Source organism: Battus philenor, unplaced genomic scaffold, assembly GCF_028537555.1.
Source record: "Battus philenor isolate CCGP_79_NKW_IND1 unplaced genomic scaffold, ilBatPhil1.0.hap1 SCAF_13, whole genome shotgun sequence".
Taxonomy (NCBI): domain Eukaryota; kingdom Metazoa; phylum Arthropoda; class Insecta; order Lepidoptera; family Papilionidae; genus Battus; species Battus philenor.
In genome coordinates this window covers 7,640,391-7,928,748 of record NW_027181675.1, presented here as the reverse complement: position 1 = coordinate 7,928,748, position 288,358 = coordinate 7,640,391, and the positions used below count along the sequence as shown (strand labels likewise).

The 288,358-nt window shown below is 32.9% G+C and overlaps 9 protein-coding genes across 12 annotated transcripts; 5 read left to right on the top strand and 4 right to left on the bottom strand.

The window, feature by feature from the left end:
• The first annotated feature begins 98,502 nt into the window (after nt 1-98,502).
• On the top strand, nt 98,503-146,391 carry LOC137933142 (rho guanine nucleotide exchange factor 10). Of its 3 annotated transcripts, XM_068776947.1 has the most exons (14): nt 98,503-98,944; nt 101,289-101,392; nt 111,426-111,528; nt 124,093-124,303; nt 129,834-130,010; nt 134,746-134,905; nt 135,650-135,879; nt 136,914-137,036; nt 139,069-139,218; nt 140,037-140,235; nt 140,325-140,545; nt 141,187-141,441; nt 142,101-142,301; nt 143,364-146,391. In XM_068776947.1, exons 2-14 carry the CDS (start codon nt 101,338-101,340, stop codon nt 144,984-144,986), a joined length of 3,708 nt encoding a protein of 1,235 aa, XP_068633048.1. In that variant the 5' UTR covers nt 98,503-98,944; nt 101,289-101,337; the 3' UTR covers nt 144,987-146,391. The 3 variants fall into 3 exon arrangements, with proteins under 3 accessions (XP_068633048.1, XP_068633047.1, XP_068633049.1); XM_068776946.1 differs by lacking the exons at nt 98,503-98,944; nt 101,289-101,392 and adding an exon at nt 103,743-103,875; XM_068776948.1 differs by lacking the exons at nt 98,503-98,944; nt 101,289-101,392 and adding an exon at nt 109,211-109,263.
• A 377-nt stretch (nt 146,392-146,768) lies between these two features.
• Nucleotides 146,769-151,436, bottom strand: LOC137933264 (coiled-coil-helix-coiled-coil-helix domain-containing protein 10, mitochondrial-like). Its single transcript, XM_068777139.1, has 4 exons — nt 151,350-151,436; nt 148,281-148,422; nt 147,220-147,436; nt 146,769-146,835 (listed from the first exon to the last, which is right to left on the bottom strand). Exons 1-4 carry the CDS (start codon nt 151,367-151,369, stop codon nt 146,825-146,827), a joined length of 390 nt encoding a protein of 129 aa, XP_068633240.1. The 5' UTR covers nt 151,370-151,436; the 3' UTR covers nt 146,769-146,824.
• Nucleotides 149,139-151,106, bottom strand: Chchd2 (Coiled-coil-helix-coiled-coil-helix domain containing 2). The gene is made up of 3 exons (XM_068777138.1): nt 150,930-151,106; nt 150,718-150,856; nt 149,139-149,633 (listed from the first exon to the last, which is right to left on the bottom strand). The coding sequence occupies exons 1-3, from the start codon at nt 150,977-150,979 to the stop codon at nt 149,400-149,402; spliced, it is 423 nt and encodes a 140-aa protein (XP_068633239.1). The 5' UTR covers nt 150,980-151,106; the 3' UTR covers nt 149,139-149,399.
• Nucleotides 151,437-152,100: 664 nt separating the features above from the next.
• On the top strand, nt 152,101-219,164 carry LOC137933358 (transducin beta-like protein 2). The gene is made up of 6 exons (XM_068777287.1): nt 152,101-152,364; nt 156,022-156,222; nt 194,045-194,268; nt 211,138-211,510; nt 217,462-217,647; nt 218,062-219,164. The coding sequence occupies exons 1-6, from the start codon at nt 152,220-152,222 to the stop codon at nt 218,280-218,282; spliced, it is 1,350 nt and encodes a 449-aa protein (XP_068633388.1). The 5' UTR covers nt 152,101-152,219; the 3' UTR covers nt 218,283-219,164.
• On the top strand, nt 183,382-184,845 carry prage. Its single transcript, XM_068777288.1, has one exon. It carries the CDS (start codon nt 183,467-183,469, stop codon nt 184,673-184,675), a length of 1,209 nt encoding a protein of 402 aa, XP_068633389.1. The 5' UTR covers nt 183,382-183,466; the 3' UTR covers nt 184,676-184,845.
• A 4,852-nt stretch (nt 219,165-224,016) lies between the features above and the next one.
• Nucleotides 224,017-234,585, bottom strand: LOC137933146 (tripartite motif-containing protein 2-like). The gene is made up of 12 exons (XM_068776954.1): nt 234,126-234,585; nt 232,091-232,200; nt 231,029-231,666; nt 229,966-230,206; nt 229,025-229,187; nt 228,224-228,400; nt 228,032-228,135; nt 227,874-227,959; nt 227,506-227,664; nt 226,322-226,454; nt 225,444-225,690; nt 224,017-224,899 (listed from the first exon to the last, which is right to left on the bottom strand). The coding sequence occupies exons 1-11, from the start codon at nt 234,143-234,145 to the stop codon at nt 225,446-225,448; spliced, it is 2,076 nt and encodes a 691-aa protein (XP_068633055.1). The 5' UTR covers nt 234,146-234,585; the 3' UTR covers nt 224,017-224,899; nt 225,444-225,445.
• A 641-nt stretch (nt 234,586-235,226) lies between these two features.
• LOC137933147 (cytochrome P450 CYP12A2-like) lies at nt 235,227-237,450 on the top strand. The gene is made up of 6 exons (XM_068776955.1): nt 235,227-235,359; nt 235,464-235,600; nt 235,662-235,774; nt 236,463-236,579; nt 236,807-237,082; nt 237,191-237,450. The coding sequence occupies exons 1-6, from the start codon at nt 235,275-235,277 to the stop codon at nt 237,375-237,377; spliced, it is 915 nt and encodes a 304-aa protein (XP_068633056.1). The 5' UTR covers nt 235,227-235,274; the 3' UTR covers nt 237,378-237,450.
• LOC137933145 (probable cytochrome P450 49a1) lies at nt 237,435-239,327 on the top strand. The gene is made up of 2 exons (XM_068776953.1): nt 237,435-237,786; nt 238,615-239,327. Exons 1-2 carry the CDS (start codon nt 237,496-237,498, stop codon nt 238,936-238,938), a joined length of 615 nt encoding a protein of 204 aa, XP_068633054.1. The 5' UTR covers nt 237,435-237,495; the 3' UTR covers nt 238,939-239,327.
• On the bottom strand, nt 238,318-241,877 carry Mettl2 (methyltransferase-like protein). 2 transcript variants are annotated; one of them, XM_068776951.1, is made up of 4 exons: nt 241,691-241,877; nt 241,306-241,458; nt 239,826-240,239; nt 238,318-239,335 (listed from the first exon to the last, which is right to left on the bottom strand). In XM_068776951.1, exons 1-4 carry the CDS (start codon nt 241,768-241,770, stop codon nt 239,023-239,025), a joined length of 960 nt encoding a protein of 319 aa, XP_068633052.1. In that variant the 5' UTR covers nt 241,771-241,877; the 3' UTR covers nt 238,318-239,022. The 2 variants fall into 2 exon arrangements, with proteins under 2 accessions (XP_068633052.1, XP_068633051.1); XM_068776950.1 differs by having other exon boundaries at nt 241,537-241,721.
• Between the last annotated feature and the right edge of the window lie 46,481 nt (nt 241,878-288,358).

Sequence of the window (288,358 nt, the reverse complement as noted above, 5' to 3'; positions counted from 1 at the left end):
TGCTTGAAATGTAATACGTTATAATGGATCCATATTTCAGTTCTCAAGTAATATTTTAATGCAATGTAGAGCAGTGATAGAATATGAGTTCACATATTTCTTGTCGGTAATATTATCTCTCTCAGTTACACCACACATAGTAGATTTATAGAAGTAACTTGTTTTTGTCTAGATTAATGTTTCATGTATTATTATGTGTTTAATTTACTAACGTTTTTCACATTATTTATGTTTTTTATTCAGATTAGTTTGGCTTATATTCTTTTACAGGGAGTCCCCGTCATTTTGAAGAAGTGATACGGTCAGCTTATTACAATATATAAGCAGCATTTTGGGAAAGAAAATTTAATTTAATTACATCTATTTATTAATGTCCTTATTTCTTATTCGATCGCGTAGTGAAATCGAGAGTACAGATCTCTCGATGACTGTACACTTGCCAATGAGACACGAGGTGAACGAGCACGTTTCTGGGCCATCACATATGTTGTAATCTGTCATCACTGTCATCTTAATTTTAAGCCGATAGTATATCCACATGCATGCTATTTGTAACGTTATCCTGTTATTCTTACGCTGACAACCTGTGCGTAATAAATACGCGGTAGAAATGAATTGTACGCTTGCCTAGCTTTATTTATGATGAGAGGAACGTTGTTTAATTGCCGACGAAGTAGATATTTTACGTAATATATTTATTTATATATTTTTAGACAAAATTAACATATATTGCTATGTTCATTTTGTCTAAAAAATGCTTACAATTAATAAAAGGGGTGACAAGGGTTTTTGATTGGCCGAAAAATTTTTCAAAATTTGGAAATTTTCGCGAACCGCAATAAAACACACATCTAAAGTTAGTATGTAACAATTATACAGTGATAAAAAATATATAAATAATATTTATTCATAACTTACAAAATATGTTGGTTCTAATTAAACAAATTTATTTTACTACGCATGATCATTTTTCAAAATTTGAATTTGAATTTAAATTACTCTCAATTGATGATAGTACTTCTCAGTTATGTTTTTAATTGCTGGTTAGTCAATACTGATTAGAATTTTTAAATTATTATAACGGAAAAGGAAGTCGGGTACATTTATCGAGAGACACAAATAATTTTTCAAAGAGCCCCATGTGGCTCGTGAGCCGCAGGTTGGCCCCTCTGATAAATAAAATAAGTACCATATCTAAAGTTTGGATGTTTCTTTTAGCCGCCAAGCATCTGGTCACGTGCTTTACTATATTAAAAAACAAGAATCAGTCTGGCCCTCGGGGCTGTTCTGGCTAGGTTTAGGCCTTAGCGTCAACAAGAAAATTTTCGTTTGTTATTGAAAAATAAAGATGCCCTATAAATGTATTTAAAGCCATTTGCATATCTTTATTTTTTAAAAAAATACGATATGTAGTCTTACAAACCGCATTAAGTACCACCAGAAAATATAAATTCTTGCATTTTTAAAGTCGTACATGCTAAAGTGTAACCACTTTCGCGCATCTTTTCGACCTAGATTTCCAGTGCATAGCATCTGTAATTTACCAGAAGCACTCAAATTTTGTGCCGGAAATCGATAGCACTCTATTTTGCTTCCGTAATTACTTCCGCACAAAAGTCGTTCCGGCACATTGATACTTATTTGATCAAATGAAATAATCTAATGTTAGTCGATATTCTTACTTCAATTTAGAGCAATGGTGTTTAAGTTTAATAATAAAAATGATTTTGTTTTGTATGTACGCTGAGTAAGAAGTTTTCGTTTGTTAATAACATTTATGAAGTCCATCTATAATATTTTTGATTATAATTAATACTAATAACAATAAATGATAAATCTAAATCAAGATTTTAATAACAAGGAGTACTTTTCGATCTTAACTGTGGTAAAATTAATTTTACTAGAATATATGTAACTACTCCCGCGGATTAAGGTACGTGAGGGTAGCAATTGTGTGGTGGCGACTTGGGTTCCCGTTTTTATGGTTAACACGTTTTGAGAATATGCCTAAAGTCGATCAATTCTTATTGTACGCATAAGGGTTTTTTCGTAGTTGTTGTACCAGCCATTCCATTGACTTCTTGTGGGAAATCTGGTGTTTTATTTTTCCGCCAAATATAATAATTAGGATTTAATGATGCAACAAAGTATTGAGTTGTAGAAAGAGTGGGTACGGTACTCGGGGCTAACGACTTATGTGGTGTGTTTAAGAAAGTCCTGGTGCAGTGCATAGTTACCTTACCTGCCGCGATTCGTTTTTCTACCTATCCAAATTGTAACTGATCTGACTAATGCTGCTTTTGACGCCCGTTCTAGTAATAAGCCGATGTCCCCTCTGCAAAGGCCACTTTCAGCAAGTCACATAGATTTCCTTTTTGTACCTCTCGTTCCTTTCCTTTAATCCGTTAGTTGAGTTATGTTTAATGCACATAACTTGACCCAAAGATTTTATTCTTAACTAATTAAATATTTCCTTTATTATAAACATTGTCTTTCCGTCAAAAACGTATAAGTTACATGTGATGAGCATATATCACCGCTGCATGGCTGTAACAATACACTAATGTTAAATATTATTTAGTTTAGTATTCATCATCATTATAACAGATGATAAACGACCACTGCAAAGCATGGGCCTCTTCTAAAGATGCCTCGGTGACCGGTATTGTGCTGTCTGCATTAAAGCGACTTTCCGCGACTTTAACTATGTCGCGTATTCTCGTAAGTATTAACATTGATTTATTAATAGATTATTATTACCTATATCATCGTTTCAGCCCATAGACATTTACTGCAAGGTATAGGACTTTAATAAATATATCTATGGCGAACATACCATAATCGTTACAGGGTAAGCGGGTTGGCGATCGCATTGGATATTATACTCGTAATACGCAGAATCCCGACAATCGAACCCGCGACTTATAATCGCAAGTCACAGTTCTCTACAGCTTGGTTATCATTGGTAAACTAACTAAATGTACTGATATAATTGTTTAAAATAAAGTAATGTACTAAAACTCGGAAAAAAGCATAAACAGTTTGTAAATATTTTTTCCTATCCACATGAAGGCGTTTGTCAACTTGAAAACTAAATCCTTGAAACGAAGAGATAAGAAAAGGATGACATATTTAGCGGTCTAATGTAGGGATGGTTTTATTTTTGAAGCTCAGAATAAAAACTAAAAATGTTTTTCGTGAAGACACGTCTCTATTTTAATTTTTTAATCGCCTTAAATATAATAATCTTATATATGTTTTGATATCAGTTGTTTGCAGCATTTCTGTACAATAGCAGTTGTATTAATTTACTACTGTAGATTTTTGTGATCTAAAGTTAACGAACAATAAAGATACAATTGTTGATAACTATATTCCTCAGAGAGATTAGACTAGTTAAAATGCAACTTAGATATGAATTATAGCCATGTGTGAGTTGACAGATGTCCTGAATATAGCGTATGATTAATTGATTCCAATGTGGATATAACAGATTCTATCAAAACTGTCATAAACACTCGTATAACAAAGTGTTCTATTGTTATGATACTTGTGCCTACCCTACCAATGACTGCTACTGACTGCTCATTGTTTCACTTCAGACTGTCGTACATCTTTAAATCTTTACGTCCTTTTAAAATACTTCTTTCAAACGAAATGGAAAATATTTATTGTGTTATTTTTGGTTTTTAAAAACTGTAACGTTATTTTTAATATCTTTATAAAAAAAAGTTTAATTTATGTTGAACAGCATTGTAATTTATATTTTAATAAACCATGGAATAAACTTGTCTGTTTTAATATTGTATGATGTAATAACAAAGTAAATCACAAGTTTACAAAGAAATGTCATAATTGTAATTGAGATTGTAACGCTACACGTGTGAGCAAACTGTGTGTATATACTCTATACAAACTTCTTTTAAAAGTGGCCATTATATCTAGTAAAATCGATTACTTTCACATTAAACGATAAAATTCAAGTGTAACTACAGCTAATATAGAACTTTTCACCTAAACCGTTTTCACGTGACAGAATAAGTCTTTATCTTTTCGCAGAGGTTTGCAAGTGTAAAGTAATAATTTTTTGTACGTGCATTCGTGAACATATGTTTTATTTATAACAAATTTTTAATGAAGGCATACTATGCACAATAGTCAATTAATTCTTTTATAAAAATCAATTACTCTAGATGTCTTGAAAGATTATCCGAAATATTTTTTTACAAGTAAATTTCGTATTGATTTCTAGTGTCTTTTAAATCCAACAATGTAACAAAACCCAATAATATATTTTTTATTAACGTACGTTACCAATTACGACAACGAGCAGTGGTAGCGCGGCGGTGGAGGACTGAGACTAGCGATGGTAGGTTGCGGGTTCAATTCTCTTGATACAATCTTAAGTCATTTACACATTGTACATTAATTATATAGGATTGCCATTGCAACAACTTTCTCTTTGTAATATAATACTACACTGGAGTCGCCAACCCACCTGTCTAGCGTGGCGATTATGGTATATCACCCCCATAGACATATTTACGCGAGGCTTATGTCTTGCAATGGTCGTCTATGGGCTGTAATGACAACTAAATAAATACTGCCGCCCCCTGGAGGTTGCTAAATAGATATTTTAGATTCGGTAGCGGATCCAATAGTAAATGGATGGTATTAATAAATATGTCTATTTTTATGGAAAAAACATTCTATTTAGGTGTTTAAAGTTTACCTTATTATGATAGTGTAAACAAATATAAAAAGAAGCAATAAGATCAAACTGATTAATTCGGTATAGGATATCGGTGAAGAGTTAATAATTAATGACGTCATTTAGGTAATTAAGTATTGTATAAAATGAGATTGACGATTTTTTGTTTCTTGTAAAGGAATCGATCGTGTATAAGAAGGTTGGTTTTGTTTAACACATGAAAAGTTTTCTTGGGATCTATGTAAAACGCATGAGTTTGTTCTTGTATTTTTCTATGATTATCACAAATTAAAAGTATAGAATGGATAAACTACACAAATTAATAAATGTCAAATTAAAATACAGCAATCAGTTCCCTTCGTTCTGAAATCGCGCTAACCTGATTGACAAATATAATATTTATAAGTACCTGGAATTCGGTTTGTTTGTTTTAATTTTAATTAAAGCTGTACATTTTACGGGTGTTGCTTTTATTTTTTGCATGAAGTGATGAATAGCGTTCATTTATATTTAGGTAATGTTCAGTGCTGTTGCCAATTACATGTTTTACTCTGGACTTTGTTATAAAAACCTTCGTAGCTTTACCTTTGTGTAATACCTTCTCCTTCACTACGAAACAGTAATGTGTGTATCATAGTAACTTTATCAATCATTATTTCAGCCGTACGACGTTTACTACTAAACCTCTCTTGTAAATGTCTTATTAGGCCGGTTGAAAGTGGCTTACTTGGATAAAGGCATAGAAGGACCCATAGTCACCACCACCTAGCACATTTTTTCTAAGCGCTATGTGATCAGTCCACTGCAACATTAATTTGCCAAACCACTGAGCTACGTCAATTACTTTCGTTTATCAATATCGTGTCGCAAATTTATTAAAATTTAACAAACACCAGGCTAGCATGAAGTATTTCCTTTTAACGATAATTCTCTCTTTAGTTCAAATCCCCAAAAAGGACCTTATAACGACTGATAAATAAACAAATATTCTTGAAATCCTTACATTTACTCTGCGATTTCCAAAGACCGCTTGGGAAATTTCATCCGACGTAATTTAATTAAGTAATCAATTAATTTAGTTAAGAGATCGGGTGGAATAGCGACTGCTTTTATAAAAAGATAATCAAATAAGTGCTAGCGGCATAACTGGTCTTTTTATATTCCATACATATATTTTTGTTCAATTTATATATATTTTCTCATTTAATAGGTTGGGTAAAAGTTTCTTATATGAAAATGTTTGTCAAATTTTGAGACCTATTTTTTCATCTATATTAACATTTACCTGCACTGTTTAGGTGCTTTATTTCTTGTAAGATGTGACATCACGCCGTAGCTGTAGAAATTTTCGAACTTCTGATCAAAATAATGCGACAAGTAGTTTAGTTTGGTGTTAACCGTAATATGTATAAATCTGAAGGTGCAAGGCAATGCCTACCCGACGGATACGTTATAACCATCCAAATATACTTTTTTGATTTTTGAGTGGTAAGAGATATATGTTGTCCACCGCTATCATTATAAAAGACCACTCTCCTTCTGTTGGTTAATTCCGGCTGTCTTTCCCAATTAAATATTGCAATAGAAATATGAATTAAAGATTCTGACTCCACGTTAAAAGTTCCACCATGTAGAAAGCTTTACCTTATTGCGAGTTAACTCGGATTTTGCCACTGTCCGTAAAACCTGACCGATCTTCCACCACAATCTTTTTCGTAAGTTCTTGTTGTACGTGATTCACTTTTCATCTCCGTCTCAATAAAGAACAACAAATGAGTAAACGTTACGTTGGTTTTCTTTCAGTGAAAAGTCAAATACCGAGCTTTTTTTACGCTGTACTTTTTTTAAATGGTTCAAAACTGTTTTTTTTTGCCAATTTTTCATGCTACATTACATCTGATATGCGGATCTTGATCCACTTTTTAAAAATTTGGTGTTTATTTTATCCGTAACTAGGCGACCAGACAGAGGTACATCATCGACACCAATATTGCGAAGTTGAAAACGCTGAAACCAACTTAGTGTCATTAAACTGACACTGCATCATGTCCATAAACGTCATAACTTTCTGTTGAGGCTTGCCGTACATGTTTTACTGTTTGATGTAAAACATGTATTTCAAAATGCATTGAGTTTCTTCACTAGATTCACTCATTTTTATAGAAAGAAAAACAAATATTAAATAGATAGAAACAAAATTTCACTAACTTATTTTATGTTTTAAATGTAACCTTTTTAATGTTATCATTACCAGCCAGCTACAAATAGTATAGGTAAAAAGATATTGTTACAAGTTTATACGTATGATTTGTGAAAAGTTGTTTTGTCTAACTTAATAAAAAGCATTCCCATCGCATAGATTTCCAAAAGGACCGATGGGAAGCACCCTATATAGAGTATCTTCCCACGACCTTCACAAAGATAAAACAACAGAAAAGTTAACATGAAGGCTCTTCGCAGTCCAATTTATTGTCCTTAGCTCTGTCCTTTGCCATGCGTACAAATAATCCGCGGGCTAACGGGCGAAAGCAATTGTGCATTATCTTTAATATTACACTTTGACTAGTAATTGAAATTTAACTAATAGTAATTAAAAATATTTTATATATAATTACACTATATTTACGCCGTTATTCAAGACACGCTAGGAGAACAACCCTTTACTAGCCACCCGAATTGCCAAAATATTCCTTGTCATTGGTTGCAATCTTGATGAATTTCCAAATTTTTGCCATATATTTTCCCGAAGTGCTTGGAAAATAAAATAGATGATACACGTATTTCCAAGCACTTATGGACAAATAAGATAAAGTAAGTTGTACACGTTGTAAGTAAAGAAGTCACACCTGAGATGCGGGGTTTTAAGTGGTAAGTTCTTTTCTCGTTAGTTTGCAAGTTGTATCGATCCGGAAATATCTTTCTTGATCACTAATGCAATACTCATGTCAACGGTTTTCCGTCGTTTACCATATTGTTCAGTATATAAAGCCCTACTAGATTGTAGGCGTTTATACAGTTTGGGAACGAATTGCTCTTAATACATTTATTAAAAACATTCGTAGATCTTCATAAATAATGACTGTTTACACACTTCGTTGTTTTTAGTGAAGTCGTGAACGCTCAAATTGATTCCAGTTCTTTCTATCTAATTGGGCTTCTCATTCTATTGTCATTCTTCTCTCGATGAGTAGATGTGATAAGCTACAAAAGATGTTAATAAGAAAATAATATGAAAACATTATTAAAGGACTTGTAATTAGTATTCCCTTTTCTAGAGATTTATTTGTAATGTTTATCCTAATGATACATAGCTAAAATTTAAGTTCGCATAAGGCCAACCATGTATTTTTGTTACTTCCATGATTTACTTTTTAACAAAAAAGATCTTTTTTATTTGTTAGTAAAATCGATCAATAAAAATATTATCAGATTGAACTTTGACGTACGTTACTATAATTTTTAGTAAAAATGCTTGCACTTTTATACGCCTGGATAAAAATTTTGAGATTTTTCGTTAAGCTCTGTATATCTGATCGTTTTAATTTCCGCCTCGAGCTTTTGCCTAAATTAAGGCGCTTGGTTGGCGGATGCATGAAAAACCGTTTTACATCACCGAAATTACGTACAAATGGGTCATATAATTGCGGATTTAAAAATAAATGTGTTCAATTTTCACTTAGCATTCATTGGTATAAAGTAAAAATATTTCTTAAATGTAGCCAGTGTTATTAGATATAAATGAAACATTAAAAAAATTTCAGCAGAACATACACAAGTACAGTATAAGCAAATATAACAGTTGTGTAATATATATTTATTTTAATCTCGGTAATTGATTTTCTAATACCCTCATATGTTCGAAATGCGCAAGCTTTCGTTTTATATTTAAAATATAAGTAATAACAATGATATCTTTTTTATATATCTTTATTTCCATAATATTATAAGTACTATAAATCTTATTGGTTAACGAAACAGTTGGCACAGCCCGTCGTAGCGTGATTTGCGTAGAAATTACATTTTGAATTGGTGTGTTGTTAGCCAATACTAATAGAAGATGGAACAGATTTAAACTCATGTACACCGTAGTTTAGTTTAGCAGAGTAAAATTGAAAAAAAATAATATTAAAAAACTTAAATGAATAAACGGCTACGAAATCATATAATCATATATAAATAAGACCAATTTATCAGTTTTTTGGTCATTGTATTTTTAGCTACCCACTAGTTATTTGTTATTTAATAAAGTTATTTAGATTTATATTATAAATATGGCTTCATATATAAGCTGAAGGGTTCTATTATAATCATTTTTAATATAAATTATTATTTTTAGAATATTTATGCTAGTATTACTCGTCAAAGTCAAAATAACTCAATTATATTACAATCATTTATAGTCGTTAGCTTAAAATTAATTAAATGTTAATTCATAATGCGCCCTTTTCTTGAAACTAACAATTTTTTGTGGTTTGTAAATATTTATGTATTAACAATTTTTTGAACACGAATTAAAAGTACCAACGAGCAAAACTAAAGTTATCACAGTTTAATATGGTAACTATAAAGTTTATTAGGGTACAGCAGTTTGAGATATATCGCCTTTTAATAGGATTTGCCGATATTGAAATTCCGTTCCGCAGACATTTTTATTACGGCTCATAAAATGAACCTCTTAGATCCGATGAGCTAAATTCAATTTCTTCTTCGCATTTCCCTACAATTGCTCTGTCTGTTAATCTTGATAATGCAATTCAATTGTATGCCGATCGCTTGTTCTGGCAATGCATCTATTTAGTTATAATAGGGGGAAATTTTAGAGAAATTGTTATAAAATTTCATATTTGCAAAAAAATGCAAACTATTTATAAAAAGTAGAGTAGTAAAGATTGAAAGCCGTATTGTGAGATTCAATTTAACTAAAACGTAAGCTTTCAACTTACATTTCTTCTATATAAATAAGAGCACTTCCAATCTTTGAATTGCGATGTAGCAATTACCGTTAGTTCTAAAGATTAGAAATTTAATAGAGGGTTTATGACTTACTTACTTGCACTGTGCTATTTATAGAATATTAAAAATTTAATTGCAGTAAAGTCGTGTATTTCACTACTGCATTACTTCTGTTATTGCTTCAAGTTTTTAAATTCTTCTGTACGACATTGTATGAAGCAATGCAAATATGTACAGTTGTTTGTTGATATTTTGTTTAAGTCTAAAATGCTACAACATTTCATATAGTGCTAATAATAATAATATTCTCTGATTTTTTTATTTCAAAGTATGTTTCCAAATTGATGCAGATTATGTTTAAAATATAAAGCCAATGATAGATAGCTATTCTAATTATCATTTCAGAAGAAGGTTGTGATGAACATAAGCCTCTCAGACAGATTTCCATTAGGACCGATTGGTAACTGCCTACATTGAGCGTCTTTTGACGATCTTAACAAGGTCGTCTGTTTACCTTGAGGGTTGATGTTCTGATATTGTTATAAAATAGAAATTTGTCTCTCTCTCTCTCTCTCCTGAGCATTAATAGTCCCATCTGATCATTGAGGTCTGCTTTATCTTCTTACTCCACCTCGCCCGATAGGACACGTCGTTCGCGGAAAACTTTGCTTGTTTTCGGTTTTCCTCTTCTTCTGGAACCAGAAATGTTTAGATCCATAGCGACATTTCCGGTGTATTCAATAGATCTCCTCTTTAAGTGTCCGTACCATCTAAGCCGGCTCTCTTGTAACTTATCGGCAATGTCACGTACCCCGGGGCTACCGCGAACGTACTCGTTGCGTATTTTATCGAGCCTCGTTACTCCGCACATTCACCAAAGCATCTTCAATTCGGCGACTTGGACTGAACGGATAGGGCTTTGTCTCATAGCCCATATTTCACTCCCATGAGTCGGAACAGGGCTTATCATGCTTATGGTAGAAATTAATAGCGTTACGAAATTAGACCAATTTGGTTAGTCTTAAAATTACACAAAAACCGGGTAATCTAATGTATTCTACAGATTCTATTTTGTCTCCATAATCCAAACATACCTTGTAAATTTTTCCTGTCACAGGGCGATTCCATTCACGACGAGTGACCATCTTATGAATCCACTTCGTCATTTACAATGCCCATTTCTAAACAGTGCAATGCTTTGCCTACATCAGCATCTCTACCCAATACCTATGCCGGTGTAGAGTATCCATTCCCAAATCAGGGTATTTTATTATGTATAATTTTTCGTATCGCAGTCATGCCTTAGTCTGTAAAGATATAAAAATAAATAGAATATTTGCATAATACTAAAAAATAACAATTGTTATTTGGGCACAAAATGTAGTGTCTTTTTATTACACCTAACACATTTTCGGAAGCGAAATACAAATTTGCCTATTTAGTCGTGGATTCTATCAAGTGTTTTTACTTTATTAATAATAAAATATATGTGAATGCAGAACTAGCACAACATTCACGGCATTTGGCTTATCGATGACACGATAAACCGTGAGAATAAAATTATTTGTAATACAAAATCGCTTTGTATACTAGGTAGTTAATATTTAATTTGTAACTAGTATTTTTGTCAATGAATATTTTACCTATTATATCGAGCTACTTGATTATTATAAAATTTATAAAAAATCTATATGTGTAATTTCTGTACATATACGTGGATAAAAAAGTTTATAAGATAATATGTGTTTGTGAAACTTTATACTAATTTATGACTGGATAAATAAAAAAAAAACATTACAGCAGAAGGTTGTGATGAAAATAAGTATTCTAGACAGATGTTCATTAGAACCCGTACGAAACAGCTTGCACTCAGCGTCTTCTGCCGGTCGCAAGAAGATAGTCCACCGACCTTGTGGGTGGTTGTCCTTCGTTCTGCTGTTCGGTCCATTATGTAACTATGAAAATTTTTAATCAAAATTTTTTTTAAGGTTTTGGGCCAACAAAGTAAGGTATTTTTATCGCTTAACATTCATCAGATATTAGAAGCATAGTTCGGATAATTATAGCTTAAAGGTTAATGTGAAGCCTTTTTTGTATTTTATATTATTTATGTTTATTTCTCTTTTATGGAGGTACAAGAATTGACCCTATGATGCAAGTAATATATATAAAAGCAATAATACAATTAACATTACATAAAACCGTACCTCAAGCCTCTTTATTATCTGTATTTTGTAATTACCATTAATCTCGTCAGAATTACACACGTGCCACAAACATGGACTTTTATTAAAGTTGCCGAAATGAGTGGAAATTAACGCATCAAAATGGTCTTTAGAGTAATTGCCTGTCACTGGGTCCGGGATGTGGGCTCACATCAGCTGCGGCGGCCTTCGTCCCGGAACACTCTTTATCGGTGGCTTTATTGTATACACATTTCAAAATTAATAATATTTGCCAATTAAGTAACTTAATAAATTTTGTTAAAAAAATATTAGATTGAAAAACATGTGATGATATCGACAGTTTCAATTTTGATGGGCATAAACAATGATTAAAGAAGAAACATTGGTTACTGACTCATTAAATTTAAAAAAAAATCCTGATTGTTTTAAGCTGCACTTTAATTAGAAAACGTTGGCTCTTCCTTGCATATAATAAAAACATTACTCAAAAACCGATTTCTTGTACGGCGAACTATTTATTCAACAATCGTAGCTCAGCGGTAGAGGACCGAGATTTGGGATCGTAGGATCGGGTTTCGATTTCCAGGGTACAGGCTTATGTAATACACACTTTGTGCATTGATTATAAAGGATTGCCAATGGTCACAAATAATTTTCCAAAGGATGGACAGCAAAGTCTTTTGCGTACCATAATTCCAAATTGCATTCGCCAACCCGCCTGCCGTCGGCGATTAAGGTATTTCCCCCCATAGATATCATTTGGGGAGACTTATGCCTTTCAGAGAGTGTCTATGGGGAGAAAGGACGCTGAAAACGAACTACTTATATAATTACAACTTTAACAGCCTTCCTTAAAATATTTATCAGTGATATCGTACAGGTTGCAATAAAGAGAAATAAAACAAAGCAGTAAGCGTTGGGTAGGATCGTTAATTTATAAAATGTAAATATAAATATTATATTATAAAAATTGCACAAGAATGTAATTAGGTAGACAAACACATTACTAAACGCAATAAATAAATTGTACCAGGATATAAAAGTAAACCTACTGTGACATTTTAAGAGCAAATTGTGAAGAAAAATAGACAAATGTATTGCTGGATTGTGACGGGAAAAAGGAGAGTAAAGATATAAAAATATAAGTGAAAAAATTGTTGAATTGTAAAAAACCCAGTTCCTCCCAGAATACAGATAAACGAGAGGTCGCTAATAACAGGGGCCGTATATAAAAATGTTTATTGTATTTAGTGCAATATTTTAAGAATGATCATTATTTCAGCCGCAATATGTTCTCTGCTGGACGTAAGCCTCTCTAATAGATTTCATTTATTATTTCATTTAACATTCGCTTTTATTTCATTTAACAGCGCCAGCTACAAAAAGGCGGTCAACTGCGGAGTGTTTCGAAGACCTAATATATGGCTTGTAACGACTCAGATTCCACAAACAACCTTCTTATTAATGACGGACAGCAAATCACCAGATGTGATGAATATAAATATCTGAGTTTCATGTTACATTCCTCAGGAGACTTGGAAGCAAACATTCAGAACCGAATCGCGGCAGCCTGGGAAGTAACTGGCGTAACTTGTGGCGTTACTAGCTTAGTTTACAAAAGCATCATCAGGCCAGTTTTAACATGCGGTAGCGAAACATGGCCAGTAACATAGCGCCAAGTCCATACCATCCTGGATGGATGTGCGGAGTGACGAGACTCGACAAAATTCGCAACGAATATGTTCGCGGTAATCTCGGTGTACTTAACATCGCCGATAAGCTTCAAGAAAGCAGACTACGTAGGCTTGGACACATAAAGAGGAGACCCCTCTCGAGATACATAGGCAAAGTCGCATCCAATCTCAACATACCAGGTTCCAGACTCAGAGGGCGACCGAAAACTAGATGAATGGGTATTGTTAAAAAAAGATATGCGGTTCTGCAGTGTTCCCAGAAATGAAGCGACGGATAGAGCGAAGTGGAAGACGAAAATGAATAAGTCAGACCCCGTCATCAGATGGGAATAATATAAGTCAAAGAGAGAGAGAGAGAGAGAGAGAGAGAGAGATTTCATATAACATTCATATATTTTTTCATTATATTTTATTACATTTCAATAATAACAGTTAAAAACAACGATTTAGCACTTAATTCTCCTATCTTGCAGTGTTATGCTGAGTTTTTAATTATGTTGTTTTCTTATCTTGAAAAACTTATTTGTGCATTAAATTGACAATAGATGTTCTATTAAATAAATATCACACTCCAATGAGATCTTGATGGTTTTTGAAAACTTTTCGAAAATATGTTTTGAAAGCTTTTGTTTCCTTACCCAATATTTACTCGAATATAGGACACAAGAGTAATATAGCGCTCCATACAATTTATTTTAATGTTGCTCTAGTGTCTTCGTAGCCGGTAAGATTTCTTATTAGAAATTGAATGATGCAGTCTAAGTAAATTCTTAGTCGAATTAATTAGTTCTTTCGCTGTTTGCCAGTGGTGAAAGAGAATTCAATTTCGTATGCTGAGAACGGTTTAAACGTTGAATCAGGATAAAGCGCTTAAAAGCGACTTTGTAGCTTTGAATAGCCACGGCAAATGAAAAAAGCTATGTAATTTCATTCATGATGCAAAACTTTTCGTATGATTGTACTATAATATGTAATAGCTTCATATTGAGTTTAATAAGACCAGAAAATTACTTTGATAATTGCGTGACCTTATTCGAGCAGCCTTTGAACGTTCAGATCGATTTGTGCTGTGAATAGCAGTGAATTCCAGTGTGGGACCTCAATGGGTTATGCCTTTAGCAATTAATGCAGATATATTCCAATCTCAGAGTTTATAGAGTATAAAAAGGATCTATAGTATGTAAAATAATAAATGAAAATATTTGAATTTTATTAAGTACTTGACACAAATGTTTTCCCGTGTATTCATTTTTTATAGCAAAATAACAGTGCAACGCATTATAAAGTTAACGTTTCCTCTGAGATTATCATTCGAATAAAAACATTTGTAGAATGATCATTCGTATAACAAAGCGCTTTACTAAGTACACTCACAAGCTTATTTACCTATAATCGTGTATGATGTGTATTGCATCTGTGTGATTGTTGATTGACGAGTAGATTTCGAACAAGACCAGTAGGAAGCAGTCTCCGTCTGTCTGTCTATCTAATTGACTTAACCTTAAAGTATCGGCCAACATCTGTTTCGCGCTTTGTATTGCTTTCTGACTTTACTTGAAGTGGCCAATCTGACAGATCTTTTTATTCCTTATTCAATATTCGACAACATAAGTTATATCTCTAACTACATAGTGAGAACATTTTATACTTAAATAGTTACCCTCTACGTTTCGCCACTTGGGTATTAAAACAGTTACAATATATTTCCGCCCCCGTTTCTTTATAAATATAATACTTTTATTTATTCTAAAACTTTTCGAATCATGAATTGCTCCATCAAGTAAAAATTATCGTTTATCCACCCTCTCTTTTGTTTTACGCCAATTCGGTCTATTGTTTTGTGTTGAGAGATATAACTTTTAAAAATATATACCTTTTAATTGAATGATATTTTATTCGCCAGATGATCTCTTTTGACGCTGGTCCGTTTAGCCTAGTTTCAAATTATGTACTCTTTGTCAAAATTCCTGGAAATTACACGCAGTACTTGGCATTCTCCGAAAGCCGATATAATCTATCTGATAACGTAAAATTGATTAGTTATGCTTAGTCTGGCCATAAACACTGCTATAATTAAAAATAAACAAAATCTTGCTTTTGAATTTAGAACCAATTATATTCATATGATTTTTCATTGTGTTTTTCTTATCTTTGAACCAAAATATTTTAAAATATTTTGTGTTATTAAAATGGGGAGGGCTGATAAAGAGAACCAATTCGCCGTGATTGCATTATATAAAGTAGGTATGGTGCTAAATTACAATTTTTAAACTCTTCATAAGCTTAGTATTAGTTAAATGTCTTTGTACCGGGTTATTGATAGATAATAAAACCTTCCCTCTTTGTAACAGAAAAAGCTCTAGCTGTCCACGTAGTGTTCGTGCGAAAATTCACAGTAGTAAGGTAAAAATTCGAAGAAATCCTGTCCGAAAGCAAAATATTTTATCTCGGGTGATGAAGACAGTACCTAGAACCATATCGCATTGATATCTAAGAAGATAACATAGCACTTGCAGCCTATGAGAGTGGCACTGGCCATTTCTTACCGATAATTTAAAGACTAAGGTAAAATGATAATAGTGGGATAATCAAAACAACTACTTATGCGGCACGCAATAAGAAGAAGTCACAGAAAGCAATATTTTAATCGAAAGCATTTCTTTACAGTATATACAGTTATGCTATATTCTCTAAAAAAATATGGAACAGCTTATTGTTGAAAATTAATTGTAAAGGTTAGAGGAATATTTGTTAGTTTTCTTGGGTAACAATTATGACCCGCTAACAACTTACTAACCCCTAAAGCTTTCCGATCTATTTCAAAATAAAAGAAGATTCTCCGAAACTCTGTTGTATTGGAAATTTCTTTTAATCACCAAAACTATTAGTGATGTACATATTGACAGCGTCAGTAATGCTGAAATTGCTTCCTCTACAATAAAAAACTACTATGGCTGCTTCTCCGATATAAATGCTTTTTTTTCCGTAATGACACAAAATTAAATTAGCAAAGATTTGAATATTTTACGATTATTCAAATGTGTTGTACAGAAAAGATTATATAAAAAACATGGAAACAAAGACATTAGAAAATGCATTAGGATAGAATTTAATATGCTAGTGCCTAGAAGATTGAATAACGTTAAACGTCAGTGCCATATTTCTGATGCATTGAACTTGTCTATTAAAAAAATAATGATAAACATTTTATAGGAAAAAAATGACATATAGCCCTACTTTAGTATTTAATCCTATTTGTATTATTTGTTCCTGTTTTAAATTTTTTTTACAGTTTTTTACTTAAATAATATCAATATCGGTATAAAATAATCAATTATTTTTTTAATTTAATGTAGAGCAAAAATTCTAAAAATAATTAAGTTTATCAATGTTAAGGGTGTTACGACTAAACAAAAAACATTAAAAACTGTATTTTGAAACAGATTTCAAGATTGTAAAGTGAATATGCCTCGCCTACGTAATGCTCTTAATGTAATACTCCTGAAATTATATTTTAAAACTACATAAGCATCCACAGTTCATGTCATACGATTCGCTTCGAGTTAATATTTGCATATTGCAGAACGTACGGGACAAAAAAACAAATAAGTATTTTGTTTAACCATTCGCTTTTTTTCCTTTGTATGGCATATGTCGCGAAACAGATTTGTGCTCACACACGGACAAGTATTTATAGATGTATTCTTATTCTTGTCATATATTGTTACAAAGAACAACAAGTTTTTATTGTATGTAACATTTATTACTGTTATATTGTTTTAGGTTAATATATTAATGTATAACCATTAAAAACATAGTAAGCTATTGTTTATTTATTGACTGCAATAAAGACATTTAGACGTTCAGGTCAGTAATCAATAGCAGCACACACACTTTTTATGGAAAAATTGCTTACTATCAATCATATGGATTGTTTTACAAACCTCTAGTTATCACATTGGTTATTGAACATGATGTGGTTAAGGCATTAAACTACCTTCTTAAGAATGGTATTTTGATACGCCTGTGCCCGTGTTTTGATACCTTATTTTACAAAAATATGGCTCACTCCTCATAGCCAATACCACCACCAAAGCAACACTTAAGTCGGATAATGCTCGAATTGTACTCTTTAGACCATTGGTGCACACGCACCGCCGTTCATATACTAGTGGCCCGCCGACAGCAAAAATAATACTCTCGTACATTCGAAAAATATTGATTTCTATTCCAGAATAAAACAAAAAAAATATGTTCAAAAGGTAATTTGATTCTCGCGCGCGCGCGCTGTTTGAATCTAGCGCTCAAAAATTCTAAGTCAAGTCGCTTGCCGCCTTTATGTAATGTTCAAAATAGTAGAGAAATCTAGAATTTTCTAGCGCGGTGTGAGCAAGCGAGATAACAATAGTCCCGAATTCCCGATTGCTCGCGTAGGTAGTACACGAAGCTTCCAGAGTCGTATGCGCGGTATAAAAGCCACGCTAACTGCAGCGACCGATAGTTCGGTTTTAATAAGTGTCAAAAAAAAAAAGAAATAAGCGCGAAAATACAAAGTGAAGAAATAAGTGATTGAGAATAAGTGCAGTTTAATAGTGTTTAGGGGAGGCAATAGTTCTAGTGTAGATTTTAACTCGTCTAGTCGGTGTCATATATTTTAATCCACATTCAACGTAGATTTCCTGTTGCAGTGTTAACCCGTTAAGTGCCGTGTATAATTGTGTTCTGAAATCGTAAGTAAAAAACTCTGTTGTTAATAAGCGTTTCCCTACCTATATAATCAATTTTAATAAAATTTAGCTTGAATGTTGGCCAAATATTAAAATTAAACAAATAAATTACTATTTTTTATTAGAATTGCTCTAACTATAATAATTATATGATCTGAATAATCAATATCTGTATAAAAATCTTAAAATTTCTGAGGACTAATAATTTGATAATTTAAAAAAGGATGGGTAATTTCAGCAGGCACTGTAATTGTTTTTAGGTGCTGTGTTAATCCTAGCCAGGATTAGAATGCAACATAGATAAGCCAGGACCTAGTAAAAAACATAAGATGAAAATCGTCAATTTCAACAATTTGGTCTGAGAAAAACTTTTTTGATTGCAAAGGAATATAATGACAAAAGGCACTATGAAACGCAGCATCCTTCTTTTACCAAGTTTACAGGCGAATTAAGAAAGCAAAAAATGTCTTTAAAACAGGAGCTTATTGGTCAGCAAGCTATGTTTAGAAAAACCCATTCGAGATTCAGAAACAGCTACAGAAGTTAGTTATGAAATTTCTCGAATGATAGCAAAGTGAAGTCGCCTCTCCAATGATGGCGTTTTTGTAAAAGAATGCATAGAAATTGCCGCTAAGAAAATGTGTCTAGAAGCAGCAAAAAAGTTTGAGAAAATTCAACTGAATCGTATGACTATCCAAAGGCGAATTATGTCTTTGTCAGGTAATATTGCGGAACAATTAATTGAAAAAACTAAGATCACTGAATTTTTTTTCATTAGCACTCGACGAATCCACTGATATTAGTTCCACAGCTCAACTTCTCATATTCATACGTGGTGTTACTCAAGATTTTGAAGTCTTAGAAGAGTTATTAGGAATGTGTTGTTCATTGATAAAAATATGTACGAGGAGTTGCGCATAAACGCTCTGAAATGTGTCAGCTTATTTGGTTCTACCTATGTGAACAAACTTTTTCAATACTAAATAATAATAAAACAAAAATAGAAATTGCCTTGCAAATGAAAGTTTGGAAGCAGTTTTACATGTTGCTGCAAGTAAATTTGAGCCAAATATAAAAAAAAATTGTAAGCACTATGCAGTGCCACGCTTCAAATTAATAATTTTTTTTTTTTTAGTTTTAATAAATTATTATCAATTCTTTATTGTCTTTAATTACCTATACTTCTGGCGGCCGGCTCGACATCAGTTCATGATTTGCCCGAGTGGCCCCTAGTCTTAATAAGTCTGTGGCAACCATGCTTTAGACTAATTGGGAAGCTTCTTCAGAGCTTTCGGAATATCTACGATCATTTTGTTTATTAAAATATTGCTAAATATTGTAAACATTTTCTCATTCAGCGTTTTTTCATTTTCTCATTCAGTTGTTTTAATTAATTCGCTCTATTCTTCTTAAATTATCAGTTAAAAATGATCAGTACGGCTCTTACAGGTTGCGAGTCTTAAGTCATTTTCGAAAATATGAATGCGATATGATTCTAGGTGCTACTTTAATGTCCCGAGGTAAAATCTTTTGCTTTTAGACAGAATTTCTTCTACCTTACTACTTAGAATTTTCGCACGAACACTACGTGGACAGCTAGGGCTTTTTCTGTTACAAACAGAGAAGGTTTTATTGTACCTATCAATAACCCGGTACACAAACATTTGACTAATACTAAGCTAATAAAGGGTATAAAAATAGTATTTAGCACCATACCTACTTAATATTATGGAGTCACGGCGAAATGATTCTCTCTGTCACCTCATTCCATTTGAATAACACAAAATATTTTGAAATATGTTGGCACAAAGATATGAAAAACAATTAAAAATCATATAAAATTATTGATTTCAAACTCAATAGCAATATTTTGTTTATTTTAAATTATAACAGTATTTATGGCCAGACTAAGCATAATTAAAGCGATTTTACGTGATCAGATAGATTATATTGGCTTTTGAAGATTGCCGAGCACTGCGAGTGATTACCAGGAATTATGACAAAGAGGACATAATTTGAAACTAAGCTAAACGGACCAGCGTCAAAAGGGATCCTCTGGCGAATAAAATACCATTCAACTAAAAGGTATATATTTTGAAAAATTTATATCTCTCAGCACAAAACAATAGTCCGAACTGCCGTAAAACAAAAGAGAGGGTCGATTAACGATAATTTTTATCTGACATATCAATTGATGATTTGATAAGTTTTAGAATAAATAGATGTATTATATTTATTTATAAAGAAACGGGGGCAGAAATATTTCAATTCTTTTAATAACTAAGTGACGGAACGTATAGAGGGTAATTATTTATATATAAAATTTTCTTATTATGCAGTTAAAGATATTACTTACAATGTTTTCGTATATTGTCTAATGGATTCAGGCGTTACTTTACGGAAGTCTATCCTTAGTAGGATTAGGACTAATATGTAGCTACTTCCGCTACGTAGCAGTAGTCGTGCTATAAAGTGCACCGCCCGCCAGCCCGCTGATAAATGCGCATGCGGCAAGAAATGCAAATTACACCACTACCACCGTTAAATCACTCGACACGTGTTTAACCCCTCCACGGGGTATCCTCAGGAGTAATGTTATACCGATTAGTGCCGAAAAGTGCAATCGGTGTTTGTACTACTGCTACATAGCGGAAGTAGCTATATATTAGTCCTTTTCTTACTTTCGTATATTGAATATAGGAATAAAGAGATCTGTAGATGGACGAAGCTTACAGATCTAATAGTTACAGATTGAACAATTAAAATAACGTCAGAAAGTCGTACAAAGTGCAAAACAGATAATGGCTAGGTCTTTAAGTTTCTTGGTTGGAGATCATGTAAGCCGGTAAGCGCAGCGTAGGACGTTCAATCACAAAGTAGATAGACAGATGCAGACTGCTTCCAACCGGTCTTCTTTGAAATCTATGAGTGTGGCAAATATTCATCATACCTACCTTATGTAATGCAATCACAGCAAATCGGTTCTCTTTACTACCCCACTCGATTTTAATAACAAGATATTTTACAATACGATTACGTAAAATACGAAAATACAGTGAACAAACATAAAAATGACAGATTCCATATTCAAAAGTAATACTTTGTTTATTTTTAATTATAACAGTATTTATGGCTAGATTAAGTACACATTGATACATACATAAAATGTCTCGAAAGATTATTTATATTTGTTTATATTCATAATGCTAGTATTAATAATTACATATCTTTGCTAATTGAAACAAACTTAAGCAAGCGTCCGTAGGTGAATTATTTTACTCAAAAGGAAACCGGTGTAATATTTTGCTTTGTCCTTCTAACAAATCTGACTGACCACGAGTCAAATGAACTGTGATACTGTAATAATTTGTGATCTAGGAATGGGAACGTGGGATGGAAGGCGGTGTGTGAAAGAAGATCTGAAAGGGAAGGGAAAGGAAAAAAGAGAATGTGCAGGACAGAAGGAAAGTAAATAAAAAAAGAAAAGAGAGTAATGAATAAAATTAAAATATTTACCTGCTAATTAAAGTCCCCAACATGGTAGGAGGAATGCGAGTGCCTCAAAATCGGGAGCCATAGAAAAAAAACAAATCTGATTTCGTTCCTTTTACTTTACATGACCCAAGCGTTCCGCTTTGGAATAAACTTCATCTCGGCGTTAGAGAGTCAGCAAATCGGTATATTTTCGAAAAGGATGTTAGAGATTTTCATAATAAAAATCGTCATATCCCCTTACTCTAATACCGAATTATGTATATTTATGTATTACATTTTCCTATCTAAGTACGTGACTATTAGTAATTATGTTATTAGTATAATATTTACCACGTGTACTAGATGTAGCAACTGCTTATGTAATTAATTATGTTATTGTTCATTTAGACACCTACTAATTACGTCTGCAAAGTGTCAGTTTCTCTGTAAATCAAAGCAGGGTTGACTGGTAGAGAATGCCTAAAGGCATTATGTCCGCCACTGTAAAAAGTGCAAATAAATTAATAATTTATTGTTATTAATTCTTGTAATGAGTAGAAAGCGGTTTTCAATGGTAAAATGATGTCCAGTAGTATACCTCAAAGTTACGGTTTTCCCTGTGAAGTTAGTTATCTTAAATCTATAGATTAAGGTAACAAATCTTTTTCCCTGGCGTATTTCTCAGAAAATATTCGACAGAAAATAGCAGCTATCACGGAGTCTACCAATCGATACTTCACTGTTCGAATAAACGAGTGCCGTAAAAGCGAAGTTTTTGATTCTGATAAGATTCTTAAGAAACAATCGAATCATATTAATGATGTTCTTCAATGGAATTTGGAACCATCGACTAGTAGCGTCATCTATTGTCGACGTCCAAAATTACTGCTTTTTGTCGTATATTATTGTACTACTCTATATTGCGTTAATGACATTGTCAGACGTAGTTTGAATTAATAAGATCTGAAATAATGACAAAAATGTGAATAATTTGACGGTTCATACTTTTTTTTCAGTAATAGTACTATGATAAAAAGATTATTTAATTTTTAAAACATACATGACTTACATTAACATTGACTTAACCCTTAATTAGGCGCATTGAGAAAATCACTCAATTAGGCGCATGGGGTCTTAAATGACCCCAAAAAAATATTGAGAAAAGAGTATCAAAAAGGAATAAAACTTAATGGATTTCTTTAGTAATTAATAAAGTACTTTAATATACTTAACTTTAAGAAACAAATACTTACTATGACATTAAAAATATTAAAAAAAACATAAACAGTAAACCTCTCTTTAAACTAATTTTTTTGACATAGCCAAGATCAACTTAAGAAATAAAGTTTATTCAGCCTCATCAGCGGAATCTTCTGTTCTGCATCCGACGCAGTAAATCCTTGAGTGTTGCTGACAAATAAATTTACGACACTTGAAACATTTTGGTGGCACTTTTTTGTCATCCTTTCTTGGACATGATGAACAGCGCCCGCGCTTAGCTGTCGATTGATAAACCGCCTGGTTCACATTATAAACTTCATGGAGCCGTCTTTTTGTTGTCGCTGGTACAGCACGTAGTTGTATGCGACGTTTTTGGTGATCTTCCACATGTGCCGCAGCTATTTTCTTCAAGAAAATCCGTCTTGTATATGTCAAAGTCTTCTCAGTATTCGCTTTGTGTATGACAAATGGGTTCATTCCAGATATGTTTATACTCCAGGTAAATGTAAAATAATATTTTGTGCTCGGGTCCTTACTGCGTTCGATGGTGGTACTTTACACCATTTCACTTTCGGGCCATTTCTCTGAGTATGTCGAGATAAAAAATAATTATCTTCCGTCGATACAGGGATGTCTTGGATATGTTAAGACTCCTCAATTTCGCTTTCTGAATTATGAGCTCTATCAATGACAGCATCGTTTAAAGTTTCGTCTTGCGAATCCGAACCAGCAACATCTTGCTCTTCATCAAGCACTTCATCCAGCCATTGCAATATTTGTTTGTCGTTAGGCATTTCAATTCAAAAAAAAAAGAAAAAGCATAGAAAAAAACTCAAAAATACATAAAGAAATCATACCGTATTAAAATACACACATACAAAGATAAACAGTAAACAATATACTAATATAAACACAAAAAAAATCACAAAAGTAAAAACTTACCTTTGCCAAAAAATGGAACGTAACTGGGCGCATGGGGTCAGCTCTCTAAAGGACAGCGATGTGTGGGCAAGAGTTAATGTTCTGGATGCGACTAATTTGCGTACCCCGAGGGGAATGAGGAAGCTAGAAAGAGCGTTAGTACGCTCTGAAGACTGTAAGCCATTATTTTTTGAATTTCAAGCGGCCCTGACCCCATGCGCCTAATTAAGGGTTAATACACGACACAATAATTGTGCTGTAATGTAATACGTTTATTGATGAAGTATATACAAAAATGAAGTAATTCATGGTACTTTTGTTTTTGGTGATAATATCAGATATTGTTGTACAAACATTTACTATTTCTCTGTAATGTGTTAATAATTTCTAGTCAAAGATGAAGATTAATTAGGAAATTTAAATAAACGAGAACACATTTACTATTTATTTATTTCTTTATTAATATTATAAAGTATGTGCTATTTTTAAATATTTTAAATACACAGGGTTACATCACAGCCAATACCACTCAAGCCGTGTAATTTTAAGGCAGAATTTCAAGGTTTGTCTAATCTGCATTGTTTCAAAATTTTCTTCGACCTCCTCCTTTGTTATCTTAAAATAATGTTTCGCTGACTGTAGATTATGGATATAGTTAATTTGAAAGTTGTAAAAAATAAAGTACAAATGGAAAAGATTCTTATGTTTTGTTGAACAATGTTTTGTGGTTATAAATTTATAGTTCGTTCAAAATACAAACTATTATATTATATCAGATAAGTTCTTCAACAAAACATAAGTAACGAATGCAATAATTTCTATTTATATTCATTCAAATAAATAAATTACTTAAATAAAATTAAAAAATGTCTTGTGACAACTCTACTGTAAAGCTCTTTTCAAAGCTCGGATGATCGTGTGCAACGATGCCCGTAAATTGTCAGCTGAAATTAATTTTTGCGTTGCATATTAATTTTCCCTGCACTTTCGTGATTATTTTTATACCTACTCAAATGCTCGTAGGGTTTATTTTGAGAATTTTAATTCGATTAATAAAGCAGTGCAATTTAACTTTATTACAGGAAAAACGCTGCATATCGGCCGCTCTATGTCCAGCAGTGATCATATGCCTGATAGGTTGATGACGACGATAACGACAATAGGTAAAATGAAGAAATCTTCAGGAAAGCATAATTAAAACATTTTTAGTAGAAATATTAGCCGCCCGATATAAAAGGCAATACAATATAAAATATAAATTAATATGAAGTTATTGTCAATAAAATATCAAAATAACACGAGTTTATTATTTCAATAATTTATATTTCCATTGAAGTGTGTACGCGAAGGGCCATGTTTTAATTTATTCTGTAGTTGGTATGGAAAAATAAAATTTTAAGTTTGTTTTTATTTTTCTTAGAAATTACCATTTTCTGTTTATTTAAACCACTTGTCTTAAGAAATGAAAAAAATAAAATTAAGGTCATTTAGGGATTCATTGCGTTAGTAGATTTTCTTTTCGTAAACTGTTAATTTTTATTACTCTCTTAATATGTAAATGTCAAGACAAATGAAATGTTAAGCTTCTGTTTTATGTACGATAGGATTATAATTGTGATGTGAATCTTGCGTGACATGAAATGGATCATTAATTTATTTCTTTTAATTAAACCGTAATTGCAATAAAAAACCATACATTTAGACCTAGGGATGCCGTGTAGTTTATTACATGATTTAAAGGACGTACTTGAAGTGACATTGTAAGTTTCTATAAAAAAAAAAACACAAATTAATTGATGTAATGTATATGAAAGAACTAGTAAAAGAAATTTGAATTTTGAAATGCAAAGTTTTTTTTTTTAAATTGACCTAATATAACTTTCAGTTACCAACGCATAAGAAAATAATATCTCTAACAAAGATGTAAATAATTAAAAAGATTTATCCATAAAGTATAATATATGTAATCAGTCTTGAAGATGAATGTCGAAGGAGTTAAAATCATAATGTATTATCCCAATAACCAAAGTATTTTTGTACGGGTAAAATTTAATTAATTACATCTTTAATGATCATGCAACGAGACGTATTTCACGTTACAAATGAAAATTTTATTATCCGTTCACTTCATAGTAATCTTACCATCGAGAAAACTAATTAATGGCTTCAATTAAAATTGTATTAAATTTGGTTTTCAGAGTATTGTCTTTTTTATTTATGTACAAATTTATTATGATAAAATTATTCCCATTTTAAAATTATTGCTACGCAAGTCTTTTTTATTACGAGAAGATATATTAAATGTGTAGCATTCATTGTTGAATAATTAAATTTTTAAATGGAAATGAAAACCATATCAGTATTTATCTGAATAAAACAATCGAGTATGATGCCTCCGGATTTTCTTCATTACAGATAGAATGTATATGAAGACACATCTAGAAGCTGGGTATCGTGTAATGGTAAATGACTTACCTTTAAGCAAACCGATTAAAAACTTTGTAGGACCATCATTACAAACATTATTTCTAATTTGAAAAACGCAATAAAAGTTTTATTAAGGCTAAGATTACCTCGCAACCTTTTAAATAGAGGCTTACTGTTTTTTTTATTCAAATAGTTGTTCTGTTTTTGTCATACTGTTTCAAATATTTAACGAAGACAAAGAAAGTCTTTGTATTTCAATTCTCTTCTGATGGTTTCAATCATTTGTAAAACAAAACTTCAGCAACGCTAATATTTATTCCGAAACTTTTTATATAGTCTGTTGTTCCACCAGACAAAGGAAAACAGTTACGGCTGTTCGCTCAAAGGTTTAATGAAAAAATATTTTAAAGATATTTTGCAACGAAAATTACATTTGCGTGATACGAAAAGACAAATAAATGTAAGTGAAATGTTCATACTTTTTAAATTTTTACCAAGACTTATAAAATAAAAAGTTAACCCAGTAACAAGAGCTCGGAACTTGTACAAAATATAAAATTATAAGAAATATGTAGTTCCTTCGTTACGAATTTCTTGAAGAAGGGAACGTAACAAGTACAATAGATTTTAAGGACAACTCTTTTACCTTTATATCTATTGAATGCCGGTCGTGAAGAATTTTGTGTATATTACTTGACAGTGTCAAAAGAATTTTTACAGGTGTTATGTACCAACATAACCCGTGTTAGTTCTATATAGTATACTATCACGGCTGTTGAAATATTAGAGAATGTTGGTTTATAACTATTAGAAAGTAATTGAAATTGTTATGATATTTAATGAAAATAATATTTAAAGAAAATGTCAAAACATTAAATTGATTATGGCTAAAAGCCGCGTGATATTTATTTCGAATTAATTTCGTTTTAATGTTGATTTCATAAGGGTGATAATATGTATTTTGCTAACTGACTTTCGAACGTTAATTTTAGATACGCAGGGACTTTTAAAGAATATCTCGCAATAGCGTACCGAACATTTCCTTCGAATATTTTTTAATGGTAAAGAATCTACCAGGTTGTTCTCACATATTTCTCTTTCTAGGTTTGCAAAAAGTGAGTATTTTACTCATGAATATATTTTTTATTAAAAATGCTTCGTTGCTACGTTGGTACCGGAACTTATAATTTTAACATGAATTTTTCTGTATCTAAATCTAACATGCGATCGTTACTGATGGTAGAGTTTATCATCCTTTAGGTGACCAAGGCGTCAATTTCTTCTATCAAACCTAGAGTTTGTAGTAGTTTTTTAAGATTGTCCAATATTGTTTGCTCGTTGACATTCCCATCTTCATTAGTTTTTTACAGTGACTAAGCTTTTGATTCAATCAGGAGTCTCAGCTCGGCACATTAAACTATTTCATCGGATCAAAAAGCTGCCGAAGTCTTAGGTTACTTTGATGTTTGCTTCATGGAATTACTTGGCGCAAGAGTTCACAAGAGTTGTTCTCGGCTGTCGACGCAAACCTGGCTCAAGACGTAGCTGTTAGTGAATTATTCATTGGCGTCTGAAATAAAATGTAGCCAGAAGTAGTTAAAGGTCTAATTGATCTCTTGTTTTTTAATGAATAGTATGTAACATCGCTCATTAAACTTTTAACGCACGAATTTACTTTAAGGTTTAAAAAAAATAGTTTATGAATAGCACTTTATACAATTACCTTTTTGTGTGATATGTTTGTTGATAACTCTGTGTTATTAAGTTTTAATGATGTAAGCGAGTGTAATACTATTCTTTGTTCGATATTTTTACCAACTGAAAATATGGAATATATTAACACTTGCTTCCAGGTCTTGGAAGAGAGATTCCAGAGATAAAGTTTATCCCCGTAGGCCTACGACTATGTAGCAACGTACCACACAATACAGCTGTTATTTTAATACTAACCTCTTTGGTTTAATTTTGAAAATCGTACTGGTTATAATCGTATTTTTTCCTAATTCAATAAATAATCGTCTTCAATATCGGGAAAAATCTCTGTTCCGTTCCATGTTTACAAAAATACATTTTTACGTTCGAAAATTTACTAGTTCTATATTCATATAGGCATTTCTGAATACATGTACCTTTTATACGTCTTGTAGAATCTTTGAAAGCTTTCAATTTGGTTCCGAACGGACCTGAAATAGGAAAAATTGCTGCAGACGTTCGAAGAAATGCCGTACCATATTTCTATTTCTTATTTGGAGCGAAATTTGATTTTTTTATGCGGTTTAATGGTAATATATCAACATTGTCACAATTATGACCACATTATATGCTAGCTTTGACCGAAAAATCTTACATTATTTTAGGCGATTTGTTATAAAATATGTAGCAATAAAATCTTCTAAAAGTATAGATATATTTTTTTAAAAACGCACAGCTATTTCAATGAGAGCACAGATAGTGAAATGGAAGTAACCGAGAATTAGAACTATTTTTATTTTTACAATGTGAACATGTTTTTTATTTTATTTTACTCCAGCCTAAAGCCACCACTTATAGAAAAATTGGTGTATTTTATAGAAAGAATAAAAATAATTATCAAAAGAAGCAAATGATACTTGTTTTAACAGATCCTGATAGATACCGGACCATTAGTGTTTTGTGCGACAGACATAACGCTCTACAAAACCGAAATTAGTCGATTGTCTCTATCCAAAGGTCGATGTGCAATATTTATCGCCGGGCATTGTAAAGATATTTGATCATAAGACATTAATACATATGCTTATAATTGTTGTAATAAAGTTTATTGCTCCTAAAATGGAAGAAATGCATGCTTAAACGTAAACAAAGAAGAAAATTCTAGAATTTAAAAGAAATAAATATTTTGTTGAATAAATATTTTTATTAATTACTTAGAAATGAAGTATTGTTGTATGTTTAGAAAAAAAAATTACACTTCATGTACAACTATTTTAAAATACCGTGTGTACATTTGTCATTCTGAAACGTTACGTTACGTTAAATAATTTTCACACGCCAAAAACTTCTGACAGTACAGTCTGCAAGGACAAATAGAAAATAATAATAAAGATATGTAAAAATCCGAATTTTCATATCTTTTTTTTTTACTGTGCTATTTCTGAAACTATTGATTCCTGGATGGGGTGTATTGTACGTTGCAACAAATAACAGTGGCAAAAAAAAAAACAGTGCAACAAATGTTCTATATATTCACAACTTTAGAAGGTCTTGTACCTAAAACCAATCACCGTAAATAATAAAAGATATTTCAGTGACATCTAGACATATGTCGTTCTGTTGTAGTTTTTATTATTAACTGAAAATAATAAGTAAATTAAAGCTTGTTGAAAAAACGATGTAACAGTCAAATAGAGAAGAAATATCAAATAATTTCATAGCCAAAGTATATCAATACTTGGCTGTGGTAATCGTATTTTAATATATATACTACCTATTTCAGCTAATCGTATTTTAATATACATATGTTGATATATTACCATTAAACCGCAAAAAAAAAATCAAATTTCGCTCCAAATAAGAAGTAGAAATATGGTACGGCATTTCTTCGAACGTCTGCAGTAATTTTCCCTATTTTAGGTCCGTTCAGAAACCTAATTGAAAGCTTTCAAAGATTCAACAAGACGCATAAAAGGTCACTATTCAGAAATGACTATATGAATTTGGAACTAGTAAATTTGCGAACGTAAAAATATTGTTTTGTAGACATGGAACGGAACAGATTTTTTCCCGAGATTGAAAATGAATATTTATTGAATTTGCGTTAATACGCGTATAACTTGTATGATTATGAAAATAAAACCCAAAAGCGAAAAACGTTAGTATTCAAATATCAACGGTATTGTGTGGTATGCTGTGACATAGTCTTAGACCCGTGGAGAAAAACATTATCTCTGTAATCTCTCTTCAGTTTTCTGGACTTTTACAGAACATTAAATTGTATAAATATTCGTACAAAGGCTATATTCGTTATGATATCTACTTCACATTGGCCAATTATTCATATATCTATAATTTCTTTAATATATTTTTTCTGTACAAAATTATCAGCATGAAAATCCAACATAGATGTATTGATCTATTATGAATATTCTTATAAAGCTTCATGTAATTGCGTACTTCCCTGAAGTTTAAGGGTGGAAAGGGTTAAGTTCTTGTCGTATGTGTGCTTCAAAAGCGAATAAGTTTGAATGAGCTGCTATATGTAGAACGGATGTGAGTGGTAGACAAACAAAACAAGTGAAAGAGATCGATAAAGTTATGAAATAAATTTCCTTACCTCTGTAATAGAAGTTACATAGTTAGAATTTTTACTAGTTTGTGTATATCATGGATACAAATATTCTTTTATAAAATGGCATGCATATATGCCTAAATATAGGTTTAGTTAGATACGTAAAATAGTATAGTATCAATGAAACAGATTATCAAACATTTTATGTTTTACTGTCACTTTAGAGGAAAGCAAGCAAAGAATTCATTTTTGTGCCGAATTTGTCTTAATTTTTAATAAAAGTGAATCATGTTCAAAAAAAGTGAGCAGATTGCAGCCAGATAACGCCACCCCTCTCATATTTCACTATAACGACTTTGTTAAGTCGTCTTGGTGCTTGCAATATAAACATCGTATTCCATATATTTCCATAAATGTGACAGGTTTTTGTAGTAAAGTGTTGGTATCTGTATACTCGACCGCATTTAAATAAGAGATACATAATATCACGAGAATATTTTTGTTTGGTCCTAAATTTGATGACCGTAACCACATGGTTATTTATGACCAAAATGTGTTTACAGTTTCTTTGTGAGAATTCAAAAATTTTCTGCGTTTTAAGACGGAGTACGTAACTACATGGAGATGTACTGTATATAACAGGTCGATAAATAGGATTATCGGTTATAGGTGCAAAAGTTTCAAAGAAGTGAATGTGTAGCTCATTTGTTAGTCTTACTATTAAAATTTTTACACCTATTTCCATGATTTAAATGGGCTATACATTCACCCCTTAAAGGCTTTTGTACAACCTACATCTATCCTTTTACAGTGTAACAAGTTTTAATATATTATCTATTTCTAGTTGGTAAAAATATCGACCAAATAATAGTATTAGACTTGCTTTCACCATTAAAACCTAATATCATCAAGTTATCGACAAAAATATAATTCTATAAAGTGCTATTTATAAACTATTTTTTAAACCTTAAAGTAAAAACGTGCGTTTAATGTTTAACGAGCGATGTGCTTCCTCTTAATAAGACTAGAGCAAACACATTTTTGAAATATAAATATCCTGCGCATCACTGCAACACACTGTTCATATAAATTTTATACCTTTAACTACTTCTGACATTGTTTTTCAGACGCCAATGAATAATTCGGTAATAGCTACCTGTTGCGCCAGGGTTCTCCTGGGCGTCGACGGCCAAGGCCAATTCTTGTAAACTCTTGCGCCAAGTAATTCCATGAAGCAACCATCGAAATAGCCTAGGACTTCGGCAACTTTCTGATCCGATGAAATAGTTTAATGTGTCGAGCTGACACTCCTAATTGAATCTCAAGCTTAGTCACTGTAAAAAACTAATGAAGATGGGAATGTCAACGAGCAAACAATATTAGACAATCTTAAAAAAAAAACTGCTACAAACAGTCGGTTTGATAGTAGAAATTGACGACTTGGTCACCTAGAGGATAATAAGATCTACCACCAGTATCGAACGCATGTTAGATTTACATACAGAAAATTTTATTTTTAAAACTATAAGTTTTGGTACTAACGAAGCAAAAGAAATATTGTTAATAAAAATATATATTTATATGTATAATACCCAGTTGTTACAAACGTGTGAGAAAAGACGAAAACATGTGATAAAACCCTAGTAGATCCTTTACTATCAAAGAATTCTCTTCAAATGAAGTATTTGGTATGTTATTGCAAGATATTCTGTAAACTTACAACTTTACATTTTAAAACGAAATTTATTCGAAATAAATATCACGCGGCTTTTAGCCTTAATCAATTTAATATCTAATTAAATTTCAATTAGTTTCTAATAGTTATAAAGCAACATTCTCTAATATTTCAACAGCCATCGTAGTATATATAGAACTAACACGGGTTATGTTGGAACATAACACCTGTAAAAATTCTTTTGACACTATCAAGTAAAATACACAAAATTCTTCACGACCGGCATTCAATAGATATAGTAAAAGAAAGTTGTCATTAAAATCTTATGGTACTTGTTACGTTCCCTTCTTCAAGAAATTCGTAACGAATGAACTACATATTGCTTATAATTTTATATTTTGTACAAGTTCCGAGCTCTTGTTACTGGGCTAACTTTTTATTTTATAACTTGGTAAAAATCTTCCTTTTTCTTTCATTTATTTCTCTTTTAATATCACGCAAATGTAATTTTCATTGCAAAATATCTTTAAAATATTTTTTTCATTAAACCTCTGAGCGAAAAGCCGTAACTGTTTTTCTTTGTTTGGTGTAACAACAGACTACATAAAAAGTTTCGGGATAAATATTAGCGTTGCTGAAGTTTTGTTTTACAAATGATTGAAACCATCAGAAGAGAATTGCAATACAAAGTCTTCGTTAAATATTTGAAACAGTATGACAAAAACAGAACGACTATTTGCATAAAAAAATATTGAGCTTCTATTTAAAAGAATGCGAAATAATCTTAGCCTCAACAAAACTTTTATTGTGTTTTTAAATTCGAAATAATCTTTGTAATGATACCCATTCCCCGTGAAAATATGGGCCAGTATACAGCTCGGTAGACCGTCTCGGGGTCCAGTAACAACTACCTCGTTGTTGAAGCCGTGTCGCTTTCCACATTCATACCATTCCATTCGCTAAGAAAATTCTATTATATTATAACTTTAAATAGGTTTAGACTCGGGAAGAGTCCTTCGTGCACCTGTGACCCAGCGGTGGACCAGGCGTGGTGAATTTGATCGCCCGATATCCTGTTTTCGGAAGACCATGAAAGCAGATGGAGATCGAAATTAGAGAGGATTGAGGTAAGAAATATTGCCTCCTTGGTGGGAGAGACGAAAAACGTCGCCTTTCGTTCCCAAAAATCAACAGAGAGGTTATTACAGTACCTCTCTATTACAGGTTGTAATAGAGAAAAATAAAATGTATCAATAACGCTCGGGTAGATCATAAATTAATAAAATGTGTATATAGGTATTATGTTATTACTAACAAATAATTGTAAAACAAGATAATTAATTTAGATAGATAAATATGTGGTACATAATTTGCATTTTCTCTGTAGATATTGTTGCTGCTAGCCCTAAGGCTTTCACAGCTTCATCTGAACTGAGTTTACAGATCGGAAGGGTCCGTGAACTTAAAACTAATAAACTAGAAAATAAAGCTAGTAGGGCGCCTATCAGTTGCACGGTGACGTTCGCACGTAGCAGAGGCTCTTCGCTAGTAGAGCTTAGATGGGATGTGTTATTGATGTGTGCTTGCGGCTTGGGACGGCAGCATGGACTGCAGAAGAACCGAGAAGGGATCCCGATCCAACCACGGTTCGCCCGCGCTGTTCGCGGTTGGGGGGCGGGTGGCCACTCTCTAAAAACTGGTATCGTGGCGTAGTGTCGGGTAGTGTTTGGTTCTGTTGCCTATAACCCGGTGACCTGTGTGAAGTGTCACAGGTGCAGTGGTTGCTGGTGGTGCTATGAGGTTTGCGCTTGCGGTGTTGTGAATGTCTGCAGCAGGTGCGGTGTGGCGAGTGTTCTGTGGGAACCCTCTGATGGACGTGAGGACTCGTGAGGACAAGACTCAGTAAAGACCAAAAGACGTCCTGAAGACGTCTTTTGGTCTTTTCTGAGGTGCGAGGGGAGTAGCGCGAGGCGCTTGATATCAAGGGTTTGGGATGTGAGGAGACCGACTCAAAGTAAGTCTTTGAGCAAGCCTGAAAGAATTCTTGGGCCGTTGGGAGTTTGCAGTCTCTGTGAAGGCCTAAATTGCGCTGAAACCCCTCCCGCCTCGGTTGCAATCCCGATGAAGCGGTTTTGAAACATTTGTAGAGAGTTGAGACTAAGAGGACTGGACTGAGAAGACTGAGGAATAGGACGGGGAACGAGAGCGAGAGGAGCGTATCGGCTGCCGCTTGGGCGTTTTTTTTTTTTGTTTCGGGAAGGGAAATCTTCCGGACGTTCAAGATGCCCCGCTTCTGGAGGGAGGACAGGTGTATGTGGGATTCCTACCCATTAACCCCCTCCCGGTGATCGCCCTCTGCGCTATACGGGGGACTGCGGTATCTCCGGGTCATGGATCGCCACGCGGTCTTCCCTTGCGCCGTGCTATTTTCGACAGCCCGTTCCGGGGTATGCGTGTATACGCTACCCCCGAAACCCTCGTGGTGCTATCACGATGGTTCGAGACCACGTCGAACCATCGTCCGCCTCAGAGTCGCCGAAGCTAGTGGGAGTTTAGGGCCCCCACTCTAAACTTCCGCGACTCCGAAGGCCCCGCTTATAGTAGGGGAACACCATTCACCGGAGGGCCGTCGCGAGGCACGTCCCTGCGCTGACGGCGTCATCCCTGAGCGGGATCTGTCCTCTGTCGATCCCGTTCGGCCGCCTCCTTCTGGACCATGATGGTCTCACAGAAAGAGACCACAGCCCTCCACACCGATGACCCGCTCAGCATCGCCGAAAAAGGTTTGGTGTGCGGTCCACTGGTACATGAAGTACCTCGGCCTAACTCTGGACGGTCGCAATTCAACCGCCTCGTCCCCCGGATTGAGAGGATAGCGGGTGCCATACACAGACTGCTGCCAAAACTCGGGGGACCCACAGAGGAAGTTCGTCGCCTCTATGCAGGGGTCATGCGGTCCGTAGCCTTGTACGAGGCGCCCGTGTGGGCAAGAAGGCTGGCCATTCGACGCTGAAGAAATAAGATCTACAGCATCCAGTGGAGGATGGCCATACGGGTCGTACGCGGATATCGCACGATCTCGTTCGAGGCGGCGACAGTCCTGGCGCGCTTTCCGCCAGTCCGAGGAGATCCACGCGGGGACCGGGAGGGTGAGCCAAGCCGCGAGAGACGCGTGTTCCGTTCCGTGCAGGAATTCGTATACACACGACGGTGTGGGTGTTGCGAACTGGAGCGTGCGCATTTCTCACGCGAACGATGTTGCGTTACGGTGCGCGAACGGCTGGCTGGCGAAGAAGTCGGTCGGGAGAGCTCAAGAGGGCAGCGCTGGTCGCGAGAAGGACGCGGACGGAGCGATCTCTGATGCCGCTGATCTGATGATCTGATAACGCTCAGGTAATAGATTTTAGGAGCGAAGGAGAAGCAAGAGAGGTAATGTTCAGAAGAAAAGCAGTAAGCCAAAGGAATGCGAGATATTGTGAATAAAAATAAAGGACTGTATGACTGAGATTGCAACGGAGAAAAGGTGAGTAAAAAATAAGTGAAAAAAATTATTAAATTGTAAAAAAATATTGTCCCTCCTAAGACAGGGGTGAACGACAGATCCAGAACAACGGGGGCTACTTTTAGAAAAAAAATACTAATGGGTTAAAATCCTGTTAAATGCTAAAAAAATTTAAATCTCATTCTCTTCTTGCTAACTGATAAAGCAAAGAAACCCCCACCAAACAGCCAGAGAAAGGCACAAGACAGCCTCCCCCCAAAGATCGCTACGATGACCGCTAGTGGGTTGCACGCATACAGCGATTCAGTTTTCTCAGAGTATATGTGTAAAACGATTATTCTGATAAAATTCAGGAAAACAGCGGATCTACTATCGTATAATATGTAGTAGCTGTATCTACTTCATAAGTTAAAATTGTTTGTATTATTGTAATAGCCGACTTTAATTCTACGGAAACTTTTCCGCGTAATTTTAAGAGAAAATGTAATTTTTAGTTGTATTTTTAAACGATGTAATTTTTCATAATAAAATGTTACACTTGATCTACCTAAAAATATTGCGATTTACTCTATGAGATTGAGTCTGAAACGAAAAAATCCGATTATTGCAAGGATTATTAGTATTTTAGAATAACGTAAGTTGTAACTTTTAAATAAGTAGTGTCAGCAAGTAAGAAAAGGACCAATATATATCGGTCCTTTTCTTACTAAGGATGAACTTCCGCATAATAACGCCTGATTTCATTAAATACATAAGTAGTGTTAGCATTTCTTTTTAGATTTTACATCAAGAAGGTTGTTTGTTATATTGTACAGAAATGGTATAGCAAATTATTGTAGCATTTGATTTATAGTGTACACGTACGGGCTAACGTTCTCTCGTCGCATCTGAAATCCGACACTCGTATAATAAAATGAAATCTTTACATACACCCGCACGGCCAACATCGAGCGTGTTATTTTTTGTTTTTAAAAGGTTTCTTTTGCAAACATAAAGAAAATTTGTTTTTAGATTTTTGCGTAGGTTTAATTAAAATCATCTTTTTTATGTTAATCATCGCTGCTTTTCACACGCGCATAAACAAGTTTGGCAGAGTTATTGTGTCGTTGGTATAATGTCGTTGAGCTCTCTTGTTAGAAGGTCTGAAGAAATGTGGGAAGAAATCTTTGATAGACAGCCACGCCTTGTTTACGATGTTGATAGACACGAGTAACTAAATTTAAACGAAACGAAGCTTTTTGTTAGATATATCTATACAAAAGAAATTATGAAGCAGTTGAATATACATTGACGAGGAAAACTTTCCTTCCTGTTAGGCCCATAAGAATGTTTCGTAAAAAATAATCTGCTAGTTAAAAAATTATTTACAGGCAAAAGGATATCAAATCTACTTATTGTTCTCTAGATTTAAAACTTACACGCTAATTTATTTTGTATGATTTGGAATAGATAATTATCAAGAGAAGAGAGAATATTCTTTACACAAAGAATTCCAAAAACAAAAGAAGTCTGCCAGTCCTTTTAACACTCGTTGCAGCAAATACTGCAAGATTCCAATACGACAGTCAATATTTTAGTATAAACAAAGTAACATTTTGGAATTCCTTTGTGTGAGAGTTTGTACGACGCCAAATTGCCATTTCTTTAGGTCACAGTTGGTTTTACATAGTTTTGTGGTACCGGGACTATTTCCGATTATTATTTCTATAAAATTGTATTTAGTAGTTTATGCTAAGCCTCATTTATTATCGGTGCCTAATTTGCAGCTTACAGTGTCCTCTTTTCAACCTCAATTCAATTCATTAAATTTTACCACCACCATCAACATTATTTCAGCCATAGAAATTATACCGTTTGTACAATGGCCTACCATACATATTTCCGTCAGGATCGAAAAAATGCTGAGGGGTTCAATTGACCACACCTTGATAAAAATATACAAAAACTCCCTTAATTTGGACCTCCAATGGACGTGTTAGAAATAATAACTTATTAATAGTCTAAATAAAACATTCATCATTTTGCAAGCCGTTAGATGTCCACTGCTGGGCTCGACCTACGCCCGCAAGTTTACATTAAGACCGGTTGGAAGCGGCCCCCACAAATAGTCTCTTTCGACGGCCGTAACAAGGTTGTCTGTATAACTTGAGGGTACAGGTCCTTCACCGTGTTTTCCAGTCCGGGGCCCCACTCCGGAACTTTAGGACTCTATCTGTCTTGAGCGTTATACGGCTTGCCTTCTGCCACTTTAACTTATCAATTCGCTGGGCTATATCGGTTATTATTGTTCGTCTACAGAGATTTTCATTCCAGACTCAATCTGTCTGTTACGTTTGTAATTTTACACAAATTTGTAACTGAATATGACATGACTAAACATAAAATTGCTCAATTTTCTTAGTAAAAAGTTTTTTTTTTTCAAAAAGTAAGAAAACTATATGAAAAAGAATATGATTCATTTGAAATACAAAGTTGAATGGCGTTAAAATAAAGTTTTGCGGCCTTAGTACATTTTCTGACGTAGCTGTGTTCGTGAAACGTGACTTGTCGAAGTGGGTCTCCTGTACGTGACCTCACTTTTATTCTTTTAAACAAGCAAGACCATTCCGACAGGCTAAATGCGACTTTTCATGATGTTTTTAGTTAAGAGCACTGTTTTAAAGTTTACATGATTTAAATTAAATTAAAAAAAATTACTAAATGGAACTAATTTATATTTTCTGTCTGTTAACTGTGTAAAAAATGTATTAAGTCTCAATGTAAGAAGAACTTAAAACTTTTTCCTTCGTCCCAAAATTTCAATGTTATTTTATACTTCTTGACCGTTTTTAAAATTTAATAATAAACAGTACCGCTAAGTATTTTTTTTAATATTTCTGCATGAGTAAAGTAAGGTTTTTGTGCACGCAATTATAACTCAGGTAAATAAAAATGTATTTGTCCTGTCGTATGATTTTGTTTCGCTATCAACTTTTTCGATTTCAGATTTAGTCTGCTAGTCTATTGGATGTATCTGCCGAACCGTAAAGACTCGTTGGAAGTGTACTGACGTTAAAAAACAGACAGATGATAGCTCTAGTCGGACTGAGCCAATCAACCCAATGTAAACATGACCGAGCGTTCCATTCATTTTTTATTCAATTGAAATTACTTTTGTTAAACGTTTCAATCACTTCTGTAATTAAATTTATTTTATAGCGATTGTCAGAATAACGCCTATCTAATCTTTACCGAGGCGTTTATTTCTGGAATGAATTCGTTATAAAAAATAACACGCTAAACAGCGTAAATACTACAGTGTTTTTTTTTTGGTATTACTTTGGATGCTAAGTTCTAATGGCTCCCCTCTATTATCAGCCTGTCGAATAAACTAAAATTTGTCAATTTATAGATATGGAAAAGACCAGATTATTCTATTTCAGTTACTTCCATAGTGTTGTGTTATGGTGTTATGCTTTGGGAAAACGCAGCTGATATTAGAGAGCAAACTTCCCTTAGAGATAAATTTAAAGAAATAATTGTAATAAGTGTACACGATCAATCTATTAAAACTCAAATTGTCTTGTCAAATTTCAGAAAAATACTGTCATCTATAATGTTAATAATAGAAATAAGAATAAGTTAGCAACGCCTACCATTAGACTACTCGTAAAAAGCAGGAAGTTCCATCAAGAGTAATTGATTTAGATTTTATAACGAACTCGCAACAAAATTCACAAAATTCGGAAACGGAAACTCACTCTCGAAAGCTAATTATAGTGTTAAGAATTATATAAATGATAAAAATGCTCGGGCTTGAATTGCTTCATGATGTACTTTCATGAACGTTTTGTAAGCTCCATTACTAATTAAACCTACTTTAAAAAAGAAGCTTTTAAAAAAATCGCCTGGCGTATTTCTCGCAGACTTCTTTTTTGATATGTTAGGGTTGGAACCATTGGTCAAGTTACATTTAAGTTGATGTAGGGATGGCAGCTAGTTTTTAAGACTTTGGGAAACTAACCAGGTGTCCAGAGTCGTTGGTCAATAAGTGTAGTATTTAGTATTAATAATATCTAAAAATTTAATAGTACCGAAAGTTAGGTCGACTCGAAAAAAGATAACTTTGACTTTAACTTTTAAAAAGATTTTTATTTGGATTAATGTCTATTTAGAATTAAATTACTCAAGAGTCTTCCCTTATATTACTGAATATAAATTAATTATTTCTTAAATCACACAATTGCAGTCCAGTTTCATATGGACCTTTTTAAATTATGGAGGGTTTTTTACATGACTTTTCCAAAGTAGTTAAGCAAGGCATTCAATAGAGAAACATCGTGGGAGTTTAGGCGGTGTAAGTCCGACGTAAGCCGTCGTTGCCTTCGTGCGGGCGGTGAAGGAGTTTTCTTTACGTGAAAGGAAAAAAACCATTCAATGGACGTTTAATAGCCACGTAATAAATTTTTATACGGTTTCTATGCTGCGGTAAGAAATTTAAATAAGGAACGTTTAATTTAAAATATTGCCTCATTATTCTTCTCTTCCTTCTCAGCTATCATTAACATTACGCAATTCACACCCAGTGGTGTATCCGTCGGATATTTCGGTTACTTAAATGATTGATATAACATAATATCTATCAGATGGATGGGCGGCAGGTGTGCGAAATGATTGATACCCTATGACAGTGGATCGTCTATAAATTTGCACCCTCTATCTCATATCGTTATATTATGGTCAGTGTGATGAAAGGATGTAGCTCCATTCCATATATAGTCCATGAACGCTCAAACATAATGAAATGTTCGCTGTAAATACATAAGCTATACAAATTGGTAAAGATATACAATGGAACAAATATATTAAGTTTTATTTCATTAATTTAGTGTTAAATATTTAAAATTTTATGATAACAATGTTTATATTGAAGGTACAATACAAACTTTATCCTATCAGTGATATTCTCTAGAAGTCTCCTTCTCTTTCATATTTATATTGGTAAGTTTTTAATGCTCTTTGCTTCAATGATTACAAAAATACTTTTATGTTTAAAATGTCTTTATAATTTGTTTTCATTATAGACTATGGTAAATAAAGTCATTATAAATATCTTTATGTACACTTCGAATGTTTGAAATAGTGATAGGAATAATGTTATTTTAAATAATAAAACTCAATTAATTTAAAAGAACAATCCGATAATTTCACTAGAAAGAAAGTTTAAAACATTGTTAAATACAAAATAAAAAGAATTTTTGAGGGTTATAATAAGAATCAAAATAAATCGATCTGATCACAGTGGTTACTTTTAATACGTATTACCGCTTAAACATCAATACGCTTGTACAGAGAATTCTAATATAAATAGTGAAAAGAGGATTACATGAAGGACAGAGGTATTCCATAGTTTTAATATTAACTCGAAGGGTGCTTGGAAGAAAATGATTGAGTAAGACTGATAAATAAAGATTAAAAACTTTAGAGTCTTAATAAAAACGAGATCTGAGACGCGCTCGATGCTTAAGATTTTTTCATTTGCTTTGAAGAACGCATTAAGGATTTTCTTTATTCTCAGCGTCTAATACCTAGAATTACTTGAACGGCACAGTCCTCCGAGGAATCTCAGCTCTTTATTCGTGGCGTAATGTAAATCAATTTGGAGCTTCAGACGCCTGTCCTCATCTCCAACAATTGAATGAACCATGAATAGACTTAGTTTGTAATCATGCAACAGTTTGCATTCTAATTTCATCGGGCATAACTTGGGTTTAATGAATTTAATTTCTAGCTTCTGTAATACTAATTTAGAAGGTATTTATATCATAACAGATAATGGGACTATGTTTATAAAAGTAATTATTTATATCACTATTTACTATAGTAATATTGATTAAGATAAATTCATTATTATTCAAAACTATTATGTAAATAGTTATGTTAAACTTCTTTGTCATTTTGCTTCTAGAGATTAAAGTGCCATTTTTACATAAGACAAACATAACTTGTTTTACATGCAGTCATTTGATATACTTTTAAAATTTTTATATTGCCGTTTGCATTGAAATCAATATAATGCACTTATAATGAATTAAACGTGATAAAAAAGTCCAGAACATGTATCTTATTCCTAAATTTGTGTTGTAGCTTTTCAATGTGGAGTAAATTTTAACTTGCAATTCTCGTTCTATTGAGTAGATCAAAAGGGCGAGCATGCTCGCAGTAAATCGATTCGCGTTGTGTCGGCACAAAAGAACTAAAATGATTTCAGAATAATCTATTTATTTGCTTAAAAGGCATCAAGGAATTTCAATTTTCCAACTTTCCAACAACCATGGAAACACATTTTCACGATTTTACAAAGATGTAACAAAACAAAAGAGAAAAAAATGTTAAAAAAACAATTTCTCCCCAGAAGTTTTTTACTAAAATGTGAATATATATTTTGTACCTATGTACAGCTGAAAAACCCAGTAAAGCTTTAAAGGTAGATGTATAACTCATTTATCATTTGTTTTTTAATAGTGACTCTCCGATATTAACGCTTGCTTTTGTTGGCGACATCCACGCTACAATTATTCGAAAAATACCCTCAGTATCCGCACTTCCACAACAACCACGTAATTTGAATGTTCATAAATGTTATATAAGAATATATTCATATTATAACATTAACGATACAACTCTCTTCCTTTTTGCCGCCTATTCGTCGGTATTTATATGGCGAACCGATAAGTAAATACCAACACGCAACTTATATTCATCCACCCTCAATAATTACTTTTTAACAATTAAGAGTTGATAAAATATGCCTACCCTACAATAAACAATTTTTAACAATACTCAGAGTTTATAATGCTATACATACAGAGAATGATTATGAGTAAAAGCTTTACATTCTATCACTTCATGAAGCGATTACTTTGTAAAATTTTACGTCCGACCAATCTCTAATTAAAGTGATTTATCAAAATTATATTTGACGAAAACAATATTTTAAGCTTTTAAAATCTTGCTTTTGATATTTTAAGATAAATGTTAGGCACACTATCCACGCGTTTTTCTATTTCTTAATAAAGAAATAACACTGTTCATAGCAAATTTTTAGTCCTTTTATTTTTAGGTTAGGTGTTCTTAAGCGAGAAACCAATGGCGATTACAGGAATCTACTGATTTTGATTGTACATTAATTAGCGTCCGAAATTGCTATCAAATAACGGGACTGGAAAAGAAAGTCTCCAGTGTAGTAATTACATTAGATAAACTGATAAAAATTTTAATCAATTATCATACGCGCTATACATGTTATGATAATTAGCAAACTTTTCAACACGTTTAAGAGCATCCCCATTGCGATATTGCTTAATGTTTTGGAGCAATTGCACATATAAAACTGACATATTTATAGCTAAAAAAGTATCAGAGCGATTTGTAATTTGAAACAAACGGACAGCTTTACAGCTGGCTTACGCCGTATTTCAAAAATTTAAGGTTACTCGTGTTCCTGTTGTTGTAGATCTCCGAGACTACTGTGTTTACGGGGCTAACATACACTTACAGCAATGTCTTTCTGACCAGCGGGATGGAATAAAACTTAGTTGCACAAATTTTAAAACTACCATTTTCCAAAAAAAATGTACTTGCAATATCCGGCTTGCAAAAATGGGCGCGAAACTAAATCGACTGCTCATTTCAAACATAAGTCGACGTCGAGTCTGTAAAGCATATTATACTGTTAACGAATTTTTAAATGATAAATTATTATTTTAGATTATGTATTGGTAATATTATTATTGATAAAAACTATTTTATTCGATTTTGACGTTTCAATTTTATTATAAAGACTATTTTGAATGCAAATTTAAATTTGAACAAATAATTGATTCCCTTTTCTTCACTTTTGAGACTTGAAATCAACAAATTAAACAAAACTATTTTTTTTTGTTTTCGTGAATTTTATTTTTAAACTTTATGTTAATTTTATTTTTGCAAATGTTTTAATTATTATGAGTTTTATATAATGACATTAACGTACCATCAGCAGTGATATTATTTTTTCATTTCATATTTTATTGCATATAATTGACTTTATTCAAAATCCATATTACATATGCAGATAATTAAACGTAAAAAGGTTCATTAAAAGTAATCCCTTTTGAGTTAATTTAAATCCTTCACGCGGACATTTGGCTTCATTCGCTCACTTAAAAATTTTTGTTAATAAATCACTTGAATTTATATTTTCATTATATTTAAAAGTATTCTTTGTTTTTTTTTATTGGTTATAATTATATCATTTTGCAGTTGGCAGTTGTATAGGGTATGGCAATGAAATTTGACAAAAAACATTTGTTTCATAATTTCGGAGATTAAAAAACTACCTGATGATATTTATTGAGAACTTCATTTTTTATTATTTTAAACAAAAATATCAATAAACAAATTAATTTTGGAAAAATTTATTGCCTGCTGCAGTCACTTAAACTGTATACGATTAAACGAAATGTATTTTATCAACCGAATAATCTAACACCTTTTTAGTTATAAGGTTTACCTTAAACTACATATTGTAGACATTATAAGTTATATAAAGTTTATATAAGCAACAGTTTATATTTGACCTCATTCCGTTGGGACCCCTCATACCCCTCGTAGTACGCGTACTACGGGATAATAAAAACAAACTGTTTATTACAAAAGATGAAAACAAAACTCAAATAAATAAAACGTAACGTTATACAATAAAATGTGTGTTTCTATTTTTAAAACAGAACTAGATAGCTTAAGAGATTGCAAATTTGGTATATGGAATATTTCTTTGATTGAGTGGAGATCGTTGAAGAATTTTACGAAACACCAACTGCAAAGACCGTTGAAGACGCGTTCATTACAGAATGCACATTTTCAAACTGTAACTGCTATTTATGTAAAACTTATTAAAAGAATATTTTTATAATCGAGTACTGATTTCTTTCAGTATTATATATTTTACGCGATGCGTAGCGAGCCGGGTATAACTAGTATTATATAGACTGTTATGTTATGGATAAGCAGTAAATGTATTTCTCATGTTGATGTGAGCGATTCGTTCGAAAATATTCTATTTATAAGCAGGTTTTACTTGGTGAAAAAATAATATAAAACTCAATTGCGTTTGTTACCGACTTCGAAGACTTAATGAGTAAAGGATAAAAAGTAAAACATGATATTGTCATAAGTCGTTATTGCTTCATTTAGTTACCAGTTAATATGAAGACAAGACAACACGGCTCACCTATAATTTCTTGATAGAATTCCTATCCTGAACGCATTTTATTATTTATTAAAAATTAAATTTCACCATCATAAATCATCAGACGTGAATAGTTTACCAAAGAGGTTTTTGTTTGTTCAAAAAACCGCAGCGTTAATATTATAATAAATTGTGTCCTATTTCCTTAAGAATTATTTTGCGGCAACTTAGTGTAAGTAAAGTGAATTAAATCTGTTTTGGGGTACGACCGTACCGTTAATTTGCGGTAATGTAAGTCTGATCGTTGCAAATTACATGAAATGGTTTTCAATGTACCATTCGTTCGTGTGAGTATCCCTTACTTAGGTAAAAGCTTTCACTTTAAATTGAAACTGTTGGATAGTGGGCTATAAGATAACCCATTCCATTTTTTTGACATTAAAACTTTTTGGTGGTCTTGATAATTGTTACTGGAGACTTTTCACCAAGTAAAGTATCGATGTTCTGCCCGCATTTTAGTCTTTATTTTTCTTATTTTAAAATTTAGTTTAGAAAAAAATATATTAAATAAATTATGATTTAATAATGAAATTATGATTAAATGTACAATCCTTTGTTGTGATACAACCCTTTTTAATATTTAAACTGAGAACGCCTTTCTCATTTCATTTTTTGTAATACAAGATAATAGTAATTATGTATCGTAATTATTCATTATTTATCATCCTTTAATAAATAATCAATTAATACTTGACGTATAAATTTTTGAATTTACTTTGGTTTAGAAAAATAATCGAAATGGCGTAAAATATTTTTACTCCATGTTTATAGCATTACAAAAATATGATTGCAGCATTTCGGAGAGATTTGCGTAGACATGACTGTAGTCATCTAGCAAGTTGTTACAACAATGCGATGAGTTGTTTCTACAATTATCTACTGTTGTATGAAATAAAACTCGTTTAAATAAACCAGTGTTCAACTTAAATAACTTATATTCTTAGTCACAAATCCAGACCGCTTTCTGCAATAGTTAATGAATTATGACGAATTGGAAGATTTATTATATTACTCGGAGAACACATTTAACGTTATAGGCGTGTTCCCCTGATATTAAAACTTTTTTTTTTAAGTGTATGTGTATGGCTTTTCAGCTTGTCCCATAAATCAAGATCAGGTTGAAATTTGATAGAAAGGTAAATAGTGGCCAATCCCAGAAAATTAATTAATAAAATCTTTGTTATTTTGTTACTTACGTTTCCGTAAATTTTTAGTCTGTGGGTTTACTTCTTAAAGTTACCATTAGAGTAAGAAAATGTTTAAAGATCAAAAGTAAAAGAGAGACCAGACAGACAAACTAGTAAACATAAAAAAAATTACAACAAGGAAAAACCATAAAAATCCTCGCATCTCACCTTTTTAAAAATGTCTAGAAACGTATAGATATGACGCAGTAAAATTTATAACCTATTAATTAAGATATTCAGCATACGAGTGCCTACATTATAATCATTTATTATATTTTATATTTATCGCATTATTCATTACATTCAAAGAAACTCGTATTCAAGGAAATTATGTTAAATAATATAACCTTGTTTATCATAACTTTATACGTATTCACAAGGTTACATAAAATCCAAGCAGAATTAACCACCCAGACTATAATAGGTACAAATTCGTTCGTTCGTCACGTCTCAATGATAAACCAAAATATTTTTCCTTAGGGTATAAGTATTGACTTTGGTATCAGTCTGCGTTTCTTGTATGACTTGGTCTGGAAGGTTTTTAAAATGAACATCACAGATGCGATTTTACTTGCCACCAAATTTTAATAAGTGGCTAGTGCCATTTTAATTTGTAGTGTTGTTATATTAGGAATTAAACACAAATGAAAACCGTTATGTGTTACAAAAGTTTACAACATTACAGCAATAACTTTAGACGTGCACCTTTACAGGCATATTTTATTATAACTTTTTAAATTATTACTCCGTCTTAAAAGAATGTTACTTTATTAAAATGCATGTATGTATATAAAATGTTTACAAACTCAAAGTCAATTACCAATTTTATCATATTTCAAAGTTCATCAAAATGTAGTATTGACATTATTATGGTTATATAATCCTCGGCTGCTCATGTTTAAATTTAATAGATACATTTTGTACAATTTACGTCTTAATGCTATAATATTAATCGACATGTAATGCAGGCTTTATGTGTTAGTATTTACCCTTCCACCTCTAAATTACCTTCCTGACGTGCTTTGCCACCGCGGTTAACACCACCGATGTTGAACTTTGAAGCTGGTCGTCAGGTCTTCTAAACTGCTAACGTTATTGGTCAACGTAAACACAGCTTTCGATTTTACTATTGTTGAAAGGCAGATAGACAAAAATCTAGAGGTAATTAAGAGCGAAACGTTATCAGTGTAAGAGGTAATGTGGATGTTAGTAATATTATTAACAGTATTAGTTAGCATTCTTCAAACAAACACGACTGTGATTTTATGCTACAATGGTATAAACAATTAAATATTTGTTTATTTGCGCCCGATACAACGGATGTATTTATGTAGTTCGGAGAGCAGTAGTATTTGCGTGTGAAATGATTTATGAACCGTGACGTAATACCGCTTGTGACCGACACGACACAAATTTATAATGCGACACTGGATTATTAATTGTTTGCTGCATTTGTTGACACAGTATTCAGCTGCTGCAACGAATTTTCTTATTGGATTAACACAATTTTAGACAGACCTGAATGCTTACAAAGTTACGAATTATTTCGTACCATTATGATCATCACTATGTCAGCCGATAAACGTCCACTGCCAGGCGTACACATTTTTTTGATATATGGAACGTAATTTTCTTTTATTTCTTACCCTTTCCTAACTTTTTATTTATTTATTTAAACATTTCTTTATTAGGTTATAACGACGGGATACAATGCCAAAGGCATTTCCTGTTAGTTAACCATTTGGGATGTACAGGAATAATTTATTGAACCTTGGTGATATACTTAAATAACGTAATAGAGAAACGAAAAGAAAAGAAAAAAAATAAAAGAATGTTAAGATTAAAAAACCCTGAACAAATAAACTGTCGATTACTAACTATAAATAGATATAATATTTAATCTTTATACAAATATATTAAGTAATTATCAGACGACCGTTAACATGAAACCAATAAATATTTGCGCAATTACAATTAATATTAAAAAAACAAATACTAAAATTACAAAAATATCAAATCTAAAATTTACAAAGGAATTGAACAATATTAATACATAATCACTGTAAGGTTATTTTCCCGTAAAACCTTTCAAGCCAAATCAAATCTACTTGTCTGCTCAATAACTTAGAAATAAAATTATTATTCGGGTACAATATAATAGTTATTCGGATGGAATATATTTGTAATAAAATATATTCCAAACTGTTTACATAGCATTTCTAAGCGAAAGGGTTTTCAAAGGGTCTCCAATTTATGGCATATACTCAAAGGCATAAATTTGTCTCAATGTCATCGATTGTTGTTTGTTTACATTTAAGAATCTTTGTTAAGCGACATTCATTTACGGGCGTGTATTAAACTTGTTTACATATTCTTTAAGTTCAGTCTTTAGAGGATCTAGAGAAACACTTAGACTTCTGGACTAGTATTGCTTTACAAAAAACCTACCAAAGGCACTACTCAAAACAACCACACTCGGTACTTTCAGACGCCGGTCCATCCTGAGACCAAGACATGTGCTTGAGTCTCCGTACGACGCCACAACGTTGATTCGTACAAAACATTTCACAGCTGTTCGAAAAGCAATCAGTGTTGTCCATTCATATTAGATACAATAAGTGGTGGTCGAGTTTGTTTCGTCACTTCCTGCAGCGCTAACGCATTCCAAAATGGTAGTAATGTTAGCTAGGTAACAGCAACCAACCATGTCGAGGTTCGACTCTTTAGTTGTAATGGTAAACTGGTATTATAGACGAGTGACAGCCCTAACCAAGATCCCATGAAGCATTTCGACCTAACAGTTAGGCGGCGAACCAGTCCGGTGAATATTTAGTATTTAGCGATTCGATTCGAGTCTCTTCTGGTAGCTCGAGAGCTTCGCTTCGTCTATAGAGAATTTAGCTTATGCGCTTCCTGCGCCTTGTTCCCTCGAATCCGCAAAATCTGGAAATGCGTATAGTCGACACTTCATAATCTGCTATCGCTACTTGTATTGTAATCTTACGCTAGAAATATTCAGCTTTTCAATTGAGTGAACCCATGCTGGCTTTTGAGTTTAGATATTTACAACTCTTTTAAAGGAAAATAAGATTACCTTAGTATCGAAAATCCTGAAAATTAAAATGACGTAGCACTAAATGCGTCTATTGTTTTGCACTAACAAGAATTAATAGAATCACTCCATCATAACATAAAAACAAAAACTAAGTATGACGTGGTTGTTTAAATTATAATTGATCGCATACATTCAATAATTAAGCATATTCCCGGACGATACATCATTATGTCAACCATATTGTGAATCGCGAGTTGTTTACTTATAATTATCCAGAATCATTAAATTGTTTGTAGGTAAATTCACCTTAAGCTAGCTAGTCTTTCTATAAATGCCACAAATAAGTGTATAGGGCTTTTACAGTTAGACCGTTTACATATATATTTTCATATTTATTCATATTCTTTTTATAATTATTTGTCCAAATTCTCATAAGTTACATTGTTTTTTGCGGTTATCTTTTATTATGTCGTATAATTTTTAAAATTACTGTCATACGCTTCTGATCTAGTGGGGTGATTATCCGCAAGTATTATAGACATTTAATAATTACAGTGTCATCACTTATATAGGCCTCGGCTATAGATTTACGATAGGACAAGTTGGAACCGGCCTGCTTCTTTCGACAGCGTCTTCCGAGGATCTTGACAAGGTCTTCACCTCGTAAATGGACATCCTAAGCTGCGCTCAGCGGTGGTCTAACTATATAATAAACCTTATAAATACATTTATAATTAATATAAATAAGTAGCGTGATGAAAACACATTGTGCTACATTATAACACATTAATTAGTTTATAATGAACGTGGAAAACAAAATGTAATTCTGACGAAACTAGAAGCTGCAATAATTCTGAAATTCGTGTGAAAGCCCACTATATCAAAAGAACAGTTCACTGTATATATTTACGTAGAAATTCGGTTGACGGATAACGCGCGGTGCGGTGAGTGGAGAATTAATGATATTGTTGGTGCACGGACGAAGCCGATTTATGTCGGCGATGTCACTGCCACGTGCGAGACGTTTTCCCGCGCCGGCGAACTTTTCTGACAACCGAAGCTTTTATAAACTTAGCGAAGCTACTGTTTGTCACAGATTTAGTAACTTCTGACGGAACTGCTATACTTTTACTTTACCTGGTAGCAAAAAACTCAATTTATGAATAACAATAAAAGTATACAACTATATTTTAAGAACTACCTATTATTTGTTCTTATTATGCTTACTTGCGTGAAATTGAAAGTATAAGAATCCAAGCTCGATAATGGACATTAATTATAATAATAACAAAACTTTCAAAAAATTAAAAAAGAATACAATAACGAATTTAATTCCGTATCTTGTTACCATCTATAAGATTTCTTGTAACTTGTTTAGTAAGTTAGAGTAAAAAAATATTTGTTTAACTTCCAGGCATAAAAAGAAGTTTTATCAAACAAATTCATTCAAATAATGTACCGCTTTTAAAATTCATATCTAACAAAACTATTTAATACATTTAAGGTAGCGTTTTAAAAAAAATTGTAAGACTGAAAAGTAAGCAATGAAACGGTCCAAAAAACTGATTTACGAATACGCAAAAGTATTATGCAGTACATGATTTTAAATAACAGCGCCATCTATGTTAACAAACGTTATATTGCTATAAAAATTTCAACATTTAAGTTTTGCTTTAAGTCACTAGATGTCGATGTCTTAAAACTACCTGTATATTTTCCTGCCATCTAGTTACGTTTTAATTAATTATCTTACACAATGTCTTCTAATCTTTGCTAACAAGTATCAACAGATGACAAGCAAAACTGGTCTCAGGTATTCAATATTTCATAAAAAAATAATTAAAAATGAAAACTATTTTCTATTACATAAATTCATATTATTAAAGTCTAAGGATAATAGTAATAATAAAGGTTTTTTCTGTTAAATTTTCTGTTTAAATGCGATTCTTCCGCATCGCTTCACATCACAGAATGTACTATATAATTATAGCCACACTTTTCATTACATATATTCAATTTTTTATTTTAATCAAAATACTTAATTCTCAAAATCGTCTAGTTCATATACCGCGCAATGATTTTTCTCTTTAAACTATTCACTTAACTTTTTTTAACTACTAAAACAATTTATATAAGTAGTTCAGTGACAATTAGAAAATACATTTAAATTATTTTTTTCAAATGTAAATAACTAATGACACAAGTCACATAAACTGGCATAAAACTAAAAAAGTAACGAAAACATCTGAAATTAAATTAAACAGTTCCTATACGTTAACAAACTCTTTCACCAAATTACCTTCACAGTAGCAGTGTATTCGTAATTGAAATAGAAAGTACAGTGCGTTTCATTAAAAACATATTACATACTTACATGTCGTTATATCATTAAAGTCACAAGTAAAAAATGCGCCTCCAGGCATTTTTACCGGTAAATCGGTCTGGCGATGAAACAAAAGTGCCGCTGATGCCATGTGGGAGAAAACTTGGAACACTGACACAGATCTTCGATGCGAACTTCAGATTTGACCCAAAGCATTCTTATAAGGAATTCCTCCGTTATTTATTCACCGTCTATTAGGACTACTTTATGAATTAGGCGCAACAAACCGTGCCGCGACCCAGTTCCGACACTCTTCAAATTAATTTAAAACGTATCCAATAGTATTAAATGTGAAATTAATGGTATTATCATATTATAAAAATTATTATTAATTCATTCGAAAACTGAACTAAATCTAACTTATACAAGACATATTTAATAAACATAATCCTGTATTACATTAGTAAAGTCTTCCAGATTGGTATGTTTTTAATATCTTTGTAATTGGCTATAGGTTTTAAAGCATAAATGTACATTTGTGATCATTTGCTGTCAATTAATGTGGTACACTCTAACCTATAAATTTAATTTCAAAAATAATAAATAACGTAATGATATTATAGAAATAAAAACTTTTTCATAATTTGGATTCAAATATATTAAAATTACCTGTTTAACATACTCTAAGCCTGTAGAGTTTGCAATACTAAAAGTCATTAGCCTGTAGCATTCCGATCCCGACCTTAGGGCAAAGGAAGCCATTTCCCATGTTAAGCTACAATAAAAAATACAAAAAGATATCATATTAGTAGACAAAAGCAACATTGTGTTTTTATTATGTCTACCTACATTGGTATTGACAATGAGTCACCGCTTCTGTGTCAATTAACTGTACAGCGCGAACAGTTTTTTTTTTACAAATAACTTTTGAATAGTTATTATTTCAGCGCCATTCATTGCACGCATTTCAAGCATATCAAGTTCAAATTTGAAACAGTCTATACTTAAATGCTTTACGGCTTTTGTTTTGAGCTAAACACTTTCAACGTACTCAATATTTCGTCTTGCAATTTAAGATATCCATGCTAATTGAGAATGAACCTTGACATATTAATTTGATAGTTGAGGTGAAAAAATAAATAACAGATCCATTACCTGTGCCTCTTTCATAATCAACATGTTTTATAGACAATAATTCAATAAACTTCGAATTATACTAAGCTCTTATATCTATAAGGGTTTCTAGGGTTTCAGTCAGTTGTGTGTCATCAAAAATATAACAAGGTTATGAATTTACATAATATTAAATATTAAAAATTGCTCAATACATGCATTTAGAAAGAAACTCATAAGTTTATTTGCAAATCAATAATTATTGTTACGAAGACAATACAGGAACCATCATATTATTCACTTTATCTATTATATTTACTTAAATGTTAGTTCTGTTTTTATAATTTTGTTTCTACATATGGTATACCTAGTGGACAACACCAATGTATAAATCAACAGTCTGAAAGTAAATATGCGGAACATTTGGAACATTGAGTTGCTTTTCTTTATTGCCTACTGCCTTTATGGGTATAGTCGGATCAATTTTCTCTACTGCTATTTATCAATACGTTTCATAAATTATGAAGCTTTTTTATTACACTAAATTTGCCGGAGACAGAAACGCCCAGTTCATATACCCCTGAATATATGCGGGGATATAATTAGTTTCCTATATTTTTAATTAGTAATAAAAACATAATTTTACTTGCATATTTTATATATTTCCGATTGTTATTAAATGCTTTTGAAACTTGAATTTGATTTGAACAATAATGATATTTACAAGATAAATCTTTGCCTCTATTAAATAACTAAAACGAATGCACGTACCAGTGACCCACCGCAGCACAAAAACAATTGGCAATTTGTCTATACATCATACAATATCTGGGCCAGTACACGAGAAATTCGAACAGCGGACCCGCATTGGAAAATTATGTCAAATTGATTTAAGGTTATATATTTAAGCCGATGAATCTTTATTGTAGCTCGTTTTATTTGTGAACATTTGACTCAAAACGTGTCGGTTTTTTTCTTTAAAAGTAGATCATCGTAAGATTGTACGATATGTTAAATTGCGAGTTGGTACATCATAAAGCCACTAGTGATGTTCGGTTGTTGTAAAAACAAGATTTCGACGGATTTTACAAAGATTACTATATTATTTTTTTGGTTTATTTATTTGTATTAATTACTTTTTAATTATAAACGAACAACGAACGAACAAAGTCAATAATTCAATAGTTCAATAATTTGCAATTACATATTTTTCGTTAATTTTTACATCTAAACATATTTAAGATAGAGTACCGCCATATGGCGTAAACATATTATACAAGTGAATGATTATAGGTGTAAAACTTTAAAGGGGTGTAGTACACACCCCTCATTTGCATCAATTATTGTATAGTACACCTTATTCGTGAAATCAATGGTTTCAGAAATAATAAATAACAACGATTATACAACAAATATAAAAAAAATCGAAAAATAAGGATTATAACAGATGTTTACACCACTGTAACTTTTACACCAATCATCATGTTTATAATAAAATCTACAGAGTTGTTTGTAAATTATTCATAATAATTCACTTTTATAGTAAAGTACTCGTACGTTAAACCATGCCGTTATTGTACTAATATAAGTATGCATATAAATACACAGAACAAATACGCGCACCTAGGAGAACGCCTTCCGATGACCAAGCCTGCGTTGGCCTTCGACAGTCCACCCACGTGCCAACATTGAGTCACCTACACCCACCTCCTTTCTGCTAATCCCTGTGTTATTAGCATAAAAAAATTTATAATAATATTCACAGCTTTCATGGCCTTCTCACTTTTTTGGTATCAGTTACGACGAACTACGTCTTGCTCTGTAATAAACATAATAATTGATCGACATGAAGTTTAGAACTCACAAATATTATATTTTTCATTATAACGAGAGTGATATAGCTACTGCTTATAAAATACAAACCTAAAATAACACGTATTATCATATTAAAGGTCATAATAGAAAATTTCTAGATTAAAGACAAGACACCTTTCTATCATTTATTGTGCTCCGTGTGTTTATAAGAGGTACTTATTGGTTATTGGTAACATAATATAACACATCATATTCCAGAAATCGGTGTACTGGCAAAGATTGAAAAGTGTGGTGTACAAGTAAGGTGTACAAAGGCCACAATTTATTATCCAATATATTTACACAATACATAATGTCCATTTTCTATATTCAATGTAAAGATAATTAAAGTTAAATTGAAAAAAAAAATTAAGGTTTAAGTTGAAATAATTCATTCGAATTGGGTTCTTCTGACATTCTTTCTCTTAGCGATTACTGAAAGTGTCCAAAGCAGTGGCGTACCTAGGGGGGGGGGGGGGGGTGCGGTCCGCACCGGGCGGCACTTACCTTTGGGGCGGCATTTTTTATATTTACTTATAGTTGCAAAAAGCAACTTTTTCATTTCAAATTTATTTTCTTTCTTGAATAATAAATGATTATTATAAGTTTAATATTTGTTTTATATAAATTACGATTAACTTTATGATTTCGAACATTATTCCTCGGTGTATATAAATGCATTTTAGTGTAAATTTTGGACTCTAATTCAAGAACAAGATAATAATTTTATTTTATTGTATTCATTAAAATTCGTTGAATTCGTAAAACGATCTTTATGACTTTGTTCGGCAATTATTCCTAACTAAAATTTTTTGAAGTCAGTTTATAAATGTCATCTCTTTTGAAAAGGTACTTTGAAGTGATATATCAATATTTTTTTAAATCAAAAACCACTATTTGATTGACATATAATAGAAAGGGTGGCAAACTGGAGATCGCCCCGGGCGGCAAAAGTTCTAGGTACGCCACTGGTCCAAAGGTGATAATGTGAATCTCGTGTTTGGTGCAAGACATCGAGAAATTTCCTTTTATCAATATATATAAATTAATAAATGAACTAGAAAAGGGAATTAATATTACAGATGATATACAAATTTTAATAGCACTCTAAACGATTCTGTAACGATAAAGTTCGTCACAAATTTAAGCCGTTGTGAACACAGCACTCATGGTTTATGTATACAGGGATCCCGTCAGTTTACGACGTCCGGTTGTTAAGTCTACGGACGCCACTGGAGCTCCAAAATTAGCCCGTGCAAATGCTGCACACGTGACCGCCGCCGGCGCTGATCACTTCAAGATAATAATTATGAATTTGATCTACCTGCGTTACCAGTTAAAGTAATTCATGTTTAAAGGGTAACCGTCATACGCGGCTCTTCAGAAGTTTAAAGTCACCTTCATTTATCTTTCGCTATAGGTAATTTATTTTGTTCACCTACTTTTTAACTTTTTACTCTTGAGGGAGAGGAGCTGTCAAAATTAACAGCGCCTAATTATACTGAATAGCAGTGATAAAAGACTGAGACTTGGGATCGTAGGTCGTCATATGGAATTGCCAATGATCACATACAAGTTTCCAGAAGGGCGCCAACCCGCCTGTCAAGCAGGCGATTATGTTATTTTCCCTATAGATATCTTTGTGGGAGCCTAGCAGTGAACTTTTATGGGCTAAAACGATGAATATTACTCAAAATAATTAACTACCTATTACACACTTTACAGAATTTTATCATATACTAGCTGTGCCGACAGGCTTCGGTCATAAATTGTATTCCTGTCGCATTTTACTAGAAATAATAAGCATTGCAATGTTTTTATATATATACAGACCCGACGCAGCACGCGAGCTGTCAAAAGCACGAATTTCGTAGAGAAAATGCCGTCAAATGCGCAGTTTCAATAATATTTGTGTTTTCAAAAATTTTAAATGCAATTTTCTGTTTGATTTTCATGAAAACATTGTATAAAATTTAAAGAAACTTGAAAAAGATAAATGAAATCTATCAAGTCGTCCTACTATTATAGCGTGATGATAGGAGATAGGGATTCATTACATACATATGGATATATAATGCACGATCTCTTTACATATTTTCGAGTATTAATTTGGACCTGTGTGATTATAACAAAATATTTTAGAATTTTTAAGAACAATTTTTTTTACAAATAGTTAATGTTGATAACTAAAGCCAATAAATTGATATTAAAGACTGCTTTTTTCATTAATTTAACATATTACTGACGCAATCATGTTTATAGATATATATATGTTACCATACAGTACGACCAAGAAAAAAACAAACGTTGACTTTTTATATATTTATGTATTTAAACACTTTTTATACATTTTATGTATAACGGCGAAATTTAATGACAAAGGCAATTCTCTGCCAGTTTGGCCGGTGCAGAGATAAAATAATAAAGGTAGGTAAAATTAGACAATATTATCAAACACGAAAAATAAAATAAAAAAGAAAAATCAAATTGATTTGATTAGTGACTATATATTTAAATAACTACTTGTACTATTTATATAAATATCCCAGCCTGTCAAGCAACAGCTTTCGAACGTAGGTTTTAAATTTTCCTGATCATCCTAATATCGAAGCGGAGCGCGTTCCAGAGAAGAATAGATTGTATTGTGAAGAAGGAGCGGGTAAAGTCGATACTATGGGGGGACATCTACGTGAACGATTGTTTGATATACTATGAATTCATACTACTATATCTAATCAAATTAACAAACATTTTGTTTAATTGTTTTTTTAAAAAACACAAAGCAACAAGAGCGTCATTCACCAGCATATTGCATTTCTGGAAGTAAGGCGTGAGGTGTAATGTGTGAATCACACCAGCGGACTCTCGTGTTAACGCTGCGTCGTTGAACTTGCCATTACACAGTCCGCCGCGCGACTTAATTGGGAGTACAGTTCCGTTGGACGCCGGCAATAACCGACGCCTCCAATTATTACTTAATTATTCCTCATCTGTTACAATGAATGAGCTTTTCGTTGATAATTTAAAATACTGCAGATCATTTCGGATCTGATTGAAAAGTCTTTTTATTTTATTTGTATTGCTTACTATCTGCCGATATATATTTTAATAACTGACTTGACCAATAATTTGTTCACATCACTAACGTGCCATTTAATATAAATTTCTTTTTTATTTATTGACAGGGTAACCTCAAAAGCGCAATTTTTAAGTGTTAAAGTTTTTTTTTTGGAACCCTAAGGTTCTGGAGTGAAAACCCTGGACTGGCAAAAGCAGCGTAGCATGACAACCACAAGGTGGAAAGATGACCATATCAAGGTCGTCGAAAAACTTCCAACCGGCCTAATAGGAAATCTACGGAGGTGGCTTATGTCAAGCTGTGAACGTCTTACGGATTAAATGATGACCATGAAACACTTAATCATTATTATATAACTATTAGTAATAAAATAACCATAGCAGAATAACACATATGCTGTTTAAACACAAAACAAACATTGACATTTGCAACTGCTAATTAAAAAGATATATATCATGAACTAATTAAGTCGACAAACGTTGTACTACTGGACACAGTACTCCCAATAAATCTGTCCTGTCCTAGCTATGAATAATAAAATTAAAAATTAAATATTGTATAAGGAAATAAAAAAAAATTATTTACAAAACATTGTGTTTATAATACACAACGTATTATAAATTAATTTTTAATTATAATTTTTGATTCGTAAATAAATAACGCCGAAGCTTTTCTGACAATGATTTAAAATATGAAAATAGTCACCAGAAAAATATATTTTGAAGATCGATGCCATCAACACAGAACTATTGACTTACCTATATTGCAAATGGCTTTACTTTGTACAACTTTTATATAGGTGTTTATATACATACATATATAGTTTATCTGTGCAATTGTACGATAGTTAGAATCGCACAGATGTATGTAACATAACTAAACTATTGTATAACGTGGCAACCCTAACTGTAAGCGCGACCATCATCCGTCACAGCAACGAGCTGCGCAGGCGCAGGTTTCTAACAAGTCAGCCTGTTACGAAACATCGATGTTATACAACAATTAAAAGGCAGGCCGATGTCGAGATAACAACAACAATCAATGATTGACGCCGACCGCACCGCGCCCGGTGTTTTCTCCACACCGCACCGTGACGGATACTTCGTTAACATTCCTACAGTTGATAAATAAAACTTAATGAATGAAAGCGTCTACGCAATCATCCGAAGTGTGCTGATTATTACCGCATCGGTATTGATAAGTTATGTTAATTATGTTTGCAGAATATTTTACATATATTCTCGTCTTTTTAGTAATTAATATTTATGCTTATTTCTTTAAATAAACCATGAGCTTAGACTAAGTTTATTTTTTTTTTATTATTAATTTCATTACAATTAAGTACTACCTTCATTTGTAAAATTTATAACCTGTATTTGATATATTCTATCTACTAAAAATCCGGGAATAAATATTTTACGTTTACCTTCCGTGCTAGACAAAGATGTGTTACGGCAACTCAGTAAGATAAAATATAAAATTAGTAAATATTTCTCCATGTCAACAACTTAGTAAGATACTAAGGACCTAAATTGTATAAGGAAAAGTTATTACAGATATTTACTCCAATTTAAATTTCGGAAAGCAACTTTATTTCAGCGTCATTCGGCTATATTAACAAACTTGTCTGTATACCGCTAGCCTTGCCGGTCTGTGATCTTCACTCATGAACCTAAGGCCCCTACAACTATCAGTTCTACGCGCTATGATATATTGTCATATACATAGATGGAACCTAATTTTTAAGGAAATTTTCACAACTATATATTACTAGGGTAAATATAGATCCTGTTATACCTAAAAACGACCTGTTCCAGGCAATAATATAGTACTCAATGTTCACTTATACATGATTCAATATCAATAATAAAAAATAAACAGACAAGTTTAAATTTAGTAGGAGCTTGTGTAAAAACTGTATTAAAAGTAAACATAATTCAACGAACAATATTAGAATAATGAAACTCGTAATAGCCGTCTTTCACCGCGAAAACATTCACTTGCACTCACTCATCCAAGATTTTTTTTTTATTTCATCAAATCTTTCGATCGTTCGAAATTCAAATTTGCCGAACTTAATTGAATCAAATAGCGTAACAGAAACAGTGGTGTGGATCGATCATTTTCACCAGAGGCGCGTTTAACGTTCATAGATGCACTTTCACGACGTTAATGATGACCGAGATCGTGTCTTCATGTTATTATGTTACCTTTTTTATACACGTATAATAACACTGTTGTCTTTCTTAAAGTGCCAATAATTTTGATTAAACATTAAATAATGAATCGGAATAATACATCTAATAACTATTTTTTATTGTTTTATAATTAATAGAGTCGAATAACAAGCTGATAATACGTTTTCTTTTCTTCTTATCGATGTTTATTCATTATTGATCAGTAACAGCTCCGTTAATTACCACCCGTTCGTTTATTCAATTTAACAATGTACCTCTTTAAGCCGAATACGGCTGTTTACAAGTTTTAACCTTTTACCATGAGTGGGAATCCGTCTTGACTCTTTGTTTTTACTTTTCATTAATAGCATTGTTAAAACAGTTGGTGTGATAATTACACAAAAGCATACACATTACGTATTCTTATCTTTTTATATAATTTTGGACACAAAAACTTTTGAAAACGCTAAAGTGAAAGGACAATTTTCTTAGAATAAGTACACTAAAATAATTTACCAGATTCTTTTTTCGTCATAATCTACATCATCATTGTAGCAGTAAGATGTTTATTGTTATACAAAGCCCGCTATCATAGATTTCCTGAAGAACCAGTTGTAAGTCGTCGTCCTTGTGGCTGAAATGTTCTTCGTTGTGCTTGTTGATCCCTGGTTACCACTCCAGAACTTAAAGACCCAAGCGGCTATGATCATCGCGATGCACGCTGCCACTACCACTTCTTTACTTTTCACCATCTACAAATCATCACAAACCTGATTCGATCTCGTAGAAAAATCCTGGGCGTAGCCGTCTCCAGGGTTCGTTGAGCGATATAGCAAGCTTGTTAATGAAGCCCGAGGTGAGGGAATTTTTCAGTACCAATATTAAAAGGTACTAGTAGTTCTCGGGAACAAAAACCAATAAAAAGTAAAAACACGCATCAATTTCTAGAACATTTTTACTCTTTTCTACTCATTATACATATGCAATAGTTGCATGTTAGGCACATAATAGGCAATAAAAAAAAAATTATTTGAAAAATAATTCTAAAACTAACAAATAATTCTAAAATTTATTAGGTCAAAACAAAAACGCGTAGTTAGACAATTTTATTAAAAACAACTTCTAGAAAATTATTAACTCACTTGCCTGTTGAGTTAATATTATCTAATCAAAGAAAACTTTCCCGTTTAAAGATCTTTTCACTGCTTTTAATATCCAATTTTACAGATTCAATTTAATTTGATTAGTAATGCAAAACAATTGTACGACTATCGTCAGCTATGGTTGGAAGCAATGATTCATTGAATAATATTCTTAAATGACATCATAGTAGGTTTATTTTGTATTCATGGTAGGAACAGACTATCTCGAGTACACTTTCAAATGCAAGAAATAAACTAGATGTTAATAAAAACATAATTCAATTTAGTCTGATCTAGAACTGTCGCTCTTTATCTTGAAAGGTGTGATGCATAGATTTAAGTTCGATAATGTTATATTTCATTCATAGGTGTTTTTATTAATAGAACATAAAAAAATTTAATCATTGTATTAAAAGAAGTGAGTGGATTTTAAATGTGTTTAGATATGATTACTAATATAATGAAAAAAATATTCCATCTCGTATAGGAATAAAAAAGGGAAAAGTTACCTTAATAGTTTTTCATGTTTGTTTATTAATTTTCTATTAAACATATACATGACACGGAAAGAAATCAGATGCAATAGGTCCTATCGCTAACGGCGATTTTTTCTATAACGATTAGATGGTCTTTGTTAAAAAATTAGAAAATAGAATGGGTGGTTATCATTAACAAATTTATGTAAAACAATTGTTGACATCCTTACTTATTCAAATTATCAAACTTTTAATTTATTGCATTTATTCTATGACCTCCCATCCTTTCTTTGTTTTTACTTTTCAGTCCTTAAAAATTCTGTCTGCCCATTACCATTCAAAGCTTTATAAGTTTTGAGGAGGACGCACATAGAAAGCGCTCGGCCTACAACCTATAACCAGGGCACATATGGAAGCTCAGGTCGTTACTTTGGTTATGGCCGAAATAGGAGGCCTGCATGCTCTTAGCTGTTTTACTCGGGAACCCATGGAGCGGTTTGCAAGAGCCCCCGAAAAGGGACCGAAACGGATATTATTATTTTATTTGAATTTTAGCATTGCCGGCTATTACTGGTATTCCACCAGTTTGGAAAGCATTGGCCTAAAAAAAGTGACAGATGATACTCTGACACCACTCATAGAATTAATGGCTGTAGATATATTCAAGTAAATATCACAATTGCATGCATGGCTTACCAGTACACAAGACATTACTAATAATTTTTTTCTAAAACATATATTACAGGGGCCACAGGTTTTTCTTACTTATATATTCTTTTCTTTACGGAAACTTTTACATTACTATTGAGTTATTTTTTCGTTTACAATTTATAACAAAAAGTGACACGATACAGGTGATTTATAGTAAAAAAAAATCCATATTGTAGTTACTATACATATTACAGTTACTACGAATTACTGACCTAGTAGAGATAGTCATTTGGTAATAAGGTAAATATTTTAAAATGTAAAACTTTAAGTCGAAGGATCAATACAAATTATTATTAATACTCATTGTCGACTTCTTCCGTTAACTTCGAAATATCACAGTTTAAACCACCTGCGTTCATACCTTTACAAAAACTTTTTGCATTTTTACAGATGGTGCACTTCCCTGCTTCGACAATACGACGTTAACATTTTTACATGTCTATTTTAAGAACAGTGTAGATGTGTGTCTCACGGAAACACCGGGCCCTAATACTCCTCTACTTCCTCTCGCAACAATTAACTTATATTAACATGTTGGCTTATATTAGATCATGGCCAAATGTAATTAGCTATTTTCTACACTGGAAACTGAATAACTGACGCTTTGATTTGAATATCAAAACACTTATTTTCGATTAAATTCAAATTTTGCACGTAATTTATTAATAAATGAATAACTGATCATTCCAATATTAGAATCGACCGCAATAAAATATCATTTATTTTTGAACATATAAGACCAATGCTGAAGAATCTTCTCAAATAATTATAACCTTTACGGACTAGATACTACAAACGAACTCAAGATGCGTTTTTTTCAAACGTTTTCTTTATAGACATTTTAATAAAAAATACGATTCAAGTAGACGCACCACACAACCACATCAAAGTTTGCGACGCATACGAATTAAAGATAGCTATACAAACATTAAAATTTATTGCCATTAGAAATTAAATCTATAAGTGAATAGTGAATATTCTCTAGGTTCTAAATTAATTTTAACTCTCTTCTTAATACGAGTACTATACCATGAAGTAGTAAATAATACATGTTATTTATAATGTGTACATCAATGTAGATAATAATACCAATAAATTTATAGCTGTCTAGAAAGGAATTTCCTTGCATAGTTAGTTGGTAAAGATTTTTGATAAATCGGGTAGCGTTACGCTTGTGCCGGAAACCACAGCTTCGTAAACGTAAACGCACGTAAATATAATGACAAAGCCAACGCTTTACCCACCTAAATGACGAAACGGATGAAGCCGCACCAAACGACCCGACACCGCCGTGCGGTGTATGTAATGTCCACTTGTTTTTTTCCAGCAGAACATACTCATTTGACGACCGTATTACGTTTTGTTCCATTTTTATCAATAGGTCATGTTACAATTGTAAATTGATAAACTTCCTTACATTTTTTTAAACTGAAAAAAGAGTTACCCTCGCTTAATTACATGATAGTTTTCAGATCCGATAACAACCCCAAGATGTGTGTTTAATATTAATTGCCTAACGGATTGGCATAAGATTGTAGTGAGTCGGCCATACGCACAGAACGGATGGCCGCTGAGACCTTAAAGATTGGAGACCACGGGATGGCAAGCGTAGTATAAAACATCCATACACAAAGTCGGCAGCCTTGTTAAGTTCGTCTGAAGCCGCTGAATGCAGGCTGCTTTCAACACGATCTGTTTCAAAGTATGGGGAAAACCTTTCTCCAACAATGGACATCTTACGGCTACCTATTTTCTAAACTATTCACAATGTATACACATTTGCGGTGGGTACCTTCTGTAAAACCATTAAATTATTCTTAAATAAATATTTGCTATGTGCACCATTTAGAGACTTCGGTATTTTGGCTATTATAAATAATTTGGTTATATTATGACTATGACCTACAACATTGCTAAACTATACACAAAATAGTCACTGAAAATAGTCACTGTAATAAACTATTAATATTAGAACAAATACTGAAAGAACAATGTGAATGAAGGTTTTAATTTTTTAAGATGAATATTTTTTTTAAGAAAAAAAGGGTTTTTTAAGTTTGTTTTTTAGAGTTCTAACGCTAAGGTGACAATTCGTAAGAAATCTTTTTTGTTAAATATCACTGGGGTCATATACTTTCCTTGTTCGACTTGTCTGGTCATATATTTTTGTCTTATGGGTTCCTTAAACTTGTGTATCCGTTATTGTTCAATAGCTATATTATATTCTACTTTAGCTGTCACTGGAGATGTTTTACATCGTTGAAACAATTGATTATCGTTCGACATTTTACGATTTTGCTTACAAAGTAATTAAGCTGATTTTTAATGCCAACCGTATGTCAACCGTCAAGTTCTATTTTGAATTCAAAACCCTAGCTATTCCTACTGAGTCGTATTGATCTTTTTGCATTAAAAAAAATCCGTAGCTATTGTAATAATTTATCTAATAAAATTACTTTAAAAAGTTTAAACTATGTTACAACACTTTTTTAAACAGCATAACATAGCGTAACGTATCAGATACATACCTTTTTTTTCTCACATTGTATGCATAAAAAATATACCTTTGTTTAATCAAAATAATATATCGCACTTGCAAGTTAAGAAATAAAGCAAATTATAATAACTTGATAAGAATAAAAACTGTGTTTAGTAAAATATACCATATTATCTCAAATTTTTTTAAAAATTTCTAAGTAGATTTCTGCGTCTAACTTCTACAAACTCAATATCTATCAAGCAAATATTTTAAACTACAAAGGTACATCTGTATCCAACTGTTGTAGATCGGAAATTGTTAAAGCGTTTATATTGAAAAGATATGCGCAGATTACGACAGCTATTCATATATAGTTTATTTATTATATTCATAAGTTAAAAAAAGTCAAAATTAACTATCTTAATTAACTTGGTGGATAAGACATCTTAGTATTATATATGTTGAGTTAATTACAAACACAAAAAATATTATTGTCCTAAATTCATTTACGTTGGTCAAACTTTAAAAAAAATATACTGCTTGATAGTATTTCAATGTTTCAATGCTAAGTTAACGGAAACACTGCTACATAATTTTATGACAATTTTACCGCTGTACCGGAAAGTTATTTAATTCATGATGAACAAGATAAGTAAATTAACGAATTGAAAATTTGATATAAAATTGAATATGTCATTTTATATCTTTAAGGACATCGCGAAATATTTTTAATACTATTTATCGCTTAAAATTTATTTTACAAATCTGACGTTTTATAAAACGTTTTCCATTCTGTGACGACTAAGAACATCCCTGGATAGCATTTGTAATGAATATTTATATTACAAATTTTCTTTATAATACTATAATTAATAAGTTTAGGCATGATTTTAAAATATCAGACAATATATCATTGGGCGGATTTGAGATAGTGCATTATTTATAAACATTTCTTTGAACGAAGTTCGGAATATCATCGTTTCATCGCTTTCGTATTATATATAGTCTCATGCTCGAATGTCAAGTCCATTGGCCTAGCAGCGATCTCCAGAATAAGCGTGGGCACGGGGCGATACGTCGCACACGCCGACAAAGGCGCATCGCGGTCGGGGCTATTAGTCAGTCACCCGCGCCGACCCGCCCAGCATACCAGTGAGCGAAGCTTACCGCTTGTCTTAAGCTGTTTTCTTCGTTTAGCCGCTAGAACCCATTAAAACTACATCGTTTACATTTTTAAGCTCGAAAATGAATTAAGTTTTTGCTGATTAAAGGTGTAAAACAAATCAAATTCAACATGTCAGCAATCAATGCGTGTGTATGAATTACATTTGCATATGTTTTTTTATTCTGTATAAACCCTGGTGGTATGAATCTTTTCCAGAGGTTTCTCTCAATGACTACTAATGATCTTTGGCATAACGTTACCAAACCGTATTAGAGTTATACAGGTGATAGGTCATAAGAGTTAATTCTTAAACGAGTCGAATGCATAGATTTATCACATTTAAAACTATTACATCTGTCCTAGCACCGTGTATAAAGTAATCACTTTGAAACTATCGCAATGGGGCTAATAACTCCTCTAATTACAAAATCTGCAGTGACAAATAATGAACAATAATTACTTTTTTACATTAAAATGTAAGAATTTTGAAAACCGCTTTTTTTCTTACTATGTTGTCATTATTATATACAGCTCCTTATTATTTTTGAAAACCTTTATTTCTGAATTAGGTGTTCATTGATAACAAACGTATACATTTACCCAATTGAAGCTTTCTAACTATGACATCGTTATTTTTTTCCTACTAATAACCCTGTATAACTGTATGTATTCTGGATTGAAAGACACCGAAGATGACAAAATTATTATAATTTTGAAAGCCCTGAGCTATATCTATCCCATTCTGAGGGCGAATGAAGCTCCATTAAAACATGGATAAAATATTAAACAGGTTACGTAACGTGATAATATTATTAAGACAACTTTGACCTCATTTTTGGTGTAGTACTTTAAACGTATTTAACAACTTAATAAAGATATCAAACTCCAATTACCGCATGAAGAAAGTTAATAAAAGCAGATAAATATATAAAGTATTAAAAAATTGGTACATTTTCATGCGCTGGCAATAAATTTTATCTAAGGGCTTTATTTAAAACAAGTTCGAAAAAAAACTTTCTTTTACGCATTCGATTCGAAAGATGTTGCTCTATCTTAATAGTTTCACGGTTTTTATCGTTGAAACGAGTTTCAATTTAAATATAATTTTATGACGAATTAACCGTTGTATCCGGAACATTATTTAATGCACGATAAACAACATAAGTTAATTAATGATTTCAAATTTCTAAATAGAAATTATAGCTGATATTATGACGTTTCTATGATGTTTAATATGTATCATTATATATCTTAGATTACATCACCGAATATTTTTATTTCAATTAAATGTTTTTAAATTTATTTACACAAACATTTTGTGTCAACAAAGAAAATTTACTCCAATAGAATATTTATAATACTAATATTATTAATGATTGTAATTAACTATGGTAATACTTTTTTAACAGAAACATTTGACAAAATGGAAGTTATAAATCTAAATTTTTTCCTAATCTTCGTTCTTAGCCTTCGTTAAATAATTGATGAAACTCATATATAGAGTATACGCTTTTTTTTGAAGTTTTTACAACTAAACAACTACTTAAATTTATTTGAAGAGACTTGCATACACAAATTCTCCTATATACGGGACGAACGCATGTAAAAGTATTGTTCCATTATGAATTGTACCATATGAGAATCATAAATAAGCGTCGAGTCCATCACTGGAAAGGTTCCCACATAATTATCGGGTAACGCCGCCGCGGCTACGGACGGGCTCGTCTGAGTCACCAGTCGCTTGAGGTCAAGAGCACGCGTCGTCGACTTGCCTACCTGATGAGGATTGCGCGTGCCACAATACCATTCATTCCCGTTGTAACACAATCACTTTTTATTAATATTTTCAAGCATTGCACTTCTTATATGATATTTCGCGTTATTTCCTTCTTTGATCTGACCGTCGCATATATAATAAAATTTCACAAGATATAGGACCTTTCTTTTCTTCATATTTAACCTAAAATTCAAAATATAATATTAAAGAAATCTTATTGTAGCATTTAAGAGTTTGAGTGTGAAATGTGTAGAATTTCATGCGTGTGTATAGTACTGTACACCTCAAAAATGGATTAAAAATTCATTTGAAAAGAGCAACTGTTGAGTTTCTAGCCGGCAGATCAACATGGCGAGCTGGTGGTAGCTTACCACTTATAATGTTATAATAAACGACATTTCTAAAGTGTATGTAAATACCTACTTGAACAGGTATATTTTGAATTTTAATTTCTTTTATTTACGTATAAACTATCATTTTAAAAGTTTAATGAAATCTACTTTTCAGTATTTCATATTGACTTCCTTAAAAAATTCTATTATTAATTAGTTTTTATGTGCTAACTATGAAGTAAATGACATATATAAATTAAAGTTAAAATTTAAAAATATTGATGACAATAGTTCATCGTGTTAATAACAAGTACTCTATCCGTTAAAGTAGAAAATAGTGGCATTATTTTTATGAAATTCAATATTGGTTTCATTTGAATTATGTAAGATTTTAAAATTCTATGAAAATAAGAGTATATTTGAAAGATATTAGAAAATTTGATTTAAATTTTAACTGTTATGCTACTTCACTTAAAAAATAAACAAAAAAACCTATGAGTACATTTACAGGCATATGTCGCCTCACGTTCTCACGATTCTCTATTGCTTCTTATATCAATGGCGATGACGCCTACGCCTCCACTTTCATTTCGGGCCGTCGGCAACACGTGACCATCGGGCAGAACCACTCTTCATTTACATTGTGCGAGTACTTCGAACGGAGATCGATTGCCATCGCCATTCATGGTCTGAGGAATGTCCGATGCTTGAACCGTCTCGGGCTTCGTATTATTGTTACTTTTATCCGTCTTAGTTTTAATGACACTTATTGTGTAGTTGTATATTTGCGAAAAAAATTCTGCTAAACTATTTTGCAACGGCTAAGCTTATTAGTAGCTAGTAATTCTCCTCTTAGAGGACTGTCTAGATTATAATTATTGGCAAGAATAACTTCGTTCCCAAGTATCTAAAAAATTCTGTATTTTCATGACGGATTATCACTGTTGCTGTATTTTGAGAACGCGTTGCTCAGATGGCGTATAACCTAAACCTCGTTTTTCAGGAGGTTCAACAGCCTCGGCTTTTGGCTTTATATACTATTTTATTACTGAATTGGAAGGCCGCTGAGCTCTTAGATACTTAGCGCGGATGTCTCATAAAGTGACTCAGCACAGGGGCTCTCAGGTAAGGAACTCAGCCCGTATAACAACGCGTTTAGCATTCCTACTCAAAAATTCCACTCGTGAAATCCGTGCCTCAACCTGATCTATTGCCAAGTTAATATTACTACAACTTCGGAAAACGGTCCGAAGAAGTAACGGAAAATACTCCTGCAACTCTGTATTACTGCATTGTTAAGTTAGATTATGTCACTTATAATCAGTTTTTTTTCATTGACAAATCATGTTTTCTCGTTGACATTTAAAGCTTCTCAGGCTCCTCCTCCTTCATACTGACCTTAATTAAACGTCCGTCCGGGGGGGACAGGGGATCTTGGCTTAAAATATTTCTCAATAGCCATTTAAAAATGGTACAACATAAAAACAAACTAACAGTTGCCCTTTTGGTCCTCTCTATGCTATCATTTGAAACAAGCTGAACTCTTTCTCACATAACTGTAGATTATAGAGGTATGCCTACGTAAAACTAGATATTCATATATGTATGTTACATAACAGCTAAACTATCAAAAGTGAAAAGCGTAAGACCATATATAATCTTTCAAATAACACGCCCATCCGCTGTTCGCTTACGATTAATGAGTTGTACAATTTCCTTAATTGATATAATTAGACGTCCTTAAAAATGTACATCGATAATTAAGAGATCCGACGAGTTAAATATTGTATGTTAAATTGAATTATTGACGAAAGTAGTGTCGAAACGGAATTAAATATGATTTTGGAAAGAAATTTGCAAAAGAAGAAGATAGTTAATCTTTACTCCTTAGATTATTCATACTGAACATCAATACCAAAGTCTCCACAAGAACCTCATCGTCGTCATAATTTTAGCAGTTATGGCGTTCACAGTTGGACATAAAACTCACCAATAGATTTCCAATAACACCGATTAGAAATGGCCTGTATCCAGCCGTGAAGATAAAGTCCATCTTTTTCATTCGTTCATCAAGTCATCTATACTTCATTATTCACATACTTCGAAACTGACTCATCAATGCTGCATAGAGTTTTTAAACGAATAATGTTTTAATGTTTTTTTTACACTAGGTGCCCTGACAGACTTCGTTCTTTTAAATGATGTTAATTTGTTGCTGTCTTTTGTTGATTTTTGTTTATGTATAAGTAATTTTTCTGTTTTGTTCAAGGGATGACGTTATAATGATACTAACCCGCCATTTTTTCGCTTTGACATCTTCTGTTTAAAACTTCGGGAAAGTGGCTTAAATTTACTCTATGGATTGTATATAAAAAGAAGTTTTTTATCTTTTTTTGTAAATATCAATTGTACTGAATTAATCGAGATCTTATTTCGTCGACTTAATGCAAAGATGAACATAAAGATATCGCGATATATTTTTTATATATATCATTTCATATACATAAATTTAACTGAATTGATTGAGATGTTTGTAATTTTGCGCATAACAATGACATCACAATCACATTTAATGATTCTTTTGTATTTATATCATTTAGAAACATTAACTTAATAATCCTTAAATATATATATAAAAAAAAACTTAACGGCCAGTGTGTCACTGTGTTACAGAAAGTGAGAACTTTGTGGAAGATACACGTATACACAGCTAGTTAGTGTAAGTCGTTAAATTTTGTATACTTTTTTACGATGATGCCTATGGCGAGCCTGCCTCAAACCCGTTTGCGAACCGGCGGCCACACACTTCGCTTTAACACGAGTACCATGGGCACCCATTAATAACTGTAAATACGGTTGAAGGGAGCATAATAATTATTTGAATTATAAATTACACGGACAGACTAGTCACATGCCATTAATATCTTCAAAATAATTTTGGTTATTTATTCATCAGAAATATTGAAAGTATCGTCAGACATCTCAAATGAATGAAATTTTTTTTAATGTTTATATATATAAAACCATTACAAAATCATTGCTCTTACTTGTTATTACAAGAAAATCTCGACACATTTTCATTAATATTATGTTGCAGTTGATTTTTGATCAATGAAGTTTTGCAGAATAATAATTAAGTAAACAGAAACAAGAAATTTGTTTTTATTTCAAATATACACGAAAAGTGGTTATAGTGTGTATAGCTTTGAAAGAATGTATAGTTCACTTTTCAGCAAAAAGCTTTAAAGTATTTACACCTATTGTCAATCACTCTGTATAAAGTGCTATTTTTTATTATTACTTACTTAATTATCATTACATTATTTATTATTTCTGAAAATAATGATTTTTGGAGAGGGTGCACCAAACAATTGACAAAAAATGGCTTCTACATTCACGCCTTTAAATCTTTTACACCAATAACCATTCAGTCTGTTTAGTTAAGTACATTTTAATGCCAGTCGAAAAAAAATTAAAATTCGAAACTCATGTCAATAAACAGAAGATAAGCTTTCTGAAACAGATAACATGAGTTAACCAGGTCGCGAGATAAAGTGAGATAATACGAAATAATAGCATCATCTGGCAATACCAATTGTGAATCATCAGAACTTTATATGTAGACTTTTTTTTATTATAATAATCAGTACATTTAACTTTCACTCAGCCTCATACCATTGAACTAACAACTTCTAATTTTTAGTAATTAAAAAAAAATAAGTAAACAAAATTTAATGTACATTAGAATGAACATACACAAAAAGGTGTATTAAAAAAACTATATGCTATTTAAAAAAAAGATGTTTAAATGCTATATTCACGTTAGAACTGCGTTGAATCTTTTTAGGTTAAACTTTTACCTTTTTATTGATTAAGAGTAAAACTATATTCTAAAATGAAAGCATAGGTAACCAAAACTATTAAAATGCCGTGCCAGTGTTTATGTTGCGTACACGATTCGATTTTCACGAAACGGCATGCCAGGAATGTTTCGTAAGCCGAACTGCCACCCACAGCTTGATCACTCGAGTATTCTGATGAATTATAAGAAATTATGCAAAACACCAGCGCACGATCTTCGTTTGCACACTTTCGCTGAGACAATTTGAATCATTTGTCCAGCTAATGCGATTTATCCAGTAACGAAAGATCTCTCGATTTATCCATGTTTTACTTTTTATGCCTATACAAAGCATGTCTACGAGGGGAGCGTGGGAGACCTTATTTAATTGGTTACATGTGCTATTACTTGTACCACGGACCACCCAGGAAGGTTTGCGCTCCGTCTATTCGTTTATTTCCCATAATCTTATCTGTGTAATGATCAACTTGGGTCACAGCGTTATACAAAAGGGATTGCGATGACTGTTCTTTTTTGCTGATGATATTTTTGTTCCTTCTAATTTGACGATGCACGATTAAAATTAATTACCCGTTGTTCATTTTACATGTCAACGAAAAGATGAATTCTCGGATATTCAATTTTAACTATAATGAAGTTAGGGATCGAGGACCAAATTCGATTCAAATATAAAGCAATAAACTACAAGTAATATGTAAACATTATTACATACAATTATCAAAATATTTAAATTATTTAAGGGCTGTCTGTGTTGATATTTGCAGGATTAAAGATTATGTTTGAGAAGAACGCCGTTATGAATTAAAATTTTATCACTCGCTCAGACATGTGAGTTGGCGTGTTTGGACATGAAGGCAAAATATTTGTAGAACACTCCGCGAAACCGCACAAGTGTTTCGTTCACATGACTTTAAATTACAATTTCATAAGCATTTCAATAACATTGCGAGCGCTGAGTGCATCGCAATACGGGTATATAAATGCTTATCCTTTAATATTTCCTATCGAATTATTTCTTTTATTATTTACCATTCCTTTATTTTAATAATCTTTTGTGAGAACTTCATTAAAATAAAGTACATTCAAAAATTAAGAGCAGTAGTTTTGATGTTTATTTTAGGGATCATTTTATAAAAATGTAATAAACCTAACATTGTCCACATTCATAAAGAAATGCGAAACGAATCTTCCCGCCGAAAGACGTCTACCTCTGGACGTCCTTCATCTAAACTAACTAGATATAAGTGGCCTGCATTCACTATTTTTCGACTTATATAAGGATCTTTTCCTCTGAAATAATTACAGAAATTACAAATTTCTGACGGTGTAAATAAAGTTTTTTTCGAACAACCAGGAACATCATGTACGAATAAATAAGTAATGATTGCTTATAGGTAATAATATAAAATATGGAAGCTTTTCTTTAAATATGAAGTTTGAGGACATTAGATGTAAATGAACGAACGTAACAGACATATTCCAACGGATTGGCAAGTTGTAGTAACAGTGGGCTAGTCAAATAGCGCGGAATAATGATGACTACTGGAGATTTGAAGATCTGGTGTAGAGACCACGGACCCGCAAGCGTGCGTAGAATGTCCACCCACAAGGTGCACAAATGACCTTGTTTAGGTCATCGGAAAACGCTAGAAAATGGTGTTCTTGGAATTCTATGAAGGAGACCAATGTCCAACAGAAGATGTTCTACAACTAAAATGAAGATGATGTTGGAACAGCAGTTGTATTGTTAAATTAATTTCATCGTTATTTATCATCATTTCAGCCGTACTACCTCCACTGCTGGAGATAAGGCTTCCAAAATTATGAAATCCGTAACGTTAATATTGTTAAAGAATTAGGATTCTTAAACAATGAACAATTATTGTTTAGATTTGCGCTTTTTTACCAAACAAAGGAGAATTGTAAATAAAGATGTAGGAACTGCGTAATATTGCATTAGATCAATAAATATGAGTTTAATAAACCATTTATTTACGCAGATAATCGCAGAGCCGATATTAAACAATATTTATTGCTTTCAAACAACGAACGATTTGATTTACGCAAAGCTAAGTTATTTAGTTACCTTATACGGTGTAATTGCGCTCAGAAACTTGTCTATTTTGTATTAAATAGTAGATCGTTCATTCCTTACAACATTAGTGGAATAAGATACGAAGACTGATGTTAAATATTGTTTTTATATTAAAAGTATAATTCAAAAGTTATGCGCTAAAACGGACTAAAATGTCACATTTCATATGATAAACCAGAGAGGCCAGTAAAAATTATTATTAAGTATTTCAGTCATTGAATATTCTTAAGAAATAACTTTAAGGTACTTAAATAATATACAGGTTATTACCACTAAATATTTAACATATCTTTTAATGTTTTTATCGAAACCTTATATCATCATCATCATCACCGTTTCAGCCGTAGGACGTCCACAGCTGGACACAGACCTCCCACAAAGATTTACTATAGGATAGCCGCTGGGGCCTTAGGTTTCTGGAGTAGACACCCAGGACCAGCAAGCAGGGTGGTAGGATGACCACCCACAAGGTGGACAGATGACACTGTCAGATGGAATTTTCTAAACTTGACATCATCAATAACGCGGTAAATGTCTTATTTATTGAAGATATGAAACTAAATATTATTGCAATTTATTTTTGCCCTATTAGACAACAAAAATTACCGAAGCTGAACTAAATATAATCTCAAAAAAAGATTTTTAATAGAAAAAATTGGTAAATATAAAATATTTTTTTAAGACCGTAACATAATAATGGTTTTATATTTCTGAAACATTTAGTGCTTATTTTAATTGCGCTGTAAAATTCATGAGGCATCTTTAAGAAGTAATTGATTATTAGAAACGTTAACATCATACCGTTCAGTTCATTGTACAATAACACTTAATGGTAACCTTAACGGAGTGAGAGGTGCATTGAGCGTTGTTTGCTATATTGAAATGTCTTACGGCGTCTGACGCAATAATCACCTGCAATATATGGAACAAAATAATTTGATAGCTACTACATTCCATCGCCATACTGGGCCAGTTGATTTTCTAACCGCTTTTATATCAGGATACCTCTTTAAAATGTAAGAACATATTTTATTACCGTCTATAAAACATAGCTCGGTTCCTTATTGTAATTGTTTTATTTTAATGATGTCATTAGTGATTACGGGCATGCAAGTTTCAAGATTATATAACTAGAAACTGAGTATAATTAAGCGCTGAAAAACAAATTCGACTTACTCTTTTTCAGTGTTTTTATTTTGAATGATTAAAATGAACTAAAAATCAGTTAACAAGAAGTATAACGATATCCGTATTCGGATAAAATCCTTTCCACCCGCACTAAGCGTTTCGCTACTTTTATAGCCTCGTTGTTTCAGCTAACTTTAACTTAGAAGTCTTCAAAACCAGACTGATTAGGTTTTTTCTAGGCAAGCATTTACCATCGCAGACATCGTTATCGCTCAATATCAGGCGAATTAGAGGTCAAACGCTTTGCCTATAAACGATAAAAAAACAGTTATGAGTACCATGTATAGGAAAAAAGTTATGCAAATGTAAGAACTTCTTATAAATAGTATCGCTATTCTCTATATTCTCTGAGTCACACTAGCAAGCTCAAAGTCGTTCAACAAGCGATGGAGAAGGCTATGCAAGGGATTTCTCTACGAGATCGAATCAGGAATAAGGAGCTTTGTAGAAGAACGAAAGTAACCGATATAGCTCAGCAAGTTACAGGTAGCAGGAGGCAGGCCACATAGCGCATAGAACAGATGACCGCAGGAGCCTTAAGGTTCTGAAGTGGAGGCCACAATCCGGTAAGAGCAGTGTATGACGTCCGCCCACATACCGTCCGCCTTATAAAATCGTTGAAAGACGTTGGACGCAGGCTGCTTCCAACCGGTCCCATTGGAAAGGTAAAGGGGAAAGCCCATGTCTGGCAGTGGACCTCCTATGGCTAAAATAATGATGATGATAGTGAATAATAATATAACCTAAACATTTATTAAAAACTAAGAAAGAAAAAAATCTCAAATTATTGTTTTCTTAGCTACCTATTATAATTTTATTATACTTTTGTTAGACAATTTGTATTGAAATAGTAATTACGTAATTTCATCAATAAAATAAAATATAATTTTAATGAGTTTTCTTTAACTCAATGGTGTCTTTTGATGATTAGGAAAGGCGTATCTTTTTTACAAATATTTACATTTGCACCCTTTTTCTGTACTTATCTTTTCCTTTCTGTACTTTTAACAATGGATAGAACCGGAAGTTGTATTTACACAGTTTACTTACTTATCATTTACTAAAATTTATGAACAAACGAATGAAAAAGGTTTTTTTAGAAAAGTTTTTTTTAGCACATCGTTTTAGATAGTAAAAATGAATTAAATTTGTTAACAACTATTAATGTAACAAGGTGGTTTCTTTACTTTAAATTTAATACCAAGAACAATTATTTTTCCATAGTCGATTCTACTTTGACTCATTTGTTTGGAGGCGTATTATTTCACAAAATCATTTTATTGTATAAAAATCAAACATGTATTAATTGCATTTCTGAAATTATATGCATATTATGATTTGAAGAAAGGGCTCTTGCATGTCCTATTTTCTAATATACCGACAGGTAATTTGTAATAAATTTTACTTGCCAAGTTGTATTACCAAACGCCGATGCAGCCTGAGTTTGTTTAAACACTTTTTATTTAACCTTACAATGTCAACATCAATGAAAAATAAACGTCCCACTCGGCTTGTTTTGCCGATTAAATGTAAATATTGAATTCGCAATAAACCTACAGCCTCACGTTGCTGACTACTTAGCACTGTTGTAATGCTTGCAAATAAGCTAGCGGTATTATTTCTACCAATATAGGATTGAAACCCAAGTGTCGATAACAAATTTATGTATATTACATGTAAATAATTTTAATATATTTACTCTCTCACAAACACGCTACGCTATCTATCTACTATTATTATCGGAGTAAAATGGTCGGTAAAACTTTATTTTCTTGGTGCAAATAATACAAATCTCTATTTCTATAAACCTCGGAGTTAAAAGTAGATCTAGTACAGGGTCAAAATCGTCCATGTAGCTGGCCATGGTTATAATAAATGTATTTTATGTTATTGTCAAAGATGTAACAAATTAGACATTTATCGCTCCGTTTCCCCCCCTCGAGAAGTCGGAGGAAGACGAATACTACTAATGCACGATAGAGGCCACGATCCGGGGTAACGCAAGGGGGCAATTTACGGAGGGCGCTTAACCTAAAACTCGCAGCTCAAAAACTCCCTAAACAGCCTCGGCACGAGCCTCTACATATTCACATTTTACCGGAAGTCGCCGAACTCTTAGATTGCTTAGACAGACGCTTCATGGTTTACTTGAGCTCATCATGGCTTCCGGGGCAGGACTTCCGCTTACCACTTTCCGTTGCTCGTCCGACTTCGATTTTGTCGTTTGCTATTACCTGGTTAACTATCCTTTTGCAAAGTATTAAAGCTATGAGAAGAAGTTCGAAAGAAACTGGAGCAACTTTTCTATCTAGAATGATCAGGGATTGATAACCCCTGTGATAAATCAAGCGACCTCGATTCCGACCAAGCCGATTGGTTTTTTAAATGGTTTTGAGATATCTGCCAAAGCCACGTACACACACAAGCTGAGATCCTCTCTTTTAGTACCTTGCGCTAGTGTTCTAGCAAAAAATGTCTATGCTAAATACCTTCAACGCTCTTCCACTTCAAGTCTGACGAAGCCGCAAATACCATCGGAAAAACAGTATTTGTCAATAACCAAAAATAATACTTTTACTTTGCAGTGTAGGTCACAGTATTAAAAAAAATTAAAACTGGTTTATACGATTTTCTCACAAAGCGTTACATAATATTTAAAACCATATGAATACATTTATGAAAAAATATCGTCATTAGTGTTTTTTAACGTAAGGTTAGCCTTAAACCTTGACCAATATCAGTGGGAGGGTAATATATTTACGTTACTTCCGTAATCATTTGGCATCCCGAATTCAGATTGCGAGTGCTGTCACCTTGGTAATAATTATATAAAAGATACTGTTTTGGCAACAATTTCAAATTGAGTTTATTATTTTTAAAAATCCTTTAATAATCAATCGTACCGAGATGGCTCGTATTTGTCCACTAGTATGTGCTACTTCCGTCTGTCAATAGATTACAAGTCATTTACTAGTTTAAAAATACATTACTTTTTAGAAGTAAGTGATTGATATATTCACGTGGAAAGTCAGATGAAAGTGTGAAAGTGATACTCTTAATAGATTAATTCTAGAAACGATATTAATATCTTAAATTAGCATACAAATATGATAATTACAAGTTCATTTGTAATTCAAGACCCTTGTTTTGAAATAAGCCGTCGATAGGACTAATCAGGTTCTTGAATTTGTTTCGGTACGTTTAAAAAATTTAAGCAACTGGAGTATTAACTTGTTTGATTAATTGTATTTGTCTTAAACGGCGCAAATTTATTTATGAGGAATGAATATGATAAAACTTAAATTAGTATTATGTTTTAATTAATGTGAATCATTATATTTTAGGTGATTACTACGGCAATGCTGAATTCTTTACAAATGTTTGCGCAACAAGTCAACAGTTACAATAATTCTCTAACGTCCTCGACCTTGCCGCACTCGTGCACCCACGGATTACTGAACTGTTACAGAGTACGAAAAATAAACCGCCATCTTGACGCACCCACGACAGCCATTTTGTGAATCCGCGAATTGGGACACGTGCGAAGTTAATTCTGACGGCCTTTAAATCTTTATAGCCACAAGTTTTAGTTTAAGGTCAGCCCGCTTTAATTTATATACTTTTACCGTGTTGGACAAACAAAGTTTACAAATTTATTTTATACGAAATAATGGCATCACTTTACATGTGATTACCATATAACGAATTCATTATCTAACACTAAATTAGAAACATTTTTGATATTATCGTTTTAAAACTTACGTCCTAATCATATAACTAAAATTTAACGTTCACGATTCAACAAAATATTTTAATTCTTAATCCTATATGATTCAATTATACTCTCGTGAACAAAAACTCCAAATGGCTTTATATATTAAAGCAAAAATATACATTACGAATATACTCATAACGTTAATTCTAATCAGAGGAAAATACTATTGAATAGTAATTCGAAAAGCGGTGCACTGATAGTATAATACTATCCTTGAAAAATCTCTTACAGGAGCACACCTCTTGTTTTTCTACTAATGACAGTCTAACATTACTTTATACATTAACAACGCAATGCTCACATAGGGCTAACGAAACTCTCAAAATAAATAAAGAGTTCTTGGACTATGCGCTCTCTCCATCATCATCTCTCTACTCCATCTCATCTACCTCAAATCAGCGGAATTTGCAAGCGCCATTTAGGCAGTAGTAACAGTCCGGTTTCAAAAAAAAATTCAAGTATTTAACTCAAATTTAAAGTACAAAAAAAGTAAATTAACAAGGTAAAAAACTATAATGACCTCAATAGTAAAAAATATAAATCGAAGGTTGACAAACGGATAACAAAAGAAAAGAAAATTTATTAGTAGCTGATTGTTATAGTCGCCTATTATTACAACTGTCACAAGTAATTGAAATTTAAAAAAAAACATTGCATAAACATAATTTCTTTATAAGCATTATTGACCATTTGGTAATTGTGCTAATTTAGACCAAAATCATTATGTCAACCGATAGACGACCTCTGCAAGGTACCGGACTAACAACTCAAAGATCACCACGATCACCGGTCTTGTGCTAGCAGCGCAACCAACAACTTTCTGCGAGTTTGGCCGCAGTCGTCGGTCTACCTAGTGGGGGCCTGCCCCGACGCGTCTACCAGCTCGGGATCGCGATTGCGATGTGCTCCGCTCACTACCATTTCTGACGAGCAATTCTTCGAGCTACGTCAGTGACCTTGATTCTACTACGAATCTGTGAATTTCTGATTTGATCTTCTTGGAAAGCTAAACATAGCCCTCTCCATTGTTTTCTGGGTGACCTTGAGCTTTCTTATAAAGCCTATCATAAGCAATCACATTACTGGCAACACACACTGATCAAAGACCAAAAATTTAAAATTGGAATAGATAAAATATACATAGTTAGAGCGTATCTATTGCACAAAGAGTTTAAGCCATTCGTCATCAATCATGATAATATCGATACTCTTATATAGCTTCAACGAGCTGTCTCGCTTATCTAATTACTATGCTCGAATTAAATGTTATTGTGTCAAGGCCATATTGTCCGAATGCATATGCAAATCCGACACCGACGAAATTTGTTGTTCTTTCTTGGCTTCTTTACGGCATCTTGTTAGTTTGTATTTGTTATCAGTATCTAATACACACATTTATATAAATAGAATTAAAACTATAGATTTATAACTAACCTTTATTATACAGGTTGATTAGTTGTAGGTGTAAAAACCTTTAATTATTCTTTCATTATTTCTAATCATCCTGTTAAAGTAAGCAATATGAAATATTTTACAATATTATTTTTCTATTGGAATGCGACAGGCCAGTTAATTCTTACAGTACAGTCTGCAAAAACAGACAATAAACAAAAATGTAGTAATCCGGATTTTAAAAACGCTTTTTCCCGTCATTTATTATTTCTGAAAACCATAATTATTTGATCGGATGTACTATAGCTTAATTGACAGCAAATAAGGTGTACATTCACCCTTTTTAAGATTGTAAACCATGTATTAAGAGGACCGGAAAGTATTGCCGTTTCTGTCGACATATTTTCCAGAAACACCGATTGATGAACTTAAGAAGGCGACAATACTTTCCGTTCCCTCTGATATATTTGTTCAATAATAATGTTAAATATTGTTTACACTTATTAAATATTTAAAACGTACATTAACACTTATGAGACGTTCTATGTGTAGAAAACATTTGTTTATATAGTACACCGTGCCAGCGACAAACAGTGGGATTAAGTAATTACACTACCGTATTATTAAAGTTATCTTTAAAATAAACAATGTGCAATTAGCTGCGATTACGAGTAATTGCCATCTGTGTGTACATTAACAGTCATGACTGCGATTTCAATATTGTATCCACAAGCTTTTTTGTTCATCAACCGATGTTTTAAATATTCGCAATTCTTTGTTTTTAATTTCCACCAAAAGCTGTAAATTAATTCTTTTTATAAATTATTTACTTTTGAGCGTCATTGGCAAGCTTACAGTATTCCATCGGGTCATAGGCTACAAGAAGTCTATGCACAGAAACTCTCTACGATCTTGAATCTAGAAAGAAATACATCTATTCACCATCCGTAGACAAATGTCTTACTAATCCTCTGTTGATGTTGTTGCTGTTAGCCCGAGGGCTTTTACAACTTCATCGGAGCTGTGTTCACGAAACGGAAGGGTCCTTGAACTTAAAAGACAAAAAAAAGTACCCAACTTATCCTAGCAGATTGACAAGCTGAAGTAGCGATGGGCAGGCCACTAAGCGCGCAGAACAGACGGTCATTGAAGCTTTTAGGTTCTAGACTATGTTTTAAACTGATTTTAATAATCGGATGAGGTCTATACGTAAAATATTTCCTGTACGAATAGACCTATATTAAGGAATAGGGTGTAGATATATTATATTTACTAGTACAACTGGATATAAACTTAAATAAAATCAGTTAAAATAGATAAAAAATATATTTTAAATGTGATTTATTCTTTTAATCAAATTTTGCGATCTGCATGACATATTGCTAATTAATATTTACCCAAATTATAACACAAACATATCTTGAATGTCGATCTAACAATGTAACTAAAATGCTAAAGGGCTAGTTAAGTACAAAAGGCAATAACTTTATCGAAACCGTACAGTTCTAACAAGTTGACGTCGTGACGCTCATGGCTCCATAAAACGCCTACGCGTTAATTAAAGACTTCTTTCGTGACTTATCGCATACACCCTTCAATTGTACAGGTAACAATGTTAACGTTGAACGGTTACGTAACTGTCGAAAGCGGACCTGTTCAGTTATACGATTGATTTTATCGATATTACGTTTGGGAAAGGACAAAAAGTTGTTCGTGAAGTATGCAGAAAGTTGTCGTCCGAAACGGGAGGTATCGCATTCGCTTTTAATCATTGAGTGATTTTACATATAAACACAGCCTGGTTCGACGACCTTGCAAACATATAAAATTCACGATCATGCTAAAATTAACAAAATTAGCAAATTATTCATAGTTATTTAATCTAGTGAAAGTAATATAAGGCCTCGTAGCCAATGCGCATTCATTTCTCATACACTTATCGCAATATAAGATAAATTGGCATTTATTCCGTTTATTCATTGTGAATGCAAATAGGTACATAATACAGTCCGCAGGATAGCTGGTCCTCAATTTTAAATAAGCTGAAGCCAATTTCACAATCGCTGTATGACGCTATGGCCAACCAACACTCGAAGCTAGTTCTAGAATCAAGTATTAATTCAGGCGTAAATAATAATTTATAACTACGACTATTGGTGTTTAACGAGGCCTCATAATTATGTTTGTTATACACGTGTTATAGATATAGATGATATCATTACCTCTAGGTTTGGTATTAAGATTTCTCATACATAAAACACATCGATTGTATCGTCCAATTAAGAAATAATGGCTTCACACAGGTGTTCTATAAATGTAAATTGCTTTAAGTGGTGCAGTTATTAATCCAAGACTTTTCACACAACATTGCCGATAGAATTCACGTGGAAACTTTGACGATTAAAATCGATTTAATCAATTACTTGGACTATAAAATCTCACGGGTCGACGACCGAGATCTTTAGTAATAATACGATCCCCGTAATGGAATGAACAAAATGCCTAGAGCCTTTTAACCAAAGCCATTACAACATTCATCCGTGACTTTTATTTACGTAACGATGATTTAAATTATCGACTCGCGTTGGGCATATCTTTAATACACTATATATCTCCTCTGTGATGTGACAACACAGATTTTTGGGTGATTACAATAAACTAATAACCATACAATGTGTCTATTAATCAAAAATATTACAATAGGTTGCTAAATTATAATCGGCATTCTAAAACACATTTGCAAATACATAGAACATACTACTGTGGAATATCTATACCGTACAGACTGCTATCTGAGTATGTAAATTGTTAAACACTATTGCATAAATATTCAATTAAGTATAAGGTCACTATGCTATTTAATAAGAAGACCTAAAGAGCTCTGAAACTTTTTGAGAATGTAAGAAATGTTCTCGCATAATATTTATTATAATAATTATTACTGTCTATATTTTAAATAAACCTCCTAAATTTACACCAGATAGAATTTCGACAGAGAAATTATCATAAAATCAATTGTAGTAAAAGTTAAAATTTTTATTTCAAAATATGAACGTACAACGTTAAAACTTGAAACTTGCACACATTTTTACACTCCCATAAGCGCCAAAACGTACCAACCATGGTTTGACTAAAAGTGCGCTTTGTTTAAAAATGAAAGTGATATCTTTCTTAAGTGTAAACAAAAAAATATCTTATAATGTACTAAAGAACACACATCATGAGCAAATTAAAACAAAACTCGCTGCTCTAACATTTCAAGCCGATAGGCAAAATAGTGGTAGAGGAAAGTGTCACCTCCCTCATGGACGACGATGACGACAAATATCGTCCTGAATTTCTGAGGTTTTGCAGAAAAGTGGCGCAGCAGACCATTGCTTTTTTTTCCTTTCTTCCTAACACCCCTGTCTAGTTTTGGATAGGGCTTTTTTCCTTATTATATAATCATTATCATATTTGTTCACAGCAAGATTGCAGACCATTGTTTGGAACAAGTGCAAGGATTAAGGTAAGTATGAAAAAAAATTTACACCCGTTTTGTAACGTCCCTGCCTCAAACTAAGCAGCGGGAACGAGTATTAACCAAAACAAAACATATCCCGGCAAATATTTCCGTTTCATATTGTACTCATAAATGACAAAATATCCGTGCTATCTCTCTAACACAATTAGACTTTCCGAGGCAGGGAGGAGAATTTATGCTTAGGCTGTAGATTTGCTATGTCGTTCAATTAATGTATAGTTGAAGACTAGGACGATTCGCCAGCGACGGGACTTCCAGAAATATTCTACGAAGAAAAAGAAATTTTAAAAAGTATATCCATCCTAATTTTTTAACTTTTTTCGTTAACCATAGATAATTTCATTTCTATTAAAAAGCGTTATCAGATTTTCACAAAACGTCAGAAACTTTAAAAATGTTACAAGGTATCCGCTTAAACCAGTGGCTGGAAATAATAAGGAAATTGTTTTAAAAATCAATAAATAAAAATTATTAATATTCTCAACCGGAAGCAATTGGTACTGTAATTAATATGTACAGTGACAAACGACCATAGCCGATAGAACCACACTAACGTCCAGTCGTGTTAATTATGACTTTAATTGTATTATTAAATTGTTACATACGCAACCAATATATTAATTAGTTTTGTTGTCTAGTAATTAATAAAGTTTAGTTAATTTCTAAGGTCGAACTTGATTAAGGTTGTACTGTCGGAACTTAAGAAATTAGATAAGCGGCAAGCGTATCGCATTTTAGTTTCCGTTATTACTTTAACTTACGTGAACGAAATAATGTAAGTTAACGTAATGTTGCAGTGTAACATTCTTTGGTGTTTCGGCTCGTTGGTACTTTCGTACAACCGAGGCCGACGCTCCGTTAACCTTGTTATCTCCATTGCATGCGGTGCCCACACAGTCAAAACCGTTACATATGACTCGCATGCAATCGGAACGACCATCTCTAATCTTATTGCCCGTTTACGATGGGCCGCTCGCTGTTTTGTACAATATGTTCCAGTTAACAGATCTTGAATACAACAGAATCCTCTAGATAAACCATAGGTGGACATAGAAATAAACTGAAGAAAAATCTAAATAGTTCGTTTTCTAAGAAAGCTAAAGGATGATATTTTTATTGCAGTTGAATAAACGTTTTAACTATCATTTTGCTAGCAACAAATTTATGCAAAACAAAAGTTAGCTCGCTCTTGGAGCGACTTAGTTATCATACAATAATTTTGTAGAAATTCATCAAATAAAAACAGCCAATTAACCTTACTAAAATACAATTGGTTTTAAACGATAATACAGCTTGAAATAAAATTGCTCAATCTATTGTGTCGAGGACATTTGTGACAATGATACATTAAATGAGTTTATAATAGGATTTTTTCAGTGCGTGTTTGTAAGAGAGTTTCTACTCTTAGATTCATTTTCAGTTGATTGTATTTGATCCTGGTTTCTTAAAGAATATGTATAAAAATACCCTACACCAGTTTAAGAGCCTCATGAATTTAGTCGGCAATTCGACGACTCGATTGTAATTTTCTAGTGTTCACAAAAGAAAATGGTCAATAAATGCGATCCTTAGTACTAAAACAAGCGTCGATGGCAATGCATGTCTGGGTGATAAAAAGAATGTCTAGACTCGATAAATCGCGAGAATTTTTTTTGTAAAATTAAGTTAAGTGTATATTTAAATATTGTATTATATCATATTGTAATGAATTAATAACAAAACTCAAGGTCTCCTAAACAGCAATGGAGCGGGCTATGGTTAACTGCTTTACTTCGCAGGGAGATCAGAAATGAGGAGATCCGCGAATAAACAAGAACTACAGACATAGCTCTAAGAATTGCTAGTCTGGAGTGACAGTGGGTGGCGCACATCGCTCGTGCAGCCGGTGGCCGTAGTGGTTGATGGGTTCTTGAGTGGCGGCCACGAGCTGGTAGATGCGACGTAAATAAGTATCCCACTAGATGGATCGACCACATAGTTCGTTGGATCGCAAAACTGGTTATCGTAGCGATCTTTGGGGCAGGCCTATGCAATGCAGTGGGCGCCTATCGGCAGAAAAGAAGAGAAATTACCACTAACGTACAACTCGTTACTTGCAATTAAAAGTACGCAAAAGGAGAGTGACAAAATAAATAAAAATGCTTTACTAAGAAAATTATTTTACCTGTTGAATACTTTTTTATTATCATGGTTTGAAAAAAAATTACATATTTTTTTGTGTATACTATGTTGTTAGTTTTCTATTATTTTTATTGATCATTTCAGTCGCAGGACATAACTGCTGGACTAAACCGCATCCTGCGTCGGCCGACGAAGAATAGAAGATCGTCTATTCACTTTGTGTGTGGATGTTCTACGCTGCGCTTTGTGCTTCATGGTCTGAACTCCAGAAACTAGAGGCATCAGCGCCCACTGCCAACTTGTTTAATCGCTGAGCTACTTTGATTACTTTCATTCGTCTACGGATCTCCTTATTCCTTTTTAGACCTACACCACAATAATTTTATTGGAAATTAATTAAGAAAATGTTTTAACGATATTATGGCATAATTTTCGTTGGACTTCGTCATATTTAAATAACACCATATGTTATAAATTGTACATAACCTATCCACAAGAGCAGTGATTGCCTAGTGGTTAATGAATGTGACTCATGATCTCAGATTCCAATCAGGGACGCTTCCTGTGTGAACTACTTGAAAATACTACACTGTATCACTAGAAACTATATCAATGATTCGGTTTAAAATCCACTACGTCATGTGTGAACTTGACACCTGATAAAGTTATTTTTGATATAGTTTCTGAACTCCCTACGCTGGTATGATCATGTAACACGAAGGGAAGACGGTCACGAGATCTAAAAAGCCCAAGAACATAAAAATGATCCGGAACGCTCGCTGATTACTTTGATAGAGACGATCAAAAATCAAAATTTGATTCGACCCAAATAATACAACTTCACCCAAAGCGAAGTTATTCAATCAGCAGAGCTGAACCATAACAGCACAAGAGAACAAGATGGATAAGGCAAAGAAACTACGAAAAGAATAAAGAACTTAAAACGGATACGCACTGGTGATAGCCGTACTCTATCTAGAACGTGGCTTGTCTCAACAGTAAGAGCATTACAAGATTTTCAATAGAAAAATATAGACCGTTTTCGTACATGTACCAGAAAAACAAAACTTCTAAGAACCGAGAATAGCACAGCGTCGCGGCCAATTGTTTCCGCATGTTTATTATAAATCCGACGTCACAATGATCCGTTTAATAATTTAACGCGATCGTGCCCCGCACAAACCACAACACCTCTAGCAATATAATCGTCGCTTGCGACGACGTAATGTAAGGCAGAATTGTAACTGCCTTTGTATAAAGCAATACAAGGCCATCGTGTGTTGCTATGTAGAAAATAAGTGTATAAATATTAAAATTGATATATCAAACTAAATTTAATTGCATGACAAACATTTTGGCTCACTTGGGTCAAATAAAAAATGCCAAAAAAGTAGTAAATATTTTGCAACGGTTGTTATTTTTTATTTATACTATGTTAATTGTTAATACGTACGTCGTATTTGGCATATTATGTCTATTAATGTTTATATTTTATGTTTAAACAGTAAGCTGTGATAGATCTCGGAATAAATAAATATAGGAATCTAAAATAAAATAGAATCTTAAAAAATGAACGTGTACCCGTTTCAGAGAAAGGAAAAGTATACCTACTACCGAACCTGGCCACTGACACAGAAACGAAAACACAAGCGCGCTGAATTTTTTCGGAGAGGAATGAGGGAAGTCTAGTTTAAGGTGAAGATGTAAAATTGTATGAACATGAAATTGTATGTGAAATTGTATGAACTCTTGAATGCAAGTGAACTTTTCACATCAAAACAAACAGAATAATACTAAATAAGAGAAGTAATAGAATCTAGAAAAAGAATGAAATTGAGTTAGAGAACGGCAAGGAAGAATAAAAAAACGCTAAAGATGTGCAGTGAATAACTGTATAAAATATGGAATCATTTCGATATTCAAAAGTTAACATCGAAAACCTAAATTGGTTTATTTATGACAAGCTTGGAATCTTGACCCACCCTTTTTGACTTCTTCTGGTCTTATTTTTTTCTATATTGCACTACTTTTTGGAGAATTCCAGAAGTATAGGGTTACATTTGTCGTCGCTTACGATTCCCCATCTCGACTTCAGAATTAGAGCGGAGTCCTTTAAACACATCCACCATTAAGTAATATTTTAGACAGAATGAAGCTTTACAAATAAAAATAAAGTTTCGTGCAATAGCAACAGTGAAACGTAATTCTGCTTCGTCATTAGGTAATAAATTCATAGCAGTCATAGCTTTTTAATTTATAGTTTTATTTAAAAACCCAGTAAATTACTAGCACTAAAGTTAAAAAAATCACCTTAAATAACTTTACAAAATGCAATCGAAAATTAAATGTTATTGTTTATAGAAAACTACCTCCTCATCAATTATAAAAAATAACTAACGGAACACTATGATTTATATTTTTTTTTTTTTTTTTGAAAAGAAACAACCGGAGCTCTAAGGACGTTTGAAAAGGAATGCCATTCGGAACATTTTAGGAATGACACGCGTTAAAATGAAGCATTCGAACTATAATTCTAAATACTACTTTCACAATCGTGTATGTCGTTCTAAATGTAACTTTAGCGGGCTCATCAGTCTAAATGGCCTCACTTCCTTGCATAGAATACAAACGAGCGCTAGAACTTTTGAAGAGTTGACTTTAGATATATTAGCATTACTTACACCGCTTGATCCAAGTAACACATACATCGCGATAATCAATCAAGATAATTTAAATTATTTTTCTCGGTGCTTGCAAACATCTAGAATTATAATATCTGTGTTTGTGAATAAAATATTTGCGATGTTGAATTACATGGAATTTCACTCCTTAATCTATGAAACGATTTCTGCAATGAATTCCAAGAATATCAGCGGTTACTCGAACGTTAAAGTTGTCATGTACGTCAGTTTTAATTAATTACAACCGGATCCTTGGTAGCGTCGTTATGAAGTGACATTGCAATGGAAATCTTGCGCGCTTCGACAGCAAAAAAACACTCTTACAATTGTTACGGCACCTGCCGGCACCGGTCCATCGCCATTCATACTGTAAGAGGGAAAAAACATAATAATTTAAATAACAGGCGTAATCAAGCCATTGAACTTGCGTCTACGGGCGTGTGATTATCAAGACCATAATACTTTCACTCGGCCCAACCAGTTGCGGCGCGAGTGATTTTGTCTATGAAAATGATTATAATTTAATGAATTGTATGGGCGGTGAGTCAGCCGGCGATGTGCGATAACGCAGCCGGTGCCGGTGTCATCGGTTTGTTAGTGCATTGTAATCGATGGACTTTCGATCGCCGCCGCCTCGTAACGAATCAAACAATGAAAGCACAATTCTATTTGTAACTAATGAGACGAATTGTACATAGGGCTTACAATACCAAACTAAAATCTGAATACGGGTATTTGATATTTGAAATTTGAAAAACCGGGATACCGGTATTAAAACCGGTATTATTAATAAAAAAAATACTTAGTATGTTTTTAATTATATCAGTTGTTATATTGACTTGTTCACGAATAATATATGAAATCAAATAAATATTGTTCCGAAATGAGTAGATATTATTTATTCTATTACATAGAGAGTAAGTAAATAGGTACAAAAAAACGTGGAAGCCCAAAATAATTACATTTTAAATTGTATATTACATTTTACATGTAACAGGCTCGTATGGCATTATATTTAAATAATCAAAAAATATAATTAAATTGAGAGTAGTTATGAAATAATATTAATATCTTGCGATTTGTTTATTAAGTCAAATTGGATGTCGTTTAAACTAATTAACAAAACTCTCGTGATACAAAAATGCAACGGCTTACATTATAAGTCTTACAAAGATAATAAGTATAGTAATGGTGATCCTCTAAAGACCCTTCAGCAAGGATTACGGAAACTAACATCAAAGTTATATTCATGATGGAATCTGACTAGAGAGTTACTTACCAACAAATTCTAATAAGCATGGGACTTTGCTATGAGAAAAATTAAAAATATTTTGCATGATCATTTAGACGCTTCAAAGTTTTTTGCTACTTGAATACCTCATATTTTGATCAATACCTAAAAACACGATAGCATTGTTTTAGCTGTTAAATTATTTTCAAATTCGACGGTAGTGCAACACATTGTACTGACCTTATAATAGACGAACGTCATTTCTTCACTTTTTGGTTTCAAGATAAAATTTCACCGAATTCAAGACCCCTAAAGTGAGTCCACTCAGTGGCGTACCTAGAACTTTTGCCGCCCGGGGCGATCTCCAGTTTGCCGCCCTTTCTATTATAAGTCAATCAAATAGTGGTTTTAATAAATTAATAAATAAATAAATAATTAACACATAAACAAATTATTAAGTTATTTAATCAATATTAATTAATACACAGAGTAAATTTTTTTAGACATATTTGTATGCACTCGTAAATATATTTATATAATATCTACTCTTCTAGCTTTCATACTAGAAAAATCGTGTATAATGCTCTCAAAATTTATATTACTTGTAATTTCTTGTTCTATTGACAATATTGCAAGATTTTGTAGTCTTAATTGACTCAGACTCTTAGAACGAAGATAATTTTTTATCAACTTCAATTTTGAGAAGCTTCTTTCGCAACTAGCGACACTGATTGAATTTGTTAAAAAAATTCTTAACAAAATTACAATGTTGGGAACAGAATTTTCTGAATAAATTTTAGTAGATCAAGAGGGCCCTTCTCCCCGTTTTTCTAATGTTTTACCTCTTTTTTAGTGTAGGTACAGCCATAAAAACCTGGATCCTTTTTCTTTCAATGTGAAACTGTTCTTTATCAATGTCAATCAAGTCATTTATTTGACATTCAAATTCTTCATTTAGTACACGGTATTATACACGAATATTTTCTTACAAGGCCATGCAACTGATCGAAGCGTTCTTTTATTTCCTTTATAATTTTGTCCATAGATGAAAACATTTCTCTTCGTACTTCTTCTTCTAAGGATAGCCCCACGTCTCCTCGTCGAATTTTCCCCACTCATATTTTTTCTCCTTCTAACTCGACGCTCAGTCGATATCTCCAACTCTTCACAAATTATTTTGGCTGCTATAACAGCGTTTTGCAATAGCGTATCTCTTAGTTCCATGAAATGTGTTTGCAAAGAATTTAGTTTTATATGGCATTGGTGGACATTTAACCCTTTTACTTGCAGGTATTTTTGAGCGTCCTTAATTTCCAAAAGGACGGGTTCCCATAAATGAAGGTAACATAAAAAAGAAAAAGGTAGCATAGAATTGAGTATTATTCCAGCATCTGATCTCGTTTTACTATTTTCTTCTTCTAATAATCATGATAATCATTTATTATTCAAGAAAGAAAATAAATATGAAATGAATAAGTTGCTTTTTACAACTATAAGTAAATATAAAAAATGCCGCCCCAAGGTAAGTGCCGCCCGGTGCGGACCGCACCCACCGCCCCCCCCCTAGGTACGCCACTGAGTCCACTGCTTGCTTCAATAGTCTTACAGGATGAGATTATGTATAGATTGGCAAGAAGATTATTTTGAAAGAACTATAAATTTATCAGTCGATGAATTGTTTAATTTTTGACATCCAAAAACATGCAATGTCATCAACGAATAAATACTATTCCAAAACGTGAAAATCTTACTTTTTTATTAAGAAAATGCTAATAGGAATAATTATTTATTTAAAACAGTTATTAATAACCACGTAACATGATAATTTAAATTTTAATTACACCTATCATAGCTGACTTTAATCAGCTTTCGTAAAGTTACGTAAAACATTTAAACTTTCTTTGCCCTTGCCAAGTATTCGGTATTTTAAAGTTATACGTGTAAATAAGAGAATATTTTTTACTTACGAAAAACAAAGAAAATATTTGATTTAAACGAAGAACTTTAATTAAACACAAACTCGTACATTCGTCGTGCATCGCAATTCTGGCAGTCCTCTGTCAATGTCAATTCTTACATCCTTCTATCCTAATGTTGCCTGATAACCATTTTTCCCCACACATTTATTTCATGATAACATAAAGGTTTTTTCGGTTTGGGAATAGAAATTAACATTAAAATGTTTTTTTTTTTAAAAAAAAAAAACAGCGAATAGGCAGTGAACAGCATAATCTATGACCATATGATCACATGGAAACAATCTAATTATATGTAAGAAAACAATAAAATTATCATGAATATAGATTTATGTAAATGACTTTGTTGACAAGAATAATTATAATAACTAAGTCTTTGTTCTATCAGAATGGTCAGTTCCCATGTTGAAAACAATACACTGGAAATTTCTTTTAAATTACCAACTACATTACGGATTGTTTATTTATTGAAATGTATTACTAACAATTATTTTAATTACTTATTTTGAGGTCAACAGGTTAACAACGTGAAATCACTGTGATAATATGCAATTTTTACATATAACGTGTTAAAGCCACCGTTTTACACTAGCTATATTAATAATATATATTGTACGCAATCTTAACATAAAAAATAGTCACTTGCATAAGATACTAAAATAGTCAACATGTATCTGGTATTTCTTCTTACTCGAACTTCTGTAGATCGTCGAAAGATGCTGAATGCCCACTGCTGTCCACCGAGATTTATGAATAAGGTCTACCAGAGATTTATGAATAAGGTCTATATCGAGTGTGAGATATTCTACAGCTGAAATAATGAATATATATAATACGATATAGTGTAAAATGTTTTATAGAACTATGTTAAATACAAATCTTCTCATTCTTACTTGTAATGTATGTAATTGTCGTTTTAGTTCATGCCTACTGCAAGACATAGGCCTCCTTAAAAAATATCTATGGGGATATATACCAATATAGCTACACTTAGCAGGCGGGTTGACGACCTTAGTGTGGTACGCCGAGGACGCTGGTGCCTATCCCCTGGAAATTTATATATGAGCCAAGGCAATCTTATATAATTAATGCACAAAGTGTAAATTATCTAAGATTGTGTTCTGGGATTCAAACCCGCGACATACGATCATAAGTCTCAGTCATATATTAATTTTAAGCAAAAACCGTTAATATAGCCAATTCGGTTAACATATCTAACGTTATGTAACGTGCCACTTTTGTGTGCTCTGTGACTAATATTTTATAACCGCTTCATTAGAAAATTAGTTCATAGAACAGTCCGGTAATACAGAGGTTGCACAAGCGAGACTCCCGGGGGAATCCTCAAGCTCTCTGTCTATTAAAGAAATTTAGGTTAAGCGCCATCCACGCTCTGCCTTTTGGAACCCGCGGAAACTGCAAAGGACATTAGTGTCAAAGCACAAATTTAATTCGATGCATTAGAAGAAATCAGAACGACGCTTGTATTAAATGTGCTACATGTGGCTTTTTACTCCCTTAACTCGAAATCCATTGTCAATAGAAATTTTGCTTATACATATAGGTATTATATAACCATTTTTACTATAGGTACAATATTTAATTATTTGTGAAGTTTTATAATTTTGTATTTATTTAAAGACTAATCGATATAATGATATATAATCGATATAATATTTGTTTTCTATTTATTTTAATCTATGTGTATAAGAATATTTGTAAATATAAGCATGTAGTGATGTACATGATGCTAGCTCGAAACAAAAGATTGTTATATCTTTCTCTAAGCTTCAAAAAATTAATAACCTTTTTGTCGAAAACTGTGTAAAATATTACACACGCGTGTAGTCCATTTCTGAATAATCTCATAGATTTAAAAAGTGCACTAATAAAAAGTTTGTAAAAAATTCTATTATAGTGTGAAGGTTTTTTAATTAATAAGAAAGCCTGTGTATACGTTTCTTTAGAACTTCATTAAGAAAAAAAACTCATCTGAGGTTGTTGTGAGCTCATCCAGACCAGAGGGCATACGAAACCTTCGCAGTTTCTTTTAATTGCGATAATATTCTAGGAGAGTTCAATCTCTATTATATATATATATAGATTCTATATGTATTAAATTCGGCTCTTCTGGTATTATTCTCATGTCGAACACAAGTCATTGTAAACGATCCTGTATGGACAATAATTTGAATAAATAGTTTAAATAAAAGATATATAGTCTAAATAAATGAAAGCGTATTATATTAATAATATTTTTAATTAAAATTCAAATAATTATGATTTAAATTTTACATAAACATTTTAGCTGTAGATAATCTGGGGTGGTTAGCGCTTACTGTTCTAAAAGCTAACAGATAGCTGTTATCTTTAATATAAATGAGCTGAAGTTTATTCTGTAAAGCTTAAGTGATACCCGTGATAAGGCGTCTTAGGTCAACAATAACATGGGTAGTACATTGACCCCTGCCCGTGGCGCCGGCGTTACCGATTGATAACAGAAGGTAAATGGGCCGTGCTGCCATACCGACCCATAACAATGCGTTCCCTCTGATACACGCTATTCAATTTGCTAATGCCCCTTTAATTGGTTCACTGATTCGAAACTATCCGGTACAAATTGTTTGCTTCCACGGTCAATTGGTTTTAAATATATTTATAATGAAAACACAGGACATACACTAATGTTCATTTTAGCACAACACGTCATATGCTTATTAGAATATTTCTGACGTTAGCTTATTATTAAATTCATTTAATTTCAATTCTTCATCATTATAATCATAATTTCGTCTACAGCTGTATATAAGCCTCTCTCAACGGTTTCCTATAGGACCGGTAGGAAACTGTCTGCATCCAGCTTATCCAATTCACTTTAATATGGTCGACTGTCAACCTTTTATGAGGGTGGCAATCCTACGCTGTGCTTGCAATTTCGGGGTCTCCACTCCAGAACATTAGTACGCCGGCGGCTATTAGTTGTGCGCACTATGAGGCCTGCCCACTACTGCTTATTCTTGCAAATCCGCTGAACTATGGCTTTACTATCGTTCGTTTACGGATCATCTATTTCCTAATTCGATTTCGTAGAGAAATTCCGAGCATAGCCAAGGAGGCTCAGGTTGAGAGACCGCGTTTCAGTGCCGAAAGTCATCGAAAGTCTACTAGTGATGGTACATATATGGTACTTACTTTTTACATTTAATACGTTTTGACTTATTACGTTTAATGAATTATATTATTCTATTTATTAAAAATGTCTTAATATTGCGACTAACAAATGTGTTTATACATATTCTCTAGATATTATCGAATAATGATTACTAAAAGCATAAAAATAAATAAAAACTATTAAGTTTAATAATAGTAAACAAAAGTACATATTTACACGTTGATATCTTATATACATGTCGTATGTATATTAATACATACGACATGTAAAAAATGATTGTATTTTTATACTTTTAGCGACCTAAGATTTTGTAACAGACGAAATATATCTTATGCATTTTTATCAACTTGTATACAAAACATACAAGACATAGTCATTATAGAAAAATTTGTAAATAAAAACAAGAGACATTCTTTAAAAATAAACACGATAGATATTTACGTCTGAGATTTACTCACTCGTTTTAGTCTCAATTTATACCTAAGATGTATTTATTTTTTTGGAAAATTAATGAATCGTTTGACATAAAATAATGGAGCAGTGTAATATAAAATTATGTAAATTTGGTTATCGCTATTTACCCTTTCTTTTCCTTAATTTAAAATTTTGTCGAATAGAATAGTGAATAAATTAAATTATTAATAAAATGGCATAATAATAACACAGTCACCAAAATTTATAATAACTTTGATAATAAAATAAAATAAATAAATAATAATATGTATACACGTTAAATACGAGAGAAGAAAATAATGTGTAATATCCTTTGTATTAGGCCTTACACATGAGACGACATAAAGTTACATTTAATATATTTAAGGCAGGACAGAAAGAACTAAAACTTATTGCTGCCTCAGAGTCATATTCAAAAAAGAGAAAGGTACAGAATATTATAGAACAATGCGACAGTATTTGAGCCCTTTTGATAAAATAAAAAGCAAAAGATTAAATAAAAAAAAGATTACATTTAAGAGCGACAATTCCAAAACTTTCATATCTACTGTAAATATGAAATAGTTACTCTTATATGCGGTTGACCATCAATTATTCAAAAAACAAGACTCAATACCTCTTTATTGAATTGCTAAGCAGCTATTACAATTTTATTAAAACATCCATTTATTATTCTGCGAGTGGGATAAATTAAATATATGGTTTTCACATCAAAAGAGATGTTTTTTACTTAGTTTCGTAATGTTATGAACCAAAAAAAAAATTACGAACTAAAACGCATCTCTGTTTTTATTGGTTCGAAGTAATAAAGCGATTTAAAGATCTAAATTGAAGAGATGACATTCTCAGCCTTAATAATTTGAGTTCACCAAAACGTTTTTATCCAGACCATGTTAGAACAAAGATGATCCAGTACGAAAAGGTTAATGAGGTTACTGGACTTATCTTCTTCCTGTTTAGGCTTAAATGGTTTAAACTGAGCAGGGCTACTTATAATCGAATTTCAATTGAAAATTATAATGATACACTTCTACAAGTAATATTACCAATATTTTCTCATCGCAATTTACATATTTCTATGTTACAAATATATATGTGAACAAATTTTAGTAGTCCATGTGGTTCTTGTTATTTTTTGTCCCTTTCCTATTATTATCTGTGCATCTGTTACACAAGAGTAGTCTTAATATTAGTTCATATATCACGCTTCTAACAGCTGTTCCTTTGTACGTAGCCGAAGCTAAATTCATTGTTTTTATGTGAGGATACCTTCCAGGTAGGTAAAACCGAGTAGTTACGTGTAAAGTTTAATGTGGAATTTGAACAAAATTTTTATTTTCTCCCTGATTATTTTATATGTAAATGTACATGTAAAATAAGCTTTTATAATATCTATTGTGATTAATATTTTGCATATATACATCAGTGCTACATAAGTAACTAATAATAAGATTAAAATAACAGATTATATTCAAAACAGTATTAGTGAATCTTTCGATATTGATACCGAGATCGTATTTTATTTCTTCATTGTATTTTGAACGTTAATGAATACTTAAATATTGATTCGTTTTATATTTTGTAATTATTGACAACATGATTTGCATACGATATTATTAAATGTTTATGTTGTTTATACATTTTCGATTTACATTATCTCTGATTTTGTTTAACTTTTCAATTTTAGAACACCATAAAGTTGTAAACATTTCATGCTTTTAGAGAATGTTAACTATGGACAATGCAATATAAATTTATCCTTGGACCGAAATAGAAAGGACATCCGTTTTACTGCAAATAATGGTATTGTGAAACCGCACATTAATTTTAAACCGTATAGTTAGATTCAATATAATCTAAATTTCTTGACATAGTACTTCGTTACAAAACTCGCACCTTATTTCATTTGTAACCCTTAATGGTAACATGTTATCTTTTTAAAAATTTTGTTAAAGCATGTACAAATGTAAACAATAAAACTAGACGACCACAAAAGCGGAATAGACATTTCCGGTTTTGATTCACAAAATTTCAAGGGCCGACTCCGATGTGTCTGACACCCTATTTCCGTTCCGCAAATTAGGGTAAACATTCAGGAGGCTAAATTTAAATAAAGATAGATCACAACTTATATTCAAATATACAATCCCGCTGTTGTGTTAATTTATATCTATCATAGTTTTTAGCACCACTAACGTAATAGCCAATTATTCTGCTTATTGTTTGACACTGGGTCGAATGTTAAATTCGCTAAACCATTTCCCGGTTCAAGACATGAAATGGACGATCCCTATGATCAAGTTGTCGCATTAACACTTCACTTTCCCTACAACCCAGAATTTCAAGCATTTACTCATCTGCCAGCAAAGTGCCCATAATTACATAGGTGGCTGTAAGATATCCTACTACACTACAATGATATGGTGAAACGTTGCCCTTGGTAAACTCCACCGACAGATTACTTTCACGAAAATTGAATGAAAGTGTGTCGTGAGAAAATGGATTTTGTTGAAAATATGGAATAATCGAAGAGATTTCTGACGACAACCGGTGTACGGGCTTTCATCAATCGTGCAAGCCCAGTCAGCTGCTTGTTTATATTAACATTCGTGTGGACCGCGTTCCAGTAGACTCGTTCGTCCGTATCAATGATTGTCAAGAAAATCGTCGTCAAGAACTAATAAGCCAGACATCCCGCCTTTAATTTTACACAATGTACAAATGTATTATTTAAACATAACATACATAATACTCATATTCCGTAATCTCTTAAGTTCATTTAGGAAAAAAAAACAATAATAGCTGGCAATGAAACATTAGGCGAGATGTTGTTGTTTGACAGATTAATCAAATAAAATTTTATATCTTGTTATTTCTCCATGGATAGCTTAATGTATAGAAATATCATAAATTATAAATAAAAAAGAAACTCGAAAGATTTTGAACGCGCAAAGCTTTGATATAAAATAAAATGATCGTAATGTAATAACGAAAATGAGTTGCGCTTGCGAGCCGAAGCGGGAAGGGGGACAGCGAGAGGGGAAGTGGAAGCGGTCCCCTCTGCCCGCCTGCCCTGCACTCCACACCCGCTCGACTCGGCGCCGCACCATAGCCGAGCGAGAGGCGACAACTAGCCAGCTGCGTGTTCGTCTTGCTTACTTGTGTTTTTCGGATATTGCTGTGCGATTGACGTTCCTTTCTTATTTTCTTTTAAACATCACAAAGACAAGGTTAAATGCGCGAGTGAAAAATATTTACAAATGGTATTGTTTAATTCTTTGAATAAAAGCATAATCATTTGGACGTTTCCAGTGTCGTTATTCATAGTGTTACTTGGATACCAGTGTCTTTTGTCTGTCCTGTGAATAAAACGAGATTGGTGCTATTTTCGTACGTTCCTGTAAAAATATTAGCCTTAGACTTCGTAGTGTGATCAGTGATTGTTGTCGTAGCCGGTTTCCGTTGAGGAAACTTTCGAAACGTGCATAAAACAGTGGGTAATGCTTTCCTAGCGAATGCGGGCCCTGCCTGCACGCATTCCACAGGGAGGCAAGTGCCGGCATTAAGTATTTTACGGTGAGTAAAGCGCGCTCAAGTTCATCGTACTTTGACCTAAAATTATGTCAACGATTTTGACCAGTATCCATAGATCCAGAACGCCAGTGTTAATTGAAAAAAACTGCATTCAAGGAAATACATCCATGGAGACGTTACTGGCGATTCCCAATCATATTTTTTTAATCATGTCATTAGGATTGCCACAAAAAATTACTTTTATACTTATAAGGTGGTGTTCACTAATATTCGGTGCTGTTTACTTTATTGAATTTTACTACTTCATCAAATTCAGGGCCCCTGAATCGGTGAGCTAACAATTTAAAATATATTACATAATTTAAAGTAATAGTGTGAGAGTGTAACACAAGCGACAGAGACTGTAAGTCTCTCTTCCAGACAAACAAGTCAATTTCAAAGATTTTTACTCTCCATCAAATACATATATAGATTTAGATTGGAAACGTACTAAAATTTAGTGAGAATATTACAAATTAAATATTGAAATGCATATCATTTGAAACATCAGTTTAAAAGAGTAAATGACCTAATTTCTGAAAAAACAATATTGTTCAATGATTATGGAACTTTATATTACTGTTATAGAAAAAACATTTATTTCTAGGAAAATATTCATAAATAATATGCAATTACATTTTATACAATTAAAACTTTTAAAAGCAATGTGTAAACAATTTTAAGTTTTTTCTTTATAAGGATTTATATAATATCATTATTTGCAAATCTTGTAGTCTTTAGTAGAACACATTCTTACAAAATCATATTTAAAAACGAATCAAGCTTTTGAATGGTTTTAATGGGATATTTCACTTTTTTAATACCTCTGTGTTAAACCTAAATTATTGTAATATTAAATAGATAATTGTTTTCAATTCAATTCTTTATAAAAAGCTTTAAGACTTTGTTTATAAACTGTTTTAAAGTACCAAGCTTTTGTGGACTTTTTTTAATTTTTACATAGTAATCCAAACCTCAATAAACAAAATCCTATGTATCTTCGATTAGGTTCATGGCCCTAAGATCTTAAAATCAATGATGCAAATATTTCTCAGTCATTTTTTTTTAAAAACTGAAAGAAAATTGATGGTTTTGGAAATTTGCTTGGCAGAAGAAACAAACTTAACAGTTATAAAATATTGGTACATCCTTTTCAAATATTTTTCCTTTACATTAATATAGTCTTTATCTTTTATTGATGTAAATGAATAACATCTCCTTTTTTTTTAAAAAGCTAAGTTCATGTGTACAATGGTGGTCATTTATTCTTTTATGGTAATATAACAAAAGTAAATTTGAAAATGATAAGTACATGTTTACAATATTTTATTGTTAGGTAAATGTTATTAAACAAATAAAAATGTTTTTCAAGATTCTAAATACATGTCTATAGCTAAAAGAACAAAATTATTTATTCATTGTACCTTATGATGTCTTATAAGTGTTTGAATACATTTAATTCAGAATAATTCTTAAAATTATGAGATTCATTCCCAAACAGCTTTATCCCATTTTAATGTTTTTTAATGGTCTTGAGTAATAGATGCTCTCTAAACTAGGTTTAACAAAGTTAATATTAGGGAACGTGAACATAACAAAATTTATATTTATTTAAATAATTAGGTCAATAATATAAACCATTGGATATGTAAAAGATGTTTGCATTATACTTACTTACTTAGTAACAATGATAGGATATCAGGTGAGTAAAAAAATATTATTGGCTCTATTTAATGAAGGCAAGGTTAATATACAATTTGCGGTGTTCATATTTTGTAATTAACACACTGCCAAGTCACCAATTAATTTTTTTAAGTATAATTTTATGAAATTAAAGCCGTAAGTAATTTTAAAATTAACAACATACTTGAAAATTATATTTTGAAAGGTTTAAGGAACATTGAAATTATGAAGAAAATACATAATCTTTTAAAACACTGAATTGATTTTTAAAAACTCAACCGTAATCATGTTCTTATATCTAAAGCTTATTTTTCTTAATTCATGAAAACAAGACAGTTGAAGGCAAAGAAAGTTTAACAACGCCCATTTTTAATTTGTAAATTGATTAAAACCCTGTTTTGAATGTAAGTTGTCATATTGAGTGTACATACTGTGATGTGTTTAGTTTACTGTAAAACTTATATTGAGATCTTACTTTAAAAAATTACGATTTTTTAAACACGGGAAAGAACAAATATCCATCACTATACAACACAAATGTATTTCAGAGGGCATAATAACGATAGTCGTATTTTCTGACTAAAACGATGAATGATATATGACTTATATTTGTTTGTGTATTACATTGTTTATATGTGGATGACGGAGTTTTTTTTTTAATCAGGGAGGCGAACGGAACGGGTGGCGGGGTCGGCAGCGGCGGGCTGCTGACCATGAACGCCACCCAGGTCCAATGTGAACCCCACGATTCGGTGGTACTCATTAAATGTAAGTTATTATACTATTAATTGTTAATTATATTATAATGTAACATGTCTGATGTTATTGTTACACAATTTTTACTATATAGGCCATTATCATCATTTTAAGCGAAGAATGTCCATTCCGGCAATGGTCAATGTTTTTAACAATCAAAACATTACCAAAAAAAATCGTTTATGCACATAGGTAATCCGAGATATGTCCATATAAACATTTTTGTCACAATAGACAATAAACAGATAGATATATTACTACCCTTATTACAAATTATGTCTTAGGTCACGCTTTATGAAACTAATATTGTCGAAAGAAAACAGAATTAAATATTTACCTGAAATTTCACCCTTCCCTCTCTTCTCCATGGAAATATTACGTCACATAAGCCAGACCTTCACATCAGCTGATAACTATGGATTACCCATGCAAAAACTGTTTTTTTTTTAAATCTGAATTGAAATAAAAAAAATAGTAACTAATTATTATGGAAATTCTGAAATATTCTGAGATATCCATAATAGGCGTTGCAGTAAAGCGAAAATATTTTATGGAAGGCCCCATATTACCTGGTAGCTAACCTAATTTAGGTTGTTTAGTTAAAATTGCCAAGGTCTGTGACGGGCTGCGACGTCACCGGAGCAAAGTACCTGTCTCTGCGATCGCCAGCCCGATTGTGCATTGTTCCGATTAGGACATTTCCCTCCCATGAGTTATTTCAATAGCGAACCAAAGGTTATACACGCCGTGATTTGGTTCAGTAGAGATCAAATCCGCGTTACTATTCAAGTTTTAAAACCTCTATAATAAAAAGTTCCAGTGAATACATGTGAAATATTTTCAGTGTTTTAAAGATAACAATTATATAAATCTTTTATTTAAATATTAAGCAATAATACAGTATTTTTTTAATTATTACACAATATAAACTAACAGTTTGTGTTAGTGTCCACGTTCACTTAGATTTTAAGCCAAACACAATTAGTATAATTTCACAAAATGCTGTTTCCTGCTAGTTACAGCAACTTAATTAACGCTCCTTTAGCCCTCTTGCGAAACAGATTTCCTAAAATTCTTATTATAATCAAGGAAATGTATATTCCATACAAATTTTCTAAGCCGTGTCTAAACCGCCTGCCAAACGTTAATTTTGGTAATCTATGAGATACACCTATAAGCAGCGGTGGATAACCAACGGCTAAAATTATAATCATGGTGAAGCCTTATAGTTCCAGAGCTCGTGATGTGTCTGTGCATAAATCTAATATATATAAGATAATTGATTGCAGGATAAAAACAACCCTTGAGACAAAGAGGTGAATGTATACCACACTTGTCAGCAAAAACATTTTACATTTATTTCCAATATCTTATTATACAGAGATTACTCTAAAATTTTGCATTAACTTTTTTTCTGAAATGCGACATTCCGTTAACCTCTGACAGTATAAAGTCTGCAGGACAAATAGTAAACAATAATTAATTTTAATATGCGGTGACCTGAATTTTTTAAACACTACAACATTGATTTTTTGATAAGACGTACCACACATTATTTGACAGCTTTACATTTCTGCCATTAAAGCTTTTACACCTACAACCAATCATTCTGTATATATAGAATAAACAGAAATATCTAAAAGCCACAACCGCGCGAAGCACGATTGTAAATATATTTTTGGATTATTCTACGACTACGTCAACTGGGATCCATTTGCTCGGCGCTAATGCTGCGTAATGTAACGTGTATTGAAGTAATCGATAAAACAAAGATCAACGTTTAAACTATCTATATTTTTTTTTAAATATACTATAAAAAAAAATTTTAATGTGCCTGAAGTCACCATTACATCACCGTAACTTTCCTTTTTCATTATTATTACTTAGGCTCTAAAATCTTTTATGGCACTAGAAATCCTGGTCGTAAATTGTCCCGGGTAGTGCTAATCGATATGCTAACACATGACGTCGTTTTCTCTCATAATTATTTAGGAGTTTAAACATAACACATAGATGTGTGTGACAATACGAGACATTGATAACATCCGATGTGAGTTCGTGTAATGATTCTACAAGACATATTTACTATGCTCGGCATTTCCAGGAATAGAATCGATAGTTTATATTCGTCTCCGAATGTTCCCCCGTTGCGCTGACGCTCTCAATTTACGCGGGAGCCGTACACTTACAATTAACTCCGCGGGATGAATAATAATTGCGCTGGAACCATGCCAATGTTGCTAACTTTTTTTCCCTAGATGGTTGGCTATGTCAATTGACACGGGCAGTCAGCAATTATGATGATCCGGGTTAGTTTTGAACCGACTGTTGTGTGTGATGCACGCATAAACGATGTATTATTCAATCCGTGAATGCGATGTGAAAAAGTTTACAGTGTTTGTTCCGGTGTTATGTGACAATGCAGTTTACTTTGGTGATTGTCGTAAACAAAGTTAAGTTATGCCCGGTGAACGAGGAACCGTTGAAACATATAGGTATGTCAATAATATATTAGAATACTCGCCACGTGTATAATATTTATATGTATTATAAATTTTAGATTTAACTTCTAAAATAGCATAAAAAGTTTCAATTTCGTAAAATTAAAAATCAAAAATACCCTTAATTGACATTTTCCATAATGTTAATCGTAAAATGTGAACATATGATGAACGTGGTCTAGACTTAGACAAACTCTTCAATATGACATCCGTTGACCGGAACCATTGTACCGTAAGGTATACGCGCTTTCCTATCATGCGGTAAAGTAGTTACGGTTATACTACAATAGTCATTGAGATCGTACGAAGGATTATGACACAATTGTATTAATAGTAGAAACATCACAGTGCTAATAACGTAGTAAGAAAGCAAACTATGGCTCACATATTTAACTCTTTAAATGTTATTTATAGATTGATATTTATGACAAACATTCTGTTTACACATTTGAATTTTCTCAGTCCAGATGTACTGAAATATCAATCAGGTATAATGTAACAATACAAAAATAAAATTAAAAATGTAGAAATAAATCCTTGGTTAAATCATATAACAAATATATCGCAGCTGAAATTGTACCTGAAATGATTCAAAACGAGAAATGTCGTTCACTTTTGATGCATAGCAACGCTAATATTCATTGTTTCTAAATTTTGTTCATAGCTGAATTATTCAATAGGCTACTTTCCTTTATGTAATTTTTAAATTAATATCTTTATTGTATACGTAAGAATACATTTAAATAGTTTTACAATAATAGACAAAAAAGTACAAAAGGTAGTCTTATCACACAAGGCAATCTCTTACAGACAACCATAGTATGGAAATGGTGGAAGTGCAAATAATGGGTAGTTTAATATTTATTAAAAAATATATGCACAAGTTAATGCAAACTTGTTTAAATATATAGCAATTCACAACAGATATGTGGCAATAGTGAACGAAATAATATTATAAGTGACGTGTTTAATCATCTGAATAAACGTAATTGAACAATTTCTATCTGCCCATTGCCCTTATTCACTTACCACTTGTACAAGCTAATCTTTAATTGAAGGCAGCTGTTAATCTGAATTTACGTACAAAGAGCAGGAGCTGCGATTCCGAAAAGATAATTTAAACCTTATTGTGTTCAAATTAAGTTGGAAATTCATAAACTACGTTGATTGGAAAAGACGTCTGCTTAAACTTCAATTAGAACAATGTACTCTAGTATTACTAAAAAGCTGGTCATGTGCGTGGCATAATTCATCCGAGAATTCTCAAGTCAAAAGGCATATCACTAGACATTGCCCCGTTAGGAAAGATACTGTAATCGAACACGAGTAATAAATATACAGCTATTCATTTTATCAAAGCTCTCAAAAGTATTGGTATGTACAAAAAAATTAATAAATACTGTTTTATTGGAATTTCGTGACGGTTTCATAGAAATTCTACTTAGTCATTGCGGTTTGCTTGTCAACCGTTAGTCAGGACGGATACTGAATAAACTTTGTGACGTCTTTAAAACACGTATTATTACAATAAATTCCCAGCAAAGACTTTTTGAGTATACCACTCATCATTTTTAAGTATAACATCAACATAGGTTTTAAATATTAAATAAATATATCGAATGATTGGATAAAAATGTAAAAACTTTAAAGGGTTGAATGTATAGCTCATTTGATGTCAATTAATGTATGATACACCCTATCCAATATCAATGTTTTTAGAAATAATCGTTTTAAAAATTTTGATTGCTACATATGTAAATCAATTTTTGTTTAATATCTGTACCTGCAGATTTTGAATTTCAGAAGTTATAGTCCTGTCGCTTTCCAATGTTACAATTTTTTAAAGCTTTTTGATGACAAATAAGCCATACTTTTACCTATTTAATGTTCACTGGCCCTGTATAATACTGTACCTACTTTTCATAAAAAATTACGCAAATACCCACATGTAAATTAGTTATTTGAATCGTGTTAAATGTTTAAATATATACAATTGTGTGTTCGTAACGCCCTATTTATCCGCTTTATCTGCCAATATAGAATTTAGTAGCATGAATCATAACATCTAGTACAGCGGTTCTCAAACACTATGATTAGAGATTATTTAAACTTTTTTTTGAACCAATAAAAATAACTAAGTTAACATTGGATCCCACGAAATGTTAACCGCTTTATCGTCTTTCCAAGACAGAGCTTCAGGTCCGGCTAAAGCTGTTGCGAAGTATGATAAATGAAAATGGTATAAGTTATCAAGTGAAGTATCTAATACGGTTTATGGGAGTTTTAAGCGATTATAAAGTTTGGTAATGAATTGTTGTACAACTGTCTATATTAATGATATTGTAAGTGACCACAAAAACCTGTCTGAGTTTTTTGCGAGCTCTTATCAGATCATGGCACATATTGAACACTTCTAGCTTTAAGTTGAAGGATACCGTGATAGAAGTAGCTCAATCTGATTTTAGTTTCCGTCAAATTGGCCTCTCCTGGGATTCTTCGGGTGACTTCTTAAGAAGTCAAATTTTCACTTTGAGCATTAATACTCACCCAAGTGAAAATTAAATAAATAATTTAAAAATAATTAATAGATACTTTTTTCCAAAGCTGTTCTGATGCGTATATAAATTAATTTTTGTGCATATATTTTATTCTAAAATGTTATGGAACACAAATTTCTTTTATGTCATAGGTAAAAGTTTGAGTATTAGTGTCATAGACGGTTCAAACAATAAATGCATGAGTGACGGGGCGTGCTAGGCGGCGGCTGTGATCTCGACCCACTCCGATACCGTGATCACTAGATCTGCCTCCGGTACTGACCGGCCATAAATCGTTTCTTATTATGGACCTGTTGTTTCGCCCGCGCCACTCGCAATAGTTCACTGCGCCATCTAATCGGGTTAACGATAACGTTTAGTTTTCTCGATCTCTAAAATAGCGTTTACTTCTGGCCTGCTTCGGATTCAATCTTTACTTCTCTAAAACACGGCTCGGCAACCTTTTCTCATCTACGGCACACTAAAATCTTTCCTAGAATTTCGTGGCATACCGAAAGCTGATTTCAAGTGACGAGTAACGTGACGTGCCACTGTGTCTCAAATAAAAATTATATATTATGGAAAATTATAAAATTTAAATTTATTAATTTTTACCGCGGCACACTTGTATCCGACTTACGCCACACCGGTTGTGAAGCACTGCTCTAAAACATAAGTTTTTTATACCTTCTGATTAAAAATGATGTCGTTGTCAAACCAAAATACGTGCTTTTCGGAGATTTTTATATATTGGTGATTACGACTAACTTATAATTAAATTTACGCTTAAAATAACACTGTACGGCTCTAAAAATTATACGGTGTATTTCAGTCGTTCAAAAATATGTTATATACATCTGAATATTATTCAAATATTACAAGGTAACGTTTTTTATTTATATGTTAGATTTGTTCTTTTTGCTAAGTGATTTCACAAAAACGAAACATTGAAATCACATGTTAAATAAAATATAATTTTAATAAATTAATCTTGGTAGTTTTTAATTTATCGTCATTGAAAGAAAAGTTATGTTACAGCATATTTGATGTCAGGACGAAATTCCCATATAAATACCAAGTCAGCAACTGTCTAATAGACTTGATTACTTTACTTTTTTTATTAATTTATCAACATGATACATGCTTGCTCCAATCAGAAAATATTTTAAGACAACCGTTAATTTAAAATTGGAATATTTAATGTATTTTTATTATAGATTTCTAACTAATGAAAATGTTATTGACACAAAATTAATATTATTCGTTTGTACAGTTATAAACCACGTTTAAAAGAAAATTTTATTTTTCGGGGCCATTCATAAAATGCGTTACCTAAAATTTCACTTTTCTTAACTCCTTTCCCTCTCGTTTTGCAGCACTTAATACTTTAGACTCCCTAGAAATATTTTGTGGCAAAGGATGAAGATTGAGCCCCTTCAGAATGAACTATAAATGTATATTTGTATATGAACGAACCATTGACGATTTTATCAATACATGTATGCATTTCAAAGAGAAACGCTTGGACAACTTTTTAACATAAACATTAAGTCGATTTTGATACTTAGAAGTCTTTTTAAAATTGCGATTGATACATAATTTTTCAAAAGGGTGTTGATCACCTAAATAAATTTGCAAATAATAAAATTTGTTAATACCGAGAATCCCATAATGGCATTTAGGTCATTAACCTGTCGATCATGGCCCCCGTCTCACTGACATAATCAACCAAAATTATTGTTACATGCGTTGTAAGCTGACGTACGTCAGTGTGTGTTCCAACTTTGTAATGACAATACATGTGCCAGTGTGTTAGAATTGTTAAATATTTAAACATCTGTTGCGTAATATATACGATTCTGTTACAGTAAAAAGTGTGATAGAAGTGTTAATTAGACAAACATTGTTCTGATAATTTCACTTGTGGCTGAAACAAAACAAAATGAAACGTTCCAAAAAGGCAGACAAAATAACCAAGTTCAAGCATAAGATGATAAAGAAAGGCAAAATAAGTACGTAGTACACCTAGCACGGTTCTTTTTCCGTTGTTAAGTGCTGATAATTTAAACATATCCTAAAACGTATTTTTCAAGTTATAGATATAGTTTCGTGCAAAATTATAACTTTTGCGAAATGTTATAGGGATTAAAATTGCTCGCGCTGACTTTATTGGTATACAGTATCCCGAGGAACGTGGTCGCCTCGACGCCCACATGCTACTTCAAGGTCTCTGATCACTTAATATGCCCTCCATTCGAAGTATTATTACACAATTTCAAAGAACGAACGACATTTCTAGTATAATTGATAACGTCCATTACGGCGCCTTGCGCCACGATGTGTGTGGGACTTTTTGTTCGTAGAAGTTACTTTTAACAATATTAACATATTAACATTCAAATAATCTTGACTAATAATTTAAACTATTCAAATCGTACCGAGTTTGATTGGTTGATGTTTCGCACTGTTTTGTTTAACTTTTACGACATCATCATTTAGGTTATAATAATAACCAGTGAAATTATAATTAACTTTTATATTCAAACAATCTATATATATTATATATATATATATATATATATAATATATATATATATATATATATATAGAAGGCACTACAAAATAAATAGAACGAAGCTATAGCATTTTTATTTTACCCAACAAACTTTTTTTTAAAAAATGTAAGGTAGGCGAACAATTTTTTTTTTCAAGTTAATGTGACCGCTGGTTATCATTCGTCAATGCAAGTCGCAGTCACGTTTTCATCTCGGAACGGAGGTGTGTAAACCCGGTCACTAAAACAACCGATAATTGGATCTCCGATTCCTGTCCCGTCATACTAATGGTAAATTATTTATCTTACAGCATACCTCTTAGTAATTCTGTCATAATAGTTCTATCGAGACTTCTAATTCTTTAAATAATTAAACAAGCGAGAAATAGATTACACTTATAATTGAATTATGAGGAACATTGTTTTCACTTGATATAATTTAATCGAATGAGGAATGAGGAGATCCGTAGATGAACAATAGTAAGTAAAATACTAGCAAGTTGCAGTGGGAGTAATCAGAGCGCACCGACAGAACTAATAGTTGCGGTGGCGGACCACCAAGCAAAGCATCGGACGTCCACCCACAAAGTGAACAGACGCCCTTGTTAAGGTCGTGTAAAAACACTGGATGCAGGCTGCTATCCAAGTACCGGTCTGAATGGAAATTTAACCTATATCCAGCAATAGACGCCCTAAGGCTGAAATGATGATACAAGTTACTAGTTGTCTATACAAAGGAGTAATTAAAATTTCAATTAATTAAACAGTCGTAATTTACAATTTCACAGATTTTAACTGTTAACTTTTGTTAATTAGTAATTGCAGAAAATTAAACATGTGTAATTAATTGAAGCCGTTTTTAAAATGCTTATCTAAATCAGTGCGAAATACCTAAAAGGCAGAATTCTGTACGTTGCTTTGTGGAAAGCTTGATTGCGTAAAATGTTTTGTATAACCTTGTCTAAATAAAGCAACAGTGTTTAATAGCTGATTTTAACTTCGATAAATTGCGAATAACCTAATTATCTTCATTTAATTACTTTTTTTTATAAAAATTTTTGTTTTACTATTATGTTCATCGTTAATTTGAAATCATGAAATCGTTAAGACTTTATGGATTTTTTTTGTTTTAGAATACTTATCTTCAAAATAATGTGTTAAAGTTATAATACGTATTCGATTTCATAATTTTGTAGTTCCTCATTTTATACGTTTTTTCTCAAGATTGTGTGACGGACGGTACGGTATTGGTTAATATTTTGACCAAAAGGAATAATAAATTTATTATTAATTTGTATCAAAACTAAACGATTTATTGGAGGCTCCGAAAATTTTTGTATTTTCATTTTGACAGGATTACGGAGATCTTAATATAACAAAACATGATCTACCTTTTTTCTGTTAAAGTTAAATGGTTTAATTACATTCTATTTCAGTATAAAAGCCAAAAGACTAAACGAAAATCAAATTCAAATCGCTTTCCGTTAAATCTAGCATTGCATGTTTAAACATGCAGTGAAGGGCATTGGACAGACGCGCTCATTTCACAATTGCTATTTGAATGTTTCGATTTAGCAACTGTCACAACCTCTGTTTCAATATGGTTACATAAACTTGAGAGATAAAATTTAGACTTTTCATATACAAATTGAAAAGCACGCTGTACGAACATTGTAGGGGGTGTAGACAAAATTCCAAAAAAGAACAAATATGTTTTGTTTATCATAAGTTGACACCAGGGGGGTTCATTAGATTAATAAAGTTTTATTATCTAAATCAAATAATTAATAATTAAGCTCTAACAGAGTTAAAAACTAGTTATATTTATACAGAATTTTTTATGAAACTCCGTGAAAACGAACAATGGCAATCGGCTGAACTCGCGAAGTCCACAAAACGATATATGTTCAAGCTAAAAGTATTGCATATTTATTGATAGCTTATTTTATTATTTTAGTCTGTATTTTATGTGAGAGTAATGTTGAAAAATTGTAGCAATATTATTATAAAGTTTCGCACGAGTCAGTTAGCCGTTCCCACTCGGATAACAAACGACAATTTGACAATGACAACAACGCAAATTGGTAATAATCAACCTGTTAGTATTTACATCTCACAACAGGAATTTTAATAAAGATTGACAACGTAAGACGGTTTGGTACCTCTTATAAAGTTTCACTTTGTTAGACTTAGTCCTCCCCCATAGATTTACAATAGGACTGGTTGGAAGTGGCTTACAGTGTCACTCGGCGACCTTAACAAAGCAGTCGTCTCATCTTGTGGTTAGACATGATATGCTGCGTTTCTGTGGTCTTCACTTCAGAACCTTGAGGTCTCAATGGCCGACTATTCCGTGCTATGTTGCCTGCTCGCTGCCACTTCAAATTGCTAATACGCAAAAACTTAGAGGCTGTGAATTTTAAAATGAATGGTAATGAATTGATTTCTTTTAGATGAACACCGTTCGGCGGGTGGCAGCTGGGAGGAGCCCGTGAGCGCGATGCGGAACACTCCGCTAAGGCGCTCACAGAGGCTAAACTCCACCTTGGATTCTAGGTTAGTACTATCTCTTAACTGATGAAAACTAAAATGTTTCAAAAACAAGGTTCGACACCTATTGGTTATATTTTCACTCTACTCGTACATATAGTGTATGTTTTATGTGTTTATTAGTAATTGCATAATAGGTATATATTTTATGTACATATAGTATTTGGTATGTTTTGTCTGTCACGAACTTTTTATACAACTGTTTACTTGTTATCTCTCTCCTCTTTATGGGGACTGGAACAACAGTAATACGAATCATGTCTATATTTTTCTCATGTTCCTTACTTATTTATATAGAATATTTATTCTCAAGACATTTCTAGAATGTCACATAAGTTCCTTCTATTCCAGAATTGTAAAACCTAAAAGTCGTCGGAAGATGCTGAATACAGGCTGCTCTCAACCGGTCCTATTGGAAATAATTGAGGTGGGAAGGCTATGTCCGGCAGTTGTCCTGCGGCTGAAATTATGATGATTTTGATTTAAATTACAAGAGATGTTATTAAAGTTATAATAATAGCAACAATGGAATATTTTATAAAATGTTCAATGAACGTTGCGTTTAATAGCTTGCTCATAAATCATTAACCTACGGCTTTCGGTTTCTATAATTAATTCACGTAAAATGACCTAAGGATCAAGTTATTAATAATTTGCATCTGACTTGGCTCTAAACCATCATTATCGTACATTATTGAAACCTAATAGCAAATTTGCGTAGGACTTACTTAAATCGTGTTTTATTTATAATTTGATCAAGAAAAATATTGTAATGACAGGGTTCACGAACATATTTATTATGTACTTGAGAAGCAATTCGTTTTGTATTTATTAAAGATTTTGGTTACGTTTAGTTGTCTTTAACCTTTTTTATTTGATTGTTATTGCGCTGTTAAATGTTATCTTTAGTTTAAACGGGTATCTATGGCCGTTATATAAAAGTAGAGTCACTAATGGTGCAATATTAAAAGGAAGTGGCACACGTCCGTATAAAGTGAGATTGATAGTGATTCCGAAATTAGAATCAATTCCCATTACGAATGGGGGAGTCGAGTACTTTGAGGATCTATCTTGCACTGATCCAAGAACATTATTTTAGCGGTTTAAAATAAACGTCACTTACACATTATTATTCCAAATATTTATAATAGTATTATTGTTATTATAGTCAGTGTTGTTTATTTTTTGATAGTAGTTTTGAAATAGCCCATTAATAAGTAATAATATTTTCCCCCAATTTAACTTAATTTATTTGTGTCATTTCTATACCGTTTGTATGAATGTGTAAGTAAACAAGAATTTTTACAAAACTGTTGATTTACATTTTGGAAAGAATGTACAAGTAACTTTATTGTATATGCATCCGTTATTTATTTTTCATTTATGCAATACGTATTTATATACCGTTGATCGTATACCAAAGTAAAAAAATATTGTATACAGATATTTCATACCAAATTAAAAAAGATTGTAACAAGGGATGGGGGGTACTTTGATGAAAAGTCAATAGAAATTGTTTGATTACCGCCGTGATACTTATTTCTAGTCGCATTTGAGTAAAAAGCTTTGGCTTTATGATTAGAAAAGTAGCATCCCACAACTGTGTGATTTGACAATGTAGTGAAAGAATGTACGGAAGAAGCAAAGTTGTTATAAAATATATGTTTATGGTGATTAGAGATAGATGATAGTTTATTTCAATAAATAGTATATGTAAATAGACTGACATTATGGTGGTGACATATCTACGGACAAAGCTCCTAAATATTAAACAAATGATGAATTATAAAAGATCATTAAAGAATATTTTTTAAGATATATTAGCTGCTGTAACATTATATTTAATATGTTAATTTACTTAAGCAAGGAGGAAGTTGCTTAAGCCAGATAAGACGGCAGCTGGTTTCGTAATCGCGTAACTACATAAACTCACTTAAATAGAGCAGCTAATAAAATTATCGACGACTTATTTTAAATTCTTGTAAATATAGATTTGCTAATTTCTTTTCAATTTCTGGCTGGAGTAAATTTGCACGGACAGATAGTACACAACAAATAGTTTCAAATATATACGTGCATAACAAAACTTAATGTAATAGTTAAGTTATTTTAACAATACATTTGGTGTGAATTAAACAATAGTAAAGGTTTTAGGAAACCATAAAACATCTGGCGCGAAATAGATGAAAAAACGATGTTTTTGGAAAACTAATACGATATGATTGTTTGTCGTATTTTAACTCCCGTGGTTACAAGAAGCTGTTGAGTATTGTATTGTTTATTTCTAAAGTAGAGACAGTAATGCGAGATGACAAAACCTTGAAAATTTAGTATTTGAACTCGAACAAAAATCCAGATGTTAAATTATCATTCCGTTATTTATTATATTTGTAACTGATATTTTTGGATAGAGTATGTAAGAATTTGCACATTATTTAGAAAATTTTAATAATGTATTATATCAGCATTGTATTTTCATCTTTGTGGTTATAACTTCATTTAGCTAATAATAATTTGCTTTAACGACTTCATAGTCTTTCTCGAGCAATAGTAGCCCAGCGGTAGAGGACAGACTTGCGATCCTATGTCACAGGTTCGATTCCCGGTATACAATGTCATACAATTCACACTTTTGAATTAATTATATAAGATTGTCACTACCCACGAACCAGTTTACATAGGATGGGCAGCAGCATACTCTGCGACGCATAATACCACACTGCGATCGCCAACTCGTAGATATCTCCTTAGATACATTTCTAGGCCTATGCTTTGCAGTAGATCTCTATAGTCAGAAATAACTTTCTTTCTCACTGTAGAAAATGTGGTGTTTAGTACAAAATTGGATGCTTTATAAATATGGCAATAAACATAAATTACCCCTTTACATCATTTTTTATTATTTCAAATTATAATAGAACTGCATGTCATCGTTTATTTTAATTGAGATCGAGAAAATATAAAATACGATAACAATAACTAAGGATGTATAACAGGAACGCCTGTCTAAAGCATAAAGTCAAATGGTTATCATGCAGCATTTAGCGAGGCGTGACGCACTCAATTAACACAAATTTCCTGTCCTCTATAACTGTCAGACTGTTGAGGACACATCCATCGAGTGCATGATCCTGTAAAATAATAACACTTTCGTAATTTTTAAAATAGAGTTGCTGGTAATGCAATAATTTAACCGGTATTCTCTCTATAGTTTCATAAACCTGAAGACACTAAATTCTAATTATAAAAATATGTTATGGATTTAATTTTATTGTAACTATCGTTAAGGTCTCATTCCGATTGTAAAATATCATAAATTTGTATAAATATAAATATTTTAACCGCCATTACTGAATAAGGATGTTTACACAAAGTATTAATAACGATTATGTGTTATATATAGCTTTGTTAAGTCGATCTTTGTTATATCTCGTTACATTGTTATATTTTTTATGAGATAAATAATTATTATGTTGCATCCAATATGTTACTTAGATAAGCGAAACAAATATGTTACGTTACCTATCTTTGTAAAACGTTTGTTATAATAGATAATTTATTCTTTGGCTATCGAGAATGTAAACAAGTTAATTTATTAACTAAACATAAACTAACCGGCAATCTTTAGTTAAACATGCATCGTTATAAATTGACATTACAAAGATACTAAAAGAATGTCAAGGATGAGGCCGTGCTGTAGATAATTTGCATGTTCGTTAGTGATAATATATAATTCGCCGTACTTGGACAGGATAATTTTTATAGCCCCTATTATATATTTGCTCACGTTTTAGATCGTTTGATAAATAAATTGGAAACAATTTTTTTTATTTTTCTATTTAGCGTAACGGCTACATACAGAAGTTTCAATAAAAAAAATTTCTATTTTATAATATCAAATTAATTTTTCTAGTTAAAAAATAATAAAAACATTCCGCTATTGATACGGATTGCTAAGTAGTTTGCAAATCTTAAAATAATTTTACGTTACGGTGAAGTTTGTTCTAGTTTTGTTTTGTTTTTATGTTGTGATCAATTTTGTTAAATTAAAAAGGCGGTGGTGATTTCTTTATATTTTATAGATTTCGCTCACAATATGGAATGTAGACACGATGTAAGACTGTGACAATTTGTTTGGTAGTTTAATATTGAATTTAATATACATCGATGTACTAATTGCTAATATAATGAATATAGTTTCATGAGGAAATAAAATATTTCACTAATAATTGTGTAATGATAAACGAAACTCTACCGAGTTTTTATAGAAGATCGCGGACGAAGTTTGCAAATTGTTTCAATATCTACTATGTAATTGTTGAACTTTGAATTAGGTATTAAATAATGATCTATTGCGCTGCTATGGATTTATAGCTTCTAAAGCTTAGACGTCATAAATTAGAAGGTTTACAAATTTGACAAAAAGACTGTTTCAAAATACATTGCTTTAAATTTTATTTAAACTCCGGTTATTAAATATTTTTACGTTATATTGAATACAGCTAAACGATTTACATAGACTTATACCGAATGCATTTTGATTTCGTAATACCTACAAGACAAAGCAGCATAGCAGAGCTTTACAGCCGTTTAGAGCCAAATGAGAAAACGTCAATGAGATACTTTTCTGAAGTAAGCAAAAGCTTGTTGATCTTAAAAAATAGAGATATTGAGGGAATCACAATAATATTCAAATATTTTTATTAATGATTATTTGATCAATCAATATCTAAATGAACGTTGATTATTTCGTCCTACCCAAACAAGCCAGGAATTTATAAGATATGTCTGGGTGAGAAGTGTATATAATGTTAGAAAACTAGGGCGTAATGGTAAATGTCCGATTATGATTTTATCTCGAGAAAATAAGTCAAATACTTGATTAAAATTAACATGCAGTGTCTGGTGGCAGATTTATGATTTCAAACATAAGTAAAAAATGTAATATTTGACACGTACATTCAATAATAATATTAAGCGATAAAATGGATTTAAGGAACATATCATTCAAATGTCTTCTGTCAAGTTGCAAACACTGTTCAAAATCAGAGTCTTATGTCCTGCGTCACAAGTTGCAGCAATATGTTTCTCGACTAATAATATCCATTAAAATTCATAAGATTTGAATAATCCATTGAAGGTAAGTCGGATGAAGTCGGTGGCCATGGGATATCAGATTTTGGGCAAATTCTTGTGTTTGATGAATATGATGGATGAGCTCGCAGATTCAGCAAAAAGAAATGCTTAATCTAGAAGCGATAATTTTAGCTATTGACATTCGTCGCCTGCACTCGAACATTTAAAAAAAATGGTCCAATTATCCAATTTATGGATAATGCATACCAAGAAGTTACCCTGGGGCAATACAATGGTTTTAGCTGCTTCAGTCTAGAGTTGCATGTTCTTAGAGACCAATAACAGTAGTATTGAAATTTTCACTCTGTTTGTTTTAGAACAATTTGAATTTTATAAGGATCCTTTTTTTAGAAATTTGATGAATATTTTCTCTTGAAAGAACTTCATGTAAATTACTTGTAATCAAGTCAATGTGTTTTCAAGTCCAAGATCGACTGGGCCATGACCATGGGGTATTTATAGCCAAAAAAGTTGCGCGGAATCCTTGCATCCAGAAACGAGTTAAGTTTACATTCGCTTCATCACTTATCCGTCGAATACTGAAGAATTAAGAAAATTATCGACGAACAGTTCCATGAGAACCATTACTCTTAAAAATGCCACAACGGCGAACGCGCGATGCTCACTCGACCAGTGCAACATCGTGACTGCGATATTCGCACGGTCAGTGATTCCAACGACACGCACCCTTCTACCTCGTCGTTTGTTACTTATTCAAAATAATCGTATTTAAAAACAATTATCTGCTACCAGGAAATCTTTCTATAAGAATTTATATTGTCAAAAGTGTCTATCCATATAACGCGTTTGCTGAAGTTTATATATATATATATATATATATTTTTATTATGTATTAACGGCAACTGACTTTATCCAAAAATATTGTATATTTAAGAAGTATCAAATAGACAAAATTTATTAATGACTGCTATTAATAATTTGTAAGGAGATTCCTAGTTCAATAACATATGTAATATATAACTAAGTTTTGCAAGTTAACCAATTGATTGTATGGGAAAAAGAGTTTTCAATAAAAAGCGAGAAATTTGTCATTTTTTTTACTATATGTCACTCACCGCTGAAAAATTTGTTATAGTCGAAGATGAAACAAATATTATATTAACATAAAGCATAACAAAATGTTTGTGTGAAAATAATTATTATCATAACAGTCAAACGAAAGCCTACAGCCAACAAATTTACTACGCAATTCATTAACAAAGATTGTTTTGTCATTGACTTGTATTTTTATTTTTTGTAATTGAGGTTAAACGGTTATTAACAATTTGTACTATTCTATTAAAATATAAAAAATATAATGATCCTATCAGAATTATTATGATTAAAAAATTTAATTTGTTCTATTGCAATTAGAAAAACAAAACGACTCAATGTTTATAATTTCGTAATCGTTTTTGTAGTTCGTTAAATAATATTCTTAATATTTACAGACTAAAATCAGGTGACATTGTACAAAAAATATAAAGGCAACGATTATTCAAATCCATTATCCGGATCAATTTTGTAAATGCTATCTGGTATTCTATCACCATAGAACGGCGCTAAGACTGTTCCAGTTAGTTTAAGATACTAAATTAAAGTGTTAATAATTAGAATTACTTTAATAATCGTTTAATTCAAAAATGAAACTATCGACTACCGCTCGTTGTACAAGTTTACCAAAGTGAATTTTGTTGGGAAAATAATATAAAAATGTATAATTGCTATAAGTTATAAAGGTTCGGCATGCTCGATTACCGTCAGGGTTGTATAGCTAAGAAATAATTTTGAAAGTTGGGAAAAACGATGTGGTATTCTAAGGCCACTCATCTTGATACAACGGCAGTATATTCTTGTATTTTATTATTAAATTATTTAAATCCGAAGTAAACCTTTCGTTTCGGAAGAAAAAGCATAGCTTTCAAAACTATACAGAGCGATAAACAAGAACTTATAAGAATCTATGATCCAAAAAATCTAAATTCTTGTAGTAGTTAAATTGATTTGTAGGAGAGTTATAATATTATGAACGCACTCGTTTCTTCCTTTTCATACCTCTAAACAATTCCGTGAAATGACGAAGTCTTTAACTATTGTTACAAGACCTCTTTCACAAAATTAGACATAAGTAGTAGTAGTCGTGCAACAAAGTGCACCGCCCGCCAGCCCGCATACACTTTTATTACCGGGCTGGCGGGCGGTGCACTTTGTTGCACGACTACCACTGCATGTGCAGGGAAGTGCCTAAATATTGGTCCTTTTCTTACTTAGGATGGACTTCCGCAAGGTAACGCCTGATACCATTAAAAACTAGACATGTAACATGGTCATAAATTATTTAAAAACTTTGAGTCGCTGTTTTTCTTTTTAATTTTGAAAGTATAATTTTCGACCAGTAAATATTTTGTTTGAAAGTTGATGTTGGAAATTTCAAAATGGTGCAACTGATAATATAAAAGGTACAACTTTGTAATGACAATTAAAAACATAATTATTATTATTCTGTTTTATGATTCACAAATGAGCCGCTTGGGTCTTCATTACCGCTATCTTGTACTTGCCATGTTAAGTAGTATCACTTAAACGAGAAACTGATAGGCATAACCTTCAGCGTGACCTCTGAAAGATAACCCATGTTCATGGATTTATATAAAATAAATAAACATTGAAAAAAAGAATGTTCGAGGACAAATTTAATGCTCTTAGAATGCCAATAAAATACTTAAAAATACTGATATACTTTAAAAATGCTGGTACCGGAAGATAATACAGCATTTAATAAAATTTTTAATTTTCTAATTTTACTTCACCTGTGGTTACGTGATACGTGTTTCCCAACATTTTTTGTGTAACGTACATTATTTTATTATTGTTTATGTTATAAATGCGAAGGGGTTAAACTGACTAGTTTATTTAAGAATTGCCCCTCTGTAAGGGCGTGGGCCCCACGTGAGGCAACACTAATTTAAAGTAGACCAACAATATGGTCACAGTCGCGGAAGTCACTGCATGCGAGCAGTGCGACAAGACCGGTTATCGTGGCGATTTTTGGGGGAGGGATGCCTTGCAGAGTGGGCGAGATCTAAATTAGAGAAACGAGATCTAAATTAGTATAAACTTTGTTGGTGTTAAGTGAATGGCTCCTATGACAATAGCAAATAATTTTCATATATTTATTACAATTTTAGCGAACTAATATTCTGTTCATTTACACGCATGCAACATCTGATAATTAATTGCACAGTATATTATACACTTTATGACGAACGTAAATTTGAAGGTTTCGTTCGTTTCAAAACAATGAATTGCGTAATCCATCAACAAACATAATATTACTGTGTCGCATGTATTTATGACGAAAGATGCCTTCCAACATACCTGCCTTCGGATACTAACGCGGCCTCTAAAGCACCGTAACCGATACCTTATAATAAAATTGCATTACAGAGGTTGCTTTGCATTGGCTTACTTCACACAAGACGGTATTTTACATTTCATCATGTTACCGAATACGATCTAGGAGCGGGAAATAGGGTTGCCTGAAGCGATTTTTTTATCATTTGAAGAATCTTTACTTGCAATTATGATTAGTCGTTGATCTTTACTACTGTTGTTATATGTAATGAATTTAGGACAGTGCACAAAGCTTGCTGCGTGAACATTAATTATTAAGTGTTATATACTCTATTCTAAACCTAATTTGTATGTTCAATGCGGTGCAACAATTAATACAACCACCAGAGCCTAGATGAGTATAAACAAACTATCAAGCTTAATAACTAAGGAGCATTAGGCTAAGCGCCTTCAGCTCTACGCCGCCTTGCGCAAACAGCAAAGAAACATACTATATTATGCACTTTTGAGTCAATGTCCCATAAGCTTTAGTATACCTTCTCCATCTTTGTATTCTTTAAAGACCGCAGATACTTATGGTAGTTATAAGACCACATAGTTTAAGAAATAAATACTTTATATTATATATAATCGTCATCATGATCTTTTCAGTTTTAATACATTCATTACTAAAAGACCGTATGACAGCAGCCAGACTCGCGCACTTTACGACGATTTTAACAAGATCATTTGTCCACCTTTTTGATTGTTCTTCCTACGTTTGCTGATCCGTCGTCTTTACTCAAGAACCGTACCGACTATCAGCTATCTATTCTGGGCGCTAACAAATAATCTAAAACATGTTTACAAAGTAACAAAATATGATTAAATAATTGGTACCTATGTTTTTATATTTGTGACAACCCTTGAATTTTGTTGAACGTTTTACACAGAATCGCGCCATTGTCGTTTTATAACCAGAGATCATTTCGACAAATGTCATTTGTTTTACACCGCTATCATTAGCATTTTCGCAAAATCGCGCTACTCCATGATTATGTTTGGAAACACCGTCTTTCGTGGTGTTAAAAAATTTATAGCGAAGTGGTAAACGCGAGTGGTATATAGCAATTACTTTACGCTTCCACTTGAACTTTCACCAATTAGACGGAGTCTTTAGATATTTGTTTCTCCCTATAATTGTAGCTGTTCCGCGTCAGCTAATTGCCCACGTCCTACCGAACACGTAGTTAAACTCAATTGATACAATGTATAAAAGACTGTTTACAGAGTCGTAAATAATTGTAACTGTCACACTTTATTGATGCGGTTGATAACCTAGAGGAATGGTTTTTAATAATTTTGTTCATTTATTATTGTTCCTGCAATAATGTTTCTCTAATAAATAATGAATATTCTATGTTTTTTCTTATTATAATTTGTTTTATTTAGGCAAGGTAAGTTTATATATTATAATTTCCATACTCAAATCAAAGTATAAGGTACGTTCGAAAACTTTTAGTTTTTTTGTTTGTTTACTCTCTTGTCTAAAAAATTTGCATGTCATAATTTTTATAAGTTTATTAAACTGAAACTTGTTATAAATCCTGTTACAGTGTATTTAGCGTCAACTATTGTATTAAGAATATATTGAAAGTAATCATAATAAAACCTTTTGAGCTCGTTTAAGGCTCCCTCAGTTCCGAGTATGTTTGGAACTTTCGTAACTTTAAGTTGAAGAATGTCATTATAGAGAAGTTTAGTTGATTCTAGTTTTTATGAAATTCTATTCTTTTGTCATTCATGTCGTGACGTACACTTAACAGTTGAACTTAAATATTAATAAGTTTTATTTTCAAAATTGCTTGGAAAATATACTTTCTATGTACGGTTCTGCCTTGTTAGAAGTTGCCTCGTAATGGTATAATAACAATTAACTTATCTAGCCAAATTTAAATAAAGTAATTTCAATAGGTGCGTAGCTAATCTGTAAACCGAATTATAGGGGTCCAAGGACTTTCGTGATACAAGTAAAATATTTTGTTAGTCATTTTGTAATATCACCCACTTTTTTGTCTCATGGAGAAATCATGGGATTACCTTTGCTGCGAGGATAACGAAAGGTTTATGACGGATTTCACGGCCGTAAATGCCTTGTCAAGATTCAAATGCCGGTGGGCTAGTATCTCATCGTCTTAGGGTAGTGTTGCACAACCCTTTAATAATCTTAAATACAGGAGTATAATTCTGTTAATAAGTTCGCGCATAACTATGGGTCAATTGCTGCCAAGGCTTTATTATAGCAGCCGTATACCATCTACTGGTGGACGAAGGCTTCCCCCAAAGATTTATAATCGACCGGTATAAAGCTGTCTGCATCTAGCGTCTTCTGGTCTTCTGTCCAATTTGTGAATAACAATCCAATCTGCTATGTCGGTTATATTCCCCATTCCTGATTCGATCTCGTAGAGAAAACTCGAGCATACCCATCTCGATGTCTCGTTAGGCTAGTGTTAGCTGGTCGTTGAGGCTCGACAAGAGAGACCACATCTCATTGTCATAAGTCGTCACTGGTAACACACATTAGTACCCCTTAGACTTAAAAAACTGAGGGATATTAGACGAGAAAATTTTTCGTAGTTTTCCTAACGCTGTTCAGCTGTTGGATAGATTATAATTTTATAGTTCACGCACATTTTCTATTTAGATAAGATATTCACCATATACCCGCTTGCCCTGTTCATAAACATATTACTTAAGACTAAAGTATGCTAAAAACTTGGCTCTTATAATTGTATAAGATTAATGTACAATTTACATAGTTTCATAAGTAATGTAATTATTCTATATAAGACGACCATGACATTTTAAATTCCAAGGATTTGATTCATATTTACAGTTATCTGTATATATTTACTTTATATCTATTTGTAGTATATAAAACAAAGAAAAACTCCTTAAATAAGTATGCATATAAATAAAGGGCACTTTCATATCTCTGAGTTTGAACTTTACCATTAAAGCTTGTTTCATGTTAAAATTGTGAATACAAGATTGAACAAGCCAGTGTATAACAGTCGATGCGAACATAGCATTATCTATTTACCATAAGATGCTAGCGATTGACGTTCGATGACACATAATTACCTTGTGAATAACCATGGCTAACTGTGGGAACCAGTGCTCGTAACATTTTACGAGGTAACAGATGTGTTTACACACAGAGTAATCTCCAGTCTCTTAGCAACTGTGACTGGCCTGTACACATCACTGCTTAATAACTTTTATGCTGTTAATAACGATAATAGGCGACATTACATAGCCGTTAAAAATGTTTAATATTTTCTTGAATAAAACACTAAGGTCAAAGCTACTCTTTCATTTATTAAATTTCACCATGGTGGTGTCATCTAAATGCAAGCTACTGATGTCATGGTACCAATACTGTAGTTTGAAAACCATAAATTTCTAAACGTCCTTTACAATCGTAAAAAGAATTTTATTGTTACGGCAAGCGCGTAAATTAACGTGTCTGGTTCGACGCTGTGTTCCTAAATCAACATTTACTACGTCAAAGCATAGTTTTATATAATAAACAAATCATAAAAGCATCACACGCTATCACGTTTTTGAAGATTTCATAGTCATTTGAAAAGTAGGACGTTCACTCTCGGATATAGACCACCTACCCTTTAGATTTCTAATAAGACTGGTTAGAAGCGGACAGCATCAGATCACCGTTATGGCTTTAAGGTTCTGGAATTACCATTTATTTTAAAATTTATATAACCTTTGGAGGTCTCAGATATTCTTGAAGAGAAGATCACGGTCCGGCAAGCGCAGAGAATGTCCACCCACAATATGGACAGATTATTGAGGCAGTTGAAAGACGCTGATTGCATGCCTCTTCGAACTGGTCATATCTAGTGGAAACATCTATATCCATAGACATCTAAGAGAGAGGCCTGTATCCAGCTATGTACGTCTTCGAATCTACCTCGTGAATAAGTAACAAACAGCTGAACTGGTGGAATGTCTCAAGTTTTGTGATTAGCAAGACATTTACCTTTACATAGATAATAAGATGTATGTTGTGTTCAGAAGCAGCGGGCAGCTGCGCAACACGCTGAGCCGCGCACGGGAGCTGTGCGAACGGTGGCGCAGCGGACGGGAGACGCCTTCGCCGCCCGTGCCGCCGCCTGACGACGACGGTGGAGGGCGCCTCGCACGCTGGTTCAGCGTGCGTCGCGGCTCCACGCACCACTACGACATGCACTCCCATGACACCGACAAGATGCCCAAATTACCTGAGGTCAGTTACTACCCCATCCCTCATTTAAACATAAAAATTTAACCCGGCAATTGATTTTTCACAAAAGAAATAACTTATACTTTTTAACTACAATCGATTTCAATCTATCTGTATACTATCATGTCAGCCGACTGACGCCAGCTGGAAGGAGTAGGCTTTCAACAAAAATAACCACGACAACCAGCCCTCCGCTGCCTGCATCCAGCGACTTTTCGCGAAATTGACTATGTGGTGGGCCTACCCACGCCCTCCTGTACTGCTTCAAGTTACTAAAAATATTCCTTTTGTCGTGTAAAGGCTGACTAAGATATTTACAAGATTCCAGCCGCAAAAGTAATAGAAGGGATGTTCATTATAAACAGTTATATGTTCAAACTTAGAGCCCTGAACTTAGAGCTAGAAAAAATGGTCATTGGATTTTATGGGTACCTCAAAAATTACCCACAATAGTTTGATTAGGCCTCTCGGGTGGCGAATAGCTTTTGTTATGTTTTCATACATATTCTATATACCAAACTGTCTGCGCACTTCGCCATATAGACAACGCTTTATAAAATCAAACGTAAATCTATTTTTGCCATTAATATTAAGTTTCTGTCAGATGTGCCAAATACAATATCTAAATTTAAACATGGTCACCGTATGTTGTCACCGAAAATTTAACGGTCACCAAAGCAATGGTAGTTCAGGGGCTATCTCTAGAGCTCGCCATTCGGACTTGCTAGCGTAGGTCGCGGGTTCGATTTCTGGGATACAATCTTATATAATTCACACTTTGTGCATTAACTATATAGGATAGCCATTGCCCACAAGTAAGTTTCCAGAGGATGCGCGTTTTCTGCTTACCATAATACAACACAGCAATCGTAAATAGCTTGCGAAGCGTGGCGTTTATATTCCTCCTGTTGATATATATTTGTGGGAGGCCTATGCCTTGCAGTGGGCTACTATAGGCTTTAATAACGACGACGACCCAATTACAGACTACTAGACACTATGGTAAACAAACATTAGTCCGTCTGTGATCTGTTACCAGTATTTTTTATTTACTTATTAGCTTCCGGATTCCGGATCCTCGAGACTAGAGTCTGACGAAGCTATAAAAGTTAGAAAGGCTAACAGCGCCCAAAATCAAAGAAATCTAGTGTTTGTCGTTGTTGTTTGTTGTTTGTTGTCATTACTAAACCAAAAGACAAAATAGTTAAATTTTCTTTCTTTATATACCTATAAAAGATATAAAAAAATTTTTGCGTAGCATATATATGTTACTTATACAAAAAGTAAATTTTGTTCTGAATGTTTGTAGATACTTTCCGAAGCAAAATGTTTAAATAAAGGGAAAACTCATTTTTTTTTAAATTTCATTTTAGTACTCAATAAGCTTACTAACAATTGAAAATCCATTAAATACGAGTTAAATATATTAAACATTATTTACTTTAACATGTTTGCGTTTTAATTTTTTTTCTATTGTCACCATTTTTTTTTTTCAATTAAAGTTAACACGCAATATCATTAGTTAAAATAATGTCATGATAATTGTTTGCAGCATAATCTTATAGAGATTTTATTACTACAAAGCAATTCTATGTTTTTAATAGAGAAACGTTCGCTATTTGTGCTTTTAGCTTGTGTAATTGCTAAATGGTTTTAAAACAAGCGGGCAGTTTATATATGGAGCGCAATTAACTTGCACCATCCGACAGGATGTGTAGTTAACTTAAGTAGCTTGCGGATGCCACGACAATTGTGCGATTCGGAGAATCAAACAAAAAGTTCAGCAACGGAACAAATTAAATATTCTACCCATAGCTTGTATATTGATATAGATATTTTCTCCGGTTTTTTTAATAGAACAAAGTATTGAGTTACCCATGTCATATACAACAATAAATAATATCGATTTTTATTTAAATGGAGTTATGAAATCTTCTCATAATAAATTAAAAAGTTGTTGCTTTGTTATTTACGTATTATTTTTTATATGCGCCCGATTATTTATAGTTCACTCACCACTATATCTGGAACAATAAGGATTAGAGAATTAAAATTTGGTAGGAATATACCTTTCGCATTTGCATTTTAAAGTTTAAAGTTACACGAGTAGCCGATTTAGATTTTGTACAGCTTCATAGAAACTGAGTCCGCGAAAACAGAACGTCCGCGGATTAAAAATTTACGCTGGATGATCGTACCCCAGTTACATCGAAGACACACGAACGAAGAGAAACTATACCCGTGTAGGTGTATAGTGCAATGAATGAAGTGTAGTGTAAGTTATGCGAAGCGAGGACTACTCGGCGGTCGGGAGCAACACGAACCTCTCCGGACTGCTCTTGCTTGTCAACGCCAGGTTCGCGAACGATTATGGAACTATAACACCCGGTGTAAAAGCTTCAAAGAGCGCACTATGTCGTTGGTCCACCTAGCCGAAGGGACCCTATGTATAGTTCATTTACTGTCAATTAATGTAAGGTATGGGAATAAGAAAGTGGTCGCACGAAACGGATTCTTAAAAACTAAACATTGTTAGCGCGTCATTATGATAGATAAAGAGGTTTATTTAAAAACTGTAGCAATCAAAACGTAAAAAAATGGAAATAATAAGTGTTAAAACAAGAACATGGACGCTAATGTCTTTGGAACATCGGTCCTAATAATAAAAAAATTGTATGGTACATCATATCCACAAATATATCTAGTTGTGATTATATATTGTGATGTGTGATTATATCATGGCCACGTTGAGTTTTTCTTCGCACAGTATGTGAATACCATGGCTACTTTGAGTAGTTGTAGTATTTAAAATTTTAAGATATTTATTTTTACTTGTTACTTATAATTTATCATGTGTATAAAACAAGTAAAACAGGTAATCTTTACTTGTTTTACTTACTAATCGTAATATTCCTAGCTTATTTGCTGCGTTTTAATGTACGGTACACCCTGTTCAAAAAACAATTGTTTCATAAATATTAAATAACATAAAGATAATATTGTAAGTAAGAAGGTTTGCAAAGTAACTAACTATCCATGCAGACTTTGTTTTACCAGAATATATTGTCCGCACTGTCGCAATCCAATAGAAAAAATAAAATTAATGTAACATTTTTGTTCATTTTATACAAGGTGGTTGGAAATAAGTGCAAAGACTTAAGCTTTTTGATGACAAATGAGCTACACATTTGAAAGCTTTCACACCTATAACAGCATCCTATTTGTGACCATGTGTTTATAATTTACTTAATTACATAACTTGTATGAAATATCATGTTAATGTCCTCATTAGTGATTTTGTTGAAATCCCCAGGTTTGGCTATTTACTTTTCAACGAAACGTAACAATTTATAAGTCGCATGGAAAATACATTTATATACATTACTCATCGTGGTCAATTCTTTAAAAGATGCACATTATACTTGTTTATATATTGTGACAAATACGTAATGTTCCAAACATTAATCACCTTTTATTTCACAGTCATGCAATAAAGGATACATAACTAATAAGAACACTTCAATTCGTATTTTAGTTTTACTTCTTTTTTTTAGCAAAATATAAATACAGCGTTGATCACACGAATGGCGCCGCCGTAACGATAATCCTCAATTGGAATTTGTAGCAAGAAATTAAACCATTTGACACCGAGACTCTTAGCTATCGACATAATAAGCCACATATTCTTAGCATTGGTCAATGCTTCTCTATGTAATTTCAGGAATTTAAAAACGCATAACTGCCTCCTTGTTGTCTATAAACGCAAAGCACGTTTCCAGTTGTACGATAAAACGTTATGTAGCTCTTACATATGATTCATTAACAACAAATGAATCATCAAAGCACTGGGCATCTCGTCATTCAACTACTGCCCAGCGCGGCGAGTCGGCGCGGAGACCGCCACACAGCTCGCTAAATAACAAATCTATTTAAACATGTGATATAATGACGCGCGATCGGTGTCCAGTGCTGTACCATAGTGGAGTCATGTTTACCATAGTAATTTTTAACATCAGTGTATTCTTAGTGTGACGGCACGTCTAACGTGTTACTCGTAAATGTCAAAAGATAATAAAAGTGCTTAGTGTTTCTGACAAAACATGTTCTGCGTGAAGCTCCTCCACGATAAAGCTCAGTATGCGATGACGACATTTGACGTAAGTCACGTGACCGTCCGCCGGATGTTACTTTTGACATTTACGTGCTTATAATATTTGGTCGGTGTTGACATTGTCTCGATGGAACGATTTCCTGTCGACAGCGCCGCGCGAGTGATCGTTTATATGACGCTATCGACCAGCTATTCAACGTCTTTTTTGTCTCCATTGGAATTCTTATTCATGTGCGAATATTTTCATGCCAATGAGCGAAATCGTCTTATCTGGATACTGTCTGGAAACTCGTTTTTAATATTTATATACACCAAGGGATAACGAAAATCAATATTTCATATAAAAAAGACATGCTTTTTATATTTATGTGCGATGATTGTACTAGATCTCACAGTTGTTTTTCGTAAAAGAAGTTCGCTGTCGTATATTCTTTTTTAAAAATCATTATATTCTAGATTATACTATTGTTAACGTTAATTATATCTTCGTCCTTTGTGTTTTTGTATTACGTAATCACGTTCTAATGACAGGAGGAAGTAACGTATAGCAACTATGATGTCTTCTTAGTCAACGTATCTTGAAACTCACGTGAATAGAATATAAAATTAAAATTCTTGTCATGTACTTTGCTCTATACAATTTTAAATGTTTAAATTGAAGTGGTATATTAAATCTTCCAATTACTGTAATAAATACTTTCTATGTGTTTTGTTTAAAAGTCCTGCTGGCTAAATATTCCACATAATTAACAGAATTATCGCGTGAGAATTGATTTCTATCTCGGAATGCACGTCTATAATGGTTTCCCACTAAACGAAGAGGGAAAAGTGTGTCACTATGTTCTTAACACAAAGAGCTAGAGAAATTTTTAATTAATTTACCTAATAAAAAGTTTTCTAATTGTAAAACCTTAATTCCGTTGTGACTTTTTGGTTATTGAGACAATAAGTTTCCTCGGGTATAACTTTTACTATATTCTATACAGATTAAAAATCATTTTATGCTACTATTATATTCACGTAATACGTTATTTGTAAAAAAATACTAATTCTTTCCAATGGTTTTAAAAGGATAGTATACACCATCCAACTAACAATTGATATATTACAACTAACATATAAAATATCTTATTTGATCATACATGGGGTGAGATCTTTCTCTCTTTCATTATTACTTCATTTCTAAAGATCTTTATTCTGACTAGACCCCAAGCTCAAAAGATAAATTGCTATCAAAGCTTTTTGTTTGTAAACATGTTTATTATATCACGTGGTTTGGACAACACTCCCACAGCTGTTTAACCCACACATTTGGTAATTGATCCGGCCCTTTGTTGTACCTTTAACGATAAGTTTATCTTGTTGTTCCCATGCTGCATGATATGATGACGAAGATTGTGTTAATAAGTATATACATTTCAGCTCGAGGAAGACATGTTCTCCTGCGGCGGCGAAGTTCGTGGAGGAAGACTGCCGCCGCCGTCGCTCGGACCACCTCCAGAGGCTCTTACCGCCGTACAACTAAGGCGGCGTCATGTTGTCGCTGCGATTATACATAGTGAAAATTCTTACGTCGCGACATTGCAAAGGCTTGTCAACGTAAGTATAACGTAATTTTTACTTATAAGCCATACGCTTATACTACGTATGTTTTTCCCTACATAAACACGCTATCATTCAAAGTCAATCGAGAGTTCTTTTTTCACTTCTCATTAATCGTGCCTAGCCGTACTAGGTACCCTTACACAATACAGAAAATCATGACTAGAAAGTCGAAAATTTAAAAAAAAATCAAATACTATTATACTTTAGAGTTGTATATATAATCATAAAATAAAAATAAATTGTTTTTATATACATTGTGTAATAAAATCTCTGAAATATTTATTTACACGGTGTGGTATGGCAAAAAGTGTGAAAAGTAAATAAAGTGTATATTAGGTGTGATTCTTATCCTTCATTCAATCAACATGTATCATGATTCGGTGGTTAAAAATTACCAAATTTTCAACGTTAAAATATAAAACGATAATTTATGTTCCTATGTATATTTACGCAATTTTTTTGCAACCACTGCATACGGTATATGAAGAACAGGTAGTGTACTATCTGCATGTTTAGAAGTAGTGTCATATATGTTATATTCAATTGTTAATTTATTTTCTAATGTAGATAATTTTGTAAAATTAAACTTAAAAAGGTATTAACCTTCTGCAATTATTGAAAAAATCTACGCCTGTTTTAGAGACATTCTTTAACGTTAGTGGATATAAATATATTTCCATAAAACACCAAAGGATATGTGCATAAAGTAAGCTTAAAAATGTTCACTGCTAGCAGATTCAATGCTATTGTAATATATACTTAACGTTCTATAAAATAACAAAAGGAAAAAATTCAAATTTACGTAATAAATGGGCTAATGCGTTAACGGTAAAACAATTACAAATAAGACTTATCCAGTTACTAACGTATCCAGTAGCCGCACCTCAAACAGAAGTATGCACAAGCCTGTCGTTAATTATTACATTCATCTCGCGCAAATACGCGCCAATCGCAAGGTCGGCCCAGGTATTTGCTTTTCGCAACAGTGTTTGCCGTTCAACAGGCAGCTGAGTTGTCAATGAAAGCTTGTTACGATGATTGCGAAGGTGGCGGGACCGGTTGCTGTAGAATAAATCTTGTAACTATATTAGTAATCAAATTGCGTTAATCGATATTCTGTTTATTACACTGCTGCGAGTATAATAATTGGCGTCATGTAAAACAGCACCGATTTATTGGATAATTTTTCATTTATACCAACAACGTTTATCTTCAAGATAAAGATGTTGAGTATAAAACTCACAAGACATATTTATTTTCATTATATCTCAATCATAATACATCTAGTATAATTAATTATAGCAAAACCAATTTATTTTAAAAAAAGATTTACAAAGTTCTATTAAGACATCTATTATACGAGTCGCATTAAAAATGTATGCACTAAAGTAACATGGTAATAAATTGCTTCAATTAATAACTGGTTTCACTATGTTCGCGGCGTTTCGATGAAACACAACAAACACAATTAATAATTGATAGTATCCTCTTTCAGTAATCATTGAATCAAAAAAAAATTATATGTGGTCTACTATCTTCAGTGGTAAAAGCAGATTTTCTTCTCAATACGCGCAAAACTTTAAAAAAAATTACATAACATTAGAAGTGTTAAAACAATCATATGCGTATATTTAAACAGACTAGTCGTAAAAAGACAGATGCAATAGTAAATAATGGTAAACATAATGTAAAACGTGTAATAGGCTGAAACTCCGTTATCAAATTTACGTTACTAGACAGAATAATAACAAATATATTAATTATATGAGCAATTAAATATATGAGTAATGGTAGCCCGGCGATAGAGAGGCCCGAGATTTGCGTTCGTAGGTCACGGGTTCGATATATACAATGTTATACAATTCATACTTTGTGCATTAATTATATTAGATTGCCATCGCTCACATACAAATTTCCATAGGATAGGCAGCAGCGTTCTCTGCGTACCATAAATCCACACGGCGATCGCCAATCCGCGATCCAAGCGCGGCGATTATTGTATATATTTCCCCGTAAATATCTTTGGGGTAGGCCTATGCCTTGCAGTGGGCCATCTATGAGTTGAAATAATGACGTTATTAGTAGTAGATTCAAAAACTTTTTCTAAATATATAACTATTAATAATTATGTTGGTATAGACATATTCAGACAAGACTGGTGAACCATACGTGTATTAAAAAAATACAATGTCACGAAAGTTCTACAGAAAACTAGGCGACACTTGACTACAACCTCAAATGATTTAAGAAGGAATGACCTTGGCGTAAATTCTGGCCAATTCGTTATGTCTAGAGAAATACGACAAGAAATGTCCACCTCAAATTATTTAGAAAAAGAACCAAAAACATGACGTCAACAGCCCGTAAATAACATTACCGAATTAAGTTATTTAATGTTACGTAATGGAAACCTGTAAAGAGCAGCTTTAAACGGTGAAAGGTGTGGATAGAATCAATTAGAATAAAGCGTCCGGATACATTGCACGTACTAAGATTTTTCGCAGGCTCTTGTCTATTAGATTTCTCTATTTAAATAGGTTTAGAAAGTGTTTAAATATGTTAGAAAATATAAAACCATTACGTTATCGATATTGGTTATATTGTTTTTATTACGTCGCCTAATATATATGTAAAAATCTAATTTGAGCATTCCAATTTCTTTTTTAGCTTTTTATTTCAACTAAAATATATATATTAACGACAAAAGATTGGCTTCTATTTTTTTTAAATAAAACGTCGTACATGCAAAGTATTTTACTGTTTGTCTTCAGTACTTCGCTTTCTTTTCTACATCGTCGTGTCCATCCTATTGTTTCTAAACCTCACACACAAATCTGAAAAACAAAGTGACATGGAAAGTCAAATATCCCATGCGTGTTATAAGCACGTAAATAAATAATAAAAATAGTTTGTTCCACTTTAACATTGTCTGCTCACTTTACATGCTAAGAATTTGCATATTAGGAAGTGGGACAGTTTGAATGGACATCATTTGCAACTTCAATGTACGAGGTCGACGCTTTATTAAATGGTGTCACTTGTTTATATTGTTTGTGATATGGTCGCTTTTGTCTCCGCTGTAATGAAATCTCATTACTATTAATTTTTGTCAGTGTCTAATTTAAGAACCTTTAATGTTATGATGTGAAAGAACACATCATTTTGCTTACTATTCATGAATTATTCTGGTTAAAATTATATTTTATCGGCAACGTTTTAAGTAAATGCTTTATATTGTGAAGTATCAGGATAACAATATAGTTATAAACTAACTTGCCGACAAAATAGCCAGCCAATACGGAAACTAAACGTCATAGCCAGAACAAGGACAGATATTTTGTAGATTTCAACATAAACTTGCTAAGCAGAAACTAAAAGATGCTCACGTTTAACTTAAATTTGATAACACAAAAACTTAAAAAAGTAAAACAAAAAATTACTTTAGTATTTAAAGAGATGACGCGACAAGATAACGCCACAATTTTTTATTCAAATCTAAACGACAAAGTTCGAGGTAAATACGTAAGTGCTACTTCAACACTCAGGCGTTAATTTTGGTTGCGATATTCATTACGCTATAGCAAGTATACTTGTTTACATATTAAAGCAGAATGATGCAGATATCGAGATGTATATGACCTTCATTACAGTCTGCAATTTTTTAGTACATGCTTATTTTTTGTATTAATATTAGCTTACCTTTTTTATTAGAATTACGAGTAACGTACCTTATAAATCTCTAATATTAAAGTGTTATTAGTAGTGCACTATGATATGAACATAAGGATTAATAATTATTTTAAATAATAATTTTTTATTACAAAGTAATGATATAAATCGTCTTCTATTAAAACTAGAAACTAATTTAATACAGAAAACGAGGTGCTTGACAAATATCACCCTTAATCACAATGTAACTTAAATTTTACACGTACATAACGCTTGATCACAGTTAATTACAGACTCAATAGGTGGCGAGGTTAAATTTATAAACCCTACGTAATGAGGACACTCAGCCGTCTGACATTCAATTGTGCAGGTTCATATGTTATTAGTGTAACGTGTTATTTTTCTCTTTGTAGTTTTGGTAAAGATATATATATCCCTGTTTCACGAAACGAAAACCCTTATTTTTCGAATTGTTTTTATTATCTTTCACAGCTAAATATTTACACATACATAATAAAAGTGATTAATATATGTAATACCGAAATTTGCGAATTACATTATTTTTAATTCAAATTAAAATACGACAGTCAACAGAGGATCTGCTCTTTTTTTCTCGGAGTATTATACGTGTGTACAAAAAATGTATGTTGAGTATGTGTGGAGCATGTACCTCATTATTAATTTTATAACATACTTAAGTTAAAGGTGATGAATAAACAAATTGAGCTTTGACCATTCGTTCATTGAACTTTAGTTGTTGTGTTTTTATTTTTATCTTAATGTTTCGTTACATTCATTTGACGAGCTGTTGTATTCAAAGTCAAAATTTTAATTTTATTTTACTTCAATGTAATAGTAAGCACACATGTATACATGCGTGCGCGCACGAGACTCCTGTTCAACTCCTTTTCGACTCTGTTCATTATAGCAGAGTTCCAAATGAATATACTTTTTATTAAATTCAGCTCTTCTGGTATTCTTGTCTTAATGTACACGAGTGGTTGGTGTAAATAATCCCAAATTAAAAATAGAAAACATTATGAAATCTTAATTATTACAGGACTACAAAAAACCTCTAGAAGAGAGCAGCCCAGCGATACTGAACGCTAGTAAAATCCAAACTCTGTTCCACCGGCTGCCTGACATCCTGCAGTGCCACCTGCACTTTCGCACTGCGCTAGCTGATTGCGCACGCACGTGGGACCGCGACGAAAAAATTGGTGCGACACTATACTTACCGCTTAAGAGTATTTTTAGCACAGACTACATAAAAACTAATCGAAAAACTACGACCGGAGATACACTTTGACGCTTTATAATAAAAACATCCCTTTATAACACTGCATTTTTACAGATTAGAGTATTCTAAACTGATCTTAAAATCACATTATAAACTTGGTGGCAACAACTATGGCTATATTCGATTGTTGTAGTTTTATTTTCAAATTTAAACTTAGGTTAAAATTTCACGCGTATTTCAAAGCAGAGTTATTAAGTTATAAAATACCCATGTCAGGTATTAATGTAACGCCTCATATAATATTTACTGTCCACCGCCTTTTTCGCGAACTTTTGAACGGCTCCATGCAGGTATAAGTTCATAAAATCCGTTCTAAACTTATCTCAACTCGAGTCTATCAATGTTCCTACTAAGTTTCAAGCTTCTAAGCCGTATGGTTCCAGAAATATCGTGATGAGTTGGTACATCGCTGGAAATAACTCTGGTGCAGGAGTAAAGACGTATCTAATGAGTCGTCGGAGCGAGGCTTCGATTCCCCTGACGACCATCATCCGCTTTAAGAGAGGATCGTTCCAAGTCGCTTTTTTAAACCACACATACAGTATTGTTGCATTATATCTGTTACTCTTAATTAATTATGTTATCACTTTTAATTTATAAATTCTTATCTCAGTGCACCGGTTTATTTTGAAGGTTCTTTAAATAGATTGTAATTTGCTTACAGGCGAGGTCTTCCTTAACGCATTCTCAAAGGCAGTGGTTTTGGATGTCTATTCGGACTTTATCAATAACTTCTCGGTGGCCATGGAGTTGGCTAAGATGGAGTCGAAACGCAAGTCTGCTCTCGCGGACTTCTTCAAAGTGAAACAGATCAGCGCACACGACCGTCTATCGTTCTTCGGTTTGATGGTGAAGCCGGTACAGCGGTTCCCTCAGTTCATAATGTTCTTGCAGGTAATATTTTATTTTTATTTTTAAAATATGTAACTAATTTTAGGGAAAAAATAAAAAGAATCCAATAAGAAGAAATTGGGATTGTTTTGTGTCCCTAGTGTTCATAAAAGAAGTAACTCTTTCTTGTGAAACTGTGTATGGTATTATTATTATATAATACAGTACATAGTTCCCATGCACAGTAGTGTAATCTCGTGAAAATTTCATTAAACAAAAGCTTTTACAAATCCTTTTATTGTGTAAAGAATTTTTAAGGGACCATAAAACTTTTAATTAATTGCACTACTACTGTATGAAGAATATTGTAAAAGTAACCACAAAAAAATGTAAAGTTAGTCGGGAGTTATCTCAAGGGTGTATTTGGAAGCCTCTTAGCAAATTTCGGATCCGCGAGCCCTGAGTCCGAACAAGCTGTAAAAGCCAAAAAGGCCTACAACGTCTAGCACCAATTGAAAATAACACAAATTTTTTATCAAATTATTATCCAATCTCTTCTGATATTCATGCACAATGTACTTACTATACAAGTAGACAATGTAAGTGGATAATAATACACATTCGAAGAATCTGCAAATGTCAATTGGGCGGCAGAGATAGTCTGACCCAAAGAAAGAAAAGTAGTAATACGAATAAATTAATTAAATATCATTACGTTTATACATATGCAGTGATTGGAAATTAGTAAAGAATAAAATAAGTTATGAAGTAAACCGTTTAAAATACGTAACATTAATTTATTTTTTCTATTGAAATACGACAGGTTTATAACATCTGTCAACACAAAGTCTACAGGGACACATTTACTTCTGAAACCATCGAATATTCGATAAGATGTACCACACATTGATTGACAGCAAATGAGCTAAACATTCACCCTTTTAAATTTTTTACCTACCTATTTCCAATCATGTTTATAAAAAAGGAGGTAGAAAACAAATGCACATTTTGTAATAAATCTTTTGGGTTTTAATTTATGTTTGAAGGCAAGAAAATAACTAAACAAAAGTGAAACAAAGCCATTAATTATTGTACAGGACCTGCTAAAACACACGCCACCGGGCCACGCCGACAGAGTGGCGCTGCAACGAGCGCTCACCCGGCTTGAAGCTCTGGCCGAGGCCCTGAACGAGAGGAAGCGAGACGCCGAACGCACGCAGGTAACCCGACACGATGGCATTCGACATAACGCTAACAAAACAAACGATTCAGCACAGAGAAAAATAAAACTATTGACCTTTTAGTATTCTGGCAATGATTTGATAAAGATCATCAACTGGCAAATAAAATAATCTGAATGTTTGTAAACAATAAAAAACTGTCTTAAAAATGTCTTGAACAAAAAATAATAATATTTACTGGCAGAAACATATCTTAGAGGCCGATCAATTGCTTTCGAGTTTCGGCTTAGTTATCTTAATTTACGAATACACTTAATTATTAGCTAATAGTGTACTGTGGCCTTAGGTATGTGCGCGGCGATGAGGGAGGGAATGTCCTTTTATTCTTGGCCCCAACTTCGCCGTGTTCTCGTAAGGCGCTGTACAGTTGATTCGGTTAATCTATACAAAATTAATAAAACAATTGCTATTTCATACTATCAGATTTAAGTGAATGAACGTTTTCTCACAATTATTCGTATGAAAAATATAACATAACTAAGAGATGTCACACAATGCAAAATCGCAACATTGTGTATAAATCAAGTCAAAATAAAAATAATAAATTGTATGTTATATTATAATTTTAAGACCTTAAATTTAAAATAAATTTTTCTTTTACTTTATCCGGACAGCGTCAGGATCAGGAACGTTGGTAGATAAAAATAATTAATATAATTGTCTCTACAAATATTCGCTCGCCTGTTTTTTAATTTTTCGAAAATGAAAATTTGTTCAACACAGTCAGTTTGGTTTCTCAAAAAGACGAACAAACTATTGCCCTCCGTTATGTCCTTTTCGGTGGGAAAAAAGTATAAACCCGAGTAATCTTTATTTTAATTGTTTGTCGATAAAATAAAATAAATACTAAAATCTAAGTATATTACGGTAGTGTATGTAATTATTGAATTAAATTTAGATAACCTGTTTCAAAATTCGAACCTAGACCTAATTATTGCCCCATAGAAGAATATGAATCTCTTTCATAGAGTAGATCTTTAAAAAGAAGTTAAAGTAAAGGGCTTGAAATACAGTTGCCAATGAAAATGTACATTCCTGGAAATAACCCTAATTACCCTAATTATTTTACAAATTATAAAAAGCGCGAATAAAAAAGGAAATTGTTATTTAAAAAAACAGGCAAGGTAATTCTATTACAAAATAAAGTAGCAAATGTGAAAACAACCTTGATATCTGTCTGAACTAAAAATACACTGTAATTGCTTGTAAGCGCCAATTAAAAAAAAGGTATCGTAAAACATTCATTGGGCTTGTGGATAAAGATAGTAGTACAAAAAAAATAATTATATAAACTATTTGCACATATAATATCCACATTATTTATTTTTAACTTAATTTTACTTTTTTCAATGATAGCTACAACCTATCATAATCAATTCTTCAGTTCCTTCTTTTTTAGCCAAACTTTCTTTCAATCTCCAGCTTTTTTATTGATTTTAAAAAGATAACATGTTATATATATAAAATGTCAACACATTTTCATTTACATATTCTTACCCCCAAAATCACCCTTACTCTACTCTTTATGCCTTTCATTCAAACTCTTTCCCTGTTGCTCTTTTTTTGGGATTCAGTATATTTGTGAGAGAAAATATGTGCCTGTAAGATCATAATCTTTCTCTTCTCTCTCTACTCTTATCGGTTAGAGAACCAATTCCTAATTTGTTGATTATACTGTCACCAAAGTTCCCAAGCGTTAGATTATACCTACGGGCACAGTACACCTGCAAGAGGGAAGGGTCCTATTTATGGTAGGTCTTCTCTCCAATGTCTCTGACAGCAGTACTCTTGAAGATGAGTGCTCTGCCGAACGCCCGGGCACACACTAAACCACGCAGATGAATATGTCAGACGTCTGGATTTAACCACATAGCCACTACGAATCCGACACCAATAACCATTAGCTCACACAAGGCGGGCTAGCCACCTGGTTAAGAACCGACTTCAGTCGAATCTTTCCAGTCGGCCTGTACGAACAATAAAAGTTAACAAGTTTTGATAATGTTTACAGGCGTTTCGAGCAGCACTGCGCCGCTTAACGCGCGGCGGAGTTGCAGGAGCGGGTGGTGCAGGAGGAACTGCTCGGTTTGGTGCGGCACGCCTGCTGGCATCACGGGCCGACCGACGGCATCTGCTGCGTCAAGACGACTTGCTGCAACTTGTAAATATTGTTTTATCTCATAGGACTCCATCTCTTGACTATCTAACCAATATCTCATAACTAATTGGCTGTCATAATTGAAAATCATTGTTTCGTCTATTGGGTGATTTTATTCACTGAATCAAGATCTGTTTCATTCTAATAGGATGCACACCAGTCATACCTGAAATCATCAACATTACTGCCGTAACACGTCCTGCAAGACATAGGCTTCCACCATAAATTTCCAACAGGACATACAGCATCTCCCGACGAACTTAACTAACTTCTCTTTCCATCTTGCGAGTTTACGCACTATGCTGCTGAAAAAATGTAATTATTTGTCCATCTTTACTTTGTCATGTTTTGTATTTGTTATTGCAGCGTGATATAATGTTTATCTATCCATTTAGTTTCTAACGATACTATACTAACTATAGCATGCGAACAAGTCTAGACTCTTTTGGGCGTTCTTGTGTCGAATTGTTAAACGAGTATTATCAACGAGAGACAGCGCATGCTGAGGTCCGTTCGTGGGTGCCCCAGTCTCTCCGTGGAGCGTCTGTCGATTTTAAGAGCTCATTGGCCGCTCAATTCGATGAAATGGTAGTATGTAGCAGGCCTTGAGCTTCGCTACCTTAAAACGTTCCACCTCGAACCCGTCGAAACTAGGAATTCCACTGCTGCCCAGCTGTGAATTTCCGGTCAAAATACTTAATAACGGTATACGCTGGTGCCAATTGTAGAAATTACCATACACTTGGATAACGACGTCATACTCAACATGTGATATTGAAAAGTTTCAGTTAATTTTCATGACACTATTCACGTTTGTGCAGGAATTCAACCAATCAGGTGCTTTAACAAAATGCAAACCTCGCCGTCTGTTGCTACTGAACGATCTGGTGGTGTGCGTGTCGGTCGGCGCGGGGGGAGACGACGCCGAGCGGCTCGGCCTCAAATGGGCTCATCCTGTGCATGACGTGGACGTACTTGACACGGGCACTTCGCCCACGCTCAGCCGTGTACTCGCCCAGGGTAAATAAAACTTTATTAATAATTATTCCTCGCTCACATAATGAACTTTATGAACACCTCCTTAACTCCATGGCTTAATTTGGCTGCAGGAATGAACCGCAGCGGAAGTCTGCGTTCAAACTCTAGCAGTAACGGTCACCATAGCACGTCCACGGGAGACTCGCTCTGCAATGAGATGTCCGCTCTGATGCACGACTACGAAGCAGTCTCGCGCATGGCTGACCTCGCAGCTTCCTTAAAGACACCTTATCCTGAACTCGCTCCGGAGATGTTCAGAGCCTTGTTGCAAAACATACAAAAGAGTATACAGGTACATACATGCATACTTATGAACAAAATTTAAAATATTTTTTTATTCATTAAACTAATGTTAAAACTAACTAAATAAAACGAAACGGCTAGCGCACCGCAAGGCGTCCTGCCGAAAAGTAGGCAGACTGAGGAGGCTCATTTCCAGCAGTGGACGTCCTATGGCTGAAATTATGATGATGAACAAGTAAAATAATCTTTTTTTTTTTTGCTTTAACTTGTTCATATTTTTTGCTTTGAAATATGAAAAATGGTTGTAATTATTTTTGACAATGCCCCATTTGATTCAATGTTTTTGGATGACTTACATATTTATTCATGCTATGTTGAACAAAATGGTAAGTTTTAAAAATAGTACATTTATGAAAAGATGAAGATGGATGAAGAACGCTCTAAATAGACATATGTGAAAACTAATATTTTTTTTTTGTTTACATTGCACATTCTGGCAACCAGCCAGTGTAAAGACTGCAAAAAATTGCAATTATTTCTGTATTTTTTTTTTCAATATTTTGTTATTTGTATGTAATATTGCTAGCAATCCTTAAAAAAATTAAATAAATGCCTATATTATCTATGTCCATAATACAGCATATATCAAAAATATAGAGAAATTGAATGTCAAAATAATTAAAATTACAGAAAAAGGACGACGAGATGGCGTGGGTGGACTCGTGCTGCTTGCAGCTGACGATTCGCGGGCGCGAGGAGCCGCTGACGTTCCGCGCGCAAGAGCCCGGCGCGCGCTTGGCCTGGGCAACCGAGCTACGACTGGCGCAGCTCGCGCAGGCCGCCGCCAACTCCCCCGCATGGAGGCTGCCACACCCTGTCGCAGCGCACAGCGTGCCGCTTTACGTAGCGGCCACCCCCGCCTACTCCTCTAAGCAGCTCACTGAGGTACATCCTACTTTTTTATTAATTACAAGTATGAAGTGTTTCAATATATAGAGTTTTACTGAGCCTTCTATGCTGATTAGTTTTTTTTTTTTTCATAAATATTTAATAAAAAATCCGCCCCCTTGTTACTCACGCTGCTTTCTATACTTTTAACATTTCTTTCTAAATCGCTTAGTCCTGCCCTGAAATAGTTTGTTTAGCAGGACATTCAAAAAATTAGTTAAGCTAATAAAAAGAACTTAAAATTGACTAAAATTTCTCTGACAAACCGAATCATTCAATCATTAATTTATAATAAATTTAATTACATCCATCAATACCAACTCAAAATGTATTGTATTTAGGAAAACGATACTAAGGTCCTGTGCTTAGGAGCGTCATTTCTACACGACGTCCGTGTGACGGCCAGTGGGAGCGTCGCCTATAGGTGACGCCAGTTTATATCAGTTTATCGAGATATAGTACAATTTAGCCATTAGCCCCGCGATGTGTTTATTTTTAAGCATGTTTCTGATGAAGCTATAACAGCCCCGCTAGCAAAAACTAGCAGTGTTAGTCACGCTACCGTAGCGAAAGGGTTAATCATTCCGTAACAGTAAGTATAAAGAGTACTAAACCATTTATTGATAGTGAGATATAAAGGTATAATGTTTTATCAGGTGCGGTGCGGATGTTTCTACGTGAGCGGCGGCGGGGCCGTGGCTAGTGGAGGAGCCGGGTCGCGCAGTGGGTTGTCGCGGCGCGCGCGTAGCCTGCTATGGGTATGTGCGGGCGGCGCCACGCACAGCCACGTGGCTGTGCTCGCCCACCGCGCTGCCACGCTCAAGACTCTCGCGACGCTACATTTGCCCGACACACAGGTCACTTTCAACATTCTTCACTTATACATGTCATCATATCAACTGATAAACGCCTACTGCAATATATCCAGATTTATAAATTTTTCGCCAATAGGCCCAGAGCACTTTACCACCCTCATTCAAGACGATTCAGAAATTATATATTGTTTTACTCAATTTAAAACTACCTATAAATATAAATTAAAAACATCGGTTTTTTTCTTCAAAGTAAATCCTGACCAGAATATATTAGTGAAGTCTGCACTTATATATCTAATGTATTAAAAATAAACTTCTCAGCTTTTTATAGTTTTAAATAGTATATAATCAGAGTGAAAACCAAAACTCCGCATAAAACGTTCATGGTTTTTAACTGATCTTCAAAATTTACCGCTATGGCATCTAATTCGACCCTGTTTGCACGACAGGATCCTCCCACAAAAATCTCCACGATGACCCACAGCAAGCGACTTAACATTTCTCGACCTAGTAGGGGGCATACCTTCGTCGCACTACGTACCCACTTAAAAATGAAGTGGCCTAAACTAACTTTTTCGTGTTTAAATTTCGTTATGGTCACAGTTTTCGTAGTTTTAAATCTAATATTCAAAGTATATTATTAAATAAATGTTATTACAGTATTTTTAGTTAATAGTAATGTTGAAACTTGGCTTGTTGATTTATTTTCAAGGGTTGATATTACAATGTATACTCCAAACTTTGTTAAATTTCTTTTAATGACAGCAACATTCGATTTTCTGGCCGCAGATTAGCAATCTGAGTCGGTGGTAGCTTACTACACATAATGCTAAAATAATTAACGATACAAATGTGCGAGTAAATGGCCAATTTTTGTTTACGTTTACTAGAATATAATCATGAATAATATGATATAAAAGTATTGTTTAAGTTTTAATATTTACTCTTTTTACACATTGTGTAATAACGAACGTAATTCCGTATATGCTTTCTCTACCGGCCAATCCTGTATTATCAACACTTAATGTTTAATATTTAATACTAACGTGATATTTAAAATTTTCACACAATGCATTATCACTTATTTTAGTCATCTTTACACAGGTTACATCCATGGAGTATGCTAAAGGAATTCGACAAGTGACCACGCTGTGCGGCGACACAGTGTGGCTCGGCACTGAGGACAAGAAGATTATCATATTCTCTGGTGTGGAGCCGGAGAAGCAGGAGAAGCTGACAGAAGTGCAGACCATCGCCGCTGTCACGCAGATACGTTACCACTGTGACTCCATGTTCGTTGGGCTCGCCAATGGCAGAGTGTCCGTCTACAGAAGGAATAACGACGACTCCTGGGCTCTACACGAACCGCTGGCAATAGAGCTCGGTGACAAACCAGTCCACTGTGTTCTACCCGTCGACGGTATAGTATATGCCACTTGTGCCAGACGTGTGTTCGCCATAAACGCGCTGACAGCCGAAATAATGCGTATACTGGAACTCAAAGGCGAAGGCGACCGGTCTGTTAAATATTTGGCACATTCTGGAGTTGGCCTGTGGACGGCTTTCTCTGATTCAACATATGTTAGCTTATATCATGCAGAGACATTCGAGCACTTGCAAAATATTGATATAGCTGCTGACGTTGCGAAAACGATTGGAGCTAGAGAAGGCAGCAAGCCCGCCTATGTGTCCGCATTGCTGGCCAGTCAGGGCCTACTTTGGGTCGGAACAACAGCTGGAGTCAGTGTCACCGTGCCTTTACCGAAATTAGAGGGGCTTCCTCTAGTCGGAGGACATATAGCAGTCTCATACCACGCACACGCTGGCCCGGTGACATTCCTCCTCTCGCTGCTTCCAGAAAACAGGGAAGTGGATGTTAACGTAGTTCGGCGGAACCTTTCTAACGCGCGTGCTCTCGCTGACACGAATCTACAGGAATTCAAAGAGGAGGAGGCAAAAGATCTTGACAAACCGAAGCTGGAGCGACGGATTTCAGAAGAATCAAGCCCATACAGACCCCAGCGCGTACAGTCTGCTATAGTGCGCCGCAAGAAGCCAGGGGATGTACGTTTGAGCAAAACACTACCTAAATGCGCCAATCTAAATGCATGTGACGTTTACGGACTTTTTGGAGATCTGATGTTCGTAAAAGACTGCGTAGGAGAAGCAGATGTAAATGGAACGGGTGGGGAGGCCTTGAGGCGGAGCGATCCAGAGCTGGCGGCTATACCGTTCCGTGTTAGCACCTTAGACAGGCGACTAAGGATGCGCGCAGGCAGACCGAGGAGTTTGGATTTATCGAGCTGGTCTGTGGACTCAAGAGCTTCCAGTTTGTGTACGTCTTCCGGTAGTGAAGAATCAATGGCACTCCGAGGCGTTTCTCGCACTAGCTCTGGAGCTTCCGGCGCGGCAAACCTTGCTCCACTTGCAGCGTCGACTCCTGACTCCTCGTCTAGCAAATCATCTACTTCAGAGCGGTCTATATCTCGAAGCGATTCCGCTACAGCGGTGGAAGTAAGAACAACCAGTAAAAGCGCAGCAAGAAGTCTTCGGGGCACGGATTATGTTGTGGGAGAGAGTGCAGCGAGGCGGTCTGTAGTAACCGTGATGGGTGGTCGCGGCTACGTCGATTGGCGGCAAACTGCCGATGCCTCCGAGAGACCGATACCAGCAGCGGACCTCAACCCCAAAGACGCACATTTAATTATGTGGGAAATGCGTTTGTGACCTAACTTACTCATCCAAAAGAAAGCATCACCAATGTGTATTACAATTATGTTTTGTATTTTTCAACTGTTATTTGATGCGGCTAATGTGTCATACTATGTTGTAAATAAAATGTAATTTTATGTAAATTCTAATTTTGATATTAAAGGGCATAGTTCATTTATCTTATATTAAGGGATATTAACAGGAGTCAGTTCAAGCGCTTTACAATGATTCGGTTGTTCAAGAGTATTTATGTGAAATAAAAATTTACACACAGTGTAAGTTATGTGATAAGCTTTAAATTATTCTTGAGGTTGGGCAAGATTTATTGGAAGGCATTCAATTAATATTATAGATGTATTTACATTACTGGTGCATTATTTTTGTGGTTACTTATATTGATGTTATGAAATAAAACCAGGTCCTATGATATCACTTGTTAGTGTTATATTTTTGCGAGGTTCTTTCTTTAGCGTATTTAAGAAGGTACTGTTAAAATATTTGCTATGAATATTCGAGGCCCATTTTAAAATTGTATCAGTTATATTGGCAATATGTTTTGCATTGTTACTACAAGTTTAATATTAATAAACCGCCATATTAACATAGAGTAGTTGTTGTTTAGTGACCTCGTTTACAATATCAATCCGTTTACAGTTAAATATTTTCTTGCATAATTATTTTTGCGTTTGTTAAACTTTCAGGAATAACATCCATGAAAAAAACCTAGAGGCCTTAAATTTGTAATTCCCAGTGCGTGATCTATGGCATTCGTTTAGGCTTTATTGTTAGACATAATATCGCTTTAAGAATTAGACTGATTTAGCGTAAGCGTTAAAACGTATTATTAGTTGAATTTTAATGATATTAAAACGAATGTACGACATCTCGATCGAACAAATTCATCGATGAATTGATTAAAACGAACCCGTAAATGTTTACACCGAATTTCATTCGAAGCGCATTTTTGTAAATATTATAAGGTATTATTAAGTTTTGTAATTTTACGTTTATGTATATTTCTTGTGAACAAAAGCAAGTTATTCAGTCACAAAGTTGATTTTGATGTTTTCAATCGAAAAGTTAGCAGGTAACTTCGTATTACGAAATTTGTTACTTCCAGAAGATTAATGTTTAGTTTTTTATTATTCGTTGTTTTTACAATGTTTGTGGTCAGTATTTGATAACGAATATTGCACTAAACCCAAAGAAATGACTTCCGTGATCATTAGAATTATCTTTTCAGAATATGAAGACGGTTTGACTTTTATCAAGCCATCATGCCAAACTGTAAATTGTTTAATAAAACTAATTAATAATCAATTTGGATGTATCTCGAATGTTTTGTTTATTGCTGTGCCTCATTTAAGTTCTTTTTTGTATCTTAATTGTAATATGGAAGAAACGTCACAATGTTTGTATTACGGTGTAAATAAATTAACTTCTTAAATACACCTGTACTTATTGTTTTATTACCTAACAAATCTCAGTTTCTATAAACAGGTTCTATATACCGGTTAAACAAATATTAATACATTAAATAAAAGATAATATTTCAAAATAAAAGTTAGTCTATACGTAATAAAATAACTTCTAAAAAATCGATTCATATTAGATGTCTTTATTGTGCGTTAGACTTTCAATTTCTCGCTTTTTTATAATGCTAATGAGATTTATCGAAACCTTGAGTAACTTAGGACATATCAACTGCGTATACACATACAAAACATCTTAGCAATTGAGTTAATGCCGTATGAGGAAAATTTATTACTTCAACAAAAATAAAATAAAATCGTTTTAAAATTTATTAAGAAATCATTCCTTTTATTTCAATACTTGAAGATTTTTTTTCATTTTTAGGGTAAACCTGTAACAAGACAAATTTATATATAAAGACGAAAATAAATAATATGTATGTATTAACTTCATGCATTTTTCCTTGTTAATATTACATGTATAATCGAAACATTATTTTTTGAAAACCAGTCTTCAATTTTTTATAGTTTAAGTAAAACTTAAGGCCTAAGCGGTCATCTATTCAACGCGCTTTGTAGCCTGCTCACTGCCTATGTCAGTTACGTTCGTCTACGAACCTGCTCCCCGATCTCCAACCGGTCTCATTATAAATTTAAGGGAGAGGCATATATCCAGCAGTGGACGTTCTGTGGCTGAAATAATAATGATGATGTAAAACTATATTACTCAATACATAGGTAAGTACTAAAGCGATCTAAAAGTAATGTTAACATACGGTTACGTTTCTTGCATTCTCTTAGTGCTTCGTTAAAACCCGCGCATTCCTGTAAATCTTCCCGAGTGGCGGCACATTGCAAAAACTGGGATATTTCGTACGCGCACGGACCGGTGGACTCTGTGCCGGGTTGATAGTCATGTGGCAACGCGCTGACCACCTCTTGACGACGTGGACCGCTAAACAAACTTGTTATGGCTTCTCCCGCTACATGCCCCTACGGTAACATATATTAAAACTATATATTAGTATGGTAATATTTCTTCCAACAGTTCTTCCTAAATATGGATGGTACCGCACTTTAACTAATTGAAGTACATAAATCAGTGTACGTGGACAGTTTCGCATTAGCGGCAATGACTACCCATAAGAGTTCCATTAGGTTAGAGACGAACTACCTCTTTCCTATTAATGATAGTTGCTACGGAATGTTTATTTCTTAGCGTATTGACCTGGACCAGGAAACGTACTCAACTAGGTTGTCGGTTAGAAGCAAAAGAGACTGTGGGAGTACTCGCTATAGTTATTCTACATATGACGCATATCTAAACCTTGACGGCGGACTATCGGAACAAAGCGGTCAATACTCTCCCGGTCTTATTGCCTGCATATTTGTATGCGGTACAGCGTTTACTGTAGCACTATAGTCGTGAATTCGTTGTCAATAATTATTCGGCTATAAAAGATGTCGTCCTTCCCCACCAACAATATTTGTTGAGTGTTGAGTGTGGCAATACTTCGGTATTGTGACTTGCCGCCTTGCGCGACTGCGCCACAGCCACTGAATAAAGAGAAGCGCCCAATTTTCCCATCCATTCGCTTCTGCATTGATTTCATTGGCACTACTCGATGCGGCTGCATTGACCAGCCTTATGCATTGAGCCGACTGAGACTAGAGGACCAAACCACGGGTTGAATTGATTACACGACTTAAATATTGAAAACATAATTCTAAATGATAAATATACATCGTAAAAACAATGTCCGCCTTTATCTGTGTATATAATTTTCTTATTTGCAGCATGTTAATGTAAATTTAAAGAAAATTCTTGAAAAGTTACCATCGCAGTGCCAACGGTAACACCACCAGCAATAGAGGCAGCTTCACCAAACAAAGATCTTCGTTTCGGCGCCGGCGTTATTATGATTGCCGGCGGATGTGCAGGGGCGTGTTGTTGAGTGCGAGAGTTCCGGCGGCTACTTCTGTGTTAAACATCACTAAATATTAGGAAAATTATCACGTTCCACTTGAGTGTAAATATTGTTGTTTTGTAGAAACCTGAATACGCAGTTAGCATATTTTGCTTTAACTCACACCTGGCAAAACGTTAACTGTTATGAGTTTTATTCCAGCACGGTACAAACACTGATTATAAACAATATTATGTTTAATCTATATAAGATGGCTTTCCCAGAGTGAATGTATCATCATAATTTCAGCAGAAAATTGTCCACGGCTAGACACGGACCTTCTAAATTTCCTATAAGACCGGATGTAAGAGGCCTCCATCCAGCGCCTTAATACCCCATTAGCCATCTATTGTGATGTATATGGCCTGCCCGCTGCCAGTTAGACTTGCCAATCCACTGGGCTGTCAGTAACTATCACTCATAAAATGTGTTATAAGTAATCTATAACAACTAGTTCCAGGGAATATTGGGATTGTCTGTCCATTTTTGGATCTCTCATAATATTCACACACACATTTGCCACAGTAATTTTCACCTATTTTTCATCTATATCAACACAATTACAACACTATCTCTGGCAAGCAAACAAAGTAGCTTGGTTTTTGAAAATAATTTAATAAATTTTCTATTACTAAAGATACACAACCCAAGTTCAAATCTGCACACAAATAATGAGGGTTATAAAAAAACAATACTTTGATTTATTGATTGTATTTAGTCAATACATTACATAATTTAGTGAAAGGTTAACAATTGAAATCTACATAACTAAGTATTATCTAAATAACATAACCACACTAAATTTGACTATTTTATTAAATTGTCCCATTTGCCACTAAATTGAATAAAAGAAAGAAGCTTTAAAAAGCAGAATTCTAAGGTTGCTACTTTGTATTTTAAACCTTTTTTAAAAATTTGCAATAATGTGAACAAGATGGAAGTATTTGCACTATTAACTTTTGAAGCCTTCTTTCTTTCTCAATGAATCTTTAGATATGGTTGCTAAGTTTGCACTGGCGTAAAGCCTCATTGAAGCCCTCGCACAGTGTCAAATCATGCTGCTGTTGTGCACATTCAATGAACTGCTTGATCTCCCAAGCACAGGGCCCTTGTGGCTGCTGCCCTTGGTTGTATGTGGGCTGAGCTGCAGCTTGCTGCTGTGGTGCCGGCTCGCTGCTGCCTCCGCTAAACATTCCTGTCAAAGCACTGCCTGCCATGTGACCCTGTAAAAATATGTATCTAGTTTATTTGAACAGTAATACAGTATCCAACATCTCATTTTCTTATATTTATTTATCTTATAACACTAACAGCTTATATTTACCAGTTTCTACTTTTAAGTGTCATCATTGCATGGTGCTTTGAGAGCTTAATATATAGAGTATGTATGAATATATGGCAACAATATATCAAGACAAATTGTGCTTATAAAAGATCAATTTATATATTTTTTGATATGCCAAATAAATGCTTCGTACTTAAATAATAATTTGTGGACATGCCTTGTGTGATTATTTAATAAACAAAATATCAAAAAATTCAAAGTCAATTGTCAAAGCCAAAGTCCCTGCATGCAGTTTTCTTACAAATGAACAGGGACCCAACACAGCCACCTCCATCTTTACAATCTATACAGTTTATCTAATTCCAAACCGGACCAAGCTCTTGGGAAGCCATTGAGCTTAATTAGCCCTCTCCAGGGCTTATTGAGCAACCTCAAATCCCATAAAGCTGTTAAAGCCAGCAGGCTTTAAGTTAAAATAAAAAAAATTTCAAATCAACAATTTTGAAAATTGCAAGTTTTTACTTTAAATATATTATATTTTGAATTATTCAATAATTATAGCAAAATATGTATGAGTAAATAATGTATTTCTTATTATATGTATTTAGTTAAATATAATAACAATATAGAAAAAAGTTAGTATGAAATGGTTAATACTTATGATTAAAAACGTGCATCGAAAGTCTGCCAATTCTAATTAGCAGTAAAGTTGGCTAATCCTATTTCTTTTTACAAGTCTGTTATTACATCTTATATACTTATTAATATATTCAGAGATGCATTGATTAATATTGAAATTGTAAAAAGTATTCACTAGTGACAAGCAAAAACTGATAAAAATGCAAATTTTTCAATTGTAACATCATGACAACACATGGCAATGAACTCGGCATTAAGCCAATTAAGGACTGAAAATTTATTAAAATGTCTTAGAAATCACAAGTAATAGTTGCGCAACAATTGTATGAAAAATATCTTTCAAAAACAATAATGATGTTGAAGTTACGTAATTTAATACGAACCACAGCAGATCCTACGGCTACTCCACCAGCCGTGGCAGCCATTTGCCCAAATAATGATGGTTGTTGAGGCTGGGCATGTACCGGAGCAGGACTTGAAGGGGGTGCATGAGCTGGTACATTGCTTGGTGGAGGCGCAGCCCTGAAAGACCGCAAGAAAAGGTTATATTGACACATTTCAAAATATCATAGATATTAAGAAATGGATTACTTACCGTCTTTGGGGAGCAGGTGGTGGACTTGCTGAACGTCCTCTTCGTGGCATTTTGATCAAAACTTGAGTAAACACAATAAGAAAAACTTGGAATATAGAAAATATAAACGCGTAGTTGCTTGCTCGTCTTCAATTGACTACGTCACGATCACGATGTCAGTGTTAACTGAACGATTGCTATTCTGAATTTTTCTAGAATTTTGAATATGGAACAGCTAAAACATTAGCTATCCTTGTCTGCCATATTCAAGTTCCTTCGATCTGTCAATTACAAAAATCATTCTAACAAATATAATATGTTTAAAATATTTAAACAGGCAAATTCTATTGGTACAAAAATCTATTTTAACTAATTAAAAGTAAAAATTTTAATCAACAAAATTTTTGACATCAAAACAAATTATTTAATAAAAACACTCACTTGCCCTTTTTTGAAGACATTTTTTTAAATAAAATTATTTTACATTTTAGTTTAAGTGCATGTAATTTTTAAATCAAAAGATAACTATGTTTAATATGACATTTTTTATTACAATGTATTCAAATCTTGAAAGTTTAAACTTTAAGATTTAAAAAAATGTATTTAGCCAGTATTATGAACATGCAGAACAACAGATTGATATAGCGTTAGAATTATATAGCATATAGCTTTTTCTACATAAAATTCAATGTATTTAGTATTACTAACTAAACTACATAAAAATTAACACAATTTCCTATTTATGTACTTCTTTAATCCAAAAGTTTAAAAATTTTGGTCATAAGTTTCATACAGTTCTTTTGATAATAATAATAAAATACTAAATAAATACAATTAAATCCTCACGATGAATTAAATTTTAATAAATGTTGTAATTTTTCTCCATAAATTTCACAAATTGGTAAATACAAATTAAAGTAATTACAGACGTAATGAAAATTTTTCGTGAATCGGAATTTATAATTAAAATGTTACGACTTCAAAATAAATACATTAAAAATTTTACTTATTGGAATTTTTGTAGAAATCTAATTAAAAATCCGAAAAATATGTTAAAATCTTTATTTGATACACATAACTAATGTAGAGCTGCGTAAAACAGATTGTTGGATGTTTATATTGCGCGGCAATTTACAGTAGTATATACAAAGCATGGAAACTTATGTTGGCAATTCATTCATTGAATCGACAATTCACTCAGTCGCTCAGTTTAGTTCAATTCTTCGTTTGTTCGTTTAGTGATTTTGAAGCCGCGTGACTATCGAGAAATAAATTTTTCTTTCGACGTTTTATTGAGACTCTTGAGTGAAAATGGGGGATATAAATGCCGGTCAATATCTTAATACTTTCCTTTTAGGGGGTATGACGATTGTATTATGTTTTATATTGCATCTTTGTTATAAAACCATCTCTAATAAGAAAAGAGAAGCTGTGCATACTACAGAGAGCGATACAGGTAGGTTTCGATTTTATAAATAGATCTTTAAAGAAATTTATCTGCAACCTTTAATTCACTATTATTTAATTTCAACTTCATACAAATGAATAAATCTATCTGATTCTTAGTGGATAATATTACCGCGCTCGCATTTCACAATCTTCAAACCTCGTGTGACGATAATTTTTTGCTTTGGTGTATTTTTAATATTGGTAAAAGAAAAATAAAATTATAAAAATGTGATACAAGTAACTATTTTCCCTTGAAGCATAAGCATATTTTTAACATATTATTTATGACAAAAACTGAACAAGCAGAAAAACAATAAGTCTCATACATTGTTTTTCATTTAAAAACTATAATATTATGTATATTCTATGGTATAATTTATTTTTAATTTGTTTTAGACTTATATCTTTTACTTTACAAATTTGAAACATGATATCATTTTATAATAAATATATTTTTATTTTATGGTATATATATTTATGTTTTGTATGTAATATAAACATGTATACAGCTGTACAAATAAATAACCCAGAGGTTAAAATGTAGGTGACTGATACTATTTGTCCAATGCATTGCATGTGGTATTTTTTATTTTTATGTAGTACATTATTATTTTAATCAAACTAAGCATTTTTATTGCTTAGTTAGATTTTTCAGATTAAGTTAATTTAGTTTTTATCATATAATTATATTCTTATGGCCATCACTGATTTACATTAATTTTTAGTGTTAATATTTTTAATTAAATCTTTTATATTTAATGTGTGCTACATTTAACTAATTTTAAAATAAAATAAAAACCAAATTTTGACACATTTTCATGTCTCCAATTTTTAAAAATATACACAATAATAAATAGTAAAAACTTGGTAGAAAAATATATTTATTCACATGATTATACCAGAAAATGTTATGTATAAATAAAGCGTTTTAATATTATACTAAGAAAATAGTAAGAAGTAAATGGAATGTTTGCAATTTACCGCAGTTTTGCCATATTTTTTTCTTATTAGATTCGCCTAAGGCTTCACGTAAACATAAGTGAATATAAGGAAAAAAAATATAACAATTTCATATCATTTTCATTGATCGTATTTTGCATATATCTATATTTTACGTAATGTAAACATTATTGGAAATAGTTATGAATTTATTTTTATCACTTTTCAACAATGTCTATGACAGAAAAGAGCGTCTTCCGTGACGTCATTCAATGCGCGCTAATTCACTCGGAGGGCCATGTGTCTCGCAAAGATATTGCAACACGTTCTGTACATGGGACATGTTTTTACAGGGTTACGATATGGCAATACCGCGTATTGTAAAAATTAAGAAATATTTGGTGGTTTACTGCACAACAGAAACTCAAATACAATAAAGACGTTACTGATTATATGTTAAAAGGAAATGTTTTTAGTTATAACTGTTGGTCTCGTATGTTTTTATCAGTAGCCTTAAACATTTTTATCTTAATCAAATATAATATTCACGTTGTAAAAATGTCGGTTCCCATTTTAATTGTTATTGCTCTACGCTATACCTGACAGTTATCCATCTTACATTTAGTCAGTTTACAAGGCGTAACCTGCGAACAAATGAAAAATATAAAGGTGTCCCAAAATCCGACGTTGATTCGAAATAAAAATTCAAAATATTTTTATTCAAGTAGGCATTAACACACACTTCTAAGTCGTCGATTATTCTAAAATTATAAGTTGTAAGCTTCCACCGGCACGGAATGCTGATATTGCGAAAAGCCGGCTAGAAATTCAACAGTTGCTCTTTTTGAATGAAATTTAACAATGTTTGATGCATACATTATAATATTTCGATCAGATAAAACTGTTAAATGCTGTAGTAAGATTTATTTAATAGGATGCGCCATTTTTTTTCAAACTAGCCATTACAATATGAATTTTGGTCTGTTTACATAAAGCTTACTCAAAAAACTGAACGTGAATAATAAACATTTAAAGTCATTGTAATAACAGAAACTTCTTATTTTGCGTATAATTCTTTTTTGTGTATGACAATTTTTGACGATTATTTCCCCTATCTAGTAAAGTTTTTTTTTTTTTTTAATTTGGAAGTCGACACTACATATGACCAGATTTTGGCTTGACGTTGATTTATTGAACCTTTTAGTTGAGATTTTCAGACTTAATAAACTGAATTTGATAAAGCGATCACTAAAAGTTGGGTCGAATAAAGTTTGCGAAGTTTTTTTTTCCAGATTAATATAGATGTTAAGTGTTTAATAATCTATAAAAATTATCTACGGTCTTTATTAGTTGACGAGCAGCGGTAGTCCTGCAGAGATGACTGTGACTTGCGATCTTAGGTCGCGGGTCCCCGGACGGAATGTTATATACAATTCACACTTTATGCGTAAATATAGGATTGCCACTGCTTACAATTAACTTTCCAGAGGATGGGCAGCATCATCCTCTGCGTACCATAATACTACACTGCGATGGTCAACCCGCCTGCCAAGCGCGGCGATTAGGAGGCCTATTCGTCTGCTTCTATGTGATGTTTTTATATATACACTGTCCCCCGTCCTGTTCTTGTGGAGTAAAATGGAGCGAGAAACATTTTTTTTTGTATTTAAATTCCTTATTACTTATTATAAATGCCTCATCTTCACCACCAATGCTCTTGCAAGTGGAATTTTGTAAAATATCTGACCGACGTAAGGAATATACCTGCAAAATTCTAAGCATCAAAGCCTCGCTGTTTAAGAGATATCGTGTTGAGTCAGTACTTACGCGGAATCTTTTAAATGTATTGATAGTTATATAAAGGACGGACCGCAATTGTAAAGATTCGCCATCATGCTATTTATAGATTAGGTCATTTGATTACGCCGTTTGTTTCACACATTATATGGAGCACACACATTGCAATCTACCACTCTTTAATACTGTACAAGTTTTACGCATGTAATAAAATAAAACAAATGCTCCATTGTTTCGTAACAATGAATTGCTGATTTAACTATATCTAATATATTATAATTTTTGACTGCTTAATTTACTATGTTCACTGTTATTGATGTTATTATTTACAATAGGTTCAATACAATAATAAAGTAAATTGTTTTTTTTTTTACGTTTATTAGTAAAACTTTAGTTAATTTATTCAGAAGGTATAGTTATACCTTAAATAAGCTATATATACCCCGTATGTATAGCTTATTTGTTAGCGAAAATTTTTAATGCATTGACATCTATCCATGGACAGACAGTTAATAACAATTACTTTTAATATGCGGTAATCCGTATTTTTAAAACACTTTTACTATATTCATCATTACCTTATTTATTATATGAAACCATTGATTTTGCACAATATTTAGGTCGAGAACAAATGTGCTGCACCACTTTAAAGCTTTTACACCTGTAACCAAACATTCTGTATATTAAACATGATTTAAGGTGCATGATTTTCCGTGATATTAGCATTTCGTGATAGATATATTGACAGCATTGGTGGTCAATCTTTATCAGTGAGTGCAAAATTAAAAAATAATTACAACGTAACGGGCGCATGTTTTTTTTTAAGCGGTTAGGAGGGAGAATAAAAATAAACAAATAATCGTTTAATTAAAAATAAATATAGTGTTGGAACTATGGTGACAATATACGAATTGTTATTATTTTCAAGGAGCTCAAGTGAACGAAGCTATCTCTGAAGCGGCGGTGACCGAAAGCCGAACCAGTGGAAAAAATAAGAAACGCCCAACATGGAAAGGAAAGACTGAATTCAATCACCCCTGGCTACTCAAGAGTCTCAAAGGACATCCCGGAACAGTTCTTCATATGGATTTTTCTGCGAATGGAAAATTTCTGGCAGCTACCTGTGATGGTAAGTTTTAACTTTATTTATTAAGGTGGCCGGTAAATAACTCTTTAAACTATTTTCTAACTCTTAGAATAAATTTTACGAAAACTCAGATTTTTATGCGTTAATCATTTCAAATTAAAAGATTGGAGCAAATTTGTTTTATATTATTTCTAATGTATTCTTATTTTAGCACTTAAAAATGTTCGATAAATTATCTTAGCTGTAATATTAAATGAACACAAAATATTTTTGTATGTTATGGACAAAAATATTTGTGGATTCCTCGTATTTTTGTGCGCTGCGCTAAGACTCAAGGCCGCTACTGTTATCACAGTCGCACGCAATATGATACAGTTGCTGTCATTTCTCATAATCAGTTACGAAAACTTACCGTGTTTGTAGTTGAATCGCGGTAGGATAGTCAGCGTTCTGGTCGGATGGGTTAGTCGATAAAACAAACTAGTTATACAAAAGAATACATTACATTCCAATACTGTTATAAGAATCTATTCAAATTATAATTGCATCGTATAGTTCCTGCACTTTGTTGTTTTGTTGAAAACATTTGAAAATGTTAACGCATAAAAATAACGACTATAAGCTTTAATTACTTATGTTATTTTAACATATGTTGCAGTTAAAAAAGTAATTACTATACAACTAATAAAATATTATTCATCAAGTACATTAAGGCTTGAGTCAATATAGGCAATAGATTTTAACAGAGATTTTAATCCGTTCATAATATGGACGTTCTTTTTAACTATTGAAAACCTGATACATTCGTTGAATAAATTCGTCAGTATTATAAAAGAGGTTATCTATTACATAATGTTAAATTTATACAATGTTAAATTATTACCATTACCCCTGTAATAGGCATATAAAGAATGGTCGTTGTAGTTTTTGATATAAGACATACACTATCTGCAATGAAGTTTTGAGGTAAAAAAAAGGTGTTAAAATGGCTAGAACTACATTCGAGGACTAAACATTAATTACAAAATCTTTACTTAAATTTTTAAAATAATGAATTAAATCAAAATGATCTTTTAGACAAGTAATGTGAGCATTCTGATCGCCTTGGTTAATCGTTTCGGTAAGCTTTTGGAAAACTCAATGTATCAGTGTTTTCAGTAGATCTGTAAATATCGTAGATGTAAATACTAAAATTTGTTTAAATGTGATTAACAAATAAGCTTTCGTGCAGTCGATAGTACTGACTTCTGTTTAGATGTTTTTATGTGTAGCATCCCGCTAAGCCACTGTTATGTGTAATTTGGCGGTCCGCCGGTCGAACTCTATTATGAAATAAATTCCAGACTATTGTACAATTACGAATTAACCAGAGATATTTACATACATTTATTTTCGAAAAAAAAAACGTTTTCACCAATAAATGATACGTACAACACGTCTTATAAAAATAGTCATTGCTACAGGCAACAAATATGACCGTAACATTTATTTTATTTCATCTTTAGATTATTGCGCATTACAAAATAAAACTAATATTCGATAAATCAATCGAGTCTAAATGTCGTAAAATAATATTTTAGGTGCTTTAAGAAAAAATATGACTAATCGGAATAATTTAGAAGTTCAGAACAATTTTTGTACCGTTAGAAGCTAACGGAATATATGCTTATATTGTCTGCAATTGAAAATACAACTGTGAATCGATATTTGGAGTTTATGTATAAGTCATTATACGTTAATGACAGAAAGTCGGTTAAATGTTTTCGATGCAATAAAAACAAGCGCAAGATCTCGTTCAACTTAAGTAAAGTAGCAAATAATTATCTTGATATCCTTCCCCATTACCGGAAGTTTCGGGGAAGTGAAGTCACCGCGAGGAATTTGACTATCACGCTTAAACGGAACTAAAGACACCGCCACATAAATGCGGCGAGACAGATGTGGCATAGAGTGGCAGAAGATAGAAAGGAATGGAAATGGTTGGAAATCAAGATATCACAAATATTACCTTACACCAGATAACATAGCCTGATAAAGAGTCATAATAATAAATTAGTGTGATTAAAATATGGCATGTCCTATTTTAGCGTGGTAGACCTTAACTCATTATATCCGTATTGTTATGGTTGAAAAGTCTAATAAAAGCATTTTTAATTATTTGCGTTACAATATCGGTTCTAGAATCTCTCCGCGATTTTCACATTGAGCGCGCGAAATTGTTTTTGCGGTCCAGTTGCAGCAGCTGTGTGACGTAGGCGACGATAAACCGCTAGCCGGAATGATCGCTCATGCCACAGGGTCGCTCACCTCAACCAAACGTCTACGACCCTGTTCCGACTGCCTCGTCAATGCAAACGGACGGGACATAGATACTAAACTCATTAATGCGTACGAGCCACGCCTCTTATTCGATAACGTGCGTCCGTCGACAACCAAAAAGCTTATATTTTTATGTTACATATTTTAAATTGTTTATAGTTCTGTAGTATCTATGACTGCGTTAGTTTTTAATGTCAAAATCACAATCCGTTAATTTAATATGATTCTAAAGTATCTAAAGAAATATATTTAGAAAAATACTAAATTCAAATATGCGTTAACGTCTGACATTAAAAAAACGGACTAAACTAACGGGACCAAATAACTCGTGTTAAGTATGATGATTGTTCTTTTTTCTTTAAATGTTCGCGGTATTGTAATTAATTTTATTTTGGAGGCAAAACTTTACGTTTCCTTGTTTTTAAATTGCTATGTAGAATTTTAAAAATCATCGTAATCATTTCAGCTGCAAAATGTCTACTAAAGGACAGGTCTCACCCATAGATTTACAAAATATTAAAAGTTTAGTTAATTCACGCCTAGTCAAAAAAATATTACTAAAACCGATTTATGATTAGCTTTAGTTCTAAACTTATTATGAATTCGTATTGTAAGCAAGTAATTTGGTGATTCTATTTAAATGTATGTACAAAAAACTACATATACATATATAGTTTTGAATTTCATATGAGTAAATCGAAAAGTTCAACCAACTGCCATTGGGACCAAACGGTTCTCGAGTGGTCATTGCGAGCTGATAGGCGCGGCGTAAGTATGCTCTCCTCTAGATGGACTGACGACATAGTCATGAATGCCAGAGGTCGTCGGATCTTTTGGATATGTCTTGCTGTGGGCGTCTATAGGCTGAAACGATGTTGATGAAATCTAAAATTGATTAGGAAGGTACAATGCTAGTAGTAAATTTTTGAAACTACCATCAGATATTATAAGGGTCTTCTATACATTGTGAGCTCACCACAGCACAGCTGACACTCAAACATTTATTTATTTTACCGAGAATTAACAACAGAAAATACATAATACCCATTGTTTTCACAAATTACAATATTACGACATAAGATATTTGTTTATCTACTTATAGTACACTTAAGGATACATAGCTTAAAGTATAAACGCATTATAAACCAGGAAATACAGATCAGCTTTATATAGAGGAAGGAAAAATAGTAAAACAAATTTGTATTTCTCTATTTTGTGAATTTGTTATAAAATATTCCTTACGTTTTGCATTTAAACATTTGTAGGTTTAATATGTTTAAAGCCGTGTCCACAAAATGTAATGATACATAGATTTTTCTTTGAGTATCGCAAGCCAGAAGCGTTATGGTCGGACAGACGCGAGGACGATCGTATCGTCCTAAGTCGCATCATGGTCGTTTACGCGTCATCGAGCCTATTAAACGCGATCCGTGTCCGACATCGGAGAACAAAAAAGGTACTGCGATGATACCGAGAACTTGAGAGTATCTGCTCTTTTATATGATTTGCATAGTAAACGACGATACAATGTATTACTAGAAACAGAAGAAATAATTAAAATGAAAAAATATGCTTGTTCGTCACTGCCAAAATAAAATTCGATGCTTGTGAAATGAGTGATTATGTATTACTTTTTAACACTAAATTCGGTTAGGTGGTCCTGTTCTATCGGCTGTCTCGCGTTAAACTATATATAATATGAAAATGACCACTTTTGAGGGTATAACGTTAGATTTTTTTTGTAATTTTTTTAACTATAAGCTTTAATCTGTTAACATTTTAAAAATAATGTTATTAATTAATACTTTTTAGATATATTAAAACTGCATTAAAAAAGATAGTTGGGGGCTGAAAGATTCTCAAGTGACAGACATCATAGTCAACCGTCGACATACTCAAGGTCGCGGAAGTCGCTGGATACGGACAGCGCAAGACTTGTCATTGTGACATTTTTTGGGGGAGGGCTATGCCTTGCAGTGGGTGTTTGTCGGCTGATATGATGATAACATGTGGTCCGTCCGTATGACGTTTTGCCAAAGAAACTTATTACCAGCAAATATTGCGTTTTATATTATTAGACTGCTTAACATTTGTTTTTATTTTAAACTAGCATAATAAAATTGTAATTGCGTTTGTATTAAATACAAACCAAATCCTTAAGTAGGAAATTAATTTAATAAAATGGTATCAATTGATTTCTTTACGTAATTGTATCGATAACAATTAACAGCGACCTCGGCACATGCCCTCTTTGCTTCTTGAAGCGAAACGATCTGGATACATCTTTGATAATAATATTTATTCTATATCAAATAATAATGTTGTGTCAGTTATATTTGTGTCAGTTACTTTAGTGTTTTTATTGTGTACAATAAACTGTTAAATAAATAAAATAAATAAATAAGGATATCAAAAAGGTTTTAAGTAACTATTTTTCTAAGAAAGAAGTTGTATGCACTTAGTAATATACGAACATTATGTGCTATATTCAAAGACATATTAACATTAATGCAGATAAAGTATGTGTAGTCTAATTAGACCACTATAGAGACTAGTTTAATTAAACGACTGCGTTAAAATTTGGAAGAAAAAAGTTAAAGATTTATATACATAGATCATTCTCATATTTTGTTTATCACATTGGCATTAATTTATAATACACACATTCATTTATAAATCTCATGCAGTTTGATGAAAAGAGAGCATTGTTAAAAAATATGTTATTTGTTCAATTTGCACCGTGACCCTGTTGCGCGGTTAGAATTTAAACCTTACCAGCCAGTGCTTTAGTTCCGTATTTAATCAAGTTTAGACGAGTTTTACAATGTAAATTTATTTCTGATATCAGAGGTCACTAAATGTGCACAGGTATTCTTTGCCTGTCAGCCCTGGAATATAAAAAAAACCGTTGGCCTTACTGCATAACACATAGATTTTGCTTAGATGTGCCTAGGGATGTGCGTATTATCTAAGGGATACGAGAGTTGCAAGAGGTATCCGAGCTTTTGCATGTACACAAACGTCGATCACCGAGTAGGTGCGACGACGGCAAAGCTTGATGCAATAACGTCATTTCTTCGTGATATCTTTAATATCTAATTCTATGATGAAAACACACGCAAAGTTGTAGAAAAAGTAGAAGGATATTGTAAAATAATGCACGTCTGTATACTTAATATATAATCCAAATATTTTCCGCACTTATTCTTTACATTTTATACATTTGTTCCTTAAATATCTGTGACTATACTCTCTGTCAGGTACTTGTAATATAAAACGTTACTCTAACATTAAAATTAATAAAAAATAAACTCAATAAAGTATTATACCATTAAATAATATTTTCAAATTAATTTATTTATGTAAAAAAAATATTTAAGATATTTTAGTTAAGGAACTCTAGACAATAAATGCTAAAAAAATACATTTATTGATTAATAGTGAAAAGAGGTAGTTGCGGCGAGTTTTTGCCTTTGGCAATGGCGTGTTGTATTCTTAGCGTACTTAGAAAATAAATTTGAAATCTCATTTTGTTGTTTCATTTTTTAAGTTGATAAATTTTCTCGCGGGTGATATACGGGTCGTAAACTAAAAACGGGCTTAGTACGTATCAGAAGATAACTTAATTGATTTTTGATCTTAAGAACAGACGGTTTCCCTAAATGTTTCCCTTTATCGTCTGTAAAGATCGAATTTATTTTTTGAGTATTAAATATACACAAACAGTTACAGTTAAATATGGTCTTTAACGTATTAATGCGTTTTAAATTTTTTATTTTTAGCTTATACATACAGATTGCTGAGTTTAGTTTGAAATTCGATTTTTCTACCTTAATATTATGTATTTCTAAACTACATTTGACAATGGACAATAAAATTATGCGCCAGCTCTTTATAGGCTATTCATTGGACACGCAAAATGTCGTGCGTCTGTTACTTAAATATTAAATATCAGACCGTTGTATAAATCGTTTCATTGACCTACCACTAGTCATAATTATTAATACGTTCATCAGTGTTTATATAATTATTAATAATGTTAACACTCTTTACAAAAAAAATGTGATGTTCTTCATAGATCGAAAATAACGAAAGGGTTTCAGGTTTCTTTCAATCAATCCCTTTTATTAATATTTTTTAATAAATAATTTCCTTCATAAACAGTATTTATATTGATATAAAAATATAGTTTTTACCCCATTTCTAATTAGAATCGGTCGAGTAAGAAAATTATTTATATGACATCACTGTTATATAATAATCTATCTTTTTTATTAAGGATCGCAAATCGATATAGTTAATTTGTTGTTGAAAGAAAAAAAATCACACTAACAGCATTGCTAAATTATTACTAGACTTTTAGATGGTTATAAATATATTTCATATTAGAGTTATTTCAAATACAATAGACAAAGGGCGGATTCCTAAGATCTAATTTGTATTTCACAGACTGCCGCTTCACAATTATGCAAATGTCAAATATTCTATTGCGATGTCGTTACATTCATATTCGGTGTGATAAACCTTACGACTTTGATAGTTTAGACAAGTTGAGATGTCGAGGATCCAAATTCGCTAGGTAAAAATATTAAAATTCTTGTCGGAACTTATGTGTATAGGAGGTGCTGTGGTCCGATACCTGACGTCTTGTGTCAGTGTGTTATGATGCCTCTATTCCAATGTTCAGGCAAGGCCTATTCCCTGATTACCTGCATATGAAACAGGTTTGTTTGAGCGCGAGTGTCCATAGACATACGCAACATACTTGGCCTTTGAACGCCGCGCCCGCTAGGGAGAGAGGCGTGTAATAACCAGGGATATCACGTAGTGAATTTCATTGAGTCAATTGTAATGTTTCCTTTATTTTATGAGTAGATAGCCCTTCGTGACACCTTCAATGCCATTGATTGTCTCCATAGTACGTCGAGGAAAACGTTTGCGTGACGCTCGTAAATTATAATGACGATGTATTAAGTTTAACTATCTTATCTTTAAACTTCACCTTGTGGTTTTAATGTGTCTTATTTTTAGTGATTCCGTTTACGCAATATAATTTTATTAACGTCATATAATAATGTTCAGTATGTGATTTTGAAGACATTTCACTTAAGAGATTACCAATCATTTCGATGTAAATAAGATTATGTTATTATAAACTGTATGTTTTAGGAACGGCTATTACGTTAAGGCTAATAGGAACTGTATTTGGATCAGAAATCTCTAAAATATATTTGTAATGTAGGCGTTATCACAAAGATTTCAAATAACATATAATATAACTTATAAGAACTTGTAAATTAAATTAAAATTTGTTTTGCCTCAGTCCTCACGATGTGCATTTTAATTATAATTTTTAGCATTAATAAAATTATTACCGGGTTTATAAAAATAATTACCAATATTGTATATAAGAGATAATTAAACCTACAACTACAGTCTCTAGGCCATGATCTTAGACCCTTGTCCGACATTCTTGTTATGCCTCACCTCTCGAATATAACATTTTACCTAAATTCCATGTAAATTTAATCAACGTTTTTGTTTGCTTAATATTAAACAGATAAAAACATAAGTACCATGAACGTCATTTGTCAATTTATTTGTAATCAACAGAATGATGTGTAATCGAATTTTTAATATGTCAGCAATTTTTTTAAACCTTTTATATCAGTACTATTATAGCCAGTACTTGCGGGTTAATAAACATGATTATCTGTTAACATTATTATTGTTATGAACTGGTAACGTATCTTTATTTAATTTACACTGTTGCGTAATAATACGTAAGTTGGTTTAATATATTTAGTACAACGTATTTTCATACTAGCCGTACGACGCGGTCTTATGTAGATTTCCAATAAGACGTATTAGAAGCGTCCTGCATCCAGTGTCTTCTAATAACCTTAAGAAGGGCTAGCCACCTTGTAGGTGGACGTTCTACAATGCGCGCCTGTTCGTGATCTCCACTCTAAAACCTTTAGGCCCCAGCGGCTATGTGGCCGGCCCACTGCTATTTCAACACATAGTTCCCGGACATGTTCAAAAATTTGTCATTTTTTTTCTCCAAATTTATTATTTCAAATTACATCTATAATTGGGTAATACGTTAAAGTACGAACGGATATATTTAATTACGTTAAATGTATTTTAACTAAAATTAAAATTTAACCATTGCGTTCTTTGCATGTTAATCAAATTCTGTATGAGCTAACGACGATTTGTCAATAATGAGAGATTAGATGTAATCATTTATCGCGATTGTTTCATTGAAATCGGTTGCGTCGAGAACGATCACTGATAGTGACAAAACAAAAAAACACGTACATGTGACATAAGTTTTTATCCCTACGTTTCAGTTATGATATTAATCTTTTTATGTTAAACCTGTCTATGTAAATAAACAGAATCATCGAATGTGTCGCTAAGCATAAAAGTATGGAACGGCTTTATTAATTTTCCGGTTCGTGGTTTCCAACTCCAAAACTTAAAGCCCTGGCGGGTACTTGTTCTGCGCGTTATGTGGCCTGTCCATTACTGCTTCATCTTGCCAATCCCCTGGTCTTCGGTTAATTTCATTCGTCTATAAATCCTCATTCGAAATTAAATGAACCAGTACAATAACTGCGACAATGTTACTTACACATTACATCGTACAAAATATGTTCGTGTATTCAAAACCGCCAATATTGTTCTGTTGGGCTTTGAATACCATTACTAAATTTCTACATGGAACTATATTAAGGTACTTTTTCAAAGAATTACATTATATTGGTTATCTATTGGATTTTTTTTTCTTTTAAAGTAATATCTCCAATTTTTTTAAAGTATATGTGTCTCATATATGTATACGTAGGTAGACCGCCCACTAGGTGGAGCGACGATATAGTTAAGGTCGCGGGAAATCGCTGGATGTTGGCAACGCAAGAGCGGTCATCGTGGCCATCTTTCGAGGAGGCCCATGCCTTGCAGTGGGCGTCCATCGGCTAGAAGAAGATATGTTTCATTGTTTAGACTACGTTTTTTTAGTTTTGGGATGTCTTTTAGTGATTTACTTTCCGTGATCTTGTAACAGGCGCCATTGACAGGTATTTATCAGGCAATTAGTCTTACTAATTATAGTCAATACTTTGCATTATCTTTATTATATAATATCCGTAATTTAAATAGCTATAGAGCCTACTAATTGGCCCTCGACATTGCGCAGTGTTACCTAAATAATCTCTAAATAAAGGGATCGTATTCTTAGCTAGAGAAACATACTAAAATTGGGACTGTAAAGAGGAATTTAAAAACGAGCCACAAATGTTATATTTTATATACGTAACTCTATTTCTTGTAAGAAAAATCTTGTGAAAAACATCAACCTGGTTTTTTTTTACATCGGTTTGTCACTAATGCGGTTTGCGTTGAAATTTACGGTTTGATCCGCTTTGTCGGACATACTGATTATGGCACTTGAACTTGAACTTTTGATGTGACTTAAGGACTCCTTCCGGTATCTCGATACGGCCGTATTATCAAATTTTTATTGGATTGAAACATACGAGGCGGTATCGTGTGTGTGCAGAAAGCCACACCCGACGTTGCAGGAGGATCTAATCCGTTTAATCTTATTTTTAAATCTTTTTTACACGAATTAGAATCCATGTAATAATAAAAAATATTGCTTTACAGTTGTTGAAAATACACGTGCCTTTCTTAAGTACACACTTTAAACTTAATCCATTAAGATCTCACTCACGTGTTCTGTTGTTGAAGAGTAGCTTAAATAGATTGTCTGATATCTGTACTATCTTATGAGAAAATTGAAGAAGTAATTATACCAGGAACCTTTTAACTTTTCTGGTAAAAAAATAGCGAAGAATATGTTATCACGATACTTCATCGATGTATATATGATAATCTAGAAGATTATCAATAAATTTAGAAAAAATATTAAAATACATAATGTTAGCAGCAAAAATAGTTAAAAGCTTGTTATAGCTTGTTATAGTATTACTATACAATCCCATGTAATGTCTCTAAATTATCTTGTATTAAATTCAGGAAATTCATAAAACAAAAACTTTCTATAAAATCATGTTAAAGTACGAAGGATAAATTTATGCGCTACGATTATCACTTAGAAAATCCTTCAAAAGCTCTATAACTTGGAAATGAGTGGCTATAGCTTATGAATTAAGAATATTCTAAAGGTGACAACAAAAAACCTGTCTAATTTTGTTAAAGGCTCATCTGAGACTAAGGCCCTTTAAGTTGAAGGATGCCTTATAGCGGAATTCAATCTGGTTCTATCAAAACTGGCGCCTCGGACATTCTTTTTATGACGCATACAAGTGGTCACTATAAATTATACTATTTAGATAGATAATATCATAAATAAATATTAATACATGTACGATGTTGCTATAATAGTGCTGTAAAAGTAATATAGTTTTAACAGATTTTGTTTTTGGGGTACTACTTTGGAGCGACCTTGAACGGACACCTGTTTCAAATATTTAGTTTTTAGTTAAATTCTTTAATTTTAAACTCAAAATGCACTTACAGTATGTAGCGGTTCCAATTATAAAACTGATCAATTTTTTTTGCAACTAAATTGACACAATCGGACTTAGCGCAGCCTCCCGATTCGGTATTCCTTGCGGTTCTACAGACTAGGAGCTCACTTATATTAATTGAGTTACCGACAATGTAAAATATAAATATATTTTCTCATTGCTCTCATTGGCAGCCATTTTATGATAACCTCAGCTGTATTAAGGCTAACTTTTCGAAACTTTTCTTCTTGTCTGTAAAAAATATTTTCAGAAAAGCTCCAGCAGGTACAGGTCTAACATACGTTTATTTTTATATTACGAATGAATTATCTACGCAATGTTAAAAATGTAATAGTTTTATACAATTGATTGTATGATCATCAAGAGACCGAGATGTATGTCTATAGAACATCGGAATAAATGTGAACATTCATCAACGTTTGGTTTTCCATTTCGCGCACTCAGAATGAGATCAGCGATGACGGTAACCGTCTTGCGCCTTTAAGGTTGCTTCTAACGTAGACTTTGTTGTTAAATTTAGTACATCCAAATGCTTTAAACAATCAAACGCCACTTCCGTACCTCCTTGTTGATGAAAATAATTATAGCATCATAGACATCAGAATTTTTACCTAACATATTTCGATATAATTTCTATTTAGATCATTATATTTAACAAAATAGTTTATTCTGTATATAACAAATGTCTGTTAACACATCGACGTGTCTATCCTGTTATTAATATAAGCTTTTTTTAAAATAACACATAATAAATTCCTAAATTTCCGCGAATATTACTCATTGAAATAAAACTATTTATTAGGGATTATGTTCAGTGACATCTCACCCGATAAAATTCATAATAACACATAAGTCATATCACGGAACCCTCAGCTCCGTGTACTCGTGTCAGATCAAGCTGTAGAAGCCTAAGGGCTAACAGCATAAACTTCATCAGAAATACTACATTAGTCATACCCGTGACAATTTTTTTGTCAAAAGCACTCGAAACTTCACATTAACATAAAAAAATTCGCTATATAGTTTATAAATACTACTAATATAACTCCGATAGTACCGTATTGTTTTGTAATTGTTTTAATTTTTATGTATACCTTTTTCACTCTAAAATAAATACGTAACAGTTTTTGACAACTTTGAAACATTAGTAGACTTTCGAAACTTTTCGTTTAATGTTTCAAAATTTTACAGTGAAAGTAAGCGATAAGTTTAAACCTTTAAATCGTACAACTTTATATAGTTAAGTTATATTAGTGTGAATATTATTTAGCTTAATATATATAAGCCTAGTCATCCTCATCATCAGCAGCCGTGAGAAATTCACAGCTGGTCATATGCCGGATGGATTTCAAGTAAGACCAGTTGAAAGCAGTTTGCGTCCAACGTCTTTCGACGACCTTAACAAGGTTACATACAAAATATAAACAAATAAAAATAACAAATTATTATTTTTTTTTCGATAAAAAGTCGGTTAATCTGTTTTATGTGTTTGATTTTTAAATCATATTTCTGGATTGTTTTGTACTCATCTTGTAATTGATACCTTTACATTATCACTCGGATTTAGTTAAACGATTAATTAATAGCTGTTAAATGAATCAATATAGTTATAGATAAGTTTAATTATTATTATTAACAAGCGATAAGGAAACCGATGAGTGAACGAATCGTCTTTATTTGTATGTATCAGCAGGCAGCGACCTTCCATTGTTTCTGGTTATATATACGCGCTAATTCGACCCGCACGAATACGGTTTCCGCTGCTTCCTTACAAAACAAAGTAAACTTGGAATGAAAGGTGGCATTTCTGTATTTTTTCATAGGCTGAGCAAGCAAATGCCTACGTCGCCGGTTCCGCTTGCCAACAGTCTGTCGTTAAGCTCAATAAGCAGATAAGAAACTAAAACTTTAAAAGATTGTAATCCGATTTTGTTGTTGGCCAAGTATCGCGGTGATATAATCCGAGACGACGGATAAAGTGATATAATGTATGCGCGCGGCGCCCCGGACTACTTTCTCTTGAATTCGGTCGCGAAAGTTGTCTCGCTGCAAACTTTCTACAGTTCAATGCATTTACGCTGCTCCGGTCTTGTGGATGCGACGGTATATTTCTGTGTAGAAGCATAAATGCTATAGACAATATTGTATGACTTTCAAATATGAAAAAATGATATTCACAGTTCCATTCAATTAGAAGAATATTCAGTAAATACTATATAAAACATACTAACACACAACTTTATCTTATTAGTTTTATAAACACACAATATTAAGGTTTTAGAAATCGTTGTACCAACTAAAATTAGACGAGATAGACAAACAAATTTTAATTTTACAATTTATTGTAGACAACAAATTTTCTACAATATTTGGTCGCACTTCTGATGATATCTGGTAGAGAAGGTAACAAAGTTTTACGCAATGTGAAGAGTTGCATGTATTCTTTAGAAAGCTTTGCTAAAATTATCATTTCGTTGAGAGGTAAACAGGCAAGATCACTTTCACTGCGCCAGTAGATGCCTGCAAAGTGTGTGTATTGGATGGATCTATAGAAAATGTATATCTGTTCTTACAGATATACATTTTCTATAGATCAGAGACGAGTACGAAATTTTTTTTTGTGTAAGTAAAAAAGATATGTTGATTTGTGTATAAAATATATACTATAAGAATTTAGTAATTTTTGATTTATTTATTCAAACACCAACGAAACATTTCCGTCTGAATGAAAGAGGAAATTGATATTCTAACTATGAGAATAATAATTGTTGTAGAGATCTTTTAAAATCAATAGATATATAATAAGTGTACATTTTTCTGTATTAATATAAAGTTGACCGCAATACCGCAGTACACAGGACGCCGCTTGCATTTTATATTTATCGCATTTTATATTTCATATTTATCGCTTGTATTTTTGATTCTTATAACATAGTAAGAAAAAGAATTTTCAAAATTTGGATTACGTCCTAAATTAAATTATCGTTTACTGTGTATTCCCGGATACAGTGCTGCTAGAAGTTATTGGCCTTTCGCGTTCTAATAGACAGAATAAATCAATGTCACTTATTTTAGAATCACCACTTTGTACAGCCTTTTAAAGTTTTTTGTTTCTATAACCGATCACCCAGTATAAAGATACGATCATCTTTACACAATGCACCCTTATTTATTTAATTGTAAAAAAAAAAATTATTTATACTTATTTATGAGATATCCTGAGTGTTTATTCTACCGGGACCTCATCCCGGTGATCTACTATATTAGTAACAATTCAATTTCCTCTCACTGCAGCATGAAAAGCAGCAAATATGAGTACAGTTGAATTTGTTAAACAACTTGACTCTGTCGGAAGTTGAAACAACGCGATAAGTATATTTCGCGTAATATTAATGATATTTCCTAGAACGAGTAAATAGGGTATTATATCAGCGAGCGTTATGCTTGACTTATAACAGGCGTTAGTCACATAACCACGTGCCGTGTGCTACGCGTACTCGACGACCACGTGGTCACAATACAATACAATACTATACCGCACTTATAACAATCACTTCAAAGCTAAAGATATCAATTCAATAAATAGTATGTATTCATAAAATCCATAATGAGAAATTATAGTTATGACCTATTTTAATTTATTGTTTTGGTTCCTTTGTGTTTATCTTAAGGGGCGCATGTTAAAAATTTAGATTCAAGGTATTTATTTGTTTGTCATAGTAGTTGTCCCCTGTACGCTTCGCATTAAGTTATAATGAAACGACCCCTCAACCCCCCCTTACGGATTTCTCAAAGTTCTTTTTGAGCTGACTTTATAAGTCTTGTTTTATTAAATATTGTAATGGGTCAGTACGTAGGTGGAAATCTTCTACATATATAAATTATACATACCTATCGGCTCACAGGAAAACGTGGTGACTTGCACAATGTTTATATCTTTATAGAATTAAATCTCCTTAGTACTATTAACTCAAAAAATAATTTACAGTGTATTTTAAATTTAGTATTATTACACTTCATTAATCTTCAATTTATATTTGATAGATTAATGTTATTTTTGTTAGTCCTGCCATCTAGTAACTAGTAAGTATACTTTAGCGCTGTTTGGTGTTACCTAGATTCAAAACTCAATGTAAAGATGGCGCTAGTAATGTTTTCATAAATATACGAAGGTCATGGATTTCGTTTTTGGATTGACCTAGGCTTGGTTTAATACTGTCAGTGAAAATTGCAAAAGTACTTATACATTATTTATTTGTTGAGTCTATTGATCAATCCTTTTAAACGATTTCTGACAATGTCTTCCAAAACAGATATCGGCATGTGAACTTTTTATTCTTATCTATTTGATTTTATTTTAAACCGAATTTTGTTCATATTTATTATAATAGATATAATGGTTAATTTTTTTTATCAAAGTTTCATATTACTTTATTCTACATTAATTTTCTAAATAATTTCCCGGCATATGTTGATAGTTCAAGATAAACTACAAAATTTTGTTCGGAATAAGAATACAATAGATACGTTTTAGCCACGATTGAAACCAACAAACTTAAGAAGAAAAAAACTTCAAGGTCTTTTAATTCACAAGAAACAGGAAAAGAGTAGCATCGAGGTCTCGTCTGTCCAAACGAAGTCGTCTTACCGAGCACGGAAGATGTGTGATTAGTTCAGCCTTGCTGCTTATCTAGAATATTCAGTTGTTCGCTGTGCGCGTTGCATTATAATATGCTAATTATTCCCTAGATAATTGCAGTTTTTACGAAAACACATGGTCACCTTTTCATTTGCCGAGCTCAGCAATCTGCCAAAAACGACCACTGTTATTATTTTCCTATTATTCATATTAACAATTTCTTGATAATTATTAATGATTAATTTAACATTAAACCAATGTGTGAAACCAATTATTATTATACTAACAAACGAAAATTATGTAATAAAAACAAGCTACGAACAAAACCAATACACAAGCAAAGCGCCTCGAAGTTCACTTTCTACTTCAGTTCCGCCGCGCTGTACGCAACTTTCACATTGGGAAACGCTCCATAATGGCGCGTTACAAAAATGATATAAATTTTATTACGTAACCAAAATACGCCTAACGTTTAAGTTATTGCAAATATTACTGCTCGATATTTCTTATTATCTCATTGAATTATACGAGGAGAATGTTTGGTATTTAATTAACTTGTGTTGCATGTTTTGTTTTTACCGGATCGGTTGAATAACGCCTCCTTTAACAAAAATTGTGTTTTACATATTTGTACAAAAGAACTTTTCAAAGGAGCCTCGTCATCTGGTTCAACAGATAGTTTACCATGACTTGGCACCCCATTGAATTTTTCAGAATAAAATGGTTATCATAACAGCGAATACAGTGTAGTGATTTTTAGAATAAAAGACAATAAACAGTAAAATGGTTTAAAGATTATCACTAGTAACTCGAAATCAACGAACTGCGAACCTATTATATATATTTGTTTTAGTGTTTATGTATATGTTTAACCCCTATTTTAAATTACTTGCTTATATTTTAAGAATGTTTTCTGAACGACCGTATGGACCATCAAAAATGCACATGATTTTTATGTCGCTTATTTTATTATTGTTGGTATCGGTGGCTTCATTAACACTGGTGATGGTTTTGTATATAATAAATATTGTTAGTTTGTTATTTATGTACATTTTTCTATATCAGGCTTGTATACTCAAAGAGGCGAGATTTTTTTATAAAGAAACAGCTGGACGTTACGTACTTGAGTTTTTCGTTATTAAAATGTTGAAGGATGTAGTTAATCTATCGAATGAACCTAAAACCCGTTAACCAGATTACAATGTTAAACATTTTCAGTAACCAAATTTCAATGTCGTTGGAACGGAGTGAAAAAGTAGGGTTTTTGTAATCTGTTCTCGGCCTTCGTACAGTGATTCAATTAAATTGGTCTACGTTCTCTATTACTTTTATTATTTATTTCACATGTAAAAAATCAGTTTTATGAAAACAATCACTTAAATGCATTAGACCGAAAAAAAAGACTATTTTAAAAATATTTTTATTTATTTAGGCCGAATGATTCTTACGGAATCATTTCACATTTTCGATCATACGCATCATATCACTGTTTTTTTTTGAACGGAAATATCTTAAAGGCACGCGTGATCTTTTGCTTTTCTCCAAACAAGGCGCGTCATAACGACTCGCCGTGTACAGCCTCACGTAGCAGAATGATGCCATTTTCGTCACCAATATCATATTCATATCTGCACTGCGTTTTCGCATGTGCCTGTTTCACATTATTGATATACGTAAGAATATTTTTTAATCGTTAAATAAATTATTATTTGATTTGATTAAAAAATACTACAAGATTTTATCAACGTGCATCTTGAATCAGATCATTTATATTTTAGATTCATTGGATCTAGACCAATTGCTGAAAACTTAGTCAGGCTCGGAGATATTATAGACTGTGAAGTCCGAAGCCTGATATTTCTGTATGTTCAAAAAAATAGTCAATATATCAAAAAAATATTAGTTATGTGTTTTTAATTAATTAGAAAAAATGACTTATGTCGCGTATTTAATATATTCTTTATTTAATAACAAATATTTTGTGAGCGCGAGACCGCTAAAATTAGCGATTGTTTTCGACGCTCTTTGTCATTATTTTAATGACCATTCGAAAACAAAAGTTGGGAACGTTCCGTTACATCCGCCATACGTTGCTAATTGTGTTTGGTGAGCGGATGCCGCGTAAACAGTGAAATTCATAGCTTCCGACACTTTGGCCTAGATTATAAGTATACCCAATATATTAATAGACCAATAAAGTTAACGCAAGTAGCAAGCATCGCAGGACCTTACACTGTGCGCCTATCGGATGGCATTATGATGATTTAGGAACAGTCGATACAGTGTCTTCAAAAGAAACCTATTAACAGCAAACAGTGCTTTTTATACCGTTAAGTTACGATCTAGATAGTCATATTAAAGGGTTACCTCTTTATCGATATATATGCTAGCAGATTTTGAAGAATTGTAGTTCCACACAAATATTGCATTTGCCTAGTCTTAAAAGTTCCATTTTCAACAATAATTGTATTTTCCTGGGTTTTACGATTTGCCGACAACGTACCGATGTTATAGGAGCCGAAATTTGCAAGGTAACAAAAAACTGTAGATTTAATAAACGTTAAATCAGTTTTTATACGTAATAATCACAAGAGATGCATGAATTTAAACACGCGCTAACGCTAGTAACTCTTAAAATTATTTTATTTGTCACCAAGATTAGGTTTATTTTCTTGTTGGAGTGATCGCACGCCACCTAGTTTATAAAAGACATTGTGTTCCAAAAGGGAAATACAATGATAATAATAATGCGTTAGTTAGTAAGTGGCCTTAATTAAATAGGCAATTTATAGTTATTAAAATGGCTTTATACACATTTAATTTATTGTTGACGTGATAGCGAGGGTTCGCTACGCCAAAATTTTTATGTATAATAGATAAAGTAAGCAGTTTTAATTTATTTTTTTAATTTCTACAGTGAAAACGACACAAAAATCCGCAAATTTATCCTTATTGGAAAAACTTCTCCGACTCTTATTTCCAGAGCTCTGGCAATGGAACTTATTAACCTTTCCTTATAAAAATTCTTGATGCATTGCGTCGATCGCGTATTACAAATTTCTTAATTTATGACAGCTTAAGTTCGAATTAATAATGGTACAAAACACACTTTAAAACCATATTAGTAGTTTATCTAGGATAGGTGAAGATTTTCAGCAGCGTGCCAAGTTTTGATCAAGAACGTTTTCACCGTCACCATCAGCTTCAAAAATTAGTGATGGAACACTTTAGCATAGAATTAAAAGCAACAATTCTCTTCAAAATGATCTTTCAAATGAATATTAAAAGTTTTAAAAATGAAGAAAATATCCATAATGATTTTTACATTGTCTTATGTAAAAGTTTTTCTGTCCCTGATTAATAGATATTATTGCTTCCTTGTCGATCTAAGTTCGATGATTTTACTTTACTTTATAAACATAATGGACGTGTGGTCCACCAAAGTGTCTTGTCTTCGACGTACTTATAACCAGATAGGAAATCTTAGGACCTCTGTATTTAATTTATATTGAGTCCATAAACAGAACATTTTTTTTAATCGTTAACTCCGTTTTTTCCTTCTGTTGTCGTACTAAAAATATATAGGTCAGTTGAGCTACGTAATAATTGTGAAATATGAGCTCACTGAATCATGTTAAGATTATGACATAATTCTTAGTCTGCAGCATTCGAAGTTAAACTTATTTTTATTAATGACCGTGGTTTATTATGAAGTAATTAAATCAATACATAAAGTCACTCTATATACTTTTCTTGTATTTAATTTTTCTTGGACTGACACAGGGCAGTACCTTTGAATCGTACAAAGTCCTTTTGGCAGCTCGTGTAATAATAAAATGCATTAAGCTACGTTATCAAATTAAACATTGTTTCATTATTTCATTGAAATTACCAAGATCTGATGTGTGACCTTCATTTTTACGTGAAGGAGTGATTGCTTTAATGCTTGTGATATCAAGCACCCCAGTTCCTTTTAGAAATCACGGTATGTGAACCGTTAGGCAACAGCGATGTTGACGGTTCGTCTATTTTAAGGTACTTACAGACTACATCGATTTCTGGAAGTGCTCTTAAACATTTTCTAGAACATTGCTAATTCTATAGTGATAAAATACTTTTCTATATGAATTTGATATTATTAAAACATCAAAGTCATTGCCACCGGATGATACCGAAATATAAAAAAATATTATCAGTACCTAGGTATTTTTTATCCATATATAACTGCTACAATCTAAAACGCGCTACACGACTCCACATTATAAATCTAAATATGTCCGAGCCGTGTAGGTATGCGATCAGAGCTACAAAACAAAGGTTCAAAGATCTCAAATTTATGATAATGTCTACTAAAGAAAACGAGACAATTTCGGATGTTGTTGACAATTTTCAACAACCTTGAAATGTAAAACGTACCTCTTTAAGTGCGCATTAGAGGGTGGTTGAGGGTTCGATGAAGGTCAATGTTTTTAATCATTCGTCGAATTATCCAAATATTTTGCGTTTTATTTGGAACGCAAACAAACACAGTTGACGTCATATAATATTATCGCGGTATTGGCAAATGTTATTTTAGAATCAAAGTAGATCTTAGCTAACTTTAGACGCAAATGGCTCGCGTTGTGTTTATAGTAACGACGTGTTGTTACTATAAACACCATTATAATATAATAACGAGAAACAACGTAATAACTGATTTATATTAATTAACTTATTGTCTTTACACAAACTTTTGTGCAAAATATTCAGTCGTAATAATGCATTCGTCATCATAGTCGATAGATGCCTACTGCAAGGCATATGTCTCTCAAAAATCGCCACCATGACCGGTCTTGCGCTGCCCGTACCTAATGACTTCCTACGACCTTAACTATGTTATCGGTCCACCTCGGGGGCGTACCCACGCCGCGTCTGCCGGCTCCTTGTCGCTACTCGGGAACCTTTCAGGCCCCAACGTCCATCGTTTGCACGAGCGACGTGTGCCGCTTTAGACTTCAAAAATGCTAAACAAAATTTTAAATATCAAATATATAACTTACTAAAAATTTAATGAAGATTTGTTATTCAAGTTTTAAGTAACTCCATAATGAAACTTCACACGATAAATCTAATGAAACGACCGACAATAGTAAAAATATTGTCGCAAAGTACTTATCATTCAGGCGAGCAACGATATTCCGCCACGTGGCAGTTAGTGCTAAAACAAAAGACAATTTTCGCTAATCACCTGTGCACGTTTTCAAGGCGAATGGTAAATCGAGGTAATTAAAAGACGACGTTCGCCGGTTTTCCGTGTAATTAAATCATAGTGGTTAGAATTTGATATTACGTTGGTAACGATGTTTTTCCAAGTATATTGCCTTGTACGACAAAGATGCATGCTGGCTGATTGCATGACATTGTATTCTCCTATAATTTAGCGCAAAGTAATTTACATAGACCGGCAACGTAACTCATACGCAGACCGGGCCAATGACCGCAACGCCAAGTGGTCACCCCAATGTCATCCAACTAGTCTAGCATGAAATCACTGACCCCTGATTCGAACATATATAATGAATTTATTGAAGGAGGAGCAGGCGGGAGATAGTGAGTAAAACAATTGTTATTTTATCTTTTAGGAAATGGCCATGTGGTAATTAATGCAGCATGATGAAAAACGCTTGAATAAATTGTCTTATTTTAAGTATTTACTTTAGCATTACAATTACATTTATAAAGGATCAAAAAATTTGTTTAACATGCATTATATTATTCATCAAAACATTGTAAAGCTATTAAACATTATCCGTATGATAATTAAAACATAAATATTTTTTTTAAAAAATCATACTGATAATTCATTCAAATAAAACTAAATATTGCTGCGGTTGTGTCGTGAAATGCAAATGACGTATTGTCGGTTGGCAAGATGCCTCGTTCCACCGGGGAATCCGCCTCTTGGACAACCCAATGCCGCTTTATCTGTCCTCTACCTTGAATATTTGTTAATCACGCCTAAAAATAAAGAAAGACATCCAGACATACGTACCTCTACATAAACTAGGATATATTTTAAATAAAGATTACCGATCATTTTTCAGCTGATTATGTGTATGAACCTATTTTTATTGCACTGAAACGTTAAATAGACCGATTTGAATAATAATAATTTTTCGGTATCTCGCAGTAAAAATATAAGGAAGATGATGTGTGCCAGTCTAACAGGTCCATTCTTATTGCGCAGTACCGTTTAGATAAGCGGTCAATGTAGGATACTACGACGCTAACTCGTAATCTGAAAGTTGTAAATAGGCTACTGTCTGCCGGAGAGCCGACGATGTACTTGACATCTATACATAATAATAAATTGCCGGATAATTAGTATTTTTTAATCCTGGTTTCACAAGTGAGTAGGTAAATACAAATATTTATGTATTCAAAACAGTTACATATTAACGTATATAGAATATATCATTACCATCATATCAGGTGATAAACGTCCTACCAAGTGATAGGCCAACTTCAGAGATCGCCACAATGACTGTTCTTGCTTTGCCCGTATCCAGTGCAAGAGTCTATGGTGGAAATAGAAGTTATCACTCTCTCCTACCGTGGTTACCGTGAGAGGGAAAAGTATTTACAGACGATAGGCAGAAAGATTGGGTACATACCTATAGACAAAAGAACAGACCCCTAGGTCCTGGCAGCGATAGCATAACGACGGAGCATGGGATGCTAAAGAATTTATATAGTCATAGACCCAACTACCCATCCCTTATGCTGGAAATCAATGGGAAAGTCTTATATTCAGCTGGGGACGTCCCAAAGCTGAAATTAAACTAATGATGTTATATATAATATTCATATAATAATTATGCCTAAAAATCCCAATCAAAAGTCATTATTGGATGAATAAACAAGTACATGTTTATGTAAGTTTTACGATTTCTTAATGATGCACCTTTAAAATAACTACAAAGTATGTACAAAGTTACTATATCGGTCAGGTTGCTTAAACACATTTGTGAATGTTTAATATGCTTGTGGCATTTCAAGAGAGGTCATTTTTATTGAGGATTTTTTGGGAAGACAAAACTTTCCAAAACTCATGCTAATTCACTTTTTGTTCGAGTTACTTATATTCATGCAAAGCAACGAAATTTATACACAGTGGCGTACCTAGGGGGGGGCGGTGGGTGCGGTCCGCACCGGGCGGCACTTACCTTGGGGCGGCATTTTTTAAATTTACTTATAGTTGTAAAAAGCAACTTATTCATTTCATATTTATTTTCTTTCTTGAATAATAAATGATTATAATGATTATTAGAAGAAGAAAATAGTAAAACGAGATCAGATGCTGGAATATTACTCAATTCTATGCAATCTTTTTCTTTTCTATGTTACCTTCATTTATGGGAACCCGTCCTTTTGGAAATTAAGGACGCTCAAAAATACCTGCAAGTAAAAGGGTTAAATGTCCACCAATGCCATATAAAACTAAATTCTTTGCAAACACATTTCATGGAACAAAGAAATACGCTAGTACAAAACGCTGTTATAGCAGCCAAAATAATTAGTGAAGAGATGGAGATATCGACTGAGCGTCGAGTTAGAAGGAAAAAAATATGAGTGGGAAAAATTCGACGTGGAGACGTGGGGCTATCCTTAGAAGAAGAAGTACGAAGAGAAATGTTTTCATCTATGGGCAGAATTATAAAGGAAATAAAAGAATTATAAAGGAAATAAAAGAATATTCGTGTATATTACCGTGTAACATACTAAATGAAGAATTTGAATGTCAAATAAATGACTTGATTGACATTGATAAAGAATAGTTCCATATTGAAAGAAAAAAGATCCAGGTTTTTATGGCTGTACCTACACTGAAAAAAAAAACAAAACATTAGAAAAACGAGGAGAAGAGCCCTCTTGATCTGCTAAAATTTATTCAGCAGTATAGGTTGGAAAATTCTGTTCCCAACATTGTAATTTTGTTGAGAATTTTTTTAACAATTTCAATCAGTGTCGCTAGTTGCGAAAGAAGCTTCTCAAAATTGAAATTAAACTTCGTTCTTCAATAAGTCCATTAAGATTGCAAAATCTTGCAATATTGTCAATAGAACAAGAAATTACAAATAATATAAATTTTGAGAGCATTATACACGATTTTTCTAGTATGAAAGCTAGAAGAGTAGATATTATATTTATAAATATATTTACGAGTGCATACAAATATGTCTAAAAAAATTACTCTGTGTATTAATTAATATTGATTAAATAACTTAATAATTTATTTATGTGTTAATTATTTATTTATTTATTAATTTATAAAAACCACTATTTGATTGACTTATAATAGAAAGGGCGGCAAACTGGAGACCGCCCCGGGCGGCAAAAGTTCTAGGTACGCCACTGTTTATACACCATTGTATAATCTCTGTAACAGTATTGTCTAATAGACAACAGACGAAACACATAATTTAATAATAAATACAGAATAGCCACTTACCACAAAAAAACCAATTACTTTTCAGGATCTCGTATTATCCTTACGAGACACGAATACATTGCTTAGGAAGTATTTGTTGGCGTCGGTGTGGACGTGCTACGAAAACGGTATTTTTCCGGTTTAATACGAACTCGTTTCAACATGTTCATTAGGCCACCTCGATAGCACTTTAAACTTCAAAGAACGATTTTGGCAAAAATAGACCATTGACCTTGCAATTATTATTATTACGAGTTTTATTAAGACTTCGAATTATTTTAAAAATAAAAGAGCGAGGTTTTGAAAAACTATTAATAATAACGTATTTTGTATAAGAAATCTGTCGACTGCTTTAAAAATATATTGCAGATAACTTATGACGGTAAAGCGGCTAGAAGGCAGATGTCTATTAAATAATTTAGTCAGCCTTTGTACATATTGTGGACTTAACCATCACCGTGTGTGTTCCTTGACACACTTGGTCTATGCATTGTGATGGTGGAGTTGGAACATGCCGCCAAAAGCCTCCAGTGATGTTCAACTTTCACCAAAAGACAACGTCACAACACGTGATATTGCGAACAAGTTAGTTTCCCTTTTGTTTTAGTGTAGCCCGTTATTATTCGCTCTTCATGTCCAGTTTAGTACCTACAAAGTTAGATCTAATATTTGCCATTTAAGTATTTGATTTTAAAAACTATGCAATGAAATAATAGCTAAAGTTACTTACTACTAATAGTAACTAGTGAAAAAGTTCAAAATATATATATAATAATATATATAATATAGGCGACATTTGTGAAGTCAACTGATATTAGTTCAACACCAAACTCATCGATAGCCGTGACCTACTGATCGCATTCGAGAGTGGAACGTCAAAAGTAGGTGTTTAATGTTATTGGAAACGTGTTTTGTCATGGATCAAAAATAATTGACTCATGTATGATTAATTGAAACTCTAATTACATGTAATTTAAATATATTCACCGTAATTAACTGATGAGCCTCGTTAAGGTGTGATTAGTTAGATAGGGCCTTGTTAACGATACGATATTTGTAGTACAGGATCTTTAGACTTTCGTATGTTATTTTAGTTTTAGACTGACAAATTATTCTTATTGTTATTTTATTGATTAAGTGGTCTTACTGAAAATTTATGGGATATGCCTCTAGACATAACCTGTAGATATCTTACGGCTGAAATTATGATGATGATCGATCAATATATACAGATTATGATATGGCAAATTGTACGTTACTGCAACGTTACATGCAACGGGTAATAACATAATGTTTGATAAAATAAAGAAAAACTTATTAATTTTAATACAGTTTTAGTAATCATCCAAAGAGAGTCGTCAATATGTAAAGTTCATAATAGCATCGTTGTTGTCGCGAGTATATCTCGCATCTAGGTTGGACAACATGGCGCCTGATAAGATGTACTTCTTACTATCCACTCAAGTCGGTAGCGTGCGCGTTACCGTTTGCCGATGCGTTCTGACATCGATTCGAAGGTTATCGACGGTGTCAGCGACCAGGCGCCGCCCACACGTTCCACTGTATACAAACAAACGCATACACACACACGACGCAGCAAATCACAAGCCACGCAGCTCTGCTCTCAATGACCGTATCAACGACCAAGATGCTACCAATATTTTATTTTTTAGCTTTAAACTCGCCTATATACAAACCCGCTCAGATTATACGATGCATAAAGATCTTGATTTGTTTCATGGTTCGATGCCCTCAATAAAAAAAAAAATTATCAAATAAATTAACAGAATTTACATTTACAAATAATTTTTAAATAAGAACTACTGGAGTGAAATAAATAAAATAAGTAAACAGACAGCAAGTCGTATTCTTATCGACTATCTATTCGGTAAAAATTGTAAAAATAATTTAAGAGATGTCAGCTAAGGAATTATTATAATGTACATCAGTTTTGTGAATAAAAATTAATAAAAACATGTATAAATTACGTACTACTTATTTATCCAGATTTTAATTATTAGTACTTATATAGATACAGTAATAAAGATACAAATGGAAAGAAAATATTACTTTCTAATTTTATTAAGATATTACAATATTAGGTCTTAATTTGAAATTCGTTACGTGAATTGTTCAGTTTGTTCACAATATAAGACGAATTATTCTGTACGTAAAAAGTGACTAATAGATTAATATTGTATGAGTTCAATCGACTAAAGATGAACGTGTCATTGTAAGAGTGGCTACGTGGTAGATGGCGCGTCCTTCAAATGCAGTTTTTCTTTGTCTTAAATATATGTTGCGTGGGTGGGTGTTTTATTTAAATATAACATCCCATTCTAACTTGAATAGCTGTTCAGCCATAAAAATCAATAACTCTGTCTGGAATTATCTTTTTCACGAAGAAAATATCAGACGAGCGCATACTTGATTTCGATTTTCACTCTTAAGCATTATTTTGCTCGAACGTCATATAAGGGCAATGGCCGTCCTTCCTTCACGTTATCGTTCAGCTATCCTGAACACAACATACGTATAAGATGATATGCCTTTGTTTTTTTTGGACCTCTGTTAAAACATTAGTTTACTTTTACTTAAATGTTTTGTTAATCGTAGTTATTAACTTATGAAATATGCATTATCGTTAATAAGGCAATATTTAGAACTCATTGTTAATTACTTTTCAGAGTTGTAATTAAAGTGTTTTAAAATAGTATAAAAAAATTAAAATCTAATTAGAATTTAATTTTTTACTAGCGTGGTCATAGTTTTGTTACCAAGAAACACATATATTTTAAAATTAAATTATAAAATTATTGTTATCTCATAACTTTGTTAAAACTATTTGTAATTTCTAACTTTTTTAATTCTAAAAAAATAAAAGTATAATTTTTCTTTCTTGCGAAATAAGACGCATTGATCAATATTTACTCGGCGAACAAAACAGCTGATTCACGTAAACAAAGGTTGAGGTACCTTTTAGATGTCCGCCCGCCTGCTTTATTTAATAATAGATCTCCCGGTTATTGCCCTTGCAATAGGGTTATTATTTTTTATTTTATCTCTTTAAATCTTTCGGAAAGAAGGTTTTATTATTGTTTAGAAAAATGAGAATAGGCCGGTCGATCGCTATGTCCCGTTAACGAACGCGCGCTACCTACGTGACGTCGTATAAAGCGTGGGCTGCCCCACCAGCGCGCCATTGCCACAGCGCCCGCGCGCGCGACTGCACGTACTTACCGCTCCAGCTCCGCGCTCGCCTCTCGACTCTATGTGTATACAAGCCTACCAACAAACATGCATTTTTGTATTCAATGGCATGATTGGTTTTACCAAGAAACCGTCGGCTCGCTGGAGCCTGCCAGCGCCGCAGCACGCCGGCGCAGGCCGCGCGATCGACGCCGCCCCCCGGCCACGCCGCCGGCGCCGTCGCCGCCGCAGAGGATCTCCTCCGAACAACTAGCACGAGCTCTCCGCCCGCATCTGCTGTCGCCGAAGCGCATGTGGGCCATGGGCTATCCGCTGGAGATCGAGCCCACGTCGTCCAAGGCGGTCGTCTACATAAATCCGCCGCCCAGACCTAGACCGCTGCAGCTGACAACGTGGGATGTCAACGCACCTGAGTTCGTCCCCGGCGGTTCACAAAGCGACAGCGGCCGGGGCTCGTGGGGCTCCACTCCGCGCTCCGACAGCGACGAAGAAGCGGATGCAGTGGAACACTTATGTATGCGCTGTGATAAAATGTTTCGTATGACTCGTGACGGTGAATATTTAGTGGAAGAAACTTGTGTCCACCACTGGGGTCGTGTTTACGGATGTGACTCTCGGTATACATGCTGCAATTTGCCTTTGGGATCGAAGGGATGCAGCACTGCACGTTTTCACGTATGGAGCGGAACGCGCCCGGGGATGAATGGGCCGCTGGAGGGCTACGTTCGCGCACGCTCCCCCCGGGGAGGTGTTTACGCGTTAGATGCAGAGATGTGTTATACGACGGCAGGGCTAGAGTTAGCCAGCATCGCGGTGATAGCAGCTGACGGCCGACTAGTATACAAATCTCTTGTGAAGCCTAGTTCGCCGGTCGTTGACCACAACACCCGCTTCTCAGGCATCAGGCCGCGCGACTTGGCGCGCGCGACCAAGACGCTACGAGACGTACAAAATGATATACTCGGATTCGTAGGCAACGACACAATTCTCATTGGACATGCATTGGATAATGATCTTCGCGCTTTGAAATTGCTTCACAACGCCGTGGTGGATACCTGTGCATTGTATCCACACTCGCGCGGTTTCCCACTTCGACGTTCCTTACGCGCGTTGAGCCAAGAATTACTCGGACGCAGCATCCAGCGCGGAAGTGTTGGACATTCGCCTCTGGAAGATGCCCGCGCGGCTATGGATTTGGTCCTTCTCAAAGTCCAAGACGATCTAACAAATTATGTCCAACCGCCTAATCAGCTGCCAATATTGCAGCCGTACGATCCGCTAATCAGTTCCGCCTAGATTTCGAGTGATAAAATTTTAGACGATTGTTCTATGAACATGAACTATGCATGTGAATATTTGTGAATTAATTTTAAGAGACTGCGACTTGTTACGTTGACGGAGCGCGCGTACTCGCGTATGTGCCTTCGAATTGCGATTTGGCAATAAACGTAATATTTTTTTAAAAACCTTGTTTGATTTCTTTGCGCAAATCTTTTTGGTAAGTTACAACCTAAAATACGTGAAAATAATATCTAAACACTTCTTATAAACAAAATGAACTAGTGTGAGTTCATTCGTTTGATTTCTAAATATTGACATACATTTTCAATAACAACATCAACACACATCAGTGTTATTCCGTCAGCATATTATACACATGTTTATCTTGCCGTAGTTAATAAGGAGACACTTTCACTAAGCTAGATTTCTCTGTAACGTAACATGCATAAGCCGTTACCACAGGAGTGGTTCTCCAGTCTTTCAATAATATTAAAATAAAAACATCAGCGACAAGTTATCTTGTATTCTATATCATACTTTTCGTTATCTCATTGAAGTCAGTGTAAATGTTACACAAGTTGTTACATTATAGAGTATACGATGACAGTGTCGATGGTTTTTATTGTTATTCAAATAAAGGAAGAGGCAAGATGTAGTCACGAAATAATCGAGGATTTGCAGACGCATGACCATAAGTAAGAAGCTGACGCAAGGTAATTCCGAGCGGTTGAAATAACACGCTGTATGTTATTAAGGCGATGATTCATAATGTCTGGGTCAAGTTACAACTAACGAGGAAAATTTTATCTACCCATACTATACAATGACGAAATTAACACACAGATATTTAAGAATAAAAAGGGAAACCTTAATGCGAATTGTATCGGGAAAAATTTTGCCAAGGTCTTTTAAATATTATAAGAAATGTAAAATTTCTTAGTAGTGATGACTATTTAAAAAAATATTCCAGCCATTTCTATAATAGTGTACTATAACAATACAGATATTGTTATAGTAAATTGTTTTTGGTATATATTCCTATTGCTTTAAGGATACGGAAAATTAAGAGTTATTGTTCCTTTTACATAAAAACATTTAGTCGACTGCAGGTAGAGACTACTTAGCAATGAATTACCTTTTTATACAAAAATGTGCGCAAGAATGCCTGCACGGCAAAAACAAAACAAAAATTTAACAACCGACTTTAATTATATGAATGTTTTTATAATAATATACAAACAAATTCACACAACGGAAATCAATATGTATAACAAAGTAATTTTGTGAAACGTAAATTTTTAGTCTTTATTACTTTTGGTTGAGTTGTAGATAAAAGACAGACGACATTGCACTGAAGTCTGTTATATAATAGTCTTACGTAAAATATGACGAAACGCTTAGTGGGTTGATGAGCTAACTTAATGACTCCCACCTTGGCTGAAGTTGAGAAATCAAATTTACAATTTTATTTTTACATAGTATTTGAACATGCAGCCACGCATACAGCATAAAACTGTTCTTATTTTTTAATTTTCTAACAACACAGCAGTTTGTGGTAGTGTATGTTGAGTTCGAATTTCAAGGATGACTAGTGTTAATGACCTGACTACAGATTTGTATGAAAATTTTAGTAAACATGCCGGTCGAGAGTAATGAATGCCCTTGCGACCGGTCGTGTTTACTCCTATTTACAGTTCTTGTCCAAAAAAGAATTAATTTTTATTGCATACAAAACAACTAAAAAAACTTTTCATACACAAATGTTTATACGTTTATAGTAATTTTATAATAAGATATAAATATGTGTAATCTTTATTACTTCCTCGCTAGATAGCGTTATATCGCAAAAGCCGCTAGAGTCCGCAGATTTTTTCTGAGCAACCTTATCTATGATATGACGAGTGTTTATAGTTGCATGTTTGAATGTGTATAAAATGAATTGTAAATAATTATTTGCGGAAAATGTATAAAAGTAACAATCAATTGTAATTTAATAATAGGTGTTTTGAAAAAACCTGACGTATTTCTAAATAATCTACTATTAATTGAGAAACCGGTAATACGAATCCAATACACAAGTATGACGTTAAAAGTTACCGTCATTAGTCGATCACATTTCTAGGAAGCGAGGACGCCCGCCGCCGCCACGTCATCTGCCGGCTGATCGAGCGAATGACTGAATAATAGAATAACACGTAAGTCATCCGATGCGTCTGCGAATGAATTTAAAGAAAAGCGATACAAATGAGTCATTTTCTATGAAATTATTAATGATAATATTAATATCAAAATATGAATTTTAAAAAAAAAATTTTGCTTTCTTTAATTTATAATACTATGTTTTATACAAGGTAATTGGTGGTTATAGGTGTTAAATCCAAAATTCAATGGTTTTAAAAATAATAAATAACAAAATGTTAATATACTTAAAATAAGCGTATTCAAACTTGGGATTATTATATATTAAAATTGTTGTTTACTATCTGTTCCAGACTTTGTACTGCCAGAAGTTATTCGCATATCGCATTCTAACAGTTATTAGAAATCGGTGTAAAAGCTTTTTATAGGTTTCTGCTGACAAATGTGTTATACATTCACTCCATTAAAAGCGTTTACACCTTTACAATTACTGTATAAGCTAAATTCAGGCAGATTACAGCGTATCCTTTTGTAAATGTTAGTGGGAGGCCTTTGTCCAGCAGTGGGTCTTACTATAACTGAAATGATGATGAAATCAGACTAATAAGACTGCACATCTAAAGTTATAAAATTGTTTTTGTGTTAAGAGGTATTTTTAACATACATATAAACGTTTCCAACCCAAACAATACAAGGTGCCTCCGATCTCAATGACGTTGGCCCGGTCGCCTCCACCTCTTTCACAATATTATCTTACTTAAACTCACCTAAGCGCTTGTAACAATCACTTTATCACCGACTTAAACCAAAAAGATCGAAGTAAATGAACATTATGTCTCGAATTTCAAAGAATTTTAGTTTCAATTATTGTATTAAATATTTATAAATTAAAAAGATTAATTTTTAAATAAAAAAAAACTAATGTATACGGATTAAATAAATTGTATGTATAATGTAATATAACGGTAATTTTTGGAAATCATCATCGTACAGTATAATAGAAATATCTTTATAAAACAAACCTTTTATCGTAATGATAGTATCAAATTAGTTACGTCTAATCTAGGTCACTGTTCGTAACGTTAAGTGAAGATAACAAATAGACGGTTGAACCAGATGTAAACGAATCTCATTGCGCGAAAACTTTTGTAAAACAAAATATAAAATTATGATAATATATACGTGTTAGTTTTAATGCTAAAAATATGCTATATTTTGCTGTGTGAATTTTCTGCAAATGCGATTTATAAGTAAAGCAATATTTATTGTATTTTATGTGAACTAGAATAATTATCAACAACAGATACGGCAGTTGTTATCGTTACAATAATACACAATTATCTTTATTATTAGGATCATATCGTTCCTTTATGATTATTAACTATAGATGTATTAGTCAGACAGGCATTTGCCATTGTTATCAAACTTGGCAACGAGGTTAAAAGGGGTTATGCGTCCTATTGTCAGCTGTTTTTTATAATCAGTTCTGGTATACCGACACCACTCACAATAAACTAATATTAAAGACATACAGTCACCTCTAGTGAATCCTTTATGAATAAAAATATATGAATATTTTTTAGATAATACTTATATAAATGTTGATAATGTTCGTTGAAAAGACATTTGATTTCAAATACTTCTATTTACCAGGCAAAGAGTATTTTTTTTATTAATAAAATATTCTTAAATGTTAATTTTAACTATGTCAAATTATCTCTCTTTGTAAGTTAATGTTTCTTACGTTTTTCAACGTCAAATCGTATGACACAAAATTTTTCTCTATCACACCGGAAAGTAGTCTCATTTGATATTAAAATGACGAGGCTTATTATTCATAACTGACGATGATTATTCAAATATATGCATATGTTGTATATGTAAAAAAATTATATCTGCCATTGGTAAAGTTCAAGTTTTTGCATGTGTTTTGTGCTATATACTTCCTAGTTTCCTTGAGCAGGACATTGAACGCGCAAGACTTAAACGCGCCATGATGTTTTAACATTGTTGTACGTGTTTAAGGAAATTTATTGCGCATTGAATTAAAAAAAATGTGAACTCCACTTTACGATATGATTACCCATTGTCCATTTAAAATGTCGCCGTGTGAGGAACGCTGATTTACTATATCTATAAAATTTTTTGGCTATTTATTGAAAATTGGTTTTATTTGTCTATATGTTTTTACTTTACTGTAAAGTAAGTCGTCCCAAATAAAAATAATAAATTGTCCAGCCACACACTTTGATATTAGGCGTTTTTAATTACGTACAGCTTAAAAAATAATCAAAAATTGGTATTGTTACGACACTTATAATACGAATAAACTTAGTCTAGTCGGCGTTCAAATTTTAAAATTAATATTTGAAACATTAAAACAATTTCCTATAACTATTATATATGGATATTAAATATTAGCTAATTATTAACCATTCATTAATTTACTCGAGCAATTTACTTAAACTTCTTAGAATGATTGATGAACGTTAAGCTAATTACACGATGTGCTTAGTTAATGGTTTCTTGTTTTGTTTTTTAATAAACAATATTAGCTTGCGTAATGTGAACAGCTGCGTATACCAAAAGAAATCACATACCAATGTACCCGATTAGTATGCTATTTTCTGAGATACATAATATTTGCCTCTCGGAATTTACAGCTTCACCGGATTTCAGTTTTGTATAACACCGTTGGCGCTTAGTTTAAACCACTTCACAGCTACGCCCGAAGGTTCCGTTGGAAACCTCGGCTTGGGTAGTTACTTTGTGTAATTCACTGGACTGCGTCTAAATTATTATAATGTCTGCCAGAAGACGTTCCTGAAAATGAATGGGGGTAAGATCCTCCACGAGAGCTTGGGCTGTCACTGGAATCGCATTTAGCATATCTCTTTGAGGATGCCAGAAACGGCAGAACTACGGCTCGATCGTTTGTTACAATTGGATTATTTAAAGTACTTAATAACTATACCTACCATAACTACTGCACGAAGTGTTAGCGCTGAGAGAAGAAGTAATGGAAGAAACTTCAGCGATTCTACATATCGTTGATAGGAGGAAAATTTGCCTAGTAGGTAGTGGTATGGAGATTATGTAGTTAGCCGCTCATGGCCGGGTGGCGACGGGCGGCGTATGATCTTGTTTTTTTCCGGACTGAGCATAAATCTGTCTTCGGAGAGTACGTTTGAATTCCTCACTGAACCAGGTAAAAGCAGCCTGTGCTTGCAATAAGAAGGCTGTTGTTGATAGCAGAGTACCGAAGTTATTGCTTTTTTTTTTTTAAAAGAATCGGATTAATCTTAGATCTACATTAAAAGTTTTAAGCGCCCGAGGAGTAGTCTGTGAATAGTAAAAGGTTCAGCATGCGCAAGGTGTGACGTATGTCATTATCAAGCCATATTTACCGACATGTAGAGTATTACTTTATAGGCGATGGACTTATTACAACTTTTACTAAATTTGGGTATATCACAACCCTTAATTAACAAATAAGTAATGTAATACGAATGTGTTAAGTCTTAAGTGCGAGCGGGACGTGCACAGGGAGTACGAGCCGACGCCAATCGCATGATCCTTGCTGTTTTTAAACAAAGCACGCGCACACAAAGCGCTGCGCATCACGTTTACACAGCAAAGCATTGTCAGGAAGGTTTCTTTAATAAACAATGGAGAGGATAAGTTAAAATTTTAATAGCCTGTTCACAGAAATCACTTTGTTTAATTGTCCCATTTCTTTCACAGCGGCTAATACTATAATTTAGGGCATGACTGATAATGAACCATTTTTTTAACATTACTTGTCGATGTTCGACCTAGCTCTGAGGATACATAGCTTTGGGTAATTATTACCTGGGTATTACGATAGTTACCAAATAGGCAGCCCGCCCCATTTACCGCTTATCTGGTACAATTTAAACTTATACCCAATGGTATATGGTAACATTATGCCAGATTTACAGTATATTCATAAAGTTAAGCAATTTCAGACAAAGTAGTCCAAATGTAGCAGTGACGTAAGCGCGTTCCAGTTCGTAACAAAGAAATTTAGTAGCTGACGTCAAGAAACAATATTCTGATTCCGCGAGTTTGAGAGCGCAAGAAGCAAATGAGTGTTACATTAAAGCTACGGCCTGCCGGCCAGTCATTCAACCCTTTCTTCATCTATCAAGGCTGAAGCCGGATGGTTTGTGAAAGGTTATGATCGTTTGTTAGATGGGAGGCATGGCTGAGCATGATTCTCTTTTGAGAGATCTGCTAGAAGGTTACATGGGATGGTGAATTCTGAGAGATTTGTATTCCATCTCTAGTTAAATCTACAACATTAGTGTCTGTTTAGACACATTTTATAAAATAATAGACAATGGAAAAAAATTGGAAATCTGTGAAATGGTATAAATATCAATACATGTACTTTTAGGGCTTAACTTTTTTCATCAATATCTATTTCTCACATGACTAGAAAGATTATGTACATATTTATTTATTGTAATTCTTAGTTAAATCAATAATATTTTGATATGGTTTTTACTTCATTTAATGTCAACCTTGTTAGATATAAGAAAAAGTGAGTTACAAAATTATATCAAGTTATTCTCCATAATAACCCTAATATATAAAAATTTAATTAACTATTTTTTTATTGTCCAATTTTTGTTAGCTATTCGCTTAAATATGATTGAATATCTTCAATCATGTGTTAAACCTCTAAATTGTTTGAATAATCATTCAGAAATTTCATTACTTAGTTTTTTTTAAACATAATATAAAAAAAAATTTCAAAAAGTGTAAATCAAGAATTTAAAAATAAGATATTTATCAACAGATAGAGATGTTTCAAACAAGATATTGCGTTTCGGAAGATTAATATTAGCCAGTCAATCTAGTTAATCAATTATGTATCATAAATAATAATAAATTAAGATAATCGTAAGCGGCGGTATCGTATCATATTACTTATAAGATTTGTTAAGTAGCGGTTTGTTAAATTGCTGTAGCCCAGCGGTAGAGGACTGTGGCTTGGGTTCGTAGGCCATCAGTTCGATTCCCGGCATACAATCTTTTATAATTTGCGCACTAATTATACAGGATTGTTACTGCTCACAAACCACTTTCCAGGTTCTCTGCGTAACATAATAGCACTTTGCGATCCCTAATCCTCCTGCCAAGCGTGGCGATTATATCCCGTCATAGATATCTTTTCGGGAGGCTGATGCTATGCGTTGGTTGTATATGGGCTGAAACGACGACGCCTCATAAAATATAGTATATTTATTCAACCATGATTTTTAAGCACCAATAGTAAATCGTTAAAAATTCGCATACATGATTTGAACTATAATATGAAGTAGTCTTCTTTGTTAATTTATCATAAAATAATTATACATTTTATATATATTATATATTTTTTTCAATAGCGTTTTTAACATAAAACGGGAACAAAAGCTTGTTATAAATTATGATACCAATATTTAATGATACATTTTTGTGAAATAGCGTTTATTGTTTTAGACCTATAATTTATTTTGATGGAACAATCATAGTTGTTATCCGTTTTGAATGTTTACCTTTATTGGGATTTGGAAACAAAAATTAGACAGACTAAAGACTCTCAACATTTTGCATTTATAAATATAAATTTAGTGAAACATTAACGCTACTCCAGTTTCGTTGAGGCGAACTTTGAGCAGTAAACGCGGCTCGCTTCGTCGTTAAGTTACCGTCACCGACGCAGGAGTTACGCTACTGCCTGAAATCAAAAGGCCTTGATACAGTGACTCAGTTATGATATCTTGCCGGTGTGTTGACCTTTTACCGGTTCTCGCAAAGTTGTGAGCCCACCTACTTTACTATATTTTAACACATCGCTTACTGTGACTAAGTTCTTTGGAATTATGTACAGTACTTTGAAATCTTCACCATTTCCAGTTAAACATTTTTTCTGTACGTTTAAAAGACGTAATATTAAACAATTTGTTAAAACGACGTTTTAATTATTATGTCTGAACTTTAACCTTTGTAATGTCGTTAAACCAATCGAACCATGCAAAAGTATAATTATAATCGTACGAAATTTATATTTTATACTTTAAATGCACGTACTTCTTTAGTGAATATAGTTAATGCTCGAAGTCGAATGCCAAATTTTATAAAAAGTACACACAAAAGACAACGGCGGTACAGTTTTTCTCTGTGAATATGTTATATAAACATAAGGTGGGAAAAGATAATATTTTATTTAATTCTTAGTGCAAATATGTTTTATGGGAAACCAAAACATTTTAATTTAGGACTTATTCTCTGTTGATGTTAATGCTATTAGCCCGAAAGCTTTTACAACCTCATCGGAGCTGAGTTCACGGAGCTAAAGGGTCCGTGACCTTAAATTAATTTAGGAGTCATCGTTTCAGCTCATAGATGCCCATTGGCAGGCATAGTCCTCCCCAAAGATACCTATGGGGGGGGGGGGATATACAATAATCACCACGCTTGGCAGGCTGGTTCGCGATCACAGTAAACGAAAACATAGATAGTAAACGAACTCATTTCTATGGGACTATTGCTCGGCTTATAATTAAGCCTTTTCAAGACATTTTAAAGAATTTTTTTGCAAAACAATAAAAAAAAACATTAAAAAGTCTTTCATTTCGCATATTGTTGCTTCATAAAACAAAAGTATATAATGTTAAGCTTAAGATAAAAGCCTAACTAAACAATCGTAGTCGTAAAGATAAATAACAAAGGCCTGAACGTCCTTTAGTGAACTGTTTTAAAACGCTTGGGTTTCATTTAGAATGTTTTCCGGTAAAGTGCTCAGTGTACGTACCCTTTATTAAACGCCCATTACATTACCCGCTAAAAAAAAATATATAACTTTTACTACAATTACAATAGCAAAATAATTTTTAAATTTTTTTCAACGGACTCGATGCAGCTACAATAAAAGACATGCCAGGCTCCTACAGGCTAATATAATTTTTTTGGCACCTTTAGTGAATATTTCAATAACGCTTTCTTCGCACACCCCACACAGATAAAGCCCACTTACACTACTCCAGAAGATTTAGTTAATATTTAAATGGTTACAAATTAGATACTAATATATTTTTAAGAGTACAAAAATCAAAATCAGCGTTTTTTTATCTTTCTTTCATATTAATAAAAAGATTACTTAAACAAATTTAGAAGTACTTTAGCTTATTTATTTTTATTATGTTTAAAATTATTTCTTTTTTGTTCCACTAGACGGGTCAGTGATTCTTTGGGACATCAAGAATTTGAACCAGAAGGAACACAAGACGCTGCGGGTCAATATTGAATTCGACCGCGCTTCGCACGTCGCTTGGAGCCCAGACTCCAAAGCGTTTATCGTACATACGGTCAGGGACAACCACATCATAGTTTACAAGATTGAAAAGAAAAAAGACGGCGCCATTGGTGCCGCAAGTCCGGTCATCGTATTTGATAAGGTAAATTTTGTATTCTCTTAACAATTATCTTGCTTGTTTCTATGCGAATGGTATTTTTCTAGCATTAATACTCAATGTTTATTTTGCCAAAGAACCACAAAAACTAAAGAATTGTGCTGAAATATAACAAGTAATCAAAAACAATGCAAGACGCAAAGACAAGCCCCTGGTTTTTAATTTTTAATAAATTTTACCCCGCTGGATCCGGGGTAGGTGAGCTCAGATATGTACTAACAAGAATCTCTCCTAATATTTCTTAATATTCACATGTGATAAACTATAAATGCTATTTGATATTGTCTACTTCTTTTTATATTAATACAGGCTTAGCTAAGAATAACGCCAGGAATATCACAATGTCTTAAAATTTGCCGACAGAAACAACTAGGAATAGGAACATGTGTTTCAACTTTTATAGAATTTTTACTCTACCAACCGTATCGGTATTAAATTTCATTTGGTGATCAAGGAAACAGTTGCACTGCTCTTATTTGGTCACAAAATCACCTCATGTAACATTTAACAAGTGTTTTAAACACGCGAGGTACACATACGAATTCTTGTGCTAGTTATTAGTGTAAAGACGGAAGTTTTTTCCTTTTTTTTTAAATTTAATATTTCTATTGAGTATTAGAATTTTCTAGTTTAAACATTTGTTTTATTTTTTAACGTTTTCATCCCAATAAATGATTTATTGTATACACGGGAGATATCAACGTCATGTAAAGGGAAAACATGTTAATTGGTTTCACATTTGGAAAATGTGAAACAAAAATTGACGTACTTTAAAATCTATTCTCTCTAATTACATAACAAGTAATCGTTTTTTAATTAGTTTTGCAATATAATGTAACGGTTTTGAGGTTACATTCAACCTGATACAGTTTTGACTATGTCGTGTAGTATATTAAATAAAAGACTGGAGGTGTATTCGTGTATTATATTATAAAAGCTCTCTGTTAATTAATGATATTAGCGATCATTCACAGAAGTTAGATGATACCAATTTTAAAATTCCGGTTTATGTTCGTTATATGAAATTAAATTATATTTCGTAACTCATGTAATTGCGTATTATTAGCGTCTATCAAATATTAAAAATAACAATTATTTCTTAAAACATGTAAAAAAATGCCACTTCGCATTGCTACAGACGGTAAGACTATCGTACACGTGGTATATATTGTTCAAACTCAATTTCTTATGTACCTCACTAATATATACTTCTTTCTTATCTTATTATTGAAGTAAACACGTTTAATAATTAAGTTAATAATACAGTGTTTAATTCACCATTTAATAGTGTCTATTGCACTATATTTTAAATTACCACATGCTTGGTTTTGGTGTAAAAGTACCACGCCAAATTGTATGACATTTGCAACAGCACTGTTATTAGACGTGTTATATCTTTATTGTATATATATATACATATATAAATACATATATATATATATATATATATATATATATATATATACATGTATATATATGTATTATAATTATTTTAGTGTTATTCATATTGTTATAGAAATACGCTATATATGATATAAAGCAAAATTTTTTAACACTTGTGAAGATTTGATTAGGCTGATGGTATTTTATTGTAACAGATTTTTTAAACAAACATTATCAAGTCTTCCGGGCGTTTAGCTGTTGTTTAAATTCATATAAAGTTTTTGATGAAGATCCCACGTGTTCTTTTTTACGTGATACGAAAAGTCGTCACCGTGACAGCCCTTAGACGCGAGGTACAGGATATACCATAATCGCCACCCTTGGTGAGAAGGCTGACGATCATAGTGTGGAAATTATGGTACGCAGAGGACACTGCTGCCTATATCTTGTTAGTGAGCAGTGCCGGTACTATATCCTATGTAATTAAAGTACAAAGCGTGACTTATATAAGAAAATAAACGATTTCTTGAACATAGTTTTTTTCACATTGCTCTAGCCTTTCTAAGATATTGATTGGTTTGTGTATATTTATACAAAAACCATTGTGAATTTGAGTGGAAATAAATCAGTTATTAATAGCTATATAACAGTAAACGTCAATATTACTTGACACTTTTTGTATAGAATCAATTATAACATACTTGATGATATATTTATCTATTAATAAGACACCCGAAATTTAGTGTGATAAATATTTTTCAATACTTTATCAGCGATGTGTTAATGGAGTGAAATTTACAAACTGTATCATTTTGACTAATCGTTATTACGGCTGAATGTAATTTATAATGTAGTTTATTTTAATATTGTTTTTATATAGTGCTTATATTTAGGTAAAAAGAAATTCACCGGCATGCAAGTAAATACTGTGTGTATTGTGTCAAGAAAAGTACAGGCCCTAGCAGTTACACGTGGTGAATTTGTATAAAGTGGCAGCTCTAAATTATTTTACATTAATAATTATTTTTGCTATTGGAATGCTGCAGGCAACTTTTCGTACAATGTCTCTAAGAACAGATATCAAACAATAATTAATGTTTTAGGTGGGGTGTACCAAATATTATTGCTGTGTGTGGTACTTTTACACCCATAAGCAATCATCCTGTGTATCGTTTTTGAGTGAAGGCCGTACTATTTTAGCATGCGTGCAGACTATATAATTACATTGTTGTATTTCGCCAACATGTCATAGGATTACCATACACGTGTACAGGGTACTCGAATGTTTTATTCAAATATATTGAATACACAATAGCAATTTATATAGATTTTCATTTTCCGGGTTGTATCATAACAACTGGTTCCGCAAGCATCGCAGTCATCAGCCAAATATATAAATATGGTTTATTTTTCTATACTGCGTCTGGAGGCGATTTATTAGGTCAAACGAAGAATTAAAAGCAGTCTGTAGTAGTTAACGATGTTATTCCAATACAAAACTGTGAAAAACATTCGGGCTTTATCGGCAAGCCATGCTCGGGGTTTCTCTACGAGAATTTGCAGACGATCGAAAGTAATCGATATAGTCCAGAAGATTGTCAAGTTGAAGTGGCGGTGAACAAGTAACAGCGTAGAATAGATGATCGCTGGAGCCTGTGGACAGACAATCTTGTTACACAGGTGCACGTAATTGCCCTCTGTCCCTTATTCAGCGCTATCCGAACAGATATAGCGAGCTAGTAAGGAATGTTGAGAGTGGCAGCTTCGCCACCCTGATAAAAGTGCAGGATGCCGCCACAGATTCTTACAATACTGCGAGGAGGTCATAAAGATGATTATAACTATGAACAAACCCTAAATCGTATAATAGCGATCAATAGCTGTGATATGACAATAAGAAAAAAAGTAACAGTAGAGACTGACAAATGTAATAATAAAAATGTAATATTGTGAGGAATGTGGCGACGGGTAGAAGGCGATGTGCGAACGCAATGTAAATAAAAGTTATAGAGTAAAATATATTGCCAAGGAAGGAAGAAAAGAGAATGGAGGATTATGTGAAGGATGGAAGAAGAAAAATGAAGAATAAAATATTGAAAAAATATTTTGTAAAACTATTAGTCCGTACTAGTAGTCGTTTTATAACTCTTGAGTATAATAGTTCTTCTCGATCTATTTATGTAAATTCAAGTATAATATTGAAATCGTGAAACTGATAATGTGAAATTATCATTCAAACTTAGGTCATTGCTACAACAGCGAATATTAAGAAACAGAATTAGTAATTTCTGCGATTTGTATCGGTGTTGTTAATCATCGGTATTTATAGATAATGCTGAATAGACCGGGTCATCGATACAAAAGATTGAATTTATAATCGTACATCGGCCGGATTATAAATTCTATGCGAATGTTACGCCCTGCGACAAAGGGTTTTCAGTTTAACGAACTTGTACAAACATAAACATACATGTTTTGCCATTAGTCTGCTATCAAACTAAACAAGCTATATTTTTAATTTTTATCGGACTTAATTGTTTCAAGTTTTATTTTTAGAGATGAACTTTTCTTGTAATGAAATAGGTTTGCAGTAATTATTTTTGGGGAAATATAACTAAAACTAATTTAAAATTTAACGAGTTATCATAGTTAAAAATACACTGATCTCCTATTTATTAAGCATTAAAAAACAAACAAAATATACTGTACATTATTTTAGGTTTTTTCTGAACTTGTTATTTTATGTGTGTGAGAATTCACAGAACAAATTATTTAATGAGATTTTATAAATTGAAATTGAATAGCCATAGACTCCAGCGAAAACGCTGTCACTTTAGTTAATACCGAATAAGTATCCATTATTGTCTTGTTTTCAAGCAAAAATGTATTTTGCCAGAAGTGAAAACTATATAATCTAATGCGTTATAATTAACTAATAACCAGTAATTACGAAACACTTTTTGTTATTACTATTTACATATACAATCGTTATGGACTAGCGCTTGTCTGTGATCTTAACTGATGATAATTGTTGATGCGTTATTAATTGGTAAAACGCTTCTGCGTATCTGAATTCATAAACGTTAATTATACTAAAAATGTTTATTAGAACTCTTTGTAAGAATAATATTATATATATTCTTACAATAATAATAAGAATATTCTTTGACCTGTAATAAACGTAATCGTTTGACCTGTTTAATTATATTGTTTTACAAAATTCTTTCATGTTTTCATAAGCAAACTACTTGATAAGGCATCAGGTTGTATTTGACAAAGAATTCCACAGATAGTACTATACATAGTGATACGTCTTCAGAAATAGTTGTTGTAAAATATGTTAATTAAAAAGTCAAAACATTGTCTTTGTCTCGGTATCTTTTCCGGACATTGGCACATAATGTAGGTTTTCCTTATTTGTAGTCATGTCTTGCGGCTCATTTAGTGACAACTATGAATTACATTACTGATAGCGAACGTTCACACAATCTTTGGTTAAGAATTATCAAAATTAGGTACAAAAAAATAAAAGTGTTGCTAAGTGCAAAATTCTAAACAATTCAACTTAAATTCGACACATTTTCGTTATTTTTGTTAAGGCGTGGGTAAGGTTTTTATAGAAAGAAAATTTACGAGAAAGAAAACAGTAAATACATCACGTTTCTTTTACCATTCGAACCACAAGATAAACTTAAAGATCTACATGTCAAAACTAAAAAAAATGGCGTGTTAAGGTATTTAAGTCTTGTATGGTATTTATGTCAGTGTATGAAATAAAAAAAAACTTAATAAAGCGCTGGTACTGAAATAATTTTTATTTATATTTCTATTAAAATGCGACAAACCAGTAACTTTTAACACTAAAGACTGTCGGGGCAGTTATTAATATAAAAACATGACTACTCGCTAACTCGTAAAAATTTGTAAAATTAAATAAACTTTAAATTTAAAACTACTCGTAAAAAGAACTTTCATAGTTTTAAAAGAAACACTTCCTCTGATCTCGCATTTGTGGCATAACTACAAAATGTACACGGGAAACGAACAAAAGCACCGATACCGTATCTTCTTTACCTAACCTACTATCTACCTTGGATCGTTTAGGCGGACGCTCCATGGACTTTCTTCATGGATAACTTGAGCCGTTTTCGTCGACAATACCCCTGTAATGTTAGGACACAAAGAAGGCTGAGAGGGCTGAATCTAGACTTGATCGGTTGCTATTACCTGGCTAACATTACAACCGCCGATGAATTGTTGTATGAAAGAGAGAAAATAGACTGAAAGAAAATGAAAATGTAGAGAAAGAAAGAAGAGAAAGAAAATAAAAATGAATGTGAAAAAATATAAATTGTAAAATAAGTCCCTGTCCCACCATAAGATACGAGAGGCCCCCCAATAGCGGGGGTCATAAAAAAAAAACATTACATCCGCTTCGGAAAGTGTGAGCGCTCAGAGAAGTGATAGAAAAAACATCAGCAACGCTTTTATTTAATATGATCGGGGCAGTAGTACCTATTCAAAACAGGACTGCGACAAATACATCACTGTACGATGAAATACTGATACTTCAGGTATCACTTGTCTTTTTTGAAGAGTACCGTAGCTAGAAAATTAGACAGGACTTGTACCATCTTGTATCTGAAAACAATAAGAGGTACGCACCCCTTCATATTTGTGTAGATTATTGTATTTAATCCTGCGTAGTATAGCATTTTAATAATTTGGCGATATTGACAATCTCCTCAGACTTGTCGCATTATAATGATTCCGGCTTGCGGTTAAAACATGGGCTCACTTAAGCTAAATCAACTTTAATTAACGTTTCGTAAACTAATGTCTATGTGACTTATGATTAGATACTCTCGTTGCTCTCACTAGTACCCTGCTGAGAGAGAACTTGCCTAGATTGATTTACTTCGAGAGACTAGTACCCTATATCCCCGACTTATATTATGAGACGCACGCTGCCTACTGCGCTACCAAGGCTATAGGGCCTGACTCATTAATAGGTAAATACCCTACGTTTATTCGGTGCAGCGGCCGGATTTTGTATACCTTTGTCTCTTCACTTATAAATCAAACTTGTGTTTGTCGTGAGGTGTGTATTTAAAGTTTTTAGTATAATTTTTTAGATCTGTCTAGGGGATTTAAAGGTTATTTAATTGACTTTAAGTAACAATGATTCGATCTGGCTAGCTACCATGATTAGAAGCAAGATATGTAAATGAAATAATGCTATTTGACTTCTTGATACATAAAATTGACACGAAATTTTACATAGTTGTAAAACACATAATAAGATAATAATGTGGGTTACTTGTTTTATTACTTACATTACCTGAAATCCGGATTACATTAAATTGAGCTCTACAATCTAACCTCAATACCAAGTAAGATTTTCCTTAAAATCAAAAGTACCGTGTTATCTAAAAAGCTGTTATCGACTTCGTTATGTATGCCATTACATAAATTAATGATCCCTTTATCTTATATTCAATAATGTTTCTTAAACAACGAGATTAAGCGGCTTTCTTTCGTCTTAAACAGAAATTATAAACTGTCCTTAATAAATTAATTCCATGTATATCGATTATAATTTTTGTTAATAATTATTAGGCATAATAAATGACAAGAATAAATAATTCATTTACTTCAATCAAGTAACAAAGGTATCCACGAAGAAACATTTAACCTAACAAAAACAAAATTTTTAATGGCATTTATTATAATATTTAAAATTGCTTAGTGTGTGGTTATGGATCCATGGCGCTAATTAATTGATACAATCAAATTAGGTTTATCGGTAATTTACTATACTACAAAATGAATTTTTTCGAATGAACAATCGTGAATATTAAAAGATCGTGATGTCTACATCAGATTAACAGCGGAACTTCATGTCATCGCCTAGTAGCATCAAGTATGTGCGTTCTTTAAGTTTAATGTGTCGGTGTGTAATTCATATCTTTAATGTGTCTACATATTGTGTTAACAACAATAAAAAAATTCTGCCTGATATGAGCATACCAGATCATTTAAGATGATGAGGGTGAAGATAAAGAAAATAACATGACTGATATGTTATTTACGTGGTTATATATGTGAAAATAACTAAAAATGTCAATGATCGTGAAATTTATCTGTTTTTATGTTGGCACAATACTGATAACGGAATTCGCGAACTTTGACAAGTGCTATTGTCCGCAGCGTTGTTTGTTACAGTGACGCCGAACATCACGTTTTGCTTCACCCTCACGTCGCACAGTTTGATTTAAACACAATGAGACATAAATGACCTTTGCTTTTTATACGAACAACGATCGATTCATTTCCTTGTTTTTATTTTATGATCCAAAGATTACAAGACATTAATTCTGTATTTATTCCATACAGCAGATCGTACACATTATGGTGTCGGCTTGCCAATACATCGTATGTGCATTTAATTTAACTTAAATTAAAAAATATATGTACGAGGGTTAAATAACCTACTAGATCCTTTTTCAATTCGCATGGCGTCATTCGGGGAGTTCAAAAACATCTCATATGCCTGATGAGCTCAAGGTAATTCAGAGAGAGATCGAGAGGGCTATGTTCGAATCTGAAATAAGGAGAAGATAAGAAGAACTAAGGTCACCGACATACCTTCAAATATAACTCGTCTGAAGTGGCTTTGGACAGGGCACAATGCTCGCGCAACCGACGGCAAGGTGTCACGACCAGGAGTCTGTTGACACGGTGTGGGTGGACGGACGATGTTGTCAAGGTCTCTGGATGCGAGCAGCGCAAAACTGCTCATGGTAGCAAAATTTGTGGTAGGCTTACCTCGCAGTGTTCGTCTATAGGCTGACATGATAATGAACCTTTTGATCATAATTTTATGAAGAGGGATTTGTCTCCTCAGTTAAAGCGGTTATGTGTTCCTCTCCACCAAAATTTATTCGTGACCACAAACTGTGGTGGACCAACGGCTTGATTAGAAGATTTTGTTTTATCGCTAGCAACAAGCTTCGCTCTTTAGATTTTCTCAATGTAACATTATTCTCAGTATTGTTGCAGTAAAAAATGTACGACATGAACTCGTTTCTGACATCTCTGCGGCTGGCTGAGCACACTAGAAAACGATACATGTAGTTTTTTGTTATTGTCTTCTAAAATTGTATGTTCCGTGATCAGTGAACAATCGTGTAGTTTTTACAAAAATACCTTTCTTGCTATTATGCTTGTCTGTTGGGAGATAGGCGTGTATCAGTATATCTATTTACAGATTTCACTATTATATTTGTAGATGCCTAAAGAATATAAGTTAAATTTAGTTTAGATAATTATTAACCTAGGCTAAAATTTCTTAAAATATACATAAGAATTTTGATAAAAAGTAAGATACGATAGGAATGCTACTTGACTCTTTCTGCAATGTTTTTATTTATGAACAATTTATAATAATCTTTTGATTGTTCTAAATTATATAACGAGCGAGACTAATAATAGGCAACAAGCTCTCTATGTCGATTCATTACATATATACTCCAAGGCAGATCCGATACGAGCCGGTATTAATTGGAAATATTCGGATAAAGATCGGGTTTATATAAGTTGAGGAGGAACATATTAAGATAAAATTAAATAAATGATATCGATTGTCAAAAATAGTACTAGTTTTGTTTGAGCTACATGACATTGACAAAGTGTAAAAGAAAGTATCATAGGATAAACAAAATAAAATCCGAAAGATTTGTGACATTTAATAAGGATGCTGTCGGCACGAAATGTGAGACTGTCAGCCTTTCACTTTCACTTACCATAACGCTTATTTAAAAAAAATATGCAACGAATTCTTGCTCATAAGCCATTACATTATTTTATTGTTTACGTTAGACAGCGTCGCGGACTAATATTATAATGATTATCACCAGTTGTTAAATTCGCACGGTATTTTGAAAGATGAAGATAACTCCAATAGGCACCCACGAGGAGAGACGGAAGTAAATAATTTGCGTGTAGACCAACAGGGACAAGGATTTGGACGACTGCACCTAGTTTTATTAACATGATTAAAAGCTACCCATGTCTTGCATCATCCGACAAGAGATGTACAAGTAAATATAAATTAACGCGAAATAATGTCGCTATCAAATGTGTTATTTTAAAACAGTGGAATTTTTTATGCACTCGCTGTTATGTGCTGGTTTTGAAATACAAATAGCGCAAAGTTTATTTGCGCTCGAGATCAGAAAGAGAGCAAGCAACTCCTTAGGTAAGTCATTTCATTGACTCCGGCGGTTTACTACAATATTGAACGCCATGTACATTTATTACGAATAAATGGACATGGTACCCACGTAGTCGGCCTCTTGCAAGAGATTTCACCCGTATAATACTTTCTGTGTAAGAATATGCATCCAGCATTCTACATGTAAAATTCTGGTTCATTTTATTGTCCGAATGTTATTGTTGAAATGAATTAAACCAAGTCAAATTTACATTCCATTCACAATATTTTCTTAATGTTGAATGATTGATTCAACATTAAGAAAATGTTGATATGAAAATATTTTTTACGTTCAATGTAACCAGTAAATAATAGTTCATTGATTAATTTTTTTATATGTTTATTCAACTCTTTATTACAAACATACAATGTTTGTTGTTATGAATTGTACTTGCATTGCATATATCTTTAGAGGCCGCTTCCAACCGGCCCTACTGGAACTGTATGGAGGAATGGAATGAGGCCGATGTCGAGCAATTGACATGCTACGGCTGAAATATTTGTAAAAAATATCAGATTGAATTTTTATTATAATTATTTTTATGACCAATTACTACGATGGTACTCAGTCTTTGATTTTGTTATATTTAGATTATAATATTATTGTAACTTTTGTTGATGGATCTAAATCTATACAAATAAATAAAATGGGAGTGTCAGCATGTAGTATAAAAATACCCGCTTTTTGTTACATGCATATTTAATATAAAAGGTACATATACCATTTTTTTTAAATTTTATCTGTCTGTCAGTATGTTTGTTCCAGCTTATCATGGCTGGACCGATTTTGATGTGACTTATACTGGCAAGTGGCTATTGTGATAAAAAGTAACTTAGGCTACTTTTATTTTAACTTCTTAAACGCAAAAAGGATTAAATAAACTAAATATATTTTTTAAATTCCACGAAGAAGAAATCGCGGGCGCATCTAGTAAATAAATAAAACATTTAGGTTTACAAGACATCCTATTTAAAAAGAATAATAAGTTTAAAAAAAAGGTTTAATTGTTTTAACGTTTTATGGTACCATTTTATTGCATCGACTACGTTTTTCTATATAAAACAAAAAATAATAATGAATGTTAAAATGGTACTAATAAAGACTAAGAAAATCAACACAATTTTTTTCTTATTCTATTTTACATTAATGTATTTTTGAATCATTCAGTATTTTGTATTTATATATAAATATAAATTTTAATTTCGCATGTGATGCTTGTGTAAAACGTCACGAATTACACGATTTTCACCGGTAAGTGTATTAGTTGTTTGGTTTTATTATCGTAGTAGATAGCTTAATACGATCTAGAACATTAGTTCCATTTAACAATCCATTGTGTTACCCGACATTGCAAGATATTGCGCTGAATCGTCAATTATGGTCCACTCATTTTCTTTCTTAATTTATGACGGCATAAAGGTTTAATACACAAAGTAAGTAAAAACGTTTCTTTGTAGTAATTAAAATGTTAAATAAGGTATTACAGAACTTGTTTCACAATTATTATAAATGTATGTAATTCTACTCTCGTGTGACTTTTTGTAGGTATCGACGCATAATTTTATTGTTCCGACCATGTAAGTTAGTTTGTTAGTTAGCGTTAGTTATCCTTTAAATTTGTAAGAGTTCAATTTTTTATATCAAATCGAGTGTTGGAACATTTTTTTAGTATTATCTAAATTATCGGTAATGTACTTAAAAATTGATGAATCGTGCTATTTACTCCTAGAAAAATAACAATTGATTCACGTGTACTACAACTACTATTTTATAGGTAGATAGGAAACCTTTTTTGTAAATCTGTTATTCTAATCTTGAATATCGAAGCAGATAATGAGCGACTCGTGGTCCGCCCTCGAAACTGTCGCAAGATCGGACAGCCTCCATCCTTTAGCGTTCAGAGTGAAAGAAAATGTTATGAAAGTGAGAGAAAAAGGGAAGGATGTAAGATTATATTGGGTGAAAGCGCACGCGGGGACGGAGGGGAATGAGAGGGCGGACCAGTTGGCCAAGGACGCGGTCCTGAAGAGTAAAAGAAGACCTGAATATGAGAGATGCCCCATTTCATTCGTCAAGCGACAACAGAGATTGGAGTCGCTCGACGAATGGAACAGGAGGTATATGGAAGGAACGACAGCTTCAGTAACGAGGACATTTTTTCCGGACGCCATTTCAGCCTACTGCGTGCTCCGCAGTATCGAGGTGGACGCGGTCTCTGCCCAGCTCTTCACGGGGCACGGGGGGTTCTCTGAGTACCTCCACAGGTTCAAGCTCAAGGAGGACCCCTCGTGCTTCTGTGAACCGGGCGTGGACCAGACCGTGATCCACCTTGTGGCCCGGTGTCCCGCATTCGGGGGACTCCGGCTCGACTTCGAGTGCCGATCGGGCGTTAAAATCAGGGAGGAGTCAATAGCCTCCCTGATAAGCGAAAAAGAGACCAAAGACGACTTCATCGCATATTGTAAACAAATAATTAAAAAAGTGTTACACAAAAACAAAAAGTAAAGAAAATAATAGAAATGTAAATAGATAACAAGAAATGTAAATGTGATAAAATGTGATATTAATGTAAACAAACAGAAATAAAAATATAAAATGTAATGTGTAACGAGAGAGGAATGAAAGGTCACAGAGCGAAAGAGAATGAAAGGAGAAATGTGTAAGAAAACTGAATGAAAATCTTAAGAAGTATACATGACGAAAAATAAAATAAAAAAGATGTGAATAATTAAATTTGCCCGTAAAGTCCCTGTCCCACAAAAGATAGGGGGTACGAGAGGCCCCCAAAAGCGGGGGCCAAAGAAAAAAAATTATCAAAGGAGAGTCTTTAGAACCTCATATTACCTATCCTTTTCACTTATAGCCATATTTTACATAGTGCAGTATGTTACAGTCTCGCTTGTAAATTAATGAACGTTAAAACAATATGGTTCAAATATGTACCGTAGTTTCAGCGAGATATTAATAGATGATTTAGTTTATATAAATAGGTGGGCTATAAAAACTTAGCAAAACTGTTAACAATTGCATAGGTTTTGAGGTCTAATTTACAGATTTAATTACGAAGTGCCTTCGATCTGCGATCCTCCTGAATTCTTCTTTTCACGAAATGAGCGACTACGAGCGACTGTCGTAGATGCTCATGTGATGACATCGTACCACTTTCAGGAACTACCAAAAAACATCTGATAGTTCCCGAATGCGACGACAGCGATAGACTTACTTGATAGACGGCGTATTCATTTCTCTACTGCCAGATAAAAATAAAACACGATTTTTTTTAATCAAGTGTACATTTTTTAAAAGTGCCGGAGTGTTTAAAGTATGTCATTCAAATTTTTCATTGCAAAATTTTAAAGTCAACGGTTTTTAACTGCATTTTGCGGCGCGAAATGTCGGAAAAATGAATAGGAAAATATGTTTTGGGCGACTTTAAGACAATTTTTTGGTTTTTCTTTTATTTATTTCGCATTTTGAATTATTGTTTAGCAGTGCAGAAACCTTAGGATACTGCTAGAATGCCGGCAAAATTTTAAAATTTCTTAAGGAGCCTTGCAGCCAATGTATTGTTTCAGAAGATAAGTGTGAGCCGGCTTGAGGAAGAAATAACACTTATATTTGATTGTACGAAGATAGTCCTCGCCGAAAACGGAATACTGAATGAACGTGAACCATCTCTATTGTTCGCTCTTAACGAAATCTCAATTTTTAAAGGAAGATTATGCTAGCACCCATTGCTCCGGCGACATGGAAGCGTATATTCGGTTTATTTATTTAAAGGTCAGAATACTTTGTTTGAATTGGCCAGCGCGATGTCTCGACCTCAATCCAATAGAACATATTTGGGACGTTCCAAACCGACGATTCAGATTAATGCAGCCGGCTCCGCAGACCAATGGACAGCTAAAGAATGTTATATGTGATAAAGAACTTATTCCGAAAGAAATCATAACGTATATACTCGCCAGCATGCCCAGCTGTGATTTCACCAAGAGTTTATGATCACTTGATAGTGGAAAGTTTATTAAAATAATCATGACGTGTTACACTTTTGCCCAGCGAGCAGGTGCACGCACTATAGGGCTTTAAATTTTCATCACTATCTCACTAATATAATCAAAATGTTATGACAAAATTTATTAAAAATATTCCATTCTTAATAATTTGTTAAATTCTGAGAATATGACTGTATGTTTTTATCAAAGAAACAAAAAGTAACAATAAAGTTGGTTCTTTACTATCCTGCCAGTTTGTTTCGCCAAAGAGTTTATTTAGTTAAAGAGGTATAATGCATTCAACAAGTATGAAGTTGTTTTTCTTAAATAAATAACTGAAATACACATATTCGGAGTATATCGCTTTGTATATATGTTTTTTACACGTTTTTGTAGGGAACTTTTCTTCAGTGTAAATATTCAATGTGGACAAATGTATACTTATTTCACAATTGCAATTAATTTTATCGAATCGTTGAAATTAATTATAATATCACATCGAAGCGTTCTTTACACTATTTCAAATAACATTACTCGCAAAAATGAAAAAGAGAAAAATGTGAAACCCGTAACCACGTTCGCGTAAGTAAAGATTCGATTTATCTGGTTAGATAATTGTTATCATTGAAAATCGCAATGTAGTATCAAATTCTTTGTGTACTTTATTCATTCCCAACTGATATTGCTCCGCTGCAATGATAACTCATGTTTCCGGATTATGAAAAATGATCAAAATATAAATTCTGCGTAATGTATTGTCTTAAGATTAATAAAAAAATATATAATATTGTATATTTTTGTCTCAAAGTTTACACAAAACTTAAGGATGTTACGGATGATAAGGAAACTGTCAACTAACAATTTATTTGTTTTTTTTTTAGTGACAATATTTTTATGTTTTAAATGATTGCTGTACGAATTTTGCTGCTTTAAAAGTTTGCAAATTCATTGTCCTCGCGAGATTTATCTTCGATTTCAAGTGAACCGAGCCTGTTATCAGCACGTTGCGCGACCTTCTGCGGGAACAATGGCGTTGTGATGTGGCTGCCTACTTACACGGCGTATTGTAACCTCTACTGCATTATTTTTAGCCGCATGAAGGTTCGACGCTCATATTTCCTTGACGCCTCTTACATTATACATGACGAGCGTATATTGTAGATTTTTAAACAATACTCAGAAATTCATTTATTTCTGTTTTGTTTAAGAGACATTCTATTAAACGTAAACAATTTAAATAATTACGAATGATTTTTGATGCGGTGCTTTAGCGGTTTCGAGGTTTACCGACGTTGCTCAAAGAATTAGTAATTAATATTTATTTGTCCCGTATTTGTATAACCTACGAACTTCCTCTATAAATAAAAATAACCCTTCAATAATTTTAATTCATCATCATCATCATCATCATTTTAACCGCAGGATCTCCTCGTGTAGGGAACACAGATTTTTAATGAGACCGGTTGGAAGCGAACTGCATTCAATATCTTCCGACGATCTTAACAAGGTGTGTTGCTAAACGTAGAGTTCGAGAATGGTTAGACCAATTTAGTTCTCGCAGAGAAAATGCAACAAATTGAGAGGATAGTAGTAATGCCAAAACTTTTCTTTTTCCATTAAATTAATAAATTTTAAAAAATCTGTTCTTAGCTGCCACTTATTTGGTGATAATTAAAACTAAAAAAGGTATGGGAATGTGAATAAAAGAAGTACTATTTATTAATGGTTATATTCGAAATAACTTTACGGGTTTCAAACACTAAACCTATATGCAAGATTTCAAATATTTTATTTTCATAACTCAACGCCATCAACTGAAGCTGCTTCCTGCGCAGGATATAATTAGCACTATAGTATCTTCGCAAGCGCAGAACGTTGGATTAAAATAAGTACGTGCAGTCAAATACACGCATAAGCAAACAGGACATAATAATTATTGTCGACTATAACGGTACAAAGGACATAGGTTGTGGAATTAGATTCATATATTGTTAATTAAAACTACTTGTAATTAAGTAAATTAAACTTATGGTAACCGATTAACAAAAGGGTAGAAATAATACACACATTAAATAATGTATTGGTTATTGAACCATGTAATATATGGTTTGAAATTGGCGAAAAAATATGGAATTATATTACTTTGCTTACTTTGTATTAAAAAAATGTGTAATACAATATCGATAAAATATTTTGGTATTCTTTTCAATAACAAAACAATAAATGTTACATAGGCTACGTAATATACGATAAAATTCTAAGAATAATATTAAAATATAAACACCAAACAAGTTAAATATTTACATTGCACAAGTAAATTAAAACGATACCAGATGCATGATGATTTATCATTGCACTGTTAATGCAATTTTCGTTAATGTATTTTTAATGCTACACTTCAATAATTTAAAGTACATATTTATTTAATATTCACAACCGGTAGACATAGAACTAAGGGTTATATATATTTTTTACTGTTTAGGGCAATGAATCTTAGTTTCGTAGATCTTTTTACACTATAAAGCAAAAAAAAACATGTTAATATTTTATTTAATTGTCTAACCAATTTATTTCAATAATATTCTTAAAAAAATTGATTCATTGGATGAATTGTTGTCTCATTGTTTGATATTATTTCCATATCAACGTATATACGTTACATAGTCTTCTCAATATAGATCTGAACTTGAACATGCGTGCATTCAGAGTGTTTAGGCGGTCAGTAATAATAAGAGATGTCACAACTAAACGTTCTATTCCAAGTACAAATAACACTTTCTCGAAATTCTTTTGGATCAGTTTTGGAAAGGTCGCGATAGTCGATTGTTTTGGCCGGCTAGTTCTTGATGGACGCTGCTGACCCACTTTTGTGCCGACCACACGCCGACACACAAATTTAAACAACTCGATTTAGAATTTGTGTACTGTGATCAATCGCTTGTTATACTTTAACGGTACTCGAGATTAACGGAAACTTCCTATTGGTATTACGTTATTCGTATATATATTTCGATTAATATTTCAGAAAGAAACTGACAACATATTATATTTTAATACCTTTGAAAAGTCGAATAGATACATATTTAAGTTGTAAACTAATTAGTCATAGGTTCATGTCCTATGGTTGAACAATGAATAATATTTGACCCAAATAAACATCTGCTTTTGCAGAAATTAATAAATGCATTTGTTTATTTTAGGTTCATGTAGAAGATGTTATTGGATTCGGCATTTCGAGCAATGGGAAGTTCATGATGTCGTGCTCGTCAAAAACTGATATGGTGATTTGGGATCTGAAGGGACAACAATTAGAGAGACTGGATACATACTTAATGAGTACGTACACGGCAAAGATATCGCCGTGCGGTCGCTTCGTGGTTGCCACAGGATTCTCACCCGACGTCAAGGTGATGGAAGTGTGCTTCCTGAAGTCGGGCGAGTTCAAACAAGTAACAAAGGCGTTCGAGCTCTCCGGCCACACGTCCGGAATATATGACGTGGCGTTCGACGTAGACAGCTCGCACATCGCCACAATATCCAAGGACGGCACGTGGAAGCTATATCACACAAAGAGTGAGTACTGAATCGTTAATGCGTAGGTTACTGTTATCTACCAAGCACCCGTGTTGCGTCGCTCGCCATCAGAACGTTGCATGATCCGTCTCGTGCTTTACGTGTTGTATCTGTACGAGTTTTTGCGGGCGCCTTGTGCGGTAATCGACAGCCAAACGTAACGCATGCACTCCCTGCCTTTTTGTTTGCATTTGTTTTTACAATCACCTAGAATTATCATAGAAGATGATTCATTTTTTGAAAATAAAAACTACCCTGTGATTCATCTTGAATTATAACTCAAAAATGTATTTATTTCAATTTCTTAAAATAAATCTTTAATTTAAAGTAAATTTCTTATTATAAAGTCTGGTTTATATCCTTATGGGAAAATATTACGTATTTATTTACCTCAGCGCCAACGTAGGCGGATACAAGAACCTGTATGTTTTAAGTCGTCACTACAAAAACGGAAAATTTATTAAGAAAATTGATTAACATTTTTATCACATAATCTGAGCGACTTGGAATTGCCGACAATAATATTTGTATTATCGGTGTAATAGGAAAACCTGTAACGTAACTGAGAGCACATGCTGGCGGCGCGTTGGGGCCAGTCCCGTGCACTTTTTACGTGGTACTGACGTAAGAGGTCTCATATCCACGGCACAGTTGCATCATGCTACGCTTAACGATGTGTTCGACTCCTTGCAAAATATATCTACTTGTGATTATCATGGCCACGTCGAGTTTTTCTTTGCACAGCATGTACAGCTACTGGTAATTAGGTATTTGAAATTATTTAGTTACACGTAATTCATATCGTGTGCCGATGTAGCGAATACGGGAAAATTACGGGCAACGTAGTTTTTTTACTATTTATTGATAATTGTATTTACAAACAACCGCTAGTGTACTAACAATGTTTGTAAATTACCATAAATCGGCTGTTGTTTGAAAATGTTGATAGTTATTTAAAATGACGACACGTGTTTATGTAATAGACTTGGATATTTAATTGTGACAGTCAATGGTGACAAGTGTTTGCTAATTTATTTTTCTTTTTTGAGTTTTCATGACAGGTTTTGTTTCAAAAAGCTATCATTTCATCATATCAGATACGAAACATATTACAAACTTAACGTCTTTATATGTATGTACATTACTTGCTGTCCCCTGCCCGCTTTGCGAACTTAATAAACGCTCCGTCGACCCCTTGCGGATGGATTTTCGTTAAATCCGTTCTTAAATAACATCTAATTGTAAAAAAATACTATAAGTACCGAATTTCAGGTCTCTAAGCCTTATGGTCACATAGATATCGCGATGAGTCAGTCATAAGTGGAAATCTTTTATTACAGGTTTGGAAATAGGTGTTGAGTAAAGTTTTTATGTAAAGGAGGCGAGTATAGCATTTACTGTTAATTGTTACATAGTACACTACACCATATCCAAAATTTAATGTTTTGGAAATGATAATGTAATGATAATAGAGTAAAGAAAGCATATAAATAGTATTTAAATTTGGATTATAACATATTAAAATTTATTATTGTTTACTATCTGTCCCTGCCGATTTTGTACCGCCAGAAATTAATGGTCTGTCGTATTACAACTGAAAATATTCATTTGATATTGAAACATGTTGAAAGTATAAATATATAAACAAGCTTTTTAAAAGGATTTTGCTGACAACTGCGCTTTACATTTACCCCTGTACTGCCTTTATAGTAATAACCAATCGCTCCGAAAAATATACAAATAGTGTAATTTACACGCATGCATTCTGGTAATTATTTTAATTGATTATTTGATTTACCGTTTATGAACTGAATTAGACAACTGTAGGCTGTTCAACTCCTTGAATATATTGCTATCACCGAGATATTAATCCGTTAATAAGTGTTTCCTAACATGGAAACTTATCACAACAAATAGTGCTAACATAACTTGTTCGGTACTGTCAACCTTTTCTGCTTTTACAGATTGTTCGAATTTAGAAATCTTGCTGTATAAGCAAATTAATATTTTGTGTTAATGTATAGGACATTTAGGAATAAGGTGGTGGTGGTGGTGGGGGGGGGGCTATAGCGTTCCCCTGACGAGTTAAGGCATTAGGCCACCGCCACTAAAACTACGGTAAAATTCGAAGGCGACACAAGTAATTTTAATAAATAGCGTTAAAGAAGATCGTGAGGTTTTAATCGGCCGGAGTCAGACGTAACCCTAACGTCCTCTGCAACGTAGGGTTATCCTATCTAGGACTTCCCCACGAGAAAAAAGCGAACATTAAGGAAAATTATCCAAACGTTCGCAATCGGCACAAAGAGCACAAATCACTTTTTTAAAGTTTATAATAATTTATTAATTGTCAAACATCAAGATTCTAAAGCCGTCATTGAAATTACGACATTTTATATTAATATTATAGTTAATAAAAACTATTAATGAAGTTCACATTTCCGGTATATTTCCATTAGTGCGTAAAAGATAATGAAATCATCTATTAATTGTATTATGTAAGCAAAACCGCACCTGCAGTTTTAATCTATTTTTGTTATTGTGAAAGAAGAACTTGTTAAATAACATTTACGTCAATGTTGCTATCGTTACGCTATGTTGTGGTGGCATTTGCTTGTTTCATTGATAGTTGTCACGTCTGTGTAATGAATCATCATACGTTATAAACATATTTTGAATCATTAATGCGTAGTATCATCGCGTGCTTCCATTGATATATCGAATTGTTGGAATAACAAATAGGTTTTAAATAACAAATTAGTAGCTTAGTTTTTAATATTTTACATGGTAAATTTTTAAATCATAATCATCATTTCAGGTGTAGGACGTCCACTGCTTGACAGAGGACCCATAGATTTCTTATAAGCCAGTTTTAAGCGGTCGCTATCCAGCTTTTTCTGACGACTTTAAAAAAACCATCTGTGGATGGACGTCCTGCCCGCTTGGCTTGCCGATGCAGGGTCTCCACTTCAGAACCTCAAGCCCCCAGCGGCCATGAGTTCTGCGCACTATTTCGCCAGCGCATAGCCACTTGAACTTGCCAGTCCGCTGGGCTGTAACGGTTACTTTCGTTCAATATAATAATAAAATCATTTTTGTAATTATTACCTTTGAATAAAAACGAATTATAATTTCATCCTGAATAATAAAATAAACTTAAAGTTAACAGGTATTTTTATACAATCATCTTTACGAATAAATTCTGAAATTGTTACAATAAAAAAATAGTTAATTTAAAATCCATCTACAACAATTGAAACTTTTGTGCGATGTCTGTTATCACAAACCTTGGGAGGGTAAGGTTATTTGCGCGGAAATAGAATTAAACGGTATCAGACCGCATTACTGTCAAGGCTGACACTGAATTATTTAACGTGGTCGAATAAATATTAAGAATATTAAAGAACTTCGTCAATCTTTAAAAACATAATTTAGCCTTTAATAGAATTTAAGTTTAACATGAACATTTTAAAAAAACTTAGTTTATGCTATTTGTAACTTTAAAGTAAATTAAAAAACGCGCTATAGATAATACTAAATGCGCAACAAAGAATTATAAACGCTATTTTATAATATTGTGTTTATTTATATTATAACGGATCTTCTGTAATTACCATAAAATATTAGCGGTAACAAAATAACTAATATTAAAGCAAAAACGACTCAAGAAAAACAATATTGTTGCTTGCATGAATATTCAAATGTTAATTTTAAGGAATTTTTATAACATTTGCTAGACAATTATAAGTATTTTTGCTTCCGCATTTGTGTGACGATTTGCAGAGTGCTATCAATCTAGTAAACAGGCAAGCTTTGTTAATATAGTGACATGTAATTGCGTGTACATTACATTCGCAATGCTCATTATTTGCGGCAAATAAACCGCTTTATAGCACTACTACGGTAGTTAGAAGATCAAGTCACTATGTTCAAATACAACGATTGTCATGTATTCCGTAACGATTACCCTGTTGGGACACAAATTATAGATCAGAGCGGATTGATAGATAACACTTATCGTTCGAATTTTATTGAGCCATTTGTAACACTAACTCTAATTACAATGTGATATGAAATTATCGTAAAAGGTTCATTTCAAATGATGTCTGTTTTTTTTTTGATACAATAGAAGCACACGCCTTTAAATTCAACTTACCTACTATTACGATGTTGTGATATGTATTACATTTCAAGATAATGCTTTATAACGCATAAATATGTGATATACTTGCATTGACAGCGTTGCAAATAATATTCCAAAGAATATTACGAAATTAATTCCCAACGTATTGAGTCTCGTCGGTGATATTTAATATAACAGCTTACACAGTATTCTTGAATATAACAATAGATATTCCTTACGTTATCAGGATAGGCTGTCGATCTTATCATAGATATTATTTTCCTTAGAACCGTTCTTAACGAATCATCATTCCTGGAACGCATTCAGTTGAAAATTTCTAGTTTTAACACCCGCACGCTCAAACATCAAGATGTCGAGCGAGGCCATTGTGATAAATCCCTTATTTATACCTTTGGGAGAGGCCTATGTCTTGCAGTGACCGCCTATGGGCTGAAAGGATGACAACCGCGATGCGAAACCAACTAAGGGACTAACTCACCATTTCGTAATTCATTTGTCCACCTACAAACAATACTTGGCATAAAACTCAATATGCACATTCTACAGTAGCTTGTTGGCAATCAAGAAAAATATTTTCAAATTAAAACTGTTATTGTAAACGTAATAGAAATTTTTTTATCTATATTGATTTAGAGTATAATTTTTTAATAACATTTTAAATTTAATAGTAGATGAAAATGTAACCGTAGGCGCGTAGGTAATTTGTTATTGTTAATTGATTTATAGGAATGACGCGCATATTTGCTATAAGTATAAATACTAGTTACAAAGGACATATAGTCATTGTTAATAGGATGTGTTTACATATGTGAACAGTATAAAGACATTCAATTGATGCCTTATAACAAAAAATATATCTCACTAACGTAACCTCTTAAGAGGGCCTGAAAGATTTAACACTTAATTATTTATTTACTTTTTTTTAAACTTGTGCAATGGCGTACTTAATACCATATAGGCATTCTCTACTAGTAAAGGCAGGTGTAAATGTGATAGAAAAAAATACTATGTACTACGCAGGGTTACTGATTACATGTGTAAAACCTTTATATGGTGTATCTATAGCCGTCAATTAATGGAAGGTACACACTAACCAAAAATCAATGTTTTATTAAAAACCAAAAATCAATGTTTTATTAAAATAATAAATAACGTAAAAAGCGTTTTGAAAATTCGATTAACTACACATTCAAATTAATAATTCATTATTACTTTCTATCTATACCTTTAATCTTTATACTGCTAGAAATTATTGGTCTGTCATATTTCAAATTGATCACTTTATGCAGGGCGATTGGAAATATCTGTACTAGTTTTAAAGCTTTTTGTTGACGAATGAGTTACATACAAACATTAAATCCTTTTAAAGCTTTTCACCTATAATCAGTCACTCTGTACATATACACATATATACATGATATTATCTATTAAAGAATAGGAGGACATAAAAACATAAATTGCAATTACAGTGAAATTACGTCCATTCTTCCGCCAAAGGTCTTGAACCTACTTTCATATCTCTGATAAAAATCCATATCAGTTGTTTTAATATATTTTTACTTGTTTTGTCAGCCGATAGACACATACTGTAAGGCATAGGCCTCCTTAATGATCGCTACAATGATCGGTCTTGAGCTGCCCGCATCCAGAGATTTCCTGCGACCTTGACTATGCACTGATTTATTTAGCGACTAATATGGATCAATTTACAGTTTTAATTTATACTCATTCTTCTAACAAAAAATAGACTTATTTACTAAACCGTATCTTTTTGATGATAATCAAGTATTTTATTTGTACTTATCAGTTGAATACAATCGCGGCGAGTCTCCACACGTGCTAGAGACTGGTACGTACACGCAATGCGCACGCGCGCCAAACATCGCGCTCTCACCCAACGCCGAGGTGCTCGCCGTCTCCGTGGACAACTCCGTGGAGTTCTACGACACCTACACGGGAAAGCTATATGACACCGTTGAAAATATATACTCAGGTATGACCAATTTAGTCCTTTGAATTATATATAGCTAATATATACCGAGTTTGGAGATATAAAACCAATTGTAAATAAGCACACAAACACATGGTAATGGCAATTAATTTGTAAAAAATTGCACCGGAAGGTCAATGATAAGTACTGTGACATTAGCATAATTAAAAATATAGTGGAAAATATATTTAAGTAAATCCACCTAACAATCAAAATTTTAGTTATAAGTTCGTTTACAAATTCATGTTATTATAATGTGGGTTGCTGTGACGGTCGTTCGACCGCTTTGCAGTCACGAGGCTGCTGAGACTTTGAATTATTGAACGCGGACGTCCAAGGAAACTATCGATCGTTTGAATTTTCAATCGACTCACGTAAGCGACGGTGACGGTGGAGTTGAAATGCGTTTTGTTCCAGGCCCAATAAACTACATGTGCTTCGACGCGAGCGGGAATCATTTGTTCGTGTGCGGCGACCGCGCTGTGCGTGTACTGCACAACGTATGCGGGTATCAGACCACCATCGGCAGCTGCGTCCGTTTGCTCAGCTCCAAGCAGACCTCGGCCACCATCGAGCGACTCCACGACACCATACAAAAATGTAAGGACAAGCTGGCCACCTTCGGCAAACAAGCCTAATCTTAAAATTATCGATTAAGTGAAATGCATTTATTTTTATCTGTGGTGCCGCCAAATTTGAAAAGGTAGTGTCTAAAGACCCAGTGTTGTACTTTTAAATGTATAGCAGGTATAGAAAGAATCTTTACAAAATATTTTGGAGATTTTATTTAAATTTTGAAATCATTTACACTCACGGTGTGAAAAATTAATCTCAATTATTAATAACTAAAACTCGAAAACAATAAAGTTTAGTAATGTAACAATAATTATTAATCATTTTATCAATTTTAGTAATAGTTTTTAAGCGACAGTAAATAATGTTTTATTGGGTTGTCCGAAAAGTTCACAGTTGAAAATAATCGATATTTGTACATATGCGTAAAATATACAGGTCATTTGGAAGTTTGATTTTTTTCCAAAAAAAGGCTAAAAATATCACAAATCAATCTATAAAATATGCATTCTTTACGGGGAAGATCTAGCTGAAATAGATGATTGTGATAAACAGTAATTAAGAATATAGACCAGATCAATATATACATCAATAATACTTTATATGTAAAAATACTGTTTTCGTGTTTGTTTGTGTATTAAAATAAAAAAAAACCACCCGTTTTTGATTTCCATTCGAAGTTTCCGGACTACCCAACATCGTCATTGTCAGTGGTCTCATAAAATGCAATTATTAATATTAAAATTTGAAAAGACTAACAAGTGGTTAAGTTAGTTTAAAAATTACTTGATAAGTAACTTCGTGATCTCGACAATTTCACAGAGTAATTATGTTATAGGATCTTTCAAGATATTACGAAATAATTAACGTGTCATTGAACTGATTTAAATTGTCGTCAAATTTCTTTCTGTTACGAGTTGTATTTTTTCATTTTAAGATTAAAAGATAATATATAAGGTAAAGAAAGTTGTTCAGAAACAGTTTGCCACGCTTAAAATGTCTACGAGAAATGCGTGTGAAATATATATAGATTAAGTTTGAACTGTAGATATGACATTCCTTCTAACGGTTCCTAACTATTTTTATCTCCATATAATAATTTGTATCCTAAGACTGTTCTATTTTTTTTAAATATCTTTTCGATACTTATTAAAATTAACGTATTTTAGTTATTGAAACAATTATCTTTAAGTCTGAATATGAAAAAAATATCCGATTGAAAATATGTATTAATTATTACATCCAATTATATATTTATAAAAAAATCTTTTATTCACTTTTTCACGTAGTTTCTAAAATATTTCTGCACTAAAATCGTGGTCCGATGCTGAATGCAGGCCACTTCCAACCGGTAGTAATGTAAATCTGTGGGGGAGGTCTGTACCAAAATCAAATGATGATGATAAATAGACGTACTATCTTACACCAGTTTCATTAATATAGTCAGAGTGCGTATTTTACATTTCGGAGAATATGTTAATGATTTATAAATGTCGAAGCCACGAATTATACGTAGCACATTGCTATAATGACACGTGTAGAGTTTCTCCATGCTTCTTCTCCAAATAAAACACAGTAGCAAAGGCAAAAATGAAATAGATTAAAAAAGCTGATGGTCAGTAAAAGTCCTGTACCAAGTTTGAATAAAGTATTTTATCTTTAATGCTCGATGCTAAAATGCTCATTGTAACGGATTTATGGAATATGTAACGATTAAAAAAGTGACAAATTATTCATAGCACGTTTGTGTAGTTTATAGACGTCCTCAGTCCTTAAGTTGAAGAAATATTGTTTGATAAAAAGAAAATACGTACGAACGGTAACTAAATACTCACTTTCGATTTTGACAAATTAATGTACTCGCAATTAATGCGATGTCTTTTTTTATGAAAAATATTACGACTTGAATATAATGATGCTGTGTTGCACAGTTGAGTGATACTTTTTAATTTGTGCACCAAGACATCTGCGCTTGTAAAAGGAAGTTGAGACATGAAGTGGTAAGTTTTTTTTTATATTTTGTTAAAAAATATGTACGTTCTGAATCGGGAATCGCTCAATGTGCCAACAAACAGGTGATTACTGTGAAATACTTCAGTGCCTGTTAGATATCTCCAAATGTTTTAGAAATCCTTGGGCATCTGAACAAAAATGTTTGTTTTTCATTTTAAATCTCGTTATTATAGACAATAAATTTTTTTTCTGATTATTATTTTTACTTTAAACAACCAAAAAAATGTTTGTGTTCCACATTTAGTTGAAACTTTTTTGTTCACAATACACATCCGTTTACTTAAAACGCTTCGTGATTAGCCAATTTGAAAGGACTAGTTGTTAATATGATTTAAACGTTTATTAATTACATTAATAAAATACGATTAAAAATTCAACATACAATATTTATAGGTGTTTCTATGTAACAGATACAAGGTAAAGTAAAACAATAAAGTTGTTTGTTCAAATTTTATTGTATTTTGCATAAGTGACATTACCGACAATACACTGAGATACTGTGATTACATTTTAAGTACAGTTTTACAACTTCTGGTAAATATATTTTAGCTTTATTATACACGTTTTACACAATTGAGTCTAAAAGTCAATTCCATGTTGTCATTGAATGCAAAAATATTCTTTACGCTAAAATAGAGCTATGTTAAAATCGAAACATTTGTGTCTGGGCTTTCTATTTTAAATTGTTTCTACTAGATTCTCAATTGGAAATTAATTACAATCTGCATTCTAGCAGTAATCACAAATCGTTTGTACAATCAGAATTCTTGCTTCAATGTATATCAGGAAACTTACAAACTACAACATCTACTGAATTTTTAAGTAATTGTTAACTTCATGAAAAAAAAAACAGACTAAAGGGCAGTGGTACGTAATTAATTTGTGACATCACGAACATTGTCATATAAGCAAATCCAACACAAAAATATAATTAGATACGCAACGACTTACACAAAGCTGTGGAAATAATAATTCAAATGCTAAAAAAATTATAATACTTTGGCTAACTATATAAGTAGGTTTTACGTGCTTGTTGGATTATACATACTTTTAAGAAAAATCCAAGCATTCAGAAAAAATTAAACTTTTTAGCATTTTGTTAGGAATGATGTATGTGGTAAAATCCAGAATATTTTCTTGTACTTCAATCTTATTTGGTTGATAATGCATCAAATTATTATTTCGTCTATTTATGCCATTTTTGTCTGGCGGTTTCATGAAAATGGAACCTTTTGAAGCTTTTAATATGTCATATATATTTTGAATTTGCTACTAGTTAAAATAGACGACGGTTTTTCAAACTATTGATTACTTTAAAAAATGGTTGAAATTAATTTTAAACAATAAGGGATATAATGTAACAAAGTCTTATGTCACAATTTTAAATAAGTCTTTGATGCCATTACACACTACGTAATTTTTATTTACAATTAATAAATACAAAATCATTAATGTTCATAGATGTTCTCAAATCGTCAGCATAAGAAATTAAAATAAAATCCTTTTGTAGGAATTGATGCCGCGTATGGCATATTTCTTATTTTTTAATAATTTCACTCAAAACAAAACAATGACAATTGCTTCAAAGAACGATCCATAATGCAAAACTGTTCAAAATCTCTTATGGACATAACTTTGAAAATAAACACTGTTTTTTTACATCAACTGACACATTATAGATCTATTATTGTTCCGCTGAAAAACAATGGGAATCATCAATCAACATTGTCATAAGAGAAATAATTTGAAAACTAACATTTTACAAGACAACAGACATTTAACAAAACAACTATGGGTAAAACAGTAACGGTATAACTAAGATGTTTTAATTTGCTATAAAAGTTAAGAAACTGTTATTTAAACGTTTTTATTTAAATCTACAGAGTTTTAACAAGGGAGAAGTGACAAAAATATATTTTAATGCTTTGAAATAATATGTCTGTGATTTCCTGCTATCTAGTCTTCAAATATTATTGAGATTCAGTCGTTAATTTTATTTGGAATAGAGCCCTAACAAGTGCTAGCCTGGCACACGTCGTACTAATTATAATTTCGGACATACTTAAATGCAAAAGCAAATCGTTTTGTATTGCAAATTGTCCTCTCCACCCTACGAAAGAGCTAGGCTTAATGATCGGTACATAGAATGTTTACCGATTATTCACAACTGTACTTAAACTTTACAACAGATTAAAACATTAAATAAAAATATGTTATAAACCAAAGCGCTAGGATTTGTTTGCTTCGATAGACAATTTTTGGTTTAATATGTAAATACTATATTCACCGGACAGAGATGAAGCTCTTTCGATATCACTTTTGTAAGCAAGTGGAAGGGACAGGTGATTGTGGGCAACAACAATTGCAAAGATATTTATAGACGTGTTTAGATGAGTACTCTTTTAAAAGTTATGTAAGTAGTTATTTCCTATTTTTTTTAAATTTTGTCTGAGGAACAGAACGTCAAGCAGGAATCTAATATGTACCCGTAAGGTGAAGAGGAACAATCGACAAGAACCCGTCCGTATACTGACAACAATGGAAATATACAGGCGTTTTACCACCATGTAAACGCACCCTTACTACTTTATCACTATCCAAAGATAAATTATGCATTAGTCACGACTATCCGGCGAATACAGTATAGTTATTGTAAAAGGAAAATGTATTCTGGAACAATGTCAAAGTTAATGATATGTCTATATCCACTCTAGTCACCTAATGGTTATTACTGGTGGATACTGTACATCTGTATTGTCATAATAGTTATTATATCACATTCAAGCTAAACAGTAACAATCTATGATAAATCGCTGTTTTACTTAATCTAAAGATCTACGAAAGTGATTTGAAATTTTATACGAATCAACTGCTCCACTTTATGCATAGAATTGACAAATAACTATTTCTCTATATTCAAATATATAGCGTTAACTTATTATGCTATGTATTTGCATATATCAACTCTATGCTACACATCGGTTTTGTTTAACTGTATCATAATGGAACTTTTTCTTGTGATATGAGTTTTCATTGAGCAATCACTTTAACACAAGTGTAGACTATTGTGTGACGCCGTCGAAATAGTCTTGAACACTAAATAACTGGTAAAATTGACGAGTCTATAGAAAGTTAAGCATTATTTAAAAAAAATTCTGACGATTAAAGGAGTGAAAACATATTTTTCTTCAACAAAGCATGATTGTGCATTGGTTGCCAACGTTTTTATTTGTATGCCTTGTTTTGATGAAAAAATGTGCAAGTATCTGATTCGGCTGCATATTTAACTAAAGTCTTAGTTACAATAATTTTGTTCACTTTGGAACTTATATCGTGTGTACGTCAGGCGAAGAATGCCCGAAGAACCTAATTTGATAGACTAGAATTAAATTGTTCTACATTCTTGGTACAAAATGGTGTTTTGAATGAAAACGATCAAACAAGAAACTTCTGAGTTATTTACTTTTTTTAGTATTTATTTTCTTAAAAAAACCTTTAAACAAAAAGAGGATTTTTAAGCAATTTTACTGTTCCTTTTTGTACCTTTATATGGTATTGATTAATTTAATCTGAGTATATTTAATAACATTTAAGTGTTAAGCATTATGGAACACATTTTGTAAACACAAAAAATCAATAATTTTTCACAAATCAAATGTAAAGATTAACGTTTGAAAACTATTTTATACAGAAAAATTTTGGTAGACAGATAGCTTGCGTAATACTTGTGAGATAAGACTACAAATCAAACCTGCTTTGTTTAGAGAACTCAAAAATAGTTTATTTTGTTAATTTATCTTTTAGTAACTTATGAACCTGTCCTGATAATTTTAAACAAACAATAACCTTATTCAAATATGCATCCGATCATAATGGTTGGTAATGCGATAAGAAGTCAACTACTCTAATATTCTAAAAGGATCGGTAAATTATTTCTTACATTAATATTGTTCAATAAATACTGTCTCAAGTCATTGTCATGTTAGTGATGTGCTCTCTGTTAGTTGTAACAAAAAATATACCATTATTGATATTTCCACCAAATTACCCTGTGTTAGGTACGCCAATATGTCCAAATATCCACATCTGAGATTAATGCCTCGAATGAAAAGCACATGTTTATGACACATTTATTTGTCATCGATATATAAATAGTTCAAGACAACGATCTCAGAATTACTTGAATATTTTAGGTTTATGTTTGAGTTAAAACTTAATATGATAATATAAATGCAATCAGCACAGACTAGCTGAGAAAAACAACTGCAATCGTTAAGAAAAAAAACCTTCGACTGTAGTGCTGTCGAATAATGACATTAACTAATGCAAAACGAATATATAAAAGAAGAAACACACAATAAACTCAAAATCAGTCGCAAATTTTATCAAAAGTGCCCGACGCAGAGTATACTCAGACGACGAGTTGTAAAAAAAAATATCGTAATATTAAGCCGCTTATAAACAAAATAAATACTGTAAGTACTACGAATATCGTAAAAGAAATACAGCCGACGACGCGCTGCCGTCGACTTCACTTTGGTACGAGTAGTCCCGGTGCAGTCCGCGAGTATGGCCAACTTCGATTCTCAGTTACAATATTGGACTAGCATGAAATTCGTTAATTCGTCAGGTTTCTGTTCTAATCCTCTTCATTCAGCGCCACACGGATCTGGAAAAATGGTTTTAATAGAGAACTTGCACAGAAATTTGAAAGAGTTGTTATTTAAACTTCTTTTGTTCTAGCCCTTATTACTTGCTTGCTTACTTTTAAAATGAATATAATGTATATTTACTGCATAATCATCATCACCATTTTAGCCGTTGGACGTCCACTAACGATTTCCAATATGATCAGATTAAAGCGGCCAGTGTGTTTGGCCCGGTGTAAGGTACGGTAGTTATCATAAGTCCCTTTTCATTCCAACACCTATTAATGCATATTGTATGTATCAAGAAGACGCCGGCATATAAGTTAACAAATTGTTGATTTACCATATAATTTATGATTCGATTAATTACGAAAGAGGTAGGTGTATGGCGTAATTAATAAAAAATGCATTAATGCTTAGTTGCTTTAAGTGGTTAGAACCGAAAACTATGTTGAACTAACAGTTTTGTGGGTTGGTGATAAACTTTTTTTCCGCACTGTGGCGTTAAGAATTACCAAAGTTGTACTATCCGTATCTTTGTTTTTGTATGTATGTATTACTCACGTTCACCAGTAGGCGTGTAGACGCAGGCAGTCTCCGGCTAGGTCTGCGAGCAGCGCGCGCCGCTTGGGCAGTAATGCCAGGCCTGCGACCCGCCGCGGCCGGCGCTCGGCAAGCTCGCAGGCCGCCACCACGCGCCCGCCTGCCTCTAGCGCCAGCAGCGCGGGCCGCCCCCGCACCGCGCGCGTGCACACGATCAGGCACTCGCCCTCGCTCACCTCCAACGCAACGCCGCCGTAACCGCCTCGTCCTGAAATTACCAACCATACATTTTATCCAATTGTGTCACACGTGCATTCAAGCTGTTCAGATCTCATTACTTAAAAAACCTTTTGTATTCAAATGACAAGTGAAGGTGCGTTAATGATTTTCGAAGTTGAGTTCTTAGATATTTATTGTTCCTTTTTTGACGTAAATAATACATTTTCTAATAGGTAGAATAGAACTTTAAATTTAAATGTAATTATACATTCTTTTTTAGACGATGAACGCCCACTGTAAGGTATAGACCTCCGCCAAAGATCGACACGATGAAGTCTTGCGCTGCCCGCATCCACTGAATACCTTTAACTATATCGTCGGTACACTTAGTGGGGCCTAGCCACATTACGTCTACCGAAAGCTTCCTCTATAATATAGCAGATCCTCTGCTGAAGCTCTAGAAGAAAAGGCTAAGAAGAACAAACTTGATACATTTGATATGTAAGTATCAACGTCACAGGTTCCCAGACTTACCAGACTTACCAGACCAAGTTTGCTGCAAAAGAACTCTTGCAACTACATCTGTACCATTTTTTATGGGCCGCATATATATTGGCGCTTTATATACACGATGCATGCTAGCAAGTGTATCACCACGAACTATTTATAACAACAATTACCTTTGGGCACTGGCGCTAAAGTATTTTGCAGGTTCCCTTCGTTGTCGTAAATCCGAACGGCGACGTCTGCTATGATAATCATATCTTGAGATAGAGCTAGTCCTCCTACAAGCCCCAAGCTTCCGTTGCCGATCTGAAGTGACAAATATTAAGTTATTAAGTAATCTAAGATATCCACAGTTTTAATCCAGCGAATAAAATTTGCTGTTTATACAAAAAACAAAATTTTAAAAATCGTTATATATATTTACACCACTTTGATTATTGTAATTATGGGAACCTTTCGAATATTAAGATTAGCGCAAAAATTGGAAAAGGTCTGACCAATATTTCTATTAAACATTTTAGTTAAGGCGTTAAGGAAGGTTTTAGAGATTTTTTGGAAGGTATGAGGATTTTTCTTACCTGAATGGTACTGCTGTTCAAGTGGCATTTGCGGATTCCGCGGTAAAAACCTCTTTTAGGTTAGCGAAGCTCAGGGGCACTCTGGGAAGCCCGAGGCACGAGCCTCTGCATACTACAATATCACCGGAATACGATACCGCCGAGCTTTTAGGTAGCTCAGGTCGGTGTCCTACAGAGTGACTGGGCCCGTGGGTAACTCAGCCAGAACTCTTACTCGTCCATAATCCCTATTTAACGTTCCGACTCAAGGACCCCCGTGAGGGCTGAACCTTGATTTGGTCAGTTAGTATAACCTGGCCAACATTATTACAACTTCGTAAAGCGTTAGTGCTGGGAAAAAGTTGCAGAGGAAACTCCAGCAACGCTTCCATCTAGAATGACCGGGGGTTGGCGTCCCCGACTATAGGAAGAAAAATTTAAAAATATAAAATAGAAAAAAATAAAACTATCTTCTTCTATACAGTCTAAACCAGTGTTTCCCATAGTGGGGCACACATCCCATATGAGGGGCAATTTGATTGTTAACGGGGGCAATTCGAAAATAGACTCGAAACGCCTATAACCCTTTCGCTTTGCTATATAGAAATGATGTATGCTACTAGAAATACTTGAGTGGGGCATGGCGCAAAAAAGGTTGGGAAACATTGGTCTAAACAATAAAACAGCAGGCTTTAGTGAAAATTTTGACGTCAATTAAAACCTTAATGGAACACAGACTACACAGTAAATAATCTTTGTTTATTATTATATTTAAAAAATGAAGATGTGTGAGGTGTTACCTCGCGCTCGATGTTGCCGTGCGCGTCGAACACGAACACAGCGCGTGCGCCGTTGTCAGCGACGGCCAAACGACGCGAGGTCACGTCGGCCGCCACGCACACGGGCTCTACCAGCCGATCCGAACGCACCGTGCGTACTGTCGACCCGTCCACGCTCACCTGATACGTAATATCCATCACCATGTCAGCTGATAAAAGCCTGCTGCAAGACATAGGCGTACACAAAGATGTCCAGTCTTACACTGCCCGCATCCAACAACATAATAAATCGGCCAAATTCTACTGCTTTTTAAAACAATCGAATTGTATTGTTACATATAACACCTATATATATTATAACGATACAGTTTTCATAATTGAATGCATACCTCAGTTAAAGTCCGAGTTCGCCAGTTAACCGCAACGACACCCTCCGCTGTCACCGCGATACCAGTACAGCTTCTGCCCGCCAAACCTATTATAAGAAATTGTAGGTAAAACAATCTCATCCGAGGCACGTATTCTGTATCATGAAAAATTAAACTACCTTCATTAACGATATGAGTTTTAAACGCAAAAGTCTCATCGTCTAGCACCTTCACTCTCGAATTGCCAGCATCGAGAACATAAATTTCACGGCGCTTGGGGCATCTGGAATATTTTTTTAAATAATTAAGTTGTAGTCCTATTAATATTTTCATGTGAATGAATGGCGAATTTTGGTTTTTATTAAATTTACCTTGCAACAGCTACAGGCTGACTAAGTTGCTCCTTGCCTGTCCCACGGGAACCCCAGACAAGGAGAGGCGCGGCAGCTGGCAACACTTGGGCGCGCAGTGGGGAATCCCGCACAGCGCGGGAGAACACAAGCACGCGCACGCAAATGGCACCAGCACTCCAGGGCCGCATTGTGATCCTGAAATATTAACAAGTAACTGTTTTTTAACTTATTATCAATACATTATAAACTCGTATACAGCTAAATACCTTTTCTTTTTAACGTGTAACGTAAGAAAACATTTGCAGTTAGTCAGATACAAAATATTTAACATAACCAAAAACGTTACCTAAAAACCATGTCTCGTACAACTGTCGTTTTATATATTTTTCTTCTTATTTTCTTAACAATATGGTAACTTTTCTCCGAATCAATTATTGCTCTTATTGTGGCTTACATCAAACACAAGCTTTTTTATAAGTTATGAAACGTCGTAGTCTTCAAAAAAAAAAGCTAAATTGTAAGCTGGTATGTTAAATTTATACAGCCAAGAATGTAATCTTTCGTTACAGTGATATTAGATTTATGATAGATATATTATAGTAAAATGAACACTTTTCGTAAAATCGTTTATGTAAGTAATTAAACATATGCATTCTATTTTTAAAGCACGTTTAAAATATTCAAAAATCTCGTACTCGGATATTTCCACATTAGATTGATTGTACATTTTGTCTAGTGTAACTTGACGGTACGAAGCTTGTAGGGTAAGGTAGTTACCTATAGGAATATTTCGTTCGTGTACACATTGACGTGTGGTACCTGTACATTCCGGAGTCGAGATCGGCTACGGCGCAGGGAAGCGGCGCGTCGTCGAGCGTGGCCGCGGCGCTCACGGGGTCCCCGCCAGTGCTGCGCGGCTCGCCGTGGTAATCCACGGTGCGCAGTACCACAGCCACCTCCAGCCCGCACACGCATGTTGATTCTACATTATTTGTACCATCATCAGCCTACATTCATCCCATGCTGGACATTAGGCCCTTCAGCGTATGCGGTTGTAACATTTGTTTGCCGCAACAAGGCGCATGTCAGTGTCGGGAACGAATTTTTTAAAATTTTATTGTTTATAATTTGATTGACGGGCATTTCCGGTGGTTCATTGCAACCTTTTATTTCATACTGTTGAGATCGTCTTCGTTGACAATGTTAATAAAGTTTCCAAAACCAATTTAAGAAAGAAGCTATTTTATTTATTATTTTATTACGTGATTTATCCATCTACTGTTTCGATACTATGATTGTTTGAAAGGATCATGGAGCATCGTATGATGGGACCGCCCATTGTACTACTTTGCTATTATGCACTTATGTATATATTTTAGCGTGTTATAAAGAATATTAACTAAATAACTAACTTCATATTTTAATGATTGAAAATTTGTGACAACCCGAGCTGCAAAATCAAAGAATTTTGTTGCAGCAGGTCGAGGAAACGTCTGGAAAGTTTACAACTGAAAGTTTACTGTAGATTTTTGTTACGAAACGACTGTCTACGAAAATAGACTTACGTTCGTGGGAGCCGGCGTAATGTGTTTGAAGATTTGATTAAATTAGTATCCCGGTGATGAAAGTTTGCATTCACGTATTCAAAAAAATACCAAGCCTATGTAATTTTATAACAAACATAATTTTTAATAAAACAAAAATAAACTTTCTTATGAGACAGTATTAAGATTTATGTTGAAATTTATTTAAGACCTTACCTAATTGCAATGTACATAGTCCAGGGAATGTAGTACTTGTTCGCACTCGTCCAAGTTCAGCTAAGGCCTCGACGAATCTTTGCTGTGCGTCGTTATGCGCGAAGTCGACCGCTAGAAAGGCGTTCTCCCTGGGCTCGGCCAATGCGGCGGCGTCACCAAGCCGTGCACCCAACGCTGCAGCGCGGCTGCTTACCTCGCGAACCTCCACCTGTTGCTGGAGACCCGAACACTCTGCCTCCACCTACACAACAACGGAACGTTCGTGGTCTTTCAATCGCGTCACTTTTTCGAACACGAAGAAACTATAGCCGATAGACGCCCATTATAAGGCATGAAAAGTTGTAACATGTAACAATATATTCTATTACAAAATTTAGAAAAAAAAATGCGTTGAATATCCATTGTAACCGTTTCTGTTAACATTCATGCCTAAAGTTCAAAACGAGTATAATTTCATTTAAAGAAACCATTAAAGTTTAACCTAGTTCACTGTATATTTTTGAAAGAGACATTACACTATTGCAAAGAACAACTTTTGTCGAAGAGGACGGAAGTTAAAAGTTTTAAATGAAAATCATCACTTTATTATTAATAAATAAAGAACTTATTTTTAACGTCCAACAGATGAATAAAATAATCTGTGTATTAAAACTTTTTTTTATTATTAACATAAAATGAATATGGGATTTTACTAACTACCTTTTAATTATTTAAATATTACGTTCATCGTGTAAATTAAAAGTTTTTGTAAAGAACTTAAAACTGTGATATTAGTCGCTTCACCATAAAAAAACCTGACTAAAAATTCATAATAAACTGAAAGTAAAATAATATCAAAAACAGTACAAATCGTTTAAATATGAATTAAAATTCTTGATATTGTGGGACACCACTTTCGCTACTCCATTAACAAACACACGAAAGATCTATGGAAAATGTAAATAAAACATATTCAGCGACCATTATTATAATAACAGATGAGTGTAATCGGTTGTTGCGTGTAGTAATAATTTTGCAAATAATGCAAAGCAAAATTTATTTTTAAAATTAATGTTAAACTTACTTTTGACTTTTCAACATCAATTAACTTCAATTGTTCCTCGAGCAACTTCCGTTTATGCGTAGCGGCGGCAGCGGCCGCTGACTTTAGCTCGCTGTGGCGTTTGTCAAGCGCTGCCTTTAGCTCTGCGAAATGTCTGTCTATAGCTTCCTCGGCTGCGGTAGCAGCTGCTTCAAGCCTTCTTAATTCACTGGCTACAGCCTCCCTAGCCGAACCTAGCTTACTAAGACATTCATTGGCTCTATACAACAATATCTCCGACATCCTTTTTAAAGCAATAGAGAATGGCACTACGGTATGATCACAGGGTGTGTCACTATGAGGCCCGTCGGCGCAATGCCGACAGAATACACAATCGCAAGTTTCGCAAAATAAAAGTTCTCTGCCTGGATGAGAACTGCACTGGGGTATCACTTCTCTTCTTTGCCTTGCCATTAAATCAAGCAACTGGTTGACAAGAAAGGAAGGCGGTAACGCTGGCACTCCACCCCGGGGTATTGTTATCAATTCGCGGCATATCGGGCATCGAAAACTTCCTGCGTCCCGAGTTTGAGAAGCAGCTATTCGAGTGAGGCAATGCAAGCATACTGTGTGAGAACATGGCAAAAGCTTTGGAGTATGTTCCCCACCATCATATGTGCCTGAAAAGAAGGTACAAGACACTTTAATTTTATACACAAAAAAGTAAACCTTTAAAAATTAACCACAATAACTCTTATAATAAATTGCACAGTCATGTATGTATTCAGTCCTTAAATATTGTTACTGGCACAAAACAAAATTTAAAAATTAATTTCTATTTATATTTTTAATAATATGGAGCCATTATTTATGATGGGTCAGAAACTTTAAAGAGTACTGACTAGCAGTAATGGCTTTACAATATTGTGTTTGACCTCATTAAAATTTCTTTAAGTTTTACAGGTATCTACATTTGTGATTGTATTTAAGGATCAATTACATAAAATAACAAAGTGTAATTTAATTCACACCACTTATTTCGTCCATGATTGTAAATTAAGTGTCTGTGACAAAAGGTATTGCAAATAAAAATAGTGTACTAACATAGACATGTGCCGCATGTAAGGAAGCTCTCATTAAAGTCTTCATAGTTGATGGAGACGGTCTCGACGAGCGTTGAGCTCATGCTCGCCATCCCGACGCCCAGCCGCGAGCTGGTAATAGTATTATATATTAAGGTGATAAGCACACAACCAATACACTGTGATAAACAAATAATGTGTGTTAAAAATAAAGCAAATATGATTGTCCATAGTAATATAATTACTAATTATATTAATTGAGGTATAGTACCAAGCAATTGATTTGGCACATAATGGAGAACAGGTTAACTCAGCAAAGATTGGCTTGGATTGCCTGGGCACAATTTTGTAGTTGTTTTTAACATACATTCCTTCAATAGCTTGGTGTGTGTGCAAAGTTGTGAAATCTGTGATTATAAAAGGTTAATATCTTTGATGTGCCAAATGTGTGTTCAAATGCTTGACACTATAATAGTGTTTTTTACAAAAATATAAATAGCAATATAGAAATGCTAGGATAATTTTAAAATCTGTAATAAAATTATAGCAAAGATGAAAGATATTAAGTGGTAATAACAATTGAATGTTATGTGAATTGTGTTAATTGCTCTAACCTGTATAGAGTCAGTAGAGATAATGTGTACAGAGCACTGAGTGGTGAACCACCAATCAATGCAGATTGTTCACATTATTGCCTTCAATTAAATGATGTTTGAAATATATTTGTCATGCCACATTTTTACAATTGAAACATATTTGCACATACTTTATAAAGGCTTTACTAATAATTAAAAATGGTGTTGGGTTATAGGCATAAAAGCTATAAAGTGATAAACGTATAGTTCATTTGCTGTCAATTAATGTAAGGTACAATTTATTTTAAAATAAACAGTATCAGAAATAATGAAACATGATAATAATATAGAAGGAAAAAGCATGTTTAAGATTTGGATTACTACATATAAGATTAATTATCTTATAATGCATTGAGGTTATTTGTTTATCCCTTTTCAATAGAATTTCCGAGTGATCACTTTACACAAGGAATCTTTTAATAATTTATATTAATCAGGTAGGAAACCTTTAAAGCTTTTTGGTGACAAATGACCTATACATTACCGCTTTAAAGCTTTTTGGTGACAAATGACCTATACATTACCACTTTAAATCTTTTTCACTTATAAACTATCACATTGTGTATATACCCCCATTTTATTCAAATGATTTGAGCACATGCATTATGAAGAAGAATTTACTACAAAGAAGCTTGTACAAGACATTAATATACAGTGGACAAGTTACCAACAAAAAAGTATTTAGAGAAATCTACACAATGATTATATGCATAAGCAATAAGCTACTAGATTGTTAAAGCTTCACTTTTTAATTCATTAAAATGATACAAGATATTTAATTATAAATAATTTGGAAAACATTTCAACATAAATATGAAGATATTATACATAATATAAAAAATTGAGGTATTTTTCTTACATTTTGGGTAACAAACTTTGATATTAAAAATAATATTTAAATCACTTGTCCAATATACTTATTAGGTGCATAGAAGAATATTATTCACTAGTGTCAAAGTATAAATGTGTTTTAGTTAATCTTTTAATTATTCACTATTAATAAAAATATGTAAAATTAAATAATATTATTATTACCTTAAGTTGAAAAAAGGAATAGTGCAATGAATAAGCTTGTCTTATAATGTGCTCCACATATCTCTTCATGTTACAGGTGATACTCTAAAGTTTGTCAAACAAACAACCATGGCACAGTTCATTGACCTGTACAGTTATCTTTTCTATTTGTATTCTCTAACAAGGCCTGCATGTTACACAAGCAATTAACTGCTTTTTTTTGGAAACTACTTAAGTATTAATATTTTAAGTTTTAACTCTAATTTGTTTAGCTTTTATATGAATACTTATTAAAGGTATGTATTTGAATACAATGAAAAATATCTAGCTTTAAATGTAAAGCAATTACGCAGAATAAACAGGCATTACAGCAATTGTTAAATGTAAGATAATATTATAAATACTTACAGAAATGAGCAACAATACATGGACGTAAATTCCGAAACAAGGTTTTGCTATACACATAAAATTTATTCCATTTTATATTACACGTATAAAACAGAAGCAGATCTTTCCTATTTTAGTAGTAAATATTATTGCGGTTTTGAGCTGATTATAATGAACATTTTTTTGTTATGAAGATTGGGGGTACTATTACTTATAAAACTCCCTAAGAGAAACGTACTAAATCTTTAATAAACTCTTATTTAACCTGTTCAAAAATGTTAAGCAGTTATAACAATAATTTGAAACAAATTGCTCTTTCGTAATCGATCGATATTATAAGAAAACTAAGCTCATGACAAAGAAATATCAACTATAATTATTAACCCGCAACTTTGTGACATAATTAACACACGAACATTATTGGAACATTACAGGACTTCGCTAGTTTTCATTTTAGTTATTCTATATTTGGACAGGCTTTGCTCCCAAATATTTATCAAAACTATTCTTGTGTCAACCATTAACCTCCACAAAACAAATGTCAACTGTCAAAAGAGCTACAAAAAACATTTACATTAGGATATACACTTTTCTGAACCTAATACGTAATTAAATTTGTCTGAATATTTTTTTCTTTTTCTCCTTAATCATCACATTCTATTATAATTTATTTTAGATTTAAACCATATCCTTTAATAAGATAAAATAGTTGTTATGTACATTATTAAAGCAGTCTATTAATCAACGATAGTTTTTTTTTATTTGACGGAAATATATATGGTAGTTGTATTTTAATAATATCGAGATTTTTTTAACATCGATTAAAGCTCATTCTATCCCTACAATAAGATAGCATCACTTCTACACAAATATCTATCGATATGAGTAACTGAAGGTCACATAAATAAAACTATTTTTGGACATTATTACCAGTGTTGATTTGATACGGAAAGATATAGTCGGTTATTTATATATCTTAATTTATTGAAAATGTTTAAAATAGCTAAACAAGTAACACGTATAGTACATACTTCCGCTGCGGCGGCTACTAAAAGAGAATATGGGTAAAATAAGTTCTAGATTTACCAATTACTTTGTTTACCTATATGTAAGATAATATTTAACATTTATTTATTTAGTTTTTATTTCAGAAACTATACAAGCACTAAGATGGTACCAAAATCGTTAGAGTCCATGCCAGGATTGTCATCTCTGCCGTTTTTGGGTCCAATGCATCATTTTTTGCCCATAATAGGTTCTTATAATGTCTAATATTGTTACTAAGTAATACTGGTTTATGTTATTATAAATTAAATATCGTAATTTTGTTCAATTTCTCATTTTTGGATATTATTTCAGGTTCTATTGGACCATCAGCAAATTTTTATGATTTATCTCAACATTTGTATAAAAATTTTGGAAACGTCGTTAAGCTTGACGGTATTTTTGCCAGAGCCAGTATGGTTCTTTTATTTAGACCTGAAGATTTTGAACAGGTAAATGCTAATTGTAAGTAAAGTTTAAGTATAACTAATTTTGAATGTTTTATTCTTATAGGTTTATAGAGCAGAGGAAGCCTCGCCGTTACGTCCAGGATTTGAAACCATAACATACTATCAAGAAGAATTAAGGAAAGATAGATATAATGGAGTTTTTGGATTAACATCTGCGTATGTTCTGTGTATTACATTGTGGAAACTTATATTTCTATGTATTTTGTTTTGGTATAAATGGAGGTCTATCGTCATCATTTTAGTACTGTCGCTAGTAAGAACGTGTGATCTTTTATAACTTTTATTATATATAGGTATAAGATATAACAATAATTATTGTTAATAGTATCAACAACATACACACTCTTTATTTGTATAGATGGGTGTAAGCTTTTCTCTCAAATTGTTCTGAAGTAATTTCAGTTAGTATTCATATCAGCGTATTTATTAATTTCTTCAATATTTGAATCATAATATCTCTATAGCCACCAAAACAGTGCTGTCACGCCTCAAAAGAAACTGCCTATATCGAAGTTTAAATCACCAGTTAATTTAAAAAAAAATTGCATTGATGTTCTGGTTCAAAGAAATCATACTGAAAACGTGATTATTTCATACCTTATGGTGATGAAGGCAGATTTGGTGTGGGTAGATTGTATGGTAAAATGTATGAGAAGGGACAGTAATATCACTTTGTATATATCGAAATCTAGTAATCCGTCGATTACGCAGATGTCGTGGGCTCGTTGCATGTACTATATTTTATAAAATTATTAGTCTATTTAAAATAAAAAAAAAACTATAGTTATTTTTTTCTTAGTTAAGTGCTTCGACCAATAATTAATGTTATAAATTTTATTTCTAGTCAAGGACAAAAATGGCGTGATTTTCGAACAAAAGTTAATCCAATTTTGTTAAAACCTAAAATAGTAAAACAGTACACGCCAGCCTTAAATGAAATTTCTAAAGAAATGATAGAAAGGTAAGTTAGAGGACAAGTCCTAATAATTGAAATAAACAAAAGGAGAATAAAAATTGTTTTGTTTTTAAAATTACATTATTTAATGATTAGGTTGTCTTCGTTGTCAGTACAACCGGAGGCAAACATATAATCCATAGCTATACGCTACAGAAATTATGAACAACTTAAGTGTTTTGTTCGCAGTGCAATACGATTGCGCTTTTTCTAGATGAGTGTATTAATTTCAGGTTGATTAAACTAAAAGATAATGAAGGGTACCTGCAACAGAATCTCGACACAGAAATAACGAAATGGTCTTTAGAATCAGTGGCCTACGTCGGCTTGGGAACGAGGCTTGGATGTCTGCGAGACGATCAGGATGGTCAAAATGCTGAGATTTTAATTAAGTGCGCTCGAGATATTATGGATCTCGCCTTTAAAATTGAATTTTTCCCGACCCCATGGCGATATTTCGAAACGCCAAATTTAAAGAAAATGATAAAAACTTTAGACTTGCAATGGGAGTAAGTAGAACAGTTATTTTTAAAACTTTTGGTATGTTTTACGAAATTAGCTAAGTAAATGTAAAAGTTTTACTATGAATATCATTCCTTCACGGTTTTACATTTAAGAGTTAGCGAGAGTTACATTAAAGAGGCGAAGAGGAGAATAGAAAATCGTGAACATGACGTTGCAGATGAAGACAAAAGCATCATAGAGAAACTATTAGCAATTGATGAAAAAGTTGCCATTTTGATGGCGAATGAAATGTTATTAGCCGGTGTTGATACAGTAAGAACTAAATCATTTAATTTATGAAAGGCGTTTATTTATTTAAAAGCATAATCTTTGTTTTGTTATACTTTTAATGACAGGATAGATTCTTTCACAGAAAAACAGAAAGATATAGTATATTTTTGTGAAAATACAGAGAGAAATGGGTTGCGCAAATTTCCCAAGAAAATTAAAATTGCACCTAAAGTTACTAAGTAAATCAGGTATAAAAATAATATTACAGGTGACTTTTACGACTATTAGTCTGCTTTATAATTTGGCCACTAATCCACAAGTGCAAGAAAAATTACGTATGGAGTTGCAGTCGGAACAACCCAATCAGTATCTAAAAGCATGTATAAAAGAATCATTAAGGTTATATACAATATTACCTGCGAACTTACGAAGGACTACTAAGGAACACATTGTCGCCGGCTATCTGATTCCAAAAGGGGTAAGCATGGATTATCGTTGAAAAAAAAATATTTATTACTTTTTAGTTAGCCAGGCACAAATTTCATAATAAACACGTTTATAATAAACATTTATCCGGTAAAAACCGTTTTATATGAAATTTGTTAATATTGCATGTTGCAGTATTTGCCAATATCTTTTGAAAAAAGACTGCGTATTTTTCAGGTCCAGCCAAATCTGGAATTTTCATTATATGATAAATGAAAGAAATTCGTTGCAATTGACAATTTTTGAGTTGCAACTGGCTAACCGAAAAGTATCCATTGGTTATTTTTACCTGACATTTTTCCAAAAATAATTATTTAATTACACATGTGTATATTTGCAACCATGTCATGTTCACCATACATGATTTGATTGCGTTTTATCTCATTATCGCTGATTTCCTTTAGATATTTTTTTAATATTGCAAGATAAAATTAAAAAAAATACTTATAATTTCACCACCCTTAAAATTTATTAGAAGACTGTGCTGAATCTAGTTAATTTTTATTGTAGTTCAGGTTAATTAAATAAAACGACAAATTGCACAACTACGACTGCATGTGCAGAAGTGGCTATATATTGGTCCTTTTCTTACTTTCATACATATTGAGTGGTATTATCTGAATTTAAACTTTACAGATTTCACAGTTTTATCGAATTCAGGAACAATATCTATTTTTAGCTTGTGAATTCTTGAGATGAGAAGTATGTATATCCTTAGGATTCTTAAGAAAGATTTTATTTTGTTTTTATTTGACCATGTTCATAAATTTTCAATTTTTAATAAGAAACACTATGAATTAGCATAGTTATACCATTGCAGATTGATGTCATATCTCCTAATGAGTTTTTATCAAAATCAGAAGAAAATTATCCAGAACCTATGAAATATTTACCAGATAGGTGGTTGGTCGATAAATCAGATCCCTTACATTATGGAAAAGCTCATCCAATGACCACTCTACCTTTTGGATTTGGAGTAAGGAGTTGTATTGGTAGAAGAATTGCAGAAATTGAGATTGAAACATTCATTAAACAATTGTTGCAAGATGTTAGAGTAACATGGGATGGTCCCAAACTCAAAGTTGTAACAAAACTTATGAATAAGCTAGAGAAACCATTTTATTTCAAATTTCAACGCATTTAACAAACTATCTTGTTAACAAATAAAATTTATTAAGCTGAAATTGATTATTTTGAAATTAGAAATCATATTTTAATGTAAAATATCTTACAGAGGTTTTCTATACTTTCCTTGTACCCATACTCTATACATAGTTAACATTTTTCCTCTATTAACTTGTAGTCTTCTATCAATCAAATTTTGTTCTTCTTTGAATCCATTAGATACAAATAAGTTTTTGACTTCTTCTTGTGTAAAAAAATATACCATAGTTTTATCACCTCGTGCATAAAAATTGTCAGAAATACACCTCCCTTTCTTAAATCTGAGTTGAGCCAGGTCATATTTTCCATAATCACGAAAGACTACTAATCCACCAGGCTTTAAAAATTTGAAGATGTTCTTAATCACTACTGCCATTCTGAAATAAAAGATAAATAAACAATTAACAATTGTTTTACTTTAAAAAGGAATAAATTAGAGACTATTAATTATAAATTCATTCAGAATTAGTTGTGAATGTTGCTGAAAATTAAAAATTTTTACTTTTATTTAATAATGTACACATAAATTAATAAACTTCAACTGGTCTGGTCTATACAGAATTCTTTAGCAAAGTGTTTAAAATTGTACACAAAATGTACAATAATTCTACATAAGTGTATGTTATGGTTAATACTTGTTTGACAAACTATAACAAAGGCTTGCCCAGAATTAATAATAATAATATATTTATTGCACATAATACAATTTTAATAACATAACTAAATAAAGTAAAAAAATACTAATAATAAATTTATATATGCACCCTAAATTTTTTTTAATGTGTATGACAAACACATATGGAGTAATAAATGTGTCATACATTTCATTACAAACAATGGAAGTAATTTTATGAACTCAATACTCACTTAGAAGGGTCAATTGCAGACAAGACAAATATTAAAACTATAATATCTATTGAATTTTCTTCAAAAGGTACCCTCCAGTCTGGGGTTGTTGCATCCAGCACAAAAACATTGCATCGGTTTTTATCATATAATTCATTTTGTTGTATAATTTGAATTGCTTTGGATGAAAAATCACAGCCATAAATAAATAGATTAGGATCTTGACTGTATTGTAAGATTGGAAAGATTGTGTTCCCAACACCACATCCTATTTCAAATATATATCGCTTACTGTTACTATCATTTTGTAATAATGTTTCAGTGCTGATATTAGTTTTTGAATCATTGTCTGGGTATACTCTTTCTGGTGCTGATAAGTTATCTGGTGCTAATTCCGGAAACTCTGTGAACAGCCAATGACGATCTTTAAAGAACCTGAAAATAAATAAAAAGCATTAATATACATTTTTGTTACTATTGTCAAGTCTTCATTGGTAATTATATATTTTTAATATGTAAAATTTAAAAGGAGTGTGAACAGAATTATTAATCAATTACTTCATACTAAAAACAGTAACACTAAAACACCATACTCTAGACTAATCCTTATATATACAACCTAGTGTATATCAAACTCTTATCTGTACATTATTTATAAGCACAAAACAGGATCATAGATAGGGTCATGCGTGAGTCATGGTATCAATGCACTGAAGACCTGCAAGTCGACCTGAACTACCAATGATCACCCAATTTTTAAAACGGACTTTGATTCATTACTTTGATGCTCAACACACAAATTCATTTTAACTCAGATTATAGGTGCTGCCATCAACAATACAATCATATCCTGTACATTAAATGCTGCACCATCTGATGTCTAAGATCAAGGCGCATTTGAATTTCTCAGACTTTTTTTCCACCTCTTCATCTTGTATGGCTAAAGCTTTCTAAAGTTGTAATGGTGTTATTAGCCAAGCAATAGTAACTAACTGTGGAGGTGGACCCTCTCTCTCTTAATGTAAAGTAAAATATATCAAATCATTTACAATAACAATATATGTGCACTTTTAGGTATTTCATTACATACATCTTATTTTTTTGTTTTTGAAAAGAAAATATTAGGCTAGAAGCTTATAGTAACTATTTTACATAAATATAAATATGGTAACATATTGGTAATGATTTAAAAAAATCAAACAAATTTCACTTTCAAATTCAGCATTTGTGTTATAAACTATTTCTCACCATCTAGCACTATCACAGAGATTGTCAATTATTTTAAAAATATTGAATAGTGCATATAGATTATTGATGTGCATAAGTTTAACATACAACCATTTGTATGTTATATATAAATTAACAATCTAAAACCATAAAGTATAAAAAATTTGGACACAAAATCTGGACACCAAACAAACAATATTAAAATGTAACTAAACAATAGCTACATCAAAAGCAATAACTTTATATATACATAAGACTAATAGTGCATTGTTACCTATTTTGATGTATATCGTAAAATGCATCCCAGTGTTTATCAGCATTTTCTTCTAAATCTTTTACACACTCTTCACTAAAACATACTTCAGAGTTATTTAAAACTTTATTTTGAGCTTCCCTTTCTTGTTCTTGGTCCCATTGTACATTATCCCTGAAATTGAATGACCTTAAATTTATTACTTTGAATGACATTTTAAGAAAGTTTTAATACAAATATAAATAGGAGTACCAAGAATTAAACAAGTACATGTATTTATGATCAATCAAGTGTCGTGTACCTCCTAGAGGTTTTTTACGATGTCTGGTTTTCTCTAATTTATTAAAATATACATCAAAATCTTTACGGTTACTAGAATATCTTTTGTATAATTTAAAAACAGTACCAAGCGTTATGCTTGAAGACTTCGTCCACATTTTCAAGGAACCTGTTGCCAAACTGCGGTCTTTTATCATTCGTGTCCATAATTTGTTCATGTGAATTTCTCAAATTCTCTTAATTATACAAATTGTAAAAATTGTCGAAACTCAACCATAACCTACAATAACACACTACAAACTTGTAGCTGTCACTTTAACGTCATTTGTCAAAAGTTGTAGTTTAAAAGTCATAGACAATTTTTCATAGTTTTTATGGCAGATACCAATATTACCCTACATCTTTTTTTTAAGATCAAGAAGGACAAAAAATTATTTAAAATAAAAATTCCGAAGTTCTTATTTAATTATACAGTTTAATTTTATTCATCTGTAAAAACTTTCCAAACTCATTGCAGTAATAATCAATTTTTTAATTTATTATCGATGTTATTTCATAAATAAACAAACTTTGGAATAAATGCCATCATTCGTATGATGGCGTTTGTTTCAAAGTTTGTTATATTTGATATTAACTGATTTATAAAGTAAATCCCAAAGTTTATTAATTTAAAGCAAAAGAAATCGGCTAACAGATAAAACAATTAAGTCTTGGTATAGTATGCTTAAGTGACTTAATATTTTTGTGTATATTCATTTATCTCAATTTCTTAATTCTCAAATAATTTGTTAATATATAATTTGAAAGCTGTTTAAATTGCGATATTGCCTGAAAATAAAATAAGTAAAATAGCACTAACTCACTCTTAACCTAACATTGTTAAGAAACTTGACTATTAATTAGCCAATAAAGTTATTTGTCTTTCTAGATGACAGAAAGTACATGTGGTATATCCTATTTGTTATAGAATTTTATATTATGAGGCCATAAACGACGTTTGATGCTGTTTTCTGTTCATTGCAAATATCATAAAAACGACTTTCGTATCATTAACTACTACCCACAAACGAAATTATGTTCCGTTAAAATTTATGACTGTTGATTTATTTCTTAGCTTTAATGGCGTAGAAAAGCCTTCAATTAAAAGATCAATATTTATTTAAGCGCATGTATAGTTAGCACATAAAGCATAAACATACAGAAAATAAAAAAATCCTTGGCAAAAGTTTGAACTAAAAACATTCTACGAATAATGTCATTCAATGTAAATTTAAATTCAAAATTTATTTATTCAAATAAGCATTTAAACGCACTTTTGAATCATCGATAAAAAAAACTTATAAATTAATAAATTAAAAAAATTAAATCTGCTTTAAATATGTCTTAATTATTATTATTATTTTAAATCTTTTTCATAAAACGAAAAGAACAGCGTTTAACTATTTGCTTGAAAGTTATCACGCTCGAGATCAAAGGAGACTTTTAGATAGTTCTCTAAATACCTATCGTCTTAATATTACATTTACCAACAATACTACTAATGTTACAAAGTACCTTAGATAGGTTTGTCATAATCAGTTCAGAAAGGAAGGTCAGCATTTGACGTCTTATACAGAGACCTCAAATGTTTCAGTGTAAATCTAAATCATAGATGAAGTCTTAAAATGTAATATTTATTTACGTTGAAATAAGGTTAAGCTATTATCTTTTTAATAATCATTACTAAAGGCAGACAAATTTTGAATGAAAATTGCTTATATTTGGAATGTGGTCTAGAGTTTTTGTTATACATTTTTTGAATGTAGGAAAATTTAACGGGATAGTCACTCTTGGATTTTATAAGCTTAAGAGATCAAATACTTCATAGTAAACTGACTACGCTTTTTAATGTTTATTATACTTACTTCCTTTTGTGTGTGTTTTGTTGCCTTTGTGAGGTTCCGTTTGTGAGTATTGCCCTCCTCTAATGTCCACTCTGTACATAACAATAGTAAAAATCATCATCATCCAAAGATCTCCGCGATGCTCACTCTAGCGCTGTCGGCATCATGTCGTCGGTACGTACCCACGCCGTGTCCACTAGTTCGTGGTCGGCACTCGAGAACCTAGTAATAATAAGAATAACATGTAATAGTTTTTATATAAAGCCTGTAAAACAATTTTAAATAATGAATGTTACCAAGCCTTTATATTACGAGTAGATTGATGTAAATAAAAAATACATTTTTAAATATTTATTAAAATGTATAAAAAATAAATTAAAACCTGTTCATGGTTTGTAACAACAATATCGCGGATAGAGTTAGGAGCGCTACTATTTGCAAAGTTGCCCTGCGGTTTTGTAAAACGGGGAGTGGCAGGGTGCAGGTATCATGTGACAGTTCTGAAATCGACGACGGAACTCGCACGGGGCTTGCAAAGTTAGTTGCAATGTTTGCGTTGCACACGAGATGTACGATTCATGTTTGAGTTGAACATTCAATTTACTCAAGAAGTTTGAACGTAATAGTTACGTTTACTTCATTTAACTTTTGCGCCTAATTATGTATTTACATTAAAGTTCTAAAGCAAAGATTGTAAATGTCAAACTTAAGTAGCAGAATATTAGACTGATACGGATTCGTATTTATTCATCCTTGTATGATCATAAATATAGTAGATAGCTTTGTAATAGTTGTAATTTGAAAGTGAGCTGCAAATTTAAATTGAAATAAGGTCCGTTTGGGGTGGTTCAATTCGAAATAATCATATTTCAGTTTTGCAATATTGACGCTGACCCTTTGCTACATCGTGGGGGTACTTAGTGGCCTTGGCTGGCACCTTTGGAGGGCTTAACTGACTCCTTGGAGGCCTTGACTGGCCCTTAGTGGTCTTGGCTGGCTCATAGGGGTCTTCATTGGTCCCTCTGTGGTTGTGATTGGTATCTTTGTAGCGTGACTGGCTCTTTTTGCCATTATTGGTTTCGCTATAACGCTGACCCTTGGTGATCCTGACTGGTCTTAGTGGTCTTGATAGGCCACTTTGGGGTCTCGACTGGTCCTTTTGTAGCATCGACTGTTTCCTTTGTAGCCTTGATTAGTTTCTATGGCCTCTACTCACCAACTAAATAAAGTGATAATGTTTTTAAGCTTCAATCGTAATATGCTATATCCATATAGCACAAAGCTGTATAACGCTTAAATAATCAAGGAATGTTTTTTTTTTCAATTTTACTGCTATCAATGCCCAAGCTTGTTCAAATCTGTTGGTAGGTTGGTATGTAGGTTCATGACAGATTATCTACAGTTGCTATATAGGTGCCGTTTTGTTTAATGCCTTTTTTATCTTGTGTGTAGTTATATGATACCGTTGTTTTAGAAACATTGGGACTTCGTATTAAAAAAAAAACGGAATAAGCAGTTAGCGGTTCTCTTTGGACTTTAACGTGAAACTGCTTAAAGTTTTTCTTCACAATTTTCATGTTCATCTGTTAGAAAACAATCATTACGTTGTATTATTACTAAAAACATTGATTTTTATAGGGTCTACCATACACCAATTATCAGCAAATGAGCTTTACATTTACCTCTTTAAAGCTTTTCACTTACAACCTATCTACTTGAATCCCGCAGTTTAGTAAACGGAAAATTTATTTTAATAAGTAGATAGATCATAAGATAAAACGAAAACACTGAAATAGTTTTCACTTGTTTATTATTTCGATAGTACTGCGATGGATACTGCGGGGCAGATAGTAACTATAATTTATTGTTCATTCAATATGCGAAGCCTATTTCTAAAACAAACGGCTCACTAGGCTCCATTAGAGCAGTGATAACGGTGGGGTGGTTTGAGAGTGCGGGGTGATGTTGGAGGGAGGTGGGATCTACAAACAATCCCGCGGATATTGAACGCCGATGCGTTCGGAAATGCACCGCCGCCGGCCGCGTGCAACGGAACGTCTCATCTCGTCGCAACCGGCGTATGAAGAAATGAATGCCCTCATTTTCTTCCTCATTTGTATTCAGGTATTTAAGGACGTTGCTTTGGTACATTCAGTTATAAGGAATTATTATCATTCTGTTCAATATATTATTTAAAGATATAGCCTCTTCTGTTTGTTTAATAAGGCTTCATTCAGCCTATAGATGTCCTTTGCAAGGAATAGGCCACCCCAAAAATTGCTATGATCAACAGTCTTTCGCTGCCCGCTACATCAGTAAATGAATGGAGAGATAGTCATATGTTAACAATGTAACCAAAACGTCTACTCATTTGATATTTCCGGCTCTTTTAATTGTTCACAGGCATATGTTAAGTGGATTTTGTACCAAAGATTTTATTAAAATAAAAAATACATTAAAAAATACCTAGAAGGCCATTATTAATATTTTACGCCAAAAATATTACTTTTTATCTAGGTTTACCCGTAGTACATATAATACTCGTAGTACTTTTAAATACCGTACAAGTTGCAATATGAATAACGGTTGTTATGTGTTCCTTTATAGGTGACACAACATTTAAAATTTACATTAAAAGAAGAATATAAGACATAAAGTAGATTTCTTTCATAAAAGGTCTGTAGAAATAAACGTACAGTCTTTAATATTTTATAATAATTCGATTCTCATTTGGCGACGTGTTCGTTGGCGTATTATATGCCACACTACTTGCAGCCCGTGATATTAGGTTAGGTAGGAGGGGAGCGCAGCCATCTGTTGCGGTCAAGTGTACTCCTTCTAAAGTGGAATGAGCCTCCGTCCTTCATGGACCGAATAAAACGATACGCGCCTCTCACTGTACTCGTATACTCTCGGCTTTTATACCGTGGGTTAGTAAACTGAAATTGATTTATCTCTCGACTTAAATATTATGGTGTTAAGCCAATAAAATTAGTATACTATTTTAAACATATTTTCAGGAAGAGATATTTCTTTGACAATCAAAGACTTGCACGAAATCTAAATATTGTTTATTCGAATAGGTAGCTTAAAATGTCGCCATTGCTATGTCTGCTGGAAGCTACCACCGACTCGGAAGGCAGTTCTGCTAAGAAGAGTCGGCGAGAAACTCAACAGTTGCTCTTAAAAAATAAAGTTTTTCATAAAACTAATTATTGTCAAGCTCTCTATAAAAAAAACTTCCTGTGTGAGCCTCGACAATATTTAATTCCACGCATTAACATCATATAGTATAGTTTTCTCGGATAGAATAATATACTTTTTTCCATAATATTCTTTTAATATTGGTTTTAAATCTTTCCAGTGGCTGAAATTGATTGTGGAATTTTTCTGTGCATACGTAAACCTTGCGCCATAAACACATTAATACTTTAATTTTTCTGGTATTTATATAGATTCATAAATATTATGTAAAGTATAGCAATTACTTAGCTAAATTTTTTAAAATTATTTTTACAATCGTTACCATCTACTTACTCTATGTGAATACTAACCATGCAAATCCATTTTTACATACCGTTCTTCTAATTTTAATTTTCTTTAAGTATAACTCACAATAAGCTTCTATAATTTTTTAATTAAAAATTTTACATACTTTTTTGTGACTACTATTTCATGAAGCAAGTAAAGGTTATTGTCTTCAAAATTGGGATCACTACAGATTGAAATTAATTATTGAGTATTATCTGTCCCAGCAGACTTTGTACTGCCAGAAGTAATTAGTCTACTACATTTCAATAGAGTCTCAGAGCGATCACATTATACGAGAAGATTGGAAATAGGCATAACGCTTTAAATATTTTTGCTGCCAAATGAGATATATATTTATTTCTTTAAAGCGTTTTACACCTATAACCAATCATTCTGTATGTGACGCCACACAGGTGGCTAGCTGTCGGAATTGTTGACGGGACATGAAAAGACAGATGCTGTAGAGGAGATCACAACCATCAAAATTAAAGAGAATAAAAGGAGACAGCACTATATTTATTCTAGAGTAAGGACATACACTATAAAGATTAATAATTAACCATTCCAACTTTATAAATCATCAAAAATGCGATGTATTTTTTCATACCACAAATATCATATATTACAATTTGACTAACCACACAAAACGTTAATTGAATTGTATACGGTCATCTACAACAGTAACGTAGTACTGAAATAGAAAATCACGCGTGTCAACGCATTTGGATTTCTCTTAAAACAAGAAATTATGAGAATTTAATTCAGTAATTTTGTATCCACGCTTTTAACTGACTATTAACTGCATAAACAGGTGTCAAGGTGCTACTGGTGTAAATGAATTTCTGTAAAAGAGACCTTTCCATTGAGTAATACCGTTATCGTTACCTTAAAAGGACTCTGTAATCTTTAAAGCGGTTTTAGACGTAGTAGAGCTTTAGTTCGGTGTATGTGTAGTGTAATATATAAACGTCGAATTAGAATTGAACACAATCCGTAAACTTGATTACTGAAGATTAGTGCGTCGCTTGTGCAAATGTAACTGCGTCCAGACATGGTGTTTTGGCTTAAATCCAATATTACAGCGCTTAGCCTTGGGACATAACTTAGTACTCCGCAATGACTCTAGATATTTTTATGTTGTATTACATGAAATAGTGGGCAATTTCTATTTTATTACAAGTGTTGGCGGAACGTTTGCCAATGAAAAGCTCGGTACTGAGTTAATTTTGTTGTTCGGCATAAATGAAAACATTTGTACACTTGTTTCGTTAAGGAACATTGACAATTCATATAATTGAGATAATTACGCAAGAGTTGGTAGCAATTAGAGTCAGTCAGAGGCGTCGGAGGGTTCTCCTCACAAGAGCCATCTGGCTGGCATCCAACGTGCCTCTCCTTAACACGAGAAATTCACTCGTTCACCGGGGATTTTACAATGACGATTTCACTTGAAAGACGTAAGATCTGAAAATACTTTTGTCAAACGAAGGTTCCTTTCTCAATAATATTTCTAGTTTTATTTTAACGGTTAAAATAAAATATTTTAATGTTACTGCAAAGATATGTTAATGTATGCACATTTGTTTTAATTCGTATTAATTCATGCAGTATGCATATTTAAAAATATATATTACGTACATGTACATTCAACATAAGATATTAGGAATATAACGAGACGAGAAGTACTGTGTATATCCGATCTGCTATCACATTTTAATAATAAAAGTAAGTGTGTATGTATTGACAAATTATTTTAGTAACATTAACTTTAAACCTCGTCTAAGTCCATTTTCATTTCGAAAGAGTTGCAAATTTTTAAAACAGTTTAATTAATGCAATCTTATGTTGGTAAGGGAATAAATACTTGTGCTGTTACCCATGAATAAGATGATGTGATTTGTATTTACACGTAATCAATCGTTGTGTTTAAATTTTCTAACATCATTTGTCTAAAGTGTTAAGCTACAATTTCGTTTCGAGATTTACTTCTACGTCAGGGATTTTTTAACGAGAACTTTTTGATAAGATTGTAACAGGGTGCTACACAAACGCATAATTTTTCGAAATTACTTTGTCAATCGGGCACCTTGATTATGTATTTTGACATTAAAGCATTATTTCGGAGGGTCGTGTTAAAGATAGAGCTTCCTAAAGCGATGGCACTCTCAAAATCTGCGACGCTACTAACGAAATAGACTCATTTTGGAAATTTTTATAAAAGGATATACAAATGTTTGATTTGTCTACATGGTAATGGTGAGTGTCTGTCCTTTTCTTATTTTATACCTTTTCTTATTTTTTGTTAAAGCCTATCCTTACTCTTTCTTATGTTATAAAATAAATAGCGGTATTCGTATAAAGTCTATGTTTTCTTTTCATTTGAAAACTTATGAAGTTGTTGAAAAAGTTCTTGTTAAAAATTCTTTTTCTTTACTTTAGTCGATATTGTCCTTTGTGAGATTATCTGATCAAACAACTGGTTGGAGACCTCTCACACCGTACTTGTCAATCCAAAGATGAATTATTTTCGAATTGAATTGACCCTTAATATAAGACTGTAATATCAGAGACAGATTTTCTGCAACTTCATTTAAATTTACTGATCAAAAATTGTTACACTATAGTATGACAATATACGATCAGATTTTTTTGTATTCAAATATGTTTTTATTGAAGTGATAAATGTTCCGAAATATTGATAAACATTTTTCGGTATGCCTAATCGTGTTATTGAATTTGGCTTAGTTCCAACCTCGGCGGTCGTAGCATATATTGCCAAGGCTTCAGCGACTGAAGAGCTCACGTACATTTTTTGAGATCGTAACATAACTTAGTACGAGGAAAATAACGCGTAATATCATAATGTTAAACAATATTTATTGTATGTTCGATACAAACTATGAATAGTAATAAATATAAGTTTCTGACAGAATGGTAACTGTTTTTGCATGAATTTTATGTTTCGATATTCACTCACGAACAAAAAGACGAATAGAATAAAAAATATACATATATTATCATATATATATATATTAATATATATATATATATATACATATATGTGTATATATGCATATATATATATATATGTATATATATATATATATATACAATTTCTCCAAAATCATATTAAACTGCAGATTATAAAAATCTAGATTAATGATTTTTACTATTTTCTGGACGTAATTTCAGCTTAAAAAACTTTAAAATTATAACGTTTATTTATCTACATATGTGTATATTGTTTTGAACATATGTAATCAATAAAGTTTTCCAAAACAAATTTAAATACTTACCATTTCGTCGACACTAGTGGAAATTAAAATCGGATCATTCAAATTTAATATTTTATGTCCTGTGTTTTCTAATAGGATTTCATTTATTAAACTTATTTTTTCTTGTTTGTTACATAATGGGAGTTATTTTATTAAATACTGATAAATATTATCAGTTTTTCTTAATAAGTACAGGTTTTTGTATGTGTATTTCTTTAAGTATTTAAAAGGTGACTGTAAACACGTTTTCATCGTGTGTATTTATTGGATAATAAAATAACCGATATTATTTCTTAGTTTTTACTTATAAATTAATATTTACTAAATTATTACGTATTTTATGTTAAAGATATGAATAGTATGTCTTTCTACCTTGTTAAGATCCCGAAAAGAAGCAATAGTTGAAGCTTTGTAATCAGATTGATGAACCGAAGTTAATTTAATCGCAGACCGCTAAAAATTTAATTTACTGATTCAACCAGAAGTTACTTATTTGCTGTTAAGTGTACTGTATAAAGTTAGAAGGACATTCTCTCGTAAGGTGCACCAACGGCCTTATTTTGGTCGTGGATATTCCGCAGAATGAAAAGATAATGATGAAGAAATTTTAAAAGTTTCTATTCACAATGAATTGCCATTTATTACTTATGTTATCAAGTATGAAATGAAGACATTGAGATAAACTTAAGGTAAAACACTGTCTTTTTTGTTATGTACACTGGTATATACATATTCTGGTATTTTCTACTCTGGTAACAATTTCATTGGATAGCAGGTTAACGAGATGGCGTGTTATAATCACGATATTGATTTCGTTATCGCCGTAGATGGCAGTAGTTCGTAGGTAATAGCGTGGTTATGTGTGGCTGTCGTGTGAAGTGTCTTCAGGCCGGTAGTGGTGAAGTGGGCAAGCAGTGCGCCGAGGTCGAGGGCCCCTGGCGCAAGGCCAAACTGTTCACTCGCTTTGTAAATTTGCCGCCTTGTATCGATTTGACTCACTGAAACTGTAATTTTTGGTAAACGTCAAACAAATGCATCAGCGTTATGCATTTTACTCCCGGAAATAAAGCCAATGCGTTTTAATAAGATGTTTACAACCTCAGAAAACTTGTAGCGACATCTCTTTATTACATGACCTTGTGCATCACGACACTGTTATCGGTTCTTATCATTTGTTATCTGAACCTGCATCTCTTTTAGTTTTTTTCTTAAAAAACTGTCACATTTTATACCATTATGCTATTATATCAATAATCGCAAATACCGTTTAAAATGATTTTCCTTACCTACTTTGAATAGTCGTGAAACTGAAGTTTAACGGTTTTCTTAAAATGTATATAATATAAATACAAGAAAAATAAGATTGTTCCGCAGCTTTAAATCTAAGCATTTGTGCGATCCGTACCATCTGGCATTGTTCGGTCTCGGACTGACTCCCGTATAATAAGAATTGGAGATCTTATTGTGTGAGAGTCGAATCCTTTTGTATTTTTACTATCCTGTTATTTGGAGTGTTCTCTAGTCTTGGCCGCTAGTGAGGTCTTAGAAAACTCGTTGAAATCTAAATGTAGGCAGCCTGAAAGCAAAACATTCATTTCTTTATGTGTAAAGAATAAATAAGAAATTTTTAAAAACTTCTTAAATTTAGAAATGTGTACCTACATGTATTTACTTTTTTTCTGTGGAGAATTGTGTTCGAACATTGGAATTTTTTCTACAATAAAGTCATATCATATAAAATTAGGGATTTATTTAATTATTATTAATTGAATAATAACAATAAAGATCAAACGAGAGCACATTTTCTTATATTTTTCAAATAACGTTATTTTCGTTTTATGATGATCTTGATGTTGTGTAGTTGTAATAATATGAACAAAATGTTTTAAGCATCAACATGTGTACTAAAAGTAAATATATTCGATCAAATATAAACAATAATGTTCGGATTTATTTTTTAATCATATCTTGATAGAATACGTTGCTTAAGTGGTGATAGTGCGGGAGATGTGAATTCATGTCGGGTATAATGAAATGTGGGTAGATATAGAGAGGAGCTGTGTGCGCTCGGCGAGCGAAACTTGAGTGGGCAACTTTGTCGGGCAGCGGGGAAACTTCGTTTTTCATTTAATTTGCCCGAAACGAGTACAGCTTACAATATTTTCAACGCTTGCAACTTTGCTCTACGGCTTTCGTTATAAATTTCATACCCGTGCGGCGCGTTCCAAGCACTTTAGCCACAAAGCCACCCGAATTTTAATATCATAAATGAGTTTATGTTGGACATTGCAGTTACGTTTTCTAGGACCCTTTTCAAGCTTTGTGATTTTATATTACCTTTCATAGACAGAGTATGTCTGCGCTCGGTATTTTATTTGTCGAGGCATTAGAATTTTTAAATGTTTGCTCCGATTCGTCGGCTCCGAAGAAGGTTCTACAAACAAGCTTAGATCTATGAAGCGTGAGCGCATGCTTCGATATAACGCCTGCGGGTGACGTGCTTATGCCGTCCCTGTGTGGAATGTTTCGCAAAGCCTTTTTAGCGCTCTTGCTGAGGTTCGTTCCGGCCGACGATAAGGACTGATCTGCGGAAGACAGCGCTGCAGCGTGCAGTAGACGCGATCGATACTGCAACGGGGACCGCGCCGCTCTCCCTGCCCCCACGCCTCCATGCCCCCTCACCGACGCGACCCCCCAAGCCGGCGGCTGAAACTTTCGCGATAAGTACGGAACTAGCGCGTGGTACGCAATGCAATATTGTTAGCCAGTTACGAGTCTGAAACAGCGGATATTAAGGCAACAGAGGCACCGACGTCCCGTTTTTACATTGTGAGCTCGGAATGAATACGGAGTCACGCTGCATTGTACTAATTATTTTTACTAGTCATTTCTATTTACCTGTTTGCAGTTAGTTCAAATTGTAGGTATTTTCTCTTTTATTGCACTCCTGTTACATTTAAGAGACACTTCGGACGATTGGTATCTGATAAAATTCGGAACAAGTTTCAAAGGCATCGCTTTAGAGTTAGCTGCAAATGCGTTGAAAGCAAATTCGGAACAGATATTAGCGATATCACTAATGAAAGAGTCGTTGCCTATATCAGTATATGTGGATATTATTCTTTGTGGGGTACGTGGTTAAGCCGTGTTTTAGAAAAGAATTGACCCGATGAATTAGTTATTTTTAATATGGCATTTAGATTATAGTGTTTTTAAAGAGTTCTTTTTTAAAAACACTGGAATTTAAGGTAGGGTAGTTAAAACCTTGTATTTTCATTTAGAAACCTTTAAATATAATTTTGATATTTTTTTAAAAATAAACCTTTCTGAAGGGAACATAAAATACGCTTTTTTCTTATTTTTTATTCTTTTATAAAACAAAAATTGTATATTATTTAATATTTATATATTGCTTGCATGTTAAGCTATCGAACTTGATATGTACAATTTTTTTAGGATCATTATTAAACTACATGTGTATAAATTAATGCAACCAACCTATACTTAGGTCTAAAAATACAAAATGGCAACGATTATTTTGGCGCGAATAACAAAAATTGGGGTGATTTGTCAATTAAATGTTCCAATACAGTCGACAGGACATATTGAATATATTCTAACTAACGTCCACCCGCAGGCAGGGCGGACGGCCTTGTTCTTGACCGGTTCTATTGAAAATCTCTAGGGAAGGCCTCTGTCCAGCTGTGGATGTCTAGTGTTGAAATAATGATGATGATGAATACGTAATCATCAATGTAATTATCATAGTAAATTCTCTGGCTATATCAGTTGTTAAGTCGGAATATGTACAGTGGAATTGTCGTAGACGATCTTTTGTGGAAGCGAACAATCATTAGTAAAAATTTCAATGCTTCCATTTTTTCCTGTTTTCTCATTTGTAAATCGTGAGGTTCGTTAAAAAACCGGGGAATAAAAAAGCGTTGTATATGGAGGAAGTAGCGAGTTTCACAAGAAAGTTGGCGGTTAGCGTTGAAGACGAAGTTTTCAAGTTATAGCCCGCACACATAATGCTCGCCCCCGTCCGTGTCCAGCTGTGGCGGTGCCGGTATATTTTTTATATCACCGATAACTAGCACATGATGTGTTAAAGAACTTTACATGATTTAGAATGAATTTTTTTTTTCTTAACAAAATTTGGGAAATATCTTCTTCGTCTCCGGCTGCTTTTTATTTTAAACAGGAGGTCGCTAATTTATTTAACTTCTCTATGTCTTTAGTCATGTAAAACAGCTTCATAATAGAGGAGATTTATACAGAGTACATTAGACTTACACAATAACAGACTACCCACAGAATTCCTAGATAGTTTAACCAAACAACATTGAACGCAAACTTAAGTCTTATTTCTTATATAATGTAATTAATGAAGAACTTAAATGCATACACTACGTTTCTAGTGTCGCTCCGATTAGTTCTCATTTACTAGTTGCTATAGTTTAAATTATTTCATTTAATGTATTTTAATACAATATCAATCACAATCACAATCACAAATACAAACCTCACTGGGGTTGCTTGGTATCTAATGTCAAAAATTATACCTTCGATTAATAATGTTCAATAAAGGAAAAAAAAAAACTCAGCCGCGATTTTTTCGTGGGTAGGCATGTCTACTTGAATCAACTTCGCCCATTTTAATGATTGGGTGCAATATATATGAACATGCATGAGCTCAAAGGTGCTCCTGTTGCTCTTTTTGAATACAGACCGCATCGGTTTCTTGTTAAGTTGCGCTGGAATAATCACGATCCTGGTGTTGTCTCCAATTAATACTAAAAAAACACTACACACGTCAAAGATTTTAAAGCGACTTTTTGTTTTATTCATGTGTCAATGCTTCATAAATCACGTCCGATATGACCATGGTATGAGGTTTCGGGCCCGAAACAATTGTTGATAAATTTATTATTTTAACATGAAACTCGCCGTTATTTAAATCTAGGTCTCGATTTCTATGTTCCCGGCGCGAACTCGTTAAGCCAGGTTTGTTGCCTCTGCCGTCTAACTAACTAAAACTATTCTCCTCCATATTCCATTTGTCTAAATCATATAGTTATATTTTACTGTTTTGACACTGTTATTAGTAAAAATTTTGTTGTAAAAATTCTTTATTACTTTTTAACTTAAATATTTATTTCACTAATCAGTAATAATTTACGTAAGACTATTGTTATTATTAAACAGTTTGTCATTACTTAAATATGGTGTTGTTTTACCTCAGTGTGTGTTGTGACATTCCTAAAATTTTTCAAATTAAGAGTACGATTATTACTATTATTATCACTTGTATGTATGTGTATTTCCAGACCAGAGTTACATAACAACAACTGGATGATACATTTCAATATAATACATATGTATATACATATATCTATATATATATATATATATATATATATATATATATATATATATATATAAAATTATATATAAATAGTTATATCTTTATTTAAATTTATCCTACATTTAATAAGTCTTTATTTACTTATAATTATTTTTTATTTACCATTACTTATTTATAAGTCTATGCTCCGAGAAAAATGAAAGATATCTTTATAAAATGGTAGCATTAAACAGCAAAAAGAATCTGCGTTTTTATTTTAAAAAATCTCTTTCCTAATCATAAATACTGATGACATTAAATCAAAATTTGGAACTCAAAATAACGTGAAAAAAAGCGATTAAATACGGTACATATTTTGTACAACATTTCTGCTACTTTATAGTAGTGTTCAAGCATTACTCGGTGCCTTGGGAACGCCGTAGCCAGTGAAATTACGGGGCTAATGAGACCACTTATGTCTCAAGGTGATAAGCGCAGATGAGGTGTTGCGTAGGATATTTTATGACAAAATCGCGCCGCACTGACACAGGACAGGCTGTATCACTAATTGTGAGGTGAACGACTTTTTGATTATCGCAGTTTATATGGTTAAACAGCATATTGAATTTTATCAGATTTTCGAAATGTTATTCAGCAAACGAAACTAAGTTTTGTCTCTGTTAATTTTGGAATTCACGAGGTTTTGGGTGTTTTGAGTAGCCATAGCCACAGTCAGATATGATAAGGAGTATAAAAAATGCCCCGTCTCATTCGTCATGCAACAGCTTAGATTAGAGTCGCTTGACGAATGGAATAGAGGGCATGTGGCATGTTCTCGAAGCCATTCTGGCCTATCGCGCACATCCAAAAGTGGAACTGAACACGGTCCTGGTCCAAATTTTCACCGGGCACGAGGGATCCTCGGAGGTTTAAATACAACGTGAGTCACTCGTTACCCTGCGGTAGACAAAACCGTGGTGCACCTGGTGTCCAAGTGTCCCGTATTTAGATCGCCTCCAAAACCTTAGGAGCACTATAATAGTCCTGAGGATTTTCAGGAAAATAGTATAGTCTGTGATGAATAGTAATAAGAAAAGTAAATAAAGTCGGGTAAGATTCTAAATTCTTTACAAATTATAATTATGATAAAAACTGAAAAATGACATGATATGAACGTGCTGAAAATGACAGATATTGTGATGAAAGATGATAAGCAAATGAATATGTGAAGTATAGAGTATGAAAATAAAAGTAACAAAACTGAATGAAAATAATATTAAACTGCTAAAGTAGTCCCTATGCGAATGAAGAACGAGGGGCCCAAAATTGGCGCCATTAAAAAAACGGGATTTATTTATTTTGACTACCTGGTTATAAATTAAGTTATCGTTAAAAATTTAGTAAAAAAAATTAAAAGTACACAATTATGTTTTTTGTTTGTGAATAATTTTTTTATGATAACAATTTTCCTTTTCGCAGAACATTTAAAAGCGCGCGATCGTCGGTCTGTCCAGGATTAAGGAAAACAATATTTGTTGTAACATCGGAGATGGGCGCAATTACAGCACTCAGTACATACAGACCAGCGCTTTAATGCTGCACTTAAAAACGTTTTAGTGTACCTAAGTTTGCGGAGGATTACGCTCCTAGTGCCGCAGACAATCAAAAATTGTCCAAAGAACGGAAAATCATGAAAGGGTTCCGTGAAGTGTTTCGTTTATAAGTTTTCCAAGCGCCAATAGCGCTTATACAATAAACATATCTTTTAACATTTTCAGTGTATTTAGTAGTGTTTTAAAATAAAAATACCAAAAAATTTTTTGACTGATCAACGTTCCAGGCAACCGTATTTTTTTAAGTACAAGTAAAAGAATATGTATGAATCTCTTTAATAATAGTTTGAAGTGCGTTACGATCGATACGATCCGAAATTAATGTTTCGGTTTTTTCATTTCACGTTTTGTGATTTCATTAGTTTTACTACTTAGTTATATTATTATTTATATAGCACCATTGATAGTGCCCACTTGTGTATGTCAGGAGAAGAATGCCATCATAGTCCAGAATCTTATTTGAAACTATAAACAGATTGTGTTCATGTATAATGGCTTCCTCCAATTAAAGCTACAAAGATCCATAACGCGTCCAGATGGGAGAAAAGACTCCTATATTCTTTAAGGTTTTTTGTGGTCGCTTTTATAAAATCTTTAATACAATAGCTAAGCAATTTATTATCACTTAATTTTTTTTTCCTTTTAATAAAATGATACCACTGTATATGTTTTTCTTTAATGGACTTCTTTAATTTATTACATGATAATTAATAGAGATTACCCGGGAGTGTTTATTAATACTGTATATTTGGTTGCTTACGAAACAGTTTCAAATTTATTAAAGCATAAATAAAGTTAATCTATCTTCTAATCTTATGTACATTGATATCTTTCTAATACATCTCTTAATAAAAGGCTCAATGTCTGACTTTTATAGTTGTTAGTTTCTTATAAAATACTTTTGGTAGATTACAAAGATTTTAAAGATCTTTCTCATCACAAAGATCTTCCATAGATATTCACTACATCTAATAAAAGTCTTATGGAATGCAGCATTTGCCATCTTTGTAAAAAATATTTCGGCTACCAACAATGTATTAAGTCAATTGTGTGTAGCCGGATACATAATATTTTTACTGTATTAAAAAGTTATGACCGACGGTGGGAACCTCGTTTAACTTTATTTGCAAAAAATAATTAACTTTGCTTTACGCGGGAATGGGGCTACTCGAATTTAAAATGTTGTTATTATCAGTAATTATAAACAAAATTTTTCCTTGTCAGTTGACGTGTCATCTTTATATTTATAATAGAAATGTATTTTTATTTATGGGATTAGTATTCATCTCTGCAAGTTTCTTGCAGGGTTGTTTCGGCTATATTTGTAAAAAGTGACATCGTGTGTACAATAACTAAAAAATGATGAACGTGAATTCATAACGTACAGGTAACTATTTCGTAATAGTATATAAGGATGAGTACTAAATAGAAACGAATATTTTCAGTAAATTTAAAAAATTAACGTTTTTAGCAATAAGCTCTGTTTACGATGTATTGTTACATAGCACAGCGTGGTTTGTTATATGTATGAAAGGTTCAACGAGGTAAATTCATAGATCATTTGTCAGTAAAAAGCCTTCTTCTTGTAAAGTGATCACTTGAAATAGGTTATATTAAGTTTATTTTTTTTGGTATGCATCAGGCCATTAACTTCTGGTAGTACAGTCTGCAGGGACAGATAGTAAACAATAATTAATTTTAACATGTAGTAAATATTAAATCGGTTTTCTTACTATATTATCATTGCGTTATTTATTATTTCGGAAACCATTGATTTTTGGTCAGAGTGCACAATATATTATTAGACAGCAAATGAGCTATACATTCACATACACATACATCCTGTAGACTTACGACGTTAAAACTTCTAAATCAATCCTGTTTTGAGAAAACTACAAAAGTGGTACGGAAATAAAGACTCAAAAGGAATTCCTAAAAATTCTAATGTCTTCCTTTCACTTTTATATTATCTATATCTATATAAAAAATATTACTTTTTAGTTATTTTTAGGATTTAAAAGAAACTAAAATGGACCCTCTAGTGCATTTTAATAAAATAAAACATTTGGTGTTACAACTTAGTCCAAGTTCTAAACAAGATGAAAGCTGTGTAGAGACTCGTGCAACTAAAACTTTAAAAGAACTTTCAAATAAGTATAATGTTCCAAAGAAAATCGTGTCTTTGTAAACAAACTTAACAATTTTAATTCTATGGTTTCACTTAGCAATAAAAAACTTTTTTTATATTTATCATTATGTTTGAATGTTTTACATATTTAACAGCAGATGGCGCTAACAAGCAACTTTTAAAGATTAGTCCATTGTATTATTAAAACAGTGTACATATTACTAAAATAATTCAGAACAATTATTACCAAATTATTTTCGAAACATTGCTATATTATTTACATTTTCATCTGCAAGTACATATATGCAAAATGATTAGTTATAGGTGTAAAAATTATAAAGAGGTGAATGTGTACTTCAATTACTGTCAAGTTTCTATGAGTGACCCCTATCTAAAAATCAATGGTTTTAAAAAAATAAATATCACAATGACGATATAGTAATAAAAGGGATATTAAAAATTCGGATAACTAGATATAATTAATCATTGCTCACTTTTTTGTACTATCAAAAGTTTTTAGATTATATTACTTTAATAGAAATAATAGAACGTACATCAGTGTCATCACTTTATACAGGTTGATTAAAAATCGCCATACAAGCTTTTTGCTGACGAAGGATCTATACATTCATCCTTTGAGAATTTTACACGTATCACCTTGAATAATATTTGAAACAGAACAAAGATTGTAGTGAAAATAAACAGTTGTTCACAAATAATATTGTATCGACATTCACGAATCGATCTGACGAAATAAGACCTATAGGTAAGGAGCCATTCTACAGCTTACGTGATGTTGAATTAATTAATGTATCCAATTTATGCTTGCGATTTTCAGCCTTGTTCAATTCTGGCAGCCGTAATTTAATAGAAACAATAAAAATACGTAACGACTTACGATTTTCATATATTTTTTGGGGCACGCTAATTCTTCACCCATTGCCATAGTTTTGAGAAAATATCCAAGTAAATTAGTTGTTTATTATTGAATAAAATGTACATAATATAATGGAATTGTTTTTTTTCTTTAATTCAATGTTTTTGTAATTACGAACACTCTCAAAGGAGAGTATACTCCTTTGAGAGTATTTCGTGTGCCCTCGTCGTCGTCGTTCCAGCCCATAGACGCTCACTGCAAGGAAAAGGCATCCACCAAAGAAATCTTTGGAGGGATACACCATAATCGCTACTACGTTTGGCTGGCGTGTTGGCGATCGCAGTGTGGTATTATAGTACGCAGTGTCCCCACGTACCCGCACGTAAAGTCCTGAATGGACATAATATCCTCTAAGAATAATAACAAATATCTCATGTCTTTAGAAAAAAAATAGCAATTTTTGTATGTAAGTATGGCAGTAAAAATGATTCCAGCCGAAAGTTTTAAGCCAATTTCGATGCCAAGGTTAAGAAGTGTTTACGTAATTTTCTATTTAAACTCTTGCCAGTGCAGACAATATATAAACATTCTTTGAACGGGTTTACTTACAATATTCTTTATTTATACACAAGTTCTACATTTCTTAAAGAATAGACTGCTTTGTGTAAAAGCTGTCTGTGTGATACGGAACGAAGAGCGGTAGAAATGAATGCTCGCCGACCTATTTTGTTATATCTACTTTCAAGAAGTTTCTATTAAAATTATGTTACCATTTATATATTCTTTGACATTATATTCGTGTCAAAAACAATCGGACGGCATTCATTTCATGTAATTTAACTATACAGAAAAAATGGAAAGAAATGCAGTACCTAGATTTGATAACATTGAAATGTAAAAGATTAACGATTTCAATTATCTACACTTCATTTTTAGTTTTGATAAGCTAAGCCTTTTAGAAGTAATAAACCATTGATGTACATTATTATTATATTATATTCACATGTATGTGCGCAACACTTTTAAATGAGAAGGGTTGTATCATTATCCAAATTAAGAAAATGAAACAAAGTGTTAGCATCTTAAAAACAAAAACAAAGTAATGGTTATTATATTAATGCATACTAAAACTCTCATCTTTCATGAAAATTTGATTTATTATTTATGATATCAAATCACATAACATCATTATCACTAATTATTCTAAATGTCTATACTTTCCGCTATGACATAAAGTTTACTACATTTGTATTTTACTGATATATATTCTTGCCATTGCATTATAAACTTATGACTGCATGTACTAGCAAATAACTAACCATAAGAAAACAAATACGGAAATACACAAAAGTTTTTCCTTGCGAATACAGCCTAAAATGTTACAATGTTCGTGATTTCCTTGACGAGATGTTAATAAATGAGGCGCTTACACGTTATAATTGGGAAAAACTGTCGCGTCGCCTTCTCAGTTACAGATGGGAATAAATCTTTATGTAGACGGGGATCGCTGGTTCCTAGCCCAGTATCGGTTACTTATTCCAGGCACGCGCGCACTCTGTCCTCTGAATATAAGGCGTTGCGGTCCATTTATTGCATGTCGGAACGGCGAGGCTAAGGATGTTCAAACTACGCTTAATTATTAACAGTACCCGTCACTCAAAGCAAATTCTAATTATTATAATTACAGGACGATTTAAATTAATATATTTATTACTTAATTAATAATATTTTTCATTAGGTTAAATTATGTACGTCATCACCAAACGGCAATGTACAAACGACTCTTATGTATATCAAGAGAATAACACCTCAAAAGATGCCCAATTTGAAGAAAGCTAGAGTGAAATTGAGCTTTTATGTTATAAAATACAAATACATCTAAAAGAATACCAAATGCACCATAATTATAAAAGAGCATACAAGAAGTTCAGTCGATTTTCAATATTTTTTAATGTGATCAGTTTCACCAAAATCTCTTAATTTAGTAGCACTAACCCGTCAATAATTGAAGGTTCAGTCTATTGACGAAACACACGTTATCACCGGATGTTTTTAGAGTTGTATAATTGTTTTCCACGTAAGTTGTATTTAGCCTGCCATCTGTAGCCGTTTGTAGAAATGGGGTCACCGTTAGAAGCTATTCGACTAGAATTTGATTCACTGCATATAACTTATTTATCCAAAATGAATATTACGCAATTTACCTCTTGCGGCATAATTCTTCAAATCGTAGCCATTAACAAATGACTAATAAAAGCAGATAACGATTTGTCTGTAGTCTGATTGAAAAATCTCTGAGATATTCGTATGACAATCTATATTCATTTATTCTGTTTATGCATGTCATTAGCGTACATTATAAGTCCTATCCTTCATGGGTATGGGTGTACGCATACATAATAAAGTTCGTCAATATATCTTACACCTTCCGTTTTTAGTTTTTAATGTAAAATTATAATTATATATATTAAAAAAATCTTATTATAGCATTCAAGAGTTTTTAGTGGTTGGTTCGTTGTTTGGTTGGTTGACTTATTTACATGATTGATATTGTAAGATATATGAAAAATTGTTAAATTTCACTTAAAAGAGCAACTGTTGAATCTCTAGTCAGCTCTTTTCAATAGATCAGCGTTCCTAGTCGGTGGTGGTAACTTACAACTTACAGTGTCAAAATAATTGACAATGCGAAAGCACATGTAAGCCTACTTGAATAAAAATATTTTGAATTTGAATATTGAAATAGAATGCCAGGAGTGTCCAATTTGATATATATAAACAGAAATCAGATTTGTCTCCCTATAAGGGCATCATTCATCTAAAAGCATCTATAGCCTGTTAGTAGAGATTACAATCTGCCATTCAACTCTCGCTGTGAATTTATACCTAAACAAACTCTTACGGGGTTGAAATATATCTAAAACAATAGTAAATGTATCAAAAAACAAATAATTTAATAAAGTTGGCAAATATACCCCCGCTTCCAATAAATTACCTATTGGAGTTTTTGTAGAGATTTTGTTTTATGCGTTAACCAAGTCGATAAAAGCGGTTATTCGTTTTTATTTCGATATTCGAGCTTTACAACCGCATAAAATATTTGCGGCTGAGTCATATTTAAAGTACACTATTGCAACTTTCCAAAATTATTGTTATAAAACACAAAGAGAATAAATAATGTGATTATTAATTAATGTTGTGATTGTAGTAACGTAAGAAAAATAAACAATAAAATACCACACTACTTATATTTTACCTAATTAATGCCTTCCACAAGTGTAAAGCATTTTTTTTCTGATCTGGGTATACACTATCGGCTTACAGGGATTTACAGAATCAACGTACGTAACGGAGCATAGCGTGAATGGCACTTAGCCTACACCTTGCCAACTTAACTTGCCTTGAAAGCTGAGCTTTAACTTACGTCGGGAACTTCGACTCAGGCCTTTACATCAATTACAAACCATGACAATAATTATTTAGCATTCCAACTCACGGGTACCCGTGAGACGAATCTTAACTGGTTCGTTTGCTATATATTGCCTGACTAACGTTCCATGTTTTTTTACTATATACAAGGAATTTTTTGTGTTACAATAAGCATTAATCAAAAACTAATTTTTTAGACTTGAAAATTTAAATTAAAAAAAAATTGGCCATTTAATTAGAAGAAGTCAATATTGAAGTTCAATTTTTAGAAGTAAACATTTTTTCTGTCGATTTAAAAAGAATCTAGATAAATTTTGATGTCTGTTATGTTAAATTTAATACAGTGTTGCAGTAAATACTGCGTTATTTAAAAAGTGTATGGAAAAGTACGGACACTAATAACATGTGGGCAAATTTTACATGTTCATAATATTAAACCAAGTCAAAGTGGATCAGGTATCAATTCAGCTAAAACTTTTCCCTCCCAGAAGAGGTCCACGCCTTTTTCTAACAACTAATTAGATATCAATAAGCTAACGCAAGACTTCAGGTGTCACAACTGATATAAGTATTTTTTAATTTGTTGTAAATCCGCGAGCCCTGAGTCCGATGAAGCTGTAAAAGTCAGAAAGGCTATTAGCGCTCTATTCAGGGATCCGTGGAAGACTCGACGAGGGTCTAAATTCAAAAATGGAGATTAGTATGTCGTTAGCGGGGCTCCGTAAGCAGTGGTAGTCCAGTGGTAGAGGACTGAGACTTGCCATAAAATATCGCGAGTTGGATTCCCGATTTTGCTAGTACTTAGTTTTTTCGAGAATAAAAACAATAATGTTGCAAAATTCACCGGATGCTTGTGGGGGAGATGCTGCAATTAGTAATAAAGTAGTAAATGATTTAAACGTATTACAAATGGTGAAGTCATCGTTGTAACCAAGCTTAGCTATAACCAGACTTGAAATTGCGAAAATAATGAATTGCGACGGATGGCTGAGACACTATGAATATGCGATCCAAGCGCAATAGAACCTTGGAGAATTCAGTGTTACTCCGCCATCTATTTCAATGCTTGAAATTCATTATTGATTCCAACTGAAAGCATTTACTGTATTATCTGAGACGTTGATATTTCACTGAGCATGGGCTAATTCAAAGGTCTTAAAGTAACCATCTGTATCAAGAACGGAGGTGAAAAATATATACTACGATCTTAAGCGAAATTTATTATAACGATTTGCACCCGTGATCGTTACATCCACTTTACTATTGACAAATCCAAATTTTTAATGGCCCCCGTTTTTGGCAACATTTTGTTCCCCCACATGTGCGATAGGGTCTTTGGACGCTAAAATGAATTTATCATATTTTTTTTATTCTTCCTTTTTCTTTTATACTTTTAAAAGTTTTTATTATTCTTCTGTCTTCCCTCATGATATCTTTCATGCATTAATATTGTCAGCTTTTCCTCGAAACATCGCCTTTCATCCCCCATGTTTATTCCCAAGTTATAACAGTTTGTTTCTTATGTTATTATCACAGTACATTATCAACAGACTTATTTTGTAGTTTAGTTTATTTCTGTTACCCTTCATGACGCAGAACGCCGCACTCATCTTGTTTTCAAAGCGGCTGCGAATCGGCACGTTAAAGTGGCAGTTGGTAGGCCACATAGCGCGCCGAATAGATAGCCACTACGACCTTATGATTCTGGTGATGAGAAAATGAACGGGAAAGTGCTGTGTAGGACTTAAACTCTCGACATGGATGGACGACCTTGTTAAGATACTAGATACAGACCATATCCAACCAGTCCTATTGGAAATCGCATCGCAAATAATTCGATATTCAATTTCTTTGATTCCAGATTGTTCGATCAGTAATATCTAAGCGTGTGGTTTAATTTCAATAAAGTGTATGAAGGCAGTATTTACATTACATAATCGTCACTTTTATTCAAATATCTACCTCTAAATACGACATAATATTTAATAAGCACACTGTTCTTTTCGATCGTTACATCATTACTATTGATTGTGTCTGTCTTGAAATGTTTTATTAGAATCTATGATAAGATATTACTACGCCATCTTATCCTCTACTATATAATAGGTGCACAGTAATGTGTAAATAAGAAATTGGTAGTGAACAATTTTAACAACATAAAAGAACAAGGTTGCACAAAAGAACTCGTTAGCATATCCTAACGCTATTACACACATTGGTTTTTTACATCATAACGACACTGATTGTTACCTACCACAAACTAGTTTCAAGCAAGGAGAGATTTTAGGATTAAATAGACCACCTTTTTAAAGGTATACACTTTTTGTTAATAGCTAATAAAAGCAATCTTATTTTTGTTTGAAACCATTATAATATTTTTAAATATTTCACACAACAAGTCGAACTTCTTGCGTACATCGTGAGAAGAATATCAGAATAGCCTTATGTAATGGCATCCTTCAAGTTAAAGCTATGATTCCATGCGCGCCCTGATTGTAGAATAGCATATAATGGCTCAAACAAGATTTTTACTAATCACCCTTATAATGTCCTTAAAACAGCCGTAGAACAAACCATTCCCAAGTTTTATAACCATCTCAAACATCCTTTACGTGATTTTTATTTAATTAATACACGGGTGTGAATTATAGGCTGAACACAGCTGCCTACAAAATAGTTACGAATTATATCAAGCCAAGATAAAGGTAAAATATAATGTACCAATTTTTTTAAATTTTTTTAATTAATATGCTTATGCACATATAACGTATCATCATATGTTAATTATATATGTTTTATTATGTTAATAATATATGTTTTAAAAAATAGATTTCAATTATAATCGTTTATTTAATTTTAACAATAATAATTATAGAAGAAAACGTGTATGGAATATGGCTATGCTTAGGATTTCTTTACGAGATCGAATCAGGAAAGAGCAGATCCGTAGAGGAACGAAAGCATTCAACATAGCTCGGTTGATTAGTAAGTTGAAGTAGCAGTTGCTACATAGCATGCAGAAGAGATGGCCGCTGGAGCCGTAAGGTTCTAAAGTTGAGACGACATCAGTAAGCGCAATGTAGGACATTAACTCCAACGGTAGACAACCTACTTTTGTAAGACCGTCCGAAGGTACAGTCTGCAGGTCTCTTTCAACGCGTTCTATTGGAATTTTAATCGTCTGGTGCAGACCCATGCCTAACAGTGGATATGCTGAAATGGCTGTGGATGTAATAATGATAATTTTATATATTTGAGAGACATTTACGTAGAATACGTAGAAGAGTAGTAGTATATATGCAGAGTTAAAGGCCATAAAAATATAAACCTGTAAGCTATTTCGTACATTTACGTATAGCAAAAGAGGAGTATAGAACGTGCTCGGCTTAAAGTTTTTCCACACAATAACACAGGCACGCAAGTGCACACAGCCACTGCACATAACAAGGCGCCCCAGGCCATTTATTGCTTTGCGACTAGTTCCATCCTCGAATGTGGCAATTATGCCAAACAAATCACTTTAAATGCGTCGCCTGACTGCATTGCGCATAATATGATAAGTATTGAACGAATTTATGTTTCCTTAAGACGAATTAAGAGTGATTTTAAAGCAAGAACTTGTTTTATTGTTGTTGTTCTTGACTTTATATAGTTTATAATGTAATATATTTAAGAAGAGTTTAATTTCTGTACACATAATATTTTAAAGCACTTTATTTTTATTACAATGCACAATTTTTAAGTAATTTTCTTAGGTTTTTGTATCTTTATACTCTTTTTGCGAATCCAGGGAAAAATAAATTACACTACGGTGTTTCGTAGGAGACGTAGGCCTTGGAATCTGTGGTCTTCACTGCAGATAGCCAATCGAGATACCGCATCGGTAGAATAACTTCGCTACCACAGTAGCAAGTTTATATCAACTTTATTTAAGTTGTTGTAGTTATTATATAAAGTAGTTGTGGAAAAAATTAAGTGGTTTTACCATACGATCTCAAAAAATATATATCTTCTTTTTATCGATATTTATTCGGCCAGACTATTGGTTCGTGTACGTAAAGAAAACAAAATTTAACACACGTAATACTATAAAAAATCTTCGATTAAATTACAAGAAAAAAAAAGACTTGTAAACTCTGTTTTTGGATTCATCAAATACTTTGATTAAAGGCATCATTTCTGAAATCAATTCTGAAAATTTGTATCTATTTTTACGTTTCCACGTTCTAATAAAATTTATCAGTTAATATCGCTCATTCTTTGATTTCATGACAGATGCTATAATTTGTCATCTTACGTTTCCTATCCACAGTGTAGTATCCAGTACGTAGGCCTTATATTTATAACATGTGTCTAAGGCTAACCTAAGACTAATTTTTAGACCATTCTAGTTTTTTTTTTTCAGAAATCCCTTTCAAATATTTACGTCGTTATTGAATATTTATGTCGTAAAAAAAATGTATCCAAAAAATAGACTCAATCTAATACGCCGTGTTTTTTAATGATTTTCTATACAATAAGGTGATAGAAAATACATCATTGTACGATTATTGAAAAATGTAAATTAATATGTAAAAGTCATAGATGTGCTATGATGTATACTTTCAAAACGTAGAGACATAATGAGCCACGATGTTATGTTGTAAATGTCTTTTGCCGACACGAAATTTGATATTTTTCGTTATATCCTAAAGAAATTTACAATTTGGGCTTCAGGGTCTTTAAAGAAACATTGACACTTATCTTAAACTAGATCGAATTGATTCTTACATCCATCACTAGTTTCTTCTAAATTTTAATAAGTATATAATTTAAGTTCGAGTTTTTGACTTAAAATCATTAGACATATTTTGAAAAAGTTTTTTGAAATCTCCTGAAAAAATAAAAACTTCTTAGAAAGAGAGAAGATTTATTTATCCGTTACATGTTATTGATATAATTAATTAAAAATTATAATTTCGGACAAATGCAAGTTTATTTAGTATTATTGGAAACAGATATTGCACATTTAAGAAATTGTATTTAATATTTAGTTTTACTCTGTAATTTAAGTTATAACATTACGGCGTTTGAATTGTGATATAGTACTGAGGGCAATTGGAGCTTTTAGTTTCTAATAGATTTATGAAGATATACAAAGAATATACTGACTATATGAAGCTTTACAACAAATACAATAGTTGTAAATTGCAATTGATTTACAATTGATTTATCTGCTATTGTAAAATATTATCAGAAACAATAAATTAATAAACAGTGAAGATAGAAATGATTACCGTAGTATTATTTAACTGTTTTATAATATACTCTTTAATTTAGCAAGTTTCATGTATGTTAGGCTTCTTGTTATTTGCTTAAATACAAGTTTCTGTCAACACGTTTGTGACTTTAGAAGTAACAAACAAAGTACTTGATTGACTTCCAAAGACTTCCGTGACATTCTAGATGTTAAATATTTTTTTTAATTGGTTCACAATTCAGAATTACAGTAATCTTACTAAATGACTAAATTTCAAAAGAAAAAAAAAATTTCTAAAACTTGTAATCATATTATGCATTATAAAATTTGAAATTGTGACAAATATTTTAATTAAAAATATGATTTGTTAAAATTTTTGCCAATATTAAATTCAGCAGAGGTCGGAGAAGCAGAAAATATTTCAAATTTTAGTATTGGCCCGTTATTATTTAAACAAAATCTATAAAGAGGAGAATATTGGCCCACTTTAGTTTGATAAAATGGCGTCCAAATATATTTTCTGTTCCCTTATCAATTTTTCATCAACTACAAAAGCTCGAGGTATCTCTTTTTTAACACGTGAAAGGAGTTTAGAGGAATCTTTTAGACCATTAATAATTTTGTAAAGGCATGTTATATCAAATGCCTTACAACACACATGTAGACATGTCATTTTGTAAAATATTAATATGTGTGAAAATAAATAAAAAGCATTGCTTTGAAGTAGTGATATAATCATTTATCGTTTACTTTATGAAGCACATTGTCTACTTTTAAATGGTTAATTTTTTATGTGTTTTATTGCACGGCTTATCGGCTATTAAGATATATAACGTGCTAAATAAAATTATTAAATTAGTTCCTAATTTAAAATATACCTGTTCTCGATTGTGCAGAACACAGTTGTAATTATTTTTTACACGAAGTTATCGACCGTAGTCACTGGTTTGTAATAAATCGACACGAGTTATCGTTGCCACGCTACAGTCGTTGATTTTACCAAACAAATTTCAATTCAGGTGTCAAAATGGAAATGAAACCTAATTACTTGTCTTAAACATTCACACTGATAAGTATTTCAACGCATATTAAAATACTTTTTAGTGGATTGGAAATTTGTCACATTTAACAAACAATTAAACATTGTCAATTAATAAGTTGTTGTGTTGTTAAAGACAAACTAAGTTATGTTTTCATAGATTGCCGTAGTTCCTAAACATAATAACAATCATGGTCAGAACTATTGCTCAACCAAATTTACCGAGTGTAAGCTAAAAGCTCGGTACCTACGATTTAATTCTTCGTTGACGTTAATGTACAAAAGTTTTATTTAAGCAGTGCGAAACTTTTTATTTTCACTTGCTTATGCATAGTTCCTGATAAGTTTGTATGAAAATGTAGGTGCATATACCGACGCGTGTTCGTCTTCGCTAGTTCCATATTTATGGCACGCAAAATAAAATGTTGCTGCCTGTCGTCGATGGCTGATAAAAATGCAAACCGTTGCCGCAGGCTCGTCGTCTACGACGCCCACTGAATATGGGTATCATGTGGACGGAGACAAGATTATATTGAATGTACGCTTCGCAACACTACAAACAATTTGTTAACTTTCATACGACACTCCTTTATAAAAATTCTTTCGCAGACTTTGCATTTTAGGGTGGTCGGAAGTGCGAGAGAACGAAACGGGCAGAGCGCGTCACCTGACCGTTAGACGGTCGCAGGTAAACATTGTAACGTGAGCCGAGCACGTGCTCAACATGTGGCTTCGAAGATAGCTCATCATTTTGTAACATCAACTAACCGCAGAATTTATTTCAATGAAACTTTCAGCTATTTCCCTCGTAGCACTAATATACAAATTTAATGATTTTTTTCCTAGTTTTATTTTATCGAATTTACAGTGAGAAAGCGCAGTTGCCGAGTTGAACCAGTGGGCGGACTCCAGACAGTATTGATTTTATTCGCTCGCTCTCGTCTTGCAGGCGCGTCGTCGGGCCGTGCGAGTGGGACAGTGTCAGTGGAAAGAGGACTCTTCCTAGTGTAGAGTTTCGGTGTAAAACTTTGCTGGAAAACGAAAGGGCGTAAGTAAGGGATGAATGAAAACGTGTTGCGATCCTGAAGCGACGGCCGCTGTCGACGCGTCCGCTTCCGGTAAATCCGCTCTACAACTTCGCGCACTTAACGTTGTATGAAGCTGGCCGTTCCTGTTACCTATAAAACGTATATCGATCATAACATATAAACTTGATAATTGAATAAAGGTCGCAGTAACCGTTTTAATTGATAAGTTAAAGAATGATAACATTTTCAATATAAAATGTCTCATATAAAATCTTATTTCTATAAAATGTTATAACTACACTCGATAGGAAATAACTCGGCACGAAGTGCAACTATAAATGGGTTTATCATTTTAAATAGATGCGACGAGAACATTCTCGGAGAGACTCCGTCCTCTTTAAAAGTTTTGTGTGATATTTTCACAAATATTGGTGCGAAGGGGAGACGGGTCTCGGGGTGCGGCATAGAACTTCGCATTCAATGCGTTTTTATTTGAAGCTCGTAAAAATATTCATTTTATCGTAAAATCTTTATCAAACTGGGTGATTACAATTTTATGTTTAATTTATGTTTTTTTGTAATCGCGGTTTGTTGTTGTTTTGAGAAACAAATAGATTTGAAATGGGCTGAAAGCATGAAAATATAAGACTACATGAGTTTAACACTAAAGGTACTCTTGTAAATAATATGAGAATTTCACTAGTACTTAGTTAAATTCTTATATTATTTAAAAGAGTTCACCCAAGCATCGGTTACTAGTTCATTTAGTCAGTCTAATTATTTTATATTATTCATGGCTATCACTGGGGCCGCTGCTGCCCTGATGTCTACAACAGGCAATCACAGTTTAGAACGTCCACTCACAAGGTGGACTGACAACCCTTTTGCTTTAACACGTCGGAAGACGCTGGATGGTCCCATTGAGCTGGCCCTTTTGGATATCATTAAGAAAGACTCATGTCCAGCGATGGACGTGCCACGTTTCAAATGCTAATGATGATGACAAGTCATGGCTTCTATAAGTGATAAACCGTAAAAGATACACGTTTGTGAGAACACTGCCAAAACGAAAATGCAATCTCCATTCTCATAAATTACGTACAGACATAGTAATGGATTCGAAGCTGCAACATTTTTAGCTGCGCCTATTCCTGTCGCTAAACTAGGCTTCGTGGATAGTGAATTTAATGCGCTGATTGACCCAATTTTGTGGTGACAACTTGTGCTGTACACGATTTCGTATTTTTAAAAACTTTAATATTGAGACAAACGTTTTTTGTTCGTTTTTAGCACAATCCTTATCATTTCAGTCGCAGGACGCCGTTGGATACACGCCTCTCCCACAGAATTCCAATGGGGCCATTTGGATACGACCTGCATCCCGCGTCTTCTTACGACCTTAACAGAAAAAGCTGTAGCACTTTGAGGATTGATATCCTCCAAGGTGCTTGTCAGTTCGTGGTCTCCACTCTAGAACCTTAAGGCTCTAGTGGCCATTTGTACTTCCCGCTAAGTTGGCTGCCCACAATAACTACAATTTACCAATTCGCTAAACTATGGCGAAACGATACACTACGCCACGCTGCAAATATAAATAACAAGCCCCGACGAATCAACTTGACTTATTTGTCATGAACATGAAACGTCCGCTGTTTGATAAGGTCGAGCTAACATTTTTAAATTGCATCGTGCACCAGTTTAAGGGGGCAAACTGTAAGAATAAACGAATCGACGGTAATAGCTCATTTCAAGATAACAAAGAGTTCATTCAGGCAAACGAGAACCGGTAAATTGCTCTCACTCGGCGGCGAGTATTAACTTTATAGATCATTAAAGCGATAGACGCGTGTGCGTTTCGTGATTTCGATTTTTGAATCAGAATTGAATAGATTAAATAAAGTTATAAACAGTATTATTTATTGAATATATTTTAACAGTTTATTTTGAATTGTTTCTCAAATCTTGCATAATGTATATCTGTGATTTAGAGAGATTGATAAATTCATTAATTTATTTTGAAATTTGTAATAAAATTGCCATTTTTTTTGTTAAAAATATTTCATCGCCTTCATTACAGCCGTATGACGTCCACTGGGGCTGGATATCATACATCATGTGAACTATATCTGCCTGTCCAATACAACTTTAACAGGCGAATTCCTTGGGCTATGTCGGGTATTTTCGTTCGTCTACATATTTCCTGATTCGATCTCATAGAGAAAACTCGGGCGTAACCCTCTCTATTGCTCATCATCTTGGCGATTCTTGGGAAAGGCCGATGCCTTGTAGTCGGCGTCCGTTGGGTGAAAAGAAGAAGATATCTTTTAGGGAGGCCTATGCCTTGCAGTGGAGGTCTATGGGCTGAAACGACGACATACGTCAAGCAGTAGACTTCCTGCAGCTAAAACAATGGTGATGAACCTTTCTTCATCTATTATACCGTATTGTATCTATTTTCATTGTATTATCATTTGTGAAGAATATCCATTATTTTTATTATTTATTATTATTTATTACTCTTTATAGTACATGATACAGAAAGAAAAATGTAGGTATAATAACTTTAAAAAGTACAATGGGCTTATCGCTCAAGGCAATTTCTAACAGATATTCATAGTGTGGAGTAGAAGAAGACCAAGTAGCGGTAAGTAGTGCGATCTTCGAATAGTAACATTATACTTGAATAGTATGATGACTCAATGATTATATTGAATCATCAAAAAAATTTCATTTAACTATAATAGGTCTGCCTTCAGGTTCTCCTTCTAAATAATTTATTAACATAGTAGACGACATGCAAATTAGTTTATGATTTTTGAAACGTAGGAGTTACGTACAATGTAAATTTTTGTGTAAATCGTTAGGTATGTTCGTAGTAGAGAGGGTAGGCGTCAGTCGACGCATGGAGGAGTCGGTAAACATTTGCGATGGGACGATTATGTTTTATATATAGTCAATGGCTCCGGATTTTATACGTGCAAACATACTGGGACGTAATGGTGGAATACATTTTGTTACGTCTCGGAACACATTATAGAATAAAATATTTGATTGAAGCTATTTCACAAATTACACATACAATAAAAGGCAAAGTAGAAGCAATGACATAGTTGTTTTCCTTTTTTGTTTCAAATTTAGGGTTAAAATAGTATAGTTTACAAAGTATTATTAGACAATTATTAGGATGGTTGCACCTTAAGTATCCACTTATTAAAATCCGCCGAGAACGTTTTTAACGGGTTATTTCGTAAGTGCATAAATATTTTCATATAAAACTGGAAATTTCTTTCAGTAAAACAAAAATTTTCATTAAATTCTTAATTAGCGTCTCTTTTATATTTTCAACGTTAGCACAGGGTTCTTTGCACCTTTTACAATAAAAAAAAACTTTGCCAGCCGTTCCTTCTATAAAAGGAAATCATTGATGTCTTGCATATTTACTTGTTAGGTTAGAGGCTTTTTAGGTAACTTTTAGATGATTATAGTGACTATTGGTCATGCCTTAAGTTTTAAGGGACTTATATAGCGTATGGCGTAGTGGCAGTGGGCAAGTCACATAGCGCGCAAGAAAAGATGGCCGCTGGGGCTTTAAGGTTTTCAAATGGAGACCAGGAATCGGCCCTCGCAGAATAAGACGTTCACAAGATGGACAAGCAAACTTAGAGCGGCCTCTAACCAGTCTTATTGGAAATCTTTAAGAGAAACCTGTATTCAGCAGTGGATGTGAAATAACGGTAATGATATAATCCGCTTAAGAAAAATTTAATTCAATACGATAAGAAGATTAGGAAAATTAATGCTCCGTATTCTTAATCGAAAATTAAAAAAGAGAATTAACTGTATTTATTTTTTAATCGAGAAAATTGCTGAGGCATAGGATTGGTATTTTTGCCACATAAATTACTAAACAAAGAGTAGGTGGGTATTAAATAGAACATCTTGTCCCGGCAGCCGTAGCGCAAAATACCTTTGCACAGGTGGAATAATAATATGCACAAGGCGGATAGCAACAAGTGGATGCTTAGAGCTAAATATCTGGTTATATAGATTCCCCTGGGAAAACCTTGTATTCGATACTGAATTGCCATCAGATGATGATGTTGACATTCAGTTTAGTAAGGTGAACAAACAGTATTATGTAAGTATTTAAATTCGGTTACCACCGTGTAATATGTTTTATAGTTTTCTTTTTAACGCAACTTATTTCATTTCGTTTTAATCTTGTAATTAGGATAACGCGTGATAGTAAAATTAACTATTGAATTTTATAAGAAATAAAATTCGTTCAAAATGACGTAGAATCAACTAATGAGTATCCGTTTGTTCTAAATTTAATAATTAGAGCGAAGACGACATTTAGCGTCTAATTTGTGCAGAGACAATAGGTTGTGGTCGCAATTAGTGAAATGGCCGCTGAGAACAAACGCGTTCCTAACAAAAGCGAAGAAGCTTCGGCTCTGACGAGGGCTCTCTTTCTTTTCTTCCAAATGAGCAAACTACAGTCGCTAGTAGGGAAGATCTGTTGTTGAAGAATGAAGGGCGCGCGAGTATGTGCATTGTTCTTTTCGTACCGCGTTTGGTAAGCACTTGTCGGCCGTTGTTCTAATCAAGATGACGTGAGGGGCGAATGTTTGTTTATTGGTTTTGTTAGGCATGCCACCATTGTATTTTTTTTATATTGTTGTCGCAACTTTTTGCGATTGCCATATTGCCGCCCTTTGTTTTTGTACAAATTTTCTGCTCGAGCTTCAACTTTTATTACGAGGCTTGATTCATTATATTATATCATTATCTATCATTTATTATGCCAATCGTATATTTGTAACAAGGTATTATATATATAATAGAATTAATTTCATTAATAAGAAATTTAACAGTACTAATAAATTGAAATTAAAAATTTAATAAATAATAACAGGCGGTTCAATGTTGGAATTTTTAAAATATCCCTCATATTTAATGCACAAAATCATAAACATGGCATGTTTAGTCGAAGGCTTGTATCAATAACGTGTTAGCAATCAGCTTTGTGGCATCGTTGCAGGATAGCTTGTTTGAATAACTAAAATGCAGGGAAGCGAAATTGGATTCCGTTAAACGTATGGGGATAAACATATGTATAGCTTAGTTCACTCGCAATGCTAAAATCGAAAGAAATACACTTTGACTGTTAGGCGAGCGTCGGATAAATGTATTTATCTGAGTTTGCAACAGATGTTTAAAGTCATGCAAATCTTTTCGTACAAACGCTCGAAATTGTTTATTATTTATAATCATGCTGTATAGTTTATCCTAAACAAATTTATAAAGTGAAGTTAAAACAAATTATTGTGTATATGATTTATTTATAGATATACAATTAAAAAACTAGTAGTAATGTGATTTCAACATAACTACGTCTTTACCCCACTGGGTAGTCATTACTTATAATAAAGTACGTGAATTATTTTAAAATAAATTTTAAATATTAGAATGAACCTTTATGAAATAGAAAAAAAGCTGTTTAAATTAATTATAGCAATATTAAGCCTCATGGCGCGTAAAAAGTATGGCCGCTGGATCCTAGAGGTCCTGGTCCTGGCTTCCGACCGGTTCTACTTGAAATCTTTAGGGGGCCCTATGTTCAACAGTGGACATCCTATGACTAAAATGGTAACGGTGATGAAGTTTAGTTTTAATCAGTTAATAATTCACTTTTTATGTTTCTTAATTTTAAAATTATCAATGAATAAAAAAATATTTCTAACACAAGGTTACACCGTCTATAGTTCATTTGCATTAACACTGCGATAAATCCATAATTAGTCAGCTTAGCAATGCTCAACAGCTTATAAAATCATTCTTAATTTAAGTCAAATGATATAATGATAAGTTGAAAGCTTATATTTGCAGCAGTTGTGCCCAAAATTTTTATTGGTGTACAAGGATGTTTCAGTGTGTCAACACGAATTAGCTACGTGTACCTTCTAGGAAGTTCAAACGTTAATTTGTTAAGTCCACAGGTGATTTACGCTGACCTAAGTTTGATCCTGGAGGGAAGTATCAATTTATTTATTTATTATTCCTATCCACACAACATCATCAACAGTAACCACTTGTGTACGCCATGAGAAGAATTCCGGAAGCGCCAATTTGACAATAAGTCGAATCTGATTGCGCTCCTTTAGGTATAATAGCATCCTTCAATTTAAAGCTGCGAGAGTTCAAAATTAACTAGTGAAATAAAATTTTATTCTTGGTTTTGTAGATTTGTATGCCCAAATTTTGTAGGAGTCCATTGTGAAGCGCACGTTTTTGTTGGTTTATGTTTGTGTATAAATTTTTTTTCAAATCAGATATTGACAACATTTTGTAATAAGACTTAAAACCGTTATTAATTACATATGTATCAACCTAACCACATTTACATTAGTAAAGCTTTCAAAATAGTTCCGATAAAAGTCATTTACAACAATTAAAAATAATTATTGCAAAAAAAAAACCTTTATTTTTTCTTCAAATATTCTAATTAGCTATTTAAAAAATAAATAAAATTTAATGAAAAAATCTTTAACTTATTATTATAGTAAACTATACCACTTTTTTTAGTTTACACTTTATTTTATCATAATATTACAACATCGTTACCACAGCATGAAGTAAAAGATGTCGAAATAAGATAAATGAAAATAACTATTGCAAGTAAACTTAGAATTTTTTTATAGTATTCAATGTAATTTTGTTAATGAAAAAATCTTTAAGATATAACATCAGTCCATTTTAGTTTATCACTAAAGGGAGTCACTCTGAGAGATATAAAACGAATCTAGTTTATATAATGCTTTTAGCTTTGGATGCACTGGTTTACATTAAGGAGAAGGTATTTCATTTAATAACTTGTGTGAGACAGTTGTATAATGTAAAACTAGAAAAACTCCAAGCTAAAACTTTTAACTCATCTTAAACAAAACTCGTTCTCGAATACGTAGCACATCTAGGCAATGAACATTAAATGGTTTAGCTTTGCGGTGATTGACAACTATCACTTCACTATTTAATGAAGCTTGTGTTAGGATTACAATTTATTTTCAATTTTTTTTTGCATATGTTACTTACTTTAAAACATCTTCAAATGATGTCAAATTTAAAATTATAAATATAACAATATGTTATGATGTATTTGGTGGTAAATCGATTCATAAAACTCAAACCTTTTCTTTAATTTAGCAATTTAATACTTACTATACATTTTGATGTTGTATAATTATTTAAATATCGGACTCTATTTTTACCTACGTTACCCAAATGTTAGCCACATTGAAATTTTTGATTTATAGATCGGTGAAATCAACAGAAAATAAATAAAGGCCTTAAGTTTTTTATGTAGATAGTTTTCGCTCAAAACTTAAAGGAATTGTGTCGAGTGGACATTAATTCTGACGATTTCTAGGAAAGCTTTTATTGCGAAGTGTTAGCAAGCAGAGTTCGCACACGCGAATAATGGCACAGTAATTCGTTTTTGATGTCTGTCGCGTTATATACGGCGCGCTAATCAAAATATATTGCCGCTCACTTTATTTCGTGCGGCTATTCTCTTTGCGGTGTACGGCCACGCTGACTGACATGAGTGCTGTTGACAACCTTAACGGCTTGTGCTCCCCTTTTCATATTTATATAACGGTGCATATCGTGAGTGCATTCGCTCCCATTATTTACTAATCATAAATAAATAAATCAAGCACTTAATCCTGAACGGTAAATAAAACCGAAAACCCCATTAATATTATTGATGACGACACTATTTTTCTTGCCAGAAAAATGCTTTGAATTAATGCATATATGTTCGCAAGTATCATAGCTCACAAATATGTACTCAATACACACAAGTCCAAAATACTAGATTAAGTTAACGTTATGTTCTTAGGTTTAGTTTAATTGGGAAATTAACAAGAACTAAAGCAATATATAGAAAATACCGAATAAAACCAAAAACCGAGAATATTAAGTACTATAAATTAAATATAACGTCAAAAATCTAGTAAAGTTTCACGTATTATTCAAAATTGTCTAAAATATTACTCAGTGATGCGAAGTCGGAATAAGTAAGGAAGTTTTAAAATTACAAAGTAACGTAAAATCTGAGTTATTGCATAAAAGTGTAACTCTATCCTCAATTAAAAGTTTAACTATAAATCAATTGACGGAGTTAAATTTTGCCGTGATGGCTGTAGAATATGCACCCCGAAGCATCGGCTGTAGTTCCCGTCTGCCGGTTATTTTTGCGCAGACGTAGCAAATGGCGATCGCAGCGCCGCGCGCCGTGAACTTGAAACTTTTGACAGGCGGGTAAGATGGCCGTGCGACCACGCGATCTGCCACGCTGAATTCCATACGCAAGTATTACGAAAAGTTATAATTCAACCTCGCCGCGTTAAATTATGATATAATTTTTTATTGACTTTTTCTCGAGTATTGTTCGTGCAAACAGCAACAATGGCTCTCCACCTCGAGACTGCGTTGCAGCGAAAGTTAAACTTCAAGATGACCACGGTAAGTGCATGCCGCCCGCCTTGGCGCGTATCGATCGTCACCCGCGTGGTCGGAACATATGTTTGCTACGACAGCGTAGCGCCGTGTAACCTCCGCGTAGTTCGCAAACACTTCATACTTCCGCGTTACATTACCGGTTTGATAACAAGAATATGACGTGACGAATGCGTGTATAGCTGTATTATACTTTAAGTTGTTGTTTATGGATAGTAAATAAACACTTGTAGCGATACGATATACGTATAACAGCGAGTCAGCTGTACTACAGTGATATTATTTATGGCAAAGTTTTGCTAAATATGCTAGAAATATTTTTTATTAATCAGATATAAATACAGTTTTTTATTTAAATCAGTTGTCGGTTACTACTACTTAAAATTTCTCAATGGGACAATTTCTTATCATAAAACCTCATCGCAACTGCCACGAAGTTTAATTACACAAAAGTTTTACGCGTAAAATAAATACTTAGTTTAAAATTGTTTTTATTAATGTTTATATTGTTGTGCATAATAACCGCTATACATAAAAAACTTTTACCAATCAATTTCAGTGTTGTTAACATACTTTTTTGATATGGGTAGCCGGCAAATACGCTTCTTCACACAATGTTAAATACATTTTCTATGTGATCTTTATAACATTTATCTTCCCACATCCGCAAATGTAAATTACTGGTTATTGATTGTCGCGTCATCTTTCTTTATAACAGCAATAATATGCTTGTTGATATTTTATAAAATGAGATAGTGTCCCGATTAAGTGACTACTCCGAGGTTACTGAACGACTAAAAACTAGTCAAACACTAGTTCTTAGTTGTTTGATTAATATGTTTTTAGAACTTAAGCTGTATTGATTAAATATTTCATGACTAATGGAATTTTAGTTTTTTTCTTCTTGAGACAGGGCTACTTTTTTAACCATTTTTAAAAATATTATGTAGGCGTTTAACTGATATTGTGCAGTACCCCCTGGATATTTTAGAGTTATATCAGAATTTTAAAATAGACACTCCTGCGCAAGGTCTTCACTTCACACACTTCTTTCAAGATTATATTTACAGCATAGGATGTTTTGGAAACTGAATACACAAGAACACAAGTAAAACTGTTGAGCAAAAGAATAATACAGCGTGGTGGTAGCCACGACCTATTAAATTTTCTTATTACCACTGCTACAGGTCTCGATCGGGAAACTATGAAACATCTTTTCGTATAATATTTATCAGTGCCTTAATACGATGATATACGAACAATGCTGGTTACCAGTGATGACTTACGGCACTAAAACCTAGTCTTTCTCTTCGGAATTCACCTCATTCACAAGCTCTCTGTCGCTCAATAAACCACTGAGAGGAACAAGAGTGAGTGTTCTAAGAATTCAAATCAGGAATGGGTGAAAAGTAACCGACGGAGTCAAATGGATTGCAAGTAGCAGTAGGCAGGCCATATGGCGCGCAGCAAATGATGATCAATGGGGCCCTACGGTGATGACAAAAGTTCAGGAAAATAATTAATCATCATGATCATTTCAGTCGTAGGACGTTCACTAATAGGTTTAGACCTCTCATGGCCTGCAACCAGCATCTTCCAACGGCCTTTAGATGGTCAGACGGACGTCCTGCGCTGCGTGTCCGCTGCACTCCAAAACCTTAAGGCCTCAGCGGCAATCAGTTCTGAGCCCTCTCCGTGGCTCGTTGAGCGATTGTGCGCTTGCCTATAAGGTTCAGAATGAAAGACTACCAAAATTTTAACGATTAATAATGTTCTAAATTATAATGCGCATTTATAGATGTAAACATAACTGTCATGGGAGTTTATCTTTAATATAAAATTATACGTACAATTTAATTTGTTGCCTTTGAAAGCTAACTGTTACCCTCTTTATCAATAATTGACAAGCGGCCTCGCCTTCATTTACTGTCCATGTATTCACCTACGATAAATTCATAAGGAAAGGTTATCTTGCACTCTATTTATATTTGCGATATAAATTATTACTTTTTACAAAAACAAAATATTTTTGTTTTGAAACTTAATATACAGAAAATATCACATAATATTATTTGTTTTATAAAAGTAATTTAGAAGTAAAGTTTTTGTAAAGTTACGATTAATTTATAACAGTATTTTTTGTATAGTTTTGTTTTACAAAAACGAAACTGTCCTCAACTCCTTATATGAGGAATGTAGTGTAAAAACTTATTGACTCGCATTAATTCTTAGCAACTTCTGTTTAACTTTACATTTAGACGAGTATTTAATAAACAAAGGTATATTATATCATTTATTAAACGAAGCTTCCAACAGAACTCATAATTCGTTTAAGTATATTTATCAGTTTTTTTGTATCGGTCGTGGCTTACTCATATCTAAATATAAATATTATGCTTCAAGTTCAAATAAAAAAATATATACAATGATTCATTAGCGGAACTAATGATTAACAGTTAAGGTATTTGGAATATTCCGTTTCAAACTGATGGACAATTACATAAGTGTAATAATAAAGTATTAAAAAAATATTCTATTCTTCAATTCTTTACTTATTCTAATTCTCGCTTAAAGTTTTTTATTTGCCTTAAGTTATATTTAAAATTACCATTACATTTACATATTGAGTTGACACGAATAATGGTAGCCCAGGTGTAGAGGATTGAGACTTGCGATGGTAGGCCGCGGGTTCGGTTCCCGGTACACAATCTTTTATAATTCTCATTTTGTGCATTAATTATGTAGAATTGCCACTGCTCATTAACAAGTTTCCAGACGATAGGCAACAGCGTCGTTTGGGTACCATAATACTACATAGCGATCGGCCACCCGCGTACAAAGCACGGCGATTATGGTATATCACCCCGTAGATATATTTGAAGGATGGCTTTGCCTTGCAGTGGGCATCTATAGGCTAAATTCACGACAACGACATTGAGTTGATTGGTAGGGAATGTCTATAAAGTAATTAAGTTTGCCGTACAAGTAGTAAAAATGATAAAGAAATAAATAGCTATCTGTGTCATTTTAAACAAACGAAAACGCTTAAAATAAATTGATTGACTTTGCTATAGCTTGCCAGTGGAAAGTCGCATTATCAATAAAATAAATTGCAAGTAGTGTGCTGTTGATTGAACTAACGAGGTATTGCAGTAGGGGTTATATCACTTTTGCGGTTTAATAAAGGATAGATGGTAAAGCCACACCTTTGTGTATAATACCTTGAATTTAAAGATTTAAATATACATTTTTGGGTGTACCTATTTATTATTGCAATTATCAACGTGGTTCTGAAAACAAAACAAAAGTTTGTATATTTAATGTGTAGATATGACGTACAGAATATTAAAAATAATTCAAACGCAGTAACTAAACAAAAGGATCTTAATAAATTTATAGTTTAATCTCACTTTGAGGGCCTGACGTCATCCGTTCCACCACAAGTGGCCGCGTGCAGAGGAACAAAGTAAATGCTTTCCTCCGGTATTTTCATTAAATAGAAATTCTACGTGTTGATTTTATGGCGGCGGTGCTAATAAAACCTTAATCTCTTTTAATAGGATTTTACTATCCGACGTAAGTACATTGAAATCGACACGTTTTTATTGGTTTGGTGTAAAAGTCCGATAGTGTATTGAAACAGTCGAATTAATTGAGTATATTCCCCGGTTTGTATAAAATGCAATCATTGATTTAGAAATTGTGTCTACTTATTAGGTGTTTTGCCGCATTCAGGGCATTTGACTCTCTTATGCAATTTTTCAAGCCTATTGTTTTATTCTCTTTGATATTATTTTTTTTATAAATGGCGTTAATTCATTAAAGGCATTTTAACATAACGTATCAATTATTACTTTGAATTAATAAAATGATTCAGTATTAGTTCATTTGGATAAAAAATATATTATGTACTAAATTTTATACTTTGTTAAAAACTCATAATTTTCATAATTATGGATTTTTAATAGATAATTTAAGTTTTATTAAATTGGTTTAAAATATAGAATTTGTCGTGCAAAAACATAAAAAAAACAGCGCTATTTTTAAAATGGCCTGAAGATTGATTGTCGACTTGATCTAATATATGAATGATCTATGTTAGACAATGAATCTGTAACGATACCACCGATTTTCTTTGATTCAAATACTATTAAAAGAAATATACGGATACTTTTCAGTTTTAAAATGAATAATGGGAATATTTTTTTTTTGGATTTTTTGGCTATGTATATTATACTTCTATGCACTTGACATAAAATATCGAATCGAACATTAAAATGTTTTAAAATTAATTTATTTCGTTCTAAGGTATTCGTTTTTAATACATATACATTCAAACAACAATACAATTTTAAATCTGCAAACATGTACGTATATTATGTAATGAACTTGCAACTCAAAACGATACGCAGAGGAGCCTTCCGCTTTAGTACAAGCCGATTACTTCTTGCGGGCCTCTCTACGACGGTACTTAGTCCCTTGTTTGTTGTTCTTAATGAGCACTGCCAGCCAACTTTGGCCTGTTCTCGCCTCAATTAAGTCTAAAGACATGACTAGAGCTCTGTCTCCTGCCTTTTTACAATTGCGACTCCAACATCGTACCTTTCTATTGGAGCTGACTTAAAATCAAAAGTACATTACTGATTGTGATTTATTTTTATTGTATTCTTTATTTTAGACCATAGATAATAACTAAAAAAAAGAAACAATTTATGTAGGGGTACAAGAGGCAGTCATATCGCTTGAGGCGATCTCTACTAGGCAACCTTTGGATGGAAATGAGAGACATGAAGGAGAGGGCAGTTTAGGGTGTACATACACACATTACCATAAATGCATACATGTATACAAAAATAATTATATGTACACCTATAAATAGTTACGTGGAAAAAGCATTACATAAATACAAATAAATAATAATTGCTATACAATATCTTATTTTAGAAGCCAAGGAAGTGCACTTTTACCATCTTTTTAAATGCTGACAACGATTTGGCGCATCTTATTGATTCTGGTAACTCATTTTATAACCTAACAGAGACAATGGTGAAAGGTTTGTGGTTGAAAGGTAATTGGTTGTTAATATAAAGATAAATGTTATGTCTTTTAATATTCTTGTATGAAGTAGACACAAGGACAAAGGACCATGGTAAAGTCTTTGGAGGACGCTGGATGAAGGCTGCTTTTTATCGGACCTATTGGAAATCTTTATTGGGAAGGCCTACATTCAGAACTGGACTTCATAAAACTGAAATAATGATGAAAATTCTCCTGTCGTGTTAAAAGTATAACATTACAATTATTTACATATCAGCACAACTTTGTAGCTTCATTAAAATCTCAAGGAAGTAATATAGATAGTAGCTTACTTTAGGTGTCAAATAAGATGCCCAGGGTTTAACAGACGAAAATAGCTACATAGAGTTTTAATTATAATTTACATGACTACATACGCGCTCGTGACGTTGAAATATAAAATTGTACCTTTTGTTAGCCTAACTTTTTCCACTAACTATAGCAGGCTCAAACTGGAACAGAATAATACTCACGCAGTTTGTACGTTAAAGGTAGGTATCGCGGTATTTTGCACTGTTAGACATTAGTATGTGAATAATATATACGGTAACATCAATAATGATTGTTTTAAAATATGCGTATTTTTAAAAAAATATATAAATCGCTGAAGATTATACGTATATGACATGAGACTGTTATATGGAGGCCTTATACACAGTACAATAACCCCCAAAAGTGTCATTTTTTGTATAGTTCATTCATAACCCATTACTTCCAAGGAGGTCTTTGGCCGCTACACGTGCCAATAAATACACCGCACCCATTAACGGTATACATCACATCTCGTAAGTAATCATATTCATTGCGAATATCTTAAAACAGCTAAAATATTCTCTATGAACTTTATTTCATTTTATAAATCACAATTAATAAAGAAATAGAGGCCCACTGATAAATCAGAGTTGTTGTAAGGATTCTTAAATAAAAATAACACGTATACGAATAAATACTTTATCCTTTGTGGTTTAAATATAAAGAAATCATTCAATACTCGAAGAAAAATAATTTACGCGTTCGTCAGTATCTTTTAATAAAAGATTTATAGCGTTTGCCGAGACATAAAGGTAATATTTAGAAGTATTGAGTCGTGATATTGAGCATCGGTCTACGTAAGTTTCAATTTATAAGATATTTTATTTTATGCATGGAAGGCACAACGTGATACAGAAAACTATCGGCGATTCTAATATAATAGGAAATGCACCATTTTCATACTGTGTGAAACGGAGCGTATTTTTGAAATGAAAGCATGTCTTAAGATAATAAATTTTTTAAGCATAAGCAAATCAGCGAAAAAGTTTATTTTTTAAATTGATATAAAATGTTTTTATTTAAAGTAAATCATCTTACAGAAGTCTTATGACATGGTAAATAGTTGTTTGTTTCTTTTTATTTTTTCAGATAATTACAATTAATTATAAAGAATCATCAAATGTAAAATTAATGTCTTTATTTTAATTATATTTAAATCTAGTATCTTTGATCTACCAATTATTCGAATTAGTTATTTTTGAATAAAAAAATATGAATTAAAAATCAAAAAATAGCGAATCTATGTTCATCATCATTTACGCAGTAGGATCTCCACAGCTAGACTCAGACCACCATCACTAATTTCTAATAAGACCGGGAGGAAGCGGCTTGCATTTAATGTTTTCTAATAACTAATGGGCATGATTTGTTAATTAATATTTTAAAGTTCTTTTTTGTTAAAATTTATTTTTGTCTCCTTTTTTTTGCTTATCTTTATTGCATTGTTTTAAATCTGTATTCCTATCACAGTGAATATGAAAGTTCAGTGTCATTCAGCGCGACGGGGCACGACATTATGTACAGCGACGAAATTTGCAATCGAGCGATACAATCACGTGTATTTAAAGTTCGTTTTATAAGCGCGAGGGGCTTACATCGACCGCGTGTACGATGTGCCAACAAATTAATGTACCTCTCTGAATTCGCCTATAAATAGATATATCGGTATCTGATCGGGGTCGGGTATTGAACCGCGAGGCGCCAAAGGGAGGTGTGTCCCCTTCAATCATCACCGCTGTGTGTTTTGATTGCTGTCCAGTGCTATTAATTTTAAATATTCGTTTGATTTTAGTACTATTTCGTTATCTGTATGTTCAAAACAAAGTTGTTTATATATTAGTTTCTCTTCCGATAATTACCTAACTTTAATTGTGTTGATTATCAATTAGTGTTAGAGTAATGAGCGTGATTAATGTACACAAAATTTTATCTACATTAAACTTGTAACAACGGAAATTATTCTTTAGTTTTGGAGAAATATTAACTGCCTTGTATGTTCGATATTAATTCTACCAGGTCTAATTGGCAGTGAATATAAAAGTTAAATGCAAGTCTACAAGTCTAGTAAAAATTCAATATGTACCTATATAAGGTGTTCATAGTTCTAAATTGAATGCAGCCTCCCCCCGAAATGGGTGTGGAAAGCGGTTGCCCATTCCGCCCCCGCGTAGATGTGCTGCTGTGAGTAGCACTAATTGACATTATTCTTGGTCTCCATTATCATTTAAATCGAATGCCATGTTTGTCTGATTATAAGCACATTCAAGCAACTAAATATTTTAAGTTGTCGTTAGCTATCAGAAGCCACGAAAAAACCTGATTACAATATTCGCATTCCGCTAATATTGTAAAAATAACATAAGGTAGATTATTCCGATGGATAACTTTAAATGCTTTTGATAATACTGTCTGCCTTTCAACTGGAGATTAGAGCTCATAAATAGTAGTAGAGGAGGTTTTATTGAATAGGAATCTCGCATAACCCTGTCCACCCTCATAAGGCAGGATATCTTGAATATTTAGACGAACCAAAACTAAAAAAAAGGTAATTTGCCTTTACATAAATACACAATTTTAGCGACTCAAATAAGCTAAATTAACAAAGTTTTACACAAGGAAACATTTAAAAAGCATATTTTTTGTGATCTAAACAGTAATTAGGATTATTTGTAAGTTATAAATTCATAGAAATAAATAAAACTCTTGCAAAGACCAGTATGTAAACATTTATAAGGAATACGTTTTAAGTAGTAGTATCATATGCACATTTGTAATTTTAAACTGAGCGTATGCTTTGTGACTCGCGTTTAATTTCCACATCTTATTTTCACAACTTTACTCATGAACAGCGACGGGGAAGGTGGCAAAGCTGTATTTTAGGGAACTTAATTCAAAAGGACTACAAAGAGAAGTTGTAGACAAGTCACGTTTTGCTATGTACGGCCAGACATGCGAGATGGGGCTGTTTTTTTTCGTTTATGAAAAATATTGCGCCGCCTGTATGTGGGATATTAAAATTAAAGAAGGTATTTTTTTGGTTCTTACATTTACTCATCGTATAATTTTTGAATAGAACAATTTTCAATAGCATTACGATAAAACGTAATTCTACAAACTTGTTAGTATTTTTTTATCAATTATCGAGACATTGCTATTAAATGTAATAGTTACGTTTTTTAATAGAGGATGTGAGAATATTTTTTATGGCAAAAAGTAAACACTACACCACCTCACTGCCTTATACGAACATTTATTTAAGCGCACTATAATTAGTGCAACTTGTACAAATTAAAGCAATAGGAAAAATTTATATTTCACTCTCGGAGGGAAGTAATTACACCGTTGAGAAATATCATTCCATTTTTTAAAGTTACTATTGCAAGCTCTTACGAGATTAAATAAGAAAATTTTTTTTAAAAAATTCCGAGCTACGTATGCTGCTAAAGATTAGATGTGAACATTTAATTGGCAGTTCAGTTCAATAAACTTATTGCATGT

Coding starts and splice junctions, on each gene's coding strand:
- LOC137933142 (XM_068776946.1), top strand. CDS start 103,800: ATGCAGTTTACTTTGGTGATTGTCGTAAACAAAGTTAAGTTATGCCCG. Junction 111,529..124,092: donor AACTCCACCTTGGATTCTAG/GTTAGTACTATC, acceptor TGTTGTGTTCAG/AAGCAGCGGGCAGCTGCGCA. Junction 140,546..141,186: donor ACATACAAAAGAGTATACAG/GTACATACATGC, acceptor TTAAAATTACAG/AAAAAGGACGACGAGATGGC.
- Chchd2 (XM_068777138.1), bottom strand. CDS start 150,979: ATGCCACGAAGAGGACGTTCAGCAAGTCCACCACCTGCTCCCCAAAGA. Junction 150,857..150,929: donor CCACCTGCTCCCCAAAGACG/GTAAGTAATCCA, acceptor GCGGTCTTTCAG/GGCTGCGCCTCCACCAAGCA. Junction 149,634..150,717: donor TAGCCGTAGGATCTGCTGTG/GTTCGTATTAAA, acceptor ATATTTTTACAG/GGTCACATGGCAGGCAGTGC.
- LOC137933264 (XM_068777139.1), bottom strand. CDS start 151,369: ATGTCTTCAAAAAAGGGCAA. Junction 148,423..151,349: donor ATGTCTTCAAAAAAGGGCAA/GTGAGTGTTTTT, acceptor TGTTTAACACAG/AAGTAGCCGCCGGAACTCTC. Junction 147,437..148,280: donor TTACCGTTGGCACTGCGATG/GTAACTTTTCAA, acceptor ATGTTACCGTAG/GGGCATGTAGCGGGAGAAGC.
- LOC137933358 (XM_068777287.1), top strand. CDS start 152,220: ATGGGGGATATAAATGCCGGTCAATATCTTAATACTTTCCTTTTAGGG. Junction 211,511..217,461: donor GAAGCTATATCACACAAAGA/GTGAGTACTGAA, acceptor TGTACTTATCAG/TTGAATACAATCGCGGCGAG. Junction 217,648..218,061: donor CGTTGAAAATATATACTCAG/GTATGACCAATT, acceptor GTTTTGTTCCAG/GCCCAATAAACTACATGTGC.
- prage (XM_068777288.1), top strand. CDS start 183,467: ATGCATTTTTGTATTCAATGGCATGATTGGTTTTACCAAGAAACCGTC.
- LOC137933146 (XM_068776954.1), bottom strand. CDS start 234,145: ATGTATTGTTGCTCATTTCT. Junction 230,207..231,028: donor TTGATGTTGAAAAGTCAAAA/GTAAGTTTAACA, acceptor GTTGTTGTGTAG/GTGGAGGCAGAGTGTTCGGG. Junction 228,401..229,024: donor CTCGACTCCGGAATGTACAG/GTACCACACGTC, acceptor TTAATATTTCAG/GATCACAATGCGGCCCTGGA.
- LOC137933147 (XM_068776955.1), top strand. CDS start 235,275: ATGGTACCAAAATCGTTAGAGTCCATGCCAGGATTGTCATCTCTGCCG. Junction 235,360..235,463: donor TCATTTTTTGCCCATAATAG/GTTCTTATAATG, acceptor ATATTATTTCAG/GTTCTATTGGACCATCAGCA. Junction 236,580..236,806: donor TCTAAAGAAATGATAGAAAG/GTAAGTTAGAGG, acceptor TATTAATTTCAG/GTTGATTAAACTAAAAGATA.
- LOC137933145 (XM_068776953.1), top strand. CDS start 237,496: ATGGGTTGCGCAAATTTCCCAAGAAAATTAAAATTGCACCTAAAGTTA. Junction 237,787..238,614: donor GCTATCTGATTCCAAAAGGG/GTAAGCATGGAT, acceptor ATACCATTGCAG/ATTGATGTCATATCTCCTAA.
- Mettl2 (XM_068776950.1), bottom strand. CDS start 241,721: ATGTGGACGAAGTCTTCAAGCATAACGCTTGGTACTGTTTTTAAATTA. Junction 241,459..241,536: donor ATGTACTTGTTTAATTCTTG/GTACTCCTATTT, acceptor ATTCAATTTCAG/GGATAATGTACAATGGGACC. Junction 239,336..239,825: donor TCTGCAATTGACCCTTCTAA/GTGAGTATTGAG, acceptor CTTTTATTTCAG/AATGGCAGTAGTGATTAAGA.